This window comes from Clavelina lepadiformis, chromosome 3 (genome assembly GCF_947623445.1).
Source record: "Clavelina lepadiformis chromosome 3, kaClaLepa1.1, whole genome shotgun sequence".
NCBI lineage: Eukaryota > Metazoa > Chordata > Ascidiacea > Aplousobranchia > Clavelinidae > Clavelina > Clavelina lepadiformis.
The window spans coordinates 4641147-4852551 of NC_135242.1; the positions used below are offsets into that span (position 1 = coordinate 4641147).

General features: G+C 38.4%; 16 protein-coding genes across 35 annotated transcripts; 6 read left to right on the forward strand and 10 right to left on the reverse strand.

Moving 5' to 3' along the window:
* Positions 1-4154: 4154 nt before the first annotated feature.
* LOC143449993 (G-protein coupled receptor moody-like) lies at positions 4155-14452 on the reverse strand. Of its 2 annotated transcripts, none has more exons than XM_076950368.1 (11): positions 13334-14452; positions 7693-7799; positions 7073-7298; positions 6809-6932; positions 6217-6358; positions 6012-6107; positions 5676-5809; positions 5499-5568; positions 5254-5308; positions 4730-4941; positions 4155-4419 (listed from the first exon to the last, which is right to left on the reverse strand). In XM_076950368.1, the coding sequence occupies exons 1-11, from the start codon at positions 14024-14026 to the stop codon at positions 4299-4301; spliced, it is 1980 nt and encodes a 659-aa protein (XP_076806483.1). In that variant the 5' UTR covers positions 14027-14452; the 3' UTR covers positions 4155-4298. The 2 variants fall into 2 exon arrangements, with proteins under 2 accessions (XP_076806483.1, XP_076806482.1); XM_076950367.1 differs by having other exon boundaries at positions 5254-5311; positions 13334-14451.
* Positions 14453-18910: 4458 nt separating this feature from the next.
* On the reverse strand, positions 18911-24925 carry LOC143450587 (lysine-specific demethylase 8-like). The gene is made up of 8 exons (XM_076951194.1): positions 24598-24925; positions 22855-22986; positions 22591-22669; positions 22178-22317; positions 21849-21934; positions 21124-21289; positions 19798-19964; positions 18911-19714 (listed from the first exon to the last, which is right to left on the reverse strand). The coding sequence occupies exons 1-8, from the start codon at positions 24823-24825 to the stop codon at positions 19663-19665; spliced, it is 1050 nt and encodes a 349-aa protein (XP_076807309.1). The 5' UTR covers positions 24826-24925; the 3' UTR covers positions 18911-19662.
* A 1915-nt stretch (positions 24926-26840) lies between these two features.
* On the forward strand, positions 26841-27938 carry LOC143449968 (uncharacterized). The gene is made up of 2 exons (XM_076950326.1): positions 26841-27579; positions 27711-27938. Exons 1-2 carry the CDS (start codon positions 26913-26915, stop codon positions 27725-27727), a joined length of 684 nt encoding a protein of 227 aa, XP_076806441.1. The 5' UTR covers positions 26841-26912; the 3' UTR covers positions 27728-27938.
* Positions 27939-28652: 714 nt separating this feature from the next.
* LOC143449287 (uncharacterized) lies at positions 28653-32082 on the forward strand. Its single transcript, XM_076949422.1, has 6 exons — positions 28653-29369; positions 29988-30092; positions 30253-30348; positions 30558-30686; positions 31605-31703; positions 31868-32082. Exons 1-6 carry the CDS (start codon positions 28775-28777, stop codon positions 31876-31878), a joined length of 1035 nt encoding a protein of 344 aa, XP_076805537.1. The 5' UTR covers positions 28653-28774; the 3' UTR covers positions 31879-32082.
* Positions 32083-32867: 785 nt separating this feature from the next.
* On the reverse strand, positions 32868-37114 carry LOC143449452 (solute carrier family 22 member 1-like). 2 transcript variants are annotated; one of them, XM_076949663.1, is made up of 11 exons: positions 36894-37114; positions 36683-36768; positions 36347-36426; positions 35594-35697; positions 35223-35377; positions 34947-35115; positions 34607-34760; positions 34368-34489; positions 34031-34245; positions 33629-33811; positions 32868-33509 (listed from the first exon to the last, which is right to left on the reverse strand). In XM_076949663.1, exons 1-11 carry the CDS (start codon positions 37085-37087, stop codon positions 33367-33369), a joined length of 1605 nt encoding a protein of 534 aa, XP_076805778.1. In that variant the 5' UTR covers positions 37088-37114; the 3' UTR covers positions 32868-33366. The 2 variants fall into 2 exon arrangements, with proteins under 2 accessions (XP_076805778.1, XP_076805777.1); XM_076949662.1 differs by having other exon boundaries at positions 34365-34489.
* A 5603-nt stretch (positions 37115-42717) lies between these two features.
* LOC143450326 (organic cation transporter protein-like) lies at positions 42718-46669 on the reverse strand. Of its 4 annotated transcripts, none has more exons than XM_076950827.1 (12): positions 46363-46669; positions 46134-46222; positions 45957-46036; positions 45589-45692; positions 44886-45040; positions 44607-44775; positions 44347-44494; positions 44144-44265; positions 43800-44014; positions 43503-43685; positions 43249-43401; positions 42718-43151 (listed from the first exon to the last, which is right to left on the reverse strand). In XM_076950827.1, exons 1-12 carry the CDS (start codon positions 46554-46556, stop codon positions 43081-43083), a joined length of 1683 nt encoding a protein of 560 aa, XP_076806942.1. In that variant the 5' UTR covers positions 46557-46669; the 3' UTR covers positions 42718-43080. The 4 variants fall into 4 exon arrangements, with proteins under 4 accessions (XP_076806942.1, XP_076806941.1, XP_076806944.1 ...); XM_076950826.1 differs by having other exon boundaries at positions 43263-43401; positions 46363-46666; XM_076950829.1 differs by having other exon boundaries at positions 43263-43401; positions 45589-45711; positions 45957-46019; positions 46363-46407.
* A 1354-nt stretch (positions 46670-48023) lies between these two features.
* On the forward strand, positions 48024-48833 carry LOC143448742 (uncharacterized). Its single transcript, XM_076948598.1, has 2 exons — positions 48024-48048; positions 48178-48833. Exons 1-2 carry the CDS (start codon positions 48024-48026, stop codon positions 48831-48833), a joined length of 681 nt encoding a protein of 226 aa, XP_076804713.1.
* A 7360-nt stretch (positions 48834-56193) lies between these two features.
* On the forward strand, positions 56194-64444 carry LOC143450274 (uncharacterized). Of its 3 annotated transcripts, none has more exons than XM_076950752.1 (13): positions 56194-57958; positions 58161-58248; positions 58471-58592; positions 58694-58816; positions 59026-59175; positions 59478-59575; positions 59895-60022; positions 60841-60936; positions 61806-61840; positions 62155-62222; positions 62511-62623; positions 63073-63141; positions 63367-64444. In XM_076950752.1, the coding sequence occupies exons 1-13, from the start codon at positions 57942-57944 to the stop codon at positions 63472-63474; spliced, it is 1215 nt and encodes a 404-aa protein (XP_076806867.1). In that variant the 5' UTR covers positions 56194-57941; the 3' UTR covers positions 63475-64444. The 3 variants fall into 3 exon arrangements, with proteins under 3 accessions (XP_076806867.1, XP_076806866.1, XP_076806868.1); XM_076950751.1 differs by having other exon boundaries at positions 56199-57958; positions 58155-58248; XM_076950753.1 differs by having other exon boundaries at positions 56200-57867; positions 58155-58248.
* A 4745-nt stretch (positions 64445-69189) lies between these two features.
* Positions 69190-81275, forward strand: LOC143449964 (collagen alpha-1(XII) chain-like). The gene is made up of 38 exons (XM_076950321.1): positions 69190-69204; positions 69270-69414; positions 70600-70751; positions 70876-70978; positions 71057-71226; positions 71609-71771; positions 71878-72003; positions 72092-72211; positions 72298-72465; positions 72565-72684; positions 72768-72922; positions 73042-73180; positions 73342-73475; positions 73582-73726; positions 73797-73933; positions 74075-74219; positions 74305-74441; positions 74507-74651; positions 74970-75106; positions 75212-75356; positions 75514-75650; positions 75759-75936; positions 76109-76245; positions 76334-76472; positions 76570-76706; positions 76829-76973; positions 77131-77270; positions 77464-77608; positions 77698-77837; positions 77958-78037; positions 78121-78196; positions 78279-78406; positions 78583-78709; positions 78801-78952; positions 79106-79369; positions 79512-79629; positions 79792-79916; positions 80521-81275. The coding sequence occupies exons 2-38, from the start codon at positions 69348-69350 to the stop codon at positions 80621-80623; spliced, it is 5079 nt and encodes a 1692-aa protein (XP_076806436.1). The 5' UTR covers positions 69190-69204; positions 69270-69347; the 3' UTR covers positions 80624-81275.
* Positions 81276-83815: 2540 nt separating this feature from the next.
* LOC143449412 (collagen alpha-1(XII) chain-like) lies at positions 83816-101993 on the forward strand. The gene is made up of 57 exons (XM_076949605.1): positions 83816-84029; positions 84719-84870; positions 84990-85092; positions 85336-85505; positions 85639-85807; positions 86213-86338; positions 86613-86798; positions 86955-87092; positions 87166-87320; positions 87455-87596; positions 87733-87866; positions 88042-88186; positions 88282-88418; positions 88615-88759; positions 88900-89027; positions 89194-89329; positions 89477-89610; positions 89678-89825; positions 89899-90035; positions 90389-90533; positions 90603-90767; positions 90867-90980; positions 91173-91312; positions 91433-91559; positions 91839-91975; positions 92099-92243; positions 92328-92495; positions 92579-92692; positions 92876-93015; positions 93097-93223; positions 93399-93535; positions 93615-93759; positions 93932-94093; positions 94214-94327; positions 94441-94586; positions 94718-94856; positions 95048-95181; positions 95415-95562; positions 95629-95796; positions 95927-96040; positions 96200-96351; positions 96446-96593; positions 96702-96835; positions 97000-97074; positions 97450-97594; positions 97801-97937; positions 98093-98240; positions 98372-98529; positions 98678-98757; positions 98831-98906; positions 99812-99942; positions 100116-100242; positions 100375-100529; positions 100671-100931; positions 101116-101206; positions 101311-101426; positions 101520-101993. The coding sequence occupies exons 1-57, from the start codon at positions 83954-83956 to the stop codon at positions 101563-101565; spliced, it is 7770 nt and encodes a 2589-aa protein (XP_076805720.1). The 5' UTR covers positions 83816-83953; the 3' UTR covers positions 101566-101993.
* Positions 101847-105397, reverse strand: LOC143449413 (uncharacterized). 2 transcript variants are annotated; one of them, XM_076949607.1, is made up of 5 exons: positions 105271-105397; positions 103496-103884; positions 103242-103377; positions 102967-103111; positions 101847-102696 (listed from the first exon to the last, which is right to left on the reverse strand). In XM_076949607.1, exons 1-5 carry the CDS (start codon positions 105279-105281, stop codon positions 102583-102585), a joined length of 795 nt encoding a protein of 264 aa, XP_076805722.1. In that variant the 5' UTR covers positions 105282-105397; the 3' UTR covers positions 101847-102582. The 2 variants fall into 2 exon arrangements, with proteins under 2 accessions (XP_076805722.1, XP_076805721.1); XM_076949606.1 differs by lacking the exon at positions 105271-105397 and having other exon boundaries at positions 103496-105256.
* Positions 105398-106614: 1217 nt separating this feature from the next.
* LOC143450637 (NADH dehydrogenase [ubiquinone] 1 beta subcomplex subunit 8, mitochondrial-like) lies at positions 106615-107470 on the reverse strand. The gene has a single exon (XM_076951267.1). It carries the CDS (start codon positions 107372-107374, stop codon positions 106682-106684), a length of 693 nt encoding a protein of 230 aa, XP_076807382.1. The 5' UTR covers positions 107375-107470; the 3' UTR covers positions 106615-106681.
* Positions 107471-111576: 4106 nt separating this feature from the next.
* LOC143448243 (hemicentin-1-like) lies at positions 111577-152405 on the reverse strand. Of its 2 annotated transcripts, XM_076947874.1 has the most exons (107): positions 151996-152405; positions 151546-151657; positions 149201-149318; positions 148859-148981; positions 148375-148633; positions 147987-148124; positions 147754-147851; positions 147295-147460; positions 146804-146960; positions 146507-146628; positions 146266-146407; positions 146026-146153; positions 145774-145924; positions 145568-145692; positions 145231-145385; positions 144850-145009; positions 144432-144683; positions 144091-144242; positions 143681-143801; positions 143189-143464; positions 142713-142922; positions 142429-142535; positions 142204-142333; positions 141685-141931; positions 141307-141476; positions 141062-141201; positions 140773-140904; positions 140440-140581; positions 140142-140303; positions 139925-139997; positions 139526-139725; positions 139201-139389; positions 138682-138874; positions 138177-138346; positions 137764-137921; positions 137524-137650; positions 137315-137421; positions 136973-137150; positions 136468-136638; positions 136194-136307; positions 135701-135894; positions 135414-135540; positions 135078-135220; positions 134643-134875; positions 134057-134187; positions 133563-133759; positions 133130-133321; positions 132701-132896; positions 132263-132385; positions 131714-131878; positions 131363-131513; positions 131009-131145; positions 130475-130670; positions 130180-130342; positions 129834-129949; positions 129388-129577; positions 129041-129190; positions 128689-128862; positions 128448-128575; positions 128070-128275; positions 127888-127980; positions 127359-127555; positions 126967-127095; positions 126596-126751; positions 126365-126446; positions 126124-126239; positions 125826-126000; positions 125410-125603; positions 124968-125174; positions 124710-124797; positions 124389-124522; positions 124065-124245; positions 123651-123804; positions 123396-123517; positions 123122-123254; positions 122903-123003; positions 122496-122722; positions 122227-122364; positions 121848-121974; positions 121416-121612; positions 121174-121308; positions 120862-121040; positions 120488-120716; positions 120204-120320; positions 119795-119927; positions 119450-119616; positions 118889-119060; positions 118489-118659; positions 118151-118321; positions 117805-117975; positions 117038-117208; positions 116649-116819; positions 116246-116392; positions 115990-116111; positions 115744-115881; positions 115524-115658; positions 115260-115425; positions 114922-115041; positions 114680-114814; positions 114324-114446; positions 114050-114175; positions 113724-113852; positions 113132-113431; positions 112770-112892; positions 112555-112681; positions 112271-112429; positions 111577-112176 (listed from the first exon to the last, which is right to left on the reverse strand). In XM_076947874.1, exons 1-107 carry the CDS (start codon positions 152318-152320, stop codon positions 111975-111977), a joined length of 16902 nt encoding a protein of 5633 aa, XP_076803989.1. In that variant the 5' UTR covers positions 152321-152405; the 3' UTR covers positions 111577-111974. The 2 variants fall into 2 exon arrangements, with proteins under 2 accessions (XP_076803989.1, XP_076803990.1); XM_076947875.1 differs by lacking the exon at positions 113132-113431.
* Positions 152406-158047: 5642 nt separating this feature from the next.
* On the reverse strand, positions 158048-164237 carry LOC143449274 (nuclear receptor-binding protein-like). The gene is made up of 12 exons (XM_076949394.1): positions 164004-164237; positions 163764-163886; positions 162661-162771; positions 162274-162377; positions 161930-162051; positions 161473-161556; positions 161219-161396; positions 160885-161006; positions 159741-159888; positions 159322-159535; positions 158701-158820; positions 158048-158609 (listed from the first exon to the last, which is right to left on the reverse strand). Exons 1-12 carry the CDS (start codon positions 164118-164120, stop codon positions 158217-158219), a joined length of 1836 nt encoding a protein of 611 aa, XP_076805509.1. The 5' UTR covers positions 164121-164237; the 3' UTR covers positions 158048-158216.
* Positions 164234-167131, reverse strand: LOC143449275 (uncharacterized). Its single transcript, XM_076949395.1, has one exon. The coding sequence runs from the start codon at positions 167010-167012 to the stop codon at positions 165357-165359; it is 1656 nt and encodes a 551-aa protein (XP_076805510.1). The 5' UTR covers positions 167013-167131; the 3' UTR covers positions 164234-165356.
* Positions 167132-169496: 2365 nt separating this feature from the next.
* LOC143448417 (uncharacterized) lies at positions 169497-211130 on the reverse strand. Of its 11 annotated transcripts, none has more exons than XM_076948160.1 (47): positions 210342-211130; positions 202912-203013; positions 202531-202629; positions 202240-202338; positions 201718-201816; positions 201361-201546; positions 201228-201251; positions 201020-201118; positions 200701-200901; positions 200253-200351; positions 200022-200120; positions 199771-199869; positions 199199-199297; positions 198889-198987; positions 197809-197832; positions 197623-197691; positions 197307-197435; positions 197025-197123; positions 196800-196898; positions 196372-196569; positions 196172-196274; positions 196006-196100; positions 195752-195850; positions 195329-195421; positions 194987-195065; positions 192496-192601; positions 192194-192328; positions 191665-191901; positions 191366-191464; positions 190703-190851; positions 190179-190390; positions 189772-189901; positions 189485-189556; positions 189048-189309; positions 188761-188950; positions 188531-188659; positions 188189-188227; positions 187899-187974; positions 172371-172580; positions 172152-172280; positions 171884-172008; positions 171591-171708; positions 171425-171476; positions 171259-171344; positions 170794-171161; positions 170550-170675; positions 169497-170368 (listed from the first exon to the last, which is right to left on the reverse strand). In XM_076948160.1, exons 1-47 carry the CDS (start codon positions 210399-210401, stop codon positions 170231-170233), a joined length of 5739 nt encoding a protein of 1912 aa, XP_076804275.1. In that variant the 5' UTR covers positions 210402-211130; the 3' UTR covers positions 169497-170230. The 11 variants fall into 11 exon arrangements, with proteins under 11 accessions (XP_076804275.1, XP_076804272.1, XP_076804271.1 ...); XM_076948157.1 differs by lacking the exon at positions 210342-211130 and adding an exon at positions 208328-209421 and having other exon boundaries at positions 192496-192598; XM_076948156.1 differs by lacking the exon at positions 210342-211130 and adding an exon at positions 208328-209421.
* Positions 211131-211405: the final 275 nt, after the last annotated feature.

The window sequence follows — 211405 nt, forward strand, 5'->3', positions numbered from 1 at the left end:
CTTGTACTTGAATACAAAAAATTAACACTTTCCTGATTTCATCCAACCTGTACTTTAATGAATCAAATATCTATTGGAAAATTAATCACTGACAAGCATCGACAAGTAATACTTGCTTGATAAGGAACATTTTAAATATATAGAACCTCAACGACAATTATTTTAAACGGAATTCATGCAGAAAGCACCGTACACTTCTAAAAATAAATCTATACTCGGAAACGTACGTGCAAAACGCACACAGCCCTTTTTCGATTTTGCATAGATTTGACCTAAGTCAGCATTTCTGGCACAGTCGACAATTGTTAGTGACCTACTCAGCAATTGAAAGCCACTCAGTTTGCTAAATATAGAAGACCTAACGCTTCATTTGATCCAGCACTATCACCACAAATATACTGTCACTTCCTTTCTGACAGCTCTGGATCACTTGTTAACATTGCTGCAAGCTACCAATGATTTTTCTTGGCTCATGCCTTGCGCATGTTACCTTGGGGCTTGGGCGCCACTTTTGCCACAAACCACAAATCTGTGCATTAATAACTGAAAGGTATGAAAACACACAAAATCCTTGCACAAAGATAAATAGTAATATTTTTGTCGAAGCATAAAATTTGCCAAAAATTTCAGCACTAGCGTAATGGATAAACTTCGCATCTTTCTTCTGTTATAATAAGTTAGTCGTTTGCGGTTGTTAATACGTCATCACACCATTAACCGGTATCTCGGCAACGAGGTCAAATAAACTAGTAGAGTTTGTAACAATAAAGAGCATATAACCAAGGACCGGCTACGAAAATCATAATTAGTTATACAACGAACACACTGCGGAGATGGGACCTAGTTTTCTGTTCCTGTATTGCTAACAAGTGTCGTGGCTATTACGGTATCACTACAGCAGTCGTTATAGTAGTCGTTTACACGCGCGAACAATCGTTTGCTAAACCATAAATCTTGTTCGCGTTTATCTAATACTTGAAGGTTGGCAGGTTGTAACGAAATCACGAAGAAAATCTTTGATTAGCATGTACTGTAAAACGTTCTTGGGGAATTCCTGAACAACTAAGTGAATTAATATGGTGTTTGTGCCATTTCTGCCTTTTAGCATTTTACGATACTCGTTGGTTTTTCTCTCACCAGTTTATTACCCCCACTTACTGCGCGATAGCCTGCGGTGTAAGTAGGCACGTGACTTCCATTATTCCAACGCAGCCCGTAATACACAGGGTTACGTAATGGCCGTGATTACTTTGTGCGAGTTCAAGTATCTAAACTGCCTACTTACCACTCATATAACAATGGTTCGCCGGCAACTGCAAAACAAAGTAACAGCCTTTGCCCTTCTCCCTCGTTCAGTACACTTCTACTATTTCTGCTCGAGTTTGTTGTTTCCCGTTATAACAACTGTTAACTGTTTCGCGGACGAAGGAGCTTCATGATGACGCAAACGCTTGTATCAGTTGGGCTCCAACATGCGTCATTAGAATAAGTTATCGCGTTTTTTCAAGGGACCTTTACACCCTCATAGCCAATTCTAATGTAAACTTGTTCCTATAATGAAGCCACAATAGGCTACGACTCTATCAATAGCTGATTCTTTACTTCGTTTCAGCTGTTTTTCTGACACAGTTCAAAGCCCCAATCGTCTGGCAAGTTGCAAATGTACAGAAATCAAGCAACTCAGCAAGAACAGCTACGTCACTGCTCGACGTCACTTTCAGAAAAAAACACATAATTTAAAAAATTTTACTACCAAGTGAATGAAACTACTATGAGGACAGATCAACATACGACGTTTATATGGAACCTACTGCAAACATTTTTTGCCCTACAGCTTTTGCGACAGAAAAATTACCAGCGTGAAAACAAAATATTCGCAAAGATTCTTGCAAAACCGGCCCCTATTTTAAGCAGATTGTATCAATAGTGATGATGGATACGCAATTGGTCAACATTACTTTTGATATGGCACTGACCAATGACGTTGCTCTCTTCATCTTCACCTATCTTAATGGTGCTTACACAGGCGATAAGACGTCGCTCTGACTTCCAAACTTAATGGACATTTAAAATAGAGAAGGCTTAAACCGCGAGGTCAACGCTAATAACTTTAAAAGCAGACGAAGGATTCACTGTTCTATTCTGCAAAATTAAACTTTACCTAAGTTTCAGATGTGCGGCATAATTCACAAAGCATATAATAGTCATTTCTTACCAAACCACAACCAGTTTTGCCATGTACTTATGGTTATCTAGGTCACTCACCTACATTTGGCCAAGCTAATCTGACCGCTATCTATATATTTATACCGTAGTTGGTCAGCTGATTACTTCAACCTTTCACTTCTCTTCCACGAAATTCGGATCGTCTTTTGTGGGTTCGACTTGTTTTCGCTGTCGTCACGCTCCGCTGCAAACAGCTGTAATATTTTGCAAAAACCTGCGAGTCGTTAAAATCTGCGCATGACTCTCAAATTCCGTAGGCGAATGCCGATCGTTTTAACTCGCTTATTTCTTGGGTGCAAAGATTTCAACACGTTTCTAAGTTATTGTCTATATTCAGAGCTATTTATATTATGCAAGCCTTGTGGTCGGTGCCTGTTGTTGAATGCTACTTTTGTATGGTTTTATCTCGCGCTAGCCACTATACAATTACAGAAAACTTGCGAAAGCGAATAGCAAACGCTGTTTGTTAAATATAACACAATGTCGTTCGTTATATTTTGCAAATTTCTTCTTCGCTATCCTAGTGAGTGCAAACAGGTTGTTGCTGCAATTGCTTTCTATACTTATGAACCTTGTGTTTGGGCACCTCAATCTGTGGTGATCCTTATTGCGTTTGATGGCAGTTTTGTAATTCTGTTTGGCTGCTTAGGTTTAAGAAAATATAGCTGAACAGCTTTTTATAACATGAACTTACAATATGTAATTAATCATGCATAGTTGGCGAAAGTGGAAGCGATAATAGGTTATTAATAGTCTTGTACTAAACATAACTTAATTAAATCGTCTAAATATAGAATCAGGTTCAGAGTCTATTTATCTTACTTCCATGAAAATCTGGGATCCAGCAAAGTGTACCAGGTACCAGCTACAACGAAATATTGGCCTTGGCAAATTGCTGCAGGATTTATTTAAATGCCGCACATAAGCGGCGGCTGTAAGAAATTACTGAAATATGCCGGTGGCACTTTGTCCCAAAACTGCCAGGAATTTTGTTTTTCCACCACGCTAAAGGTCGTCCAGCTTACATAATATTACGTCAGGCTTTGCCTTATTGTTGTAGTTGTAGTTTTTGTAAAAAAACGCAAAAAATAGTTTGCATGTTGAACCACCGCGATAACACCTACGGACGTGAATAAGTGAAAAGTGTTTATTATGGGCAAAGATAATATTTACAATGCAGAAATCGAGCCTGGCATTTCCAAGCAAAGTAAAGATACCGAAGTTAATGTCTTGAAGTTTAACTCTACAAGTTGTTGTTTGCGATATATTTGAACCGGCGAAAAGCTGGTGGTTGCCGGTTCTCTGGTTACTTATTCCAAACCGGTAAAGATCTTTATTTAAGATTGTTTAGAATTGAGATGAACAAGTAACTATGTAACTAACTTCATCTATGAACCGGTAACTCAATAAGAAACCACATGTTGACAGATAATCAAGTTGCTGTTTTAAATTCTCAGATTATCACGAAACTTCATTCAAATGTAGGTTGAATAAAAATGGTTTTTATCGTTTTTCAAAAAAATTATTTTTTTAACCTTTTATATCTTAATCGTTAAGCTCATCACCAGGCCAATTTGTGCCAAGCCAGGATGGTATTATTTGCTTTTGAGAAAATACAGTGAAAACTTGGTACCTCGACTCATTTTATGTTAAAAAATCGGATAACTCAAAGTCGTTTAACTCGTCCCGGCAAAAGCCTAGATCTAGTAATGTCAGTTTTACAAACTATACGAATATCGACTTTGGATGATTAGCGGACTTTTTAGCGTTGAGACAATAAGCTTTTAATGTAAAGTTAATATGGTTCGAAGCATTTGTGCTTCATTACTATTTACTAACTTTCCTTTGTTAAAAATGTATTGTTATTATTTCTACAACGTATGTAAGTGTGAACCATAACCAAGCAGAATGTAAATAATGCAACAACGTGACGACATTTTTGTTTATGAAATATTCACAGCGTTGAATCCGCACATAACAACAGAAAGAGCATAGCAACAACTTTGAAGAGAAACCTCACTAAACACTGAACTGTGAAAGAAATAAAAGCAAGCATACATTGCGACAAAATGTCAGTATTTGGAGACGCTTCTGTAACTACTGGATCTTAAGCTCCTGCGCGTCACCGCGCGGCTTTTTTCTTCACTTTTCATACACCGGCAAAGGATGTTGCACGCTTTTCGTAGCAGTAATCTGAAATCAGACAAGGATGTTGTCAACTGCTATTTCCGTTAACAGGCAACCCACTGAATGAAGCTGTAAGTTCTATGTAAACGTAGTCTACGACCCGATGTGTTTTATAGACGAAACTATTCAAAACTAATACAACATAAATTTTTGTTAGGGCTATTTTTGAAGGTTATCGTCAACAAATTTTTATATGACAAACAAAAAAGAAAAAAATGTTTGCCATGGCAGCAAATCTTGCAGTATAAGATTTTTTAAAAGCTGAAAAACTCATCGTTTCCCGAGTTTAGGAAAAAAACACAAATTATTTCCTCACCTGTACTGACTGCGCATGCGCGCGTTCATGAAGCAATAAATGATCGGATTGACGCAGGAATTAAACCACGTGATGATGCTGGCAAACATATGGGCTCTTGGATCGATGTTGAAGGATTTTGGAAACAAATTGACGATAACACTCGGCAGAAATAGGATCATGAACACAAGACAAATTGCAACACTAATTCGCAGTAACCGACGGTCGACAATCTGTAAGTTTATAAAATTGGTTCGTGTTATGCGTGGTATTTAAGACTGAAATATCAAAAACCTGGAAAGTTACAGTCAACAAAGAAGGAAACTACTAACAAAATAGTGTCTGAAATTTGAATCTCAAATGTCCAATCGGACAACAAAGCAAACTTTTAACTAGCTAATATGATCGTTTATATACTCGGTGTAGATATCTGGTATGCGGAGTAACGTTTGTAATGCGGCAAAGAGTTGTTTTTCATGCGTTTTGGTCTGAGCAGAATGTTCAAATAAGTCAAATAAAAGAACATCGCACAAACTGCAACTTACTTTGCGTTGTCTCGTCGCCATCTTCACCGCTGTGTAGTTTCGACGAATTCGCTTGCTGCTGAACAAAGCGTTTGTGATAACGACAAAGAAGGTAAAAATTGACTTGCACATCCAGCAGTCTAATTCAATTAATTCCAAGTATATTTCATACTACAGTAGTACACTGAAGTGCAGTACATATACAGTGTGTTAGACTATCACTTTACCATACAGCATGCTCTATTCGGGTCGTATCAGTGTCTCACCTTGCTCTACCTCTTGGCGGTGTCTCTGGTGTTCCTACGTTATTCGATGAGAGACGCAAGTTCGTTCCTCCTGTAAGCAAACTTTCCTTGTTGTTTGAAGGTCATTTAAAACTTATGCCATGCATTATACAGTACTTATGGTTAGTTTTTTGTTTCCGGCGATATCAAGTCACTTACCCAGGGATGTGCTGCTTTTTCGCACTTCGTTGTTCGAAGTGTGATTTCGATTCATGTCCACGTTGTGGTGCATGGGATCAAACACAGGCGAACCGGGCTCGGATTTGGACGTCGTTCGGTTTAAAGTTGCGTGTCTGCGATAAAATCTACGCTTTACCGACTTCATTCTTGCGAACTGACTTGGACTATTTATTATGTGCTCAAGTTATCTACTTTAAAATTCTAAGGCAAAAATAATTAATTCCAGTCGCTACCGGGATCTTGTTTGCAATTTTTGTGACAATAAAGTTAAATGCAAAGGCATATAGTTTATTATTTTGATACAAGTTTCAGTACCGGCACATCTTCATCCCCGTATGTTCGTTCGTCGCAGATGATGCTTTACGTGGTGGTTTGGGTTGTAAATGCGTGTCACTCACCGACAAACGTTTACTGAAAGAAATCGTCAACGTTAACGCAATATTGTTCGCCATACGCCAAATACAATTGATGCCCAACTGGCATCTAATAATACGTATGAGCAACGCGTTTATTGTCTTACTCGTAGGCCTGCGTTAGATTGGTCCGGACTGGTTTATTGTGTTTATTTGGATCAACTTCTAGTGTTGTCTCATCTGCTTCTACTCTTGATCTGTTTTGGATGGATTTGTTTCGTGCGCTTGAACTGTTGCTATAGCGAAAGTCTGTTTAACAAACATAAAACATTGATGCAATCTTAAAATCTAAAGCTTCATCACTTGTTTATTGGATCGAAAATCAAATCACAATAAATTGATGAAATTATCTAAATAAATAAATTATATTATTATATGAAAATGATTAAATTATTAGTCGGTTAACTGAAAACAATTTTGTAATAAATCCTGTTTCATTTCCTGCTGAGCAAGATTATAAATTAGAAAAAGCGGATGACACATTTAACCGAATTTAAAACGTTGTTTTAGCCAAAACAAATCGAAAATAATTGAATCATTATGGTCATATCCAGTGGAAATTACTCTCGTATTTTAGTTGCCGGAATTTCCATAATAACTTCTTGAACGCAAAATTAATCACAGTAGATAACATTTTCAGAGAATAAAAACTATTTTCGGTGTTATTGCTTTTGAATAAATGTCTTTATCGCTGTTTACCTGAATGTGACGACTTCATCGCTTTGGTGACAGACATTCCAATATTTTTCGAAGTTCGAAAAATCATCGCATAAAGAACGATCATTATCAGCAACGGCAGAAATTGAAAGAGAACGCGGGTAAACTAATGAAAAAAGCAGCAGAAATTTTTTATAGCTTGGCGTAGACGTCAAAAGAGTTTTACCATTAGATCAAAGTTTTATGAACCATTCGAGTTTAAAAGTAAAAGTTTTCCATAAAACATGACATAAATATTTAACTTACTTGCATGTAGTTACGCTGGACATCATTCCATTTACTGACTAGAAAAACGCATAAAGTGAGAGGCGTCGCCCAACCATATCCCACCAGATCCCCGCTTGAATTCTTGAAGAAGAAAAAGGGAAGCATAATGACAGGGGCAAATAGCCACGAGATGATGATAGTGAGCATCATGCGTCGTTTCGAAAATAAGCGGTCGTAGTGCTTTGGATAAACGACCCCGACAAATCTGGGGGAATATAGAAAAAAATGTATGAATAAAAAGTTACTTTTGCGTTAAGCATTTTTCGGAAGCTATTTGGCTTTCGTAGACGTTAAAAACGTTTTTCTATTTTTTGTTATTGAGTCAATAGCACAAAATGGTTTTAATACCAAATATAGTGAACATCTGTCCAATAACACGTATTGCTTTAATCATGTTTATAATTTCAGCAATATTATTTTTCATATGCTTGAATGATTGGAGTGATGTTCACAATTAACTATAAGCCAAAATATGCAAGTCACCATGCAAAACAGTGGGTACAATACACTAACAAATACTGTAGAGTGTAGACTTTAAGCCAGAGGTACGTGTACGGTAGTTCAACACCAACACAATAAAGCGAAAATTCTTGGTATACCTGTTTACGGTGATAGTTAGCAAGCATACTATAGACGTGTAGCCGCAGCAGTAGTAAGAAAACGCCATGAACGAGCAGGTAAAAGAATCTTCCCCGAACGGCCACGTCTAAAAAACACAATCAATTTGATTTCAAGAGAAAACAGTATTCAGAGTCCCACGGCCGTCTAGCTTGAACACAGTGCGAAAACAACGTAATATGAGTATCAAGAGCCGCGCTGCTGTAAACCATCGTAATCAGGCAAAGAATTTGCTGTATAATGCAATCCTAGTCTACAGTCAAGTTGTTAACGCCGGACATTTCTTCGTAACTGTCAAGTGCGTTAACCCTAAAGGTTGTTTGTTATTTGCGTTTGCAAGTCCAGGTGGCTCTTCACGTTCGAGTGTTTTTCATGAAGGTTCATGACGTACGTTTGTACCGTACCGAGATGAAATATCTCTCTTAACGATGCGAATCAACCACATGAATTATAAATTGCAATCCTGGAGCGGCTTTGAGCGACAACCGATTATCATGTCTCTGGTATTAAAATAATAACTTCTCTTAAACCCTTGAGTTTGCAAAAACAAAATTTGAAACTCCAAGTGAAATCATTCCATTATCTGAAAATGGTTGATTGACGTCATTGCTACGTCACATTTCTACTACTGAGCGACATGGGATTAAAAGCCAGTTGTAAACCGGACTTTATACGGCAGCAAAGTAACATCGGAGTAGATTTGGTTGACGGGGTCTAATCAATTAAAAGTCTGATCAGCATGCTGTAGTGGCTATCGTACTTCGTCACCATTTATACGGCAGCAAATTAACACGGAAGTAGCTTTAATTGATTGGACCTGGTAAAATGAAAGTCTAACTAGTAGGTGCTGTAGCAACGGTTATTCCTCGTCAAAAAAACAACACCAGTTTCGAGAAAACAACATTAATTATATTGATAGACCTAGCATTGTCCACTTATAACAATTATAATTAATCACTTTTATGCAAGAACGGCGCGTATAGACCCAAAATGCGCAAATTGTGTGAACAACTTACAGATTTACAAGTGCCTATAAACGAAGAGTTGAAGTACTGACAGCTACCGGTACTGTAAATAGCTATTTGTTTCATAGCAACGTAGAAGTGCTGGAACGTTTACAAGATAATATTCCGTGTTCAATGCATTTTCTTCTGTTTACCTTCATTCGCAAAAGATTTGTTGCAACTACAGTTCCTGATACTTTCAAGTCAAAATTTAACGCAAAGTGCCGATGTCGATGAAGGTTGTGCCGCCGACGGGGCGTCATTAACTTTGGAAGGTCGGCTGCTCAGCAAGACAGCCATTGCTGGGACCAGTTTCGCTTTTATTTCCAGAGAAAATCGTTTTACATCAGATTAATTGTTAGAGGATGCCTTAAGTTAAAAACAAAGAACTTAACTGTATAAGGTGGACGTTAGTGCTGGTGATTGTCCAAAATCCCAAACAATAAAGCGTCAATTGGACGAATGTTTACGGATAGGCCTACATACGATCGTGTGACTTATAGGGAACTTTTCCATTCTTTATTGGCTCGAGCTGGCAACATGGCCGCAAGTATCGAATTTCACTCAAAACAAGTTATGCTGTTTGTTTGCTGCTACTCTTTCATCATAATTGCTTTACTCATCTGCTGTTAGTTGCCTTTAGAAGCACATAAAAATCGCGTCCGTTTCTCACTTAGTCTAATGCATCTTTAGTCTAGTCGTCACATAAACTAATGCAACATATCCCTTGTGTATAATGGTACTACAAGGTATTCGCACGTCAAGACAAATTAGATTTCGTGTCATTAAGTGCTGTGCGGACGGACGATTCCAAACCATACTTTACAAAGGACAAGCAACGGTTGTTTTGTAACTGTGCTCGTGGCCCAATTGTCGTCAATACCGTCTTACGCTGTAAAGTTTATTAAATAACACAGTTAAATATGTCATTGCATGCTTAAACGGATCTTATGGTAAATTAGTATCGCCGCTTTTCTTGAAAAAGGTAACACACAACTATAAGTTTGACAATAAAAAAAATAGTATCTATGCACGCAATTATGAATAACGGGTTTTAAAACATCTTTTAATGACTCATTAGTTCATCAGTTACAGTCTCGCTACCATGGAAAGCCAGTAAATAAACCAAGCCGAAATTTGCGTACATTGAAAGAAGACATTGTTATTTTTTCCAGGCTAAACGTTGTTTGCCACTGACGTTGTGTTTAACGTCAAAGTATTGAGACTAAGCAAACACTAATATTTTGACTGGAGCCAAGTTGAAAAGCTTGTGGCGCAATCCTTCGCACGGTTATCTTTATGTATTATATAAGTAGCATCAAATGTTCTGCGATACGCTTGTTCTTGATAAAACAAAACACAAAAATATATCACCCCAGCTCCAGGGGTGAGGGAGAAGGGGCATGGATTCAATATCACACAAAAATATGACCATAAAATCAAAAAACGTCCAAAAACAGGAAGCAGAACCCTATAAGGAGGTTGTGTTTTGATTCGGTTGATAAGGAAAACGCAAAATATTTTTACATGCCACGTGAGCGTAACACCTTCACTTTACACCGATTTAAGTGGTTACATTCATACTAACCTTTGTTCCGTGTTTTGCCAGATGCCGACTAAAGGATAAAAAGCGTTATTCCGGTGTGTTAATCCGCAACGATGGGAGAAAGTTCTAATGTTTACAGGAAATTTGTATCGATTTTCGGCGATGAAGAACCAAAGCAAATATAATAAACTTATAAATAAATCCATTCTACCTTGTGTGTAATTGTCGAGTGAATAAAAAAGATTAAGCCTAAAATCGTGACTCTAAACCGCGATTTTGGAAACCGATTTTCTTACGTCATCTAAATAAAGATTGTTCCACTCCTGGTACGTAAATCTCAAGGTTATGTTCTCATATCCGGTCACGAGTTTCACCTCAACCAATAGCGTACGAGTTTCATTGACAAGCCATATAGGGATTGAGGTGGTTTTAAAAAGACTTCTGCGTTCAATTAGAGTAATATCAGTGAGACCATATTTTACTAAAAGATCTAGAAGTGTCTGTTTGTTAGGATGTATTTGTGAAATTTTCCTCTTCATATCTGCATATTGTCGGTAACTTAACCCAAATAAACCGGTAATGGAATCTCCAGATTAAACTATTTATAAGTTTTTTGACAAATCCCCTTGACCTACACCCATGGAGTTGCACGTAACTCATATTTCACCCACTCGCTGTACTGTACTTATTGCGAGTGCCAATAGACACACACATAGCATTCCGCCACAGCTGTATACAGATTTAAGGCCGACTTGGAATCGTTCATTTAGGTCAACTTGAGATCATAAAGAATTACACAGCACATCTTTCGAAAGGGAAGAATAACGTTCAATATTGCAAAACGCAAATACACCTTTGATCGTGGTTGGGTTGGTTGGTTTCAGCTTCCTGTGAATAGTTTTCCCCTGGTATTGAGAAAATATGGTTTATTGACAGAGGATGGCTCGGAATTGTTCGTGTTTTACAACAATCGTTAACGAACGGTTTTTACCGATTCACAAACAGCACGTAAAATTCAGAACGTTTTATGCTCTGCAGTTAAACTGGTGCTAACATTAGCAGGACTGTTGAAATGTTTACCGTCCCATAAGTCCTCTGACGTGACATTCGGCTGCTTAGAAACTAAAAAAATAGGTTCTCAAAAACTCAAAACTTGCAAAGAAAGTATTCAACAGAAACCCACAACCACAGGCCGAGAATTTCCCACAAGAACGTTTAATCGTATCGTTCCAAATTCGACAAAATAACGGAAAACAGATTGGTTAATGCACAAGCCAAGTGAGCAATTTAAAGCACAAGATTTTCCGTACTCAGACACGAATCCGAAATACCGGGGCAATAAAAAGGATGTTGCCAAAATTTACAGAGAATGTTGCCGTAAAATTTACCTAAGTATAACATGCAACAAATTTTCCTTTACACTTGACTTGCCGAGCACAAGCGCCACGTTTGAAAAATCTCAGCAAACATTCTTTGGAGGAATATTTCGACGTTGCAGACATAATTGGTTTTGCACAATAGCATAGTTGCGGTGTATGTTTGCGTATGTGTTGAGTTTGCTTATGCAAACGTATATAGGGATATTGCATTCATTACGATAAATTGCAATGTTTGAATGAAATTGCGTAAACATGCGAATTCAATGCCACAAACAGTTTGCCAAACACGTGTGGCCTGCTATAGATGTGGTCACTCTGATTCCAGTTTTAATTGATATTTCAAGTCCCCTTGAATTCAGTTCGTGCACATTTGGAACGGAAATAAACAAAAAACAACGACCAATAAGGTTCTCTGATTTCGATACGACAACGTCAATTATTAACCCTCATTATCAGGGTGGGCAACATAATGATTTGTTAATGTGTCAAATAAATCAAAAATGAATTGTAAAGAATCCGTGAAAATTGAAACAGTGAAGAAAAGCGAAGAAGGCAACGAATGTGGTAAATGATTGCAGGAGAAACGAGATAGGGTTCAATAAATAACGCACAGGCCATGTCCTGAGATCTTATCGTTTCTTTGCTAAGAGCCATAGAAATCTATTTTTAGCTGCCATCCTTTATCAAACAAAACGTATTATAGCGTATAGCGCTTTTCCTCTTCCGTTTTGCAAGTTTTATGCCACAAACAGTTTGCCCAGCACGTGCGGCCTGCTATAGATATGGTCACTCTGATTCCAGTTTAAATAACATTTCAAGGCCCCTTGAATTCAGTTCGAGCGCATTTGGAACGGAAATAAACAAAAAATCAACGACAAAAAAGTTTCTCTAATTTCGATCTCGTCATTTGAAACACATTGGGTTAAAGCTACACAGGAGTAGAACACGACGCCTAATTGAAATACGCAAGCTCATTAAATATTACTGAGATAAGGTACGACCTTCAAGATGGCTTTGGATAAATTCCTAGTGCGTTTCTTAATGGGTAAAGTTACTCAGCAGAAAGTTATAAGTGGAAAAGAAAATGGACACGAGTCCTAAATAAAGTAAATGCACGTGGCTTCAATAACGACAATTTTATGGAGAAAGTGCACCCAAAGACGGGCGAGCGGCTTATAAAATATTAATCTGTATTATCAGTGGCTACAGCAGTAAAGGTCTTGGCTACGTTTACCACGCATTTGTATTCTCTTTCAAACTTATTTATTTAACAGAACCTCGCGGGTCGAATTTTTCTAAAGATAATAATTTGTCCAAGGCGTGATTAAACGGAAATTTTCTGACTAATTTACATCTCGTGATATTAGACCGTGACACCCATTTTTCCAGACCTTTGAAAAGAAAACTTTGCTTCATAAAGCAATATTTTAAACAGGGGCAGAAATTGTCAAAACACTGTCAATGAGTACGGTGCTATGCTACACTGAGCTTAGTGTTACCGCACACGACATAATTTTGCTTTAGATTACAGGGCGGCGATACCCCCATAGGGTTGTATCATGAAGAATCGCACGCGCAACCTATTGACCTCGGTGTTACCTAAAACACCCCACCAACCGCCATACGCTTTTGTTACACACAATCTAAGACTAAGAGATACAAATATCAAGTTTTTGTTTATTCGTAAACATACCTTTGTGACGTAGGCGTTTACGTTAAAAGGCATCATAGTGGTTGCAGTCAAGAAATCGATGACGCAGAGATTGGCGATGAAGATGTGAAAGGGTTTGTGGAGCTTCTTGTTGCTGAGGATGGCAATGATGGTGAGAAGATTACCGACCGATCCCACACAGATGTCGAAGATCCCGATGATAATCCCAAACGTCCGGACTAGGGATCTGTCTAGCGGTACATCGCTGAAATTTGCTGGAAAGGTTGTATTTGACATCCAATGACCCGCGTAATTGTTAGGATAAGTGCTGATAGCTTCGGTTTTAGCGTCATAAGGCGTTAAGTCGATCATGCTTGTCGAGTAATTTGCGCTGTTTTGACTTGAAAAGTTCTCGCTGAAGCCAGAAGCGTCCTCATATATTCCAAGGCTCGTGCTGAACACAACGCTCTCCTCTGTTTGTGAAACGAAAGTACTCCCTGTAGTTTGCAAGGAGTTATCTGTAGCAAGAAACTCTCCGCTGCCGCTGGCTAAGGCTTCATCTGGATAATAAGTCGTGGTGAAATGCCTAGTTTCCGCCACAAGCTGATCACGTGACATTCCTGTCGTGCCTTTTTCGCGTCCTGATGACGACGTACTATCTTCCAGGTCGAGTCGTTTTACGTCGTGGATAGAGGACCGGATCTGGTTAATGGCGTCCACGCTTTGTATCAGCATTAATTTATTATTTAGGAACAATGCAGAAATTTTAGACACTGATTTCTACCAGATATGCAGTGGACAGGCTACTTGTTGTGCTGAAAATTAAGCGCCGAAGGATGCCAGCCTGACGTCACTGAGATAAACAAACAAATTATTGGTTATGTGATAAAGACTGCTTCCAAGAATCAAACATAACAAAACCATATAAATAGCTAAACCAGTTACAAATCTTTACGAGAAAAACAGAAGTCCTAACTAAGGCAAGTCTCAAGTTTCCGCTCGATTAAGGTTTAATGTTAGAATGAGTCAAAATAAAGTTGAGAAGATTAAGTAAACTTTATGGCGCAATTAAACGCCATTGATGCGCGTATGACGTCATATCGCAAACAATTTATCCGATTAAGCAGTACGATGTGGAAGCTGGTGGACTTGAAGTATAATCGTTTTTGTTGGAGCTTTTAATTGGAAACGGAAATAACTTTACCGAAACGACTTACGCTTTGAAAATAATAATATTTCCCGACCTTTTTTTTAAATTTAATGTAATGAGTAGCCCCGATACATACTTAATCGAATGGTCAGTAAAGCATTAAATTTCATCAGCTTATTTTGAACTTTTATGTTTGTTTCTTTTGGTAAATTATGTTTGAATTTAACCGAGTAAGTATGCTTTAACTTTCTGCCGCGCAAACTCACACTGACGGCAATTCTACACAGATATATTCTGCTTTTTTTGGTCGATATTTATTGAATCATTTCACGCAATAAGCTCGCTTGTCTGCTTAGACTGGCTGTGTGCTCGCTTAACTGCATTCTGATCTAAAATATGCCATTTTCGATGAACTCTCTGAATCCCTAAAAGCCAAGTTGTGTTAATCAATTTTTAAACCGCGATATAAAACACAAAACTTTCTTTAAAAAGTCACTTTTGTCTCTTTAGCCTGGTAAGTCCTTTCTGTTTTTTTGGATTGGCATCAACTACAAGCCAGGCCTAAACAATTTAATGAAGTATTTTATTCTGAAAAACAACTCGTATTCAACAGTTCCTGTATAAGCAAGCCATGCCGCAACATGCCCAGATTCCGAAATTGAAAGAAAACAGCTTGAACAATGAAATACCCGACAAAAACTTCACTTTGCTTTCAGGCACCAGGTCTTGAGTAAGACGAAATTCACTGGTAAACAACTAACTTTTACGCACTTAAGCAACATCTACTTAAAATTTAGTGAAACGTATCGGGAAATCCCCAAGCATAGCCCGAGACGGCGGTAGTTTATGATGTATGAAACGTGACCAGTTAACATCGTCCGTGATACGCTGTAGTCACGAAAGTGCATTTTTCTGGATTTTCGGTCAATAGTGTCTGCGTATGCTGTGTTACTTGCTCTGTGATGTATACTTAAATTGTGAGTTTTTTACTCCAACGTATCGCTTAAAACGCGGAATACACAAAATCACGGTCCTTATCACGGTGCTTATCACGGTCCTTATCACGGTCATGATTTGTCATAATTGGTTCATGATCATCACAACGCAACTGAATTACTGACGTTGTTTTACCAAACTAAGGAAAACTCTTTTTCAAGAAAACAAACTTTTCTGAACGCTAACAAACTCTGTTTTAGTATAGGCCTATTTAAATAAATTAAATGCTCTTCACGAATCTGCAAATTTTTGTGATGAAAATACGAATCCACAAACCAAAATTACTTGCAGATATCCAAAAAGTTTTGACACACTTATTTGATCACCATAATAACATACAAGCATAACTTTGTCTAGAAACATGAACGGAAAAATGGTAGAATTTAGGGAAAAAACTTTAAAACGCTTCTCTGAAAAAATCACAATAATGCAACGTTCGTGAGAATGGCAGAGGGTCAATTGTTACGTAAAACTTTAATACATGTGACACTGTTTGCAGCATTAATCTTATTTTGCGCGATGATTCATAGAAAACTTTTATGTAACGTTTAAATAAGTTTTAATACGTTAGTTAAGTTATGTTCGGTTTTGCGGTGATACTAGGAATAATATCTCAACCAGCACGTAATACAACAAATATACGAAACACATAGTAATCCTCTAACTATATGCGGGAAAACTACTGCTTTGAAATACCTTAAAATCGAAAGTATACTTCCTATCTGTTGAAGACAGTTATGACGTCTTTTCAGTGACCTATATACCTAAGGGTCATTTAGCAAAATACTCTGTTATCGCAAAATTACGGGGCTGCGTATTGCGGAAATAAATAATCCGACTTGACGGAATTCTCAAAACATTTCCAAGAATGCAAAGAGTAGTTGATATTGTGGTCACCGTTCGATAAATCGATGCAAACTGTAAGCTTGTAAGTTGTGTTGACGAAAATGAACAAAATTATAGTATAATAAATTGCAAATTACCGTCAAGTATGTCAAAGTAATTGACTAAAATGTATTGCTTTCGTCTGACTGCTGGATCACAAGCCAATATAGTAGATGAAGGAAAATAGCATTTCGTTTTGACAGATTTTTCGTACAAGTTTACACAGACAAAATTATTTTCGATTAAAGCAAAATTTCTTGAACTTCATCCCATGTAAGTCCTGGACCTTCAGTCGGATTTCTCTGACATGGCCACAAATATTAATCGACAAATTTCTAATGATTTCCGAATTTCTGTTTCATTTGCAGTAATTAATGGAAAGAAAATATACACCTGAACAATAGTATGCAACCAAGATACAAAGCTTAGCTTAAAGCTTTTCCAACTGTGCTAATTATATAATTGCCATTGTTTGTTGATCGTGTAGCACTGTAGCTCATATTTAGCCAGGGTGGGTCTGAGTAAGCACGTTTGTGGTATTTTTTTCATTGAGTTGAAATTATATTAACTTTTTTATGATAGGTATCTATAAAGGAATTAACTACAGTCAGTTTGGGAATAAAACTGTAACTTTTAACTCCATAACTTTGTTTGCACAATTTTATCGGTGTTTAGACATAAAGTTTAATTTCAAGTTTACCGTTTCGCGGTCTACAGGTTTCGCGTATACCATATAGTTAATTCCATACCGATTTTTCATATAAATAATTACGCAACATAGTAGAAATTTTCACGAGGAAAAAATACAAGCCCAAGGCCTGTTTCGGATAACCCCTTGACAGAGCACGTCAGCTAAATGCTTAATGCTGAATGCTGCTAAATCGTTGAGTTCATCCAAAATACAAAAATAGTTATCAAGCGATTTTCGATAAAAAAACGTTTCTGTCTTTCTCTCATAAATTTTCTTATAATTTTGAAAGCCGAGTTAGCGCTAAATCTAATCGAAACTATATGCTCGCTGAATCGCCATGATGCAAACCACAAAACGCCAAATTAAGCCCCGCAGTGCTTTCCAGACGCATCACTTTTCAAAACAACCACATCGCAAACATACCAAACTCATGTTGGCCAATAACAACGTTGAAAGATTACCTATAGGTTCTCACTACAGTTTATTCATTGCCAATGCCTAATGTTGTTTAATGACCGGTAAGTGTCTGATGAATTACGTTGCGGCTTAGGACTGGCTAAAACTGGATAAACTTGGCTCCACTAAACAAAAGTAATGACTTGAAAAGCGTTGGTTACTTCCGTTGTCTGTGTATCTACGGCGCCTCTCCTGTAAACATAGTTTTTGATGATCTTAAACACGTTTTACCACTATAGGTGTGGGGATACACGTCTGCCTTGGTGAAGAAGTTAACGGGTTTAATGTGTAGGTCAAACCTGATTGAGAAAAGTGGATCTCAAACCAGTGTTTCTAAAGTGCCTTTGGTAATTGCGTCATAATACCCTCTATATCGGCCTGAAGTTGTAGTCTAGATTCCTAGAAGACGTAAACAATTAGTAAGGCATATTTTTAGTCAGCAATTCGTATGAAACTAATTGCTACACTACATCTATTCTCACTGATGTGTTTGGCTACTTCTTCCCTAATAAGTACTTTCTGTACTTATTCTAATCTAAATCTTCTGCGTAAGCTTAATACATTGTTGTAAATATTTCACCCTTAATTTCTATTGTAGCCAATGTTCAATCAGAAAATTTCGCAAAGTACGTTTCGGGTTAATTTGTCTCATGCACCGCCAGAATTTTGCCCTGACTCCTTACCCCCGAGATTAGATTAATTTACAGAATAATTCAGCGTAAATTGGCCCAGCGTCAAACAAGTTTTTCATTTCTTTCAAAAACCAAACTTGATAAACTCACTCACTCGATACATATAGACATAACCTTTTGCATACAAAACAGGTAATATAAGTTTGAGTCTTCCGCTTTACAGTAAGCTAGGTCCAACGATAAGAACTTAATCTTACAACAGTCCAGTAACACAGAACATGTCCACAAATGACTGCTTGGCCTAATTTCCATTCGTGTCCATCACTCAGGTGTACATAAACGGACTGAATTATTTACGTAAGTTTCAGCACATGGTGATTTAGGCTAACATGACCAGTCGTCGCACATACCGGTAAAATATCTCGTGATGTTTCTGTTCTCACTTTCTGCTTACGAAAAAATATGCGTAGGCCGGAATATTTTACCCGAAGGCAAACATAGTTTTCGGAATTTGCCGCTATTTCTTGCATGAACTAGAGCAATTAATTCTGTGGTTATGTCATGCTACGAGCCGCTCGAAAGCCATGTGTCTTACTTTTGATCTTATCGATGTTGATTTATAGGAAACTTCCTCGTTAACTAATTTTGAGCAATTGTAGTATAAAGATGAGTTTGGTAGGTAGTGGTATCGGAATTGAACATTTAATCTTGAGTTTATTCTATTTTATGAAAAATGCTTTAACTTTACAAACAAGAGCGGCAAAAGTGTTGTTGAAAATGAGCATATGTTTGGGCGAATAGCATTCCGGTATCATAACAGCTGATTTTATTCACCAAGATTACAATTGCGTGCAAAAATCAAATAACTAATCAAACATCAACTACATCCTGTAAAATGTTGCCAAATATACAAAAACACTTAAGGAAACGTCTTAAGCACCCAATTTCGCAACAAACTCAATTCACAAGTTGTACACAGGAATTTTTATTCCATACCATCCCTGCCCTTGCATTGGGTTCTCCAGTTTATTGATAGAAAATAGTAAATACATTATGTCTTATGCCCAACCCTTGTAGGACTAATACCAACACCAACATCTATGCGCGTGTCATGATTAACAGATCAGAATATTCCTAATATCTAACGCTTGAGCTTCGTAGTTTACGATGTAAGTAAAATTAAACCTTCCTTATAAATGCGGATAAAGAAGAAGACAAATAAAGTCATTACTAATTTTTTTTTGGTTAAATTATTCTATTATTATTATCACAACTCAGTATATTAAAAAAATGTCCATGAAACATGGGACAAACCTCACGTTCGCCATCCCATGGGATATCCTGTCAATCCGCAAGCAAGATGAAAAGAAAGCTCATAAATGTAATCTGCGACTATATCTAGTTGAAATTCATCAAAACTGTTAAAGGTATTTGGGGCAAAGTAGCAGGAAATGAGGATTCCCGTTTGCAGATGACGTCATTGGCGGGCGGGCAAACTTCGTCTAAAACCCGTCTTTCAGGTAGCATACGTCATAAAGATTCGACGTTGACGTCACTGGATTCATCTCCATCTTAATCCACGGATTCTTAACGGAGGTGGATGTTTTCCTCCTCTGATGATAAAAAAAGGTCAAAGGTCATTGATAGGAGGCATAGGTCATTTGTGAAGGAGGTCAACCGTGTTATTATGCCTTACCCGCTGAACTCTGGTAGTTTTTCCAAATTTAAGTAAGTTTTTATGGTGTCCACCAAAGTGTTTATGTGGTTCTCTGACGCCTCCTCGTGGAATTGTTTCAGCAAAAGATATTCCACACAAATTGGGAGGCGTTCAAGAGTCCTTTGAAAGGAAGAATAAGAACGATTCTGCAACAAGAGAAGGTGACATTTAAAAAGTTATGCGGCATCTCACTACCTAATACTAAATGCAAACATTACACTCAATCATTCGACAAAACAACATTTCAGGTAGAGATTTATCGCATTATTACGAGGCAGGAGCACTTTGGGTCAATGAAAGAATAGTTCACTTGATATAAATACTTTGTACCGGAGCCCAAAAGCTAAGATGGCACCAATGTGACCCTTCAAGAATGTATACAACAAACCAGTCTTCGAGAAACTTTGGGTTATAATTTCAACACGAAAAGCGTGGCGTTTGCCGCACATGTTTCGAGTATAGGATAATTGCATGCGCTCATTTGTCGTAAAACACCTTACTAGGAAAGTGAAGAGACCTGTTGCCTTATAGCATGAAACCTCATAGAAGAAAACATTTTTTAGCAAACTTTGTTTGAAAGAAAATTTACAATTTACTACTAGTTTGGAAAGCTGTGCAAAAAATCGTTGTTATGATATAGTTGAAGTGATTATTTGATTTCGGAAGATTGCGTTGTTAAAGATAGGAAAATGAGTACGGAGAAAAACTGTGACGTAAATTTCATCAATAGCGGTTGGACTGAGGTTCCAGTTAATTTAGGTGGATAGATTATAGTTAATATGTGATAGCTTTCGAGTTAAGTAAACGTTTAAATATGGCAAGAACGTACAGTTTTTTCTCGAAGAAATAGACTATGTCTATGACAATTAAACCCGAGCTTAAAAAAGGCCGATAAAGCTTCTATAAAGGCTTCAGCGTAGAATATTACTATATTCATCACACACGCTCAAAATTCTTGATAGCTCGCCGAACAAAGCCTAAAAATGGAATATTATATGATCTGCAGAAATTAGAAAGTTCGCCTTGTAATTTAACTTAATTGTAATGCAGATGATAACCTAACCGGCTTAATGGAGAGGGAACATAATGGGTATAACATTTGATACAAGCGAAGAAATCTTAAGGTTTTATTCAGCTAAAAGTTGTCAATATCAATCAAATAATCTTCCTTGTGTCACGTTGACGTAAGACATTGTCTACTCTACCATGGAACAACCAATAGCAAGCGAAGCAGACCAACATAAGGAAAAACGTCCAATGTCACAAAAGGTCATTAAAGAATTGAAAATACTAAGTAGCCGGTACCTGCTCTGTAATATTAAGCAGCCAATAGCGAAATGCGGGCCATACTGGCTCTTCCATGATGCGACGGATGTAATTGTCTTTTCCTGCATCTCCGAAGAAAGCATTCATTGAGACAGAGTCTGTTAGTGATGTCACTTGATGCCACCAAAACGCAGGGATTAGCAACCTAAAAGAATATATAAGATGCTTCTCACGACGCTATACATAAAACAAATTTAACACTTATAAATACTCTAAAAAATTATGATAACGTGTTTATTTAATGCAGTGGTGTTTGTCAATATTTGCAACGCAAAAATGGTTGGAAAAGAGCTGGACGCAATAGCCACGGCCAATGTTCCCTCAGCTGTGTACTTGTGCACGCAAGCAGAAAATATGAGATAGAGGGATTAGAAAGAGGTGTATAAATGCTAGTTACATAATTCATTCAGAAACCAGAAATTTATTAGCTCACATTCTTGATACCAGATCAAAAGCTGCATTGAAGCAGATGTTTGCGCACACAAACACCTAAAGTTTAGATGGAACATTGAGCCCAAAAACTCTGTTTACCCAAGCATACACTGTTTAACTACTACAATAATCGTGACTGCTTAGTGCTTATGAGGAAAATATATTTGCAATCCTTAGTTTAACCCAATCTTGACGATCCACATTTAGGTCAAGACTCATGGTTATAAAAACGCTGGCTAAATGCACATCAGAACAAGTTTATACAATCTTACATGTCTCCAGCGTTTAACACGCAGTGATAACACATTGCTTCACAGAATGTGGGAAATTTTTTCAAGTCGGGGCTATCACAATCCACCTAAAGATGCAATAATGAAATATGTAAGCAAGCAAAGTTTTACGAGCATAATGTTGGAAAGAGAGTGTAATATGAAGCAAAAAGACTAGAACCGGAGTAAATGCAAGCATTTTAATTGTGGATGTTCAAAACAGAAAAGTAAATTTTCATTCTATTATCAAATTGTAATGAAATGTACAGTAGGACAAGATACATAAGTGCCATGGTCAGTTGTTTTAAGAGGTTATAGACTGTGGAGGATACCTGTGATTGGATGGTTTTGCCCTTAGACCCAAGTGGGTTGGGATAAAGCTTCTCGTGATCTGCACATGAAAACAATCGGACCTGTTTTCTTCCATCAATCATCATCAAAAGGCTTGCATCTGGATCGTAATGACAGTATTCTGTAAACATTTTAAATAAATGTATTCTTGTTTGACCAACACTGAAGATGTGATGTGGTGTAAGCGTGCGAAGTCTGAGAATGTGTACAGCTCTGGCAGAACTACGTCTGATTGTGAGTTGACAAAGTAACAAGAAGTTTAACAGCTTTGAAAAGTAAAAACCACTAATAAATAATTACTTATAGTTCAAAATATGGTACAACAAATGTTTAAATAAAAGAAAATCTATTGATTGAATCAAGGCATAAAGTAAACTTAAATTTTGCTCATTACCATAATGTCCTTCACGAGCGACCCATAAAAATGGTCCATTGTGCAACTTCCCAACATAACTGGGCAACTGACACTCTTCCTAAGCACATTAGGATACAAGGTTGAAAGAAAATATTCATTTCAAAAAAATAACACACCTATACAGTATATATAGGTGTGTGATTGTCACAACTCCCAACTTATTATTTCTGTTCATTCAAAGCAATGCATAACATGTTGATGGAGCGAGGGGTTCACGCCATTACAACAGAGCACAGTTTTAACCTGAAGCTGTGGAAAAACTTTGCTAATATTCTGCACAGCCATGTAAGACGTTTGTCCATTATGATTCCTTGTACGAAGATCATGAATGTAATCCTTAAACGTTGTTTCCCTCACTGTATAGGCAACTCCAACCTAAAAAACATGACATTTATTTATCATGGCCTGAAACTGTAAATAAGAGTCAAGATGTAACATACAACATAATTTATTGCAATTTAATTTACTGCTTGATGATGGTCATTGATTTTTTGGCACCAGAGCAACAACAAGTTATGCCGTATGTATAAAATATTTTGATATATTTATGTACAGTAACATTGACATAACATACTACAATTGAACTTGACTATATCAGCTTTGCTAGAAATGATAATTTGCTTATATGGGCACAATGTCTTGGTCCTAACAGAAATTATGTGTTACACATACATTCTAGTTAGCCTGCAGCATTGCTTTTAGCCCACAAATTATTCTGTTCTTTTATAACCACATTGATGCACAGAAGACTTTTCACTTCACACTTCCAGACAATATTTCATGCTGACAATATTTGCAAGTGTGATGTCAAAGTGAATGCTGTATATAACCTGAACCGGAATCGAAATTTGAAATTAGATGGATGTTTTTGTCATTACAATTCTTGTGGTATAGTGCAATAAGAACTTTCATGGTAAAAGTGTCAAATGTATAGAAAGATCTTGGAGTAGACAATAAACGTACAGCTTGGTTCTAAATTAAGAAAATACATAAATATGTATTTTATGAAAATTAAGTCGCATCATATTGAGAGGTAAAGCAGTTCCAAACCTTAGCGTTGAATAAAAGTACATTTTTTCCATAATTAACAATTCAGTTTTGCCTAATCTTACTATATCAGCTGCTAAATTAGAGTAGCCTATGTAAAATCAATAACAATATGTATACGTTACGAACTGTGTTTCTCATGTATTGTGTTGTTACTCATTATTGTCTAAATGAGTCTGCAGCCTGGTATCAACTAGCACCTTTTAACATTTGTTTTTATCTAGTTTTATCACTTTGTTGGACACCTTTAATAAATATAAACATTATGTGTGTCTTTTAATGGGTTAGTCAGTATCTGATGGTGAGCAAATAAATGTGGCTTCAAAACGATGATCAGTTTGTGTCATTAGCATAACAACGCTGCACGGTATATTATTATTCAGAGTAAAGTGTGTTGCAGTTTACCGTAAACGTGAAATTAGTATATAACATCCTACATAAAGTATTTCGATCCGCCATATCAGGATCAAGTATTGAGGAATTTTACACCATAATTTCTTTTTTATAAACCATAATTCATTCCCAATCAGCCCTTCACACAAAAGAGACTTAACATTAATTTGATTACAATAGTGTCAGGCTAGAAGAACAATGTTTGAAAATTGAGTAAGAAATGGTAAAGTTTTTGAATTTCTTACATGACACATGTGAAAGGGGAAAAAATTAGTAGGCCTTTCTGCTGGTGTAGTTTGGCTGAGTGTACATTATATACATACAGGCTTGGATAACATAATTTTTGAACCAAAATGTGCACATGTGATTAAACGGAATGGATGGTTACGCAGCCACGATAAAATTAATTTCCTATCCAGAACCAGTGTTTGAAGCAAAGTTTAAAGTAAATAAAATCATAAAATAAATAGCATAAATATAGCATATACATAGCATAAAATCCTCCAAACAAAATATATATAGGCAGATCTAATTTAAAAAACTAACTTTGTAATCATTGGCATTAGTTCTTCCTCTCACAGTTACTTGATTGTCTCCAACTCGTTTTAGAAGATATTCAATTGACCATTTTGAGCATGGAAGGTTTGATAGATAGTTTTGAATTATCACTGGCCGTCCACATTTAAGATAATTGGACTCAAAGTTTTCAAGATCAAGATTTGTGCCGTTCACTCTATCCACCAAAACATTTTTAATAGATTCATTGGAAGCCATTGTTACTATTAAACAGAATAATAATAACCCCGCTATTTGCTAATTGTTAATCTGGTTTTACACATCTACAAAATATATTGTTAGGCTTGCCCTAAACATATTTCAAAAATATTTTAAGTGAAACTTTCGGTTTTAATTTTTTGGAAATAAATACTAATGTAGTATGCGAGAAGGGGATTTCCTTAGTTCAAGATCATAAAAATCTTATTACGATATTCCTTCTCGATTCCTACCAGGTATGAGTATTTTTTGCGTTTTTTTGTTCCGGTATTTCCGTGCTAATTATGTATACATATTCATTGCACAATAAATTCTACAATTTATTTGCTTATACTCTCTCCGAAGAAAGATAAATGTTTATGTCCGTAACATGTTAGTTAAATTAACGAAATATAACCAATATAATTCTTGTATTCGTTGCTTCAACTTCAACCATAAGGTTTTTTAATCGGATTGGATTCTTCCCACATTTATTACGGATCATGCAGGGTAAGCTTTTGCTTTCGCTTCCTAATTATTCATCCAGGTTACAGTCTGCGGTTTCTCACCCTTCAATTTTATGTAAAGATTAAATTTGCTGTTGCTTGAATTGTTACTTTTAGCAAAACCTTTGTGTACTGTTTCTTATCATTCCAATGGATTATTTTATTCATGTTGAAAAGAGTCACTTTTGGGTATAAAGCAGTTTATTACTTTTCCCATTGGGTATTCCCCTGTTGTCCTACACGTCGGCACGATTAAATTTTATCTACGGTAAAGGTGATGACAGTGACATAAACAAGTAGAAGAAGAAACATAAAGTAACCCAAAATAGAGAAATTGGCATACTAACATCGGGTGAATCTAGTGAGACCGAAAACTTTTTCATTCAGTTTTAATAGAAGGCATAGCATTTTAATGAATCCAATGGCAATGACACTGCACATGAGTCGACAAAAAATTAAGTTTATTCATGTCAACAATGGCGTCGTGAGCGCCATGAACAGTATATGTTCTTGCAAAATTTAGAAGTACTAAAAATATTGATAAAATAAGATATTATTTACTGAATAAACATTATTTAATAGTGCTCGTTTGTTAAGATGATATACAATAAACAAATCGCTGTGCAATGATGCTCATATATCCATTTAATCTATACCAATTTAGAGTCAACTGCAGTCAATTGTATGGAGTCAAAGTGTAGGCTATGTACAATATGCTACATACCAAGCAATTTTGTTAAATAATATTTTTGATATCGTCATAGGTCACCAATAAGCCTGTGGCATACTTACGCTTCCATTTAGCTGTAAGTAGCGGTACTGTTGCATTGGATTTTAAATATCAGTAAAACCGCATAAGTCTTATTTTAAGCTGACGCACCTGGAACACACCCAGATTGTTAATATTTTTACTTATTCGAGTTGTTGCTCGTTCAATCCAATGTCATCTTTGCCTGGAGCGTTGTTACGTTTATGGTTTACGTTGGTGACCGCAATTTTGCAAGTGCGTTGAGTGCCTGGTACAATAATTGTGTACCGTCTACCTCCCAAGAAACCACAACAGTAACTGTAAACACAAAACCTAAGAGTTTGATGGTTATCGCTTTTATTAAAAATAATTGTTCTTGTGGTGACTTGTTATTCAACTAAAATCTAAATTCACCGGAAAGAAGCGAGAAGTTCTTATAAAAATTCAGCAAATTATGTCAACTTTAATCGATCAAAGAAAATTTATTTTTAAAATTTTGATTTTGAGTGAAATTTTTTATCACCGTCTCAAGTCAATTATATGTAGAATAAATTATCACAATCATGATGAAAGTTGTGCTTGGGCGTGGCAGTACCACAGAAATCCCCAAAACTTTGCGTCATAACCTTATCTTATCAAAATGTTTCTGAGCCGGTGCTTGGTAGATTGTCCCTGACAAATGTATCCGTTCTTGGGGTTTGTACACGCCAGCACTGGTGCAAAATCTATTACTCAGTCTTCGTAACATATGCCATCGGATCGCTGTATATAAGACGGTGGATGTTAGCAAAATGATACAGTTCGAAAAGTTGTAAAGCAAAGAGCAATACGTTGTCAACAAAAGTTCTCCAAAAATGGCGAAATTGTTACTTTTTTCGATCTGCTTGCTCTGTGTCTTCGGCTTAACACTCAGCCAAGGTGGCTTCAACACCTTTTCGAATGTGAACAACGGCGGTGATCCTGATGCAGAGTTAACTCAAAGGCTCTTCGGTTTGTTCGATAACAACGACGGTAACTCCACAGGCAACAGCCCACTGTGCATCTTTGCACTCGCATCTCTTGGACAAAACGGACAACTAGGAGGAGGACAGAATCTTCTGCAACTCCTTTATTACTGGAACTCTTTGACTAAGGGGAATCTGTTCGAAGGAGACGTTATGGAGGTTTTGCTCCCCTTCCTCTTCGGAGGTCAAGGCGGACTCGGAGGCCAAAATATTTTCCAGCTTCTTCCTTACTTGACCGGCGCGAATGGAGGGGGTTCTTCAAACGTTCTGAGTCTTTTTAGCCTACTAGGTCCTCAAGGTAGATTCGGCGGGGCACAGAATCCTTTTCAGCTTTTTCAAACCCTGCAGCTGTTTTGCGGAGCAGATAACCAATTGTCTCTCCTTCAAATTCTTCCTTTGCTGGGAGGAGGTGGCTTTGGGGGCTCGCAAGCGTTCCAACCTTACAACCCGTTCAGTCCGCAAGGAGTGGGTTCGAATCCCAATGTAAACAACAATAACAACAATAATGTTATTCCAGGTGAGATATCATTGTTAAACATGTCTTTAATTATTTTTGAATTTGTGTGACGAAATTAGTTTAACGTTTAGCGCAGTAACTGTTTTAGTTTAAGTTCATATCAACTTTTAAGAAATTTTGTTTTGTTTCAGGGCTATTCGGAAAATGAATCTATCAACAACAAAGAAGCTTCAGCATCATTCTGTAAAACTATCCTGAAACTGAAATGATTGCAACAGAATATTGCAATCTGTGGCAAAGACCGCGCTAACAATCTATTACGTAACGCAAGTTGTTTTTCTCGAATTGAGCGTTTATTTGTCGTTTTGCTGTTGATGTTTTTTTTTCATTCACCACACTGCTAATAAATCTTGAATGAAGTAGAAGCACCTTTTTTGTTTATTTTTGTTTTCAGTATAAAGCCTTTCAGGTAAGGTTTTTAGTTTTTATGAAGAAGAAATTGGTTTGTTTCCATGGTTACTACCACCAACGACGTGGTGGGGATTTTACCCCTCTATAAATTAAAGCCATCTACAAAAGATAGTGGAAGTTTATTTTCAAAGTAGAATACAGTACTGAATGAACGAAAAAGGTTTCTAAACGGCTTTATCTTTTCTTTGTAATGGTAGCCTAATGTTTCAACGAACTATTCCATTCAAAATTAGTTTACGGCCACCATAGTCACAATACTGAAAAGTATATTTTCTAGTTTGGAATTGTTTAAATTGCACTTTAGTTTAACTTATAAGTTTTTATTAATTATAAAACTACTCAGCCAAACCCAAATGCGCAAAACCCAAGTAAACTAGTGACGTTCTTTTGCCAGCAACCGCTTTGCGCAGCTTCGCGTTTCATTAAAACATTTTAGCCACAATTGCTACTAATACTTCCACTGCAAACAAGGTCTTCTTAACAGAGGAAATACAACCAGCTAAAGCCATGGAAACTTATATTTAAAAAAAAGAGATCCTATCGCTGCTCGGCCCGTCTAACCACAAGCCGTGGTACGCACGGAAACACGCCGTACTTAGGTACTTTTCCAGCCTTGAGAGCACGCCAGTGGCAGAAAAAGAGGTACACTAGTTGGGCGTTTGACGTCATTATCATCTGAATAAAAAGCGGATAGCTTGGCGAGAATATCATTTTGCTCACCATCGTTCAAAAGAGTGCAGTTGAAGCAGTGCAGTGTTGGTCTTGTGCATTCATTGGCAGCAACATGATCAGGGATCTAGCTTTCTACGTTTTGCTTTTAACCGCTGTATCACTAGCATTGGCTCAAGACGACACCAGCACGGGTGACGTCAGTGACAGTGATGATGGAAACGTTACCTCAAGATTTTTCAATCTCCTAGGACCGTCAAATGGCGGAGGAGGCCTGGGGAACCTCTTTCAGAACCCGTACGGCTTGCTCAGCTTATTCCAGGGTGCAGGCGACGAGCAAAATCTATTGTGCTACTACTTGTATACTTTACTCAGTCAATCTTACGGAGGAGGACAAGGGCAAACCGGGAGTATACCGTGGCAGCTTTTACCTTACCTCACCGGCACCCAAGGTGGAAATCCTCTAACTGGTGGAAATCCTCTGACTGGAGGAAATTCTCTTCTTCATTATTTTTCGCTTTCTGGCTTGACTCAACAAGGAGGAGGTCTAAATAATCTTCTTTTTGTGCTTCCGCTCATTTCTGAAATCTGTGAAGACGTAAGCTTGCCGTTTTTACCGTTCCTTGGCGGTTTGGGTTCACAATATGGTCAAAACCCCTACTCGCCACCAGGTTACAACCCGGGATACTCAGGTGGACAGAACCCTTATAGTAAGCATAATAATCATGCACTTACAGTATATAAAGGCTAATAACGAAAATGGTTGCCGGTGTCGTGCCAAATTTGTTTCGGGCATTGTGACGTAAGAATGTCAAATGACTCAGCGCAATTCTTTCGAGCTAAAACCTTGTAATCTGGATGAGTTTGTGTTTATTCTCTTGCTGTTTGTAAGTTGTTCTTGAACTCAAGGGCCATCTACGTTGAGTCGTGCCCAAACTCTACGTCACAATGCGCGGAACAAATTTGGCACGACACCGGCAAATAGATGAATGGAATAGAAAATATGATATCTTTGTTGAAATTATCTGCACAAAGCAAATTGTTAAAGGTTTATGAAACTGTTAGGCCTGCTGTAATATATGTTAGCGATAACTTTTGGACATTAACTTGATCTTGTAACTTTACAAAACAATGCGCACCACATTGGTGCCGCTAACGTCGCCTGTCATTGTAATTACTTACGATGTTACGAATGTAAATGCATAAAAATCCGTATTTAAATATATTTGTATTAAATAAATATTTTGTCTAAACAAACATAGCAAGAAATCAAAAAATTGTTTTGTAAATTTTGCAGATGCTTAAATCGATTTTATTGTTTTGCTTAGATCCCTATAACCCTTACAACCCTTACAACCCTTACAACCCATACAACCCACAAGGCGGAAACCACCTATTTGCACCTTCTGGACCAGTTGCTAACCCTCACCACCGTAAGTTAAATGAATATAATTGTATAATTACTAATTAGCAAACATTTGCTTTGCACTGCTTTTCGTTTGGTGACGTCTACGTTATTTAAGTTAAGAGTCGAAAATTGTTGGGTTTGTCAGTGGCGACCCAATGAAGAGTTAAATGCTTGTATTTTCCCAGCTTGCAGTCAGCCCTGCACCCCGCCCCAAACTTGCCAAGTTAATTCTGTGACCGGGCAGTACCATTGCGCTTGTCCGTATGGCCAGCTCTATTGTGGTAAGAAGTGCGACCAGTAGATTTGTGGTTAGTGTAACTTACGACGATCACTGGTGTCTTTGTAATGCATTTGTGTCTGAACTTTTCCAGACTTGTTTTAGGATAGACACGCACTACGTCGGATATGACAGGACTTGTGCATTTTATTAAAGGCACTTCTAAGGCCATCTTCTCATATAAGCAGCAGCTAAACTACTTTTAAATTTCAGGTCAAAACAACCAATACCCTCCTCCGTCGCCTCAATGCCCGTTTCCTTGCTTGCCTCCAAAAGTTTGCCAATATAATCAACTCACAGCACAATCCAACTGCGTTTGCCCTTACGGCAACCCTACTTGTGGTAAGAAATCGGCAATTATCAAGCTCGATTTTTGAAGGGTGTCTTTAAGATCACCAAGTTGATTTTACGCAAAGTGTCTGGTGGAATGCAGACACTTGCATCAGTAACTCATCAAATCAAACTTATCGCTAATGTTCCACCAAACGCTACAATCGGCAATTATAAAGCTTTAGTAACAAAAATAATTTCAAGAAGCAAATTTTTGTTGCTTCTTGTCTTGTGGTTACTGTTAATTAACTGACGTAGGTTATAACGTTTCGCGCATATGTCGCAGCGCACGGGTCATTTTACAAACTCTTTTCATGAGATTTTGCGTAGCATGCGCGTAACAGTTTCCATATTATTTTTAAATCTTATTTTTAAGTCGAAATAATAATCCTCTTTGCTTCTCACTCTTGTCGAGAAAATTTTTATCAATTTTCTCTTTATTTTGACATCAAAACCGCTGCGTAGACCCATTGTTTACACCAGTTGTTCCCAAGCTTCTTCAGCTTGTGGCACACTAGAAAGATTATAAAACGCTCGCGGCACACTTACAAGAGAAGAAAAGTTGCTTTAAAAAAATTTATTTTCACATGTTAATGCGATGGATGTGCTTATTGGATGGACATGTGCTTTTTTATCAGCTATTGAAGCAGTTAGAGCGCTTTTAAGTCGCATATGCTTGTCTGCATCATGTCTTATTTTAAATATTTATACAGTTATTTTCCAAAATTTCAAAAAGATTCGCGGCACACAGTTTGGAAATCACTGGTGTACACCCTGCCTGTACACCCTGCAATCCGCTGTGTAGACCGATCATACCATACACCCTGCTCGCTATTAAAACAACATGTAAAACGGGCTCGTTGCATTAGACTTTAGAGGCTTTTCAAGCTTTTACCAATCCCCCATTTATAAACCTAATTTGAATTTCAGGTCAATACCAAAATACTTGCATCCAACCTTGTCAATATCCAAAAATTTGCCAGAATAACCAATGTGTTTGCCCACTCAACAATCCAACATGCGTAAATGGTAAGATATGTTCCAGCTGAAATTTTGCCACAGTTTGAAAATGGTGCTTTGAAGTAGTTCAGGAGAAAAATCCTTTTTCCAACATTCTGTCTGTGATAAACCGTTTGGAGGATATGTGGGCTTGTTACTATTCATGTGTCTAACAATACCTTTGTATGTTTCAGTATACGGATGAGGTTGTAAGTAATATTGAAGATCGGCCGAATCCTGTCAATATCAACATCTGGAGAATGATCTAGCATTCTTTTCTGTGGATCTCAAAGAACAAGTTTTCGTGTTTTGCAATACGATTTTACTGCCACGTTTCTTTATACCCGTGCTTTTGCACTGCACTATATTGCCATAATAAAATGCGAACGACTGTATAAGTCGTAAACAACAAAAATAACTTTTATGCTGTTTTCATTGAACGTTTTGTCCTATATATAGAAATTATTTCATCAAATTCCATGGCATTAAGTCAAGTTTACCTACAATCTACAAACCTAAAACGCAAATCTAGCTCAGTAGCGCCATTAATGTATAAAGGATAAATTTGATCTTGTTCAACGATTAGTCCTTTGAAAAGATATTACCGTTTGAAATGAGGATGTTTCATTTAACTCAAACAAAATTTTAATGTTACCAAGTACAACGTTTACTTTTTAAGTTGTTGTCATACACGAGATAAAATCGCTTAACGTCAGGTTTCTGCGGCGAATAAAACCCTTTAGTTTTTAAATACGTTTAACTAATGTAGGCTAAACCATAAGGTTGCTCATAATTATTGACACATAAATGTCTGCTTGATAGGGCACTGCTCCCGAGTCGAAAAACTACCACGAAGTTGTATTGTAGTTGCTGTGAACCATACTGTAGTTTGACGTTTGAAGATAAAGCTGTCCTGTGTCGTGTATTTTATGGTAAGCAATATATGCTCGTTTACAGAAACCATTTTGCGGCTCCTATACGTTTGAGCAAAACCCTACATTACAGTCAATCCAGAGCAAAAAAAGCAAATTAGGAATAAATTTTTGTCAATGAGTGTTTTGTAAGTTTCTTTGTTTTGAAAGACTCTGCCAAATTTTTATAAAATACTCCTTATAGTATGGTTAAGAATGAGGGTGAACTTGCAACCAGCATAACAGCTATTTTACGAATTTTGTCGGTGAGCGCATGCACGCAGCAAAGCAAACCAACATGTACAACCATGAAAAACTTCAAACTAAAATGCTTTGAACAGAGAAGAATCAAAACACAAATTGAACGTAAACGCGATTGACAAATGCGTTTATAAAAGCAACTAAGCAACGAGATCATTGAAGCAGTATGAAAGGAATGCAAAACAGAAAACACAGTTACGAAAAACTGCCAAGTGCCGTGGCGCTAACTGCCAAACATTTATAAACAGTTATCATTTTTAGACTAGATCTCCATAACTCTGGTTTCTTCATCAACGTTCGCACGGGTTTTATTCTCCTTGCAACAACAGAATTTCAAACGATACCTAAAATATACAAGCATTTGTATCGGGTCAATACTAGTCAGCAGCCATTACAAAAGATAAGTAAGGGATTACATACAAAAAAGATGAAGCTGGTCTTATCACTGCAATGTCAAAGACGAAAGTAAAATGTGATATTATTAAGCAAACAAACAGGAAAAAACTGGAACTAAGCAGCCATCACCTTTCCAGCATTACTGCGTCACGCATGGTGCTCGGCAAAGGTCTTCCTGAGGTTTCTGGTAAAAGGTAAAAGCAAATAGCTGCCGCAAACACCACGACCGACATAAGAATAAATGGAAAGATCTCGAAGACATTTTCTCCTTGATAGAAATAAGAAAATATATTACCATAACCATAAAAGACCCAATTAGAAATTAGCAATAATGGTATATTACAACGAAAATCTTTCTTCACAAGAGCCGTTCACATTGCATCTTACCTAAAAACACAACAAACGGGCTGAACAAGCTCCCAAATCTTCCAATGCAATAGCACACCGCAAACGCTTGATTTCGCAAACTCGTTGGGAAAAAGTCGGCAGCGGACACAAGGACAAGAGAATACATTATGGTCGAAAACAATTTTCCAAACATGGCACTAACCGCCCCCGCCCATACGTTTACTATAACGCAACCATATAAACAGTAAGTTACCTTACAGGTTTGTATAAAACACTTGATAATTTACATGCAACGTTAATTATACAGAATTAAATAATTTGCTTATGAAATGCATGTTGTAAAAAAGAACAATATCAAATTTATTATCTGCAGCCATATACGAGATATTGACACATAATATACGATAACATGCGACGCAATATATGTAGGATATATAGTACCTTTCTGCAAGCCTGCGGTCAAAAGAAAAAGTATTCCAGAGGATAATGACACTGTTACAAATGTTTTTACTTTGCCTATTCTGCGCACCATGAAAAAACTAATAACATCACCGGGAACTTCCATCAATGCGGACAAACACGCTCCTAAATATCGGGAGATCCCAAGATTGTCCGTATTGAAGCCAAAAGCATAGTAAGCTAGACAAGCTGCAAACCTAGAAATAAGGTGTTTATATAAACTTTATCTTGTTTCACTTTTAGTGTTTTCAAGTCTTTTCTAATAGTAAGCCTTTTAATTTCTACTCAAGTCTATACTTAAATGTTGTTGTATTACCACGCAAAGCCAAGCGCTAAAATTCGTTTTCTTAAAATCGGGACTTTTATGAGGTCCAGATATGTATCTGTAAACTTCGATTGAATTTTCAAATAGTTTGAATTTCTTTCATTTTTTTCCGACTCCTGTAACAAAAGTTTTCATAAATATACAAAAAAATATTGCGTTAGTAATACTTTGTATATAGTTGTAGGCCTTTTACGTTTTAAAGTTCTCTACAATGAACCATGCAAGATGTTTACGTTTCTTTTCGTTTCCTCTGCATTTATAAGCATCGTCATTACTTGAGTATCAGACAAGTCAACTTTATTGATTTCGGCAATTTTTTTCAGCAACTGAAAGGTTTTCTTTGTGCTTTGATTTTCTAATGACCACCTCACTGTTTCCGAAACAAATCTAAAATATAAGAACTTTATAAGAAAGTCTTCAAAAAAAGGGTTTAGACTATGATGAAGCCATTGTTGAGTGCAATGTCCTTTTCAGACTCTTTTATAAATCGAAAAGTTTTACAAAAACGCTCATCTTAATTATTACAACACACTCAAAGTCAGCCAATCCACTTCTTGTCCATATAACACTTACAAAGTTGGCAATAGCATAAGAGAGGCGAGAACACCGGTCGCAATCGTCATATGCCTCCAATTTGGAAAGAGGAACTGCAATAAAGACATGGTGGCATACCCAAAGGAGCAACAAGACATTTGAAAAAATGCAAGGAGCATTAGCTCGTGAGCTGGAGTGTATTCGTGGACTGAAAAGAAAATTTAGAGTCAAGAGAGACGAGTCACAAACGTCGAGTCATGACTTAGTAATTTGTCATAAACTAGTCGTTGTTATTGTCCAAGCATGGATACTTACGAATGACGACATAAGTTGTCGAAAGTATTGCTGATGCAAAACCCAGAAAGAAAATAAAGGTCTGTATCCCGTAAATAGACGGCATAATCACCAATAGAAAGTCGGATATAACCAGAATGATAGCAACAGGAATAATGGTACGTCGTCTTCCGATTCTAAATATGTGTAAACAACAAAGTTTCAGTTTTCATAGTGATAATTATAATTGATTCATAAGTCAGTAAGATACTAATACTAAAGTAGAATAACAAAGAAAAAACAACTCAAAATTACACTATCTAATACAAAATATTTGACTCGTATATGATTTGAGAGAAATCTTTATTGCTATAGAGTAAAAGTTTTGTTAAAGTTAGTGCCAACAGAAATACCTGTCGGAGATAATTCCACCAAGTAAAGATCCCGCCATCACACCTCCTATTTGAATCGATTGAATTAGTGGTTTCATCCATGCTCTTTCACACACCAGGCCAAACTACAACACAGAAAAATATGCTGTCGAAAAGGGTAATAACGTCAGCTCTGCGCTATTCAACTTACAAATAATATCTATATAATTTACATGTTATATCGCTATGCCACATTTTGCTCAGGGTTTCTATGAAAACATGTTATGGGCTGAACGTATGATGATAAGTCAGCACTGCAAGGACCAGGATATATGGACCAAGAACACGCTCACTGAAAACGATCATCAAAGAGCGTGCAGTGTTTTTTTCAAAAGGTTGTAATGTTTTGACTTTTCCTAGAATTTCCAGCTAATCGACCTTTAATAAAACTTGGTCATGTATTATAGGACGGCGTGGTGTATGAAACTAGTAAACATTAATTATTTTAATTATTAATTAATTAAACAAGGCGTTTTATTCAAGGTTTACTTTTCACGATATTAATGCTATGCGTCAAACTTAATGCCTATTAATTTTTCTCCTAACTGGTAGAAATTTTGTTATATTTCGACGTGCACTTTTGCATTTAGGGATTAAAACCACGTGTACCGGCTCAGTATATCCTGGTCTAAATCTCGAAACTGTAACCCTCTGGTCGAAGTATAGGGTTTGTACAGAAATAATCATTTTGTTGCAAATCTTGTACAATAACATACGCTCTTACGGCAGCGTTACCTCTGTGGCAACTGACGTTATTCCTTTCTCGGTGTTATATTTCCACGTGACTCTGCAACGTTCTTGCGGTTGGTTATAATCTAATTGGAAAAAATGCTGGGTTTGGTCTAATACGAAACAGTCTATCACCTCGCTTTTAAACTTTACAAATACTTTTTTCTAAAACTACAGCCATAGTTTTCAGCTACATTAAAATTGGAGAAGTTTATCACTATCAGACATAAAATATTTATCTTCAAAAACGAGATTAACAAAGTAAAAATATTTTGTTTTGCTGTATTCAAACTTTACGTTGCTTATCTCGCTATAGCCCCTTGCCGGCTAAATTTATCTTACCGTGCTTTTTGACGAAATCATCACAATGCAGGTTGCTATTCGAGAAAGTTTTGTTTTCATTGGAACTGTCAAAGTTACTTTCCATCCTGCAATGAATATCCTACATAAAGCTAAAGCTACAAACCCGAATAATTTTTTGCATCGCCTAGATTCTTAGATTGGCATTTTGGCTTCTACCACTACATTACTGTAGACATTGAATAGTACTTACTCTAAAATTGAACCATTGCTTGAGAAATTGTTCGCTCCACCAAAGTTGCACTGATGTGGCGGTGTGTAAAGAATGAAAACGCTATATAATAGGAACAATCCAATAACATAATAGCCCATGCATGTTGCAGCAGCAATAAACTTCTGACAACTTCCGAACTCTCCAACATGCTTCATCAGTTGTTCGTACATCATTGTCACTTTGCAACAACAGATTTAGAAACTAGACGTTAAATCCTAAGCTTAAGAATATGTGAAAGTTATTGCAAAAAAATCTATAAAATAATTACTTCAACTGTAAACATATGACACGTTTTTTTTCTCATAAATGCTCGCTTCGTACACAATGCATGATAAAGCCTGAGGGCAAAATTCTGTAAAATTATATTATCTATATAACCGTACCGTATAAATCTATATAAATCTATATAATGGCCACATTTTTGCCGTTTGTCTTGAGTTATCGTTCAGCCCGCGTTATTGACTAAGCACCTTTTCACTCCCCGCAGTCAAACATCTCAGTAAAAAAGTGGTCAATCCCGCAAGTTTGCTGGCAGTTCAAGTAGCACAGCATATATAGTTTTACATGTCAATGCTCGTTTTCAAAGGCCACAACTCCAAGCCACGATTTCAAACTACTACGAAAATGCTTACTCGCAAACGTAAATTAGACCACTACTTGCGACTAGTTACTATAGATCAACTACAGGCAACTTTTGGTCCACATACATTTGCACGATGCTGATCAGACGTCAGCTGCATAAACGGAAAGTGCAAGCGGAAATGCGTTTTGAAGATGACACCTTGTTCGTCAAACTGGCTGATGTCTAGGCAAGTTCTATAGACACGCACCAAAACATGAAATTGTCACTGAAATTGCGATTACCTTTTGTTAGCTCAGATACGGACATCGTTTATTCACATTAGAAAACGACGTTAAGCTTTTGACGTAGAAGTTATAGAAATATGCATATCAATAATTAATACATGAGAATTTTAGTTGAAATTTTGTAAACTGAGAAATGTGTTTATGATCGCAAGGCCCAAGCTTCCCTAACCGTTTCCTGAGAAATATTCTGCAAGCTTATACGTTTTCCTGTTCCATGCAATAATGTGCACGATTTTGATGATATAAGTATAAACATTCATCTGTATCATCCCTTCCAGTTTAATATGGACTTTCATCTTTCTTGTACTCAAGCCTGTGTCTCGTGATGTTATTCTAGTCTTTAGTGGAATTGGAGTATATTACGATGTCAATGAAATGAACATTTATGTGGACATACTCTGTCTAGTTGAACGCAAGTTCATTAATATCAGTATTCTGGCTGCGGAAGATCTAACGACCGATAGATAGGAGATATGGCCAGAACAATTCAAGCTATAGCGATGAACCACAAGTGTAACTCAATACCAACCAAAGCAACCTATGATTGCAACAAAAAGATTACAAGTTTGGCTGTAGCGTCATAATTGCCACTAGAAAACGACGTGAAGTGCTTTGAAATTGATCATTACCTCTACACATCAGGCATTAATTCTTAGTTAACTCAAACCGTCTTTTCACAGCAATCTACATCTAACATTATGCAGTTGAATCCTAATTGGCTTAGATTGACGTTTTGTACACCCATTTTCCAAACCTAACTGCCTCCCTTTAACAACGGGTTGCGTAACCAATTACAGTGAAATATTGTAGTCATCTCGAAATTTTTAGCATTAGCAAAACTTTTACAAGTAAAGATCGCAAATTATTATCTGCTTTACGTTGCTTCTATCCCGCGGCTACACTCAATTATTCTGCACCAGTGCGCTAAGGTCGCAGTATGAAGCTGTCCAACGTCCACGAAGAGGAAAGCACATTGTTAAATAATATGATACATAAATTCAACTGGCCACAACAAAATGGTCCAAGTAACAGTAAAATTGATTTTCTGGCAATAGTTCACGCCCTTCCTTCATGATAGCATCGGCTGCTACTTAGCTTTCTGCTGTACGTACATCACATTCAGGGCAGGTCTATTAAGTGTAATCGCGATAACTTAAACATATAGCAAACATAGTCCTCTAGCACTGTGACAATTGAAACCATGTTACGCGATGCAATGATACAGAGACGTGCAAGGGACGTCTATCCGAACCTTTAAAAAACCGTAATCCCCGCTATCCCACATGACCCTGTTATAGGAATGTTTTTTCTGATACATTTTATCCCTTTAATTCGGATCTCTCGCTGTTCAACTCTGACACGGCGACTTAGAAAGGGATATGCCAAATCAATAAAAAAGGGATAATCAAAAAAAGTAAATATAAATAACTAATATAATAAATAAATAAATAAATAATGATAAATCAAAAAAATCCATTATTTCACCGGAAAATATCAGGCGTTCACAGGTATTTTTAAAGTTTTTTGTTATCCTTACTTAAATGTTATAACATAGTAACCTAAACCTCACCTAAATCCACTTTTTAATCTAAACCTAACTTCAATAAAACCTTAAATAGCTAAATTTAAAACTTTCTCTTAACATAACTGTCTATCTTTAACAGCGAGCTGCGTAACCTATGTATACATGCGGTGAAATATTCACTACCAATAAAAACACCCGTTTATCCGGATTATGACAAATGTTACGTATTTATACGTCAATTTTTCAAACTCATCAGTCACTCATCATGCAGTGTGCGGTTTAGGAGCAGTCATTGGTCAATTTTCCAACTCCCTTTACGTGAAATCGGATCTTGCTATTGTTTGACCTCTTTTTTGATTTTATTTTTGATCTAATTTAGCCATGAGATGCGAGAGTTTGGGTTGGAGGGAATTAGTTTTAGGTTAATTTAGACTCTAGAAAAAACAACGTGATTTTAAGTTGAAAAATAGCGTTTGTTACAATTCGCAGCCTGGCTTAGTAATTTAATCATGAGAAGTGAGAGTTTGGGTCAGACGGGATTGGTTTTAGGTTAATTCACACTTCAGAAAAATTAGCACGTCGTTTTAAGTTCAAAATTAGTATATCTTTCAATTCATTGACTAGCGTAATTGTCGTTTACCGTATTCGTAATTGATATTTTCCTACTTCAGTAAACGGTGGCCGGTAAAATAAGTGTCTACTTCACCGGCCGCCGGCCGTTTACCGAAGTAAGAAAACATCAATTGGTGAACCGGCTAGCCGTTTACCGAAATAGCTTTTCCAAATTCCGTAACCGGCAGCCGGTTGAATAGACGCTGCCTTATTTTACACGTCTGTATCTATTCTATAGTGTAGTCCTAAATGCATGCTACCTTCTAATCTAAATCTAACTTCAATTAAACTCTAAATAGTTAACATCAATTTTTTGCATGACCATTCTTCTAGCTCAGGGATGTCCACCCCGTGGCCCACGGGAAGGTTCCGAGTGGCCCGCGCGGTATTTTTCGAAATGACTTATATTATCAAATGAATCGCCTACGTAATTTATGGCGAACTTACATTCCGAGAAATTGGCGTTTATTGTTTGTTTACTAATTTCTGACTTGCCATATGGAAAACTCGCTTCGCATTGCTACATCGTCCATCTCACCGAATATTGCCAAACTTGTTAGAGAAAAACAGTGCCAAATTTCACATTGAAATGTCGACGTGTAGTAAAAACTTTGTTGACTTTACTCTATCTTGGTATGTTTATTGTTCTTATAATTCTAAAAGAGGATAATACGTATTTCTAAGATTAGAATTTTGATGTGAGGGTTTTAGTTAGAAATTAGCAGTAAACACTCAAGTGCTCAAGCGCAATCATTCGTAAATCGCATATGGCCCTTTGGCCAAAAAGATTGGAATCTAGCTTATAACCGCTTAACTAACGGGCTGCGTAATCTTCAGTAAAATAGTCATTCAAATTAAAAAATGTCTGTCGACTCTAATATAGGTCGGAACGAGTAGATTTGGCGATCAAGCAAAAATGGCATGGCCACCTTACTTTGGTTCATGACCCATAAGTTAACAATGTGTGATCTGTTGTAATTAAACGCTTGGTTGGTTTTGCATAAGTTGCGGTAATTATACTTACTTAGTGTCGACAAACTAAATTGAATTTATGAGCAAAAAAGTGCCTTATTTTTTATGCACAACTTCGTTAAACTTTAGCCGTACTTTTGTATGACTTCTTGTTTTACAATTGTGAAGCCTGTTTTAAGTTAACATAAATAGTTTTAGAGCATCAAGCTTACGCAAATCTCACTAATTGTAACAACCTGTATGTAAGTTTTTACTGTAATTTAGAAAAAGACGTTAGTAGCCTAGCTTTAAACTGAAGAAATAGCTTACACTGGTCGGTCACTAGTCATTACTGGCTACTAAGTAGTAAGAGTCAACACTCTAATTTCGGTACCCCTCGCTGTCAAGATCTCAGCAGCGGCTGGTGTATTGCAAGTGTTTGTAATATTCAGAGACCAGATTGTGTGTTGAAAGAATATGTCCAGACGATGTCATAATGAAAATTGACATCAAACGACAAGCGTTATTACTTTTTAGGCTACAGAAAACAATGAAAATGTCGCTTTTGCAATGCTTCGTAAAATTCGGCATGAGAACTCTCACTGCCTTCCTCATTAATAAATTATCAAATTTTGATGTCTATAGAAGCTGTTTGAACTGTGTCTACAAACGTACCATAGGGTTCAATCTTTGAATTTAAAAGTAATAACGAAAAATCTTATTTCATGATTTAACACAGAAAATATGAGTTTTTATGACTTTATAACTTCTTAAATAGACTCCCTAACAATTTACTTTTTTCGCTGTTATCGTTTTGACAAATACCATCAAAAAATGTCTTTAATGACTTTTAATGGTCCTGGCCCTACTAATAAACATCGTTTGCCATCAGACGGAGACGTATCATAAGAATCACAGCATTTAACCAGAGTCGCAGCAAAAACTAAGTTTTACGAATAGGAAGCAAACTGTTCAACATTGGGTGTGAATTTCAAAATCAAGATGTTAAACTTGACAAATCGCAAACTTTCTTACTAACATGAACAAAGAAAATTAAATTTAAAGAGCCAAAACTTTTTTATTACTTTTGAACAGCATTTTACTGTTTCGTTTTATTGCCCAATTCAATTTTTTTTTTCAATTTCAATTTTATCTCATGGGATTCACAATCAATCGTTACAAAACTCCTACTGTCGACTGAGGAAGTATTTGCACGACACTCTGCGATGTATATCGGTGTAACATGGTGTATGATATATTATATTCTTCAACACTTGTTTCTTGCTGGCTTGTTTTTGTGTATTTTCATATGGCTGTTGTCTTAATTTGTTTGTATTAATGTTTGTATTCTTTCTTCAATTGCTACTGCTGCTAATGACCAGAACCAGTATTGTTGACGCCTTACGTAAGTCCAATGGCATTGTCTGCAATTGTGCCTGCATAAAATAGTAGACACCAAACTACTTATAGTGCGTTACTTTGGACGACCCTATTCTATGAAAGTAAAGAACTACTGTGGAACTTGAAGCGATTGTTTTCAAGGAGTACTTGCTGACTTTAGAAGCCTAGATTAATGCATGCTGCTGAAATTGCTGATCTTTTACCTTGAGGATTCTTAAGCCACACCACGTAGTGTAAACGTCTTTGGCTTTTTATTTCTTACTTGAATAGCCTATATTAGTTTTAAACGATAGCACTACAGTGGAGTACTGTAGAGTTTTCGGGAGTAAAAATACTTTTACTTGAGTAAATTGGGTAATTAATGGTCGCTTGACCAACTTTGTACGTTTGTTACTCACTCCAGAAAATGTTCAAAAAAGAGGTTGTTCAAGAAATTGAAATATGAGCTTGCAGTTTTGAATTACAGTTTATTGTTTACGAAAACTGGTGAATAAGCGATTGACTTAGCAAATCGAAATGTTTAAAGATGCGACTTCAACAAGACGAAAGCGGTAAGATTACATTTTGAAAGTAATGTTGACAGCTTACACAAGTTCTGCTGTATTAGAGTTGAAATTTGTAATCAGGGCAAAAAACAGCTTGCTGCCTATATAAAAAGCAGACTTATACATACTAACAGCAGTGATTTAGAATCCACAATGTTGAAGACTGGAAGATATTCTTTAAAACGAAAACATTGAAAATATGTTCTCAGAAGACCTGATACCAAATAACTTGTTCAGCTCAACGTTTCCTCAATCTGCATAACTCTCAGTTCACCACCATCGTCATCATAAAGATTTCTTTTATCTTTTTTGCAACAGGACACTCTAACGCGATATCTAAAGTACATAAACAGTTGTCTTTACCGAAAACTTGAATAACTTCGAAGAGTACAGGTTAAATAGATGCAAGATTGATTTCTAAACAAAAGTCAACCCTTGCGATTATACTTTTCCAACAATTCTGCTTCATGCATGGTGTTGGGCAAAGGTCTTCCCGTTGTTTCTGGCAGAAAAAAAACGCAAACAGCTGCCGCACAGACCATAACCGACATAAGAATAAATGGAAAGATCTCGAACACGTTTTCTCCTGCGAAGAAAAAAATAATTGTTAACTTTTGGCTTTCGGAAACAAAACAATTACAACATTTTTTATACTTTTTATTTACACATACGTTTAGACTTATTTACCAAGGTATATAACAAAGGGACTTAACATGCCCCCAAGTCTTCCGATGGAAAAACAGGCCCCAAACGCTTGATTTCGTAAGCTTGTTGGAAAAAAGTCAGGAGTCGTAACGATCATGAGGGAAATTATTCCTGACGCAAATAATTTCCCCAGCATTGCACTTACCATCCCAACCCACACGTTCACTGTAATACACCGACATAGGTAAATTATCCGTGGTATTGCTAATATCGACTTTATGCGTCAGCGAGCCGCCGTTCCTGTCAGTGTCAATCATATAATGAAGTTACTGTTTATACCTTTTCGAAGACCTGGAGTTAAAAGAAAAAATACTCCAGCCATGGATGACAAAGTTATAAATGCTTTTCTTTTGCCAATCGTTCGCACCAGTAAGAAGCCAATAATGTTTGACGGGATGTCCATAAGTGCAGCTAAACAAGCTCCTAGATGTCGGGATACTCCAAGGTTATCGGTGTTGAAACCAAACGCAAAGTAAACCAAGCCTACTGAAAACCTGAGATAAAGGTTGTAATGTAATCATGTCATTAGCATGCAGGGTAACTGAAGTTTATTGCAAGACTGCAGCGATATGTTGCGAAGAAAGGTTCATATAATGCATTTCATATTTCTCGTGTATAGTTACCATGAAATCCCCAGGATTATAAAACGTCTTCTTAAAAATGGCAATTTAAAAAGATCCAAAGTTCCCTCCTTAATCTTTGTTTTTATTTGTAACGGTTGTGCACTTTCACAATCCGGCGTGATCTACAATACGTAAGTTATTAAAATAAATCTAGAATGTATCTTGAGCAATAACTTCAGCATTTGATAATCCGGCTGCTTTACCTTCCTATCGTCTGCTTGTCTCAGTGTTAACTTTACAGATTTTTCCTCAGTGTTGACGCAATTAACTTTTGCAATCGTCTCCAGCAACTTTAGTGTTTCCTTTTCGTTTTCATTTTCCAAAGACCACCTCACAGTCTCTGGAACAAACCTTGGGCCACATATACCGAAACATTTTATGCTTACCAAACATAAAACTATTTTTTGTTTTCTTAAAAGAAATCAGTTATACTTTATAGTTTTCCGAAAAAAAAAACACTCACAGTGAAGGCAATAGAACCACGGAAGTGATTATCCCAGTTCCAGTCATAAGATGTCTCCAGTTTGGAACGAGAAAATCGAAGAGTGACATGAAAGCGTATCCTAAAGATGAAAACGACATCTGAAGAAACCCGAAAAATGCGATCGATTTAGGTGGTATGTTTTCATGCACTGCAATAAAAAATGAGTGAAAGCCTGACTTTTAATCTTTTAATTCTGGCGTCTGACAATGTAAAACCTACCTCTAAAGCGTCTGGACACTTATTCTAATACAAACTTACAAATAACAACCGAAGTTGCTGTCGTTGTTGATGAGGCAAAGCCTAAAATAAAACTAAAAACTTCGATTGCTTCTATGGAAGGCATGTTTCCCAAGAGAAATATACTGGCAATAAGCAAGGCGCCATGAAACAAAAGTGTTCGCCTTCTCCCGTATCTAAAAACGCATCAACATAAGCAGTACATTAGATACAAGTCGTTGAACAAAAAATGCATTTCCACTTTAGTCGTGAATTAGGGCTGGGAAAAGTAATCCGGCTATAATAGCCGTTTAGCGTCCACAGCTGTTAGCAACAAACAACGTTTGCAAGCCAATTAGCCGCAAACAACTTTCATGCTTGAAAGAGTTCTGAGCAAATTTTTTTGTGTATCCTTCGCTCGATATAGGATAAGGAAATGCGTTGTACTGGTTATTATCATTTAAAATTTTCAATGCTTACCAATGCTTTTGCAATTTATATCCACCATAAACATTGGAGTATGGCACGACATACTATACTAATACAATTTTCTTCCTGATTTTTGTGAATAAACAATTTGCAATCTATAGCCTACTGCCTATAACTTTAGCATTTTGCGACTGTGGCAGTAATAGCCGCTAGTAGCTAAACGTTAAAAAACGGTTAAATTTCCAGCCATATTGCGAATGCAAATTATGCGATTGAGTGCAGAGTTAAACATTCCATAAGCCTACAACATAAATACTTGTCTGAAAGGATTCCACCAAGTATAGAACCAGCCATCACCCCTCCAAGTTGAATGGACTGTATGAATGGTTTTATCCATGCTTGAGTACATACCAGGTCGAACTAAACAATTCAAGCCAAACTAAGAATTAATTATATTATGTTTATTATATAAAATGCAATTGGTATTGAACTGGTATAGGCTTGCAGCCTATCACAGCGCCATAGTACGTGAAGTTGGTTTGAATAATATATGCACATTGTTAGGGTAGGTAGTGTTTGTGATGCATTAAGCATGATAGCATTAAATGGAGAAACTGAAAACGGTAAATATTTGTTTCAAATTTGAAACGCTGTAAACAACAGACTATCGCATAACACGCTTACTTCCGTTGTAATCGATGTAACGCCTTCCACCGTGTCATATGTCCATCCCGATGTGCAAGCTTGCTGAGTATAATTGTACGCTGATGAAAATAGGGTAAGCGACAAATTATTGCATTTCAAATTACAACACAATACTACAAACAAATCTTAGCACAGAAATATTGCGGCTAAACTTACCACCGCTTACACCGTAACTGTAACATTCTCCTGAGCGTAGAGGATTCTCAGTTGCAGTTCCATTGCTCTCATAGATTTCATTTCGGGGTCTAAACACTTTGTTTTATTTGGCTAAGCATTTAATGCGATATAATACAATATTACGGCCTGCGGAGGCATATTCTAACGTTAACTAAAGTGGTGCAACAATCTATACGCACAAAATTGACGTTCATATTTACGTAATTACATTTCGGTCGCATTTGATGTTGTTAAGTTTTCTGTCAGACCCAGCTTGCATTGATGCGGCGGTGTATAAAGGATGAAAACATTATACATTAAAACCAGACCAATTGCAAAATAATTCAAGCACATGGCTGCAGCAATGAGTTTTTGAAAAATCCCAAACTTTCCGACATGACTCATAAGATCTTCGTATTTCATGGCTGTTGTCAAGTGTTAATAAATGTTATAAATCAAAAATTTTTGTCTACTATCCGATTAAAACACGGCAAGTCTTCGAATTTGCTTGCTTAAACCTAAACAAAATCTGAACAAAGAAATCATCTTTTCTGTTATATTATAATACACAGTATAGTTTTTTCAAAGTTCAATAACGCCAACGAATTAATAAACAGAAAAATAAGTACTGTATAAACTTATATCCAAAACGTTATGTCGTTTTATTGTATGTAGCAGATTTCATGCTTCTGTTTATCTCTGTTTACGAACAAAGACTGATATAATCTACCATTATAGCGTCATATATACTTACGCATAATAAAAAATCTGCTTGACTTGTTGATATGAGATACTTACATAGATTATTTACTACAACCATCAGGTTAACTCTTCTGCTAAATGCTTAGCATTTTAACTTATCGACGTCACGCACATATGAGGTGTACTATTGTGACGATTACGTCACGAGTCACGAGTTGTTTTCGAGATGTTTGGAATTTAATTTGGGATCTTGTAATTCAGTTGTTTACCAGACTTGAGTTTTCCTTAATGACGTCAGATAAATTTCCTCCATTGAACTAGTTTGCCACATATATATAACAGTGAGACCTCGTTAATCCGGACCACTTCGTTTCGTCAAAAAATGTCGGTTTAGCGGGGTATCCGGATTATCGGAAAGTAAAAAATCAATCAATCTTGCAAATGCAGCACCGTGTTCAAAACGCAGTATGCACCTTACTCCAATTCTAAGTACCGACTTTCTGGCTGGACAGCAACTAAAATAAAATTATATTTTTTGTATGATCCGACCCAGTGTCGAACCCCAGAACCACCGTATTAAAGACGAATGCTCTCCAAGTGACGAACATTCGGCCGGTGTACTGTTGTAATGTTTACGATCTTCCCTTTTTACCGTTTCACGTGTTACTGAGCGCGATGTAACATTCAGCAAGATTTGCCCGAAGGCAAAAGCCTTTGTGTTATAATAAATAAAATGGGAACTTTATAATTTAGTAATTTGTATAGACAGAATTTAAGCAACTAACAGCATAGTCACGCCGTCTGAGAAATGAGAACTCAAACATCGAAGCAGAAGTAAAACAAGTTATCAACCATCAATCGTCCTCGCTCATATTCAAACAATTACCGCCAACATATGCGGTCATTATGACAGATGAGTTTCTTGTGTAATACTTCACACGAGTAGTGCACAAGCGAACAAAAAATTTGTCATACTATACAGCAGAGGTCGGGAACCTATGGCTCGCGAGCCATATATGGCTCTTTTGATGATGGCATCTGGCTCTCCGATATAATCTAAGCTGGCACTTCTTAATTAGCATCTTAATTATCAATATTGCTGCAACTTTTTTTGTAACTTTCCATAACGTAACAATCCTTTCGTAACAATTATGCAAAACAATAGATGGATTCGTAACAATTGCGCTAATGCCAGATTGTCAGCCATATTTCGGTAACTTGAAACCTTGAACTTCTTTAGCAAAGTATTTCAGTAAATCGAGTTGTTTTTTGAGAGATTATTTTATTGAACAGAGTTTTGCTATTGCAGTAGATGAGTTATTTATTACGGATATTGAAACAGGTCGTCTGTTACATTTTGAAACATTGAAAGCATTTAAAGATGCATTCATAGTAAGCAACCCTACTCAACAATTTAATATCCAGCAGCTGGTAGGCTTCACAACTAATCTTCTGCAGTCATTCAAAGAACGCTCTGAAGAATTTCGGGAGCGCACTTCTCTTTTTAAGTTCATCACTCATCCGCATGAGTGTGCTGTGGACGAAGTCGACTTGAGTTACATCCCTGGTGTTTCCGTCAGAGATTTTGAGTTAGAAGTTGCTGATCTGAAAGCTTCCGAGATTTGGGTGAACAAGTTCAAGTCACTGAATGATGATTTGGAAAAACTTGCACGACAGCAAGCAGAGCTTGCTAGCAACCACAAGTGGACAGAAATGAAAAAACTTCAACCCGTAGACCAGTTGATTGTCAAAGTCTGGAATGAGCTGCCTGTCACGTATCACACACTGCAGAGAGTGTGTACTGCTGTAATGACCATGTTTGGCTCCACGTACGCATGTGAGCAGTCGTTCTCGCACTTAAAAAACATCAAGACCAACCTACGATTTCGTTTAACTGATGGAAGTCTTAACGCTTACAGTATGAAGCTTAACCTCACCAAGTATCAACCAGACTACAAAGCCATCAGTAATACCATGCAACACCAGAAGACGCATTAACTGTAAAAAGCGAGTTACTGAAGAATAAAGAGTAAATTCACACTTTTACTGTTGTCTACAATTGTTGGTTTTGCTTTAAAATGTACATGTTAATTGCCTTAAGTTTAGAAAAATATCATATGGCTCTCACGGAAATACAATTAAAAATATGTAGCTTTTATGGCTCACTTTAGCCAAAAGGTTCCCGACCCCTGCTATACAGGCTACTAAACATACGCGTAGGCTAAAACCTGTACCCATTGTGGCGTCACACATTTCACTCTAACTATGGGTTCAAGTCAGTAGAAAACAAGTGCTAGCAAAGTTAGAATATTAAACACTGGCTTATAGAATATTGAGTCAAATTGAGAATTAAAAGTGAAAGTTTGAATAATGTCTTCAATATAACTGCTTAAGGCCTAACCCTAAGCGGTCAAAAAAAACAACAAATAGTTATAAACAGTATTAAACTAACAAACAACTGTATTTTTCCCAGCAGCCAACCGTATTCAAACTGATCACAACTCTTGTGTTGTTAGGAAGAAGCGCTGAGAACTCAGTCCTTTGAAGAAATGGACAAAGGACAATGACGGACGAAGTGTTCAATATCCAACTGCGCTAGCCGCTAGTCATAACTCCTCCTTTTTCTGCTGTATCAAAACCATAACTGAATTGTACACGCAAAGCGTTGTCCAAACAGAGCAGCCGTTACGGTTGTACAAAACTACTTTTGTGGCTATTTTCTGTTACCATGCATTTAAACCTGGCCTTAACCAAAAAAGTTTGCTTGTTTTCAGATTATAGTTAGACAACTGTAATTGCAACCCATAATTTAGTAAGTTAGACATCTGTCAAACGCCATGAATTTTCTGCTTCGATGAAACCTAATCCTTTTATTGCTTGCTTCAAGTTGCCATTATATTCATAGCCCTGTTGTTATCATACCAATCATGTTTATTTAGATTGCACCGTTTTTAACGAACTGCAAAACCATTTTACGCGAAGCATTATTATAGTACTTTGAATTTAAGCTACATTCATATTTTTTTGGAAAAAACGCACTACTGCTAGGACAATATTTCCCAATTTCAGCTACATGAGGATAACTGCCAGTTTCTATAAAACGCTTACATACTATGCAAAATTGACAACACTGTGTGGTATACGCCACGATACAGAATATGCAACGTATACATGTCACACTGAGTTCGAATTGTGATGTTTGTCTTACCAGCATAAGTAGGTTAGACTAACTCGACTGGCTAGTGCCGATATGTATGGCCTTTATTTTAATAGCACTATTTAAGTTTATCATACAATTGACTGATAACACACTCCACTATGGGCCTATATATCTATTCTATATGCAACCATATTTACTGAAGGCTAATTTATTCAACCCAATTCTTTTTCAGTTATAAGTGTTAACCGTATGTCTATGTTTGCTCAGATAGTTATGTAACCACTAACCAGACCCTTATGTACCCTACAAACTGCAAAGTACTGAAAAGGCAATGTCATCATTGAAAGAGCTACTAAACTTGAAGAGCGTACTTTTAAACTCGTGTGCACTTTGCAATAGTAAACAAGCGCTCTGTTCGAAGCGGTTTGAGTTTTACAATGTGGAATTCGTCTCCTAAAAACGTAACTTTCATCTTAAGGGTCAACTTCATATGGTACCATCTTCATTTTTGCAAACGCGCGACCAATGATGTAGGTTCGGGTTACATGCGACTCCAGTTTACACAGTTTCATGTTTTGATTTGCAACATCTTGTTGAATGGCTCTTCGTAATCAAAAGCTAATCTTGGAAAAGTTCAGTCAGTCGTGTGTAAATCGTAGTCTGTTTCGTGTGAACAGCGTTATATGTTTTGACTATGTACAACTGCAAGTAATTTGTCCGACGGAAAGACGCATAGGCAATAGGGGTTGTTGAACAAATATTATGTTATAAGTTTTACTTCTACGGTACTTTCAACCGCAACGACTTTCCCGTTCACAAATTTTGGCCGCCTGGCATGACGGCCCTGCGTTTTTCCGTCCGATAAAGACTCGCAAATAATAAACAAGAACCTATTTGCGGTCGTACGTCTGCGAAAAATGAAAATGTAAGACCGTATTCGTACTTTTTGAAGCTACCCTAAAATGATAATTAAGTGAACGTTAACGTTCTATCTGTTTTGACTGCAACCCGCCTATAGATTCCACTTGTTATGGCCATAAGTCACAGGCCGATTCAAGTTTATATGGTAATGCAACTGACATTTTCAAACGTTTCTATTTTTGAGACAAAACCAGTGTTCCCTCTAAGAAAATTTTACGCTGAGCAAATGTTTGATTTAGTGAGCATGAGCATTTTAATGCTGAGTTAAAATGAATTACGAACTTTGTGAACCGAGTTTGGGAACCACTCGTCTAGAAGAAGTTTAATAAAAAGCGAACAAATTACACATTTACTTCAAATAGCTTCTTGTTTTCGTGGTTTTGCCTTTTGATTTGCGATTTGCCTTTTCCAAAATCACTATTAGGTGCCACTCCATGACAAAGTTTGCAGATTATCATGTTGGTTGACGCAGAATAGTCACAGATTTTGGACAGTTTAGCGTTTTGCTGTTTTAGCGTATGATTTCCGGTATCATCATTGTAATTTAGTGTCACACACTCTACTGCTGTATTTAAGAAAATGTAATTACTGTAAATACTAAAACTAGTCTTCAGAGTAGAAACTGGAAAATAAACTATCTTTTGCAAGCTAAGGAATAAAGTTAGTTGCATCCACGAGTGTGGAGTGTTTGTGAAGCAAAGACAAAGGATTGCGATGTAACAAAAGGGTAGTGTATGCTCATGTGGTTCAGCACCCGGTATAAATGCGATAAGCGTTCTGTCCAAAAATAATGTTGAAAGTCATTTTACTTTTAAATTTGGAAATTGCAAGTGCGCAAGAATGAGATTTTACTGCGCAAATAGTCTGGTGGTACTGCGCATTTGCTCAGTTGCGCACCTTAGAGGGAACACTGGACAAAACGTTTCTAGTTTTGACCAAAAAGTGCAACAGACGTTTACAATAGATTAAACTTTTTCTAACGTAGAATGTCTCATTCGAACCATTTGTTTTTGTGACGGATCGTGTGACTACCAACTCGTGATTCGTGATAACATTAATAAGTAATTAGTCACAGTAATGTAATCACTGTATAGTTTAATAGTCTATACCAGTGGTTCCCAACCTTTTTTGGTGTCGGGGCCGAATTTTAAACTTCAGAGTACGTATGGAGCCGCATCAAAAACACTTAAGTAATTATAACGAAATTTTCAAAGCATGAAATCATATACCAACGAATAGCAACACTAAAAACAAAAATAACACAAATCACACAAATTTTTGACTTTTTTTGACAAGTCAAAAAATAATCGCCCTAATTATTATAAATAGATTTTTTATATTTTTTGTGGGATTTTCAGGGGTCAACGAGAGCCGCAAAAAGGCTAGCTTGGAACCGCGGTTGGGAATCACTGGTCTATACCGTATAGTCTACTGAATCATGACCACTTTTTTTCAAAACATTCGGACTTTCATGCCTGGCTAAGGTGAAGATTTCCATTCATACAAATTCAAAAATAGTTGTTTTGGTCAGTCAGTTATAGTTTAGTGGAGCCTGTATCAATAGCTAGGCTAGCTTATAACAAATCATGCGGCAGATGCCTGGTCAGTCATAGTCCCCAACTTTTCTCATATTCCGAAAAAAGTTTATTTGACAAAGACCAAATTTTAACTACAAGTTTAATTTCCACTTATTAAGTTCTAACGTTGCCAACACGGCCACTGCCAGATAAAGAAATAAAAAATCAACTTGCAACGTTGTCATTTTCTCTATTTGAATTGCATACTTTTATATCGTTGTACCAAATGCATACAAGCCAGCCATTCACACTTCACAGCAGTGCAGCAAAATTTTCACAAACGAGCTGCAAACTGTCTGTGTGCAGCAAACACTCGCGTTTCTAAGCTCAAAAAAGCAACTACTTCTACACTTAAAACCAGCTAGGTCTGTCGCTTTTTAGATATACCTCGAATGTCCACAAAATGAAAAGCCAATAACTCAACTTTACAGCTCTCTGAAAACAAGTATACGTGAAAAACATGGTTTACTGCTGAAATCTAGACTACCACAAAAGTTACCGTATTTACACAAGTCAAACGATACATAACTTAAACTCTTAAATAGTCGATATTAAAAGAACGTGTCTCCTTATAACTGATGCGAATGGCGTGTGCTTGAAACTCAAACCTTAATAGATCATTACGGTTTTGATCGCTTTTATTATGTCATAATAGTTTTATTATTCTGCATTGTACTTAACTAAATGGTGATCCTACTTTATTGTAGTTTTGATTGCAACAATATTGAATGGTATGAGTTTTGATAACTGAGGGAAGGCTATAGAACTAAGTTAGTACTACCATGTTTACGCACAAAATCAAATGAAACGTCTTCCAATCAACCAGTTTATTTTAAGGCCAAATTTCAAGAATTTTTCCGCAATCCAATCAAACTAGGCTATCCTGTAAATCAGGGGTGGGCAACATACGGCCCGCGGGCCGGACCCGGCCCGCGACGGGATTTTGAGCGGCCCGCAGACAGTTCAGCAGTTCAGTTCAGCAGTTCAGTTTAGCAGTTCAGTTTTGAATTCAGCAGCTATTGAAGTACATTATTTGTTAATAAATTCATTAAATACTGTTTTTGGTCTCTATGCTTAAAACTTAAAGTTTACATTAAATACGATTTATTCCTTGCATAGGTGGATAAATACACGATTAATGTATCGATTCAGGAATCCGGCCCGCCAAGTAGTTTATTTTCTCATATCAGGCCCGCCGACCAAAAAAGTTGCCCGCCCCTGCTGTAAATGGTACTATATTTTAAAATTTTAATAAGGTGAACTTCACTCTCTTGCACCAGCTAACGGAAGTGTTAACAAATAGATTGAGTCGCATGTATGTCGTTGTGTGAAAGAGTATTATTGGCTGTTTGTCCATATGTCATTGCTCCACAAGTTGTACTCAGTATTAGAGTATAAAGATATTTAATTTCAAGAATTCAAGTTGGTGTTGTAATAACCCTTCGAGTCGACTCAAAACTCATTTTCTAGAAATTTGGCTTGACTTGTACTTTAGGAAACAAAAACCAACTGTTTTATGACAAATTACAATTGTCTGAGAAAATTATTAATAAACAAGATTAAATTGGACAGGGTTTTCATGAACGGCAATTGGCAACCAACTTGACACAACACACAGTGTGACGCCAACAGATTTTATGAAGTTTAACTTACATTAAATTAATTTGACTCGAGGAATAACTTGCCCTGACTCAGGCCAAAGAGCTATAATTTATAAGTCAAATTGACTTATAACAAAAATTTTCTTGCTTAGAAATTTGAACGCAGCATATTCACTTAAATCGAAAGTAGAAGTCTTGGGAATAGTATCGTTTTCCGCGCCTGAATCATTCAGGATGAATGCGCGTATGTTTGGTCACGCACTCAACTCGACTAAAGACATTGAAAAATTAACCCCGATAATCTCCACACCGGTTTTACCCACATTTATTCCAATCGAATTGCGTTGTCCCCGGCCCCGGGTACTGTGGTAAATATAGTTTACCCATGAGCCATACGCTATGATTCTGATTCTTCGGCTGCTGCTATCTGTTCCGTTCGTAAAAATGTGTTGCCTTGTTGGTAACTTTTTGCAAGCTACCATGCGTGTGAAAGTTTCAGACTTACGATGTGTACGTATAGCCTACATGTTTATTAACAGAACATCAAACACCGGCCATCATGGCATAGCAATTTCCATACAAAATCGATGAAGATTTTCAACGCAAGTCGGGCCTAATATATCAGCTGGAATGCAATGTCCTGTACTTGCACAAACACGAACAAACGTTAGCACAAGGTTAAAAGAATGTAAGCCATACCATAAGACATCGAATAAATGAAAACGACAGTTAAGGAGTCTCGTAGACCACATATCGTACTCGATTATAAGTTATTCAACCTTATCAACTTATTTATCGCTAAACTAGACAGAAAAATGAATACAAAAGAAAGCATTATATCACAACCACTACAGCAAACCTAGTGGGCTATCTAAATGCAAAATAAACGTCTAATCACTTTCTGTTAATGTCAATAGAATGGAAAAACTTTTAAACGTTTCTTAATATTAAAGCTTTTTAGTCGTTAAGTTATATGCCACTGTACTACTATTGTATCAGTTCCACTAGCCGCCTACTTTAAACAATTAGAAGAAGAATTACTGCTGATTGCACGCTGCTTCAAATTGGCCATAGTATTACAAATATTCGTTACAGTGTTTCCTCGAAGCGTACATTCAATAAGTCACGGCAGGTGCGTAATGCGCTTAAGCGGAAGTAAGAACGAGAATGTTTGCCGACGCTAAATGAAAAATATCTTGGATTCATGAAATTTTACCTTTAAATAAACAATTTCTAGCATTGAACGTTATTCCTTCATTAATGTTAAAAAAAAGAATTTCCTACAAACTAAAAATTTATTAGCTTGGAAAGTCATATACAGTAGATGATGGTTAATGAGGTCAGCTAAACTAAAGATAATTTAGTGGTAAATAAAGGTTTAACAACTTTGGATGCGGTCATTTTTAAACTTTTGATCAGTAACCCGTCAAAATGCACTAAATTTGCAAATTTCAGTCATGCATGAATGATGTTCGCAAGGCAACAAAACCAAACTACGCAGTTTGAGAAACACAGAAGATCATTGGTTTTCATACCAAACTTGACTATAATGTGATATATCAGGGGTATGCTACCCGTACTGTTTCAAAAGTGGGCCGATCGGTATTCGTATTCGTTTTTTTTTTTTGCGATTGAATATGGGGGCGAAAAATATGGTAGGCTAGCTTAATCACAATTGTGATTGTACATGCAGTTGTAGGTTAGGCCGTAACATTAATTAAGTTGCAGTTTTTGAGGAAGTGGCAGAATGGGTTGGCTAAGCCTACTTTTATGTGCTATGGTTTAAAACATCTGAACGTTGTCAAGAAAAATATCAAAGTTACTAACGCGTGTTTCTAATTCTTGTTAGTTTGCTGCACGGCATTTGCAATTTCCATTTATAAAGTGTTTTGGTCGTTTGATATGTAGAGTAGAACGTTATCTGGTTATGTCATACTACCAGCGATAGTTTCTTCATTGGCTAATGTAAATTTTAAACGTACGTTCGATATGTTGTGTAAGCACTGTTATAGGCTAAGGTTGTGTTATTATGTTGTATCAGTGCCAAAAACGAAACGTCAGACACGACACATACTTGTTTTTCTATTTAGGTTTTGTTTGGTAATAAATAACGACGCGCACGAAGCTAGTTTTCCCTTTTGTTTTGTTTCACTCATTGATAAAGTTTCATGGGTGACTGACAATGTGGAGTAGTGTAACCGGGCTCATTCTGAAGCTTGCTATTTTAATTCAATTAAACTCAATAACTTTGTAACTCTTGAGGATTCCCATTAACAAAAGGACTTATTTTCAGCAGGCATTTGTTTTGCTTGATATGTTGGAATTTGTTAACTGACTTTTGAACAGCATTAAGCAATACTTTAACTGACAAAGAATTAATCTGAAAAGTAAGCAGTTTTTTCTCTGGTGTGTATATGGTTTTTTTTCGCACTAGTGTTAGACTTACTAGCCTGTGATATAAGTTTGATGAAAATCAAGTTCGACAGCATATATTATAAAGTTGCCTAACATTTAGTGTTAGTAGTTAATTGCTATTATGCTTTGACAGCTGCCATTTCACTTTGCAAAGCATGATTACAGGTTTTTGTAGTTGTTTATTGCTGTAAGTTTATCATGTTTTGTTAAAACTTCACATCAGCAGTTATCAGGCTTTCAAGCTTAAATCTTGCAATATACATAGATAGAAGAATTCAGTTCACCATTGAGTGTATTCATGCATTTAATTGTTGGATCATAATAGTGTCCAAAAACAAAAAAGATATTGTTTCAAATAAAGTCCTGCATAGTAAGCCATGTTGGAAACGTTTTCTCAAGTTCAAAGAAGATCAATGGTGGCACAATAGTCATTTACAGATTTCATGTATGTTTCTTTATATGGTACGTAAAAGGTTATCCTTTCAGACAGACTTGCGGCAGTGTAGTAATGTATAACCATCTTCATAATGAATGTATTTTTGGTTCTTGAATATTTGTCCTAAGTTTTCACAATGTATAACAGTTTGATCATGTCACAAAGTTTTTTGTTTACATCATTTGTATGCCACTTTGGAGCGGTTTAAATAGTAATAATAGTAGAAGTTTATCACGCCACACGATCAGAAAAATTTTTACTCAGACTAAAGACGGTGATTAAAGAAACAATCTGAAGAAACTGAACTTGTAACATCAGGAATGTTTTTACATGTTAATTTTTGTTGAGCGTTTTGACTTGTTATGCGGTTTATTTAATATTGTAAGCAGTTATTCTAATCATGATTATGTGGTGAGGATAATTTTTAGATATAACTGGTCTTAGGCTATATACCTTTGTTGCGTCTGTCCAAGTTTTTCTCACTAATTAAATTTTAAGTGGAGTCATGAAATAAAACTTGACAATAGCTCGAAAAAGCAGGTGTTTTCTGTTGTAAACAGGATGTCATGTAATTTCATAATTATCATGTGACAGTATATTCTTACCTAGGAGTCATATAAGAGTGAAGCAAATCTATTGTCCTGATGTCTTTATAGCAGCTACTATCCTCAGGTTTCTTATTGTTTGCAATTGAGGTTTGAAGCCACAGCGAGTCACGGAAATCTGGTACGGCTGGTGCTCTTATTAGCAGTCGACCGAAACAGGCCTAATTGAAATCATTCCATTGTTGGTCACCTATTTTTTGTTACTTAATTTCTTGTCTTAATTCATGTCAGATAGTGTGACCAGCTTATTGACTAGGGTGTTGTTTCTTTCAATCGACCAAGTTTTCAAGGACGACATTATTATTTGCAGTAGTTAGGTGAGACATAACTTCGAGATCTGTTCTGACAAGTCGTTTGTAATTTTCTGTTGAATACAGAGCCCAGCCACATAATGACTGGTGAAAATGGGTAAGTCTTGCAGGTGCACATAGTTTCAATATATGAGAACTCAGTGGCATTGAACTTAATAACACCATATTGCTTATAATATTATTCTAAACAAGGTTACTATTGTTAGAAATACAGCTTTCACTTTGTCAGTCAATATTACTTGTAATTTATTCATATACAGTAAGGACAAAATTTTTTTTTCACTTTTTTGTAGAAATAGTTATTCAAATGGAGATGTGAAAGATGCGGCCAAGGAAAAGATAATGAACAGCAGTGCCCCATTAAGTATCCTTCCATCAGAAACCAAGGTAAACAATCGTGTGCTTATGAATTGTTTGTTTGAATTCTTTCTTCATTAAGGCTCGTCATCTCTTGACTAGTTTGCATAAACCTTCACTGCATATGTTCAATTGTTCATTTTCAGCATGTAAGCTGTATATGCCTCATATTTGTAATCTATTCTTTTCTTCATACCTGAAGATTGCATTATGCAGCGTCAGTTTATGTACGGCTGATTTTTTGTTGTTCAGATTGTTTTATCACCATTAATAACAAAAGGTCGAGGCCCCAGTGGTGTTGTGACCATCGTATCTCTACGCATGTGTGGTCTGGATGAATTGTGGCATAAATGCTCACAAACTGTAGTGTCCAGGTGTGTAAATCTTATCTTGTGATATCACAATCATATCACACGTATCGATATTAATTCTGTGGTATTGATTAATTTGCACTTTTATTTCTCCATTTTTTAAGTGTTTTACTGGAATACCGTGAAATAGTTGATCGATGCGTAAAAGATTTTCATGGCTTTGAAGTGTCATCCTACGAAGATCAATTCCTCATCGTCTTTCAGAAGCCCTGGGATGCTCTAAACTGGTCTGTGGAGTTAAACAAATATATTTTTAACTCAAGTCGTAGTTTTATACCACGTAAAAGCCGTTAAAACTTATGTTTCTAAAAATAAGTTCTTTAGAAGTGCAAAGAATTTTTGTTCTCATTATTTCACCAGAGATTAAAGGGATTTCATTGCACATTTTTTTGTTGACTTGCTTCTCATAAAATTGTCACTTTCTTTCACGTTTCAGTTGTCTGACCATGCAGTCCGCCCTAGCACAGACAGTGTGGCCAAACGACGTCCTAGCCTGCCAGTCTTGTGTCAAAGTAGAAGAGAAAAATGTCCATGCCGGAAGGACAGTTGTATTTAACGGTCCAAGAGTCCAAGTCGGCGTTACGAGGTAATTGGACGCAATCCACAGACGTTGTCTGACTTAGTTTTCTTGTTCGAACTTCCGAAACGCACAGTTTAGAATTTGTGGTCAAATTAGGCCCTAGTAATGGAGTATAGAATTTTTCGTAAGCAAATCTTTCGAGTTTTTCTATGTGTGGCGTTATCCGGTCCTAACCCTTCGCTAATCTATGTAAATATTTACTCTTGCCTGGACGTTCTGTTTAAATGTCTATGAAGCAAGAGGTTTTAATCAATGTTCATCCGCCCGAACAAATCATCAATATCACTTTAATTTCCATCTATGTACAGAGGAAAAGTTCACTCGGAGTACGAATACTCGAGCGGTAACACCAAGTACAGTGGAACCGAGCTTGACCTCGCCGTTGGTATTGCCCGGATTGCAAAAGGTACGTCTAAATTCTAAATGTTAACCCGTGGCTGATGCTGCCAGAGTTGTAGCAAGTTTGTTCCCGTGTATTGCTTGCCGGTAAATTTTTTATTCCATTTTAGCTCGAATTTATGAAAACCTTTTTTTCCATTTTCCCCAAAACCCGACATGGAAAATTTTAAACATTTTTCAATGGTTGATGATTTTAACCGTTTTCCGCATTTTATCCCTTGTCGGGCGAAAGCGACGATGGTATCGTCGTCAGAGGCTTCTATTGATTTGGAGAAGTCGTGTATTTAACCAGCGTGCTCTTCACCTTTTGCCTCGTATTTGCTTAGGTGGACAGATTTTAGTAAATACCACAGCCTGGACAGAGATACAAAGATCTCAATTGACGCCGTGTATTCACAACGATACGGGCAGACAGAAAGTGGATGGCAGCGAAAAACGAGTCCGGCTTGTCGAAGTGAGTAAACTTAAACACCTCCCATCTTTAATATGACGATTGATTTTATGATAATTTCCCGATAAACGACCAAACTGGGCTGTCTAGTCGGATTGGCGCAAACGGAGAGCTTTTTTGATCCAGTTTGACATTTCATGAAATAATGACATATAAATGTATAACGTATAAACAAAGTTGAAAGGTAATGCGTGGGAGAAAGTAACACCATGCGGAATCGATTTTGTGCGAGCTTTCTTATGTCGTCATTTTAACACGGCATATCCATCACTCTTAATTATACGCGCGAAAGCGAGGCGCCGTTTTAATCTAGTGGGCTTAGCGATGGCGTTTTCTCAGCGGGGAGTATGGCGATGGTGCCCAAAGTTTTAAAAGTATGGGTGACATTTAGCTATTCTAGTGCCTTAAAATTTCTGGTTAAAAACCTTGCCTTATCGTATATTTGCTGTGTTATTTATTTCCTGGCTTTTTTGACAGTTCGAGCTTGGAAACTTGATTGAACTAAGCGCCAACCGTTTCACACGATGGTCGCAAAAACCTTTCGAGTTGGGCAGGCCTGGTCTAGAACTTGGCGAAAAAACTGTCCGAAACATTGCTCGTTGCCACATTACAGAAAAACGTTTCGCAAACTTATTACATCACGCATTAACGGAGGGTAAATTCAAATCGTTCGCAGTTTTGCAATCTTTTACTACGCTATAAATTTTGCGAAGGGGTTCTCCAAAAACCGTATAAAATCTTTCTCGTGCTATTCTACACGTTGTTATTAGCGTTGCCATATATGGGCAGTTTTAATGACCTAGTGTTGATGCTTTATTCAGCTTCTACCAGCCGCCTTGTCCGAGAGGTCGAAATGGTTTGGAACCTGCTGTAGCAACTGCGGAGATAGAATTCGCCCAGACCAAGGCTACATTAAGGTAAAGTATGTTTTTATACAGCTGTTAATAATGGTTGGCTTAAGTGGGTTGGCATTATGGGTCATAATGAGACAATACCTGATGTGGTTTTTTGAAAAATGGCGAACTTAATGGCGCAATTTCACAATACAATACACAATATCACTGTCATTATGTCACTTATAAATGCAAGCAGGCAATGAGCCGTACACGTAATTTCAAATTTATGACTAGCGTTTTCGTTTGTACCGGATTCGGGAGCATATTTTATGGGCAGGGAACGTTTCCCTGAAACACGTAAACCTGTCAATTTTTTACCAAAAACGGAAATACAGAAACGTTGCGTGTGATTGATGATTGAATTTCACAAATGATAGGATGCCATTTCAGTCCATTGTTGGTTAGATTAGTTTCTGAGGAATAGAATAACAATACATTATCTTTACAAGGCAGACGTTTATACCTATAGATCATAAACGTATGACGTTATTTTCTGTGAGAAATCACTGTCGTTTGCGTAAATCGAGCGCCCGCTTTATCAAAACTCTAAAATTATCTCCAATCTAGCTTCTTCGAAATTATCTTCGATTTTTCACGATAAGTGGTCAGGTATTATTGCGAGATGACGAAAATAGGTATTCAAGTAATTGAAAACGTTTACGTTTATAGTCAATTTTAATGGAGCAAAATTGTCACTTTAGTAACTCAGGCGGGCTTGATATAAAAGCCTAGAGGTTACCAGTAATCGCTTGTTATTTATGACTACATATTACGCAATCCAGTTGTTTATGAGAAAAGATGAACCGTTAATTGGAGACAAGATTAATTAGTCCTTTAATCTCAATTTGATTTAACGTTGAAAAAGACCTTGATCTTGTTATGTTTTTTAGGCGCTTGGTCGACACTGGCACTTGAAGCACTTCAGGTTAGTCACGTGTATAGATTACTTGATGCATTTCTTCTTACTCCATCTTCAGTTTTTTTTGATCTTCTTAGGAATACACCTTTGTGGCAATATCCGCAAATTAGAATGATTTCGCATATATCTGATATACAGTCTATCCTACTGTATATGTATCTTCTATGTTACTTCGATTGCTTTAAACCAGGCGTAGTTCATGTGATTTCCCCTGCTGATTAATTCTAATCGGAATCGAAGTTTGTGTAACAACCGTTACAATGCTTTACCATTTACAACCTATAAGTATCTCTTAATACGATCTTTGCATCTTCATACAGATGTTGCCATTGCAATAATCCGTTAATGGACTCGTATATCGTAAAGGACGGAATGCCTTATTGCCTAGGTAAGCTTGGTTTGCGACAATCCCACAAACGAGATCTTCGGCTGTGCTTTTGTTTTCTCAACTTCTCAAATTTGAACCCAAACAAAGTGTCGGTTTTGGTAGATTAGCAGATGGACAAAATTATTGCTTTTAGTGACCGTGTTCATTTGGTTTAAAGCGCAAGATAAATGCCAGCACCATTTTGATGAACCTTATCAAATGCCGGCGAAAGTCCATAACTGATTTATTAAATGTCGCCTTTGATCCATCCAGTGACCTTAGCCAGTGGTTATTATTTTTACCTCACAGACGACTTCTTCACTCTTCACGCGAGAACCTGTCACGGATGCGACACCATCATCACTGGTTCCTACATCGAAGCTATGTCCAACTACTGGCACCCTGATTGCTTTGTATGTCAGGTACGGTATCGATTAACTGGGACTACACTTAAGTGACGGAGTTTTTAAGATTGCTGTTACAAAGGTTTGCTATTTGTTTGTCAAACCACGATTAATATGAAGTCTTATTAAAAGTTTGAGCTCAACATCTTATCGGTTGGAAATTCGTTGAAAGCGTTAGTTGGAGCAGGGCAAAGTTAAGGCTTTTTATTTTTTGCCTACGCTATGGCGAACGAAATTTTCCGGAATGATTCATCTCCATTATTAGCTCGCTCTATAATAGTCAGCTTTTTGCAGACACTTTTGGGCTAAATAAATAGGTTAGTGTACAAGCTAAGGGGCTGAGTAATGTTTCCCGATGCTGGATGTTTTCGAAAGAGCTAAGTGAATTGGATTAAGTGGCTTAAAATGCAATCATTCAAATCATGTTTTGTTTCAATGACAAAAATAACAAAGATTAATTTTTCCAGAAATGCAGACGACCACCTGAAGGTAGTGAGAATATATACGAGTTTAACGCTTTGCCCTTCTGTCTAAAGGTGGGTGCGTGTTGATATAGCATTTAGGGATATTTTTATAGATGGTATCACAGCCTAATAAAGTTAATGTGAAAATAATGATTTACACACATCAATTTTCAATATCAACAGGCTTTTTAGTAGTGGCATTTATTTCTTCCTAACTACCAGCAGATTTGGGAGCACTAATATTCCGTTCATTTTATCCTATTTAGTTTAGTAATTTGTCTCCTTAACAATACACAGTGCTACCATGAAGTAGCGAGCACAATGAACAGCGCCCGCACCAAATCCCAGAACAAAGTTATGAGAAGCGATGACATCCCGAAGCACCACGCGGTGGTAAAATCGTAATTTATTCTCCGTTAGATGGTGTAAATCACACCCAACCATTTCCAGTCTTGCACTATTTTGTCCGCTTGTGCGCAAATAGTTTCAGCTGATACGTCTTGTTCTTTTTGGTGATGACAATATCATTTTTGTTTCGTAACATTATCATAATTTATGTCTGATTATGTTTGTGTGGATGCTATTCTGAACAATCAAAAACGAACGTAATCATCGTAAGAATAAAACATGATTTGCCGGACTTACGCATGTGTTCAAATCTATGCCGATTTGACTAAAATGTCAATCAATATCATGTTGTTCCACCGTTTTACTTCTACCCTGAATTTATCGCAACCTTAGTTTTCTGTGTTTCTTTTGTGCTTATTCAATCTGGCTTATTATAGTGCTTCCAACACTCAGTATACTCGTGCTTTCAAAAAGATTTTACATGATTTTGTTTAGACTGTAGTGGCTAAGTATTTGTAATTCCAAATCACAGTTTTGGATTGGTAAATTTTTAGTCTTGTGTTAAGTATTCTTCTGAAGAATGACTTAAAACTGTTTCCTCTGTGAAGTGTTAATTTCCCGTGCCTGTTAATGTAAGAATTTTTATGCACAGCGTACGCTTTTTCTTTTGGCAAAAAAATATCGGTTATTCTGTTCTATTTATTACAACCGTTGTGTCACTTGTGAGCTTTTTAACCTTTCCACAGTGTTTCTGTTGTCGATTTATGCTTCAATCATCATTTCTTTCGAACCTAAATCAACGTCCAGCCATACAAAGCATAATATACTATAGTACCAGACGCTTGTGTTGTGTCGTCATACAAATACAATAGCCTGGTTCTCGATCTGTTGTTGATTAAATGATTGATTTTTTTTTAATTATATCGGAGGAGTTCCCAATTTTTTTAATCTTTGTATTTTTCTTCGCTTCTTGGTTGCTTTTTTGTTCTTATTCCACATTTTGAAATAAATATATCGTGTGATTAAACTTGTGGGCTATAAATGTATTAAGACGACAAAGAATAACTGCATTAATATGTTTAATTAGTACCCTGCGATTGATAATAATTTAAACAAAAGTAACAGCTATTGCAACCTTTTGCGTAGTTAATATGCAAAGTTTGTTATTCAAAAATGATTTGGACATTTTCAGTTTTTGATTTGGCAAGCTCTTGACATGGAAAATGTTGCTATACAGTATAATATGTAAAAAGTCAACTCAAAGACGTTTGTTTGCGGAAAATCATGCGTTGGTTAAATATGATTTTTAAAATTATTTAACTTATAACTACAGTACAACTAGTTATACCTGTGATCGTGAATCAGTGTTGTTGAAAAAAAGGAAGTAAAAGCTGGTGGCATTGCGGCACGCCACACCACGTGCCGCTGCAGTGATGCGTGGCATCTGTTATCTTGGTTTTGCTGGACTTTGTTTTCACAGCAAATCACAAATGCCAACTACATGCAGAAAGGAATGGTGGCTTCAGACTGAAACGTCCGTCTATGCAGGAATTGTCGACGGGGAGGGGGTGGGGAGAAGGGAGGGGTCATTTAATACCTTCAGCAAAACATTAAAAGTTTATCAAAGGAATAGCGGAAGAAAAACACCGAAGTAGAATGTGACATAGCAGGCGCGGTCAAGTTCAAAATTACTCAAAATTCAAAATTAATTAAAATAATATCCCGCAGGTGGCGGTAGAGTGTAAAAAAAGCATTGGCACAACCAAGCCAATCAATAAAGAAATAAAGCCAAATCAGGATTAAACCTGTATTGCTGGGGCAGCTTCAAATGTACCAATTACCAATCTAACTAAAGTATCAATGATATGAATGCCATTTCTTGAAAGGCATTTGATTTTGATTTTTATGACATTTGGTTTAATTCTTAACGTATTTGGTTCAATTCCTACGTTGAGTTCATTGCAACTTTGGGTTTTCGGTGTTTGCAGTACAGGAAAAGTTTTAAAAATGCAAATAAAAGAGCTGGAAATGTGCGTATATTTTAAAGAATAAGGAAGCTGTCCATTTTTGTGTTATCACTAGAAATATTGTACATATTATTGGAAAACATTTTTATGAATTTTTTGCCAATCCTCTATAGACCATATATAATTGCGTGCTGACACCTCCTGTTCAACTGTTATCATAATCGTGACGTCACTAAGGTTCAACAAGAAACAAACAATGCTGTATAACCAAACTAGTCAAAGAATGATCTCAGGGTTAATTAACGAAACCACTTCCTTATTGGAAGCCCTTTATCTCCCTTTTCGAAGCAATCTTGATAAATTAATGAATTTGCACAGCTGTGTTGTTGTCCGTAACCCTGGTTTTTGCATGGTAAGCTTCACATATTCGTAAGAACGTTTTATCCCGGTGGCTCTTGAAGTTTTCATGCTTAAGGATTGTAAATAGTAGAAGAAACGTTATACCGATCGGTAGCATAATTTTGTGCTTCGTGTATATATCTACAACAAACATAAAGGTTACGGAGTTAGAATTACATGCCAGCACTACATGTATTAGAATTTTGCATCTGGTAGGTTTGCTTAAAGTCTAACTTTAACTCCCCGGGAATTATTGCATCGTTATTCACTGTGCAACAAATGCACATAGAAATGTTAAAAACTCACCTCCTGTTAAAATCAATATTTCAGCAGTGGCCTCTCGTCTACGGTGCAATTCGAGCCAAAAAGATGTGTAGAGAGATAAATAGTAAAACTAAATTGATCACAAGGAAATTGACGATTTCTGAACCTTAACACTAGAAACGTTGGATTGGTTGATGCTATCTCCGCTTTCTCTGGATACTGGTGATTTGAAGTTGTGTCTGGCGTTGAAACAAGACTTTACAATCTTTGAAAGTTGCCTCGTTTTTATTCAACAGTGTTTTACGTGATCCAGTTGTTTCGATTTTGATAATGACGTCACTGTATAACATTTGGCTAAAGAGGGATGACTTGAACCCGGTCACATTAAATGCAAATTGTGACGTCATATTGAAAACTCGAACACGAAATTGACGATTACTTTCAGGTTTCTCCATTCTATTGCTTTGCACGACGCCATTGACATGAAAGGACTCAAAATCATTGTATTAAAACATAATTTGTTATGGCATAGACTTTACAACTGTGGGATAAAAAGCAAAAGTAACTTGTTGGGGGACCTGCAAAAAAGTTAACACGGCCTGGAAATGGAAAAACACTGTAGCAGTCAACAGGGTGCTAAGACACCTAAAGAGATGCGTTTAAACATAACGCTTGCAAATAATATTAACAAGTAAGTAATTTTATTATTATAAAAATCGACATGGTGGTTGTCATTATTTACGATGGTATACGCACATATGATATATGCGGCCGCTTTGAGTTATAAACGGTATAAAGTGACATCAGATATCGGTAAAAATAGATATAAGAATACCGGTAAGTCAAAGATACAAATACTGTACAATTACTAAAACTAAATATATGCTTTAGATTTTAGAATATGCAGCAAAGGAAGCTTCTATAGTACGTTATAGCTCAGTCGAATATAAGGGACAACATATGCGCAGTGACGCAACACGTAGTTGTTAAAAGCACCGAAAAAAAACAATTTAACAAGTTGGGCCTAAATTTGGGCTGGGGATGCAGTAACCCGTCAAGCGCTTTTCTCCCAAACATTTTTCGCTGCTTTGCACTTCCCCCTTATGCGTGTAGACATGACGTCATGACGGGGGAAGTACTGCCTCTGATAGAGTTCCCGACTATTGATTTCGATTGAAATCAAATTGTTTTCGTCTTCCTGGTTTCCAAGTAACTGTGTCACATCCCCAACCCGTAGCAATTCTGCTATGATCTTTCGTAATCATCGTGTGACGTCATCAAAAGCTGACGTAATACTTCCGTTTCAATTGTTTTCGACTTTCGGATTTCGAAACGACATCCTTTGACATCATTCCAGAAGTTTCCATTTTACGTACACAAACAAAGTTATTTTTGTGACTTGAATTGAACCACCATATTGAAATTAATATTTATCGCCGACACGTGCACGTTCGTCTATCGGTCTATCCTATCAGTTATATCAATGACGCAAGTTAGACGCCCAGGAAAACGCGCGTATTTACCAAACTTATTTACCCACAATATAACTGCCGCAGTTGTGTCGCGGAAATGGATCTGTTTTAAGTATATAAGAAAACTTTAACAACTTTTGAAGACGTCTTTGTAAAACTACAAGCTACCCATTGTGCAGTGCTTAAGTGTCCCGAAGTGGCAAGTGTTCGTGTTAACAGCTAACACTCAGCGGTTGTCCAATGTACGCTTATTCGCAAATCCACGTGAAGCCGAAAAGGTAAGAAAGCAACGCCACGGTCAATTAGAAACGCTTTTGTGGTTCGGTCAGTTCTTTCTCTCGCGCTGAGCTGGGGTTAGTTTTGTGGTTGGTTATGTGCTAAGCATAGGATTTTACGGGAACATTAATCAGGCCAGGCCATACGCAATAAACCAGTGTTGGAACAAACGTCTGGAAACCCGCCTCTGCCGTCTGCGTATAATAGGCCATGGTATCATGTTGGCCCGTTCTTGAAAGCTGTAGTGATTGAATATTACACTGAGTTGTCATACCACATGAGTAATATATCGGATTTAGCACAAAATAATCGCCAATACAACTTTATGTCAATGGCATTAATCTAATTTTCAAATTTAGACCCTCAGTGGTATATGAACGCTACTCTTGGGTGCATGAGTAATGTAAAAATGAAGAGTAAGCATGTATTTATAGCTCTGCATAAAATTATCATGTCCCAAATGTATAAGCGCTTGTAAAAAACGTTAAGTCAGTCTGAGAGGTTGCTGACCTTTTAGGTTCGAGAGTTTTCTTTTTTCCGATATTTTCGTTTAAAAGCGGAATAAGGTCTATGGATCTCAGCAATAGAAACTTGACGTGGATTTATAAAGGAAGGATTTCCGAAGTTTGTAAAAGGCTTTTCAAGAAACCCTTTCGTATCATTGAGAAAAGAACGCGTAAAATTACCTATCGTATTAAATTATTGAAAGTACGTAGGTATTGTGGTATTTCACAAAAAAATAGTTTTGAGGTCAACAGAGCCAAAAATTAAGGACGCAAAAGCGTTGTGATAAAATCCAAGGCGCACGTAGTAATAACAAAGATGAAGAAAAACGTAACGAAACGAAGCAATCGACAACGAATCATGTCGGATTTCAAAAAAATTGTCTGGAAGCGTCGGATCAAGGCAGGAAAGGAGTCGGCCTTGTTTTCCTTTATTGCAAGTTATTCTAAGACTTGTGCTCGATTTTTGACGCTAGCCAGATTTAGCTACATAGCACGTGACGACAGCTGGACGAATACGGTCTTTGTACTTTTCAGAGAAAGGGATAAATATTTTGGGACGTAGAGGCACGGAAATCAACATCGACAAACATTATCCAGGTTATGTGTCAAACAGAAGCTTCGATCAAGTATTTTACGGTTAAAGACGTCTAGCTAAAACTTTGCATTCGTGTAATTGCATGTGCAGCTTCATATGGAGCGGCATAGAAAGACGTGTGGTCGTGATCATGGGCAATTAATTGATTATATCACAACATTTTAGCACAACCTGAGTTGTTCCTTTGTTTCTGATTTAGCGGTAGCGTTTCCAAAACATGCCAGCGATAAGGTTAGGAGGTATTTTGCGATACCAGTATAACGCAGAGTTACGTCAATATCGAAACGCACTTGATATTTGCACAAAAGGTTAGTCGTGGCTGATAGAAAAGCCTCATTATCAACAATTACTGATTCCAGTTTTTATTCATCAGGTTTAGTAATGACTAATATTTAATTGAAGTGAGACGTTTAAAACGAAGATCGACAGAAGGACAATTTTGAAATCAAAGATGTTATTCCGAAAATTTCTGTTTTTCATCAGCCTGTTTGAATATTCATTGATTGCATACGCTCAAGGTAGGTGTAACTCAATTAAGTCATTATGAACAAATTATAAGTATCCTCACTGCTGTGATTTAAGCCGGTGAGTTTCTTTCAAAACAAGGCTTCACAAGCTGATTAACCAAAAAACAGCTTTAATTGTAAAAGTGGATTTTATTATTGAGTAAATGTCGGTGTAAATTTGGATCAGTCAGAGTACACATGCCTCAGTTTTACTCACGCGCCTACAAATATGTCTAAAATGTCGAACAAGGACTTGGTCTATGTCTCCATCTGCTGTTTATACAACAAAGAAACAAGCGCCGGTAATCACTGACCTTTAGCCTTTATGCGCCGTCGATTAGAAGATTATCATAATGAGGCAATACAGCTCTTCAACCTTGACGACTAACAATACTATGCCTATGTATGTGCCAATGAAGTGAGATATAAAATTCAACCCTATTTCTTGTCGTAACAAATTCTAATTGTTCGATTTTGAAGTGGTATTTTCTATTATCAGACAGGATTAGAATTTGCCAATAACACAAAATACAGAACCGTTTGAAAAAAGGCTTTCTTTAAGTATAACTTTTAGATATACAGTAGACGACATAAACCGTGCCTAATATAGTATAACTTATTCTAAATTTAAACCCCTGGGCAAAATTTGTAAACTTAAAGACTTTTTGTAGCACAGTTCTTGTAAACTTATCGTTTTTTAGCATGTAGGTAACGAAAAAAAAACGCTATAACTAAAACCCTTACGTTTATTTAGAAGCTCTCGCCTTTTAAAAGTTCTTCCAATTACGGAAGGTTTCTTGTTGTATTGATTCTTCAAAAGTTCTCGTACAGCGTTCTTGACTCGACTACAGCGAACAGGTGTTTGGGGTTTTGGAAATGCGTTACCGGCTCTTCAAAATTCAATACAAAATATGCCGATCCGCAGCAACTAAAGCCTACTACTCGGAAACCGATAACCCGTCAAGGAAGTGCATTACGTCTGACGGAAACTGAAAACCTTTAAGATGGGACACATATCATGTTCTCGCTAGGGGTTGCTTCGTGATGAGATTATTTGTCAATGGTTTGGGCATTTTGATGACACTCTACGTCGCCTGACAAAGCCTTGACATTTATGGTGTGAGAATTCGCAAAGATATTGTCCAATTTCGGGTCACATCTTTATTTAAATGCTTCATTACGTCATGTTCTGTGCAGATATGTGTCGGCAGCGGCCAATAGATGTCGTGTTTTTGTTGGATGGTTCCCGGAGTGTTAGAAGCAAGAATTTTCAAGTAATTAAAGATTATGTGAAAAACTTTACCAACATCTTCCAAAATATCGGTCCGAGTGACGCACAAGTTGGCATAGTAAGTTAAGATTGTATTTTGAACATAAATACGTTGCAAAGGATTTGTAACAGTTTGCCATGTTGTTAGCGCAAAAACATCCAGCTGTTATTGAATTGATTGATCTGTAAACTGTTCTCTTCAGGTTCAGTTTGGGAGCGTAGTCCGTGAAGAAATCCGTCTCGATGAGCATATGGACAGACTAAATCTGTTTGGTGCAATAGATAACATTGATTACATGGAAACGGGTAAGCTACACCTCCATAAAGGAAGCTGTGAAAGCCTGTAACAAATGCATATCCATAACAGATTGTTGTTTTTTGCAGGTACTATGACTGGTGAAGCTTTAAAATATCTTGTGACACAAGCTCTATCTGCTTCACACGGCGCGCGCATCGATAATCCTCTTGTCCACAAGGTGGCCGTGATAATCACGGATGGGAAGTCACAAGATTACCACCGCGGCACAGTGACCAAGTGGCAAAGAAAAGCAAAGGTTCGTTTAACTACAAAGAGGGCGTTTACAAACAGCAAAACCAAGAGCATGTAGGTGCTGGCTAAGAATAGTATTACGAGAATAACCAAATTGGAAAATCCAAAAGAAAGCACGACGTCATAACGCGCAACAGCCACATACTACTCTAAGAATATTCTTATAATGAATACTTATGTAATAATAATAATGATAATAATAGTAATAGCAATAGTATTAATGAATAGAATAAGTTTCACGGCAACTTTTGTAAGTTATCGAGTTATTTAATATTTGTTTATTTTGTGACAAGTTGTAGGCCTACAGAGGTCTCGAAATAACATGGAATACCTTAATGTCCTTAATCTGTAATTACTTTTGTTGTTTAACGAAGAATATTTTCCAGGAAGCTGGAGTAGAATTGTATGCGATTGGCATCGGTAGAAAAACAAAGGACGCAGAACTTCTCGAAATCGCGTCCGAACCAAAAATAAAGCATAAATTCCACACGAGGAACTTTGAAGGAATACAACAAGTCCAGCTTTCTCTGGACCACTTGGAACTTTGCGGTACGGCATGCGCTGGTCAATACTCGAACTGGCCAACACATGGTGCAGAGTAATTGAGTAGGAAACAGGATAATCTTCGTTTTGATTGAGTGTTAAGATTTTTCAGATGATAACGAGTGTGAAGATGACGACAAAAATGATTGCGAGCAGATTTGCGTCAACACAGAAGGCTCTTACACTTGCGAATGTCGCGATGGCTTCACTCTTCAGGAGGATGGGAGAAGTTGCATCAGTAAGCAAGAAAAGAGGAGCCAATAAAATGAGCTCCCAATGCACATGTACTCTTTATGCGTAAATGATATCATGTTTTTATTGCCAAGGCAACGATCCGTGCATCTTAGCTCCGTGCTCACATCGGTGTTTCGATCTTGGAGAAGGGAGGTACGAATGCAGATGTCCTTCTGACATGATCCTGGATGAAAGTCAAATTAACTGCCAAGGTTAATCGCGTTCTCTGTACATTCAACTCCTTTTTCAAGTTAAACTGTAGCCTACAGTGAAATCTGTTTCTTTATGCTGTTTACAGACATCCCACCGCCAGTACTGGACAACTTACGCTTCGGCAACATCACACACACGGGAGTTAGAGTGTTTTGGGTTGTTGAGACCCTTAACGTCGATCTAATTGAGAATTATTCACTCGTCTACGTCAGATCCGACGGAAAAGGAGAACCGGTTTCCACTAAAGTTTTCGGTTTGTTTTAAAGCGTATTGTCAGTTTCATAATTTTTGTCTTCAAAAGGTGTAACATGAGCACTTATGGGTGATTGTTTTGTTACTTTATGTCTTACAGGGGGGCGAAACACAAACGTGCTTTTGTTAAATTTGGAGCCTGAAACAAAGTATGACGTTTCAGTAACTGCATTCACCGCAAATGACAAGTCCGATTCACTCGAGGGAAGCTTCACCACATGTATGCTGACACTAATATAATCCATTGCTTTGAAATAAGACCAGCTTTGCATGTTATAAGCCGCGTGCTCATGTTTTGAACAGTATCGTTAGGAGAAACTCTTCTTACTCTTGATAACCCCACTCTGAGCAGCCTGACCGCTAGCTGGACAGCGGCAGGTGGCCACGGCCTGACCGGATATGAAGTCACCTACCAGGAAGTCCTGGAAGACGAAGGTGGTGTCGAGCCTCCAACCACAGTAAGTTATCGTCGGAAAGCAATGACACTGAATGCTGTGAGGGAAGACTATATATAAACGTTGCCACGTAATACTTATGTATAAAACGCTTGAAACACATCGTTGATGATTGTACGCAGGCGATGACAAGACGTTGTGGCCCTAATACACACGAAATGGTGCTAACAGGTCTCAAACCTTCCACCAGGTATTTTGTGAGAGTTGTGCCCTTATATGGAAATCTTTCCGGCGAAACAGGGACTGGACAAAAAGAAACAGGTTTTTTACTGGACAGTTGTTTTATTATCAATAGTCCGCACTTGATGAAACATGAAATACAGAACACGTACCAAATGTAAAATTGAATGGAATTGAATGGTTTTGCAACTCGTCGGCTTTAACCTTCACTTGTCTTATATTTTACACCATAAAATTTTCAGCTCAAATCGAAACGCCTGAAGTCACCGTTCTCAAAACAACTTTGAGTCGCATCGCTGTAAGCTGGAATCCGGTAAACCACGAAGCTGATACTTGGGAAGTTGAAATCTTTACGCCATCTACCGGAGAAATGAGGGTAAAAGTCCAAAGAAAAGCTGATCGTTGCTGCTTAAATGCACATAAAATATTATACAAAAATATTACATTTTTTTCTACTCTGTGCTGTCAACTGGCGTTAACAGACAGTTCAAGTGCAAGGCGACGAGCTCCAGACCGTGTTTGAAAACTTGCAACCGAACACGCAATACGATCTAGCAGTCACCGGTAATATAAGTTTGGACGGTCACTACTATGCAACTCCGAAAGGAAAAGCATCTGGAAGAACAAGTATGTGTGCTTTCCAAGCGGCTATAGCTGTAACGAAACTGATTTAAATTTATATCAAACTTTGTTGAAGGATCTCTTGCTCAACCACAAGTGGAAGTCACCTCAGCCACCGAGTCTAGTATCACAGTCAAGTGGACGGAACTAGATTTAAAAGCAGACTCTTGGCTGGTTAAAATTTATCCAAAAGGCGGAAAGAAGTTTTTTAAAGTAAGGCTCGCTTTGTGCTCCCCGACAATCACAGCGTTGCAAGTTTACACGGTTTCTTTCATTAAGTTGTAGCATTCGTACGCTATGAAGGTGACAGATAAATGTCTAAACTCTAAATGTTTTGCTTCTGCCATATCGTAGTTGCTTGAAGTAAGTGGCAATAAGACTGAAATCGAGAGCCACGGCTTGAAACCTTCAACCATGTACAAAGTCGAGGTAGTTGGTCGCGTTACTGAAGATGGACACACGTTTAAGAGTCCGGCCGGAGACGCAAGAGGAAGGACAAGTAATAAACTTCGGTTCAACTCTTCTTTCCTTTCCTACGCTAAAATTTCATTGAAGTTTTTTGATGGATATTGGATTACCCATAGGGACGCTTCCGGAGCCGCCGGTACAAATTACCGATACCGGTTACACGAGCCTGTCAGCACAATGGGAAGGGATGAGTATGAAGGTTGATATGTGGATGGTCAAGCTCTACCAAGACGGGCAACCCGAACCAGTTCAAGTACGAAAGTATATCCGACGCAAAGAAATGTAAGAGATGATACTAACACACTTGCTGTTCTGCAGAGCTATGAACTCGATGGATATGAAACATCAATGGACTTTGCTGAACTTAAACAAGGGCTACGCTACAGCGTTGAAGTGGTGGGTCGTATCAATGCAGACGATATTAGTTTCGATAGCCCTCCCGGAAACGCAGCTGGAACAACCAGTAAGCATTCTAACTTTAAATATAGGCCTGTGTGCTGCCTTTAACAGCATGAGTTCGGTATGGATCAATCCCGGTGGACTAGTGGTTAGAGCGTCCACCAGCAGTGCGGTAGACTCCGGTTCGATTCCCGCATCAGGTCATACCAAAGACTTTAAAAATGGAATTCTCAGCTCCCTCGCTTGGCGTTCCACAGAAAGGGGTAGTGAGAAGCATAAACCCGTTGCGGTGTCACCGGAGAGCTGGCCCCTTGCTGTGGCACATACTTTGGAAAGCAAAAAAGAAGTTGAGATTTACAAACTGATTTCTTCCATTTTTTAGACATCCTTTCTCCTCCAGACGTAGAGTGCACGGGAACCAGTGTAACAACGGCCACTGTTCAATGGTCAAATATCGACGCAAATGTGAACAGTTGGACTGTTACAGTGTATTCTGATTCACAAAGAGACTATACACAGGTTATAATTTTGACAAACTAGCCAGTAACCTCCGGTGGTTTCTTGAATCACATCGGCCTTCATGAATTAACAAAATTGAAGTAAACCCAAAATTGCATGTTTTAGATTCATGAGGTAGCAAGCGAACAACGAGACATCGTACTAAGACAACTAAATCCTTCTGCAGCATACAGAGTAGAAGTTATTGCTAACGTGATCGACGATAATACAACATGCACAAGCCCGCCTGGTGAAACGGATTTTATGACCGGTAATTTGTGCTTTCGATGATGTTACGTCAAACTATATTTTGACACTTTTGGCAGAGTGGATATCTTACATAAAAGCACGTTTTCACATTTTCAGAGAAGACTTTCTTCTATACCGTTATAGAAATATTTTATGTAAAAAAAACCTCAAATATACAGATTCCCTGGGTAAGCCATCAGTTAATATTACAAGCACAGGCATAGGACGCTTGACAGTGCAATGGGGTGATATTAACGTTGAAGTTGATTCATGGACAGTCACTATAGTTGATGACGAAAATCCTGATGCTAACCAGGTGCTCTTCAGTATTTAAAGGGAGCTCAAACTTACACGAAGCTGATTTTATGAATACAAGGTTTGCTATCACAACTGGCGACATGTTTGATACTAACCCCCTTTTTAGACAAAAACTGTGGCTGGAAACGAACACAGCACTGAATTTGTCGAGGTGGAACCCGGAAAACGATACCTGGTTGAAGTTATCGGTCATATCAACGTTGAAGGTGTCGACATTACGAGTACGCCGGGTTTTAATGAAGGAGGTTTCGATAGTCCGCCCGGAACAGCAACTGTTCTCACAAGTAGGAGTTTAGCTGATTATTGCTATATACATCGTCACTTTTTATTAATTGGACGAAAATTGTGTGTGTATCGGTAATAGGCGTTGTATAGTTATAAGCTGCAACAAAAACTAACAATTTTTTATCTTGAGTGCTTCTTATAGCTCTTTTTATAGCTAATTTATGTTTTAAGCATCACTCATTGCTCCTGATTTGGAATGTACCCGAATCAACGTGACTACTGCTGTCGTCGAATGGTCACCCATCAATGTTGAAGTCACTTCTTGGACAGTGAGAATATTTCTTGAGGGAGATGACGAACCGGTTCAGGTGAGACAAAGTGAACGAACTTGAAGTGAACAAACTTATAGAAAACGATCCTTGATAGACATAAGCAGGATACTGATCGTTGTTTTAGGAGTTAACCAATGATCACCCTGAAGTAACTCTGACTGGCTTACAACCAGGAACAACATACAGAGTGGAAGTGATTGGAAATGTTGTAGACGCGGACGTTATCCATAACAGCCCGCCCGGTGATATAAGTTTTACAACGCGTAAGTTCTATAGTTACCTTGAAGCTGGAAAACCCTTTAAAACTCCAACTCTTCTTGACACAAAAACTAGGCTATTACAGTAATAATCATGATACAGGAGTTCTTACCAAACCATCGGTTGAGATCATCGACACTGGTTTGGGTCGATTAACCACAGCATGGGACCATAAAAACGTTAAGTTTGACACTTGGACTATTTCACTCTATCTGGGTGAAAGTACCGAAGCATTGCAGGTACTGCAAAGATTCTGCCGATAATAAGCAAGCAACCCAATTATTTACTTGAAACTTTTTAGAAAAACGTTTGTGGTTGACATTGAAAACTATTGATGACTCTACTTCCCTATATTTCGCAGACAACAAACGTAGAAGGTGACAAGTTTACAAAAGAATTTACTGGGTTAACACCAGGAACCAGATATAAAGTTGAAGTTGTGGGTCACATGATTGTAGGAGATGATGACTTGACGGCTCCATTTGGAGACGCAACAGGAGTGACAAGTAAGATTAATGATTTTATCTGTAACTTTCAGTCGATGGCTGAACATAGAACGTAGCTAATAGAACGTCGAACGTAACTATAGCTTCTCAAAATCCGTCCTGACTATTCAATTTTACTGTTATCGGCATTAGATTAATTTATGTGATGCCTCCACAGACTCTCTATCAGCTCCCGAAGTCCATTGCGACAACGAATCCACATCCACTACCGCATCCTGCCAATGGACAAATATAAACGCAACTGTCAGTTCTTGGTCCGTAGTAGTGTATCCTGAGAGAGGAGAGGAATATTTTAAGGTGAGTTATCTAAAGTAGACGATAAATGACTTTTTGTCACCATTTTCACGTCACGTCCGGAACAGTATGTAACCATCGCAATCGAAAAAAATTCATCTTACTTTATTGAAAAAGGTTCGACAGTATTAGGCTGTCTACTTATGGTTCTAGTGACTTGTTTCGAAAATGTTCTAACGCCACTGCAATTATTCAGACCTACACTGTGGACGGAAGTCAACGATTTGTTTCTCTGGATAAACTATTGCCTTCAACTTCTTACATTGTGGAAGTTGTCGGAAATGTTTTTGAAGGTTATCCAGTATTCAAAAGCCCCAAAGGAGAGGGCACTTTTGTGACAAGTAAGTTCGCAATGGATAAGACGGATCCCTAATAGAGAATTGTGGGGAAAAAACCAGTATTAATAACCTTGTGCTTGAAACGTGTCCAGGCCCATTACCTCCTCGAAACGTCAGAGTTCTAAGCAGAGGGCTAACCGATCTTATTGTTGGATTCGATCCATCTCTGTCATTGGTCGACAACTATGACGGCCAATGCATTTCCGCGGATGGTGTTATCTCAAAAGGCGCGGTAAAGTTTCAAACACAAAGCTTCCATTATCTAACTTTAAACACTTCCCTTAAGTTTTTACTCTGGATTTCATGCTTGTAGTGACTGCAGCGAATCTTCATCCATCTTTTTACCTTTCAGTTTACATCGGATCTGGTTATGCAGTGCAGCGGTCTAATTCCAGCAACTGAATACAACATATCCGTGGTGTCCATCTATAGGTCAGTAGCAACGAGAGTTGTCGGAAAATTGATTAATATTCTCCTTCAGGCGCTCAGTGAAACTTCATCAACATTTGTTACAGAAAGCGCCAGAGCGAAACAATATCAACAATCAACACAACTTTGATACCTCCACCTAGTGGACTAACCCTCTTAGATGTAAGTCGAAAGCATCAAACGTTTAATCGTGACGTTTAGCTAGACGAGAGATAACACCGTTACAAATACGTTTCCAATACAGGCAACCACACATACTTTACTGGCCGAGTGGCAGTCATCTGAATATGGCCAAGTTGATTATTACGTCGTTGCTTGCAACTCTAGTTACGGCGACGACACTACATGGATTGTTAATGGAAACGAAACCGCGTAAGTTAAGAAATACCCAGCCGGTCTGTTTAAGAAATCTTTACCATCTGACGCACATTTGAGGCTTCTTTGCCCTGAAGCATGCTGGATAGGGATTATAAGACACGTGATATCTGGAAATGATAATGTGGCTTTCAAAGAAAGACAACCGTAAAATAACCCTGTTCGATATTTAGAAAACTGCTTACTGGTCTTCAGCCTGGAACGGAATATACTGTTAAAATCAAATCACTTATTGGAGAAGAAAGAAGTCATCATGACGTCGCTGGAGAAAGCACGTTACCTGATATCGTCGAGTTAAGAGTAGGTTGTGCTGCTATATTTTTACCAAGCTACATATAATCAAAACTTTAACGTCGTGTGGACCCCAACTCTTCATGGCATCTTTACCCAGGTGGATAATATTGGATACCGAACGGTCAACCTATCCTGGAATTTATCACTAGTTCCTCACGTGGTGGCGTACATACTTACCTTTTCCAAATCAGGCCAAGACCGAGAAAATGAAATTGTACTGACTCCGACTACCACCACATACATTGTAACGTAAGTCTACAGTTATTGTGTCCTTGACTGACAAAACAGTCAGCAGGAAAACTCTAAATTTTTCAACAGGGAGCTAAGTGCACCTATAAAAGCGTAGCTATCGCTAGTATCAGTGAGTAATTTTCTAAAACATTACCAATTTTTCGATTTCAGGGGCCTTACAACGGCTACAGAATACCGGTTTTCACTCTACGTCAGATATAGTCATTCAACGTCCAGCCCTTATGTTATAACAGCCACCACTCTCGGACTATCACCACTGGGACCTCTGACCTTTTCAGACGTCACTGAATCCAGTTTTGACGTCCACTGGGTTCCGCCAGAGAGCGAGCTTCAACCCGACAGCTACGTTGTAACGTACTCCTGTCAAGGCATGACGACAATCACAATAGAGGGTCTCGAAGATTCACATACTGTGTAAGAACATTATCACAAAAAGCATGCAACCATGCGTGCGGTGACAAGCAGGCTGCATTGAAAGCATGGATTGTAAATTGTGAAACCATAAACATTCTAAAAGAAACATTCGAGGTTTTTCTTCAACCGTTTGTTTTTTTAGGATCCAGGAATTAAATCCAAATACTACTTGCAACGTTTCAGTATCGGCACGATACTTCAAGTCCTCTGATGACGAAATTGCTGGCGATTGGGTGACAAGCGACTCCATTACTGGAACAGTAAGTCGTAAATTGCCCCATAGTAACATGATCCTTGGCGTACAACAGCAGGCCCATGTTTTTATCACAAAGTAGGCTATTTTGCGAGCGGAAAACGAATATTTACAAACGGCGGGTCATCAGATATTCTTTCCACTCTGACGTACGATTTAAACTTTCCAGGGTAAAACTGAAGAATATGAACCGGAACCTCCTACGTGCTCCTGCGAGAACTATCTTCAGACACAATCTCGCATGCAAGTTATAATGGTGGATATGTTGCAGAAGATCGAAGTTCTAACATCCAAGTAAGCAAACGGACACAAATAGCTTTAAAGTAAATAAAAGATTATCTTTGCCGACCAAAAGGTTCGGAAACCAAAACGTTGTACGCAAAATGTCAACGTGTGTTTAAAATACCAACGTTCGGTCTTTTGCGTGGGATGTAGAGTGATAATGTAACGGTGAATGGCAAAATGGTGATCTAATGATGTAAAAAAAGTGGAAGTTACATTTTTCACACTGGCGTGATGCCTCAAGTTATCCTTGTCTCACGCGCTAACTGGTATTGAATTGTGTGTTTTCTTCTGAACCAAAATGTATCCGGTCATGTTGACGTTTAAATTATAGTTCCGACCGCGCCATGTGTGGCTGATGCGTAATACCCGAGTTTAATACATCTGAGCTTTATCTATGCTGTTATTACGTCGTATTAATTCTGATGATCTGTCACATATAGCCTAGAATTAAAAAGTTTAGATTACAAAAGCGTTTTAAAGTATCAGTTTTTGTGGCGCCGCCGCCACACGCCTTAGTAATGTTTACCTAATGTTATTTGTGTTCTTTATATATCTCTTTCTTGTTCTAGAATTCAGTTAAAACGGTTTTAAAATACAATGATGTCGTTTTCAGAATCGACCAATTGACCAGTTCAAACGTACGCCTTCAACGTTCAAGCCGCAAAGCTCGCAGAAGATCGTCAGGACGTGGTGATCACGTGCGCCGAAGGCAGTGAAGCGGAAACAGCAAATGATTTAATGAACAAGTGAACATATTGAGCTGGTGAATGCGAGCAAGGATTACGCACACCGCTATGTAAATACAGCTGCTAGGTCATTACGGTTGCGAACCCCTTAACACCAAAATGCTGCAATGTAACCGACTACACTCACCTACGTAAATGCTACCCTTGACCGGTCAAGGGTTATAGAGTATAAATTTTTACACTAATGCTTATGTACTATGATATTTGTCATTCATTGTTTTGGATGACTTAACGAACGTATACTAAACACAGCCTGGTTTCCTTAGTGCCTTTGTATCTTGTAAAAATTCCTTTTGGTGACATGATTATTTCTCAGTCTTCTGCGCTTGTCACGTTCGTAAACAAATAGATGTTTTACCGGCAGCGTCGGCGGCTGACCACCTGTTCGTATAAGGATAGGTATTTACAAAATACTGAATTTCGTGTTTTTAAAAATCGTACGATATTTGCAGTATTTTGAATTTTATACAGATTGTTACTGTTACATTTTGTGTTTCGGCGAATTCTTCCAGTTTGATTTGCTTTATTTCATTTCTATGTCATTACAGTTTGTCTAAACATGTCGACAATACAGCATACCTTGTTACAATCTTTTAATAAACAAACCATGAAATGGTACAAACGTGGCGTATATCCATCACAACAAACTGAGTGAAGATTATTAAGTTTTTCTTTCATGGGCCTACTTCAAAGAGATCAGCGAAAGACTCTGTTCATCAGTTTGTGGTTTTTGTGAATTACGCAGTTTAGTGCAAATATCTTGATATGTCAATCGTGTACACTGTACATCATTGTATTTGAACTACTTACTCCCAGCATATATCATATAGTTCAAATAAAGGAGAGATGTTTGGCAAATACAGCAACAAAAAAATCAACATTGGCAAAACCGACTGAACACGTTCTCTCTTCCAAATATCACTGTTTTCGCAACCTATACGAATTTACTCTATATCGGCAATAAACAGTTAACAGGCCATTCGCGAGCCACGATGTTAACATTTGACTGACATGAAAAACAAAATTCTCCAAGATAGGTTTGGACAAAGCGAATGTAATTCGAGTTAAAGTTCATTACAAATAATTATTTGTCTTCCAGTTGTTGATCATATTCCAGTATGCTTATTTGACTGAGATTTGTAAATTGCAAAATAACGGGTAGTTTAAAAATTCTACGGCATCAGCTATAAGGGCCTGCACTTGGAATGTTGCTGATGATAAGACTTATACGAGGTATACGGACAACAACCGCATTATAATATCATGTTTCAGTTTCAAGACCTGTATATAAAGAAAGGCAAATTATTTCGAGTTTTACCCAGCTTTGACAAGTGTGGGCTATATAAGATATAAGTAACTTTGTAAGTTGCGCCATAAACGGTGGTTTAATTAACCGTTGGTGTGTGGGTCAAATGCAGTCGAGTGTAGTATCCTTGGTAAAATAACCAGACGAGAAACCTTTGAAAATCGAGTTGTATAGAAGACCTGTTTATACTGATAACAGTTGCATAATATAGCACCTTGCCTATTCCGATCGAGTAATCTACATGGCAAAAGCATTTTTGTGTGATGTGCAAAGTGGTCATGGCAGATTTGAATCGTCACGCTGTCCTGTCGAAGCATAGAAAATCTATTTTTAACCTTCAAGGAAGCGGTGATACGTCAATGTCTTGAGGTCTTTGTGGGCGGTTTTCAACTTCCATTCATAGGTGGACTACACATGAATTGAATCCCAATATCTTGCTATTTGCACAACTTAGAGTTTTTGCTTTAGAGGATCATAGACCTCGGTGACAACGTGAATAGGCCTTCTGCTGTTACCTTCTGCAGGATAAACGTCACTGATTTCAAAGGTGAAGATCGCATCTTTTTGACAAAATCAAAGAAACCTGTGACCCGCGTCACAAGTACGCTGCGGGTATTCGAGTCAGAATTTCACCGCGCAAGAGCTGTGTGAACCTAAGTCGAGTTGAATGGTGTTGAACCGCAGAGCAAAAAACACATAATTGTACCGGTATCGTTATTTTAACTACTCTTCGCTTGCTTTATTTCGCAAAGGGAGGTTTTGGACTTAGGAAACAACGACAAAGAAAGCAGTCATAAATTTTTCTGCGAAAGTACGATGCGGAATGCTCGTCTGTGGTTACTTAAAGTCTGTGATTACATTCAGCCGCACTCTGCAAATGTGGCCGTGGCTTGATGTGTAGACTTTACCGTAAGTGTGCAAACACCAAACAGTATCAGGTGCAGCATTTGCTTTTACGGCCTCGCAATAGATAATGTAGAAATAACACTTAAACAGCTTTAAAACCACAACCTTTTTCGCTTAAAACGTTTTAACCATCAACCCGGTCGGTAAAGAAAAATCCCCAGGTGGCAATCTTCAACTCGCAGCTGGAAATTTTGCCGATCGAATTGAAAGTCAGAAGCGAGTTTCAAGCGCAAAATTTTGCAAAATCCTTTGAGACCTTGTATCAGTTACAAGTATATCGTACATGTATCACAAGAAGTTATTTCGTATTTGAAGCTGGTGTAACGTTTAACGTGGGAATGTGTTACAAGTAAAAGGGCAAGCCGATTATCTATGACTCTTCCTTTAAACGCTTATTCGTCTAGACTCTATATTTGATATGTAAACCAGTCTATTTGCTTTCGCATCGTGATAAGTATAGCCGAACAAACAAGTTGGAAATGCAAAACGCACTCAGTTATGTTTCCGAAAAAACATGAGGTTGGTCCGTAACGCCAAAGGATATTTATATAACGACCGATCTGACTAATCTACCACGAGTGCTTTGGCGTTGATAGTTTCAGCTAACGCGAAGTTGTTTTTGCGCTTTTAAGTTACAGTGAAGTAAGTCGGAAAAATTTTGCATCATACATTTCGAGCTTTGACAGGCAGAGGCAGCTCAACTGAAAACCAGTAAAAATAATAACACACATGTTGTGAAAAGCGAGAGTGGGTGGTCCCGCAATTTCCATCTTACTTAAAGTGATTTGATGCCGAATTTCGCACCGGCAACATTTTTCTCTTAAGGCCTGAGCTCTACGCATATTATTTCCACACAGATAGGGAGGTGTGAACGTGTGATTGATGTCATGGCTTTAGTAATATTTTACTCCCTGCTCTAAACGTTTTCCTCGCAAAAGTCTTTGATGTTTTTCGCTGATATCTCAGCAGGTTGTTAGTGTAAAAAGTTGTTGCTGAACAGGTGTCGGTGCAGGGTTTTTGGCCTAAATTTTGGCATCTGATTCATCATCTTAAGTTCAAACGAAATAAGTGCGCCGGTCAACAAGACAATGGTAACCGCACTTATCCGAAGGTACTTAGCGCTTACATGGCTGTTGGCTTCAGTACTACTCGGCACCAATGCAGGTACAATTAGCTAAGTAAATATTATTCGCATAATAGCTGTGTATATTTGATCAAATATAAATTGATCTATATTTGACCGGCATCAGTTCACATAAACCGCAATAATTAAAGACGTATAAGCTTAATTTAATTTGACCATTGATGAACAAGTTAACTTTCGGTTCTTATTAATATTTATGAATTCAATTAATAAATAAAGGTTTAAGACTTGCTTTTTGCTATAGAATACGTAATAGGTGGAAAAACCATACTAAACAGCATATATGCTAAAATGCTTTGTCAGATACTGACATTATCACTTTAACTTTTGACGCAACCACAAAATAATCCAAAAGCTTAACCATGAAGCGAACATGTAATTGGCCGGAAAATCAAACCTAAAAATCCCATAAAAAGATTTACAGGGATTCGCACCCAGGCAAATCACTTCAATCCAAGTGCAGCAAAGTGCAGTTTTGAGCCTTTTAAATTATATACACACCATTGAACATACTATACTATATAGTAGTTAGGTTCCCGCGTTTTTGTTTGAACTTCGCTCTTCAGTTCGCCAAACGCATGGCTCATTAAAGAAAGGTGAAAAGGTGATGCGTCGTATCAACTGCACAACATCAGTAACGCCAGATGCAACATTGATCTTTGATAAAATATGGATTGAGTTTAATTTAAAACATTGGATTTATTTTTAGCGCCGAAATGCAAAAATCCGCAAGATATTATGCTCCTTCTGGACGGGTCACGAAGTGTTCGGCCAAGTAACTTCATTCTAGTGAAGAGTTATGTAAAAAACTTTACCAGGATATTTGACAAATTCGGTCCAGAGGCTACCCAAATAGGCGTGGTAGGTAAAATAACGCTGTTAGTTGATTAAAAACATGCGTGGTTGTTATTATACGCAATTGAATTCCAAGTAAGAAAATTTTCTCCCAAACTAAATCCAAATGTTCATCTTAATTCAAGGTCCAGTTCGGAAGCACCATCACTGAGGAAATCAGGCTCAATCAGTACACTGACCGTAATGAACTAGAACAAGCAATAGAGGACATCAGATACAAAAATGAAGGCAAGAATCTTCGGCATAAAATATTGAACTATGAGCAAGTTCACAGCCTGCAGTTCAAAAGCTTTTGTAGTCTGTGTGAGATGAAGCCCTCCTGGGTACAAGAAGTGTATCCCGGGATTGTTCAATGAATGTACCTAACTGTAAATTGATGCTGCTTTGAGTGACAAACGGTTTCCCACAAGACGATGTTATTTTCTCTGGCAGTATTGGAGATGTTACTTAAATATTGAATACGCTATGCAGGAACGATGACGGGAGAAGCGTTAAAATACATGGTTGAAACTGCAATTACGCCATCGCACGGATCAAGACTTGGTACTCCTGATGTTAGAAGTGTTGCTATCATTGTAACCGATGGAAAGTCGCAAGACTATTTCAGGGGAACCGTTACGTACTGGTCAGAGGAAGCCAAGGTATGGAATTATTCTTATTATTATTCTTACTATTCTTATTTTATTATATTTAAGTATTTCATGCCTTCATATCTTCGGCTTGATTGAGAATGAAGCTATATTTTGATAAAGATTTTTTGTGAACATTTCACAGAGACGTGGGATCGAAATATTTGCTATTGGTGTTGGACGAAAAGCAAACGATAAAGAGCTGGAAGAACTTGCTTCAGAGCCACTGGCAACTCATAAATTTCATGTCGCAAACTTCGACTCACTTAAAAGAGCAGATATTGGCTTTACCAAAGCCGAAAATTGCGTTGTCGGTATGGGCTGTCTTTGCGCATTTTAAATTTCTACTTGGGCGACTTTTTACTTCATTTATTCGACAAGCAAATACATTAAAGGCTGTTTCAGTTCCTTAACAATCCGCAATTCTCTTTTTAGCACCTGCCCATCCTTATTTCATGTTTTTTAATTAATTTGTTCTTGTCTTAAAAAGATAAAAATATATTCGGTCTGTTAGCTACAACTGGCCCAGGTGTACAAATAGACTCCCATATCATACTCGAGTATCGAGAGATCCTTTATTCCTCATAAATATTTCCCTATGCTTTTTGGCCTTCATATGTAATTACATCAGCCTGCAATTGTATACTTGAACCCCAAATTTATACACGAGAGGTTTGGCTTCTGTACTTCTTATTCATATTTCCTAAACTCTGAGGCAGATGTGGACGAGTGCGCCGACGAAAGCCTCAACAACTGCGAACATAAATGTGTCGACACCGAAGACTCATTCGTTTGTGATTGTTTCGAGGGATATGATCTGCAAGAGGATGGATTTTCTTGCTTAGGTAATATCGGATGCTTTTTCATTCACACTGATGATTACGAAGCAGACTGGATTGTTTGAACGTAACACAACTTCTATGATGCCAATACGGTAGCCTATGTTTATAACTTGGCTGAAGCAGCGTATTGTCGGCTTCAGTGTGTCAAACCGCCTTTTCTCACGCCGATTACTAATAACGCCAGTCTGCATTCGTAAAATAAAACTTGTATATCTTCATTTCCAAAAAACTTTTTATCAATAAACCTACATCTATAAACTTTTTTTCAAACTTTTAGGATCTGATTACAACCCTTATGGAGATTACGGCTTTGTGCCAACGCCAAGTGATTTAATCACGAACAACATAACCCACACAACCTGCAGTGTTTCCTGGTATATGAGCGAAGCTGACGCTGTTGGAGTGGACAAGTACAAAGTTACGTATACTGATGGTGTCGAAGAAAAGACTATCTACGTGCCAGGTCAGTAATTCTGTAGAGTTCATGACCATGATATGTAAATTTCGTGAGGCTTTAGGCTTCGATACATCATTGCATGTCGTTTCTCTTGCTTGGAATAACACTTACGGTGCATAATCCGAAGAGTCCATTAAAACCGTGAAGCAAATTCTCGCGTAGGTAATACAACAACTGTCGTGCTGATGGATCTCGTCTCCAGCACGACCTACGCAGTTTCCGTGAGATCAGTGCAAAATCCACTGACCGAAGACGATGATCCACTTTACTCTGACGCTGCCAACGAGACCTTTACAACCCGTGAGCCCGATTTGTTTTAAGACTCATTAACACTACCTTGTGATAAATTATAACTTAATCTCCTTCCGCGTAGTGGCGCTCGGTAGAACACAGTTGACCGTAGAAAGTCCAACTCTGACCACTCTCACCGCGAAATGGACGGCAGCAGGAGGAGACGGTTTGACAGGATACGAGATATTCATACAACGTGAAAGGGATGAAACTGATATTGGAGTTACACCGCCCGAGGTAACCGTTAGTTTAAGATGATGCAACTTCCAAGAAAAAATCTCTTTTTACATAAATAACCCAGAAAACTGTGGCGACCTCGGCTCTCTGAACATAATCGATGTAATGAAACCAACGATATATTCCATTTTTAGGCGAATACACATAAGGTTTCTGCCGACGTTCTGGAAATAAAACTGACCGGGTTAACTCCGGACAGTCTTTACACGGCGAGGGTAATCCCACTGCATGGTCCCGAACTTGTTGGTATCAGTGGCACAGACACGAGAAGAACATGTAAGTACTTTTACGTGGATTACTTTGTTTTCGGGTACGTTAATTCGCGTGACAGAGGAAGATAGGAAAAGATCTTACACAATTCTTCCGAGAAAATGTCTTTGAAACAATGAAAACGTTTTCAAAAATTTTCTAGCTGCTCTTACTGCACCAAAAGTTGTCGTCGTGAATACGACTCTAACCACGATGGCGTTTAAATGGAAACATGTCAACCACCCAGTTGAAAACTGGGAACTCAAAGTATACGCGAAAGGGAGCGAAGAAGCAAAGGTAAGTTGTAACTTTGTGTTGAGCGCACCAATTTGTTACCCAAAGTTTTCTAAGCATAGATGAGAAAATTTTCATACTTTTTTGATTAAGTTGATAAAGAAACAATGCCGACGTTATATTTGTTTATGACCGTTCACTAAACTTCACAAAGAAAGTTTGTTCTATTGCAAAACAGATGGCCATAGTGTCACGTGAGCAACGTCATCATATCTCCATTGGCCTGACCCCATCCACTTTATATAACATTGAAGTGGTCGGGAATGTAACGGAGGGCGGGAGATACTTTTCAACTCCGGCAGGAAAAGGACATAAAAAGACAAGTAGGGAAATGTGTAAATCTCTGTAAGCTTCTTTTGATTAAAAAACAGGGGCGGGCAACTTGCGGACGCTGTTAACATTACTACTCATTGTTAAGAATCCTTGAAAAAACCAAAAGTTGAAGTTACCGACGCTACTCCAATCAGCTTGGTTATAACTTGGAAAAAGATAAACGTAGAACCAGTATCATGGTCGGTAAAGATTTTTCCCAAAGGCGGAAGCAAGCATTTCAAGGTAAAGTTTAGAGTAAATCAAGTTTAGACAAAAGAAAAGTATTTTCGTTTGATATACAAGAATACGGGTACAAACGTATGAGAAAGTTTATAACTTTGTTTAAAAAGCGGGACTTATTTGCAACCAAATCTCCTTTCTGACCAAACGGTGTTTTAATATCACACAAACTGTGATCTCTTCGTAATGTAACGTGCAGACTGCTGAAGTGGACGGCGCAGAACTTTCCACGCAATTTGACGAACTGATCCCAAATACGATGTATAAAGCAGAAGTAGAAGCCATCATAGAAGAACACGGTCAAAGATTGAAAAGCGAGAAAGGAAAGCAAAAGGGCAAAACTTGTGAGTTGCCAGCAGTTTAAGCAATATTTGAAAAAGTGATACAGGTACTGTAAGTGAACAGCAATTAATTGTAAAATTTGCATATTAGGTTAAAACCATATTGAAATAAATGCAAATAACGGTTAATACGTGAAATTTAGTGCCACTATCTGCGCCCCCTGTTCAAGTCACGGCAACGACGCACTCCTCCTTGACAGCTACCTGGGAAGAGATCAACGCTCCAGTTGATGACTGGTTCATAGAACTTAAAAAAGATGGCGAAGTGAAAGTATAAAAAAACTCATCTTGCAATCATAGATATAATTTAAAGGCGATCCCAAAGGACAATGCCACAAACTTTGGGACTAATGGAAACCCCTTGAATTAGCTAAAATCCTTATGACACTGTACTGCTGTTGAGTTTTTAGAAGTGCTCTTTAATTCTTGTTTCACAGCAAGACGCAGTAATTCCTGCCGACCAACATGAAGTTAATTTCGGTAGACTGGAATCTGAAGCTACCTACGATGTGTTTGTAGTCGGCAGAATAAATGATTTACCAAGCCCAAAAGGAGAAGCTACCGGAAATACAAGTAATTCCATACAAAATTTGACCAAGTTTTGTGTTCTGAAAGAGGCAGATACTATCAGCAATGCTCTCTTAGGGAGCATCGCGCAACTGGTATTTGAAACATTCTAAAAAATAATAAAACTTGAAGTCAGCACACTGACTTTTACAGAACAATATCTTCCCCCTGTTATAAACTGCACATCCGCTACATTATCTTCATTGACAATTGATTGGTCATATCCCGAGGACGCGGGCACGTGGACAGTTAAAATTTATCCCGAAGGTCGACAAGATTATAATAGAGTAAGTAAGCTTTATATATTATGACAACTCGCGTGGGCAGCGTTTCACCAACCTTCTGCCTTTCAAGGAATCGATAGTTCAAGGGGATAGTGCGAACCATGTTGAATTACTTCGCTTACTGCCATCCACCACCTACGTGATTGAGATTGGTGGACTGTTGGCCATTGGTGACCGGAACGAAGAGATGCCCCCAGCCCGTACCACCTGTAATACTGGTAAGATGTGGTCGATGAGTTTATTTGTTCTTGTTGTTTGCTATGAGCATAACCAGTTATGTTTGTGATATAGCACCACTGAGTGCTCCGCCGGTGAACGTGGTTTCTACAACGGATACTTCTATGGCCGTAAAGTGGGAACCTATTAACGCGCCAGTGAACTCCTGGAAGGTTGATGTATTTCAGCAAGGAAAGCCCGACATAGTGAAGGTAAGATCGTCGGTTAACATATATGTTTCAAAGCAGAAACACTATAGCAAATAAATTTGATGGTAGCTCGACCGGGTTAACCCGGTATAATCAGTAGTAAAAAAGCAAGATATATAGGATGTGGATCTGGAGTCAACTTTAGTTTTATTTTCTCAACACAAGTTTTCGCAAGCATAAGCTTGCTGCATCAGATCTACTAAGAGATGGCCATCTTGCTTTTTTATTACAAAAAATAAAGTAGCCTAAAGAATGGGAATCTAGCCTTGCATTGCTACTGTAGCATGCATGAACATCGCGGTTACCACGTGCTATGTATAAACGTTGAAATAAGAAATTTTATGACGATTTACTAGACAGCTGACGTGCAAGGCACCGAAGACGAAATTGAAATTGATGACCTCACTCCGTCGACGGTTTATAGCGTCATAGTAACAGGTCATGTAACCGAGGCGGGAATAGTCGTAGTCAGTCCACCGGGGAGCGCCGTAGGCGAAACAAGTATGTTACTTCTGTCACGTGATGCTTAGCGCATCGGGCGAACGCCTTCACCCGCTTCTCTTTTTTAAGAACCTCCAGTTCCAACTATATCCAACCTAACCGTTACCCAAATCACCCACACCACCGCACGCGTTCAGTGGGACATTGACGTCAGCGATGACGTGGTCGACAGTTACGCACTGACTTACGTAAAATCGGAGGAAGACGACGAACCGATTCCGTTAGAAGTGGAAGGTGCTGGTTCTAATCTTCTTTGCCATAAAGTGCATTCTGCAGTGGATATGGTTGGTAAATTTCAGTTATTTTGCTTACACGTATTGCTTGCTTTTACAGACAGGAAGTGGGAGGTATTGATCGAGTTAACACCGTCGACGAAGTACAACGTATCAGTACTCGCTGTAAATGCATACGACACTTCATACCCAGTGGAAGGAACTTTCACTACAAGTAAGTGCAGATAACCGATTCAAATGATGGCCTTATTTGCTACAGGTAGGCTTTTGTTACTTGTCAAGGCGCAGGGATAAGTCTGACGAAGTATACATAGGCTACGCCGAGTAACGCATCGGCATATACAACGAGATCTGTCCCCACTTAGAACTCTTAAAAGCTTACTATCACACTCATTGTTGTTCCTAGAATCGCTGGGAGTCGTCGAACTAACACTTGAGAATCCAACACTGACCACTCTCACAGCACAATGGACGCTTACACAAGGTGACGACGTAACAGGTTACGACTTGGCCTACTGGGATTCAGAAGGAGAAGAAAGCAAAGAGGTTCGTTAAGACACCGTCAAAATTCTTTATTTTAAAACGATGTTGCAATACCAAAGGATAAAAGCATTATATTCAGTATATTTAGATTTGAATAAAAGGCGCAAGTCATTGACTTTATAGACTCTAGGACCGGAAGAGAATAAATTTGTGCTGACCTCTCTAAAGCCTGGAACGTTGTATCATGCCCTTGCAACGCCCCTCCACGGAGAGCTAACTGGACAACCTGGATCTGATGAAGAAACGACAGGTAAAAATTGAACTCGTTCTGGTCAATCAAGTATGACTCATCCAACCTTTACAGCGCCAGCTGATAATAAGTTAACTCAAACCACCAATGAGGCAAAACTAAAACATACTGCAGTGTCCTAACAACTACAATTTTATGTGGAAAAAATTTAAATAATCTTTTCTGGTTGTAGCCAGTGCGGGAACATATGGAAGCAATTTGTTTGATTAGAACGGAGGTACACTATGTCGGTAATAACTTGTCAACTGCCGGCTATACTTTTGTCTGTGTTTGTGACAGGATTTATGGATCCACCACAGGTGACTGCAGCAGCTACCACCCACACTTCTATAAACGTGAAATGGGAACCTATAAATGTGCCGGTTAACACATGGACAGTAACTGTGGTTAAAAATGGAACTGACGAACCAATTGAAGTATGTTTAGTAATACCAAAATATATTTCAATAATGGATTCGTTTTTGCAAAACTATACTGAACTTATGGCCGAGCATTGCAAGCTTCAATAAGAACTTGAACTATGCATTCATTTTATCCAGATAGTCGACGTTCAAGGCGATCAGGGTGAAATTGGTTTCGATGACCTCATACCCTCGACACTTTATGACGTAACAGTGGTGGGTAATGCATTGGATGCAGGAGTAAGGGTTGTTGGTCCTGCAGGATACGCTGAAGGAACAACAAGTAAGTCATTCTGTCAGTTTCTTCAATGATACAACATCACTTAACTGCTTCTAGTAGACTACAGAATAATTTGTACCTTTCTAGAACCTGCACCTCCAATCCCAAGCAATTTAACAGTTTCTCAAATAACGCATACAACTGCACGCGTTCAGTGGGATATTGGTGACGTCGATGAGGATGCAGTAGATTACTACATCTTGACTTACGTAAGAGCCGACGGCGATGATGAACCTACCCCTGTAGAGATAGAAGGTACCTCTGCATATTGGCGACAACCAAACTAATTAGCAACTGTTCGTATCTTGTTTCTTAAAACTTTCTTTGCTTGGTTACAGGCCAGACGTCAACCGTGCTAACCGAACTTAAACCTTTCGAAAAATACAATATATCTGTCGTTGCCGTGAACGCGTATGATACGTCAGCATCAGTGAATGGATCTTTTACAACAAGTAGGTCTACTGCTCGCTAGACATCAGTCCAAAATTTTAGAAATACGGGGTCTAACCGGCATTGTCATTAACTTCTTCTTCATCGCATAATTGATCGATTGTTAAGGTGTGCATCGTGCAATTCAAAAACAGTGTCCACAACTAAACACAGCTAAATATTAAAACTGTTACCTTTCTTCTAAGAGTCCCTGGGTACCGTGGTACTGACACTTACCGACCCGACGCTAACCACCCTGACAGCACAATGGACGCTTACAAAAGGTGACGATGTAACAGGCTATGATTTGGCCTACTGGGATTCAGAAGGAGGAGAAATCCATAAGGTAAAGCATGCAGAGCCCGACAGAAGGTATTTTATCTATGATACCTAAAGACAAAAAGTACGCAACATGGGCTTTACGCAGATGCTGGCACCCGACAACAATGACAGTTTGCTGAATGATCTTGACCCGGGGACGTTGTACTACGCCCGTGTACTACCCATTCACGGGGAGCTGTCTGGGGAGCCTGGATCGGATGAAGAAAGGACAGGTAATGGAAAAGTTTTGCTGGATATCATAAGCAAGACACCTTCCATAGGAATATGCATCGACGCAATTAATTGTGACATGCGCAGACTTGTCAGAAATTGGAAAATAACAATTTCAGTTGAGGACACCAAAATAAAGTAAACTATTCCCCTTTAAACTTTTCTGTTGCAATATAGCTTCACTTGCCCAGCCCGCTGTCGAGGTTACTAGAACCACTGATGTCACCCTGGAAGCTGAATGGCAGGACATAAATGCAGATGTCGCTTCGTGGACGGTTAATCTTTATCTTCACGGCAGCACTGATGCCATACAGGTAAATATACGACTTTTCACTAAATTCGAATTGGAAAATTTCAATTTACAATTTTGAAAAAACGCAATTATTTTATCAGACGTTCGATAAAGAAGCTGAAGAACACGAAATACGTTTCGACAACTTGCAGCCATCGACATCTTACGACGTTCAAGTAGTTGGTCACGTGACCGAAAACGACAACGAGCTTTCAACTCCGCCAGGTGTCGCACAAGGAGCAACAAGTACGAAAAATGCTTTTAGGTCTTAGGTCATTAATTAGCAACAAGACTGATCATAAAGGTTTGTTTTAAGTTCTAGTTTAAAACAACCTCGCGTCATTATGTAGTCCAGTGACCAATCGACTAAAATAATCCGGAAAACCTGGATTTTACAGTTCAAATGTTCTTGCCTTAGAAATGACAATCCCAACGCCCAGCAACCTACGAGTAACCAAAGTCACGCATACCACTGCTCGGGTTCAGTGGGATATTGGTGACGTTAGCGATGACGTAGTCGACTACTACATGCTGACGTACCAAGAATCAGAAAAAGGAGAACAAATATCATTAGAAATAAGTAAGCGATGTTATATGGTAATGCCTAACACGATATAGCAGCTAGTTGGTATCGCAGAAAGTGGTTAACTTATCCATGAATGTCTCACGATACGCTAAAATACGCTTCATCTATAATCAGGGAACAAATCCGCGCTGCTGACCGACCTTCAGCCATCCACACGGTACGACGTTTCGGTTAGAGCGGTTAATGACTACGCTATTTCAGACCAGGTCAGCGGGAATTTCACAACGAGTAAGTACCTTGCAAGATCATAGCCTGTGACAAAAAAATTCATTGTTCGGATGGCTGTATAAATTATAACATGTATTCTAAGCAGTCTTCAACTAACTGTGGTTTCATGGCAGAGTCTCTTGGCGAGACTGCATTGACCTTAGAAGACCCAACTCTAAGCACCCTAACAGCACGCTGGACGTTAGACGGAGGAGACAGCTTGACTGGCTTCGAATTAGTGTACAAGAAACTAACTAGCGATGATGAACCTGAATCTGAGGTAAAAAGATCCACGGTGTAATGAATCGTACTAAAATACTAAAAGCAAGTTAGTATTTTTTTAAAAGCAAATAACAAAGTTCTTTTCCAGCGTTACAAGAACTGATGTTCAATGTAAACGTTTAATTTTAGGAAATTCGTCAAAAATGTGCCCCTGACCAACGCGAGTTACTCCTGACCGGACTCGAACCCGGTACCCAGTATACAGCAAGTGTAACCCCTCTTCACGGTAAACTCACTGGGGTTGCCGGGTCTGACGAAGAAATGACGAGTAAGCATTTTTGAGATAACATTTAATAAGAGATTTGCCTTCATTATAGTAATTTGCAATGGTTTCCTTTATCATTATAAATATTCTTCACTTCCTTCCTATTGCGTTTTGGGAATAACACAGTGTTTGCTTCCAAACTGATTACATAATCTGCAATATCCGTAATGCTTGTAATATTTTGTTTCCATCAGTATCCTTGGATGCGCCCAAGGTTAAGATAACCTTCATCACTGACACGATGTTGATAGCGGACTGGGAAGACACAAACGTGCCAGTTAACAACTGGTCTGTGGAGCTCTTATCGAAGGAGGGTGGTGTAGTCTCCGTAAGTGGTCAGACTCACATGTTTTAAACATTACTACAAATGAACATAACCACGTAGCCTAGATCTCTGTGAACCTCCTCTAACAAGAATATCTAACCCCCAATCTATACTGTTCAATGGGTCTAAATACAACGGAAATAACACCGTCTCCTCACCGCTGACGAAAATAACTTTAAAAAATGAAAATGTGGGTGGGTTGGAATCGTGAGTAGTGTCAAATCTTTTCTTTTCAGCTTGTCAATGAACTTCGTCCAGAACAGCGTTCAATGCTATTTACGGAATTGGAACCTTTAACTAGTTACGACGTTCAAGTGCAAGGTTTCGTTTCGGATAATAATGAAGTGTACAGGACTCCACCAGGAATAACTGAGGGAACCACAAGTATGAGATAAAACTTTTCTTATAAAGCACTTTCCACCTTTTACGATGTCTGGCAAACTATTGCAGAAAGTCCGATACCGACTCCTGCTCAGCTTACATTCAGTGAAATAACCCACACGTCAGCACGAGGGCAATGGAACATCGGTAACGTGAGCGATGACGTAGTGGATCACTACATCGTGACATTAATTGCGGCTGATGGGAGCAAAGATCCAATTGACACGGAAGTGAATGGTAAATTACTCAACACTTTTAAAAGTTAAGTTATTTGCTAACCACTGGTCAACGACTGGAAAGAAACCAAAATCGTGGAAGAGTCTGATTACGTTTGGAATCTACTCACCTCTGTAACATGTTGTGGTAGACGAGAAGACCATTGTATGGAGCGAACTGGATCCTGCGACCAAGTACAACGTATCAATAATCGCCGTTAACGACTATGCTTTCTCTGACCCCGTTCAAGGAGATTTCGTTACGAGTAAGTTAAGTGCTTGTAGGCAGGGCTGGAACCAAGACGGATTCTTTTTATAGTTGAACAGCACGACGTCATAGCTTTTACATCAAGCAATGGATCACAAATGTATTTCTGAATAACATCAGTGATGTCCCAAATTTGACAAGTCGTTTTCGTGTGTAGAAACTTTGGGAAAGGTTACATTGACTCTCGTCAACGCAACTCTGAGCACACTCACTGCAGAATGGACCCACGTTGGGGGTGACGATTTATCACAGTTTCTAATAACTTACCATGAAGTAACTGAGGAACTGAACGGAAATGAACCGGCTATGGTAACTATCAGAAATTTAAAGTTTCCCGAAATCGTGCCATAACGCAAAATCTATGACGATAACAAAATGTTCATAATATACTGATATCTTATAGCAAAAGGAGGCATACTACCCAGCAGAAGCCCGAAGCGCCAAACTGTCCTCCCTGAAACCGGGAACTCTTTACGAGACGAGGATCGTTGCCTTGTACGGGACGGACGGCGACCTCCCCGGAGACGCTGCCACGGACGAGGAACGGACAGGTGCTTTATTGGACCAACGCTCGGAAACGAATTAATGTTATTTCCAAAATAGCTCGTTAAATGATTTGCTGCACCACGTTTTTGGGTAGGATTGTTTCCTTTCCATAGATTCCCTGATCGCACCAGTGGTAACTGTTACCAATTCAACATTGTCTACCATTGGAGTGAGCTGGAAGCCAGTCAACTACTATGCTGACACGTGGGTAATTGAGATCGCATCGGACGACCAAGATTACCTTAACGTGAGTGAGTGTAAAGGGAACAGACATTGTCTGTTTATAAGTAGATTGCATGGATACTACCCTAAAAGCAGTTCCAAAGTACACATTTTGTAGCTTCATATCTTACACGATTACCAAATCTTTTTTATTAGGAACAAGAACATGACATTTTTTTATTTTCTAAGGATGCTGATCCCGTTGTCCTGCCATCAGATAACCTTTTTCACGATCAAGCTCCGTCAGAAACTCAACATTACGAAGTAAAACAATTCAATGTTTCAATCAAATCAATTATATTATTAAAATATTAACGTAAAGATGAATACGGGTCCGATGCAAAACTCAAGCCACGACCACTGACCAGATCGAGAAATTCGGCCGAATTCGAACAGAATTTCATTAAAGAGGCGAAATCTAATGCAACATATTTTAACATTTGACAAAAAAATGTGAAATAGTTTAGCGGGAATAGCATTTGATAACGTCCTGTCGTTTGACACTGATAGGGATCGACTCTGGATTCTTTTGTGTCGAAACTTAATATTCGAGTTCACAGGAACCCAAATCGTTTCGGCATGTCCCTATTTTCAGATCAAACTTATGCGGAAATTAACTCTTAATCATTGAACAACCAGAGCACAGAAATATCCGGAGATGAGCTTGATACGATTTTCACCGGATTACAACCAGACACCGAATACTCGATCGACGTCATTGGCCACGTTGTCGACGGGGGACAATATTTCATTACACCGAAAGGAATCATTACGGGGAAAACAAGTAAATAGGAATACAAGCTTACTTGCAAGCTCTGTTAGTGGTCCGAACTTGAAAGGCTGGATAGATTTTATGGCCGAAGTTCGTTTGTTACACAATCCCACAGTGCCGTTATATTACAAAAAAGAACCCGTGTATAAACACTCCTTTCCCATAAACAATTCTTTCCTAGTAATAAACCGAACAGTAACTCACTATTTTATGTCCAGAAATGCTGAGCACGCCAGAGGTCGGATGCCAGGAATCAACCGATTCTACTGTCACGGTCTACTGGCCGGAATTCAATCCCGAACCTGCCTCCTGGACTCTTACCGTCTACCCTGAAGGGAGAAAAGAAAATGAACAGGTGATAAACCTGTAAATGAATAAGACACAAAATTGCAAGAAAGTCATTAGTTTAAACTCAATGCTTGAAACACATTAAATTATCTGATAAATTCTGGTAAATATTAACCGAACCGTCGAGCGTTCTGTTGTGATATAACAATATCTTCGTCCTAGGCCCTGGAGCAACCGGGTGATGAAGAAATGGAAGCGGTAATTAGACAACTTCCTCCCGCCACAACTTATATCATTGAATTAACCGCTAATATGGAGGAGAATCAGGTCGTTTTTAACAGTCCGAAGGCGAACACAACATGCACAACACGTAAGCGGTTTTGCTCACTCATGTTTTAGGAATGTTTTCATTTTGATCGGGGTTTTAAATTAATCATTAACTGTGAGCTGCTTTAAGCCCTACCTATAGCTATCATATATTTCCTTCTATCACCATTGCAGACCCCGCACCACCAAGAAATATAGAAGTTACAGATCGCGAATTAACAAACCTTGAAGTTAGCTTCGATCCTTCCTTCAGTTCTGCTGATTATTACGTTGGTGAGTGCGTACCTGTGAACGATAATGAAGAAGATGATGAAGATGCGACCGAGGGAACGGTAACCTCATAAGCAGCGTTTACCAACTAAGCCGTGTTTGTCAGCTTTCTGCTGATGCCTCTTTACTAAGATCATTTAGACTACATTTTGAGTACTACGTATTTCGAAAGTTGATGCAGCAGTTTGATTTTGTTTTTATTGCGAACAGTTCATCTCGGAAACTGTCATGGAATGCAACGACCTAGACCCTGCTACTAAATACGATATAGCCATCCGGGCTGTGTATAAGTAAGCCCATAACCGTTTGCGCACTGTGTTTATTTTGTAAGAATCACTTTCTACGTCTAATTACTGTCCGCAGAGAACTTGAATCGGATCCAATATCTATCCGCAATGCCACTCTAACCCCACCACCCAGCGGCTTAACTCTACTCGACGTAAGTGGAGTGCAAATGACTTGTATATAGTAAATATATTCGACTTCGATATACTACGTTGTCGCAATACTATAAGGTATACCTACGTATGTATATATATTTATATACTGTATATATACTTACATAGATATATATATATATATATATATATATATAAGATGCATGGTAATCACTAAAGACTGGTTCAGTGAAGATAAAATGATATGAGGAGGGTGATTATTTTTTGACTTGTCAAAAAAAAGTCAAAAATTTGTCAAATTTATAGCGTTAGGTCAAAAATTGTCAAAATTTTTTACAAAGTCAAAATTGTTTACAAACTGCATTGTCGTGGTGTCGTAGAGGTTTCGCTGTCAGCGAACTTTTCATTTTACACATTGTAGCCTACTTTATGCTGTTGTAAACGGCCCACTGTCTACTTATTGTGAATCATAAACCATTAAGTTAAATAATTAGGTTCATATGGTGTGATGCTCAACACACCTCAAAACGTGTAAAATTTTTGGTAGGTCTTAAGTCATTTTGCGGCAGCTGTAGGTTAAGTGCAGCTCCTGCTTCGGTTTTGCTTTAGATACTTCATGTATCTTTAGTTTAGTGTATTGAACAGTTTTTGTTGTGTCTTAGCTGCAGTTTTTTGGCAGTGATTTGTAATTAGCTCATTTCCCTTTTCAGAATAGGCTAGGTCTGTGTTCAGATTTTTGCCCTTCTGTTAGACAACAACAAATTTTAAATTTTTGTACAATAATGCGTAATTAACTACTTGAGTTCTTCATACGTCAAAAAAAGTTTTTTAATGTCAAAAGTTTCAATTTTTAGGTCAAAAATTTTTCGTTTTTTAGGTCAAAAAATAATCGCCCTAGATATGAGTAAAATTTGCATAACCTATCTTTATGACACTTTAATTTTAGCCCAGCGTTTCTACCATGGTGGCGGAATGGCAGCCACTGGACATGGAAAACGTGGACAGCTACATCGTTTCATACAAGGCTCCATTCGATGAAGAGCCGACATCAGTTTCCGTAGACGGAGATACGACATTGTAAGTAATTTTAATCTATAACCAAATGTTCGTATTGCGTTCAACCGCACAAAAGAGATTATCTTTGAAGTTAATATTTGACATTCGGCTTCTAACATTTGCCATAAAAACTGTACCTTATTGCAATTTCCAATCTTTGAGGCATCTAAGTAACTTTACTCATCTTTTTCAAGGTTGCTTCTCGAGAATTTAGAACCGAACACTTTGTACACCGTCCAAGTGCAGGCAGTGGTTGACGGAGAGGAAAGTAGTCCTGATGAAGCCGAAGAAAGCACTCTGGAAGAAGTTATTCAAATCCAAGTAAGTTGCCTCCTTCATCGCTTGAAGCGACAAAACTGTTCCCAAAATACATCTTTAATTTCTGTTACTTTTACAAGGACTGTTAAACTTCCGTGTAACTGTAATTGATTTCATATGTTTTGTCGTACTTAGATTGACGAGGTAGGGTTTACCAACATAAACGTCTCTTGGAATCCCTCTGAAGTGCCAAGCGTGCAAGCTTACTGCATTCAAATCGCACCTTCCTTAATAGAAGAACCTCGTAATGATCTTTGCTTTCCAATTGACTTGACGGAAAATCGAATATTGTAAGCAGCTTTAGCACAAATCACTTCGTAATGATTCCATATTGTTATCACATTATGTTTGTTGTGAATAATTTAGAATATCCTAATGCATGACCAAAATCACTTGTAGCCAGTTTCTTCTCACACTGTATTTTCGTTCAGCGATCTGGAAACAGCCCAAGAATATCGAATATCCATTGCCGCAAAATACCCCCATTCAAGATCAGAAAAGACGGAGAAGTTGGCCACAACCCTCGCGCTACCTCCAATCGGACCGATCACATTTACCAACGTCACTGAAACTAGTTTTACAGCTCACTGGATACCACCGGAAACAGAACGGCTCGTGTCCTATGTAGTGACGTACTTCACAGAGGGAATGGAACCTATAATCGTCAACGACGTGGATCATCCATTTTTAGAGTAGGCAATTCAAGAAACACTAACTTGCATATAATCTCGACTCATTTTGCTAACCAGTATTTTGCATTAAGCAGCGTATGCAAGTGTTGTGGTATATGCAATTGTAGACTTAACTGTAGTTTAGCTTACACAGTAAGGAATCAATGGATTACTTTAGTTACAGCTTCATTACATCCTTTTGCAGCATTCCCGGATTAAATCCTATGACAGTGTACAACGTAACGGTATCAGCAAAATATCCCAACAACCTACTCAGCCATCCCATAGCAGGAGCCGTAAGTCGCCTCTACGTACTATCTTTGAAGGACATGATTTACGTTATCACTGTCGCGTCTGCCTCATTAGATTCATTTCTTTAAAACACCGTTGAAACTTATAGGAAACAACACTGGAAGATATAGGCATGTGTTCTTGTGGGACCTATCTTCGTGCACAGACTAAAATGCAGTCAATGATGCTTCACCTAATGGGAAAGATAGAATCACTAACTAGAAAGTAAGTTGGTTCATTTCTGGCTGTAAATACCACAAGTTTGCAATTATAACGTTGCATTAATGAATCGTGACGTCACATTAAAAACACTTTCAGGATTGACTTACTTACCGAAGAGAATCCAAATAGTGACTCACCCTAAAGTTCAAGCAAAACATTTGAAGAGTTCCATAGATCATCCTGTATATTAAAATGAACATTTTTATATTTCATACAGCATATTATAGTCCCATACAGCATATTTATAATCGTTAATTTTACCGCCTTTTTGTCGGGCTGCAGTGAATCATCTCATCACACTTGTTATGACAAATTGCTTTGTGTTTACTGTAATCTACTTAGCATCACCTCCATGACTATTGTAGTTTATGAAAATGAACAACCAATCCTTAAAAGCAGGTCTTTGAACTGTCACATGGTATAAACACTTAATCATATTTTATTGCATTTGCTTAAGCCTAATAATTCCCTTATGCTTGCAGCTTTTTGTAGCAATGATGATGAATTAATTTGTGTTGATATCGGCAATTTTCAAAAAAAAATCATGAAATACATTCAAAAAAATCAAATGATTGGAAAAAATTGCCGTTTTGATAGTAAGAAGGTGTTTTTGGTTGCAACTTTGATTGAGTTTTATTGAAAAAGATTTTATTTTCTAAAACATTCTCCATCTGATAAATGTCCAATTCTTGGACCAAATAAGCAACCATCATACAGTTGCAGACAGGATCACAATCCTTGTACTATATAAAAGATCTCAAGGCTTTCATCTATATAGGATAATATAAGAAAAACAAGATATCTGGCATTACGCAACAAAGATATTAGCAAAACTAAAAATATTGCAAGTTTAGGAAAGGTAAAGCATAAGGCAGTACGCAAAGAAGTGAGTAGTACAAAATACTGATTTCAATTGCTAATGAACTAACACTGCAACAACAAACTCTGTCTATTTGTACAATAAAACGGAAGCAATAAAATAAATTATTAGGTAAAGGTCTGTATGAAATATGTACAAAACAAAGTAGAAACGTGTACAAGCAAGTGCAAGAAAAAGCATCATGAATAAAAACAAAAATTTAACACGATGATCAATGACTTTCCTATAACAATGAACCATAACATTAAGCACAAACTACTAATAGTATTTTATCAGCAATTATTGGTTTTTGTCAGTATCACTGCTTGAATTCATTTCAGGAAAAATTTCAATAATATCTACTTTTTCTTGTGGTTCTGCAACATGTCTATCCTTAAATTCTGTGATAGTATTCTGAAAAAGATTTAAATGCCAAAGTCACATTTTAACTTTAATATAATAACGTAGGTATTTTCAGAATCTCCCTATAGTCAAGGGTGGTTCTGATGTACCGTATACAAGTATGCTCAAAGAAAATTCACTGAGTTCTTGAATCTTTCAAAAAACTTCTGTTTTTCAGAAATACATATTTTGCCCTAAAGTTTTGATAATTACAGAATTTATTTATATTTTATAAAAACACATGTTTTTCAGTATTTATCGTAACAACATTCTTGCACTAACCAGTTGCGGTAGAACAATAGTGACATTTTTCTTGTATTTGGCAAGTTTTCTTTTAACAAAAATTACCAAAAGTGCAGCTCCAATACATATCGCAGCCAAACCGGCAGTAAGCAAACCTATAGCAGTGCTAGTCCACATCCATGACCTATAAAATGAATGTTTAGTCAACAGTACATCATAGGTGATAAGTAACAAGTAGAAATAATAAGACAGGACTTTACTCTAACCTTAAGGAAAAGTTAAGTCAAGTTTCTCAGTAAAATTTTGATACATACAATGACTTTGGTATTGGTTTCCATGCACTCATTTTACTGAATTTGACACCAGGCTTGTAGAGATATCGCTGAGCAGCATACAGAACGTCCACATCATTCCATATTGTTTTATAAGATTCAGCACACTTCCCATTTCCTAAAGTAATTTACATCAAAAACAATACGTGTAAATTATAATCAAAGCAGACGACACAATATTCTGGCTTTCACATTATTATTTTAATATTATGTAGAAATAATAAAATTTCACTTACCTAATATAGTTTTTCTGTAAAAGTCCTGAGGAAACTTTATTGTTGTGAGCCAGAAAAAAGCAACTGTACAATTTCTTTGAAATGGTAGCAACTTGGACATCGTCACATTGTCTTTAATATGACAATTTACTGGACCACCGCCAATCAATATCTCACAATCAAAGCGGTCTTTATTGTCCACAAAATATTGCGGAAGATCAAAAAAGCAAACTTGAACCCATAAAGGCAAACTATCTGTGGCATTTCTTCTAAATTCAAGTGCTTTTTCAATATAGCAGTTCATGTCTGTATTATTGACCAAGCAGTAATCCGTGCCTTCCCTTAGAGCCGGTTTTGAGCACTTTGAAGGATTGGTTGCATTTCTGACTGCGTTTTGGCTCAAAACAAAACTGTTAAATATGATAAAAGCAATAAAAATCCCACTACTTTGAATTATTTTACATTCTATAAACATCCTTAAAAGAAGACTTCAAAGAAAGAAGAAATTTGAGGAAATCGGTGCATAGGCATCAAACTTTCTTTCTAACCTCTTTAGTGTGCAGGACTTATTAATTTGGGCACACAGTACAATAAACTTCAGTACAATAAAGTCAGCCATTAGGGAAGTCTGATACAATAACTTAGTGCATATACTAGTATAGTTAACAAAACACATCAGTTATTTATTCTGGTTTAAAGGTTGGTTGAGCCCAATGCTTAACCATCAATATACCTTTCTCATCTGATACAGATCAGTTAAAACAAAGCCTTCTTTAATGTTGTTTCAAATATCATTGCAGACAATTTGACATGTAATTGGAATACTTATTTGAGTACTGATTGAAGAATTTTTATGATTTCAACTCAGGATTGAATTCTCACAGCTCCAGCCTCCTTCAACCTTAGTTATTGACCTTATCTGCATGCATTTTCTTTTTTCACGAATGAATTTTCTATTTGTTTTATTTTTTTGGTTTTATGTGAATTTGATCTTTTTCCAACCAGGCACTATTCATTAAAATCATTGTACAGGAGCAAGCTTCACTGACGCCTTGTACAAACATTGAACAGGAATCGTATAATTGTGAGTCTGACACAAAACCGAGCTAATTGTATTCTTCTGCTACTAGTACTGAAAGTGAGGATAGTTCTTTGTGAAATTTCCTTTGTAACGACACCACATCATCCATATTAATGTTAAAATACTGTGTGCGGACCTCATACTAGAATGTGTTAATTTCATTTCATTTTACGGGAAATATCTTTTGAAAGCATACAAATTTTATTACTCTGGTGTAATAGAAAAGTATACAATTTGTTTTATGAATTTTAACTACTGTATATTTATTTTACCATCAAACAATATTTTCGATTGAAAATCATTTTGTATGTCCTGACATGATCAAATAACAAAACAAGAAATAAACAGTTTTGAGTTTCCTAAACAGTATCAACCTTTACCATAAAGTAGCCTAATCTACTAACACGTAAGAAATGTTTATACAAAATGCTAGGCCTATTGCGCCTTATGTTACTTGTTACAAATGACTGGATTCAACTGGAGGCTATTACAGTTAAAAAACCTTACAAATTTACCGCCCCACAACCTTAGCAGTTAGCAATTTGTAACCCTGGTTGCCTATACATAAGCTACACTGGCTATTATCTCAATTCTTGTAAAATTGATACTTCCTCACGCTGTTTTGAACATACTGCCACTGGTACTCCTATTGACATTAGCGTCTATTATACTTAACAACCAATCCCGTACAATATGCGAAATCTTTTCTGCTTACCTCCAAATCATCTGCACCTTTGAACACGTTTCGCCTGCGGTTTGTAGCTGGGCTTTCCCTTTCTCTTCCCAGGCGTTTGTTTTGAACTGCACTCACACTTTGGACACTACTATGCCGGAGAAGAACCACCACAGAACAGCAATCTGAATAAGGGGATTTTTAAGGGAAAATTTGCTTGCATGGATATCTCATGTTGTGCGTAAATAAAAAGTGTTGACAAAACATAGGTTTAGTCGACCATGCTAGGTGTGACCAGCAAATATTAACGTTATTTTTGTTGAACACGTTTTAAGCCTTTTTGGCTTTGTCACTTTTTCCTGTTCATTGGCTCGTGTAAGTTACCACTGGCTTCATTTTTCGTTCCCAGCGTGTTTTTGACGAAAATTAAAATGATTGATTGAACAATTGAACTGCCCTTAATCATTTTACAACATGAACTTTTTATTCAACACACCGCACTTCTTGCCCTATTTCCGACTGAGACCTCTCAAGTAAGTCAATTCAAAGCACGTAAGTAACTCGCTGCTTTTGAGATGATGGAAACATTCATTCGCTAATTGTCCAAAGATGTTTACTAAATTATCAACTGGCATAAAAAGAAAAGCTGCTGTATACTATACGTCTATATTACTGTTTAACTCATTGTCATTGTCGAATGGACGTTTAAAGCTAATGTTTCGCTTTGCTTTTCTTTGCCCACAATGGCCTGGGCTCAATGAAAGTTGCAGCACTTCACTTTCACACTTGGAAACTCCATTTGAAAGTTATTGTATTTGTTTATAGAGGGTGTTTCGAAATCATCGAAAATCGTGAAATATTGGCTGCTGGTACAAGATGCTTCCTATGGTTATAGCTGTAAGCTAGTGTTCGTTTAGGAAAACCATAGTTTAATTCCTCCGAGTGTGATAGTATACAGTACTATACACGAAAGCCATTTTGCCGTCACCGAAATATACTGTGTAGAAAAAATTCGTTATGCAAAATATATAAATCGTTTTTCAGCACATCGGAATAAAAAATGTTGAGTTGTTTAATATGTGAATTGATTCAACTTTCTTCAGTATATAACTTACAGCTATGGTAGTACAATGTTTTGGATCTTGCACTTGAGATGACCCAAAAAATTTCTCGGTGTGGATCAAACCTAAAGCATGGCTTCAAACTCCTACATTAATTTCAAATATTTTAAAAAGGTTTTTCAAACGGTACCGAAGAGTGAATACATTTGCTTAGTATTTCTAAAACATATTTGTGTATTTGTCACCTATTCTGGTCTGTACTGACTGGTCTATAAATAAAAGGTTATCGCTGAAAGGCACTGTTGGTTACAAATCAAACATCAGGTAAAATAATGCGATATTTATTATTTTAGCTATGATACATCAGAGAGAACATCAATACTTCAAGAATTTTAAGGCAGGGGTCCACCCCACGGAGAATTTGCAAAAGTGTAGTTGGTGACTTCCTTCCTTTCTCTGTATTGCGCATTGAGGCCTCGCTTGACAAAGAAGTCGTAATCATTATAGCTCTCTCTTTTCTCATCCCCAGGGTAATATTCAGGATACTGCTTGGGAGCTCGGGGGAGGAATGATGGATACTTTGCTCCAAGATAGAACAAGAAGAGACAAGGAACGACGAATGACAGAAGAATTTTCCACATCTGACCCCTTGTAAATATTTGCGGTCTTGTGTCAACACCAGTTAGAGCATTGTACTGATCCATATCAAACATAATTGGTTCTCCCCAATTTCTCCTCAATGCTGGATCATCCCAGTCATAGTAGGGATCCTTCTCTAAACAATTTTCCTCCGGCAGCTTTGGGTAATCTCCCAAGGTCATCCATTTGTCATTCATTGGTACATAATCCTCAGGTCTAAGATTGTATTTAGCAGCAAGCTCGGCACGCTTTTCTGGCGTCAGAAGTTCATCAAGCTCAAGAGGTTGCACCTGATTCTTGCCATCATGATGAACCATATCATAGCTAGGAGGAACCTCATCTGACCCATACCGCCGAAAAATCACTGACAGAGAAACATGTCGATCGGGCTTTGATAAAGACAACAACCGCTTCATCAAAGCATGCCCCCCTCTCAGCATAGACATTTTCAATGCAACTATTTTATTGACAGTTACATTAGCATTCAAAACATTCCTTTAAAAATACACCAGCTTATTCCAGGCTGCAATAAATACAGAAGATTTGATTAGCGAACAAGTTCAATATATCTCAGCATTAAATAATAAAATTAGTATTTACAACAATGTCCATATTTTGTTGAGTAAAACCTAGCAATCTATAGCTTCATATTTTAGAGAAAACCGTAATTAATAGACCTTTTCCGAGTTACTTTCTGGATGGTAAGATTTTTAAGATTGTATAAAAATACTAGAAAAAATGACTTTAACCCATTGTTTGTTATTGATTTGAAAACAAATGAAAATATTTGCTTTAATAATGTAAGTTTCTAGCTTTTATCATAATTTTTTTTTCAAATTGCGCTAAGTTTGTAAGATAATACATTTTTTGGATCCATTATTTTTAAAGAGATTCTTGCCTTATGCAGAAGTGCACCCTCTAAAAAGAATTTCTTGTTTACTGTTCTTTTTCTAGTGAAGTTTGGTTAAAATATCACACCTTCCTCATTTTGGCTTTGGTCTCAACCACTAGCATATTGGGGATTGGGCTATGACATCTTCAAATACCAAATTTAAAGAAGTCATTTTTCAGTAGTTCATGTAACCCGTTATTAAATAATGGTGGTTAGGTTAGGGCAATGAGCATAAAAAGTTGATGTTAGTTATTTAAGGTTAACTGGAAGTTACATTTAGGCTAGTTTAACAAGAAACCTGTAAAAAATAGCTTCAAATGTCGGATTTTTTCAGGTGAAATACCGGTAGCTCAGACTGCAGAGTACATGGCAAGAGCACACTTGAGAATTCTTTAGTATATAAGGTAATAGAAGTTGTTTCAAACTCATTGTATATATGGCGTCACAAAATTGTTTCATAGAAAGGTTCAAAATTATACACCATAAATTGCCGGCTATTGAATATTTGTATAATTATGAGTATATATTTCAGTTTGAGGCACTTTAAAGCAGGTTTTCAGGTATGAAGTTTAGTACTTGCACGCATGAAATTCATAAATGTGAACGCGAATTATATTACTCATCACACTGATTTATAGGCCTATATATAAATAAACAAAAAACTATTTGTTTGAACACCAATTTATAACAAATAAAGAATTAAGGCTTCTATGCACATCATAACACAAGAAGCTGCATGTTTAGGGACACGAACTCTTGTCGAAAACTGCCAGACTGCCATACTTTCCACTTTGCAGCTTGGGAGATAAGTATGTTACCGGCAGACCAGTATAAAAAATGGCTACACAACCAAAGTTAGCATCCGCATGTATGCAATTGCAATGGATCCAGGTAATTCATAACATTCCCGTGGACGCAGAGCACGGAAAATGACAAATCATGCCGGTATACGCTTACTATAACGAACAAGCTTTTTTCCGTACGGTAAGGCCTGATAGGCTAGACTAATGGGAAATACAGTAACATGGAGTAGGCCTAAGTTCTGGCTTATGTTTTTGCTAGGCCTACCATATTTTCAACACCCAAAAAGAGGACATTTTTTTTGCCGACAAATAAAACAAAAGTATAATTGTTACGTTTGAGTTTGATGATGTTTTATACCAGGGGTAGGCAAACTGCGGCTCGCCAGCATGTTTTTTGTGGCTCTTCTAGTCGAATCGCAAAATTCCAAAAAAACTGTAAAGGCTACCAAGAGTACCGTTTATGAATGTTTCTGTCTGTTTTTTCTTTATTTAGGCCAGCATTTTGTTTATGACGTAACAATAGATATAGAATCCGAAATTGTTTTCAGATATACAGTAAATTCTATACTCAATGGCAAAGGTGGTCAAAGTGCGCTTCGCCGACATGTTTTTTATGGGTCTTCTAGCTAAAAAGTAATATCCCAAAATGACTACTAATAATACAATAACCAAATTGACAATCATTACTGATTTTGCGGCTCGCTGGTGTTAATAGTTTTCCGCAAGCGACTCTTTCATTGAACAAGTTTGCAAACCCCTGTTTTATACATTTCCTTGGTAGTTGCAGGCAAAAGTTCCAAAAAACAACAAATAAATTTATTTTTCGGATTCAGCCCATGAAAACGTTGCGGTTCCCTTAAATTTTGCCAATAAGGAATGATCACTTTTAACGAGATCGTGAAATAGTTTACACTAAAAATCATTGAAATTATATACAACCGTCAAGATGCTCGAAACTGATCTAACTATTAATTATAGACTGTCTTTTTCTTTGCACCATTGTGGTTGCATCAAAGAAAAAATGCGTTAAACATTTGCATTATGGGCCATAATGCTAAAGTAAAATTGCACGATTTTTAACAAGATCAAGAAAGTAGGGCTGGTAGGGCAATTTGTTGGAAAACCTTTTTTCAAACAGCAATTCAGCATGTTTCATGGCTACAGTAGGCCTAATGTTTTGGAAATAAATACAACGTCTCGCCTAAAAGTCCTGTTGAAAGTATAAGCAACTAACTCGAAATGCGAAAAAAGAGGACATTTGGGCATTTTTGAGCGTCCTCGGAGGACCATTTACTTTTCTTGAGAAAAGAGGACAAATCCTCCTAAAAGAGGACGTATGGTAAGCCTAGTTTTTGCTCTTGCGTCTCCGGCCTGGTCCAATATTGCAGCATTAGTAGGCCTACTGTCTCTCCATAACTGCCATTCTGTCAAGTCTCCCTATACTCTGTTAAGTTAACCTCAAGCCAAAAAACAATGGAGCATCGATATAGACATCCCATTTTACTCTGTACAGTACACATTTGATTTCAACATTAAAACAACAACAAACAATCTTTATGCATTTCTTTTTCGCAAAAACTTAATTATTTTACTGCAACCTTTATAAGTTATGAACCCAAATGATTTAACGAAATGTTCGTTGCTTGAGCACTGGATACCGAGCTAGCCTTTGTGCAAGTTGCGGTTGTCATACATTTTTATATTTTGTTTTTTTGATTTTTTATTAGGTACTGTATTGTCCGAATTTGAAGCAGTCCACCAGGTCCACTGAACAGAAACAAGTGTCGTTAATGCCTCAACCAAAGGAATTTTAACGGTATAATGCCACTAGATATAGAATACGGAACACGAGCCGCATTTATTGCCACGTCAGTTTTGGAACCACTCGGCTACCGAGCCGAAATATATTTGTGTTTAAATTTTTACTATGGGTGACAACCACACCTATTTTTAATATTAATCTATTTTATCTATTTTTCATAGACATTGTATCAAGAGAGGACTTGCACAGAGCAACTTAGCCCTATTGATTAGCATTAGTTTTGATGAATTTATTTCTACTACCATTTTCTTGGTTCTAATGTAAGCAACTGCTAAATTTTGCAGTAAAACTAGGAAATAAGTCACCGCGCGGTTCCAAAGTGAAGCCCCGAAGTTTATTAGCTGAGTAGCCTACAATTAAGTAGGTTTCTAACCAAAATTTGTCTCATCACCAAACCCGAAATTTATTTGTTCCTACTCATTTCAGTTTTAAAATTTAAAGTCCAAAGCAATTTTTTTCACAACTAAAACTGTTTTCAGAAATACAAAAAGTGCTGATAACTATACATTAGTCCATTGAACAAATCGCTCAGAAACAGTAGTTCGAATAGCGTTAAGTTTGATTGGAGTGCGACCACAGAACTTAACCGGAAAACTTGATTGAGTTCTAAAGTATTACTGTGCTCGGTGCACTGTAGCTTACTCATTTATATTCAACTTGGCCCATAGCCTTCCACAGTAGCATGAAAATGTCTAAACCTAAGACGGAAGCTCTGACTTCATTTGCTTGGCTCACCTTTTTTCATGACTGGTGACGTTCGCAGCGTTATTATTGTATTGCGTGGTAACGAATTTTTGTTAATTGTGTATTTACAGATTACAGTGTTGTAAGAATACTTATCATGGTATTCCGACATGGCCTAATGCAGTAATGACACAACGGTACCCGCGACGAAAACACATACTCTGAAGAATTAACACCGTGATTCTGGCAGAATCCTAGCGCCCGTAAGTCAAAAAGTGTTCCCAATAAAAAAATAACTAAAAATCCTTGGCTCAACAGATCAATTAAATTCTGTTGTTCGGCTGAAAGTTGGGCAGCGATGTCATAACAAGAATGTTGACTTCTTTAACTAACTTATACGCTTTAAAGCATATCATAAACCTTAGCCTAATCTATTACAAGAATATGCTACTTGTAGCGAGTTTTATGTACAAGGTTGGACAGAAAACTTCACAAAAATCATCAACAAAGTTGACACATGTCGATCCGTACGATAGTCAAGCAGGTCGTTCAAAAATTGCAAATGATCACGTCCATTTCACGCTATACAATCTACATAACAGACGAAATGACTTGGAACTGAAGAAGTATAAAACAAAATTAGTTCTGCTTTGTGCTTACACCTTCAAAATTGTGCGCAAAAAGCAAATACGATGAGCGAATTGAAATTTACAAAGCGCAATATAAGCTAGCAAACAAATGAAGGCACGAAAACTGCAAAGCAAATGTGGTGGAAAACTTCGGATTTATGACTGAACATGTTACAGGAAAACCCACAAATGCAGTAAAACAAAACATCAAGTTCCTTAAAACCTGTGCGCAGCTACACTTATGTAAATAATAAATTTAGTTTCATATTCAACTTTTCCGTCTTCATTACGGGAAGTTGCTCTGGCCTCTATATGGTAGGTGCGGGCTCTGTTTAATTCTCTTGTCGTGAAAACTACGCCTTTGTAATTTTGGTTTCGAATACCAAATGGATTGCCGAACGTATTTAGAGCCTTAAATCTAGTAAACAAATTTGGTAATGTTGATGTTAATGATATTTCATAAAGCAATCAACTTCGTTAAAAACGTACTACAATAATGACTGTTTACTCACGTAGTGTTAAGATGGAGCCTGTTTTCATCAGTGTAGACGGCCAGCCTAACCAAATCTTGATTAGGTCCAATGCCAAAAGGTAAAGCCACGGTTTTGTACTCTATTCCGTATCTTGGCTGGTTGATACAGTCGGGTCCAAAGCATTGTTTCAAGCAATACCTAACGGAAGAAAATAACGTAAAAAAGACAAACTACTTCAATTGTCATACAAAATTTATATATGGTTAATATTTGGAGCCACGGGCGGTAGGACATGTAGAAAGTTTTGAGAACAAATTTCTTACCCGCCAGATGACACTCTTACATAAGATGGCGGACAAGGTGTGTTGAGGCAAGTTGCTGAACCACGTTTATTAAAACACATTTGATTTGGTAGACACCTCAGCTTACCCTCGCTACATTCGTTAACGTCTTAAAGAGAAAAAACGGCATTTTAGTGTAATACTCCTAACCCCAGCTGATACTGGATACAGACTAATATTTGTATGATATAGCCTACCTTCACAGCTTCGCTTGTTTGAAGAAAGACGATATCCTGGTGGACAGACGCAAGTATAACTTCCAATTGTGTTGTTGCAGCTGTGCTGGCATATACCCGGCACATCTATGCACTCGTTCATGTCTAAAGATATTTTAATTAGTTTCTTTGTTTCTTTACAAGTTTAAAGTTTAACAAAACCATGGCATTTTGTATTAAGGTTAACTACAAAAATGTCAGTAAATTATCATGCGCGTAAAGTTGTTAGTACTTAAAAGATCGTCCAGTTGACATTTGGTTACTGGTTGTAATAACAAATAAAAAAGAAATTTGTTAATCATGCAATAATGCAACTTATGTGACGTCATCCGTATCGTCATCACCTTTGCAAAATCCCTCCTCCCATTTATAACCAGTCTTACATCGATGAAAAAGCCTAAAGATGGTTTGAACCGGCTCTAGCTGCCTTGTGTAACGGTACCGTGTCCGTCTCTGAGAATAACTGTACGGCTCAGGAATGCGGGTCGTCGTCCGGGAGCTAGAGAGTCGTCGGATTCCCGCGCAGGATTTCTCATCCACCAAATAGACGAGGCCTGGAGGACAGATGCAACGGAACGAACCGATGGTGTTGATGCACTCGTGCGGGCAGGGACTTTCCCCGTAGTCGACGCATTCGTTTATGTCTGGTGGCGTCACAGGTGATGACGATACGGAAGTGATTTGAATGGTGAACACAGGTCATGCAAAATGCCACAAGAGACATACAAAAAAGAAAAAAAACGCTGTTAGTCGTCATGCAAAACCACTACAAACAAAACCACACTAACGTAGCCAATAGTACCGCTACAACACAAACAAAGCAAAAGAAACGAAAACGTTGAGCAAACGTTTATTGCTTTGTCACAATGTTATAACCATGGTTTTACTACGATAAACAAGCAATGCGATGATCGTTATTTTATTAATCAAAATTACCTCTACACGGTGGGTTGGTACCGGTAGCTTTAAATCCTGGTGGGCAAGTGCAGGTATACCCACCGTTGGTGTTTCGGCAAATCATCCCTGGACCACAGTCGTGTCTACCAGTTGTACATTCGTTGATATCTAGCAGCGTAAGAAGTAAATAAAGTCTTAGTTATAGCTATTTTTACTAGCTATTTTATCATCCAGCTATTAAACTACTTCTACGTTTACCCAAAGATTGTTTGCTTTTTTATATTTCCTAAGTTAATGGATTTTTTGGTGATCACAAAGAACTATCTCCGCTATACCACATATTTTCATTCACCATCTTCACTCACCAACACAAACACTATTTCGATTTTTCTCCATTCCTCTAGGACAGTCGTCAATGCATCGATAACCACCTTGTGCGTTCACGCAACGTTGATCTGATCTGCAAACTCTCCGGTGACATTCGTTGATATCTGGACACATTTCATCAATATATTAGTAAGTGTTTTGTGATTCGTCAAGAATGGAATGATTACTTAAACATTATGTAATATTACCGTAGACAGAGATAATAATTCTGTTTTTCGAGCACGAACTTCGGTTTTGGTAATTACAACAAACCTATGCAATTTCCGACTCCAAACATTCTGTACCCATTCCTACATTCGCAACGATATGACCCCACAGTGTTCAAACACACGTGATTGCATATTCGCTCCCCTGACTCTTCACACTCGTCGATGTCTGCGAATAAGATACCAACGTTGAGGTAATGAAAAATAAGCTTCTAAATCAAGATATAGGAGCGACAAGAGGTCTTATCACAAAAGAGTGACTTTCTCTTTTCTTTATGAGCAGAGTTTTAGGATTTAAGAAAATTAGAAATTGAAATATTCTAAGTTTGCTCTGCAGGGAAATAGCGAGCTAGCATTTTTTACGTAAAATTTAGCTATTAATGATGTTCAGGCTGCAATCACCTTCACAAGTCCTTCCATTCGGAGCGCGTCTCAGTCCTTCGCTGCATCTGACACCGCACTTGTAAGATCCGAGAGTGTTGATGCATTCAAATGCAGGCGGGCAGATGTACGCCTCAGTGAAGCATTCATCAACATCTGGGCAGAAAACAAAGTCAAAACTTTTTTCTTTAATCTCATATGTCTGCATTTTAGCTTGTTTATTCTTTCCCGTGGAAATTTTGCGTTCAAGTTTTCACACTTACCTTCGCATTCTCTGCCGTCAGATCCTATCATGAAACCATCAGGACAGCCGCACATGAACGATCCCATCACGTTCGTGCAGCCGTGAGAACACGGTCGTTGCGTCACGCACTCATTTTCATCTGGGATAAGAAAGAAATCATTAAATGCATTACTCCTTTTCGAAAAAAGCACTTGCTGGAAAGAGAAAGCAGATGCAAGCGAACGCAAGTATGCCTGTAACTTTCAACTATAAATACAACAAAAATTTAAAAATAAATAATTAAAGAAAACATTTTAGCATAATTAAAATTAAGGTAACTTCTAACTGATTATTTTCGGCATCAAACAGCAAACGTACCTTTGCAGAATCTTCCTGATCTGTCAAGAAGAAAACCCTCCGGACATCGATCACTTGGATCTCCTCTTCCGATGGTGACGTCCAACTGGAAGCTCAGCTCTTCTGTGTCAGGATTATAATCAACCACAATATCGCTTGCTGACAGTCGCTCGACAAGGAAGGGCATCTGAATGGAAATAAGCATTTAACATCCAGTTATAAAATTTCATCAATGATCATAAAATGGTTTTCTGGAGCTAATATTTTGCAAATGTTTTCAGTAACCTGGCCTCGAGACTCGTTATACGTGATCGTGTGATTCCATGTGTACGGCATTATATAACCGTCCATTGAGATAAGACGATCGGAGTAAGCATACAAATCATCCGATCCCGTCTGCACGTAATCTTCAGTGTAATCCTGCAAGCAGAAACAAAGTTAGCGATTGGTTATTCAATAGAATTTTAGCGATTTGTATATGCTTTTGGTTACAATGTTATCTCACTTTTATCTTGATTTCGGTTCCGGGATCAGTTTCCGGGACAAATCCCTCCATCGCAACCTCCATCTTCAACTTTCCTTCGCCATCGACTCCCTTTGCTTTGTGCGACAACTTGACAACGTCCCCGCTGGCAAATTCAATCTAAACCGAGTGATCCGAAAAATAAAGTCAGTTTAACATTTCTAACAAGCTTGGCCACGGTGTAATATCGAAAATATCCCAAGGAAAAGTCAAAACATTTTCACTAACCACCACCGTGCGATCAAATATTCCTTCAGTCAAAGTATAACCGTTGTATGCTCCGTCAACCTCCCGAGCCATTGTCCAAGATATTGGAGTTAAAATTGAAATTTGACTCTTCAGGTACGGACCTGATAGAAATTTTGTAAACCATATTTAAACATGTTTTTTTCTCGATTACAATTATGTCATGCCTCAATCAGAACGCAATCGTCAAGTTACAGTTTATTCTTATCAAGTCAGCTTTGCTTAAAATAAAACTAACCGACATCAGGAGGAATGTCTTTAATCACAGCATTGATCCTGGTCTTATCATCTCCTATATTGGTTCCATTCGCCGATATACCGGATCCACCGAATGGAATATCGTTGATATTTCCAAACAGGATTCCTTCACCCTGCTTAGGCCCACCTACAGTACGAGGCGTTTTCAGTATTATAAGAAACGAAATAGAGACCTGTTACCTTGATTACCCCTAACCCTTATAAGATTAAGTTCACTTATAAGCATAAAACTATGGCGATCACTTGTCTGGTTAATACTGCTATAAATAGTAATCCGTTCATTGCTATTACATAGCACTACGCTAATATTAGCTTAATTATATACAAGACTGTCACAGCAATATAGAACCCTGTGTAGTCATACAATAGCGAACGTAGTTAACCTTGACAGAAGTTTGTAATGCAACGATCTATTTGAGTGGCGTCACCAATGCACCATTTCCCGGTGTTCCTTGGTCTTGGATTGTTGCATAAACGAGTTCTTCGTTTCTCGCCATAACCACAAGTCTTGCTGCACTCGCCCCAATCCGACCACTGAGACCACTTACCGTCAACTAGAGAAAATGGTTGAATTTTATTCTTAGACAGTTTATACACGTTGCTATCCTCTCTTCTTCGGTTTATTTTATTCTTATACTTTGGGTTGAAGGACATGACATGTTACGACGTGACTGATTATAAATTATTTATTAAATACGGTAGCAAACCATAGATAAGTTATATCGCATAAAATTTATAAGTTCAACGTTTTCCATGAAGATGTTGAACTCACCTGGGCAAGCCTGAAGTCCACATGGACGCAATTCAGAGTCGCTGCCCGGGCAGAATCTTCCCCCAAACTTAGGAGGAGGGTCAGTGCACGATCTGTAGCGGTTTGTCTGTCCCCCTCCGCAAGATTGAGAACAATCGTGCCATGACCCCCACCCCGCCCAGTTTCCATCAACTAAAAAAATGTTTGGTTTGATCGCTTTTGTTATCCTATAAACCTAATAAATGGAACAGAAGCTCGATCGTGCACGAAAATAAATAAACAGCATATTTAGTAAAACATAGCGATACCATTAATGATTTTTATCAATGCATGGAACACCGCACATTTTAAGCAACTGATAGCAGAAATCAACGAAACGTAATCAACATGCGTATAACTTCACATGATGACATAACTAACGTAAACGTTCAAGATTTGCACGATATTTCTTCAGAATTCAAAAGACATCTATCTAGATCTAGGATATGCCACCCTGTTGATTGACGTTGTAGTCAATGCCACAGTTTAGGTTAATCTAGTTGAACGCCATCAAAGACCACATTACCACATAATTGAATGCTATAGCCAAGAAGCTGGCAATCATTTTATTATCTTCGAGTTATATTTAACTCAGTAGCAACACGATCACAATTGTGGGCTAGTTAAGCACTACCTGGAAACGTCACACATACAAACAAGACGATTGATAGTTTCTTCGCAATGATTTTATTCTTTGAAAAACCCGTAATTTCCAAAACTTTACTCCTAACATACAAGTAACAATTTACCTGAGCAAGCTTGAGTGTGGCAGTTCTCGACTTGCATGTTGGATCCGCCGCATAATCTTCCTCCGAACTGAGGAACTGGATTGGAACACGTTCGGATCCGAGACCTCCTTCCTCCACCACATGATACTGAACAAACTGCCCAGGCTCCCCACCCTGACCAGTCACCGTTTACTGGATGGGAGATAAGTTGATGAATATGTTAAGTTGTTAATGTTGGGTTGTTTCAATAATGAGAACAAAAGGCGGTTGGGTTGGATGAACAAAAGGCGTTGTAATCGTTAATGTTGGGTTGTTTTAATGGTGGTAATTATATTTGGTAATTGCTGTCAATCATTTGGTCGCTTACCAGGGCAAAGGCGGGCATCGCACTGGCGCGACTCCGTGTCCCTTCCAAAGCATTTCACACCGTCGCCAGATGGCGGTGGATTGTTGCAATGACGCAAACGGATCTGAACTGAATCGCCACAAGACGCGGAACACGGAAGCCAAGGACCCCAGCGGGACCAGCCGCCGTTCACTATCATAGGAACATATTTTATACCTGCTAAACTATTCTTTCCATAATTTGGACGACAATAACCATCAAAACAAAAACATAAAAAAGGCACTTTTTTAATGAAGAAAACTCGCTAAGAGCTACATACACAGGTGTTGGAAACAGCTGGTTGCTGACAATATTTTTACCTGCACATCTTGGTTCAACACAGACCAGCCTTTCTATCGCCAGACCATTGCAAGGTGATCCCCCGTACTGGGCAGGAGGATTGTTACATTCACGGGACCTCGACCTTGTTCCCTGGGCACAGGTAACCGAGCAGTCCTCCCAAGGGCTCCATAGGCCCCACCTCCCATCAACTAAACCAAGGGAAAAATGAAACTTATTGAATTTCACAGATGTTGAATGAAAAGAATTCTGCGGTTAGTCGTGGGAATTTTTTTACAGCGTAGTTAAGTTTAAAAAAATAATTTCAAAATTGAAGATAAATAATTGTCTTTTACACCAACGCAAGGTTGCATAGTCTCACAAGTGTAAAACCCACGACATCATACGCGATACTCCACTATACGTTAAAATTAGATTTACTTGGACAAAAGCCTTGCTCGCATGTCTGTTGGTCTCTTGCGGGTCCTTCACAATTTCTGCCACCATTTGCAGGGGGAGGATTGTTACATAAGCGCCGCCTTTCTCGCACTCCAGCCCCGCAGGAAACTGAGCAAGCTCCGTAAGCACCCCAATCACTGTAGCCGCCGTTTACCTGATGTATACAAAATATTCTAACACGCTCCCCTTATTATGGCAATACTACAAAGTTTATCAGGAAAATAAAATGTTCAAGCATTAGAATAATGAACAAAGCAGGAAATTTCCGGAAGTCAATACACAAAAATTTGTTCCAAATTCTCTCCGATACGGACGTTTTTGGCAAATGGCTAACAAAATTCTTAGTCGTTAGCGGCTATTAGCCCGCCAAATTTTCCAAGCTCTAATTTTACGGAGCTAAAGTTGTAATACAAGTTACAAACCATTCTAGTTAAGAGATAGAGAAGTTCATTCTAAATTATTAACTAGATATATCAGACTCATAACAACTTGTGCAATCGTCTCGCCTTATCTGCTTATTTAAGCTATGCACATTCAACTTACCCTGACAGTCACAAGTGCTGACGCAAAATCTAATCCTTTGAAGTTGGTAGCGACGCATCCATATTCACCAGTGTCCTCTAATCTGCTGGCAATTATTCTCAAAGAGTAGTTACCAAGTATCGACGTTCGTTCGTCAAATTCAAGCGGCAGAGAGCTTTTCGTCCAGGCTATAAAGAAATAAGAATGTAAACGCTGACAGCATAGCATGAGTTGACTTAAATTCGCATTCTACCGGTAGCTAAACAAAGATACCGTAGAAATCAGAAAATTCCTTCACTGTTATTGTTATTCAACTTTTGTTATTGCAGCATTCTATGTTTAGTAGAAAGTGATAATTTGCTTTACATATTGTTGGCGTGGGTTCTCCTATAGCAGAACAATCGAGAACAATCGTATTTCCTGCGTCCACTGTCTGATCCGATGGCCCAAGCTCGATGTTAGGAGCCATTTGTAGGGTGAGTTTCATTGTTCTATCAGCCTGTAAGCGAACAGTCATTTTGAGCATAAAATAGTCACTACAAATCTTCCAACTACAATAGTTACTTATACGTTAAACAAAGTTTCAACATACGTATGTCGAATACAAGAGCTAAAATAGTAAAAAATAACAACAGTAGTTTTACGTACAAGCTGTACCCTAACTCCCAACGCTTTGCTCTAAAGTTTCAACAATGCGTCACTTTCAGCTTATATTAAAACGTCTTAATTTTTGTCTTCAGTTATATTGAACATTTGGAAGATGACATTCACTTACACTTCCAGCGTCATTGAAAGCAATGCAAGTGTAGTCCCCACCGTCGCCCAGCTCAGTATTATAAATCATGAGAGATCCGTTGCTAAATTGCCGGACTCGATTATCGGTGGAAACAGGCTGTAACGTAATGTCTTTCATTAAGAGTTCAGCGTCCGCACTTGGATAAAAATGTTAGTACATTGCCTAAATTCAAAAAACGCTATTTTATCTCTATACACCTCGTTTTCCAAACAAGCTATGTTAAAAATCCTAACCGTTTCAAGTATACAGAAAGAGCCATTTACCTGCCCGTTCTTTGTCCAAGTTATGGTCGGCCTTGGGTCGGCTTTGACCGGGCAATCGAGGAGCGAATTGCCGCCCAATGCGTCCACCTGGTTAGGGTTGAACTGGTCAAGGAAGATGGGTGGCGACTCGACCGTGACCAAAGCGATGGCCATTCGCGATCCTGCAGGGTTTACTGCTTCACACACGTACATTCCGGCGTCTTGAGAACGAACGTTTTCAATGGCAAGTCTAAAATACAACAACGCGTTGTCAACTGGTGCTGAAATGTTTAAGTCTGTCAATTTCCAACAAAAGACAACATTTGCGACTATATTCTACAGAAAGGCGTATCTCGTAAAGCAAATAAGAGCCTCAAGAATTTGTAGCATCGTACGTGCTGTGTCCCGGTGCGTCGGATTCAGTTTTTCCGATAACAACCTGATTTTTAAACCTCCACGTGATTGTGGGCGTGGGTATGCCGTTAGCGGCGCAAGAGAGCATCAGTAGATCTCCAGCGTGTATTTTGACGCCACGGGGCGATTCAGTTATAAATGGTGGAATTTGTACTAAAACCTAAACAAAGAACATTGAAGTTTTCGACAAAGTAAACTCTACAAGCTGTGTACGTGTTATGCTGCGACGTTAAAATCTGCTTCCTAGGCATAATAATGACAGCCTCAAAGTATCACAAAACTTCAAAGCTGACCTCAAATTCTACGGAGCTTCTTCCAGCAACGTTCAGTGCAGTCGCAATATATTGTCCGGAGTCAGTCGATCGTGCATTTTGTATTGAGAGCGTACCGGAATTTGTCAGCTGGACCCGAAGATTGCTGTCACTCAGCTACAACAGAAATTAAAACAGCTTAACCAGAAGCTATAACATCACAGAATGATTGAGAAATAGGCCCTAGAATCACAATTAATGTCATACGACAAAAGGTGACTCACCGGGCTTCCGTCTTTAGACCACGTCACTTCCGGCGTAGGCTTACCAGTGACCGACACAGGAAGAACGATCTGTTGGCCTTGATTGACTTTGATGTTGGTCTCACCAACAGCTGATATCTCGGGAGCTTTGTTCACAATCAGCCGGATGTAACGTGTGATTATTCCCGCCAAATTTCGAGCCGTTACCGAATATAAACCTGCGTCCAAATAGGGGTATAGCATTATTTGGTATATGTTTAGAAATAGTAAGCCTATAACCACACCTAAAACTATAGGATTTAGCAAAAAAGTTGCAATAAAAAATATAACCATGCAACAAGATAAAGTAAATAAAAAACTAACGAAAATTACAACCTTCGAACAAATATAAAATAATTATGGTGCGATGTTTCAATACTAGTTAAAATAATTAATTTTTTAATTCAAACTCACCTTGGTCTTCCAACGTCACCACAGGAATCCTGAGGGAACCGTCATCACTTTCCATATCACGACCGTTCTTTGTCCACGTGATCTCCGGTTCCGGATGACCGGTTATGACGACAGGCAAAGACAATGTCTGAAGTACAGGTTTCAGGTAATGATGCTTAATCAAAATTTTTTCAAATTTTACTGCCACACGAATTATATTAGTAATTATAGACTATAGAGGAAACGCCCAAGACAAAATAGTTCCACTAAAGCCTGCTTAGTTTGTCTGGTACATTCTGTAAACATTTTTCTCAAAGTTTACGTTTATTAAATCGGGCAGAAATTACATTTTTACCATCACTTGTAAACGTTATTGCGAGTCAGATTTAACGCCACTAACCTCGCCAACAACCACAGTGACAGTTTCAGGTAGATCAGTGTCGAAATTGGGTGAAGTAAACACATCAAGGGCAGTATCGTGGGTGGCAACGCCAGCAGGGTTTTGTGCGACACAGGTGTAAGATCCAACGTCGTCAATCTAAAAGAATTTGGTTCAATTTCATCTTCCGACCAATTACGATTTGTATAAAACGCTTATCATAACTTACTAGCAAAACGACGTAGTAATTGTTAAGAGGTTACCAATACCGGCAAATAGTTATTAGTTACCTCAGCGTTAGAGATCATTAGACTGTTGTCTGGCAACACTGATACTCGGTCGTCGTCTCTACCAACGATAGCTGCTCCCTTGCGCCAAGTCACGGTTGGCTGAGGGGTGCCAGAAACGTCACAAGGTAACGTTATGGAGTCCCCTTCAAACACCGTCATATCAGACCTTGTGCTTGCAATGCTTGGTCGTACTCGAACTTCTAAATCTGCTTCGTGTCTCGCAGTACCTACATAATAACGATTGTAAGTTTAGATAACATACAATAATTTAAGTATACTCAATAAAGCCATTTGGATTCGCGTTTGAACAGAGAAGGCCATTAATTTTCAGTGTCTGCACTGCCTACGACAGCACACTCTATTAAACAATGTATTTTCAAACTATTTAAAGATAAAGTAAGTCTTACCAGCAACGTTTGTAGCTGTGCACGCGTAGATAGCGTCATGATAAAGGCGAACTGAGCGGATGACAAGACCGTTACCTCCATCGACGTACACCCCAGGTGCTCTGTTGTCAACAAACCTCAATGAGAAAATATACGGCAAAAGCATTTTAGCTCAATTAGTTACAAATTAGAAAGCAGAAACGTATTTGGAAAAAATTCAAAAAATCAGGAATATTTTACTCTTCAACGCTATCGCCATTCTGAGTCCACGTCACATCCGGTCGGGGAATTCCACTTACGTCACAGGGTATACGTAAATACATGCCCGGTTCCTTCGTATATTTGTTAGGGGCGTCAGATATCGAAGGCGGGACTACAAAGAAGTTTAATTTACACATAGCAATCTAAGTAACATTATGAGTACATGTTAAATGTACTTGTTCATGTGATGGATATACGAGCATAAGCCGATACATATATACTCGTATGGTACATGCTTGAATACCAGTCTTACCTTGGACGGACAGTAATATGTCTCTAACATCTCTTCCAGCCGGATTGGTCGCCAAACACCTGTAGTATCCTGAATCGCTGACAGACGCGGACGCAATGCGTAGTGATCCAGTGCCCAGGATACTGAGAAAAAAAACAGGAGTAAGGACTTTCACAGCATCGATTTATTGCAAGATCTGAATGTGACAACCCCCAGAGAAAATAGGTGAGAAAAACTGTCCAAGGCTGAGATCTTTCAATCTAGTATCGTCTGTACCTGTAAGCAGGGTCCCCGCTCGCTGCCAATTCTCCTTCACTTCTTTGCCACGTGACCTTGGGTTGGGGTATCCCCTCTACTTCGCAGTCAAGCGTGACGGGATTGTTTACTGTAACTGTTACATTCGTCATTCCTTGCCTGATGGTTGGTGGGACTATGAAAGCAAAATAATGTTTTGTATACGCCAAGACGTGAAGCTATCTGACTGAAAATGGATTCACGACAGGGTGCCTAGAACGAAAGTCTGCTGAGTTCATTGAAATAGGACCCAATGAACACTTTTAACTTTGAGCACCTACAGTAGTTCTCCTCACTAACCCCTTAACTGCACAGCTTAATATTTGATGTAAATAGGTCTACCAATGTTTACGCATGTCCCTAAATCACATATTGAATTAAAGCACAGCTACCGACCGTGCACAATCAACTCAATTATTCTTCTCGCTGAGCCAGCTGCGTTTGAAACAAGGCAAACGTATCTTCCCGCATCGTCAACGTCGATGTTTTCCACAACGAGAGATCCCGCATTTCGTAATTTATATCTTCCTGATTCGTTGTCGGGATTAATTTGTTCGCTGCCTTTCCGCCATTTAGTCTACGTTTAAGGGAGAAATTTGTTAAAATGAAAACGCTGCTCCCATAGAATACAACAATAATATAAATAGAAGGTTAAATACAAGGAAGGAAGCGAGCCCTTTTGTTGCTTTGATGCCGTATAATAGAACTTGGCATACGTACCTTTGGTTCGGGTGTTCCCCTGGCAATGCAGGGTAACAGAACAGTCACCCCTTGTACTGCAGTGATGGTTGAAGGGCCGGGGTTTATGGTAGGGGGCTCATACACTGATAAATTCGTATCTTGGGACGTTGTTCCTAAAAGCATGAAAGTTATAGAAGATGAAATAACTTAAAGTTAACCAGACGAAATGACACAAAATTAAACCAGGGCGTTCAGCGGTAATTAAAAGTATTTAAGCATTGTCTCTAAGCTTAAATAAAGCTAAACAAGTACTGCATACTCTGTTGTAGTATACTGTAGGTTGCAAGAGTTTTTGTTTACCCGCCACGTTTGTTGCAGTACACGTGTAAGTTCCGGTATCAATCACTTGAACGTTGATTAGTTGCAGATAACGATCGTGTATGTCAAGCTAAAAAAGCATAAACCCAAACAAATCAAGTTATAAAACTTTGTTTAAAAACTCGGAATATAACAAAGCTACATCAAATAAAGCAGTACAAATCAATCCTAACTATTAAGTTTTCATCTTTATAGATGAAACAACCTTGCAGAGGGTGATTTACTGTAGCGCTAATTTACCGGTTCCTCATCTTTATACCAACTGAGAACCGGCGGAGGATAAGCGTCTGACTCGCACTCCAGTGTGACGTTGTCGCCAACTACGGCTGTGACGTCATTAGCTTCTTTATCGATGGTCGGAGGAAGATTGACAATGACGTCATAGTCTTTCTCAGCGTCACCAGCTGGGGACGTAGCGACGCAAGTGTAGGTTCCCGTATCTGACAGCTGCACAGTGTGTTTTGAAGCATGACTTGTTTTACAACGCTAAGTTTATTCGCGAAAAAGAACCTTACAACATGGTTTGTTAAAGTGATTTAAGAAAAAGGTTGCGCTTGGTGAATAAGATCAAACAGGTCATGAATGTTAACAAGATGGTTTTTTAATCGATTGTCTTACCGCTTTAGCCAAATGTATCAAGATACAATTTTATTCTATGGCCGAAATCCGTTTCTCGAGTTACCTGTGCACTTTGCACGTACATACGCCGACCACCGTCAAGAATTCTGGAGCTGTCAATCAGAGGTTCGTCTTCATTTTTCATCCAGTTGACAACAGGGATAGGCGTACCATGAGCGTCGCAGATCAAGTTGATGCTGTCGCCAACATTGACAACTATCTGAGGAGTCTCATCGGACCCGTCAATGGTGGTCGGTACTGAACATTACGACAAATGGGTAAAGGGTATAAGAAATCGCTTTAAAGAAGAAGAAAGGTGAAAAAATTCAATAAAAACAAAACACAGCTTATTTAAAAATATGGGAGAAAAAGAGGATGTTCAGCAAGGAATGTGTAGACCATCTTTTCAGCATAATTCTGTGTTTTTTGTAGTTATAAAGACATTTTAAATAAGTCAGCAAACTATAAAAATATGCTTACCGTAAACTTTTAGATCGAAATTTTTATTCTTCCGTCCTGCAACAGACACGGCCAGACAAGTGTATCTTCCTGAATCGGCAACCTCCGCACTAACGATTGAGATTTGCTGAGAATCCTGCAAACTTCGCATACGCTGATTTGGCTCAGAAGTCAAATCTCTCAAAGGTTCCTCATCCTTAAAATGCAATCAAAGCATGAGATTTATTACTTTAAGTCATGGCTTCGAAACAAAAATTGTCCAAAGATGAGTAATCTCCTGGATAATTTAAACTTATGGGTCTGAAACTGGGGAAATTACTTTGCTCCAAGCTACGTCAGGTTGGGGTATGCCAAAGACGGTGCAATCAAATAAGACATTATCCCCGGCAAATACGGTGATTTCTTGATCATCTTCACTCTGGAACATCGGAGGTACTGGATGCAAGACACAAAAACAACAGCATTTAGATAGATAAGATGCCATAAAACACTTCACATCTAACCGTGCTTAATTGGAGTGCAATAAACTACGTAGCGTCGAGAGGAAAGTGTCAATTTACCATAAACATCAAGGTCAAAATCGTGGCTGATGCTTCCGGCTTCATTAGTTGCAATACAACTGTAAGTTGCCGTGTCTGTTTCCTAAAATGATTTTAACGTGAAGCTGCTGTATCCATATCAAAGAAAAAAGCAACATACAGAAATATTACGAATACCATTTGGTAATTTTATTGAACAAATTGAAACCTTTTACGTTAATATTTAAGAAAGTAAATATGATTCTCATTTACCTGACTTTGAAGTATCCTGAGAACTCTACCTCCTGAAAACAATTGGATACGATCGGATATAGCAAGGGGAATCCCGTTACGTAACCACCTGATCGAGGGTGAGGGAATGCCCCCGATGACGTTGCATTCCATACTAGCCGGCAATCCTGCGATTACCTGCAAATGATCAAAACAATGCCAGTGCATGTAATTGTAGCAGATACATAACCTAGCACTTGCAAGCTACCTTCACACCTCCGCTATGACGCAAAGTAATTATTAATGAAAGATAACAATGGAAGTGTGATTAACTGGTTGCAAGATGTTGTTATGTTAGAGCTGTCGTTGCAATCATACAGAATACAAGGTACTACACAACTTGTTTTTAGTACTTCAACATGATCTGTGGATGAGTCGCTGTCTGCCAGGGATGGTGGGACAAGAATGTGAACGTTGAAACTTGCTCTTTCCCGGCCGGCCACGTTACTTGCCTCGCAGATGTATTCCACCCCGTCCGACACCTTCGGGAAAAAACTTTCGTGTGATAGTTACAAGAGTTAAAATATAAGCCACGGTTAGCCATAGCAAGGATTCTTGCGTCGTTGTCATTCTTGCCGGTAATTTTCTTAGTAAATTTCGAAAACTGGATTTCATTATCATAAAGTTTTGCTTCATTCTTGAGTGATAGGAAAATTTTTAATAAATTATTCCATAAATTCCTTAACAGCGATTAAACTTAAACCATTATCGAGGAAAACTCTTCATTGAGTAACAACATCTATACCTGAGTGTCTGATATAGTTAGAGTCTGTCCTTGATTTGAGACACGAAGATTCTCGTGGGAAACTGACGTTACTTCCTCGCCGTTCTTATACCACGTCACTTCCGGATCAGGTATACCGGTGACGAGACATTCAAGAGATTGATCGTCTCCTTCCACGACGTCAACATCCGACCCCGATGTCGTGATTGATGGAGGAACTAACGGATAAAATCAAGAGAATTTGAAGTTAACTTCTATATGTGGTGGTGGCTAAACCGTGTTAACTCGATATATAATAAAAAAGCAGAATGTATGATGGCACTCTACCGTATAGCACACCTGATGAAGCAGGCTGACGCTTGCGTTTAGTAAATAAAAGTGAACCCTTAGGGTGCTTATATAATCTTCGTTTTTATTTGATTGTAAATTTAAGTGGTTTTAACTGAAGATTGGATGCATTCATTGTATGACACATAAGTCCAAAACTAGCAAATTAACTGCAAATGTTTTCGGCAAATGTGATAAAATTTTTAAGCACCACATTCGCTACCTTGAATGATAACATTAAATCGTTTTCTAGCATCCCCGGCAGCATTGCTCGCATGGCAAACGTAACCACCAGTATCTCTCACGTCGGTTCGTCCTAAATAATAAAACAAGTTTGAAAAACAACAACTCAACAACTCATTGAAACAAGCAACAGTTGAAGATGATTCACGCAACATTCTTCACCTATCTGAAGTCGAGTTCCTCCTGTTAATAAAGTTACTAGGTTGTTGGATCGAACTAACGAGCCGTCTTTCATCCATCTCACTGTTGCCCTGGGAACCGCGTACACGTCACAATGCAACGTAAGTGGACTGCCTCTCACGGAAGTGACGTCAACAACTTTGGGGCCGGCGATGGTGGGTGGGACGTTTACGAAAAGTTTGAAATTTCTGCGATGGTTGATAAATTTTATTTGAAAAAGTTTGAATTCAACATTTAAAATAAGTTTTTGAATGAACTGAAACAACTATTTATACAATCATGGCAAACTTACAATGAAATGCAACACTTACCAAGGTTTAGAGAGAAAAAGAGAGAGAACACTACCAAGCCTATACTTACTTCGATTGTATTCCGGCAACGTTTGAAACGATGCACACGTATCTCCCAACGTCCGACTCCTGAGAGTCTAAGATGGTGAGGACTTGTCCATCTTCCGATAAACTAATCTTCCCACTGTCTTCTTCATCCTAAACAGTCACATCATACTTAAGTCAAGTGGCTCCAAAACCAGTACGTCACCAACAAACCATTGCCCATTGCCAAGCAAACAAAGAAATGACGTAATCCTTGCGTTACCTACCAAGTCATCCAAGTTCAACGGACGACCGTTTTTAGTCCATTGAACTTTAGGAAGTGGTACTGCTGTGTTCTCACAACTGAAAGTGGCGGTTTGACCCTGGTCCACCGTTATATCGCCTGAAGTTGTCGGAAGTACCGGTGCGACATAGGTGACAACTTCGTAAGTTTTATTAGCCTGAAAATAAAACTGGTAGTAGAAAAGTCACCAAAACCCACCTACCGGTTGACATTTAAGTAAACTTAAACGACAAAAACATTTAACAAAGTAATTCACCAATCAAAACCTTAGGCTAAATCTGGTAACTGCTAACAACATCACTATTTTATCTGTTTACATATGACGTCAAACTTACGCGTCCAACGACGTTAACAGCAACGCAGGTAAAATCTCCGTCGTCAGAAGGTTGTACCCTCGGTACCATAAGCAGCCTCCCTTGAGATAAAACAGAATAACGGACGTTGGCTGTGCCTAGGGGTTGGCCGTCCTTGTACCAGCTCAAAGTCTATAAAATTAAAATGTAGAATATTTTCAAGCTTATATTTAAGCATCAACAGCACGGTGTATTGTTTGGCCTAAAACGGCAAAACCAGTAGAGTAAGACAAAATGATTAACGGTAACTATAACAACTGAATAGAAACAATACAACCACACGCTTAAATAAAAAAAAATCCGCGCAAAATTTAGAAAAACTTTCTTACTGGATCTGGAATGCCACTTGCATCACAAAACATCACCACAGCGCTGTTCTGCATCACTTCTCTACGTTCGTAAGGCTCCCCGGCTATAGTGGGAGGGACTTGAATAGCCACTTGGAATATCTTGCTATCTTGGCCCGCCTTGTTCTTGGCGCGACAGTCGTAGTTGCCAGAGTCGCTCTGCTGTCCATTGCTGGAAAAGCAGCAAGGCAATAACTTTCCATTGTTTGAATAAAACAAGCATGATTATTGAATATATGGGCCTACAAGTTTTGTACGTGAAAGCTAAGCATATAGCAAGCTGTAGAGAGTAGTGAATAATGTGTTTTTATAATTGATGTTTCGATACATATGCCAATCTTCCAATACCTTCTTGCTACGAATTACATAAGATTAAAAACATCAAAAGAAAACGTGTTGACGACAAAGCAATTTTAACGTCAACTTACATTACGGTAAGCACTTCTCCATCAACATCGACATCGTATTTTACATCATTTGTATCAATAGGAATTCCATTTTTATACCATGTTATTGTGGGCTGAGGTGACCCAGTTACAGGACACTAAGATGCAGAGACAACAATACAAAGACATTTGTGTATACAATTTTATAACGTCATAACGTCTTCAAATATTACATCACATAATTATAGCAGCGATTGTTGCAAAACATATACAAACCCGAAAAAAAAAAAAACAGTGAAAATAGAGCAGCTACTGAATTCAAGTTAATATTTACTTGTCACACATTACTGCAAGCTTTTTTGGCCAAAAGAAATCCAAAATAACTCACACGCAGAGTGAAAGGGTTGTTGATCGATTCTCGAACCACGACTGGTAGGTTGTTATTCCCATTACCGATCGTCGGTGGAACGTTCACCGACACATCTGTCTGCTTTTCGTCGCTTCCAACCTTGTTGGTAGCAACACATGTGTAACTTCCTTCATCAGTAGGCCTGTGTTTAAAAAAAATATAGATATGCTCATCCTATACAAGTACTTACAACAAAGAAACAATGTTTTTCTTCACATTTGTTAAAGTTTAATTTATTCAGCTGTTACGGCGTTAACAAACAAGGAAAACTCACTTGGCACTGGCTATCTGAAGGGTTCTACCTCCAGGGAAGATGTAGACGTCTTCATTGGATGTCAGTGGGATCCCATCCTTGTACCAGGTCAATTCGGGAGTAGGAACGGCGTTGATCTTGCACTGAATGTGAAGTGGAGAGCCTTCATTGACGTCAACCTGTGAGATCTCGTCGCCGGATGGAAACACCGGAAGTGCTGTAAAGTAAATGTAAGTACAGTGATTTCAGTTTAACATTTGTCTCTGAATTTGAATACGGCACATTCTTAAGTATTATGCTGGTGCTTGAACTGGCCTTGATAGCAAATGAGATACGGTATAAAGTATTGTTTAGATGGGGTTTAACCGTTTGTTATTAAGTGCTGGAACAAGAATTTTTACCCTTGTGGCAAAGGTTTGTGTGAATCTTGTGCGTTTGAAATTGAAAAAAAAAGCAGAAACGTCTAGAAACTTCGGATGTGAAACGACATCAACAATTATTCAAACCGACATAATTGAAACTTTGTTATCTCCTTATTACTTGTTAGCCACTTACTCTGTACTTCCACATCAAATGACTTGCTATCTTCGCCAGCGTCATTGAAAGCTGTACAGCGATACCTTCCTGTGTCCATTGTCTTTGCTTTCGATATTTCAAGAACTTGTCCTTGTGCAGTAAACCGGACACGTGAACTAAGGGAAAGTGATAGAAAAGCGTGAAGCTGAAGAAAGACAAACTACAAGAAAGTATGTTACCGTAGAGTGATATACACAATTGCACAAGATACGTTCCAAATTGCTATTTGTTGGAGTTTGGTGAAAACATAGCAGGTGGAAAATAGAAATAAAGGCTAAGTTTAAGTGCAACATTTTTCAAAATTTTCGATACTTGTACGGGACCGCGACTCACCCTTCTTCAAGTCTTGTTCGTCCTTTCGACCATATAATGGTGGGGAATGGGTTTCCTTCTACTATGACGCAACGTAATGATATGGTCTCGTTGGTGGGAATTCCCAGTGATGTGGGAATAAGATTGTCCGATCCTTCGATAACTGGAGGAACTAAAAATTCGAAAACACAGAATTAAAATCAGTAGATTAGAATGTCATTTTTTCCACGTTATAAAACCAAATTCAATTATTCAACTTTCTCATATCGATTCATAAGAAATCAGTCGTTTTCAAAAGCAAATCAATTAACTGAACCAATTCTTTGTAACCTGTTATCTGCTTTTCAAAAAATCGACCAAATAACGACCTACCGTTGACGTGCAAGTTGAAATCCTTGGTCGCTTCTCCGGCGAGGTTGGCCGCCACGCAAGTGTATGTTCCCTCATCCTCTAGGAGGGTGTTGGTGATGCGAAAGTAACGACCTCCGAACTGGATCAGAATGTTTTCAGAATTATCCACGTCAATCTCTCTACCATCTATAATGATGTGTATCGCAATAGAATTACAAGATACCGAGTTAATTCATGTAACTATTTTTTGGAGGTATGCTTATAAGATCAACATGGACCAGTTCCAATTCCCGTTTACTAGCATTACCAGTTACCAGCTTCAAAGTTGCCAGTTACAAGCTAGTTACCAGTTCCTCCGCTACTTATTCAGTTACTTGTTTTGGTTTGCAGATGAAGTCGGTTACACCTTCATATAGATACTTATTCATCTAATTATTATTCTTTAAAAAATATCTATCGATATTGAATAAGTAACTGAATACGTAACCAGGGAACCGGTAACTAGCTTCATTGCGGAGCATACAAGACACTTTAAATGTGTAAATCGCTATTAGTATTTTGGAACTTCACCTTTTAACCACTGGATTGTCGGTGATGGAATTCCATAAGCAGAACACCTGAGAAGGGTTGGTGTGTTTACGTAAGTCGTGACGTCAGGCGGTGAACTATCTTCATCGCTGATGGAAGGGGGAACTTAAAAATAGAAAAAAAATCAATGAAAACATAACTCTTAGTCATGTTAAAGTGTACCGTATAACTAAGGTCAATTAAAGAAATCCAACTAAATTCTCCAGTCTATCAGAAAGTTCTGGTTTCAGAAAAATACGATCGATCGCGGCAACGCCTTTTAGAACGAAATATATAATTCTGAAAGGAGAACTTTCCGATAGATTCGTGACGTACCAGTATAATGATCATCAGAATTTTGATTGTTATAGGGATATTGTGACCTTAACGATATTATTCTACCAAAATTATATCAAACAATTTTCTTCTAAATCATATCACCTCTAACGTTGACGTGATGCTGTTTTGAATCTTCACCAGCTTCGTTAATTGCTCGACAAGTGTAATCTCCAGAATGCTGAAGTTGTGCCGAGCCAACTGTCAGGTATTTGCCATCCTCTGACATCTCGAATCCCGCCGCTGAACTCGCGGATACTCCGAGGATGGTTGACGCGATTCGGTAACCATCTTTTTGCCACTGCGCCAAGGAAGAAATATTTACAAACTAACTAAAACCTTTAGAAGCTATGGCTCATTCTATCAATGATATCAAGAAATAGGAGCAATTAATTTATCAGTAAGCAGTTACTTTATATATAACAAAAATTCATTTCTGAACAATCAGCAAACCACTTCTGAATTATACTCGCAGTGAACGAAAAGGCAAGATCAACCAACAGGAACAACAAATTTCAACAATCATGCGATTACTTCGATTTCCGGAATAGGATACCCGACGACGTTGCACTCGAGTGTAAATGGCCGTCCCCTGTTCACGTCATGCTTGTCAATGACGTCACTTCCAGGTATTGATGGCGTAGAATAAACGTCAAGTTGTATGTCACGGTGGCTGTCACCGGCAACATTAGACGCCACGCAAGTGTACATGGCAGCATCTTCATCCTACTTTGTTAAACGCAAGACCGAATTGAATGTTGAATATTTGTTAACTTTTTGTAAACTTACAATGACCAATTTTTAGTATGTTAACATCACCTTTAGCGTTGTATTTAACAATTTGGAAACGAAACGTCGCGCATATGATATGATGATAATAAACCAACGTCAAGATTTAAAAATAAGATAATTAGCCTTTAAAGCCGATAGCAACAGACACAATATGATGACAAACATGACAACGGACCTTAGCAAGCGAGACAAAGAGTATTCTGCCAGCCGATTGTGTCCTCACTCTGGGAGTCGAGTCTAACGGCGCTCCGTTTACCAGCCATTGCATCTTGGGGGGAGGAACGGCATCCGCATCACAAGATAAACTGATGTTGTTACCACGGATCACCCAACGGTGCTCAACCTCATCGCTGTCACGTATAGAAGGCGGTACTGTGGATGTAAAGAAGCTGTGCGTCTGTGTGTTTACGCAAGCTAATTTCAACTAGTGTGTATAGTTAATGTACAAAATAATGTTTATTTATATACGGAGGTTGATTGTTATTCGGTGTTCATTATCGTTTGATTTTGTAAAAATCAGTAAGTATTAATGGTGACCAGTATAAGTAATTGATATTTACAATTAATATTAATAACAGATTAATTAATACTTCAAGGTACGGGGCTGAATGAAGCAATGTTTTCATGCTTTTTCCAAATCATAAAATTATAGTTTAGAACGCCTCTAACCTCTCACTTCTACTCGGAATCGTTTGTCAGCGACCCCGGCATCATTTGTGGCATGGCATGAATATTTTCCTGCGTCCTCCACACCGGCATCTTCCACGACTAAAAATCTTCCATCGTCAGAAGGTTCCGCTCTGATAAATAACGATTTAATGTTCGTTGATACGTTCTGGTCAGTATTGGTTGGAGGATTGTTTGATTTAAGTATATTTTAGCGTTTCAAAGCTCAATTAGCAATAATATGATACAAGTTTTGATAATAAGTGGTTTCTTGGTTCAGGTTCTGCAAGTGAATAATACAAAGGGCAATATAAAGATTTCATTGGAATAATGCATGAAATATATTAAAATAACTAATCTTTAATAAAACTGATGACGTAATGAAAACCAGCTCATAAGTATATAAAAACAACGGGGTGTACCTTGTTTGACAAACTGGTGCATTTTTGCTTGCGACACAATGAAACTTACCAGCTTGTTTAACAACGCTAACCTTGATATCGTTATAGAATCTCCAGTAGTTAAGTGTAATTAACAGTTAATAGCAGAATCCTAACTTTCTACGCTTTGTGCTTAATTATTCACTCACTTGTCAAAATATTTCAGAATGGGTCTTCTGTTTTTCAACCATACAACGTCAGGTTCAGGGGTACCGGTCACAACACACTCCAAGGTCATGGTCTCGCCTTTGTTTATCATCACAGTGTCAATCACGTCACTGCCTAATATTGTTGGTGGATCGAACACGGTCAGGTCATAAACTTTGACATCACTTCCGGCCACATTGCTCGCGTTGCATTTGAATATGCCGGTGTGGTCAACCTTCGTAGAGAGTTATAGAAAGCTGTTAGTTATAATAGTAAAAACGTTCTTTCCTATAAAATTTCAATTAAGTTAATGGATTCATCATTAAATTCATAAAAAATAAAATACATTACAAGTAGCAGTCAACACATTGAAACAAAAAATACTTACTAGCGTTAGGTTTTCGTTTTGTTCAAGCTGTTTGCCTGTTTGTACTTACTTGTGCAGATTGTATGGTCAGAATTCTCCCTTCTGATTGGACAAGAGCACCAGCTGAAAGGTCAAGGTCATTTTTAGTCCAGGAAACCACCGGACGGGGAATTCCATCGTGATCGCACATCATGTGGATTTTATCACCGACCACTGAAAATAAAAGTGAATGGAAACTGACCACATCGCACTTAATGTGCATTTTGGCAATAGGCAGTAAAAACAGATGTAAGGGCTATTTTTAAACTGGTAGAACATTTGGTACGGAAAAGCAATGTATTTTTTTTTCTCTAAAACTACGATTTGAGACTTTGCCAACAGAAGTAAAAACCTTTTGCAACATTACCGTGCTCTAAACGTGTGAACGGTGGCCCTGATATCGTGGGAACCACATGGACGCTTAACCGGAAGTACTTCCGTTGTTTCCCAGCAACGTTGACCGCCTCACAGTGGTACATGCCCGTGTCTTGTTCCTGCAAAGTATTTAAATCATGTAAGCAACACATAATCTAGCACCCACTTTTCATCAAGTGGCATGAACTAGGTTTTCATCATCAAACTAAAGAATTGAGCGTTATATGGTTATAAGTTCGCCAGAAATATTTTCTACATAATTTGCGCATTTCGTATAACCTGGGCCCAAGAAATATCAAGTCTTGTGTTGTCCTGGGACAGTCGCGTTCCCGGCTTCATCAGCAGGGGCCTGGAGTCTTTGTACCACGTGATAACAGGGGGTGGGAATGCGTCCACGTCACATAGCATAGTTACCGGGTCGTTTTCAACAACTGTGATGTTTTCAACTCTATCTCCTCCTATGCTAGGTGGTACTGGTGAGTATAACAAGATTGAAGTGCAGTATTACAATAAAAAAAAACACCAAGCTTTTTTCAAATAAGCTTATCTGGTCGTATAAAAGCTTTTAAGTCCGGTAATGCAAAAGATATTTAACACAGAACATGCATAGTGATACATACATAAAAATATACACACATACTATAAAAGTTGTTTTTACATATAAAGGATTAATGTGGTGAAATAACATGTCAAGTTAAAATAACAAAAAAGGTTAAAAAGGGAAAATTCTACTTGTGTATAAAATGTACTTTAAGTTTTACTGTATACTCACAGTACACATTTAGAAGAAAATCTTTGCTTGAGTTTCCTGCTCTGTTGACAGCAACGCACTTAAACAAGCCTGCGTCCCTCTCGGCTGCGTTGGAAACAATCAGGCGGCTTCCACCTACAAAGAAAGTTATATTTTAATCAGATATCAGCAAAAATCATTAAGCACATTAAACGCTACCAATTCCTTTAATAAAATATGCTCATAAACGATTTCTGAGGTGTTATGGTAGTTTGTGGACGTCACAACACTTTAGATTAGCTTAGATCAACTATACCCGCAGCGATTTCGTAATTCACACCACGAAGGGATCTGACCGGAGCCCCGTCCTTCAACCACTTCACCTCCGGCGTGGGTATTCCTGTGACGTGGCACTCCAGCGTGACGTCGTCGTTAAGAACGACGCTAACTTTGGTCGTTTCTCCTTCTCCACGGATTGAGGGAGGAACTGGAAAAAAAGTATTTGCAGATAATATTTTTAAGTTAATTTTTCTGTTCTTCCAAGTTCTTTCCTTTTTCTGTTCTATTTTTATTCTTGTTTAACAACAAATCCTAGTAGAAAATTTGTTAGATGCATAACCCTTTGTTGAAGCGTATATAAACTTATCATAAAAATAAGCTGTGGCGACACCTAAATTAATAATACGTTTGTAACGGTAAGTTAATTTGCTATAAATTATATAATCTGGCTATATCTTAATAAAGTTTATTATAACAGATACTCCCGAATGAATAATACGATTAAACGATTCAAGTGGAATAAATTCAGAATTCATATTTACCAATAACTTCTAGATTAAAATCTTTTCTTGACTTGCCAGCCACATTTGTCGCCTCACACCTGTAGCTTCCCGCGTCACTTAACTGCGCGCTCAAAATATGAAGCCTCTGTTTGTTATTGGTGAATACGATACCACGTGACGTATTGATCAGCTGATTTTCATGGTTGTACCATTTAATCTTGAAAAAGAAAAAAAGGGAAATTGTAGATGGTGACTGAAGTAAAACAGTCCTACAAGTTTTGGACTCAGTGTTAACAGCAGTTCTTTGCATAGCCCAAAAGTCTAGCTGTAGTAAAGAGTGTAAATGACCAATAAAATGATGATACTTTTACCAGTATATACCTCCGGAGTAGGTTTCCCTCTTCGTATTCGGCATTCCAATATGTCGGTTGTGCTGATTTCAATTACTTTCTTTTTCACTTTAGAATGCCCGTATATCAATGGTGGCACTGCAAGATAAATAGAACCATTACGAACACCATAAGCGTAGTGACGTTTATCGTAGTGAACTTTAAAAGTGTGACATATTAAAAACTCCTCATATCAATCACCGTTTACTATTAAAGTTATTTCCCTGCTATCTTCTCCAACGCCGTTGTCAGCAGTGCACTCATAAGCCCCTTCGTGGGCAGCAACGTCTGCTTTGTAAAAGACTAAAAACCGGCCATTGCCCCTAATCTGGACGATATAAGTGATATGTCGACTAATATATAGTTTTGCTTGCAAACATATCAAAAGAGTCAGTTTTAAAAAGCTTACTTCTGCTGATTCACGAGGCTATTTTGTCTTACCTTTACAGTCCTTTGGTTGGTTTGTCTGTGGCCATCTTTCATCCAAGTTATCGTGGGAATCGGAATTCCGGTGGCGACGCAACGTAATGCGTGACGGTTTCCTTCAAGCACCTTGTGTTCCACTCTGTTACTAACAGGGTAAGTGATGACAGCGGGCACTGAAAATTGAAAAGATATGTATAAAAAATAAAATTTCGTATTTGAAACGCAGTTGAATAAAAATTTGAAAGTAATATTTAAAACAACTTTTTATGATTCGACTGTACACAAAAACTAAATTATCCTTCACTACATACAGCAATTTCCTGAAGATAAAGTTTAATCGCGTTTTAAGCAAAAAACCCAGTCAGGAATCTGGAAAAAGCAGAAGTTCCTAATTTTATTTCTCAAAGTAACACTCCACGTTGACCCACCGTGTACTACCAGGGTGATGACCTTCGTTGCCCTTCCAACGCTGTTTGAAGCAGTGCAGGTGTATTCTTTGGCGTCAGACTCACGAACTTCTTCAATCAGTAATTCCTGGTCCATACTCATCAATCTTACTCGCCCATCCGTCTCTATCGGTTGTCCATACGCCTCCCACCTTATGGATGCAGTTAGTCAAACTGTTTCTTAGATGTAAACGTATTGTAGAATTTTTCGAGTGCTTCGTTTTATTAGCGTTTTATTCTAGTGCACTGATGTAAAAGCGTATTAAAACGCGACTGGACACAATGCGTCATTTAATAATAAAATCCGAGTTGCCTTTAATTGCGAACACAAGCAAGCGTTATACCGGGACGCCAAGTTTGTAAATTTGGCCAAAATATTGCCCAAGATCAGGCATTTCCTAAGTAGTGGGTCCAAGCCTTTTATTGCAAAAAGCACGGTTGGTATCAGAATCCAAAACAATGCAAATTTTGGAGATTACGTCATTACCTTATTTCGGGAAAGGGATGGCCGTACACTTTGCACTGAAGTGCAATGGCCTCGCCTCGCACAACAATAACTTCCTGGTGATCGTCTCCAATCATGGGAGGAACAAGAACATCCAGGGAGTGGGTTTGCGTCTCTTCTCCAACGTCATTGGATGCAACACATGTGTACTCTCCTCTGTCTGCCTCCCTGGCATCTGGAACACAACTAAGATTTAAACCAGCAAGGACATACTATTGGCCGGCTTTCAACCTTTGAAACAGTTGCTACATGTACATGTCTCTACACTCTTTACGGGTGGCAGTATTATAAATGTTTATGCATTTATTTCTGTATCTATCTACATCTATGTTTGTTTATGCGTATGTGGGTGTTTATGTATGTAGTATATGTAAATATTTGTTAAGATATACTATGAATTTATGATGTAATGATATATATATTAGATATATTATACTTAATTATATATCCTTTTTAAAAGCTACTTCATTTTGTATTAAGACCGTAAATGATATGTATTACCTGACACTGTAAGTTGCCTATTATCTTCACTTAAACGCAAACGAGGCCCCCCAGTGAATATAGGAGACCGATCTTTGAGCCAGACTATAGTAGGTGGGGGATCCCCGTACGCATCACACGTCAGCGTTACAGTGCCACCCACCGTCACGGTGACGTTGAACAGGTTTTCCCCATCGATGCTCGGTGGTACTATGTAGAAAAAGTAACTTACATTACACTATACAAATTATTTTACAGACTAAATAACCAGATACTTAACATTATACATGAGACTTGTGTGATTGGAGCGACACGTGATTTAAAGCAAGGAGTGCTTCTAGTTTACCTCTAACGATAACAGTATGGGTTCGAGTTGCTGTCCCAGCGTCATTTGTAGCGGTGCAGCTATATTGCCCGGCATCATCCACCTCAACATTCGGGATTTCTATCTGCTGATTGTCGTTCATTACTCGTAACCCTGGACGTGAACTAAGCACAGCACCATTGTATCTCCACACGATGGCCGGGTTGGGTATGCCGCTTACCCTACGATGAGTTAAAATATTTTTATCGCATTCAATGCGCATAGCAGCTTAAGTTAGGATATTAAATGCACAGTGAAAGCTTAGGTTGTTTACAATAGCTTAATATTTATAGCTCCAGAAGTACAGAGTCTAATGGTTTTAGCTACAAAGTTTAAAGCCCATCAAACTGATCGCCTGAGACAAAAAGGTAGGTTGCTTACAAGCATTTTAGGGTAACGAAATCGTCAACAATGGCCCTAAGGGTCTGGTCACTTCCTTTTATGGACGGAGGAACTGCAAAAAACAACAAGCTAAATGAAATGCATAAGCAAGCCAGAAAATAGCTACTTCTAGGCTTACCAACAAAGCTCTCATAAAGATGGAGGTTTATCAAAATTTCGAGAACACCGCTATCGGTAGGTACAAAAGAAGCCTCACCGTGTACGTTTAAATCGAAGAATTTATTCGCGTCTCCCACCCTGTTTGTGACAATGCATTTGTAAGAGGCAGTGTCTGTAACCTGGGCGGAATTTATTCGAAGAACTTGGTCTCTTTCCAAAAGTTGAATTCTTTCGTTATCAGGTATCAATTTCTGCAAACCTGCAAATGCAGTTTATATCATACAGTACAAAAATATTTGCTTTTGTAAAACAATACGCAGCACGAAACATTGCTTCACCATAACGATAAAGGATAATAATCACAAAATAACTATAATCTTCACAACAAACCTAACCTTTGTACCACTCAATATTTGGGAAAGGAATTCCATTGACAAAACAATTTAAATCAACGGAATCTTCTACGTTAACTGTGCGAACCGATACATCATCGCTATTATCAATGCTTGGCTTTCTATACACGTCTAACCGCACGTACTATAAGGAAAAAACAAAACGCGAGCAAATGAAATAGGTGGAAGAAATTTACCACATATCACAGATAAATAAGTAACATTACCTCAACTTCTTTGCGAGCTTACGGTAAAAAATACAGTAACACGTATACTTTACAGGCTGTACGTGATACAGATTACTTGTTGGAATAATAAAGTATGCAGCTTATTTACCTTTTCCGTCTGTCCAACTCTGTTTATCGCCATACATTTATAAAGCCCAGTGTCAGTAATCCTGGCTCCTACAATTTGGAAAATCCTGCCTCCGTCCAGGAAAGTGATGTGAGAGAACTCTTGAACAACAACCTGGAAGTAGTATCGCAAATTTTTGAAACGCTAAAAGTAAATTAATTAAAATAAATAAAAGAAGCTTCAAATATTTGAAGTTTGATACCGAAATCGCGTCCCAAAGTGAGCCAAGGCTCAATAAATACGGTATATAAGTAACGAACATCACCCTAACCTCATTTTGATCTTGTCCTTTGTACCAGGTGATAACTGGAGGAGGAACCGCATCCGCTTCGCAAGTGAGATCGATGTCTTCTCCTTCCAACACCCACAAACTCTCGATTGTTCCATTTCCTCCGACGATGTCCGGTCTCTCTGTCGAAAAAAGTGAAGATAAAATGTCGGATGCGATAACAGCCATTTAAGAACTTCACTGCTTGATACAAGTTTGGCAAGAAGTTCTTTATAGGTTAAAGCTACCGTAGACGACAACGTCGGTCTCAACTGTGACGATTCCTCTCTCGTTTTCTGCTTCACAAACGTACTTTCCGTTGTCTCTTTTCGTGACAACAAAAATCGTTAATGTTCCATCGTCTTCAATTCGGATGTTGGGATTTTCATCAGTAAGTTCATCTCCATTACGATACCACCTAAAATTGATATAACCGTCAGGGTTAGTTATAAATGTAGGATAGGAGTGGGTCATCTTCCTAAAAGACGACGGTTACCATAAAATTTCAACAATTTAAAATTTTTAGCCATGTTTGAACTAAAGAAGTTATATTTGTATTCTTGTGCCAAAGATGTTTGCACGTATAAACAAGTACTTATAATATTGTAAAAGCAACTATAGCCAACCTAATAGTGGGTTTCGGGTCCCCAGTAGCATTACAGGTTAACTTCAAGATTCCAGATTCGATTGGGTTTGCGTTGCATAGATTGTTCTTGGTGGTCGGAACACAAGACGGGTTGAAGATGGCAGGTCTCCGTTGTACATCTAAGGTCATGGATGAAATGTCTCTGCCGGCTGGGTTGACAGCAAGGCAAAAGTAGTCGTCGTCGTCAGTGAGTTGTGAGTTTTCAATTATTAACTCACTGGAGCCAGCTAAAATAATTTGGGACAATTTTATTTTGATTTTAAACGAACATATCATAACAAGGAATTTTAAAACATATCATACTAAGTGCGAAAGTTACAAAAACTAAATTAGCTGTAGTATACGTAAAGCAGTAACATTTTGCCGTAAGTTTGAGCTTTATAGTTCGTTTCGGTCACATCAAAACATCACAAGAATTACTGATTAGTAAAACAATGATTGATTATTCCGACCCTTTATCTTTTCTATAAGCATGTACAGCGTTCTCATATCAAGTTACCGCTGTTCCTGACGCGAAATCTGGGATCAAAATCTTCATCAATTTCAACCTCTCCTCTCTTCCAGGACAGGCCTGGAGTCGGAAGACCAGTCGCGTCACATGTCAAAGTCGCGGTCTCCGTCTCTAATACCTAGAAAGTTTTTTTTACATATCAACTGTACTTGGAAACACTTTTAAAGTACGTAGGAAATCAAGAAAGCATTTATACTCCAAGGCATCGTTTACTTTTATTGACGAAGGTCCGCGTCTGATGGAAGGCGGCACCAGAACGTCGAGATACATATCCCTTTGAACTGTACCGGCTATGTTGGTCGCAACACATGTATATCTACCTTTAATGTAGAAAGTATAATATTCATTATAGGGTAGATGACTATTGTCATCAAACCGTAGGCTACAACCTTCAAACAATGAATTCTGACCACATAAAAATCTTTGCCAATAAAGCAAATGAAACATCGACTGTAACTTGTGAACATACGTCATCAATCATCATTTTCCATTTTTACCTGCGTCAGACACAGCAGTAGAGGGTATGGTCAAGCGGCCATTAGTTCTAATGACCACGCCTGCCTCATTTCCGGTCAGTTGTTCGCCGTCTTTAGCCCAAGTGTAACTAGGTGGAGGGTCGCTGACCGTGACATGACACTCCAAGGTCACCGAATTCCCAACGACCACCGTGTACCGGTCAGGTGAATCATCTCCCACACGAGGTCGCACTAGAGTATTAATATTGCTGCTTAAATGCATACTATTCCATTGTAAACCGGTATACCTTTTTTCTCAGATCTTTTTAGTTGTTATCTGCGTTTTAAACCAAAAGAGAACACAGAAATGCTTTGATTAGAAAGAAAGCAAACATATTATGGAGTCTTCAAGCGGAATCATGGGTATTAAAACAATTGTGTAACTTATCATAAATACAACCTTACAGTAACACAGTTGTTACTTCGGAAAACGAAAAGACCTGGATTCAAAAACTTACAATAGACATCTAACTCGACGTCGATTGCGTCACTTCCGGCAGGATTGGTGGCAGTGCAAGTGTAACCTCCGCTATCGGTTGCGATTGGTGACGGGATGACCAACGAACCGTCCTCGGCTACTTGGTATTGGGGCAGGTTGTTCAGGGCGACGGAAAGTCCATCTTTCCGCCAAACCACTGTCGGGGCTGGATTGCCAATTGCGCTGCACGGAAGCGAGATCGAATTCTGTTCAATTGTGTGGTATCTATCCTGATCAGGGCTTATTCTGGATGGAACTGAAAAAGTGATCAATTGAAATTAAGAAATCATCTTCTTTTCTGGATGTTTTCACTTTTTCAGCGAAGTAACATCAAATCATCAATAATAGGTTACTTAAGAAAAAAGAAAACCAGCTGGTAATGGATTGTTTCAGTAGATGATCTACCAGTGTATAATGTTATACAGGTGTTTTCTTGATAAGTTAACAAGACTTCAGAACAAATAAAACTTACCCCAAACGTCCAGATCAACACCTTTTATGTCTTCACCGATGACATTAACAGCAGTACAAATGTAACTTCCTGCGTCGCCTGTTTCAGCTCGTTTGATTAAGATACTTCCAGCAACGTTTATCTAAAGCAAAGCGGTTCATGAACTTAGCAGTCTTAGAAATAGAACACCAGATATGATCACAAGTGAATATGTGAAATGTAACAAATAGTATAAAGGAAAAATCGATGTTCAACAGTCGACATAAAAAATAATTAATTAATCAATTTCAACAGTTAACATCGAATGCAAAAGAAAAATTTCTTGTCAAATGTCACCAGCTCCAGTTCTGCTATCAATGCTGTCTATGAAAATGTTTTACGTCGGTATCACGCGACAACTTAGACAATACAAAATGATAGATTTGTCACACCGATACTCTACTGTTCGTTGTCAGAGTGTCCAGTCCACGTGACCACTCTCGCGTTGGTAGGGGATTTCCCGCTATGATACGGCAAGGCACGGCGATTGGTTCGCCCACAATCACGTGACGACGCGGATTTCCCACGTCAATCTTTGGAGCAGCTAAGAAGACGAAAACTTATTTTATTTTAAACTAACTATAGTTAAATAATAAACTAACTAACCCTAATCCGTTACCACTGACTGAGGCTACCAAAAATCCATACATCAAAGGCGTACGTTGGTAAAAGCAGAAATATTACATAATATAAACTTGATGGAACATTCGTATCATGAAACACAAATACCCACCTGTCCCAGTCACTGTAATTTGAGCTGTTTCCGTCACAGTTCCAAATATATTTGTTGCCTCGCAGGTGTAGGATCCTTCATCGTCAAGGACAAGCTTGTTGAAGTGCAACCCGTTAGTTTCAGGGACTTGGTCGATACCATCGTTGAAAACGCTCTGCAGGTAATCGCTCCGACTTCGTGTTGAACCCTTGAACCATGTAACGCTTGGTGTGGGGTTTCCATCGGCAACACAAGGCAGAGTTGCGTCCAAACCTAAAATTGAAAACGTGGGTTGTTGTAGTCTCCGTATGGTGATGAAATTTAATTGTTGTACGTATTTGAACATATACGTTTTTGTGCATTAATCCACTCAATGTAGCAAAAATATGAAACAGCATCATTTTTATAGACATGAACGTGTTATTTAACGTAAACTGACCGATGTCCACGCCGATATTGACCGGTGGATCTGTAATTATTGGAAGCCAACCAACATCTAGGTTTATTTCGCCGTTGCTCCTTCCAGCACTGTTACGTGCTGTGCATAAATATTTCCCAGTATTAGACCTTGCCGCATTGAAAATCACCAAGCCTTCGTCCTGTATAAATAACATTAACACATGGATAAACAAAATGGAGGCTATTGTGGTAAGTTTAAAGAAATTGCAGGTCACGTTGGTTGGATACTGCGAAAGCTCAAGTGTACCTTTGAAAAATGGGTCACTTTTTCAATTATACTGACTCATTTCACTGCATTTGATAACATCCCAACGACTACAAGTATCAAACCTCATTTAATTGAACTGATATTTTAACTTACTGTAACTTCATAAAATTTCCCGGTGACTATTTCTCTTCCATCTTTTGTCCACTTAATCGCAGGCTTCGGGATGCCATTCGCAGAACAGCGCAATGTCGTTCTTGTATCTTCCAATACCAGCATTTCAGTTTCAGGTATGGCTACGACCGGTGCCTCTGCACGTGTCAAAAATCAAGCAAAGTTGAAAGCTAATCAAATAAAGGCTATCAGCGATTAAGGTGGGCCAAGTAATTTTGTTTCCCAAGATCGCACATAGTTATGAAAAACTTAAGCAATCGACACTTTTGGTTTAATATTGAAGTTTTAGTTGAGCTTTTCTGGTAAATCATCTGGTTACCTGTAAAGACCCAACGTACGGACGCAGAGTCCATCCCAGCCCTGTTAGTCGCTTTGCACGTGTACAACCCTTCGTCTTCTTGATGCGCATTTACGATTTCTATGTAACGACCATCTCTCGCAATCCTGAAAGTAAATATTATCAGCCGGTAATGGCGCCGTGAGCATTTCTTTATTGTAACAATTATGAGAAAATCTAACACATGCCTTATCTTCCCAATGTCAAGCAAATAGGTGGATCCTCTCAGCCATTCTATGGTTGGTTCCGGGAGGCCGGATGCAGTGCAGTCGATGTGAATGGTCCCTCCCAGTGAAAAAGTGGATCTGTCAGACGGTGAAATGGCGACTTCCGGTGGTCCTGAAAACAAAAAAATTATTTTTACAAATAGCGAAAATGTGACAGTCGCAACCATTTTTGCGAATTTGTGTTAATGCAAAGTAATTAAATAAATCACTTGCTTTGAACGATCAACCCAATGAAATCGGAGCTTTCACCGCCAATATTGACAGCTATGCACCGATAGGCTCCTTCGTCATCGGGCTCCGCTCTTTGGATCAGCAACGAACCGTTTCTAAGCTTTCTCACCCTGCAAGCCAACATCAAGCATTAACAATTTCTAATGAAGAGAAGATTGAAATGAATAATAAACGAAGACTGCGACAAAATTATGTAAAATTTTCCTTAATACAATTCTTTACCTATCTCTGTCAAGTGCAGCACCGTCCACTCTCGACCAGGTCAAAGTAAACTGGACGTTGCTTTCCACGTTGCAGGTTAAGACGACCTCATCACCGGGGACGACGGTAACATTTCCATTTGTTGTGATAAAAGGCGGTCTTTCTGCAATGAAATTTCAAAGAAGAAGTATAAGACCTCAAACGCCGTTATATTAAAAATCTACACCAAAACTAAAGTAGACGCATGTAAGCAGAAACGTGCCTTCTACGTCCAGAAAAGTTTCGCCGTAGTCATATCCTTTGGAGTTGTTCGCGAAGCATCTGTACATTCCTTCTGCTGCTTCCGTGACGTCGTCAATACGGTAATAATCATTAGTTGAATCTCTTCGATGAAATGTCATAAATTATTAACACGTCATACACGCTTTACGTTAGGAAGAAAGGAAAATCAGATCTCATAAAATCCTTAGAAATGTCGCAGTGATCCTAAGGGCAAGGCATTCTTGGCAACAGACTTGAGTTTATGTGTAAAGTGTTACCGCTGTAAAAGATCACTTACGTGTAATAATGCGGTTGGTGTAGGTCAATCCAAATACCGCGGACTTCTCTACTCCACTTCACATGGAAAGGAAGCAGACTTCCAACTTCGCATGGGATCTCCGCAGGAAAATCAAAATATCCGGGATGCGTGGATGGAACATTTACAATTGGAGCCTCTGATGAAGAATATAGCAAAGATGTTACGTCAGATTAATTTCCCAAGTGGTAGGTTAAAGTTGATTGGTGCTGTTTTTTTCTCAGACAGACAAGTCAATTTAAGTTAATTTATTATGGTTTGAAGTTTTATGTTGAAAAAAATCTTTCCAGTAAAATAGAAACTTGAATAACCACCACAAAAATATAAAATAATGACGTTTACACGAAAATTTTACAGCCACAAAAGCGTAATGATTCCAACATCAGTGGTTCAGAAAGGGTTAAACGTGCAGTGGTTTATGGAATGCCAACTTTTACGATGATTAATAGCAATGCTACGTCGAAAAAACACACCTGGAACAACATTAATGATGGCAGTTTTCGTCGCTCGTACAAAGCGGTAATCATCCATTGTTGATCCGTACACGGCCATGTAAAAGGGTTCATCAGGCGTAACAAAAGGCTCCACCGAGTACAGGTAAGGCTGATCTGGATCGCGTGGCGACGACAACCGCAATGTCTAAAAAACGTCGAGTGTCGCGACGATATCAATCGATGTGACTGTAATTTAGGCCTATTCGTGGGCAATGTAATACAAGTGTTACGTAGCATATATACCCTGCGTTACGTAGCATATATATACCCACAGCCCAACACATACACATATGCACACATATCAGATTTTTACAAGGAACATTTTTAATGTTAGGAAATTGCGCACAGATGATGACGTGGCCGTACGTCAACGCGCCCGCGAAAGCATTCTCTTGATGAGTGTTTTAATACAACTAGGTAGCACATGGTACTAAATACCCGCAAAACTCTTCCTGCAATGTCTAGAAGTCGAAGCGTTTTGAATCGTCCAGGTTGTTCAAGACCAGTTGCATTCAGCAGGACGTACGTATTTATACCTGATAAATGCTGTTATTAATTAAATGCCCATTTACCCTGTGACAAAAATTTAATCACAGAATCATGGCACACTTATGGATACGAAGAACTACCATTTTCCTGATTAACAAGATATGTAGCACAAAATCTATTACCTGCAACAGGTTGAAATTCGGTTTCAGTCCAATTAAAAGTTGGTTTTCTGGAGAATCTAGCCTGAAAATCTAGTGTGCTGAGGCCGGTTACACGAAGACTGTGCTCCCCGTCGCTTTCTGTTGTTAACGTCCACGTTCCTGCAAAAAATGTGAAAATTTTTTTTAAAACCAAGCGTGAATATTTTCAAAAGACTAACCAGACGTATCCTTCCAATGCAGTTTAATTTAGAAAATCTTTCTGGTGTGTCTACCATTTAGGTCTAACTTATTGCATTATAGTAGTTGTAGAGGATATTTCAGGTTATAATGGAACAGAACATTTGGCAAATGCATTAGAATTAACAAACCCCATTAGTTACAAGTGAGTAGGAGAAAAATGGAGACTAACCTGGTTTAGGTTCTTTAATAGTAACTATCAGGACTTTTTCAAGATTCAACAACGTCTCCAACACATTCGCTTCAGTGGCAGGTATTCCATCTGGGTCAACAATGGTCAGAGTGCGACCTGGCCCGCTTAGAGAGATCGTGACCTCTTGTAACTCGGGGTCAAAGGGTATCTTCCATTCGTGTTCGCCGAGTTGATCGTGGTCTGTGGCCAGAAGGACGACCTTATGCGCTTGCACGGAAACTTCGATGAATTTCACAACCTAATATAACGTATTGCAAAAAATATCATTCCACAAATTATGTTTGAAGTGATTGCAAACATATTACTGTCCAATAATTAGACAAATCTTGACATAACAGTCCATTTAAAAGGGACACATAAACAAACCAAACACTAAAAAGCAGCTAAATCGCTTTCAATTACGTGTAAAGAGGCCATAGCCTGCATATCAGGTATTCATAGAATATCAAGAACTAAAATCTACCTCTGAGACATCATCTTTAGTGATGAGGAACACCTGACCTGAACTGGTGGCTGCGATTCTTTCATAGGCTTGGTAACCCACGTGATCTTGATCATCGCAGTCTCCAGTCAGCACAAACACAACCTACGTAGAAGTACAAGAATGTGTAAGCGCTAACTACTCACGTCTCGTAAAATGTTTTGTCTAAGTAATCTAAAACATTCAAAAAACCTGAAAAATAAGAAACATAAGCTACACTGATTTTGATTACTGGGGTCCTTCCCAAGCAACAAGCCATATGTTTTGCAAGGTTTGCATCACTATGATAGATGCACTTTGATAAAGCCACTCTACTTATAGTACCTGGCTCTGCTTTCTTTGAATGATCTGCAGAATCTCTGGCAACTGATGGTAATCTTTGGATCGTGCATCGGTGAAAACGTAAATGAAGGAGCCAGGAAGAGACAGAAGCAGCGCCTCTCTGAAGTTTTGTTAAAATTATATCATTATGTAAAATCATTTTTGTACACAAAGTAACCAGCAAACCTAGAAAAAATTTGCAATTTTAAACCAATCAGCGATATTGCTCGCCAAATCACTCGTTCTGCTGCCCAATAAAATCGTTATAAATAAAGTTTAATATTTCTGCTTGCACATAAATTTCAGATTTTAAGAGAAAAAAAACAGTCTTCATTTTGTGTTGGACTGTACTGTATTATGCTATACTCAAAACTACAACCGCTTTCCTGATCTGCAAAACCGGCGAAGGATATGTTTTCTACGAATGCATTGTTTTAAAGTGAGGAGCAAGTCCAAAAACAGGTTGATCTTATATGAAACCACACTTTCAACTGAACATTCTGGTAAAATATTTTTTGACAAATAATTCGTGGTTAGGTAGTTATCGGCAAAAGAAAATCGCAAAAAGTCTCAGTTTTCGGCCTTCATTGTAACGTAGATCAAGGCTCTTGTTATGTTATAGTTTATATATTAACACAGTCGCACGACAACATGCTGCTGCTGTTGCTTTCCACGCGCGGTAGTCAACTGAAGTCAATTGCGTCGGTCATAGGAGTTTATGTCCAATTAAGCGTCAGTTGAAGAAATTAGCAACGGGAAGCATTGCAATTGATTAAATTACGATTGTTTTGAACATAAAAAATTCGGTAGCCGTGAAAAATGAAAAATGCATTTGCGTCCGTGAAGTTACGGTATCCTTTGGGCCGCATAGGCTACCTGTCAAACCAGTATTGTACTGGTTGCCGTTTTTAGGCTATAGGCTGTTTGCTATCAAGCTATTGCCAGTTAGAGCAAACTATACAGCTGCAACTAGTAGATACGTGATATACAGTATGGATTGCAAAATGAATGAATTTGCGAATGTTGTCTTTAATTACCTATGACATCACAACAGCCTTGATCTACGTCACAATTAAGGCCAATTATGCGATTTTTATTTGCTTATAATTACCTAACCAAGAATTATTTTTCAAAACTACAGTATTTTACTAGAGTAATCAGTGAGCAGTGTTCTTTCATATAAGATCAACATGGTTTTGGACTCGCCCCTTAAGCGTAGATACACTGACACTCTGCCAAAAGAATTTCAGGAATTTAGGAAAGGATGTGTATCATCTTAAGCCTGACCAATTAGAGCGTTTACAACAACTGGTTGCGTAACTTATGCGTTTCAGGCTAAGTACAGTATTTACATGAAAGTCAGTATCAGTAGCCTAGGGCTATCTTAGCAATATAAAACTGAGCATAAAACCTAGTAGATATACAGTAAATTATACTGTTCGATTTGCATTTAACGGTGCAAAGCATTGCTGTTGACCAACTTTGAAAATAGCATTATGCTACATTCCGTTGGGCACCATTACGTCACAATTTGCTAATGCTTGTCCGATCGTCACACAATTCCAAGACGTGCCAGCTAGACTATTTGTGGTGATTATGACTCATATTGAAAAAGCTTGTTATGGTAAATCAATTAATTTTATTTTTTTTTCTTTAAATTATTTTGACTTAATATCGACAATCACTCTGTGCATGAATCACCAAAAGCCGCAATTGCTAGCGTTTGTTACCTGTTTGAAGTTAACATTGCTTGTTGCATTTTACGTAGTTATGCAATATTGACGTTTGTTATTCCTGTACGTTAAGCAGAACCGAGGAAGTTTTTGTAGCAAACTACGTGAACGATTTGCCGGACTAGAATGTATTATTATATGGTAAAAGACGGATGATTCATTCACTGCTGTAAATTCTATTGTTTGCACCAATTAATTTTTGCCAATTAAGAACGCTTACTGTAGCTGTCAAAAATGAAAAAGGTTTCATGCAGTTTTGCGCCCCGCTATGCACTAACCGAACCAAGCAAATCACAAAACATGCCAAAGAGTTTGAAAAGCTAGTCATACAGTATGTGGTCATCTTTAAGTTATCAAAACTACAAAGCCATATTTAATGATCATTGTGACGTGTTATAATCACTAAACGTCAAACAGGAACAACCATGGGAACTAGCATCACAAAACAGGCAAGGTGTCCAGCTACACCCATGCGTAATATTGATACATACGCTATTTCAAATAACGGCCATTTTGAAAAACAATAAACAGGTCATAAAGTATTTCCTTTGCAATTAAACGAGTGAATATACAGGTGTAAGAACAATTTCGTAGTCTACAGCATGTAGTACTTACCTGATTGCGGTCACGCTCATTTCTGGGCAATCCCCGCCCCCCTGTACCCACAAGTCCTTTAACGCTCGCTGAAAAGTCTCTGGATTGGTAGTTACGATTGTGGGGCCGACCACTAAATAAACATTGCCAGGTTATAACGACGATGTCAAACTGAGTTTCATTTTCCATGTAACAAGCGCAAGAAGGGACTTGCTAAAGCTTCTACACTTCCCAACTTATGGGCTGTTCAAAGCGTGTCATGCAAATCTGTGAATGGACTCAACTACTATTTTAGTTTAATAATGTAACAAAAACAGACAACACTTGAAGATCCCCGTGTAGCGTCGCCTCAGATTATTCTGTTTTCAAGTTCAAGCAGCGTTGACATTTGGACACGACTGGCTTTTAAAATGAGCCCGATCAATAAAACAGGCAACGAAGTAGGCTACATATTTGCTTTTAAAACCATACCTGGGTCGTGGAAAGGGATCAAAATGTAATTGTGCAGGGGTTTCTCCTGTCTCTTCAAAGTCGTGTCTAAGATCTGCTTGGCACCGGCAGTGACTTGCTTTAAGTCATCCCACATGGAACCAGTGACATCAAAAACAAATGCCAGCGACGATGAACCCGGAATAACTTGACCCGAATCAGCGCTGTATGTGTCGCCGGTAATGTTACCAGTGATAGTTCCTCGAGTATCCTCTTCATCGTCTAGGCGTGAGCTTCGCTGCGAGCTACAAAACGTCTTTGCGACAGTTAACATTACAAATACTTCTAAAATTGTCCTCCACGCCATGTTGAAAGCGCTGGTTACTTTCCTGCTTTCAAAGAGAAATCCAGAGCATTCGAAACTCTGCAATTTACACTTCCAGAATATACTCTAACCTGCGTGTGTGTATTAAAATTGCATTATACTTCAGATTAAAGCTATTTAACGAGTATTTCAAAACTTTATCAGCGTAAAACTGCTGACATGACCTGATTAGCTAGTTTGTTATTTAGCAAATTATGACTGTTCTTTCCGACTGAAACGGGAATCTTTTCACTAACTCTACCAGTTGAGGCTACTGTGTAAAATGCGTGACTAACTCTTCATTTGATATTTTATTCGTCTCCAGTTCACTTTTATTATGACATAAATGCAACTTCTTTGAAGTGGTTTTAAACTCAAAACATTCATCAACTAGTTTGCCAAAGTCTTATCAACTTCAAGAGGCCCCGGAAACCAATTTTGCTTTGCAAAACTTTTCCCTGGCAGAAAAACAGGTCCAAATAGCAGCTATAAATTTGTTTTTAAACGCGGGAACACCGATCCTGACTCGATTGACGTGAAACAAGGCCGCGCGAATTGTTTGTTTGCTAACTTCGCTTTGTGCAAGTTTGCGGTTGAATGTAACGCAGAAGTGTAGCGCCTTCAAGCAAACAAAGCCTTATTTCCGTCAACAGAATCCAAGCAACCTTGAAAACGTTTGCTTAGGACTCCCACGGAGTGTGATTGATGCCTAAACGAGCGAGCCTAATTGGCCATGAAAGCTTCAAAGCTCTAAGATTGGTTAAAGCAAAACGTTTAGCAACATGGGGAGTCTGACCCGGTCATTAGAAACCATCGACTTTGCACATCTGTTAGAAAATTGACGCCGCTGGACACTTCTCACATCAACGAACATCTTTGAGGAAACTATGTTGTCGTAGAAGTAGTCATTTGTCGCTACTACAAGAAAATTGTGTGGTGCTTCGAAAACGACGATTACATGTAATGCGGAAGTTGACAATGTAAATGACATCATCCTTTCACGCTTGAAAACAACAATGGAGAACAAAGCGTGTTTTACGTCTACAATTAATAGGATCATTGCGCTGTGGCATACAGAGATTTAGGTTGTTCCGTTGTTATTAAACTTTGTTTGATTAAAAGACGTTAAGTTTTAATGACTGCGGACAACAATCAGCATCAACTTCCTCAACCACGCATTCAGGTTGCTGTCCTACCTCTTCCATTATTCGCTTAGGGCTTAGGCCTACTCTTTCGTCTGTCAATATTTTCCAAAACAGTCTTATATTTCTTCAAGACAGGATTGCCGTGCGCTATTGGCGACGTTCATGCCAATTTCATCTGGTAACTTATGCAGGTTTTCAAAAATCCTTATAAAAGCCGGGAGTTTTGCCGCACTTCCTGTGTCTGGAGTGTGCCGGTGTGCATCAAAGCTCCACAATGCGCACAAACATTCACGCGCGACTCTGTTTTTGGGAAGGTGTCATCACATGCGCCACGTACAGGCACACAAACGCTTAATACTGCTTATTTGCAACAAAGCTAGGGCACATTGCCAAAACGACTGTTTACATGGTTCGTTTGGGATGGACGGACTGAATTGAATTATAACAACAGGTTTTCATACATTTCATTTTGCAGCAATTCTGTCATATGTTCTAGCGTATTTTGATTCTACATCGGTTGAACGCTGCAGAGTTTGAAGTGTAATATGCATGTTTAAAAGTTTAAAGCCAGAAGTGCAATATGTCAATTAAATATACAAAAAGTTGTTAGGCTACGAGACATTATCGTTAAATACGTTTTCAAGGTTTACTTCCAGGCCTCACGTATAGGCTACTTTTACAATTACTAAATTTCATTAGCAAACGTTTTCAGCATAGAGTTTTACATTTCTCATGAAGCCCTTAACTGTTAAACAAAAACTGCTTACGTCACACTCGCTTGTTACGGTTTTCTTGTAATGTAAGCCAAAGTCTGGACGTTGACAAGTTAGACAAAATAGTGATATTCCAGCGAAAGGAAACCCACGATCATGGAAACTACGCCAATCAGTTTATCGTTTTCAACAAAACCTGGCCAGCAAATAAAATAAGCATGGTGGGGGATGAACTTGTTACGGCGTTAACATGTGCTAGCTTTTAGATGAAGCTTGGGTGTATTAAATTGGCCTGTGTACAGAGTCTGTTGTACAGACTAAACTTCAATTAATATGTGTTACAAATCGCGTGATTTGCATTTTCAATATCTATTTTACTTCACCACGCCCTATATTGATAAGCTGGACACCTAGCGGTCGACTTAAGTCATGACTTCTGGTGTCAAACCAGTTTAGTTGGCTAAGCTTGCTGTTTCAATGAAAAATGAACGACAGAACAGAAGATTCGAACGAAGGCACTTTGATGTCCAATTGCAAATTCTGGATTTTGACGCAGAAATTGCGTTTGGACAATCACAAAGCCAACGCCATGATATGCAATTGTCATTTCGCAAACGAATTAAACGGCACATGAATTAGATTATTAGAATATCACTCACCAAACAAAAGAAGTTGCAAGTAATTACACAGGAGGCTCAAAACTGAGACACACAGCTAACTAAATCGTCAACGCTAAGTGCGATTACAAAACGTTACAACCCATTGTCGATAACGCCGGGAATGCTGCCATGTTAACTGCTAGTGCTGACAGGTGAGGTTCAAATATATCACTGGAATATTTTGCCTATGTACCTTTACGGTTTTTAGTATTCTTCGATGTTTCTTGAGATTACAGTAGCCAACATGGAACTGCGACATCCCTTTCACAGAAAGGACATCAAACAACTAAACACTTGCAAACAATGCCGGCTTAAATAAGCGACCGGTCAGTAAAAACTCGATGCATCTTTGCCAGTCCTGCTGTAAAATGAATGACCTAAAACAATCATATTAAGTCGTTCTTTCTGTTTCTTTATTGCTTGTTCATTATATTTTGGTTGCCGGTTTAGCTATCTGTAGTTTTTCTTATGTCCTGCTCTCTACTGCAACTTCAGTGCCATATAAATCAACCAATAAACTTCTTTGGACAAAATCTCTTACGACCAAGCACGATTGGAGGCTCACAGCGGGATATCGGACGTTGCTATTCATGGGCAGCGCTAAGCTCATTTTAATTCCATTCAACGCGTTTCGTCATAAAAGCCGATGGTGACAATCTCTTTGTTCCAATGATGAACATAGCTCGGTAGGAGGATTTTTTTCCGGTCAACAGTCTCGTCCGTTGATGCGCTGGGAACTGGGTTGTCACGACGCCGCTGGTCAAAAGGGGAGTTTGTTGCCTAAAACAATAACTTTGTCCAGGGGGCGATCAAACTGTCGTCATCCATCACTTGGGCAATAAAACAGATTTTCCCGACTAGCGAATGCCCTTATGATTTGGAAATCGTAAAATATCCGGCGACCCACTGCGTTGCCAGAAACTCCCCTATTTAGACCATAATAATCTATTTTAAGGGTGCCTTGTATGATGTAACTTCACAGAAAGTAGACTTGTTTATCTTTCTAGGCAGCTATGTTGTCAATGTAGAGAATGGTGAGCCCAAATGAGTTTACTTGAATTCTTAAGCCCTTATGGCGAGAGGAATTTGTGTGCATCAGTTGTACCTTTGTACTCACATGGCATTTCGCGCCGAGTAAACTCCAGGGAATTGCATAACTGTTAACTGACGAATCAAATTTATTGGAATTCTTTTGTGCACAATTTTGCGAACCTAAGTTTTTTATTTAAACCCGTTTATCAAACCTCAACCGAAATGAGGTTTATGGATTTTTCTGTACCTTTGTAAAGACTTGGAAATGCAAAACGTATTCATTTATCAGAGAATACATGTCAGGCATATGCGAAGCGGCACCGTTTCATCTCCATTCCATAATCGAATTTTGCGCGATTTAATTGACGTCCGAAAGAGGGATGTGGAAATAGGGCAATCGCTGTTTTTGAAATTAATTTTCATTTTGGCCTCATTTTAAAGGAAATCAGCGCTCATTATTTCTACGCATCAAACATAGTTTTAATGTTTTCTATTCCGTTTGTTAATAAGTGTGTCCGGCGTAATATCTACGGATGGTTGAAACTGTAGGTTTAATTTAATTGAAAAGAACTATTTTTGCGCAGTCAGGCATTTAGCAAAAAAGAACTTAAAAAAACCCGCAGAGATGAATGACGTTTCATTTGGTGCAAAAAGCATTATTTATAAAGCATAGCGTTTAAATAGCGCAAAATATGTCCCACATCTGATATTTTTTATTGTGGTTTCAAAATTCCATGCGTTAGCTTTATTAAAAACAGCAGAAGCAATTAAAAGAAACGTATGGCAATAATTACAAGTCTCGATCGGATTGATTGAGCTTTCACTGCGGGGCTTCGCAACGGGAAATCAGGTCAACAACGCCGCTGTAAAGCCTGAAAAAGCCGATCAATTGAAAACCTCGTTTATTAAACAAAACTGGCCACTTTAATTCAAATAAACGTTTTTACCAGTAGGCTTGATGAAAAAAGAGTTTAACCAATAGGCTTACGTAACTGGAATTTAGCCTGCTACAGAAGTGAATTTTCACCATGATGAAATTGCTGCTGGGTGAGCTTATTTTGAACACGAAGTGCTGCGAAACCTACCAGATATTTTAAACCTACCACTTATTTTAAAACGTTGACCCAAACTAGAATGATAAAAGCTTAACGAAGTCGGTCATATAAAGTACCACTTCTGCAAGTCTTTTAGCAAATATTGCAATGTAACTTCTGTTAAGCAAGGTCACTCAATACAATCCAATTTAATGGCAATTTAAGTAATACTGAGTTGCTTATTACTTTAACTTTTGTGCCAAACACGAAAGTCTTATTTTGTGCAACGTGAAGCAACCTTGGTGGAACAACATGAATAATAGCTGTGTTTTGTGACGTTTCTCGGCATCCATCTAGCGGTGAAATAAAACCGAAGCATCGTAGATTTTGATGAACCGTGTAAAGTTAGTAACCCATAACAACACGTAAACACAAGGTTATTTATTTACTTCTTTGTAGAAAAAAGTCGTTTATCGTCAACGCCGGCTATTCATCTTTAACCAATAAAACACGTCATTAGTATTCCTTCAACAAGACTTAAATCGCAAAAAAGTGCTTAATATTGTGGGAGCTTGGTCAAAACTGACGACCTGATGCCAGGAAAAATCAAATCTATTTACGTAGCAACAGGAAGAGACGCCGATCACCATGTTAATTACGAAACGTTTGCGTCCTAACTCTTAAAACATGAAAATAATACAGAAAGATTCGTAATACGTAAGGAAAAGGCTCTCCCATATATCTACTACAACTGCACGGTATCTGTTCTGCACAATTGAACACTCAAATATTTCATATCGTACTGCTACTAAATGTATAGCAAATTTGTCAGCGACTTAATGTTCAAAAGTGTACTGTCTAAGTATGCGCATTCTAAAATCTAGAGCAACGCGTACTTTCGGTACCAATTTGATTTCAATTGATATATTTTTTCCATATCCAAGAAACCGGTTTTCTTTCATAATTCACTGTTGTCAATGGTACACGCAGTCGATTTCGGTATCAGATCACAACGTATCACATATCACATTCACAACGGTGTAGCCCCGTCGTAAAGGTGAAGAAAAAGAACTGCTGGAGCTTGAAGTTTCTTCGCAGTATTCTAGAATAGAATTTTAATGTTCTGGTTGGGAGTTAAATATTCTGGAACAGTTAAGTATTCTTTATTGTGCACGTCCAGTACTACCATACGCAGGTGAATAAGTAAAAAGCCAACGGCTTAAGTGATATACTCTTCAGTGAAAAAACGAAGGAAATTGCAAGAAAAATCGCATAAAACTTGCGTAATTGCATTGAAAAATAAACAATTACGTCATCTAGCCTATGTTCGGTTCCGCATTGCTGACATACGTCACATCCGGACTAACGACGTCTCCAACGACTTGTGTATTGCTAGGCTGACGTGTAAAAAGGTCAGTAAAACTGGGGTAAGCGGTAGAACCGTCTGCAGACGGAGGAGTTGATTGTACGGGGAGATTTGGGCTTACAAGGTCACCAAAGGAGTTGTTGTTATTGTTGGACTGTCTTGCTTGCGCTGTTGTCAGTGTTGTGTCTATTATTGCATCGGTTGTTTCGGCGATGCTCTCTAGCGGCGAGCCATACTCTGACGCTTCAAGTGGCCTTGTGTATATTTCATTCAAGTAGGGTTCGGCTTCTTTGGGTGGAGACAGTTGCTCTTCCAAGAGAGCCGCGACAAAATCCTTGTCGACCTGCAAATAATTTGAATGAATATATTTTAATTAAATATCTATTTTGTTCCTAAACATACGGATTTTCCTTGGTATAAGTCTTAAGACCTACCTCTCTAATGAAATGGAGCTGGGCAAGCTCTTCGGCGAGAATTTCAGAGGTATCCTGTGGCGTAGAGTCACATCGTAACTGTCTGTTTGTTTTGTCTTCAAAGCGAACTTGTATGATTACCTACGGTTGAAAATCGTAAACTTGTAATATTTGTTTTTTTACTACTACCACCTACACTGGGCCTAAAATGACGTCGCATTTTGTAGTGAGGGTCGAACAATAAATAAACAAATACATATAATCAAGTTCAACACAAGCTTTAAGGATTAGTAAGTCAAAGCAACTTTAAGACCGTGTAGCGATGGGCTCGCCGGTAAAAAGGTTTTGCGCAAAGCGGAACACCTCGTCGTTAAGAAGAAAAATTGATCTGTTTTGGTCAAGTCTTATTGGCCACAGTTTCCTGACAACAGTTGGCTGCTTGTCAGAGAGTAAAGAAAAGACCATTCGTCATTATACTGCACTCACATTACAGGGTAGAACTTTAACTGGCACGAGGACATGGACATGGCTGTCATAATACGTCAAAAGACTTGAAAAATTATACATTTTAGCACCGTAGTTAAGCGTTATTGATGTTAATGCATATAATACAGTATTTGATGTCGTTTATGTTTTCCTTACATGGTGGCCCTCTGCGCCGTCCTCTCGGTCAAGATAGCAGCACTGCGCATGAATGATTTTCCTTGTTTCCGGCGGGTCATTCTGTGTGCTCGGTGTTTGACCAGTCCCTTGGCCAATCTCATGCTGGCCGCTCGACTCACTTGGAGACTGAGGTCTTGTCTGTGCTTTAGGGGGCTTCGGCAGTGCAAACGACGTAAGCGGGTAAATCCCGTTTCTGCAAGAAATTGTTTTCATGGTAAAAGTTGGCTCAATAAAACTATATTCCATGGTCATTGGTCAGTGATAAGTGGCATGTTACAGAACTAAGGTATTTACCCTATTATTACAGAAAGCTCTCAGACTCTTGTACAACCACCAAGCAATACAATTAGTTTATTGTTGCTAGTAGGAGGTTTTTCTTCTCGATAGTAGACTATTACCTGACATCTTCCAGGAACTTGTCCACATCAAAAATTCCGATGTCTGCCTCCTTCATGTCCTTTCCAGGGACCCTTGTCGTGGCGAGAATCAAGTCCTTGTTCTTCTCCTTCGACTTGTAAGAGTCAAGCTGAGTTTCCGGCAGAATTTCTACAGCACATAAAAAGTGTAATTATTATGTATACCAGGAATGGGAAACCTTTTTACTACGGAGGACAGTTTGGACTGTAGTATGCGTTGAACGAGCCATGTAAGGTTTTTGAACACTGGTTAAGAGCAAACAACAATATAATTCTCGAGTGAATTGCACTAATTATTACCAACAAAAATCTTGTGGAATGGCTGGAAATGTTCCTATTTGGTGAAGAGTGAGAAGGCTAGATTTATACATATCAATGAGTTTTATTGCAATGCTGCGTTGCTAAGTTGATCAAAAAAAATTGTATAGCGGCAACTTCTAGGCCTGATGAAATTGTTTCACGATCCAGATGTTTCCCGCCATTGATCTATATCATACTGTTAGTGTTCATGTAGTGTGCTTAAGTCACTAAATCGACTAAGAATTGTTTAATGTGCCGCACGTTCCCCACCCTTTATGCCAGTGATTCCCCAAATGTGTGCCGCCACAGATTCTCAGGTGTGCCACGAATCTTTTTGGAATTTTGGAAAAGAACTGTATAAATATTTAAAATAAGGCATGCAGACAAGCATATGCGAAATAAAAAGGCTCTAACTGCTTCAATAGCTGATAAATAAGCACATGTCCAACCAATAAGCACATCCATCGCATTAACACGTGAAAATTAAATTTTTAAAGCAACTTTTCTTCTCTTGTAAGTGTGCCGCGAGCGTTTTATAATTTTCTAGTGTGCCACAAGCTGAAAAAGTTTGGGAACCACTGCTTTATGCATACCATATTGTTCACAGAGCCGACATACTTTCTTCAAGAGGCAAAGTTTGAATAAATTCAAGCAAGATTTTAGTCACCAACATGAAAAATTAGTGGTCATATAGTTATATAATCATAATAACTAATACCTTCACAACAACTAGAAATGGAAAAAAGAGCCACTCTGACATAGAGCTACAACGTTCAACCACAATTACACATTAAGCCAATTTTTATTATTCAATGCAAACCAATACCTTGATTTTTAACAAAAGCATGAGCAGAGAGCAGTTTGAGTGAATGCACCTCAAACAAGACAGGATGTAAAAGCAGTTCTCTTGCTGATGGTCTTTCTGCAGGACTTTTAGATATGCATAACCTGGAACATCAAAATCGGCCCTTAAAACTGAAGCCGCTGTTATGACTAAATTTTCCCAGACATTCATCACAAAGATGGTCTATGTTGTATGTAACTATGTTGTTTTCATTGCATGCATGGCATGGCATGATGGTAAACCAACCTCAATTAAAAGGGCATTTTTATCAATTAAGAGTTCAAACGTTCTTTAAAGGCGTAACATTGCATGGTACCGTATAAAATTCTGCTGCTGTGTGTCATCAAGCATGGTGATGGCGCGCTCAATATCTTCTGTTGTAAGTCGTTTATTGTCACCTACCAGGTGAGTCTTTGGTAATGCCATTTCAAGTGCACATATTCCAAATGAATAAATGTCCACAGCTGGCGTGATGTTTCCTGAGCTCTGGGTATCTAGGAGATAGAGCATGTTTACTAGACAATATTTACCAGCACGAACAAGACATGAAAACACTGAAAGCGGTACTACCTGTACACTCTGGAGCAAAATAATGTAGATTTTTGTGAATTTCAAGGTAGGTCTTCACATGATTCCTTATAGCATCTGGAGCAACTGTATACAGAACACATCAACACCGGTAAAACAATATTTTGCCCTATCTATAATACAGTATATAATAATACACTATACTACAATATCTTAGCACTTAATACGTGACAGCAATAACCTATATAACACCAAAAAGGTGACGTGATTTTCAAATACATGAATGACTGGCCTAGTGGTTTTGTAAAACATTTCACGCAATCTTGCAATTCTTGTGTAGCTAATTAAAAGTAGAGATACTACTGAAACAACAGCTTAAAACACTCAAAATAAATACAATATGGTAAAAGCGTGACTGATTTAGACACAACAATCAGACAACATCCTGCAAATTTAATGTTATCTTAAAGCACTTCAATATAACTGACTCATCACATACCAGATCCAATCTTAAGCAAGCCATTATGCTGGATGAATATAGTATCACACGTCAGGTTGCCATGGACAATTGACGGATGACATCCGTGCAGATAGCTCAGTGCAGAAAGAATTTGTCTACACCTACACACAGTGTTACACACTTCTTAAACAAGGAAGTTTAGTAAGTGAACATATCATAAAAAAATATGTACAGTACAAATGTACAATGCACGGTTGCGAATACTCAATTTCACTTGCACAATCAGCACTTGAATGAACTATGTTGCACAGGCATTAGTACTACTGTGTTTGTACTCTGCAGCATACAGAATAATGTACCATAAACATATATAGATTATATACCATCGTTTCCAGGACTTGGTGCTCTTATATTTATGAATTTCCTTTGTTTTGTTGAGAAACTTTTTCAGGGAACCAGAACTCATGTACTCGGTAATGAAAATAACCTGCAACAGTTGTATAAAAGAGTAACATTAAATAACAGCAAAACTATAAAGATTACTTCCAAAAAACCAAGTAACTACTGGTATATATATATATATGTCTGTAAAATACCGAGGTGCGAAAAATTAATGTTAAGAAAAACCAGTACATTTAATATATATAATAAAAATAATGATATCTACTGTATACATTTTAAATAATCACTTTTATGTGCTAATATCATTATAATAACATTAAAAGTCATTGTAGTTATCATACATATGATCTAATATTAACATCTCATACCCTTGTCTTTTGGGGTTCTTTCTTAGATGAATCTATCCAGTAACGGTGAAATTTTACAATATTTGCATGATCTATGCTTGTCAAGTTATCAAATACGGCCTTGATCTTATCCTGAGAAGAAAAGAATTATTTAGAATATTTTGGTACAATCATAGAAATTGTGATACGATACTAGAATAAGAAAAAAATACAAGGAGAGCTTTAATGGTATAACAATTGACAACTTCCTCTTATTAAAGCAAAAATAAGAAGGGAAGTGCTGGATTTGGCAGGTGACGCAGGCTATTATATCGGCAAATGCTGGTATGGCGTAATATTAACAATCTCGTCACAACAATGGTAACCTCAGTGAACAAGAAATTATAACCCTAAAATACACATTCCCTAAAATGTTGAATAATTTTTTTACAGTAATAGTATAAAATAATTTATCCTAGTTTTAACTAAGGTATAACTAGTTTGCTAAATAAAGGAAAAAAAAACTCTTTAACTTGCGGTCACGACCAATGCAAAAGTTGCAATATAAAATAGACAGTAGCACTAAATTGTTTAACTTCAAATCTTCCAGGATTCATATTAAGCAAAATTTCATCATGACTCTACGAGTATAGTTAAAAAATTGAGTTGGTTGGTACATCATTTTGAAACACACCCTTTACCACAATCTTGCAGATTAACGTATAACTGAAAGTAACCACACAACTTCAGTATGGTAACCCAATCTTTATTCTCCGACTGAGGAAAGCCTTTGCATGACTTAAACTTAAATTGACGATTGACACACTTGTTTTACTATTTACATATTTTGTTTTTGATTTTTTTTGTATCATAAGGCCTGAAATATGAACTGCTTACCAGGAATACTGAACAGGTGCAAGTGTTGTTAATGCCTTGCCTTTAGGCATTACTATGACAGTGCCACCAGGTATCAAACATGGGTTGCATTATTGTGAGCCAGGCGCCCTAATCACTCCACTACAGAGTTTTTTTTATACATTAGTATAATCTACTTACTTACTTCTATTTACTTTTTCAATATATATACATACAAAATGCTAAATATGGATAAAATTTCCTGTAGTTAGAGAGTCATTCCGACATACTTCCTGGGCTTTGTAGCTCTTCCTCTCTGAAAACTGAACTTCATTCCACACAACTTCCATTCCTTCTTCTGAATCCATAGCAAGGTATGCGCAGTCAATGCCGGGCACATTTCTTTGAGAGACCTTGAAATTTTAAGAAGGCTGGTTTGTACAAACAAATCTGCACTGGGATCTCTGTTACAGTTAATGTAGCAATCGTAGCATGAGTAAAGAGACAGATATTTGTGGAACTACTCCTACCTCTTCGTTCCGTTTTAACCATCTACCACATGGACTCTCTTCCAAAATCTCACTTTCATCCTCTTCGCTCTCATGTTCACTCTCCTCAGCTTTCGGAGGACCATCCTTCTCTGACATGATACGGCGTTATGACCGGATCAGATTGAGGAAGAAACTTCCAGCAACAATGCACAAAACACACTATGCTAGAAATATATACACCAGCGGAAAACCCCAGAACACTTTTAAACCTGAATAACAAAACATTGCATTAAGACATAAAATTTCATTATTTTTATCAAAAAGGCACAACCATTTACTGCACTGGAACAAAACATGATGTATATAATCTCTAAGCAGTAAGCGCAAACAACAAATGAAGAAATATACTAAAACATTGTCTATAAACTGTAAAATATTTCTATGAAAGGCAAAATGCGGACAGCAAGCAAAATTGTGTAATAAAATGGCAATAAGAAGTAAGTACCCTGACTGAAGCATGACTTGAAAAACAGGTCATACTGGTATGCAGAAAATAACTCAATTAGCAATGAAGATTACAGGAATGTATTCAAAAACACCTGATTTAGTATAGCATTGTGTAAAGTTACTACCGCATTTGCACAGCTGGTAAGCTTTCGATCTATACTATGAAGTAAACTTGCATATTAATCATGCAAATACCTTTTGATTTGAATTACCTTGTTTCCTTCAAACGCAATGATAATGTTAAAAGACGGAGAGTGCACCATGCAAAGATTTAAAAATATTTAACAACGTATCGATAAACCAGACAATAACTTACAGCATAGTACCATAAACTGAAATGGGACTCCGGTGCAGTTAGTAATATTGTCAGTGTCAAAGTGGGCAATAGAGCATTTTAACAATTACATAAAAAATCGTCAAGCTATTGCACAAATGTTATTAAACATGACACAAGTAACATAAGTGTTAAGTGATAACAAAAAATAAGAACACAAGACTGTAAAAACCAACACATGCCATATGAAAGGCAATTTTACACCTGTAACTGATACTGCATCATCGCAACAAACATGTACCGTACCTAATAGTAGGGCCTTGAATTATCGTAAACAAACAAGTATATTGGTATTTTAAATATATAACTATAAAATAATATAGTTTAAACTAATGAAAGCAACATTGCACATGTCAGTAAAAAGAAGTTGATCACCGGTTAAAACTCATAACAAAACAACATTAACTAATTTGGAAAGTAAAGTTAAGCACTGATAATGTAGATACCACATAATATATACAGCTTTTATACATATATATATATACCAGTACATCTTTTCATATAATAGCTTCTACATCTAATGCTGTGCGCTACAACAAGCTGGTTATTCATTAGCCACTGAATACGGCAGTAGAGTATGTTTCTTCATCTTCGTCAGGTTCTATGTACATTTGGTGTGCATTTGCATCCACATAAAGGTCTTCTTCAACTTCTTCAGGAGAACTTGGTGTTGATGTTTGTTTCAGGTTTGGTAATAATTTGAAAACTGCTGGAGAAATATTGCCAACAACATTTTTCTTGCTTGGTGTGGACGCTGCATGTTTAATTTGTATATTCAACTGTGAGTCTTGCAAAGATTTCTGGTACACATCTCTCCAAGATTTCTTATCGATAACAGCATCACTACCAGCAGACATTTCGACCTTGTTGGAGACAGACTGCAGATTTTCACAAAGCTCTTTTAACTTTGTACATAATGCATCCCTGAAGCTAGTATATGTGAGTATATTGCTAGATGGAAGATTAAAAGAAATAGTTACGCTACATGGAAGATCAAAGGACGTGGCTGGCTGAACTGGCTTTGGTTTAGGTGGAGTCAAAGGTCTGCTTGGAATAGGTTTTATAATTTTATTCATGGCCTGAGTAAAAGGTTTGTCTCTTGGTATTGGTTTTTTGATATCCGGCGGTAATGCCATTGGCGCAGCAATTGAAGGAGGGGGAGGAATGTTTTTCTTTGATTGAAGTTTCTTGAAGGGAGACTTGGGTCTCGATAAGCCTGGTGACAAAGGCCGTACCGGTCGTTGCAGTGGGGGAGGAGAGACTGAAGGAGGTGACGGGATGTTTCTCAAGTCAAGCGTGGTGACCTTCTTATGCTTCCAAAGGGGTGAAGGAGGAGTAGGAGCAAAGTCCAATGGAGCCGAGGAGAATTTCAAACCTGTTGGAGGTTGTGGAGGAGGTTTATCAGGTTGTTTTATTCTTCTTGGAGGAGCTACGGAAGGCAAAGGTGGTGGACATACCCCTGAGTTTTGTTCTGGTGGTAAACCAATTTCATTTTCCTTCTGTCGTTGTAACTTTACAGGACCAACAAACCCGACAAACGAATACTCATCATTTGTGGCTGACACTAGTTTAGCTGAAGACATAAATTTTTTTTCAGATTTTATCCCTTCTAATTTGGCTTTACTTGGTTTAAACAAGCATGTTGAATCGAGAGTCACAAACATGTGCAGGGGCGTTTCTCCAAATACATCCCAATTTTGCGTGCTCAGAGCATTCAAAGCTTTTTTTATGTAAGGCTGGTTTTCTGTTTCAGTGAGAAATGTAGTGGCAGTATTAAGCTCATGCGAGGCACTTTCTACATCTCCAGTAAAAAGGTAAAGAAGTGCAAGGTTTAGCCGTACATCACAGTCATAAACTTTACAAACCATGTTTAACTGTTTATAATGAATAAAAGAATTTCCACGCAAAGCATTATGGCAAGACTTAAAACTATCAATCGCAGCTGCATAGTCTTTCAAATAAGTCTGTGCTACACCTAGCTGGTAATAACCAACTGCTAAATAGTGATCCTTTGCAACACAATCTTTAAAGGCATCTTCGGCTTTGTTGTATTGTTTGAGCTGTAGGTAGCAGCATCCAATGTTGAAGAATATAATAGAAGAAGGTGTTTCTATTTGCTGGAAAATCGCAACAGCTTTTAACCAATCATTCTGTTCACAACTTTCAATCCCTTCTGAATGCAGAAGAACCATTTGCTTTCCAGCCATTTCTTGAAAAAATTGGCACACTTCAATACATGCGCAATTAAAATTATTTTATCGTTGTATACAAATAAAATTAACCAGTTATGACTTACTAGACCAGTCTGTAAAAATACATTATTAGTGTAGGGCGTAGGCAAATAGCTCATTTATACACGCCACAAGCGCAAACTGTACAGTTTGGCCAACGCAAAACAACACCAATTTAAATGCATTTTATGGAATGACAAAATGAGAAAAGTTGGCAATGGCATCACAATCTTAAGCATCTTTGGACTGAAAAAAGTTGTTACTAGACTTAAACAATGCAATTGTTCCTCACAGCTTGATTCATGGTTACCAGAGCCAAGACTGTGGAGTTTTGCATTAGCATAGGCGCACTCAATACTGTTTTCCACCAACTACAGTGCCTTGGCACATTTTAGGTGGGAAACTTTGCACTTATTTATTTACACATAGGCCTAGCTTATGTACACCCAATTTTCAACTCATTCAGAGATTTAATTGGTGGAACTGGATAACTTAAATTACGCAACCCAGGTACCTACATGTCTAAGCATTTTTACACAACCTAACTTGTCATTTTCGGTTGGGTCTGTCAGCTTAATTGCGGCCACACTCTGTATATGCGGTGTCTGACTTTGCATCAAAATTCTGCAAAAAATAAACAAATTACAAAAAATTAGTTAAAAAAAATGACATTTATATACTGCCTAAAAACGCTGTCCATATAGAATTATAGATTATTGATCCAAAATCTCACGTTTGTAGCTAAAGTAAAAGTTGAGTTATAATGCAACAAACACATGCACGTCGAAAGCTGACCTCAGGCAGACTGTCAACTCCAAAACCACTTTTTTTGGCCAATAATGGAAACACTGTCAAAACCCAAGTAAAACCTGCTCTTTTTCACTCAAATTTCTCCTGCTTCTTTCTCATTGTTTTTCCTTTAACTCCTGAAGGTTTCAGCAACTTATTTTCACTATTTTTCAAGATATTTTCATTCTATTTCAACCTACTCAGGGTTTCAGCAAAGCCTCGGTATGCGGACATAGACTATCTCCATGTAAAGTTGTGGCACTCACTGCAAGCTGCATAAGATCTAGCCTAGGAATACTTTGGCTTTTATTTTAAGTTACATAAAGAAGTTTGTTTAAAAGAATTTAGTGAATAAGCAAAGCATGACGTTTACTCTCAGGCTTAATTTTTATTTTTTTGCAATGTTTTTTTCACCTAAAAGTTTATGGACACGATTCCGTAATAAAATAATGAACACAAAAAAACTATCGTGTAAAATTAACTAGGATTTTTATAAGATTTTCTGTAAGCAAAAACGGTTTAATACTCTCTAGTCCAGGCATGCCCAACATACGGCCCGCGGGCCGCATGCGGCCCGCGAAACCTTTTCATGCGGCCCGCGAGATATTCCGTGATTTCGCTCATTCAGGCATTTTCTCCACGGTTACAGTTACATAATCAACGAATCCGATGCTTTACCGCCGCTAAGCGTTAAAAACAACTAGATACTGTAGTGCGAGAGGCAACCGTCTCTTAATGACAGTAACCATCTTCTCAACGATATCTCTTATTCAACGGTTAATCGGTCACATTATATAAAGTAGGCTACACGTTAGTTACAACAACGTTAGCACGCGGCCCGCGAAAAATATTTTTTCGCTAAAACGGCCCGTGTACTGTTTTGAGTTGTGCATGCCTGCTCTAGTCCTTCAGCGACAACAGCATGTAAAGGCTGCAAGCCATCTAGAGAAAAGGATTGCAATGTATCGCCATATGATAGTCTATTTCCTATAATTTCTTTGCTCTGCCACATTCTTTATTAATGGATTCAGGAGGTCAATTGTTCATTCAGGCGAAGTCCAGCGAAATACAAAGCGAGTCCATGTCGGAACACGAAGATATCGGCGAAGCAGAAAAGAAATCTATGTCGGACCGCGACAATGGAGGCTACATCTGACTCCACATAATGTTGAAGGCTGCGTGAACATCTCGACGTCGCACTTGCTCGGAAGAGCGAACAACAGATAAAACGAAAGAATTTCTTTCTGGGATAGATTGATGACGAACTCGTGCAACTGTATTTACTTTCACAACTACTTAGCTTATGAAGCTAATGGTAACTGTAAACAAATTAATTATTTGCGCAGAAAATAATAATACGTTTGCTCAAAACTTGCAGCGATCCGCTTTACCCCACCTATGCGGGGTGAGGTGGATTATTAGAGGTGTTTTTAAATGAAATAAAATATGCAAGAAAAGTTAGCAATCAATAAAGAATAACATCAAAAATTAGTGAAATAGTTCACTTTTATAACAAAAAAAAACACTTGCTTTGCTTAAATGAGTGAAGTGTAATGGTTTAAGCGTTAGATGGTCCGCTTTACCCAGTCTTTCCCTACTGTATAGACCTGTCATGATTTATTTTCAGTATTTATTCTTAATCTTCTTACAAGCTATCGCCAAAAGTATTCATAGATTGAAACTGTTGTATTTTTGCGCGCAAATTAAACCATGCATTTAGCACGAACTACAAGCAGAATGTAATAGCATTTCGTTAGCTTGGAATATAACGACTAAAATCTACGGGAACTGGTCATCTACTGAGCTACACAGAGTAATCTTTGTGTTTGCACTGCAATTACTTTGGCGCGTATGTTTTGGCGAAGACCGGTAAGATGAACAATACTACGACAAGTGTTTAACATTAATACCAATATACACTTACAGACAGTTACTAAAATGGGTTATAATTTAACAGTAAAAATTAAAGCCATGGGTTTCGGAAGTCAAACTGCAAAAACCCAAGCCTTGCTTTAAAAGTATTAACTTTTTTAACTTTCAGTAAAATGTAGGCCTATAACCTGAAAACGTTTGGATAAGCGTCAAATGCCATAGGTGTCAGCAAAAAAGAAATGCTGGAAAAATATAACTCGAATACAGGAGCTGTCCGGCTATCACGCGATTGCTTACACGGGCAGTGAAGAAAATTAAAAATTTAGCGTGACATATACGGGAATAATAAGAACGCAAACGATTCTAAAGTACTGTAATTATAATGCACGTCTAAAACAATGATCCGACAATCGATGAAAGTAACTTTGATTACACGTAAAATTATTATGAGACTTCTGATTAAATTCGACACACTTCGCTCGTTCTGATCAAGGGAACTACTTTGAAATTGGAAGTGACGTCATCAGTATGAACTATTCGCCCTCTGATGACGATTCCGACGAGGAACCAGTGACGCCGTTTCCGACCACAGTCTGCTTGACCTCGCGTGACACTTCGATGACGTGGTTCCCTTCCGGGGAAACTTCAACCTTGGGTGCGGGCAAAGAAACCTGAAAATATTTGCAAAACATTTCGATGGATTCTGAATAAAACAATATTCCAGGATAAAGTTTGAATGCAAGGAAAGTTTTATTAATACTACTCCTGTTGCAGCACAGCAGTACCCCAAAAAATATACTTTGTACAATGATAAACCTATAGAGCTAACGACATCAGCTATCTACCACTTACCTCGTTAGGTTCATTGGTTTCAATAACAATGGTGCGTGTAATGGTGGTTGTATTGATTTGTTCATTATATTCATATTTTTTTTCGTCAACGTTTGGTTTGGCGGGTTCAGTGTCGTCGGGTGAGTTCTGAAATCAAAAGCAAACGACTTGGAAAACCCTAGTTTTGTTGGAAGTAAGTAAGAAACCAATGGAAGTGAAAACTGCGGTTGTCATAGGGCCGGATATCCAGGGATTTTACACAAACCTCATTTTCTGAAGCAGCTTTTTCTTCCTTCACGTTCACTGGAGAACTTTCTTCCTCCTCCTTTTCATCTTCTGATGATGACGTACTCTCTTGACCTTTAGCAGTCTTACTTTCTTCCTCTGGTGAAGTTGCACTGTTAGCATCATCAACATTTTCTGCAGGAGACTTCTCATCGTCAGGCTGATGTCGCTCACTATCAGATGCAGTGATTGCATCTTCATCAAGAGCTGGTTCTTTTTCTTCATCATCTGAGGACGATGAGCGTCTTCGTGCTTTTGCGTCACTTTTCTTCTCTGTCACTGAGATTTCTTGCATTCCAACATTCGAAACTTGGCTTGAATCCTCAACAAACACATCCGCAGTTGTATCTGAAAGAAGTTGAGTGATGTGTGTTGAAATGGTTAATTTTGTTATCAAGACTGACGCTGCAGTTCGAAACCAAACTTAACTTCCAATTCTACGAACCTGTTTTAGTTTTCTCCACGTCAGATGATGAGGCGGAAGAAATGGACGAATGAGACCTGGATCGTACTTTTTCCTCCACGTCATCTCTAAAAACAAAGTGTCAGTTGCACAAAGATGAAACCGAAAGTCATTTGTGGATGCACAATAAAAAAACCAATGGGCTAACCTTTTCACATGAACAGCTTCATCGTCTTTGTCATCCTTTGATTCTTCCTCATCTGAAAGAATTATTTATGCATAATTAATTGAATCCTCTAACAACTGTCGAGGAGCTTATATGCTATCGCAATGATTACTACGTATAAGTTATAAAGAGCCACATAACCTCTCACCTTCCTCATGAACGTAGATAAAATGGGGTTTATCCAGATCGTCTTCATCTTCTATCCCAGTATTAGGAGCAGACAAAAGCGAACCATCAACATCATCATGAGCCAATTCGTTGTAGGCCTAGGGTTTAAAAAGAACACGTGTCAAGTTCACTGCTGTATAGTTCAAAAGAAACGTAACTGTGTGCCAAATTGAGCAAATATTTCAAGTTAAAATTTAAATAAGTTTAGTACAGACATAATGCAACTATTGGTAAGAAAAATGCATTTCTTGCATTCTGACGTTTGATGCATACCTTGGTAGCTGGAGTTGACGTCGACAGTTTCTGCTGCTTCCCTTTGGGTGGGAATGGATAGGGTGAGCTGACATGACCGGGGGTAGGAAATGGGGAACCAAGCTCGTGAGAAAGAGCACCGAAAGCTGTAAGAATGGACAAGAATTTACAAATTGTAGATACAACACCATTGTAGTTGTATACTTACTTACATACTTAAACATACTTTGAGAGAAGTGCGTAGGATAATTGTAGAATGTTTGAAATGCCTAGATTTAACTGAACTTACCAGTAGCATCGTGTTTGTCCATGTGTATTGATGGTTCTATGTTGTCTTCAAAGTGAAACACAGGATCTTCAAGCAACGCTACCAAATCCTTCCGGTTTATTTCACGTAATGCGTCTCCAAGAGTCGAGTCTAAAATCATTATCAAGGTCTTTACACTGGAGAATTTTTTCCCTTCCAGTGGAGTAATCACCCTAGAAATCCGAACGATGCTTTATCTACCTGTTGCTTCATCTCCTCTTGCATTTATCCACATCCTCATCATAGCTTTGCTTTGTTCTCCAGGACTACGTCCGCTGTTCTGCTTCTGAACTTTCCACACATCATCGGGGGTGAGTCCGAGAGCAACAGCCAACTGTGGCCATTGGATGCCAAGTTGGGATGCAACAGCTTCATGTTGTTTGTTCAGAGGCTTCCCTTCTGTTGTAGTAACTGCGAGGAACAGATTTGATTGGTTAAAAGTTGTTCATAGAGCTTTGATGTCAACAAAGCGCGCAAATCGCTGACATAACGTTGCCTACATAGAAATTTACAGTTTCTTGAAATTACAGTTGTTTTATATGGTTTCGAATACCAATGATTTTGATAATGGAGCCACAGACTATGCCAAACACAAGATGATATTCAACACAAAACAAATTAACTACAGCTTTATTCCCTAAAACTGCTGCACTCACGCACAAGAAGGCTTTTACAATGTACCATCTAATAATTGAAAAAGTAGACCACAACAAAAGTGAGGGACATTTTCGGCAAAGGCAATACCATGAAAAGACGTCAAATTACATCATGAGATGATTTTTTCCAGGATGTTCTGTGTCTTGTCAAACAGAGCACTACATGACGGACAGACACATGATACAACATCAACAACCGACAATACCAACAACACAAAGCATACTTTCAACAACAACGGTTATGGCAACAACATTCAACAAAGCATGTCGTACATTGAATGAGCTACGATGACCGAAAGCAGGCAAAGACAACGACGTAACGCTGATATACGAACTGGTGGAACAGCGAGGTTCCAAAGATACGGAAGGATCAATGTTGGCTATCTTCATCACGACTTTAGCAGGTAACACCCGTTGTTTCGGGTTGCTGACATTAGGTGATATATTGGAAGTATACTGCAGAATCGTTGACTGGTATTGCAAAGACTCAACAGTCTGAAGATTTTGAAAGCCAGTGCTGTCAGGAAAATATGCCTGGGGTTCCGTATGAAAAATGACACTTTTTCCATCATTTAAGGAATCGTTAGAATTAGATGATTTTGCGTAAAGATGCTGAGGAAATTCCTCAAGGGAGTCAAAATCTATGAGACTTCCATGAGCAATGCGAGATGCAGCAGCAAACCCCTCAAGTGAATCAGATGATGAACGCTGAAGAATAAATTCAGCTTCAGCTGGATTAGAATCTATAGAGTCCGGAGTAATAGAAAGTCGTTCTGCTTCCACTTCTATCTCCCTTATTACTGAAGCACAGCTGTAATCCAGAGAATCGGATGAAAGAGCAGAACTGATATCATTTTCGCCCGCTTCGTTTAAGCTGTCTTGATATCCTGTTAAGCTGTCAGGAGGAATTTCAAAAGATGCAGTTTCGACATATATAAGGTCTTTATCAAGGGAATCGGGAATTATGGTTGCTTCATCTTTTGCCTCTGCAAAGACACTTTTCTTATCAAGAGAATCATTTGTGAAACTAGCCATCTCTGATGTTCTTTTCCGTATAGGAATTCCCGATGATAACTGATATCGGCTCGGTTTAACGAGATTTGAGGTGCTCGAGGTCTCTGGAGATGATCTAAGGAGCCCCGAGCCATCCTCTAAAAAAGGATTTTCACTTGATAGTCTGTTACCATTTGGAGAGTGTTCAGCACTGCTGCTATGTGACCTATGATGTTGATGATTGCCTTTTGACAGCTTTGGTATTCCCGAGGATCTCTCAGGTGTTAAAGCATCTGCTGTTTCTCCAATAGACGTTTCAGTTCTAGATCGCTCTCGTTTTTCTTTTTCTTCCGCAGGGGATGTTTTGTAAGTGAAAACTCCTTCCTTTAGTGCAATGTATTTATCACTTTTCGGAGGAGGATTAGTGAAGACTTCCAATCTAAAGATGCTCTCCTGAACTGGTGAGGTTGTACCACTCTTTTGTGATTTCATTGATTTCAAAGATCCTCCAGAAGAAGAACGAGAGAAAGTTGAAGATGAAGAATTGGGACTTCCGGCAGCACCTTGGGCTTTTCCTTTTGAATGTTTTCTTGGAGGAATTTTAACTTTAACTTTCGACGTATGTTCACTTAATCGTCTCACTGGTAATTTTGATGAGGATGATGCTTTGATCTGTTTTGACTGTATGGTCTGCCCATGAGTTGTCAAGCTCCTGCTTAAGGATTTCTGCTTACCTCGCGTTGGCAAACTCTTCGAATATGTGGTTTCCATTGACTTTGATTTTGTTTCACCCTTCACTAATCGACTCCTCTTCTTTATGATAGAATCGACTTTTGACACTGGGATTTTGCTAGTCTTAGTCACACTGTGAATCGCTGGTCCATCGCGAACGCTTTCTTTCATAGGTGCACTAGTGCTTTCTAACGGTGCATCATCGATGATTGCTTTAGCATTTTCATTCAGTTCATGAGCCTTCCCTTGATCCTCACATGATAGAATAGTCTCTAAAAATGCAAGGTTTGACGCATCCAGATTCTCCGTCTCAACACACTCTGAACTTTCAGGATCATCTGAAAAGATTGGTTCACTTTTCGTGGCTTCAATAAAATCTTTTCCTGACTCAGTAGAGCTTAACTCATCCTTTCGTTGTCTGAAATATGCTTCCTGTGTTGCTTGTTCGTAAGCCATGGACATGTAGGACAACTCTTCAAACCTTGCAGCTTGTGCACGAGCAGTGTTGCTGTCCATCACTTCCATATAGCACTCCGATTTCTCGACATGACTTGTAGTTTCGCTTGTTGTGCGACTACTTTCTATTGTTTCAACAAACTTGAAAAATTTGTCGGAAAATGATCCCTCAGTTTGGTGAGATGTAGTGACAGCAGCAGAGCTTTCAGTTTCTTCTGCCTGCATAACGTCACTACCAGCATTAAATTCTACCTCAAAAGACAACGTTTTTGCTGTATTGGATGCATTTTTGCTCCATTCGTGATAATTCGCTTTTGGTATGAAAGCAACCTCAGCATCACCGACTTTGGCAGACGGAGAGACAAAAGACATATAACCCTCTAGAGGAGATTTGGGCAATTCAGTTTCCAATACAATATGAGAATCAGAAACCGGACTAGCTATTTCATCCTGGTTGTTGGATTTAACAGTTTTCGCATCAGTGCTTGTAGATTCGGTTTCACCACTTATTTGACTCAAATGAATCTGTTCATTAACTTGACACCCATCTAATATTTTGCCTTCATCCTGAATTGAGCTAAGTCGTGTTGAAGCATAAAAATCCTCCGAGGTAAAGACTTCTGATGTGGAGAACTGAAAACTGGTAGCTGCCGAGTCCACTGACAGGGGCACGTCTTGCCGAGGAGGAAATCGATGGAAGGAGAACTCATCTCCTGCTGACGTGTCGCCTACCGAATCACCAGTCCAGGGAGTGTGAAGGCTTTCATAACTTTCCTGAGTTAGAATTTGTCCACTGACACATGCTTGTTCTGACTCTGCTTTCCCATTTTCCTTCGGCTTCGGCTGGAAACCGGGGCTAAAAGAACATGGGAGTTTAAGTTCTTCATCGGATTCATGTAAATGTGGAGGAATAGGTGAATTTGGTCGCTGGATGCTTTCTTCCACATCTAGATTGTTATCAGTGAACCTTGCTAGTTTTTGAGTATTGGAGTTATTGAAGGAACTTAACTCGCCATGGTTTAAAATGACTTCTGAGTCCGACAGAACATCTGGGTCAACTCGCTTTTGACATCTAACGACATATTCCATTACAGACATTGACTGAGTTGTTGTTTGTTGTTCAGACACTGCTAATCCATTCCGGCTAGACAAAAATACATCCCTTGCGTTGCTTTCGGAAATAGGTGGATTATTTTGTGTTCCAGTGTCTTCCAATGGAGTAGCAAATGAATCTTCATGAAAAGTCATTACTCGCTCTTCAGCAAAAGATGAAAGAAAGTCATTGGAGGATGCTGGGCAAGATGACTGCAGGTTGGAAGACTTTTGATCAAAGTGGATAAGCACATTTTTCTGCACTGTGTCCAAAAAATCATCTTTTGTAGGTGTATTATCGACTACAAGTGATCCAGTTGAATCAGCGCAGAAGCCGCTAGTTGTATGAGCATTAGAAGCATAGCTAACTTTTACATTAGTGTCACTGCTGACCAATGGTTCTGTTGAATCAGAAACCACGATTCTCCCAATACCAAGCAAATACGGAGAACAAAAATTTTCATGATCTTCATCTGAATCCCTCTCGCTGTCCTCAGATAAATATTCCTCGTTCGAAGAATCACCTGGTATCATTGGGGATTTAACTGATATGGACTCTTTGAAATTACCTTCTTTGACCTTATCAACTTGTGGGATGGTTTGCTCCTCCACCTCATTATGTGATGCACTGATATCTGATGTGGATGTGTTGCAGGTAGTAGTTTCGTATAGAGCAAATGACTTAGAATACATTGCAGTTATCTCATCTTGCGTGTTCATTAAATTTTCTCCACCAGATGCCTGGTCTACTGATGCATCATCCACTGGACATGGTTCGTGTGGGAGATCTTCTCCTTGTATAACTGAACATTCAGTCACATTGGTGTGCTGATCACCACTTACATCACTTACATGTGTTTCCCAATGATGGTATTCTTGGTTAACATCCAAGGATGACCCACTTTGCTTTTCCTCAAATAGATCATCAGCTTGGGCAGGAACTTCAGGTGAATCGGTTAAGTCACCTTGTATTTCGCTTGCAGCACTCTCTTTAATGCTCGCCAGTGTCTCTTCTTGCAGTCTATCGGTGGAAGAGCTGTGTGAAGCTGCAACAGCATTCTGCCAAACCTGTGACAAAGAATCACTTTCATTTTCATTCCTTGCAAATTCATCTCGGGTAGGAGTTTCTTCTAAGTGCGGGGTTGTTTCTGCCTCATATGCGACATCAGAGATGCAGAGCGAATTATTACTAGCCGGTGAAACGACCATAATATTATCCGAGCTTTGCCTGAAAGCAATAATAGAAGACTTATCTTCAACGCAGTCTACTTCGTGCTCTTGTTCTTGGAAGGTGGTGAAATATTGACCATGAAGATAATCAACTTCCTGTGCCGAACCCATAGCATCAGCTAATTCTTGGGCTAGGGTGCCTTGTGCAATTCCAACATCCATTTCTAATTCTCCTGCTCTAACATCAATGGGGCTCATCAATTCATCATCCTCTTCGTCATCTTCATCACTTTCAGTAGCATAAAGCAAGTTAAGCTCTTTTTGGTCAATGAATGAATAATGACTGTGCAAATTTTCCTGACTCTCACTTTCTGAGACATCAACAGTACTATCATTTTTATCTTCTTCTTCTTGCAGTAACTGCAGCGGATGTGACATGTAAGATGCTTGAAAAGCTTTTTGCTTCTGATCAGTCGAAAGAGTCAAAACCTTTTCTTCCATTTTGGAAGACATCTGCTTATCTCTCCGCTTGTCGTTTTCAGCACCATCTAATTCTATAGTTGATTCCAGATCAGTGAAAAAAGCTGGAGATTGGTGGCAATCTTCATCGTCTTTTTGGATAAATCTTGAAGGTGCAATTGTTTGAGGATTTTCGTATCTTTGTAAGTTGGGATAGTTTTCATCACATTCAGCGGTAACGTGTTCTACACCATGCAACTCATAAGGCTGATCAGTTACAGTTACACAGCTTTCTTTTTGTGCTGCGATTGTTTTGAACGCGGTATCTTTTTTAGCAGGTTGCTTTGTATAATCCTCATTTAGCCAGTCTGACAGACTATGGCAAGCACTTCTTTCTGGCAACGGCTCAGTATCAATATTTAAATTTTTTTCCATTGTAGCGCTTATCAGTTCAGACTTTTTCTCAGGCGTGAAGGGGGCTTTATCATTTTTGGGAGAATCAGAAACTCCATCCGTGGTGGTTGTGGTGGTAACATTGCCAATCGTTGACCACCCTTGCCCAAACAATGCTGCTTCACTAGTAGTTGTGGTTTGAACGATGCATTCTTCGACATTTGCTTCTATAGTCTTAAAGATGCTATCAGGACGAGATGGAGATACATCTTCAACATTTTCAGACACTGGTTTCAATTTGTTAGCTTTTAAATCTGAATCTTTAAAGATGTCTGATTGATCGATTGGGCTCGCTTCAGCGGATAGAGCCGAGTGTAACGCCGCTGCAGAAATTTGTGAACTCATGCTGTGAATGGTTTCTTCCAGTTTAACGTCATCTCTGATACCCTGCTTTTCATTATCTCTGATAACAGTGGCATCTAAAGAACCCATAATCCCTTTTGAGAGGTCATGATCTGTTTCTCCAAGGTTATCCTTTTTTTCAGCTTCTTGTGGGGCATCACTTACAGTGGCCCTGACACTAGCAGACTGCACAACTTCATTGACAATCTGTGTAGCTTTCTGCACAGAAACTTTGTCTTCATTCTCTTTATCTAGGCCCTTAGAAACATTTTCAATGACGTCCAAGGATGAATATGCAAAGTCATCATCAAGAGAAACTGAATTTTTTCCCATTTTACTCAATCCGTCTTGATCATTTCTCGGTTTGTACGTAACCTCCTCTTTGGTCTGGTAAGGGATAATCCCTCCCAAGGTTGGTTCAATGTCAGGAGCATCAGAGGAGTGTACGGAACAGGTGCTTGAAGTGCATGATAATAGAGAGAGTCGTCTATCCGTGTCTTGTGTTACAGAATCAAAACTCAAACGATTTCTTTCCAACATTGTGATGCCTTCACCGACAATCCTTCTGTTTTTCTCACCATCAGTGGCGTCAGACGTCACAGTCACACCTGAGGTAGTTCGTATTTGACCGATTTGAACTTCAGCAACATCGTTCACATCATCGGTCGTCGACACAAAATCATGTTTATTCGGTTTACTCGCATCTGGAGGAATACTAGAATGGTCTTCAAGTTTAAAAGATTTGTCTGTGACTTCAGAATCAGTTTCAAACTGTGTCACTTGCTCTTCAGGCGATGTTTCCTGTTTATTCTCAGCATCTGACAGAACTTCATCAATGTTATCTAGTCTATGAATTTCACTTTCCTCATCAGAGCTTCTGCCAACAGTGATGTCACTTTCTTGGGAGATCCACGTTTGAGTGATGTTTGCAAGCTGTTTTCGAGGTTTAACCAGCTTTGGGGATGACATTGTCACCATCTGATAAGAATCAGGGACTGCAAATGTGTTTTCGCTCGTATCAAAATCGGTGGGTTCACTCTCAGATTTCTCATACTCCTGAACTTCATGTTTACTTATAGCACCATTTTCCTGTACTAGACCCAAGGTCGTGGAAGCACTGTCCTCTTCAACAAACTTCTTATCAACCACTTTAGAATTTGGCAGCGAGTCGATTGTATGCCGCCACTCATCACTACATGATGATGGGGAAACCAATGAAATTTGTTCAGCTTTTGGTGGGGTGTCCGGTGTGTGAGCTACTGTATTTGAACAATTTGCTTCGCTTAAGATTTGGACAGAGTCTTTCGGTTGTTGATTTGACTCGGTTTCATTAGGTATAACATGAGGTTTCTGATAGCATTCATCAAAAGTTAACTGGTCACCAAGCAAAATTATGCTATCAGATTGTTCTTCCCCACCATCTACATCTACGACGACTGAACACAACGTTTCTACAATTTTTTCGTTTGTTTCTGCCTCGTATACTGTTTCATTAACTCGTTTTCCAGTTTGTTCGTTTATACACACCATGTTTGTTACATGCGGGTACATATAGTTAGCTTCATCAGACTTAACTGTTGCTTCTTTTGCTGCGGCATCATCTGGTAAAAACATTATGTCTTTAGTCTCATCAAGCGACTGTGGTGTCGTTGAAACTTGTATCCCGTTTTCACTCCCCATAATATCGGATTTTGGATACTCATCTCTTGTAGTGATGACCATAGAAGTTGCACAAGTTGCAGTTGGTTCAGAGAGCTCACTAATGTCACTCAAAGCTCTCGGTCTGCTATCTACAACATCCAGGGCACTAACACTGTCATATTCTTCACTCATTTTCGTTTCATTGCTTATCGGATTATCGAAGAAGTTTCGCACATCAATCTGTGATGCAGAGATGGACACATGAAAATTAACGGATGATCTCTCCTCCTTGTCTTCTTCAAGAATCTCATCTTCCTCAGATCCATCTTCAGATAATGCATCCTTTTCTTCACACAACACTTTACCTTGCACAGAACGGGAATTAGGGTTTTCAAACAGTTTTCCTTTTTTATCAACATACTCCAGTTTCTCTGTGACATCATTCTCTTTAAGGATGGGTGAGGTAATAACTTGATCCAATATATCATCAATGTGTGTGACATCATAGTTATTGTCACTGTAACGCTCTGCAGAATCTTCCTCTGCACATGTTGGGCTTTTCACCACAACTGTAGGTATCAAACTGGCTCCGCTACCATTTGCAGAAAAGTCCATACAGAAACGTTGTTCAAGAGTTTCAAAATCATGGAGTTCTTGTGTTTCCAGGACATCTGTGTAACTGGGAACATCCGTCTTCACTGAGACAATAGACTGACTGGGCTCATTTGTTTCTTCTGTCAGTGCAATTGTTTTAATTTCGTTTTCTGAATCAGAGACAATATTTTCTTTTACCGGCTTCTCTGTCTCTGTCTTATTGATCTTCATATTTTCAGTCCAGGAAAAACTTTCTGCTTCCACAGGGGAATCACTGCATGGTGTCTTTGAAAGTTCTGACCTTTTCTCACTTTCCAAAGTATCAGATTCAGAGGTCTCGTCTTGAGTGGTGGAGACCGTGGATGTTGCACTAGTTCTAGTTAGTTCAGAGAGCTCACTAATATCACTCAACGCTCTTGACCTGCCATCTATGACATCCAGGGCACTGGAACTGTCACATTCTGCATTCATTTTCGTTTTATCGCTTGTTGGATCATTGAAGAAATCTCCCAGATCAGTATGTGATGCAGAAATGGCCACATGTGTGTTGATGAATGATTTCTCTTCCTGAACTTCTTCAGAAAATGTACTTTCTTCAGCACCTATTTTAAATAATGCATCTTTTTCCTCACCCAACACTTCACCTTGCAAAGAAGGCGAGCTCAGCTTTTCTTGCAATTTTTCTTCTTCAAGTGCCAATTCTTCATCAACAGACTTCAGGTTCTCTGTGACATCATTTTCTTCAAAGATGGGTGAAGTAATGACTTGTGCAAATACATCAGCAACGGGTAGATCATCGCTATAACATTTTGTAGAATCTTCTTCCGCCAAAGAAGGGCTTTTGACAACAACTGTAGGTATCAAACTGGCCTCAGTAGCTTTCGCAGAATAGCCTATACAGAAACGTTGTTCAAGCGCTTCAAAATCATCAACTTCATGTGTTTCCAAGACATTTGTGTTACTAGTTGCATCTGTTTTTACTGAAACAATATTCGTGACCATGACATTTGTTCCTTTTGTCAGAGCCTTTGTTTTAGTTTCATTTTTTGAATCACAAACGATCTCTTCTTTTACCGGTGTTTCTGTTTTATTGATGTCCTTAGTTTCAGTGAGTCCCAGAGATATTTCTGCTTCAATACCAATATCACTGCTTGGTGTTGTTGAGAGTTCTGATCCAATTTCATCTTTCAGAATATCAGATTTTGGGGACTCGTCTAGGGTAGTAAAGACTATAGACCTTGCACAAGTTGTAGTTGGTTCAGAGAGCTCACTAATGTCACTCAAGAATCTTGGTCTGCTATTCGTATGATCCATGGCACTGAAACTGTCATGTTCTTCACTCATTTTCGTTTCATCGCTTACCAGATCATCGAAAAAATCTTGCTCATCAGTCTGTGATGCAGAGATGGACACATGATAATTAACGGATGATCTCTCCTCCTTATATTCTTCAAGAATATCATCTTCCTCCGCTCCAACTTCAAGTAATGCATCTTTTTCTTTACATAACACTTCGTCTCGGTTTTTCTGCAGTTTTCCCTCTTCAGGCACCAATTCTTTGTCAGAATACTCCAGTTTGTCAGTGACATCATTCTCTTCAAAGACAAATGAGTTACTAACTTGTTTCAATACACCATCACCGTGTGTGGTATCATATTTGTTGTCGCTGTAACTTTCTGTAGAACCTTCCTCTGCAAAAGTAGGGCTTTTCACTACAACTGTAGATATCAAACTGACCCCAGTAGCATTTGCAGAAGAGTTTATACAGATTCTTTGTTCAAGAGTTTCAAAATCATTGAGTTCTTGTCTTTTTATGACATCTGTGTAGCTGGGTGCATCTGTCTTTACTGAAGCAATAGCCATGACTGGGCTGTCATTCGTTTCTTCAGTAGGTTCATTTGCTTTAGAGTCATTTTCAGAATCATAAAAAATCTCATCTTTTACCGATGTTTGTGTTTCTGTTTTGTTAATGTTTATTTTATTTTCAGTAAATGAAGAACATTCTGCTTCAAGAAGAGAATCCCTGCTTGGTATCATTGAGAGTTTTGACCCTTTTTCACTCCCCAAAACATCGGATTTTGGGGACTCGTCTAGTCTAGTGACAACCATAGAAGTTGCACAAGTTGCAGTTGGTTGAGAGAGCTCAGTAATGTCACTCAAGACTTTTGGTCTGCTATCTGCAACATCCAGGACACTGAGACGATCATGTTTTTCAGTCATTTCCGTGTCATCACTTATTGGATCAGCAAAAATTTTCCGCACATCAAACTGTGATGCAGAGAGGACCACACAGGAGTTAATGGATGATTCCTCTTCTTCATCTTTTTTAAAAATGTCATGTTTGTCAACTTCAATTTCAATTACTGCTTCATTCTCTTCATTCAACACTTCACCTTGCGCAGAAGGCAAATCCTGATTTTCATGCAGTGTTCTATCCTCAGATTCCAATCCTTTGTCAACATCTTCATGTTTATATACGACCTTGTTTTCTTCTGGAATGGTTGAGGTAATAGTTTGTTCCAATACATCATCAGCATGTGTAACATGACTGTTATCATCTCTGCAATGCTCTGGAAAATCTTTTTCCACATGAGTAGGGCTTTTCACAACAACTGTAGGTAACAAACTGGCCTCAGTACCATTTGCAGAATAGTCCATACAGAAACGCTGTTCAAGCCTTTCAAAATCATGGAGTTGCTGGGGTTCTATGCCATCTGAGTAACTAGGTGCATTGGTTTTTACTGAAACAACAGTGTTAACTGGGCAGTCATATGTTTCTTTTGTCAGAGTAGTTGCTTCAGTTATCTTTTCAGAATCACTAACAATTTCTGTTGTTACTGATCTCAGTGTTTCTGTTTTATTAACGTCCATTTTATTTTCAGTAATTAAAGAACTTTCTGCGTCGATAGGAGAATCACTGTTTGTCATCCGAAGGTGTTTTGACCTTGTCTCGGTTTGCAAATTGTTGGATTTCACAGACTCATCTTGTATATTGAAGTCAGTGAAAGCTGCACAAGTGGTAGTTGGTTTAGAGAGCTCACTGACGCCACTCAAATTTCTCGGTCTGCTATCCATAAGATCTGTTGAGCTGAGACTGTCACGTTCATCATTTATTTTCGTTTGGTTGCTTATCGGATCATTAAAAACATCTTGCAATTCCGTCTCTGATACAGAAATGGCCACATGGGTGTTGATAGATGATATATTCTCTTCATGTTTTTCAGAATTTTTACTTTCTTCTTGTCCCAATACATTATTGATAGGTAGAACATCGCATTTATTGTCACTGTTACCCTCTGTAGACTCTTTTTTTAAAAACGCACAGCTTTTGACAACAGTGTCTTTTGCTGAAGTGTCCATGCAGAAACGTTGTTCAAACGTTTCAAAATCGTCGAGTTCTTGTGATTCTACGACATCTGTGTAACTGGTTACATTGGTCTTCACCAAAACAACAGTTGTGCCTGGGCTGCAATTTATTTCCTCTGTCAGTGCATTCGTTTTAGTTTCATTTTCTGAATCACAAACAAGCTCTGTTTTCACCGGTTTCTCGCTTTCATTCTTATCAACATTCATATTTCCAGCAAGCGAAAAACTTTCGGCTTTAACAGAATCTCTAATAGATTCCATAGTAGGACGATCGACATAAAAGCTGTCTCCGACCAAGGCTTTACCAACATGACTTGCGTAGATTAGTTTTTCAGCTTTGATGTCATCTGACATGACTTCATCCAGCTCTTGCGGGCTAATACAATCTGTAATTGGTGAATCCATTTCCAAGAGTTCTGTGGAAGAAGTAACATAAGATTTAGAAATTTCATCATCACCAAGCGAAGCAGCTTTACTTAAATTGCTATCTTTTTCTTCCATATATTTGGATGGTGACGAACTTATTTCATGGTGACTAACAGACATATCTTGATTCTGCAAGTTAACAACAGCAACAGAAGTAACAGTTGTTTCACTTGATGTAAGTAACAGCAGTTTACCTTCGTCTAAATTTGAGGCAATGTAAGTCTGCTCATGTGTACATTCTAAATCACAGTTTGAGTTTTTGTGAGACATATCTTCAGTGTCTTCTTTGTTTGTAATGGGAGAAGCTTGCATATTTTCACTTTTCACATAAAATAACTGGTTCTGAACATCTAAGGGCGTTGCTTCCTCTCTCAACAACAAGTCACTTTCTAAAGTTTTGGAAAACTTTTCGACTTCCTCAACAGATTCTACAATAGTGAGGGTTTCTTGCGGAATCGATGGCCCAACAAGTGATGGTTTATCCTCTTGAGCAGTGATCCCTTCTTCATCGGCTTTCACATCAAAATCTTGGTTTGTCAAGAGAGTTCCTTCTTTTTTAACATCTACGAAGTTTGCATCATGCACTTCAAACTGCAACATGTCACCAGTTTTGCAGATATTATTACCTTTCAAGTTCATAGTTTGGCTTAAGGAACGTTCACTGTTTTCATCTGAATGGGACTCTGTAAGACTCACCTTATTTGCAAAATCAATTTCCTCATTGGTTAAGCCTTGCCTATTTGCACAGTCTGGTACCTTTTTTACTGATAATGTTTCTTCTCTACCAGTATGCTCTGTTTCCTTCACAAGGGGCCCAGCATTCGCTTCCTGTTTTGTCTCGATACTGCTCTCATCAAGGAGATGATGTAGCGGGAAATATTGCGAGATGCTTGATTCATCTTTGTATAAATTTGAACCAGTTTTTAAAATTGCAGATTCATGTCCCTCATCTTTTGATCCTGCTGCCATCTGTGTAAGTGGAGCAGCTGTTGATGCAACAAAATCAGGCTTCCGTTTATCTTGCATTATTTGGACAGAATGGTTAGCTTCTTTTGGCTCTTCCACTGTCCGTTTCGTGGTTGTTGATTCTAAATTGGAACATTCATTAGCCAAGTTATTTCGCTTCATTTCAAGAATCTTTTCTTGCTCAGGCATGTCCTGCTGGCTAACGTTTCTCTTTTTCTTCGGTGAGAAACCGGTATGAGGTGCAACCGGAAGTTGACCGGAGGATGGACCTTGATTCCACTTCTTCAAGAGTTCACGAACGCTGTATGTCTCTTCTACGACCACTGGTGAAGGCTCCTTGGTTTCTACTTCTTGCTCCTCCTCATCACAAAGACTCTTTGATTCTATGTGAGTTTGTTGTTTCTCCTCCATCTGATGAGACGAATGTTTGCAACTGAACAGTTCAGAAATTGGCAATTTTCCTGGATCCCTTTTAGGACTGGAAGTAGCTCCAGAGGATTGAAATTTAACTTCTTGAGGTGGATTAACATCCGGACTTTGCGGAGAAGTGAGACGACGGAAATTTTCAACCTCATTGTGGAGTTCTGTCGTGGCCGCTTCATAAGCTTTAATCCTTTGTTTCAAAGATTGTGGCTTTTCCTGAGGTTGCTCTTCTGGAAAATCAGAGTCTTCAAGGTCAGAGCTTTGAGGGGAAAAAGAGGTAGAAGTGGTTTCGGACTCACTTTCATCGCTGTGGAAATCGTTATCAGGAGGAGAGAACAATCTGCCTTCCTTACCAATAGCATGGATGGCCTGTGTGCTGGCATCATCAATAACTGTAACGTTCTCATGAAATCGAACCGATTTCAGCTGATCTGTTGAAACACTTCGGGACCTACTGGAACAAGAGACAATTGGGGTTTCGAACGATGATTCAGAAATGACTCTACGCTTCATCTCTATAACCTCATCCACTTGCATTATATTTTCATTCTCTCTAAGTTTGCCATTTCTATCTTTTTTAGAAATTAAATCTAGATCATCAGCCAGCAGTTTTGCAAGCTCTGAATCTGCAGCAATTTCCTTTATTGCTTCGTCAACGTGATCTACAACCTTTGATTCAATAAGATCTTCTTTGCATGCTTTCTTTGTGTGCGCAATATTAGCATCTGCAGTTTGATCCAGAAGACACGAAGCGTCTAGATTGGATGATAGAAACTCAACCAAGTCCTGTTGGGAAGAATCTTCGATGCTAATGCCAGGATTAACATCAGAAGAATGGTAGGCTTGCTTTAGAATATCCTTTTCTTCGATAAAGGGAACTCCAGGTGAAGTAGGTGAAGTAGGTGTAAAATCAGCCAGAGTTTCGGATTTTACTGCTTCTACATTTATTTCAAACTCAGTTGATAACTCATCTCGATTGTGCATTGCCTGATCGATTTCCGCGGAGAGTGCTCCAAGATCTTTGGTGATTTGGGCAACGTCATCTTTTTTAGATCGGCTTTTTTCATGTACATCTTGTGTGGTCTGATTCCCGCTACGTGCGGAGACTCCAGATAATGTCATTTCTACGTTCCTTTCAAAGATATCTGAATAATGGTCTAATTCTTCAGCATTCTTAATTGAGTTGTTGGAGTGGATCTTTTGTGCTTTTCCTTCACTGACAGGATGGACATTGGCTAACCTTGATGAGCTATCTTTGGCATCATTTTCATCTTCAGCAGATACTTCCAGGATTTCTTTAACCTCTTCCAAGCGATCCTTTACTTCCTGGACAACCTTCTTGGTTTCTTTAACACCAACACTAGCATCGAAGAGAGGATCTTGGCTGTTTTGGGGAACTTTGTAGATTTGCTCCACATCTGGAAGTGGCTCAAGGATTCCCCGGACCTGCTGCAACTTTTCCAACACATCAACCATATCTCTGGCTATTTCCTCCGGAGAGCTCTCTGCTTTACCATGAAAGTGGACTGTTTGCAGCAAGGTAACAAAATCCAACAAGAGCAGCGTGAAAGAGAGAACTTGGTTTTAATTACAAGTTATGACCATAGACAATCAACAGCTTTGTATCATTGAAACCATTCTATAGCAAAATAGAACTTGTTTAAGTCAACAACAGGGAAACTTGTCCCTCACAATATATGACTTTTAAGACGATCCATTTTTGTTAAAGCATATATATATAAATATTAAAAAGTCTTGAAATCTTATAACTAAGGTGCCTATCGCTTGTTGAAACCAAAAAGGTTTTGGGACCAAACATTAGGTGTTAATAAACTTGAAGCTGCAAATCGTTACTTTTATGTAAAGGTGGAAGTTGAGTACATTAGACGTCAACTACGCTAGTATCAAGTCCTAATTGCTTCCATGCAACTGAAAGTGAATGGAAAAATTGGAGAGTCACCTGAATCTGGATCCACAAGATAATATCTTCTTCTCGCTTCTACTGCTTCTTGTTCCAAACTTCCCGCTTCTCCAGCCTGACAAGATATGTAAAGAGTGAACAACTATGCAAAGTTTTCACTTGAAAACTTGCCAGCAGGACATGCATTGTTATCAAGATGCTATGCAATGACAATGCTAACTATGCAAGTGCGGCTTGAAACACTACCGTAACTCGGCATTACAGCTACTGCCAGCCAAGTCCAAGAAACTGCCAGAATTTAAAGTAATTATAGAAACTTCTGAAGGTACCTGCCGTAAGTAGTTTTCTTCATTTTCTGAATCCGAAGCCTTGAAGATTGAAATAATTTAAGCAAAATTAGTTAAGATGTGCGGTAAGCAAGAACAGCAGTCAAATTTCAGGTCACATGCTTACACAGGCAATATACTACTTCAACGTGCAAGTTATTGCATTAATGTGAAGTGTAAATCACGTTAGCTGATTTAAACTTAAAAAAATACAGCAACTCAATGATAAATTATCAAGTAAATGGACAGTATTATGAACCATCCAAGAAATCTATCAGATTCACTTGAATAGAAGCTACGCCGAGCAGAGTAGTCTCCTACTTCCTTGCATTTACTGCAACTCACCCGGTCACAGGGAGGCAACTTTACGTTCAAATTACATAACGTGCGTCGTGGTCCGTGAGTTTTGGGCGGGCCGTTTGGAACTCGGTAGAAGGTCAGCCTTCCACACGGGTCTTGGGTGGAGTCCCTAACCTGAAAGGACACAGAAAATCATTGGTTTTAGCTTTCTTCTTTTTTTATTGTGAACCTGTTTCGAACTAAGGAAGTAGAGTGAAACTTAAGCAACGCATCACCTTTGCGAGAAACTGTACTCTGTTTTCACTGAACGCATTGAAAGGATATTTCTGTTGAGCGCTAGACTTGAACGGGACGTTCAGGTTTCCAGAACATTCGACGAGAAGAGTGCATCCTTCGGTAACTTCGATATCCTTGCTGCGGGCAACCTCGGTGAAATTCTCTTGATTTTCTAGAGTCTTTTCGTACCTGCAAAGTAAGCTTCAGCTGCGACATTGTTCTACTCGGTCTCTCTATGTATTTCGCAGCGATTAAGGCCGAAACTAAATCTAAATTCGAAACTTACCTTTCCTCGGTCAAACAGAAAATACGAAGTTTCCCTTCCAATGGGTCATGTGATTTGGCAAAGACGACAAACTTTGCCATGTAGGGAACCCTGGTCGCCTCCTTGTATATCTCGTGTGCAAGTTTGGACGACTCAGATGGCTGTCGACAGTCAATCAACCAGAACCTTGCCGAGACGGTTGAAGTGAAGGTGACGCAGTTATCCAGGAAGTTGAGAGGAGTTGATCCGGTGATGTCTTCCCACTGAGCCGGATCTGATCCTCCTGAATAAAAAGAGGAGAAAGGTTCCAAATAGCTAAATTCATGCTTCCGGTTACTTAACTTGTTTGCTGCATGACATTTTTGCCACATTTAAGGAATTAATGACTAATCGGTAGTTAATCAAGAGGTCTTTAGTAAAAACAGTCAGGAATCTTGCCGCAATCTTCTTCTACTAACCTGATATGCTGCAGAGAAGACGTAAAGTGGAGTCTTCAGTTGAACTTAGGTAATCCTTCATATCGGTATCCACTGCAAAACAAAGCAAACAACTTAAGTATGTGGCTCTCTAATGGAAATCTTATATCTTGTCATTATAGGTTCCATAGATCAGTTGAAGATCTACACAATCTGTCAATGTTTGGCGAGAAAAGCTGGACAGTGGACATAGTGGACATAGACAAATCTTGAGCGGCATTTCATATGAATTATATTGCTGGCAACGAATGGCATCAGTATTAACTCACCAGGCAGTGGAATGGTAAGGGTGATCGGTTTATGGAACTTTCTTCGTCGTGGTTCTATTGTCAAAATGGCGCTTGCTTTTGCCTTTCCACCAACAGCTCTCCTGCATACGTCAGATGATATTAGCATGACCTGCAGATAAGAACAAAGGTCAAGAAAGTCAACGTTTGGTTAGTCACTGTTTATCAAAAATAAACAAACAAATGAATTCATTACAAAAATGAAAGCAATCAACATAATATATAAAACACACTATGCGATAAACATCGTAGAAGATTTGCGAATGATGATTGAACTATTGGCCTAAATGGTAAAGAATTCACATAATTCTGTTTTATTTTTTTCCTAACCTAACAGCAAAGAAGCAAGTAAAGACGAAATACAACAGTAATGCTATAAAGTTTCAAACCTGTATTGAAACGCTGATCTTCTTTGTCAAAGAACCTTCTGGAAACTTCACTTTGGCGTCCTTGATGACAGTTGAAGCGAGTTCACTTCCATCTGTGCCGATGTTTTTGGAGTTCTCAAGAGGACGGGAAACGACGGCAAAGAAGCGCGGAAAATCTTTTGTGATGACGCGGAAGACGCGTTTCGCAGCCAGATCGTCAACAGATTCAAGATCTAACATACAAAGCCAAAACACACTGCAGTGTCTCTGGGAACATTTCGAAGAACGATCTTACACTACTACATAAAGGTGCGACGAATTTCACTAAGTCGTGCAGGGTGCAGTTGTAGTGTCAAACTCGAACAATGCTACGAACCAGTGTTTTTTCAGGTGTTTTGAGGGACCGAAACGGAATTATAAATTTCTCCTATGTTGTATCAAAATTTATACTTCTGCAACTACAGCAGAAGCTTGACAGTCACTCTTTATTGTTTTGTGGTCTCTTAAAATTTCTTTGTGGTCGCCAAACCAAAACTGATCCTAACCTTCCTCTTTGAATTGTTCCCGGAATTCCAGATCAGTGCAAGGTGATTCATGAATCTTCCAAGTTTCTCCATCATTGCTCCTCATTACCACCAATTCTCGATAGTTTTCCTTCACATATGCGAAATGCGGTATCTCGATCGCCACTGGTCTGCACAGAAACAGTTTTTCCATTTAGAAAGAGAAATGAAAAAAAAATAATTTTTTTGTGCGCTGTAACCATACGCACCACAAATGACTGATAATTTTCAATAAACAATTAATGTCCGTCAACATGAGACCCATACAATCATACACAGATAACTAAACAACGTTGTGACAATAATCGTATATCAGCGGCATGCAGCAGCTATAAGACTCTTGTACAGCAAAAAGCCTGATTTCCGCAGTAGGATTTCCTTCTTCGACTACAAACTGGAGCACTGAGTGACTGAATACGTATCGCAGTAAAAATGAGCAAGTAAAGTTTTTTATGTTTATTTTTGAGATATTCGGGCAAAGCCATGCAAATTTACCGCGGTCGCGTGCGGCAGAAATGATTATAGTGACTTTGGATTACGTCATGAAGCACGCTGATGATTGAAGTTGGCGAGATGACAAATTGGCAAACAATTAATCACGAACGACGTAATCGTCGACAAAAACACGTCAAGCACTCTGTTTACCCTAAAAAGCGGAGAGCTTTAGGAGCGAGTTGGAAAACCTTGGCAGCGACACCTTCCCCCTCCGTAAGGGGCGGATAATTCCGCGGGGAATGCAGTTCGCTATAGGTAAATGGTTAAATTATCAGAAACCACAGTAAAACTATCCATTAATTATGTAAAATTAAGATGAAATCGGTCATAAAAAAAACTTCACATCATAAACCTGACGTTGAAACTCAAAACTGTCTTGCTTAAAAAAAATTAAATAGGAAACGTTAGCACAAAAACAAATAAGTCATAAAGAAACTACATCTACTTACTCCAAAAATCCAGTTCCCCTAGGCCCTACTTCCACGACACGGGAGGCCTTGCCTTCACTGTCGTATAGAGAAGGGCTGGTGGAGGTACGGCCGGGAAGCGGGCGTCGGCGCGCTAGGCGACAAGTGACCCTAGTAGGTGCCCTGCATGCCTTCGGCGGTACTAAGATCCGCATTTCTGGGTTCCTGGTGCTACGCATAGCACCACCCCGAGCATCGACCATAAAGGATACCAAGAACCTATCAATAGAGATATTATGCTTAGTGTCAACACAACATCCGCGATTTTTTTGAATTTCAAAAAAAATTGATGTAACTTAACTTTATCGTCGACACTAAGGTAGCTATAATAAGATTTAAAATAACGTTAAAGTCACGGTATACCAGAGTACGTAGTACAACGATGCACTAATTATTTTAAATTAGTTTATTCACTGACATCACATTATGAAGCCAAAGCAGAAGTTTACTTAGCATTTGATTAAGATGTTTTAAGATCGACAGTGCCATGTCTTCAATGTACTGTACATACCCGCTATGACGAGGGGTACGCGCCGGTTTGATGTTATCGACGTCACTGGCGGATGACGACCACGATGAGTGGCGGTCAGCGCCGAAACCATTGTGATGGACAGGTGTGCTGCCTAGAGTCGAATATCTTGAATCCCTGTGTAAATAAGCTGGATTATTGCTGAAGGCTGAAAACGTATTTACCTATTAAACAATGTAAAAATATTTATAGTCGCTGCACTTACTATCGCAAATTATTAGGCCAAAAACAATATATCTCCGGAGTTATTGACAAGAAATTTAAAATTGTAACTAAAGACTTACTTGCTGATAGCAAACATGGACGCTTCTGTCGGCACAATGCTATCGTCTCCGAGTTCTCTCATTTCATTATTGGTGAGGAATCCTCCCCCGACCATATTCTCATCAGCTATTGAACATATATTTATTACCTTATGTCGCGAAAACGTGTTATCAATAATAAGAAAGTATTTTCATGTGACTGAACAAACAACACCACGGCGGGAAAGTTGAAGTACGTGCTAGCTTGCGTTGCTCAATTAAACATCTTCACTAAATAAACAATATTATCAAAAATTAATCAGTTAATGATTCATTTCGCGTTTATTTCGACAATGAACGCTGTAAAATCAATGCAGGTTTCGCAGTTTAACGCCTTCAAACAAGCTTAGACGAGAAAAACGAACATATGTGGCCAATGTTGCCTGAATTGACAGACTATATCGGGTAATGATATACAACGGGTGCCCATATTAATTTCTTTGACGAAATAATAACATCACTCCAGTAAAATCATAAAAATTGAAATAAGACCATCACTGTGTGAAATAAGACCGACAACATATTACGTTAACAGTAGAAAAAGCACGTGAACTAATTCTTTCTATGTGCTCGCTCGGACCATTTGAAGTTATCCCAGTGATGAAATTATTCTGTTACTCATACAGAAACGAGCTACCTTTCACATGTAACGTAACAGTAACGTCCCTGTCTATTAATATTACGAGTTCTGCGGTATACGCAGTAGCTATAAATGGGCTATATAGATTCGATATTTAGCCGTAAAAATATGCGTCAGGTTTCTTGTAAGTTGCTGGGGTACAGCTCACTGTAAGTACTAAACAGCCACAGGCTTTAAAATCAAGGGACTAATCCGGCCCAACATTTAAGCAACTTGCTTTTACCAAATCAAACCTCGTTGATATATCTGATTCTATAACAAAATGAAAAATTTACACACAGTCTCTTAAAGCCCTACACAAGCAACATGGTGGCTAACATATAGCTCGTACACTATGTGGATCTACTGCAAATCCCGATAGACTATATTATTATTATAGGGAGGTGCTGCTGTGGGATAGCTACCGGATTCCATTGTTGATCACTTTTCCCTTGTCGTGTCTTAGTAATGTGTACAAGGCTTTTGCTTGCTTAGTGGCGGTCAGCATAAGCTTTGGAGTTAATAACATTCGTAAGAAAAAGTTGTAAAAATTTTTCGGCGTTTTTCTGAAGCTGCCTGTAAAATTGTTGACCTTTTAATACTTCAGATGATATAACGAAGACGAAATTTATTGGTCCTCAAAACGCATAAAATGTTACTGACTGCTTTAATATGAGCACATTATTTAAAGAAAAAACTTTTATCGTATAGATGACTACTTACTAAACTTATTGGTACCGTGTGCCTCCAAACAAAACTGAATACACTTTTTGTTCGAACCAGTAGCCTTCGAATAAGCACATGACTGCAGCTGCATAAGATTATATAGCAAAGTGTGGTCGCAACAGTACAGCTTGGGAGGTCGACGCGTAAGCATTGATGGTACGGCGCATAGAAACCGCAATTCCAATGCACAACTTATCCCAATGCGAGTTTAATTCATCCAAAACCAGGTCACGTCTACTTTAACGTCTATAGCCTGGTTTACGTATCCATGGATGTAATTAATACGTATCTAGGGGTGCAATTAAAACAACTGTCACGGGATATTGTTGTGCACCTGTTTTTTTAACACTGCGTTTTTGAATTGTATCATTTTGTTTGTGACGCACGCTAATCTTGCGGGGTAGGCTGTTTGTTACTACGTACAGTTTTTTGTTTTATTCTCACTACTCCGTCAACTGTTATTAAGCTTTTTCTATAATGTTGTGTGCGCTGTATGATTACATGGGTTAACTTCTATTTCTACTAGCGCTGTGCATTGCTTCATTTGTGCGCTTGTCGTTTTTTTAAATGCTCTCGCGCTGTTGCACTTCTTTATCGTTTGCGTCTATATGTTTTTTAAGCTTCCTCGTGACGCATTGCTCCGCTGCCGCTGAGAACTTTCCAGGTAATTAGCGCGCCATGCTTATTATCGTGCGGCGCGGCCAGGATTGATTGTGATTGTGCTTTGCTCACAAGTTGGTAGTGAAGTTATTCTGCTATTGGGGATTTACTGAATCGGCGGAAACTAAGTGATGTGAAGTGAATCCATGTTTTAGAAGGAATCCTGCTGTTTTAGGTCAGCGTTGGCGCCCGAGCTTCCGGTACGTTTTTGGTGTTCATCTGAAGATACGTGAGCCGTTGCTTTTCGTTATGCTGTTTCAATAGTTTTATTATCGCGATTAAACGTTTATCAACTGCTTTCCAATTTTACACGGTTGGCCGTAAGTTCAGGAAACGAACCTGGTAGAGTTCCACTTATCGACCATAGGCAGACAGCGAAAATAAGTATTACACTACAATCATTAAAAGAAGTTAATGGTTTTAGCTTATCAGCAACGACTAATTATAATCCACAAAATTCTAACAAACCTTCGTCATCCGACGCGTCAGACATGAAACCTTCGTTGACCGTTTCCGGAATGTTCAAGCGTCGTTTTTCTTCGGTTACCTGCAAGTAATGGCCGATGTCAGGTTGCTCGTTACTTTGCCGCCACGATTGTACCCGCAAAGCCGCTCAATATAATCGATAGCACACGCTTTTCATCAACCAACGGGGTTTAAGTTGTGGCAGAAGAACAGCTTTTTATATGTTGCCTATTTTATAGGTTGTGGCCTATTTTTGTTTTATTTTTTACATACTACTACCACTGGACTTGCAATCTACATCAACGACTTAAAAACCTCGAAAATGAACAAAAAAGTAAAGCTTACTGTGGTTGTGATTTCTGTAGTAACAGTTTGCAATGTATCCACCACTGTGAGATAACCCAGGCGTTTAGCAAGAGACAAGGCCGTATTTCCACTCTGTGACAGTGCAAGCCAGAAGTAAATAAGGTAATGAAATACTGTAATCCGCTCTTTGCACCGCTAATAAAGCCAAGTCACCACAAAGCTGGCAATTTTAACCAAAGCTATTGCATAGTAAGAAATCAAAAAATTAAGTAACTTGCTTTGATAATAAGTAAATGAAAAACTATACATAGAAATTAAATAGTTAAATAAACAATTTTAAATGTCAAAAAAGCACGCAGTAGATACTGTAAATACTGTAGAAACTTTGTGATAGAGTCACCAAAAGATCAAAGACGTATGCATTATGAAAAAACTTCAAGCACAAATGTACTTAAGACTTACGTTAGTCAGTTCATTGGGCGAAGCTCCATATTGCAGCAGCAAGTTTACAACATGGGTATGACCTTGTTGTGAGGCTTGGTGCAGTGGAGTGTAGCCGTTCTGCAGATACAAGACTAATCTCATTTCCGAGAATGTAGAGCATCAAAGTAACAACACAATTTTAAACAAAGTAACAACGTACACCCTATATCAGTTATCATTCATTGCAAGCACATGACATTCTCTGTATAGAGACGCTGGTTATAATCTCATACCTTTGTTTTGGCATTCACTTTAGCACCCAATGAAAGTAGGTAATTGGCCACCTTGATATTACCATGGTGCGAAGCTACGTGCAGCGGTGTACAGCCTATGATAGGATAGACAGTTAAGTTATCACGTTACCCACACAAGCATAACGGTATCGCGTAACGTGCTTGCCTGCTTTAGTTAAGGGGTCCACCAAAGAGCCATTGTCGTAGAGTACTTTAGCCACGGATATCCGATCTTCTTGTGCCGCCAAATGCATGGGTGTTAAACCAAACTAAACACATCAAATAAAATTACAAAGTGTTTGAAGACCGTCTTTGAAATTTTCATAACTCGCTTAAACGCGCAAAGTTAAGAGCAATGCTTCTAACCTTAGCACCAGTGTTCACATTCGCATCCTTTGCGAGGAGGATGCTGCACATGTCCGTGTGTCCTTCCTGGGATGCAAGATGGAGAGGAGTCACATCCATCCTCGTCTTACAATTGGGCGATGCTCCGTACTCTAGTAGAGTCAGAGCGATTTCCATTTGATTCTTTTTGGCCGCTATGTGAAGAGGAGTGTAACCATTCTGTGAAAAACGTAAGACATAAACACAAACGAACAATCTCACATAATCTAAAGTACAGTTGCGTTATTCCGCTAAGTAAGGAACGTATGTATCCATACAATAGAAAGAAATTTCCTAGACAAGTTCATTTTTTTTCTCCAAACTAAACACGAAAGTGGAGGGCTGAGCAGATCCGCAGGTTCTTGGAATGTAATTTTTTTTCTAAATGATTTTGGAATGTTGCAGCTTACTTTTCCAGATGCATGCGGGGAAGCCCCGTTCTTTAGAAGCAATAGCGCCACCTGCTGGTTGTCGAAATGTGCCGCGACATGGAGAGAAGTAAGACCGTCCTAGGAATGATTAAATTATTTGCCTTCTAAATAATTTACTTCTACTAAAAGTTCTAACTACTGACACGATGAATTATTTAACAGTATGCAATGTGTGGGAGGGCTTGTTCAAAACACATGGGCTACCTTTCCGCAAGCGTCGGGCGACGAGTGGTTCTTTAAAAGCAAATTTGTAACTTCAAGGCGACCGTACTTCGCAGCTAAATGCAAGGGTGTGAAGCCTTTCTGTATGTAAGAGATGAGTTTATACCGCATGCTTTTCACTAAGTAGCCGCCCCTTACAGTACATCCAAACTGGTTTTAACTGTAAACGACTGACGTTTTGGGCAGCGTTAACCGTACAAGTGGCATGTGTCTTTAGAATTTACATGTCTTCAGTCATAAAATGTGAAATTTAAAACAGCAAACCTTTGTCGTCAAGGCAACTGATGCACCTTTATCCAATAGGACTTCACACACTTGCACGTGACCTTCCTTACAACCAACATGCAGTGGAGTGTAACCGTCTTCCATTTCTGCGTCCAAAGTGGCTCCATACTGAAAATATGAGTACGGCGTTAATGATTAATGAAATGACAAAAACTACTTCGAATTAATGTAGATTGTTAACGACACACACATACAAAGCGCTTTTTGTAAACTTTGAATTGGCTTGCAACACATCAACACATTTTTATAACCGCTGAAGTGATGGTGTCAAAATAATTCAAAAAAACTTTCTTACTTTGAGCAGGATTTTCAAGATCTCTAGCTTATCGAGGCGGGCAGCAAGATGCAGACAAGTCTGAGATTCCTGAAATTTGAAACCTAATTAAGTTATTAATATTTTAAACTGCCCTGACGTAGTTTCAGGCCACACCGCAATGGTGTCACGTTCCGAGCTTTCGTGTCTATGAAGAACTTTTCTTACCTCAAAATATACTCCTTCCCATTCCTTAACAAGCAGCGTTAAATAAAAAGATAAAAGCTAAAAGAAAACTACTTATGGGAACAAGTACAAGGTCATGCAATGTTCCAGGTCAAATGCGTACACTTCGCAAAACACTGCGATTTAAACCGAGAAACACAACAGTCTACAGTGAAACCGGTTCTAAAATTTATTTTATTACGAACAAGATAACATACAAATACGTCAAGAAACATGGAATGACGTAATAAAAACGACACGAACTGAGGAACGTTCACGCGCCGGGTAATAGAAATCAAAATTGAATGGGTGATTAAGACATGGGGGCGTTTTTGTTTTATCTTGACTAGGATCCATTCCCGCAGATAACATTTTTAGGAACGAGTTCTGCTGTTATTGTTGTTTCATTTTCCTTTTTTGGTTCCATTTTCCGGTGCGGGAATGTTCCTCGTGACGTCACTAACAATGATGTAACACGCAACCATTGGTAACAGGAAACAAGTATATGAAAAGGCAAGGCATTCACAATGCATTCGGACGGGATCGATAATTTAATTACGAGTACAAAAAACTAAAGCTTTTAGATGAATAAAAACTCTGCATTTTTACAATGTTATAGGCTGAATTGACGTTAGTGTCGTAAGTGCTGGGTCATGTTAATAGTAGCTTTATACACTGCAGTGGGAGATCTTTACATCTAAAATTTTGAAGGTAGTATTTATATGTCATGGTATTTTAAGGAAGAATTAAAATTAAAAAAGCAAAGTTACTTGCAATACGTGAAACATTTTAGTACGGATTAGCATTTCATTGTGTTGTTAAATTTCAAAATGTGTCTGGTTTAGTGGAAAATTGGGAGTAGAAATTATTATCCGTGAATCGGTGAGCGTGAGGGTAACGTTGAAAGCTGCAAAACATTTACATGCACCAGCCTGCATGCAAATCGGGTTTATATCTTATAGGTGGTTAGTTTAAAATTCTCTCAACGAAACAACAGAACGTTCCTCAGTTTTGTGCGCGTATCGTGCGTCACGCCAAATCTCACGCACGCGACGTATTCGTTGCGTCGGATGACGTAAGCACCTGTTTTCTCGTGTCCGGTTTAGCACCATGACGTAAAAGATAAGAGACGATCTCTGTTTGGCCGGAGCGAGTTGCCATGTGCAATGCTGTCTCTCCACGCTGTGAAAACATTCAACTGTCAAAGCTCGGCAATATTTGGCCTGTTGTCATGTTTTACTTTAACTGTTTGTTTTACTTTATATCAAAATAGGATAACATTTTTGAAACAAGCATATTTTCTTGTATGTTATGATTTCAGGTTGTTGCTGTCAAATTCCTTCATTTAGACCTAAATATTTTTAGTATATTTATAAATTCCGATATAACCTACCACGTTGACACTGTTTAAATTTGACTTTTTCTGTATAAGAAGCTCCACAATTTCGAAATGTCCCATGAAACATGCAATATGGAGTGGGGTAAGACCAGACTGCAAACAATAAAGTCGAATTAACACATCAAATCTTTAATCCGCAAGGTGATGCTGTCAACATCCAAATATTCATAAATTGTAGTATGCTATCCTGTTTCCTGTCCGATATTTGATAACATTAAGGCAAATTTTTAGAACATAAGGATTTTCTTTTGAGTAAGGCGATGGCTTTGTAAAAGCTGAAAGCGTGCATTTGTCGAGCGTATCGATTATCACAAAAACGGTACGAGGTGCCATAAATATTTGATGGCATCTTCCCAGTTTCAGTAAAATAATTTCCGAGCGCAGACAGAAAAATAAGAGGACGAAAAACTTTTTAATAATTATCCATAAAATAATCGTTGATTTAAATGACTTTTAACTCAGTATCCATTGGTTTGGGACCTCGTGTGTCGGTATATTTCAAACTAAATTTATTTTAAAAAAACAGATTTTAAACTTAATTTTACGCGCTTTGCTTTAATGTATACCTCAGTGACAGCCTCCCTGTCAGCATGGTAGGATAGAAGAAGCTCCACCATTTTTATTCTGTTCTTCTTGCAAGCGACGTGTAATGGTGTAAACCCATTCTAAAACGTGCACAGCAACTTAGGTCATGATTGTGCATATTTTTCACGCGCAAGGTATTACTTAATCTTAACGCATGCACAGCCGCACCGTTACAAAGCTACTTTAATTGCATTTTCTTGCATGGCTACGTTACTTTCTGTTCGAAGCTTACCAAGGCTTTGCAGTTAAAGCGTGCCCCATGTTTCAATAATAAAGTTGCCGCTTCCACGTGACCGCAATGCGTAGCGATGTGTAACGCACTCAAGTAATCCTGAGAATAGTCGAAAATACAATTCACTCAAATAGAGAACTAATATCACTGTAGGGTGTAAACAACACATACCAATAATCTTGGTAAAGTGATTGTACCATAGTAAAATCAACGTTTAAAACTTGACCTTACCGCGGTTGTATCATCCACCGGAAAATCTCGACTCAGCAACAGTTCGATGACGTCAGTATGTCCGGCTTGGGTAGTCATGTGGAGAGCAGAGAGCCCATTCTATAACGTGAAGTACACCCGTAATGTTTGCGCGGAAGTTACATCAAAGTTAACGAGATTAAAGGCCTTTTCCTTTGCAGATAAGACGTGAAAACACAGAGGAAGCGTTGAAATTAACGGTTTAAGGTATTTTGTCTACAACCAGGTCGTCGCTTTCACATCTTCAAAGATTACGTTTCAAGTTTAACGGCAGAAACAAGCCTCATGCAATGACAAAAATCATAGTGTTTGCGTATTTTCACGAAAAGCATTCAGTATGTTTTATGACGTAGCGTTTCACAGCTTGTGCGCATAGTTGGCGTTAACGTCAGCTTAACTTATCGCCCCCTCTTACATCCCGTGTTTTCACCTTGGTCTTGGCAAATCTGGGTATGTTTTGGTTATCCAGGAAGAGTTTAACGATGGGAAGATGCCCAAATCTGGCTGCGCAGTGAAGAGGCATGAGCCCATCGCGAGTGCGAGCATCCGGACGTCCATTGCGATCAATGAGGAGAGAGCAAAAACGAGTGTGTCCTCGCTTTGCGGCAACATGCATTGGAGTGATCCCATTCTAGAAAAAGTTGCAGAGTTGTTCTAAAGCCAATGATTTTAACGCTCGAAATACGGATAAAAATCATCTGGACAAGGCAAAAGTGTTAATTCAGTTAGCTGTATATGTATATGGCCACCTTGGCCTGGAAATCTACTATAGCTCCTCTGTTCAGCAGCAAGGTCCCCACGTTTACGTTGCCGTAGTGTGCTGCGATGTGCAGTGCAGTGAAACCACTCTGTGAAGAAAAATGTTTTGGTCAGGTATAACCGAATATAGCACACAAACTGAGTCGTAAAAACTTAGGATTTAAATCTTTCAACGTTTCAAGGTCTTCCACCGCTCACCTCTGTAGTGCGATTCACCATCATCTGAAAAGAAAACAACAAGATTGAGCATTACCAAACAGTTTGAAGAAGGTTTCCAATATTCACCACACACAATAATGTCGTCTGTTTAACTTTCAACAACACTTCTTACATTAAAAGCGGTGTCGGCGGTATTGTCGTTCTGCAGCAGCAAGGCAGCAGCTTTTACGTCATCTTTCCGAGACGCAATATGCAAAGCAGGGAGTTTCACTTTTCCTTTCACGTCATTGTCCAGCAACAACGCAACGACTTTGTCCTTGCTCTCTTGCAGAGCCACTGCGAGCGGTGTGAAACCATCCTGAAAAGAACGTTTATTTTACGTTTGGACAGTCATCTCGAATCCTCTGATACTTAACATTAAAACTTTGTAATTGCTGTCTGTATGCCTGTGTCTTTTTTGCACTTGTCATGTAAACGAATTCGAAAACAAAGTGGTTTGGTCAAGCTCACGAGACCGCGAAGTGCTTACCTCGGTCGATATACTTTGGTTAGCTCCGTGCTTGAGCAAATAGTCGACTATATCTTCGTGGCCCTCCTGCGCGGCCATGTACAAGGGAGTGAAGGCATTCTGTCGAAAGATTAACGTCGTTAGCCATGGGTATAGATTAAACGATTCCTACACTCTGGTATGCTGGGAATACGCACAAGCATTTGGAACATAGCCGTGCATTTGACTGATTTTTATTTGTCTGAACATCATGGTACATATTGCCTGTTATACAGACCAGTGTCAAAATATAATTAATGTTTAGATCTTATATCTCAGTCATTAATCCAATGTAACAAGATAGATTTTTTCTGGAACAACGAAAATCTAATACAAAGAGCAATAACGAAATAAAATACATAACTTTCAGCATATTTTGATTAAATTTATTAATTAGGCTTGGTATAGTGCATAATTTCGAAGTTGGTATTATTACACGAAAACACTGCATTCATCCTATGTCCAAGCTGATACTATGGCTACAGTGCTATGCCATCAATTTACCTGAGCTTGTGAATTGGGGTCAGCACCTTTTTCTAAAAGCAGCTGAACAACTGGCAGTTTTCCAGCTAGTGAAGCAATGTGCAGAGCACTGTTTCCACGCTAAACATACAAAAATTGAAAACATCCCTAAATCACAGAAAAAAGCTTTAAAACAAAAGGATTTTCTCACCAATATATTGCTCTACTAACTCGTTAGTTAGACGCAACTTACAGCATTTGAGATTTCAGAGATTAACAGAATGTTTGGTCATGGGTGACATTTTAATTACGCTATTTACCAACGTCACTTACCTTGGTCTGTTGATTGATGTCAGCGGAACGACTGAGAAGCTCGATTATTACGTCATTATGCCCCTCTTTGGCCGCCAGATGTAAAGCAGTAAGACCGCTCTGAAAACAACGTTAAATTTATGTGGGTTTTGCCAACATCGGTGAACGACGATAAAATATTCTTAAGTGATTTACGAGATGTCTATGAGCACGGTGTACGAGTTCTCATAAAAATCTGCGTTACAGCTTCATTGGTTTGCAGCCGTGAACATAGAAAAGTAATTCCATAAAATATCATGTAAGGTGTTGAACGAAAATACACAAAATAGAGGAACCGTACGGTAACAGCATTACTAGAAGTTGGCTTATTTCATGCTGAGTTATGGATCATGGTCTACTTACGCTATTAGCGGTCGATATATCTACATTTTCTTGGTCCAGCAAATTGATTAGTTTTTCCAGATTTCCCGACCTTGCAGCGCGCAGCAAACTGCCGCCTCCACCCTGCAATAAGACAACATATGTTTCATGAATAGGATTAAAAAAAGAGAAAAGTGCACTTGTGATAAATGCAAATTAACGTTTTCCAGAGCGCTGGTAATAAATGGGGCGTAAAACTTCACTGAATCTTTGGCTTATCATCGGGAAAGTAAAATGAAGTTTTTTTTTGGATGAAGAGGTTAATGAGATTTCATTGTAGACTATTGTGACACACAGTTGCTTACATCACATGCGCGTGACCATGCATTCGTCCAATCAAAAGACGTAATGAACCACGCAAGGATCACGCAGCAATGGTTACATCACAAATCGATAAAGCATTCAAAGCAATTGTCAACTATAGAGTATATGAATGACATCGTAGGTCAAACCGAGGGTCAAACAAATGGAGTTTCGATAAACGTTTTGTTGGATGAAGTCTTTTGATAAGTAGGTCGACAAGGACAATTAAGCTTAGAGACGAATTCCCAAGAGGCGCACTGCACTTAATTGCGTGTTTTAGACATCATGTCTACAATGTGAAACACATGACATTAGATACAGGATTATATTAAAAATTATGAACATAATAAATACAGTATATATTCAACAGTAAATCAAGTGTTTTAATTGTTAATACAATATAAAGGCGGAAATGCATTTGCAACCTCGTTTCAAGAAATGGTCACTGTATGTGTTCATGGAAGCAGTAAAGCACCTCCAAGACATAGAAAATTCTGCATTACTCGTAAAACCCCGGGCGACAGTTTTGAAGAAAACTGCTAAATAATGAATGAACTCGGTCGAATAAAATCTTCCTCTTTCGGGACAGCATTTGGTTTTTGCTCACAGTGATGACTATATCAGCAGCAACAACGCAAAGCAAATCTGCATAACTTATAGACCTATACTGTATAACACATTATCGTCCACAAATAGCCAAATGGTCCGTTTCATACTGGAAAATTTTAAACAGTCCCCAGCAGTCGTATTCGCAAAGTTTATAAGATAAATAAGTAAAGCTTTTTGAGGTATTTGCGAAAAATATCGTTGCTTATTCTAAGTACATTTAGCAATGCTTCATACTCACAGTGGAGATATTAGAAGAAGGTGAACCCGGTCGCTTCACCATGGCTCACTATGTTGTGCGTTACATCCGAAGAATCTACAATTTCACCGATTCTGACTACAAGATATTCTGTTCGACAACACACACGTATTTTATCGATCGTCTAACAATTACCAAAATCTCCTTAAGTCAACTACTTTTATCTCCAAACAAAATTCATCGTCCTGTAAGCACTAACCTCAGTTTCACCACAGGCTATCAGGCCTATAAGCAGGCGATATACTAGCGCTAATGCAAACGCATTATCGATCCTTCTTTCGATTACGTTTGCGACTTTTTTTCCTTTAGGTCATGTAACTCTAGGGCGACTACAGGGAGGCAAACGAAACTGGAAATGAGCAATCATAAAACCTTTTCTTTATCGATATAATGAATGCGGCCAAGGTACAGGATACCGCGTGTTGCTACGTTTTCTTAGCATAAATACGCCGTTCAAAAAGAGCGTTACGGAGGAGGAGGCAATTCCATTGAACTCCTGATCAGAGTAGCTAGATCTTTTATTAAGAAAAAACACAAGAAACCTCAATACTGTATTAATATTATTCAATAAGCGACCATTTAACCTTTATGAAAAAAGTTGATTTTCGATATTCAAGGTTTAACAGAAGTCAGATATGGCTTCTCACATTATACATTTAACAGTATTTATTTTATTTTTCGCCATTGACTGTGGCGAACAAAAAAGGTGCTAACCTTTTAGCAAAACAAGAGCAAAACTTTATAGCAAAACAACATGAAAATATGCTCACAGACAATCAAGGAACGGGGGAAATGACAAAGCCCGGAAGTTTAAAACGTGCAAGATGTTGATTGAACAGTGGTGCTAAAACGATGAAAGGGTATAACTTCCACCAAATCCTAATATTTAAATTAGGTAAGCAAGGAACCATGCAAAATAGCTTCCATCGATTAATTTTTGGGTGAAATAACGACTGCAATAGTGACAGTAAACAAGTTTCTGGGCAAAACTGAAATTGGTCAAAAACGTCGCAGTGTTCAGTGAAGGATTATATTCCATGTACTGGATCGACGATGAACAACGATATATGATGCGACTTAGTGCTGACCAGCAATTTTATGGCCCGAATCAGGAAATAGCGTGACAATAAATGTTGCAATGGCTTTAACAGGAAAACAGGACACACTCTACTCCTTTTGGGGGCGTGTGCCCGTGTTGTAATCATCACAGGTTTATCTATTTGGTGATTGAATTTACTTCTGTTAAACACAATGATATCAGTTCCTTTTGTTTACATCACAATAATTAAATTATAAGTGAAGGATATTATTTATCAGATAGCTTCAAGCTGATTTTATTAGATTAAAAGATCCCGACTCTCAAAAGAACATGACATGCGAATTGACAGACTTGCTGCTTTATCACAAAGGAAAAGAAGAATCCAAAAAGAAGTCCCGTGATCTATATAGACCAGGCGTAACCAAATTTTTTTCACAAAGGGCCAGATAATCATGAAAACTGACGATCGCCGGCCAAATTCGCACTTTGTTCAATAGACTACTACACAATAACTTCGTTTGTGATTCAGTGAGGCGGGCTGGACAAAATAATCTTGCGGGCAATGGTTTGGTGACCCCTCATATAGACCAAAGACAGACTTGTTACGTCATCCGTAGCTAAGCAAGACCAAAAAGTTAAGAAAAAAGAAAATATCCAGATCGACAATCGCCAAACTACGCTCAATATCGACCTGCAATTACACTCATTGTTTTTATTCAATATGTAACCGTTGAATATGTTTATTGCGAAAACCTTATCTTACAGCTCTATCTCACGCGGGCGAGATCTTTGAGGGGAAGTGTGGGTCCAAGCAGAAAAATTTTGGCTGGGCTCTAGTACAAACTCATGAATATAAAAAATAGATTTATTATACGTCTAAGTTTAACTAATGCAGTAAATACAAAATTAAATACAAATTAGAAACATGAAAATTACCAAAAACTACAAAAGAATATCAGAAATCCAGTTTAACAGTGTAGCAGTGTAGTATTTACTGTACATATTTATAAGGTCTATTAGTGCCTTCAGGTTTCACCATGTTATAGTGGCAATGACAACAACCCTAGATGCTGCAGACGAGAGAAAGCCGCATAAACATCGCTGGCGCTGAAAGACCAAGGTTGAGATACAAGCCTCTGCCGTTTAAACAAGTGTGAAAATAAAGCGAATACTTCAACTGACAACAAGGGAGATTCAAAGAGTGGCGAAGTATCAACAACAAATGTAGTAACAAAATAAACCCCTTCAAACTTGAAACCTTTTCGATTAGAAGGGCGGGAAGGGTCCGACGCACAACTGTTATTACAGGGTTGAATATTATACAAGCAACTTAAGTCATAACATAACAACGATTAATGTGCTTTTTTGGGTTCACTGTGGCGCCATAATTGGTTACTAAAATAGTTCAAATCATAATTTAACCGGTAGTTAAATGATATGACATCATAATGGACGTGATTGAAATGTATGGAAACAACTAGAGATATCAGATAACAAACAACATATCAAAAATGCCTTCCAGCTAAATTTAGCATCAGCGAAGTATAAAACATGCGCATTGCGACAGGAACGTAACACGCACTCTGTTTGCGTCCAAAAAACAGCAGACACAGCAACTTCGTAAATAGTTACGAAACTTTTTCGTACTTTTCATATCAAGGTATCTTCCACTTAGTTTTGACTACAAAGAGCGCCATGGTTCTCAAGTTAGCTCTAAGCTGTAGAAAAGCAAAACGTTTCAGGCAAAGGCATATATTAAACCCGGTAACGTGATAAAACTAATTGTGGACTGAACACTTTTCAAAATGTTAAAAGGATCGCTTTAGTCGGTAGACTGATGTTTACATGAAATCACATTCATCGCCGTAAAAGATAACAAGCGGTATGTTCCAATCAAGATGTAAGTGGACTAAACGTATTTACCTCAAACAGACGGACTGGTCAAAAGGGTACCACATTTGACACCCTGGGCCCATATTATCCTGGTAGGTTCCCATGAGACGCTTACCCATGTGCTTGGTCTAGACTCGCTGGGTGTGTACATATCACCCGTACAGCGCGTGCGAACGACAGTTAATGGGCTAAAACAGATGACGTTTCGTTTCACATGATTGGATTTATACACTACCGAGGTGACGTTACAACTACATTAAAGTAACGGTATGCGCCAATAAAACCTTTGTGTTTATAGGTTATATATTTCTTCTATTCTTCACTAAGTAAAAACGTTTTCAGGTTAGATAACAGCAGAGGTTGGTAAATAAAGCGATTATAATCAAAAGAGTCAAGATGTTTTGGCAAAGTTTCGGGTAGCAATTAAAAAATCCTTTTTTAGTAAAAACGCTATTATTGCATCAATCAAACGATTAAGTGGAAGCCGATTAGAACAAAAAGCGGTCCAAAAGTTAATTTGAGCTTAGTGATATTAGTGTATTTAAGAGATTTCAAAATTCGACCGAGTTAATCACCTCTTAAGCAAACACGAGTCGAGAAGACTATTTTCAAAGTCTATTTTTTCTTGGTCAACAATTGATAAGTCTAAATCAGCTCAAAGCGCAATCCCTGTTGGACTCTACAAAAGCACATTACCACAGCGAGGTGCGTCATAAATCGGCTGAAGGATGTTTACACTAGTAATGAAACCACGTATTGGCTTAGAAAGTGGTTACAACTTGCTGTGACTTACAATAATACTCTTTAGTGGTCCCCACCTCATGCAAATTTTACTGTTGTACTTGAGGGCCTTCATCCAAACCAGGCTTGACTAGTCATAGATAAGCAAAAAATGACGTGCGTGAGTGCAAACTGCGATTCTGGGCGGTCAATGCCGGTTGCCCTTGTGTGTTTTCAACACTCCAACAAAACGTTATGGGCGTATTACCAAAAAACGCGTCAAAATGTTTGCACGCTTGAAACTGGTAGAAAAGTAGCAAGTAGCGCACAGCAGTCGGATCGATATCGAAGTTTGCTTATCTGGAAACCTATGATCTAGTCCGCGATAATACCAACGAGGAAAAAAGCCCTTTAATAATTCAACAAGCATTGATAAAGCAAGCCTTCGTATCAACTTGAAGAAAGAAAGCACGTTGACACCAAACTCAAAAAACGTTTCCACAAAAATTTTAAGGGCTTATAGCTATAAACAAAAAACAACACCTTCTACAAAAATCCCAATGATTCATAAAACATACCTCTCGCATGCTAGCGTTTGCATCAGTGCCGCGCTGTATAGTGCCTCGATATTTGGGGGCTAGTTTCTGAAATTGCGCATTGTCTACGTTGTTTTCCGCAGTTTCCATTTCATTTGTTTCCGTTGGTCTTTTATCTCAATTGATCCAACACACAAAATAACATAAAATGCCTCTAACTAGTTCCAGTACACTTGCTATTGATTTCTATAAACTAGTAGGCAATACAAAAATAGCAGCAGGCAAGTTAGGAAACGCCCCGCCAAAATGTACGGTACATGTCTAATCTAGAGACAAAATACATAAACGCACTCTCCTACAGCGTTAACGCTGAACATTCTTCTTTTACAAACAGTTCTGATAGTCACTTCATACCATTGCAAACTTTAATGAATTCTGTAAACTAACAGTGCTTTGGCAATATACATTGTTGTTCATCAGTTAAGTCAGCCTAGCAGCACTTTAACGTCAAGTGAAGTGGGTGTTAGTAGGTTCTTCACGACCAACGTTCGAAGTTTGGGTTGCCGAGAATAGCTGACGTTATTCACTAATAGTCTGTTCGATCGACAACTTTAAATTTGCCTTCACAGCACACTTGAAAGCACTCTTTGATATAGTTTTCTTACTATCTGGCGTGACTAGTGCTGCCATTTCAGGACCATAGGCAGCACACAACCTCACATCATGCCCATTACTGGAGGGTACACTCACCTTCAACGTGTAACTGACAGCATCCGAAGATCTTAGTTAAACAAAAAAGGCAAACAAACGCCTGAGTTAAACATTAACAATCTGTAGATGTCGAATATATTTGTCGCCGCAAAGCTCACTTCTTCAATGGCTTATAGAACAATACGACAAACTTGTTTATCTGCTGTCTCTACGCGATAGGCGGGTTCGATTTGTAATGAAGCGGGAAAAACACGAAGCTCTTGGTAAGCGTTATCGAGGTTATCTACAACTAGCACTTTATATCCTATATCAGCATATAGTTTAATCCAGGAATACGATCTATTCGTTAAGACCGTTTTCAAATGAAAATACACAAATAATTCCATTCGCCTGAAACCAAAATAGCATTTCGCTGGGGGCAAGTGCTGAAGTCATATCGTTAATGCGTTTTATTCTTGGACTATATGATGTCTGAGTAGTCCTAATCCTGCGTTCTAGTTTTCTCAACAAAACGGTTTAAAATATCTTTCACAAACTTTTCCTTGATATCTTCTAATAACGTGTTCTACGTTTGACAGCCACTGCACTTCAATAAATGCAACCGTACTTTACTGCCTGTATTCAATGATGACAAACACCTGTAATGCGAACAATCTAAAAGTTTGTTTTGACTTGGCACGTGTTGGCCTACACCAACCAAGCGAAACTGGGTATAACGATCGTTATACAGTGTACACTGCACGAGGCGTTACGTAAGAGAAAAGAGACGTTATCACTGCGAAAACGACCAGAATATCATCACAGATCTCTTCTATGTTTCAAGACACAGAAAGAGACATCCCAACGCCAAGTAGATATCATCAAAGAACTTTACTGACATATGGTAGAGGGATTATGTTGGTTGTCTCTAACTGTGAATTGTCAGCGTTCGGTAGAAAATTACAGTGTTGATAATGACGATGACAGACAGCTTCTTTAATTACTTCATAGTTCAATTTACACGTCTTAAAAATAGGATTTTAATTTCTCCTCCATACGTGATGTAAAATTACTGTACAGTATATAATGCCGTTGCACCATAACGATCGCTAACTAAACCGTACAGATAAATAAATCAAGTTAACAGCGTATGATATCCTCGAAATCAGTCAGTTTAACAATTCAAGTACAGAATATTTGTAACAGCATGATAAAAAATCGTATACAGCGTAAGCCAAAGCATGAAATGTTTTTCTGATCGAGAGGTATGTGGATTGACAGGGTACAGTACTAGCCAGTTTCAATATACTGTATACCAACAACATGACAAGTTGTTTCAAACAAAATCGTTTTTTATATTCTTTACCTTTTCTTCATGGTCGCCGTCCGTTGATTCCTTGTCAGACGATTTGTCTTCGAACTTCATTGAGACAATAACAAATTAAGACCCTAGTGTTAATTCCTGTAGGCACCTAATGCACGCCTGTAGCGGGCTACTTATCTTTCTGTTCTTTGGTACAAAGCTTAAATGTTCAGCTACTGTTGTGCTGTATGAACAAATTTGAAAACCCACACCATTGATGGTTGAACCCTGTTTAGCTCTGTGCTGTCTTATCAAACTTTTAGAGACAAAATGCAGTAAAAAAGAACCGGGAGATCTAATTTTTTGACAATTCTGCTTATTTTTGCAACTGCTCTGTCGCTGCCACGCGCTGTGGTAAGCTGTCAATCCCTGTAGCTTATAAATACTAATTTGACCATCTAAGCAGGCATTGGTGTAACGCATTCTTTCGCCGTCATCTCATTTGTAATGCCAATAACTAAAAATTTTACGCTAACTTGGTTCCGCAGACAAGCACGCGAACGATAAACGCTGAGAACATTTGGCACGTTGAGAAACTTGACGTTTTTTTCAACGAAGCTTTCCCTAACAATAGCGAAACGGGTCAATGATCTTCAATAAGAATTTAGTTTTGAAAGAAAGTGGGATCGTAAACACACCAGTTGCACAATAGGGCGGCAAATAGACTTCTTCTTTTATACATCTGTCCAAGGTTTCTCCCAATAACTTTATTTTACTCTAAAACAAGCTTCATATAGTTTACTCTCGTCTCGAAGCTGTTTTACTTACACCAGTTTGTTTGTTTAAAACACGTGCATCAAACTATCATATACGTAAGCGTTATATTTTTCTTAAACATATCTCCGCTTATACAAAATTTATCTGCTTACTATATGAATTAGTTTAATCTGTTATCATCGGAACGTTTGTACGTCTATGACTATTGTAAAACTTTTAAAGTTGCTTACTGAAAAAGAAATCAATATTTCTATCTCAAGACTGCGACTTATACGAATTTGCTTTAATTTTTGCTGCCAACTGTGTTTACTTTGTTACTTATAAAAGTAATTATATCTACTAAATATTGA

Excerpts from the sequence above, each read along its gene's own strand:
- LOC143449412 (XM_076949605.1), top strand. The coding sequence starts at position 83,954 with ATGGTAACCGCACTTATCCGAAGGTACTTAGCGCTTACATGGCTGTTG. Across the intron at positions 96,594-96,701 it reads CACGGACGAGGAACGGACAG|ATTCCCTGATCGCACCAGTG; the intron begins GTGCTTTATTGG and ends TCCTTTCCATAG. Across the intron at positions 98,241-98,371 it reads GAACACAACATGCACAACAC|ACCCCGCACCACCAAGAAAT; the intron begins GTAAGCGGTTTT and ends TCACCATTGCAG.
- LOC143448417 (XM_076948153.1), bottom strand. The coding sequence starts at position 187,414 with ATGGTTGATGTGTTGGAAAAGTTGCAGCAGGTCCGGGGAATCCTTGAG. Across the intron at positions 172,581-173,160 it reads GGAACCTCGCTGTTCCACCA|TTACTACAACAGAAGGGAAG; the intron begins GTTCGTATATCA and ends TGTTCCTCGCAG. Across the intron at positions 172,281-172,370 it reads AAGAGGAGATGAAGCAACAG|ACTCGACTCTTGGAGACGCA; the intron begins GTAGATAAAGCA and ends TAATGATTTTAG.
- LOC143449452 (XM_076949662.1), bottom strand. The coding sequence starts at position 37,087 with ATGATGTACGAACAACTGATGAAGCATGTTGGAGAGTTCGGAAGTTGT. Across the intron at positions 36,769-36,893 it reads AGCAATGGTTCAATTTTAGA|GATGGAAAGTAACTTTGACA; the intron begins GTAAGTACTATT and ends TATTCATTGCAG. Across the intron at positions 34,761-34,946 it reads CTTATGCTATTGCCAACTTT|ATTTGTTTCGGAAACAGTGA; the intron begins GTAAGTGTTATA and ends CTTATATTTTAG.
- LOC143449993 (XM_076950367.1), bottom strand. The coding sequence starts at position 14,026 with ATGCTGATACAAAGCGTGGACGCCATTAACCAGATCCGGTCCTCTATC. Across the intron at positions 5,810-6,011 it reads ACGGGGATGAAGATGTGCCG|ACACGCAACTTTAAACCGAA; the intron begins GTACTGAAACTT and ends ATTTTATCGCAG. Across the intron at positions 4,942-5,253 it reads TGGCGACGAGACAACGCAAA|ATTGTCGACCGTCGGTTACT; the intron begins GTAAGTTGCAGT and ends ATAAACTTACAG.
- LOC143448742 (XM_076948598.1), top strand. The coding sequence starts at position 48,024 with ATGCCAGATTGTCAGCCATATTTCG. Across the intron at positions 48,049-48,177 it reads AGATTGTCAGCCATATTTCG|GTCGTCTGTTACATTTTGAA; the intron begins GTAACTTGAAAC and ends ATATTGAAACAG.
- LOC143448243 (XM_076947874.1), bottom strand. The coding sequence starts at position 152,320 with ATGGCGTGGAGGACAATTTTAGAAGTATTTGTAATGTTAACTGTCGCA. Across the intron at positions 146,961-147,294 it reads CATCATTAATGTTGTTCCAG|AGGCTCCAATTGTAAATGTT; the intron begins GTGTGTTTTTTC and ends ATTCTTCATCAG. Across the intron at positions 142,923-143,188 it reads CGTCGAGTTAGATGTCTATT|TGCGACCTCGTGTGGGAGAT; the intron begins GTAAGTTTTTGA and ends TTAATACTCTAG.
- LOC143450587 (XM_076951194.1), bottom strand. The coding sequence starts at position 24,825 with ATGGCTTCCAATGAATCTATTAAAAATGTTTTGGTGGATAGAGTGAAC. Across the intron at positions 21,935-22,177 it reads GCAAAACCATCCAATCACAG|GTGGATTGTGATAGCCCCGA; the intron begins GTATCCTCCACA and ends TTGCATCTTTAG. Across the intron at positions 19,715-19,797 it reads AAACTACCAGAGTTCAGCGG|AGGAGGAAAACATCCACCTC; the intron begins GTAAGGCATAAT and ends TTTTATCATCAG.
- LOC143449275 (XM_076949395.1), bottom strand. The coding sequence starts at position 167,012 with ATGGCTGGAAAGCAAATGGTTCTTCTGCATTCAGAAGGGATTGAAAGT.
- LOC143449964 (XM_076950321.1), top strand. The coding sequence starts at position 69,348 with ATGTTATTCCGAAAATTTCTGTTTTTCATCAGCCTGTTTGAATATTCA. Across the intron at positions 72,685-72,767 it reads CGAGGGAAGCTTCACCACAT|TATCGTTAGGAGAAACTCTT; the intron begins GTATGCTGACAC and ends TGTTTTGAACAG. Across the intron at positions 78,710-78,800 it reads CTGATATCGTCGAGTTAAGA|GTGGATAATATTGGATACCG; the intron begins GTAGGTTGTGCT and ends ATCTTTACCCAG.
- LOC143450637 (XM_076951267.1), bottom strand. The coding sequence starts at position 107,374 with ATGTCTATGCTGAGAGGGGGGCATGCTTTGATGAAGCGGTTGTTGTCT.
- LOC143449968 (XM_076950326.1), top strand. The coding sequence starts at position 26,913 with ATGGCGAAATTGTTACTTTTTTCGATCTGCTTGCTCTGTGTCTTCGGC.
- LOC143449413 (XM_076949606.1), bottom strand. The coding sequence starts at position 103,949 with ATGTTTATAGAATGTAAAATAATTCAAAGTAGTGGGATTTTTATTGCT. Across the intron at positions 103,378-103,495 it reads TTACAGAAAAACTATATTAG|GAAATGGGAAGTGTGCTGAA; the intron begins GTAAGTGAAATT and ends AAATTACTTTAG. Across the intron at positions 102,697-102,966 it reads CTATTGTTCTACCGCAACTG|AATACTATCACAGAATTTAA; the intron begins GTTAGTGCAAGA and ends AATCTTTTTCAG.
- LOC143450326 (XM_076950826.1), bottom strand. The coding sequence starts at position 46,556 with ATGAAATACGAAGATCTTATGAGTCATGTCGGAAAGTTTGGGATTTTT. Across the intron at positions 46,037-46,133 it reads CAGTTACGGTGTAAGCGGTG|CGTACAATTATACTCAGCAA; the intron begins GTAAGTTTAGCC and ends TATTTTCATCAG. Across the intron at positions 45,693-45,956 it reads TTACATCGATTACAACGGAA|TTCGACCTGGTATGTACTCA; the intron begins GTAAGCGTGTTA and ends TGAATTGTTTAG.
- LOC143449287 (XM_076949422.1), top strand. The coding sequence starts at position 28,775 with ATGATCAGGGATCTAGCTTTCTACGTTTTGCTTTTAACCGCTGTATCA. Across the intron at positions 29,370-29,987 it reads AGGTGGACAGAACCCTTATA|ATCCCTATAACCCTTACAAC; the intron begins GTAAGCATAATA and ends TGTTTTGCTTAG. Across the intron at positions 30,349-30,557 it reads GTATGGCCAGCTCTATTGTG|GTCAAAACAACCAATACCCT; the intron begins GTAAGAAGTGCG and ends TTTAAATTTCAG.
- LOC143449274 (XM_076949394.1), bottom strand. The coding sequence starts at position 164,120 with ATGTCAGAGAAGGATGGTCCTCCGAAAGCTGAGGAGAGTGAACATGAG. Across the intron at positions 163,887-164,003 it reads GGTTAAAACGGAACGAAGAG|GTCTCTCAAAGAAATGTGCC; the intron begins GTAGGAGTAGTT and ends TAAAATTTCAAG. Across the intron at positions 159,889-160,884 it reads TGCTTTTGTTAAAAATCAAG|AAATTCTGCCGGAAACTCAG; the intron begins GTATTGGTTTGC and ends TATGTGCTGTAG.
- LOC143450274 (XM_076950751.1), top strand. Across the intron at positions 60,937-61,805 it reads CAGACCAAGGCTACATTAAG|GCGCTTGGTCGACACTGGCA; the intron begins GTAAAGTATGTT and ends TATGTTTTTTAG. Across the intron at positions 61,841-62,154 it reads TGGCACTTGAAGCACTTCAG|ATGTTGCCATTGCAATAATC; the intron begins GTTAGTCACGTG and ends ATCTTCATACAG.